Here is a 240,886-nt window from a genome sequence, read left to right as displayed (position 1 = left end):
CAAGCAGCATGTGTCGTATTTACCTTTTTGTACATGTACTGGCAGGCAGACTAAGGCATCCTAGTGAAACACTGTAGTATGTATACCAAAGCCTCTGTCCAGTGAGGGCACCTGGGGAAGGGTAGTGTTTGTCCTAAAATGTTGTGTCAACTGTGTCTAAGGCAACTCCATTAATATGGGAGCCCCCCAAGGCAGCAATCGGTGGTCTGATTAGGACATTCTGCCAGCTGATCTGCCAACTCCCAAGGGTAAGTTATGGGAAAGTGCATATGAGGGACAGAGCTGGGGACCCTGGCTTCAGAGTGGCTTATGGGTATCATTTACTGCCTGCACTATTCTACTGAGATTAGCATTGTGTGTGCAGATAGAAATCCATTCTCACCGTGGATAGCTGTGGCTACATCATGGTTACCCTCCTAACAGCTGTATAGGAACAAACAGACTCTTGTTGGGAAAGTACAGTCAGGGCGTGCAACTTTCATGTACGTAGTCACTGTGCAGGACATGGTTGCACCCTCTGATGGACATCATTTCATTTGTGGATCAAACCATGAATGGCTGTCATTCAGATTATACATGGTCTTTCTGGTTAGGTGTTTCTTATACATAGACTTTCTGAGCTTCCCCCCAGCCCCCTTGAGGGGGAGGCTCAGTTTTATACTAAGCATAATAGAATCAAATGCCTTAAAGTGCACCTATCACCTGAAATTTGCTTCCCCCACCTGAGATGTGGGCTAATAGATGGGGGAATGAATTTTGCTTTGGCAGCATACATCAGACTGTGTATCATCAGGGCTGCCATCTGAAGTCTTGGCCCCCCCATAAATACAAGTGCTTAGTATCAGCTGGTCACACCCCTTATATGCATCTCCCAAAAGATTAACTAGCAGTTGGGTCAGTTTTGCTAGGTTAAATGGGTGGACCTTTTTAATCAACCACAGCTACTATAATGCGAACTCACCAATCATTTTACTGAAAAGCAGGGGTATAACTATTGGGGAAACAGACCCTGCATCTGCAGGGGGACCCATGAACTATAGGGGCCCTATGGGAATGATCAGCAGCTGCAATATATATTCATGAATAATGTTTTATTACTAAATATTAGGGGCCCAATAAATAGTAATTTCTCTGTTGAAAATTCCATGTAGGAGTTCATATAATTTAGTATATATATCCCATTATAAATAGCTGATGTTACTCTATAATAATCAGTTCATATAAATAATAAGTCAGTTAGTTCATGGGGGGCAGTGGGAAGCAGCTTGCCTTGTCCTATTACCCCATATTCTTTAGTAATGTTATGAAATCCCTTGCAGGGCCATAGAGTTGTGCAGTCCAGCTGTGTATAGATATCATATACTACAACTCATGCCAGCTCCTTCTTGCAACATATACCCAATGAAAGGAGACTTCTACTGACCCGTAGTGCTAACAGCTGCATGGGAAACAGGAGCCAGAAAAACCAAGATAATGTTTTATCCCAAGAAACCAAATAATTATCTTGGGAAACATCCAGTGCAACAAATAGAAAAGCCCAATTACATGGCCAGAGGGCCTTGGTCGGGGTAGCTATAAAAGCTAAAAATAAATGTAACCTCTATTTGGCTTTAATACAGACACGTCCAGCTAGGATGGATTAGAACATTGGGGTACATTCTTACGATGGGCCTGCGCTATGTGGAAGAGCAATTATGGATGGTGGTGTTGACTACACCTCCCCCTGCCAGATGTAACAAAGTAGAGGCAAAAGTAACTATAAGCATGCCAGAAGCTCTTTGTAACAAAACTGAAGAACTATTTAATTTGTCCAAGATAAATGATCCAAACAGGGTTGTGCATATAAATACTCACAAGCAGCTATATCAAAATAACAGCAAGTTTAAATAATGATAAAGGCAGAGCAGTGATCCTAACCAGCAGACATGGATCAGGGAGACTAAAGCTAAGCTCAAAACCCTTGTCACTTCTGTGGTCCCTGCACTAAGGCAGCAGAGCCTGTTAGGAGACTACTCCCAGCTATCTCTCCTGGTTGGAGCAAAGAAGCTGCTCTTGCTAGCTATTTCTAATCTGATTCACTTTCCTAGTGAGTGAGAAAGTGCTATAAGAAGAACTTTACTGGGGCTTGTTGATCCCAGGCAAGCAACTTTACTGGGGCTTGTTGATCCCAGGCTCAGTGCAACATCCACCTGGTTCAACAGATGCCAAAAAGGAAGATCCACCCCCTGCTAAACACTATATTACAGTGCTCAGGAAGTGATCAAATGTGGTAAAATTCCCTTGTGACTTCATGATGACAATCGGACCAGTACCTGGATCAGTAGCCATGTATTTCTTTACATGCTAAAAAGCTACCCAAGCCCTGCTTGAAGCTATATAATGTATCTGCCAGTACGACTTATTCAGGGAGAGAATTCCACAGCTTCACAGCTCTCGCTGTAAAAAATCCTTTCTGAATATTAAGATGGAACCTCCTTTTCGTTATTTTTTAGTGGGTGCCCTCATTTCTCCTGGAAGCATCTATTGACGGATATAGTATAACATTTATGTGTGGTCCTTTTTAAACATAGCTTATTACCCGGTACCCCTTGTACCCCTCGGTACATTTATCAACATTGAATCTCATCTGCCACTTAGCTGTCTTAGGTGTCTGTGTCATAAATTAACTTTTATTTTTTTTTATTGCTAAAGGCACAGGCCTATCCTATACAATATTCCTTCATACTGCACGGCACTACTACTCTACAGCACTGCGTACATAAGTAGTGCTTTATAAATAAAGATATTTATACATACATAATGATTTTAGTGAATGGAAGAGAAGAAACCAACACCAATGTATACAACACCTACAGTATACAGTATGGAAATAATATACATGGAGCTGGCACTTTTCATTCTGACATGTGTTCTAGGAGGTAAAATTGGCACTGTATTTATGGTACAAAAATTTTCAGCCCTTATCAATGCCCTTTTTACATATATATTTCTTTTATAAATCTATGGATATTTATTCACAGCAATATGCATAAGGCATACACAAACAAACCTTTCCAAACACTGTTGGCTTTTTCTCTGAAGTTCCCTTGTTAAAATTCCAGTGGCTTCACCCACTCACTACATTGGCTTTGCTGGGAAAGGTCAGGGCTGAAATCAAATCAGAAACCAAAACTGCAGATATGACAGTCAGACTGTTTGGATATGGAACAGTCCGACCCTCTTATACTGCTTGGATTAAACATGGAACCTGCCCAGAATCAAAATAAGGAGATTGCAATACACTGAAAAATAGTAAAGGCCGCCACTACAGAAGGACAGTAAGCCAGTCAGGGGTCCCATGGCAGATGGGGGCTTCAAGAGATATAAGGGTGCATTTCACAGGTTGTTGAGGGAGCAGGCTGGGGTTTAGGATCATTGGGTATGGTTGGGTAGATGAAGGGCATGGTCATTGGCATTTTTTTATCATTGGAAAATCCATGTTGGCAGGGCTCACTACCCAGGGGGCCCAGGTGTCTGTTTGACTCATAACTGCAGCATCTGGGGGGGTGCTGGTAACTTAGTAGTTACTGTTTACAGTAGAGCAAAGTGAAACCATGGTGGTATCTGTGAGTTCTCAAAGCCAAAGCTCCTTGTAGAACCAATGCAGGGGCACACATGAGAGTCCAGGCAGCCAAAGGGATTTCTTTGGTTATAAACAACTACCTTTTTCAGAGCAGGTGTGTAGCATGTACGTGTGTAGCATTTGTTGATGTTCTACCTAAGTCTAAAGATAGATAAGTGGCTCTTCATACAGCTCAAGTGCAATTTAGAATGAATTAAGCGTCCATTTGTATTCTTCCATATAATTAAGGTTACCCTTTGTACTTATTTGCTGAAAAATAGAAAATTTGTATAGTTTATTTAAAAAGTAGATTTACTAAGCCAATTAACCTGCTTCGTGTGATATAAAAGATGTATTCTGTAAACAGGCATTTCAAAAATTGGCTAGCTTGCACTCAGGTGTTAGGTGGTTGGTGTAAAAGTAGCTGTGTTGGGTTCCCCTAGGGGCCACACCTCCTACAAGGTACCCCCTCTCCCGGATAGAAAGTAGGATTTTACAGTTAAATCCCCAGGGAATGGTGAGGGTTGGGGCCTGTTGTTCAGTTCTTGCAGAGAGGAGACAGCATTAATATATTTGTGTTGCTCAAAGAGCCAAGCCGCACTGACAGTTAGTGTATCTGTTAGTCATTAATCCAATTACACTCATTTTAGGGTGGTGATATTTGGCCAGAACCAGATGCTTTTTGGCAATTTCTAACTCTTTCCTTTTGTTCCTGCTTATTTAGCTATAAACCCAAAGCGTGTAAATAGACCTTGATTCCAAGCAATGATGTATGTCATTCCTATCACTGATCCTCTTAGTGTCTGGTCCTATCGAATTTCCGCCTATAAAACATATTATGGGGTTCAAGTCTCTCATGCAATGCCAAAACCAGACCCCTGGAACAAATTACAGGAAGATAGGATAAAATAAATGAACACGTGAATAGCAGAAAGGTGAAATGGGCAACAGCATGGGAAGAAAGCCAAGATGAAGGTATATCATAAGGCAATGAAATGGCTCTCGTATGCCACTGCCTAGGTTGGCAGCTTCAGGGGAGAGACCAAAGGAGGTGGCAAAATGATTTTATTCTTTTTATTTATTTATTTTTTTCCTTCCAAATAAGAACTGCCTACCACCAGAAGCGTGCAGCATAGGGCAGCTTAAACCTTTAATACAGCCCTGGGCTTCTGGTGTTTCTGATGCATTACTCCTGTAAACTCCATGTGGAAAGGAAAATATATCCCCTTTTTACAAGTGCATGTCATCTATCATGCTTAGGACCTGGAGTTTTCCAGATAAGGAGATTTTCTATAATATCTATATATAATAATCTATAATCCAATAAGGATTATTTATATTTTAGTTAGAATCAAATATAAGGTACTGTTTTATTATTACAGAGAAAAAGGCTATCATTTTTATATGATTGTAATGGAGTCTATGGGAAATGGCCTTCCTGTCATTCAGAGCTAATAATTTTTTGGATAAGGGATCCAATAAGTGTATTATTACTATTCACTTAACAGACATTATACATCATACATTTCAACCCTCTTTCCAGAGGACCTAGGATTAATTTTAGAGGCTGATTAAACTGCCTGTATGGTCTTGAAGAAACTGCTGTCCCTAAGAAGAAAGAATGGAATTCTCAAGAATGTCATTATATGATATAGCGGCACCTCTGTCGCCAATGATGGGTGTGGCTTAAAAATAGGTCCCCTGCAGCAAAATGAACTGTCCAAACTATTAGTATTTGAAGCTCCAGTTATGACTGGGTCCCTGACCGTTGTACCTCCTGTACCCCATGTGGGACACACTGTCCACATGAAGAAGTTGAATCTATGGTTGCACTAATAAGAGCAACCATCATCCTAGTCCAGGGGTGGGCAAACTATGGTCCGTGGGCCACGTCCGGCCCATTGGCCTTTTTAATCCGGCCCACCGATTCCACTGCCCCCTTTAAAGAACTGGTTGCGCCCCATGCATGAGCATGACGTCAGTACACACGGGGCGCAACCATATAAAAGTGTTCTGATGCAGCAGTGAGCCAGGGGACAGTCCCCACCGAAAGAAGGAGGAAGCAGGCCGAAGCAGGAGGTCACTAGAGGATGGACCTTGGGGGACCCGCAGGAAGCTGTAGGTCGCTGGGGGGGAGATGGAGGATGCTGCGGGGGAGATGGAGGGAGGATGCTGGGGAGTGGAGCTGCAGGATGCTGGATGGGATGCTGAGGAGGGGAGCTGGAGGATGCTGGGGGGGAGCTGGAGGATGTTGGGGAGGATGCTGGGGTGGGGAGCTGAGAGGCCCAGAGATTCTGATGGCGGCCCTGGGCGTAATGCTGGCCTGGCCTGCCCGGCCCGTATGTAAGTCAATGTGGCCCCTGTCCAAAAAGTTTGCCCACCCCTGTCCTAGTCCCATCACTAGGAATGATGTTTCAAATAATTGTGGTTATTCCCAGTAATGGGACGCTTGCTTGACTTTACCAGGCTTATGATAACAGCCATTGCTAACAAGGCATTGCCTTGCTCTGACCATTGGCATAACTGAGAATAAAATGTGGGTGGTGTAGAGAGAGCGTATGTGTATGGGTTGCTCTGAATAAAGTAGATGCACTTAAAGAAGGTGCCATGGAAATCCTGACAAATATACAGCGTGGGATGTTAATGAGATGCACGATAAAGGGTTTCCTGCAATAAGAAACATGCAGTTCAAAGGATCTGAGAGTGCAAATGATAAAAATTTGAAGGGAAAAAAACCTAAAATGTAAGACTATAAAGAGAACATATAGTTGCCAAGTAGCCAGCGGCAATGTTTCCCTTTCCTGTCCCCGGCTGAACATTAAAGGAAATTAAAAAAAGGACTACAATACATTTAAGTGGAATGTATGCATAAGTACAATAATGTCTGGAAATGAATAAGCAATGGCTACATGCCCCCGCTAACTATGGTGGAGACAGCGGGACTGGCATGTAAGCTTGGCAGCGTATGCCTCCTCTATGTGATACAAGTCTCATGAATGAACATTTGTGTGGCCCTTACTTTATATCCAGTGCACCTCCAGCTGGGGATTGGCTGACGTGCCAATAAATGGTGTAACAACTGCAATAATTGGGAGACAGGAGAAATCATTAAATCTGCTGGAAGTGGAGCAAGTAAATGACAATAATACTTGGGGCTTAAGCAGACAGTAAAATGTACTAATGTACAAACTAGACCAAAAATAGACATTATTGCCAAAAAAAACCAAATCTTTCTGGGGTTTATTGCACAAGTCCAGAAAAATAGGTGGCTGGAAGCACATCTCAAGGGCTGGCTGAGCACAGCGGGGAATACTGGAGGTAGAGACCCAGATATTGCAGAAAATGGACAATGAACACATTAACCCTAGATATGCTAGTTAGATCACTGCAGAAAATAGATTGAAAGCTGCAAACTTGTCTTCTCCTGCCCTCTCTCTGTTGCCATGCTGCTTTCCATGCACTGCAATAGCTGACATGGATGTATCAAAATTAAAGACAGCTGTGTTCCACACCATCTATCAAAGGAGAGAAAGATCTTCAGAGATCAGGGGGAAAGAGCCAAAGAATGGGGCAACGCAGGACATTTAAAGAGAGATCAGGGACAGTGGGCTGTGCTGCTAGTAAACCAGACAGTTGGGGGGTACGCAGGCAGGGGGAGTCCAATGTGAAACTCTTAGGGGCACATTTACTAATGCACAAATCCAAATCCCGAAGGGAAAAAATTGGATTGGAAATGAAAATTTTGCGACTTTTTCGTTGCCGTCGCATTTTTTTTGTATTTTGCGCAATTTTTTCATCGCCGTCACAACTTTATCGTATTTTGCGTGACTTTTTCGTTGCCGTCGCGATTTTTTCGTATTGAGCAATAGTAAACGGCGGAAAAACTAATCCGATTTTTTCGTGACGGTGAGGAAAAAGTTGCGGAAAATATACGATAAAGTTGTAACGGCGACGAAAAAATCATGGGACATAGGAAAAAGTCGCGACGGCGACGAAACGTTGCAAAAGTACCGATCATTACGAAAAAACGCACCCCATAGATTTGCCAGTTTTTGCCCTGAGCATGAAGGCAAGGTTAGGCACCTGCTTTAGCTGGCACTTTATTTCGGCCACATCTGGTAACTCTAGTTGTTCCTGAATGCAGAGCTTAGTTTTGCTTTCTGCATTAATAATCCAGCTCCAAAGTGCCAGAGAGGTATGCCCCATGGGTAGAGTACCAGCCTGGCAGGTAAAGCGATGCTTCATGCCAATGTTATTAACAGAGAAAAAATATCAAATGAATGCCGGTATTTTTTCCCAGAAAAGGGGAAACTATAAAACATATAAAAGAAAAATCAAATTCTCTCCGATACCGATATCGCTGCCCTCCTGAGCCAAAGCCGCGTATCTGTAAGCGCAGGTCCCGCCCACTGCTCCTGGGCCCGCCCCGGGGGAGGGGCTTGTCGGTAGCTCCCCAGCGCTCACACACGGGGGTTTGTTTTGCTGCGCGGCGGCAGCAGGTAGTTGTGCCCGGGACGTGTCATGTAATTGTGCTGCATGGGCTGTGCGGGGAGTTGTGCGCGGCCGGGACACACAGCTGGGCGCACCGACAGGACCATGCGTCTGACTGAGGTAGGATACTGGGGCCGCTTGTTTGGTACATTTGCTCTGCTATTCGCTATCCCCAAGCCATGAAACTTTGTAGTGATGGAAGGCGAGTGGCACGAAAAGCACAGAGACTTAATCGCACCACAGGGCTACAACTTGATTCATCTCCTTAGTACTAGGGACTTGGCCTGTCAGCACCGAATGGGTTAATGACACGTTCCATCTGATGAGACAAGCGATCCCCCTGCTGTTACAGGGGAGCCCCCAGCATCTTTACTGGCACCGTGTGCCCCTGCCTGGCATGGACCCGCTACTGGCTGCATTGGTACCGGGCATGGTGCCACCGGGATGCAGTTATTAGGCGCCCACTAATTAGGGTTGGTCCCCATTCTTGCCCGGGATTGCGCTTCCCTTCGGCAGTAATTGGGGCACAGTAATAGGTATGTGCCAGTCCTGCGTGTCTGTTCTGCATTAGGGCTGCCTGCTTCTTACAGCTTGCCGGGCACAGGGGTACATAGAGCAGTGCCGGGCACAGGGGTACATGGAGCAGTGCCGGGCACAGGGGTACATGGAGCAGTGCCGGGCACAGGGGTACATGGAGCAGTGCCGGGCACAGGGGTACATGGAGCAGTGCCGGGCACAGGGGTACATGGAGCAGTGCCGGGCACAGGGGTACATGGAGCAGGCCGGGCACAGGGGTACATGGAGCAGTGCCGGGCACAGGGGTACATGGAGCAGTGCCGGGCACAGGGGTACATGGAGCAGTGCCGGGCACAGGGGTACATGGAGCAGTGCCGGGCACAGGGGTACATGGAGCAGTGCCGGGCACAGGGGTACATGGAGCAGTGCCGGGCACAGGGGTACATGGAGCAGTGCCGGGCACAGGGGTACATGGAGCAGCGCCGGGCACAGGGGTACATGGAGCAGCGCCGGGCACAGGGGTACATGGAGCAGTGCTGGGCACAGGGGTAAATGGAGCAGTGCCGGGCACAGGGGTACATGGAGCAAGCAGTGCCGGGCACAGGGATAGAGCAGTGCCGGGCACAGGGGTATATAGAGCAGTGCGGGGCACAGGGGTATATAGAGCAGTGCCGGGCACAGGGGTATATAGAGCAGTGCAGGGCACAGGGGTATGTGGAGGGAGCAGTCCCGGGCACAGGGGTATATAGAGCAGTGCAGGGCACAGGGGTATGTGGAGGGAGCAGTGCGGGGCACAGGGGTACATAGAGCAGTGCGGGACACAGGGGTACATAGAGCAGTGCGGGGCACAGGGGTATATAGAGCAGTGCGGGACACAGGGGTACATAGAGCAGTGCAGGGCACAGGGGTATGTGGAGGGAGCAGTGCGGGGCACAGGGGTACATAGAGCAGTGCGGGGCACGGGTATGTGGAGGAGCAGTGCGGGGCACAGGGGTACATAGAGCAGTGCAGGGCATAGGGGTACATAGAGTAAGCAGGGCAAAGTAATATACCATGCAAGCAGTGCACAGCCACAGGGGCACACAGGGCAGGGAGCTGGCAGGAGGATCCGTAGACTGACAAAATTACCTAAAATGGTTTGAGAGAGAGAGAAAGTCAGAGAACAGTGGCTCATTCATTAGGTAAAGTAAGGTGTTTAATGATCATGAGACGTGCCAAACCCTGCTGCGCCCACCCATCCCCAGGGGGTCTCTATCTGCCTCTGCCCCCCTCTCTCTCCCCGGCTCCAGTTCACATCCCAGCAGGGGTAGCTTGGGACTCTGGATTCATGGAATTTCACTGAATTCTCTCCTTGTCTATTGCTTAGGGCCAATGGGCAAGAATGTATCGAGGATAAAAACTTTGTAAAGTGCTGTATATTTCAGCTCCCCTCACCCCTACACAGTGCTCTAAGCGCCAGACTGCTAGTGCTGTAGTGTGATGCCCAGTGTTTGTGTCAGTATGAGCAAATCCTCCAAACTTCATTCCTATTGGATAATAAATGTTACATCTTTAGTCTAATGTTATTTATGCACTCAATAAACTATCATGGAAGGAACATGACAAACCCAACTGCTACCCAGATTAATGTGCAATTTCACTCTATGGTTGCACCTTTATGTTTTGGGGTCCCTAAAAAGATTTGAGTTCATGTAGTTTCTATATAAGCCATTGCTATAATGGATGGACACATAATATTTGGTAACTAAGAAATATATGGGTTTATTGGAACGATTGTAGCTATAGGAATCACAGTGACATTACTGTTTGTACTCCTTTGCAGTTGAGCATGTGAAAGAAAGTTAGCTGCTAACAGAAATTCCATAAGAAAGTTTTTGTTGATGCAGATGCCTTAAAGGACAACTAAACCCTAAAAATAAATATGTTTAAAAAAGTCATATTTTATATACTGAACTTATTTCCATACTTTATATACTGAACTTATTGCACCAGCCTAAGGTTTCAGCATCTCAATAGCAGCAATGATCCAGGGCTTCAAACTTGTCACAGGGGAAGTGTCAGTGACACTGCACATGCTCAGTGTGCTCTGAGCATCTATTGAGAAGCTGAGCCTTGGAGTCATCACAAATTTTCAAGTAGAAAATGAGGTTGGTCTATCATATAAACTGATGCTACAGGGCTGATTATTAAATTCTGATGCTAACTGCACTGGTTTATAAGCTGCCATGTAGTAATTATCAGTATTATTTACTAATCAGCCTTATATTGTGACATTTATATTCTATATATACAGGATATTGTGAGTTGGTCCCTAAGCTCATTTAAGTGACAGCAGCACAGAGTATGGGCAGCGAATCAGCAGAAAAGAAGATGGGGGGCTACTGGGGCATCTTTGGGGGCACAGATCTTCCCTGCTAAAGGGCTGTGGGTGCCTTGGGCTGGTACAGGAACCCAATACATAATGTACAACATTTCTGGCCTTAGGATTAGGCCAAACTAAATCCTAAACCTCAGGTCTATAATAAGACTACAAAATATTTTCAGATCTATATTAAAATGTAAATTAGGCTACAAATGCTACATCAAAGCTTATTAGCAGATAAGATTTGTGCCTCCAAGAGCCCAAGTAGCTCCCCATCTTCTCTCCTTCAAATTCACAGCACTTCTCTCAGTATATTGTACAGGAACTGGTTAGCATTTGAAATAAGCGTTGGTGGTAATGGGGTATGAGGAGCTAGTAGTCGCATTGGGGTTTTAGAGGCTTAGTGGTGTTATGGGAGCATTGTGGTGCTGCGGTTGAGTAGCTTTGTGAGAGAGCATTGCATGTGTGGGGGTATCAGGAGGAGAAGTGATGTTGTGAGAGAGCATTCCTTGTGTTGGGGTATGTAGCTCAGGTGTAGGAGTGTTACCTGTGGTGGGGGTATTAGTAGCTCTGTGATGTAAGAGGCCACTGCTTGTGTTGGGTTGTTAGGTTCTTATTAGTATCACAGAGCATTGCTTGTGTTGGGGTTGTTGCTTGATGATGCGAGTGCTGGGGTATGAGTAGCTGACTAGAATTCTAAAAAGGAATGGTTTGTGTTGGGTTATCCAGAATCTGCGAAGGGGCCCAGTAGCAAACCCATGCCCCAACCCAACCCTGTCTTACTGAGAGTAGGGGCATTTATAAACTCAAGGCATATTTGCACCTGGGCAATAACTGGTGTCAACCAATTAGATGCTTGCATTCATTTTCTGCCTGGAGTTGGCTGAAGAACAGCAGGAACTGAATGCAGATGAGCCCCAGTAAATCCTGATGCCTCAGTGTTGGGGGCCAGAGGTTGTTGGTGATGATATTTACTCTTTGCTTCGCTTGGGCAAGCTGCCCCTTCCCTTACAGCCTAGCAAAGCTGGGTGATTGTAAGTCTTCTGATTGGACAAGCCTCCTGCGTAAGAAATTAACCCTGTACAAGTATCAGTAAATGCTCCATGTGTCTTCAACTAAAGGATAGAGCAGAGGAAAAGTAAATGTGGAGGGATTTCAGTGTGATTCCCTAGCGATCCAGTACTCCTTCACTTGGAGTTTTCCTGCTGAGACGTGATTGACAGTAGTTAGTTAATTGTGGGGGTGCTGCAGGAAGGAGCTGGGTGCAGTGGCTGTGTCTCTGTATACACTGCCTTCTATCATCCTACATAAAACATAACATTCTGTAAGCTTCCTGTCTCTTTACTCTAAACAGTTGAAGGGGAAGGGGCTGCTTATTTTATCCAGAAGGGGAGATAGGATGATGGCCTTAAATGAATAGATATTATCGGGTATGTAACATTTTCTTTCCATGTACGGGCAACTAAAGAAAAATTCCTTCATTAAGGGCACAGCTCTTGGGCAGAGATGCAGTATCAGATTGGGGCCCATTGTATGAATCATGGGCTGACTGTTGCTCATAATTTCCTCAGTGCTAACATGGAATAATTCTGTAGGGCTGGGAAATGTTCCTGTTCTGTACTGGCTGGTTTTGCCATTAGTTAAAGGTGCCAACCCTAAATCCTAGACTCCCTGTAGTCATTCTAGCCATCTCCATGATGTCAGTCACCTCTTCAGTATATGTATACTATCATTGCTCCCCCAAGATCTGTATAATACTCTCCCTGACTGCTCTACAGGAGCTCTGGGGTTTATTATATATATATCGCCCCAGAACCTTTAGCATGGAGTATCTGCTGTACTTAAATGAAGTCTATTCCTACAAATAACTTATGGTAGGTTACTGTTTCTGTGCACCAATTTGATGTAGAGCAGTTATTGGATGGATAGAAAACACATCCCCTAGAAGCTGCTGACCTACAACTCACAGCAACATATGACAAACTTCAGCTATCTGTGTGATGGTTGGGCTTGTCATGCATCTGAAGGGCTGCCCATACCTAAGCTACAGGTAATCTATGGAACTTTGGCTGATGGGTAGGAGCAAGATGTCATTTGTATTGGAGTTCTAGGCAAGTTCATATTGAAATATTATTACTCTGACAACAACTGATTAATAATTTATTATTTGCATAAATGATGCCATCCCTGCAGCCCCCTAGCTTCTTTGGCAACAGCCAGAGCTCTGCAACTTCTTCATTTCCACATTTCTGCCTTGAAAAGTTATTTTTTATATTGGTCCCCCCTCCTTTAACCCTAAATTCAGTCCTGTCCAGCTGTTTTAGAACTATAACACCCAGAAAAACCTGGGAATGTGTGTGTATGGCGTGTCAGCAATGCTGCAGCTGGAGTGTGTGTGGCGCATTGCCTGTCCCTGCTCTAGAGCTCCCTACTACTCTTCCGTCTCAGCCAGGTTTGTGCCAGAGCAGATTACCGACAGGCAGATCTCATACACGCAAGTGCTAAATTAGCTCAACCTGCTGAAATCCAGCACCGTCCCCTTACGCACCATTGCCAAAATGACCCCATTGGGATTCCTCTTTTAATAATGAGATGAATGAATTGTTTGAAAGCTGCATTCTTGTGTTTCCCAGATGTTCTCCCAGAAGGCGCCAATGAGTGTTCCCTGCAGTTTGGGATTATGTTACCGCATTTAACAGCTGGGGCTAAAGACCTGTGAAATGAGTGTCCCCAAAGGAGGAAAACTCTCTTCCATAGTTTGTTCACTTCTGGGGAATCACAAGATTAGTTCCCAGGCCCTCCCAGAATCCCAGATTCTTTCCAAAACATAACAAAAACTGTATAGATCTGCATTACTGTGCCCTATAGATCTATGGAAAAGGGCAGGATTGGTCAAGAAGCTTATTAGGAAATAAATGCAATTTGCTAAATGGTCTGTATATTCAGGGGTCTCTTTTCCCATAGGTAAAAGCCATATATGCTTATCCAGGTAACCACAAGACAGATTGCACCGCAGCTACACAATGATAACAATGGGTAGACATTGAAGAATTTGCTTTGTGCTGGAGAGTGGCTCACTTTCCTGGAGGCTGCTGCCTGCATGTGTTTTTGTGATGTCCTACAATGGCTGTATGTACTACAGCCCCACCTGCAGGGTACAGTAACAGCAGTTTGTGTCAGGCTTTGTTCCTTGCACTTGCATAGTCCATGATAGAGTCAAAACAGACATTGCATCTGCCTAATGTTCCAATGCAAGGTAGTCCCATCTCTATTCAAGTGTTTGCCATGACCTGCAACCCTGGTTTGTTAGGGTGTAACCTGAGGGGACACTTGGTAACAGCAATAATGCCACCTGGAGCTTGTCGTGTTCTCTGTCCTTTATATTGAGATGCCATGGTTGGTGCTCACCTGATGGCTGCATTGTATCCACTGGGAAACATTTTCTCACAAATGCTCTGATTTTCAGGTGAAAGCCATGTCCTAAATCTTGTGATCTTGTGAAGGATGTGGGCATCTACCAATTATTTAGCATGCAAGCTCCCGGTTCAATTGGTTGCCAACCTGTTTCAGTGTAAGCTTCCCTTGGAAGTAGAGTTGCCGCCCAGCCAATGATTCCCCAATGAAAGTGTTGATAAATCTGTAATTCTCCTGTTTGCTTAATTCTATAACTGTGTCATTTGCTGAAGTTCTGCAAGTCCTCCAGGAGCTTTCCTAGACTGGAAACTTATCAAGCAGGGGTATGTATACACTGCAGCATATAATTAGCAGCACATAATGTAAGTGCTTCTCTCTCCTGAATATGCCCATTGGGGCTGAATTGTAAATGTAAGTGCTACAATAACGACCAGATCTTTGCTTTAATTTTTTAATTTGTACATGGCTTTGTACATGGTTTTAATCTAATGGTGCATGGTTGCTATTAGCAGCTGCACTTGTGCAGTTATCATCTCTGTTAGTAAATGAGCCCTGCTGACTTCATGTGAGAAAAATATTTTGGTGCTAAACCATATAGTCATCAGATTTGTTGTATTGTTTATGCCAGTGTTTGTACAGCAGTAAGTGAATTCTCATAGTGACTGATTACATAGTGGTTGAATATGGAGCGCGGCAGCACCCAGCGTGTGACCACTGGATCAGAGCCAGGCCCGGGCAGGGGATTGTATTGCTGTGTTAAAGGTTAATAGAAAAATGAAGAGTGGGAGCCACAGAACTTGAGGGCAGTGACCCACTACCATTCCTGCAGTAACCCCACTCCCATGATACAGGCGTGGGGACACAGCACAGAGACACGATTATCCAGGCAGCAGTGTGCGCCTTGCCAGCACCGAGCCTCAGGGAGCTAAGGAAGGAGCCAGGCAAGCGGAGGAGCGAGGATCAGCAGCACGACCAGGGGAGGCACAGGCAAGTAGGGATGGGAGTGGGAAACATCAGGCAAACAGAGGGGACAGAAGGGGTCTGTGTGAATATCAGGGTGCTGGGCTGATCAAGGTTCTGTACTTTTTGGGTCTGTCCTTAGCTGCTGTTTAACAGGGCAATAGTTCCATTTCTTATAATTTCTTATGTACCCATCACAGCCAAGAGATTCTCAGCATGTTTGTGAGTTGAGGGTCTAGCTCGAGCAGCATTGTTAATTGCATAATAGTAAGATTATCAAAACAATCTGTTTATTAATCATTAGAATGTCATATGTTTCTGCCAAATCCATTGGATAACTTTAAAGTAAATTTTAACATATAGACTGGAAATGTGCTGGTTTCCAGTATACTAGGAACGGATCTGATATTAACTGTGCCATTCACTGGCAGGATGAGCCATGGTCAGCCACCTCTGTCTCTCAGACACTTGTACCTGCTAGTTGGGTACCAAAGAGTTTATAATCTTAAGGGAACAGTTCAGTGTAAAAATGAAACTGGGTAAAGTATACAGACTGCGCAAAATAAAATATATTTGCAATATAGTTAGTTGGGCAAAAATGTAATCTATAAAGGCTGGAGTGGGCAGATCTAACATAATAGCCAAAACACTACTTCCTGCTTTCAGCTCTCTAACCTTAGTTAGTCAGTGACTTTAGGGGGGCCACATGGGGCATAACTGTTCAGTTAGTTTTGTCAAATTCAAACTAACTAAACAGTTATGTCCCATATGGCCCCCCCTAAAGTCACTGATGGGTTACTGAGAGCTAACAGCTTAGAGAGTTGTAAAGGAGGAAGTAGTGTTCTGGCCATTATGTTAGACATCTGCTCACTCCAGCCTGTATCACAAGAAGATCTGCTTGTTTGCCAACCTCACCAAATGAGCGTATTGCAATTTGTATGGTCACCTTTAGAGTGTAAATGGATAGATCAACTGCCTCTCTTCTTTACCTCCTGCGCTCCCCATTAGCCCCATTCCTGTGTTAATGATACCCCTTTTTCTGGTTGCCCCCATCCATTAGTGATTAAAGGGAAATGATTTTGATCAGTTGAGAAGTCGTGATAATTCAGCCTCTGGGTGGTGCTGTTTTATTGGAGCACCATTGCAAGCAGTTTGGCAGTTACGGTAAGTGTGTCTATGGAGCAGAACATTAATAAAGGAGATAACCTGATATTGCTTCAGTGGTCTTTACCTTTTGCAACCTCTTGTAAGTCTTTCTTTGCACTTTGAACTGTTGAAGTGATGAAGAGTGTATATTGCAAATTGGTATGTGGCTTTTTGTGGTACTTACAGGGTTAAATCTAAAATTGGCCCCTCTGAACTCTGCCCCTTTACCCTCCTCTTTCACATTCCTCCTCTTCATTTCTCTCTGTCTCTCCTTTCAGTCTCCCCCTTGCCTGTATTCCAGCTGCTGGGATCTGACAGCACATTCCTATTATATCAGGGGGATGGCTTTTTCTTCTCTTATCGAGATACTGACATCCGGAACAGAAAGGAGGTGGGGGTTTGTTTCTGCTCCCAAACCATAGAACAAGCCCCCCATCCCTCTTTAGCTCTGTCTTCTAGTAATTCCCACCCCAACATGGTGACTTTCAGGAAGAGAAGCGGAAAATCCCTTCCTGGTGCCGGCAGCCACTTGCCATAAATAATCCCCTAGTTAATCAGCCATTTAGCAAGCAGTTATTTATGGGCACTTGTGAGACCCAGAAGCCCAGGAATACTTGCTGAGATCTGACACCTTATAACAGAACCTGCTTTACAAGCCAAATAAAAGGGCTCTTTTCTGTGCTACGTCTGTGGGCAGCCTTCCTTGGGTGTAGTGACTCCGTGACTTCTCACTTTCCAGTTATAAATGGCCACCAGTGTAGTTTTAACATTCAACTTCGTAACTTAAAGACAATATAAACTCAACCATTCTGTTCTGCCAAATAAAAGAGAATTTGATTCTAAGGAACTTTCCAATGTACCATTATTACAGATTTTCAGTGGTTGCAAAAAAAAAAAACAGTTTGTCTCTTTCTGCACTGCTGGTTCTGACTCTAGAAACAATGGAGCAGAAGTAAGCCTTGCATAATTCTTCACAAGTCTGTTAATCAGCCAGCTTGTTTTGAGAGTCAGAACCACCAGAGCAGAAAACAGAAAGAGACATGTAGACACTGCTTTAAAGAGCAGTTATATTTGCAAATAACTTTTTTTCCTTGTGGGACCAGTTTACCTTTTAAATACAGTCCACTGTTTTGGCATAATATTAGGCCTTGTGTATGCACAGGGATATTCCTGGCTCTAGGCCTGTAGGGCCCGTTATCATGCATTTCTCAGTGTATGGATATCATATAATGCTGCTCAGCCCATGGTGGGAACAGGATGTCTGTGAAGCTGTGACCTGGATCAGCAGGGGGGGGGTGGACCTATCTGACATTACTAACCCCTCTGATGCTCAGTGGCCTAGAGAACTCCTAGAAGAATCCACAGTAGAGACATGGTGAGATACTAGCTGACTATACACTGGTCAACAACAGCTGCCTACTTACTCCATAATGGCAAATGAACTTGCCCAATCAGTGTCTGGCAAGGGATCCGCCGAATTTCTACTGAAGCAAGGACTGCTGACCTGTTCCCTCACAAAAGTTCTACATAAGCCCCTATTATGATACAATAGTTGAGCCAATGTTCAAAGAAATTAGATCAGCCTGATTTTGCACAGAAATTAGGTAGCCAAGTTGGGCAAAGATCCATATGGCTAACCATGCAAAAAGCCATGCAAGTTGTGATGCACATTTTTTCCTCTTGGTTTTATTTGGTCTGAGGATGGTCTCACCTACAGTACCCAACACCAAGAATGGCATTAGCATGTTACTTAATGGATCCAAGTGCAAGACAAGTCTTTCTATCCTCTATGCCCTGTGCTTTGCACTTGCCCAGGGTTGCCACCTTTCTAAATTGTTTTTGCCGGCCAGTGGGAGTGGGGGGCAAGCACGAAAGGGGTGAGGCAGTGATGTAAAAGGGTTGGAGCCATTACGCAGGGGCCAATGGTGAACTGAGGTGGGCTAGGGGGTCATCTTAAGGGTATTACAAATTTACTGACATTGTTGGAAAGTTTGTAAAACCGGCCATGCCCACATTAGGTATTTTACCAGCTAAACCAGTAAATTACCAATTCCCTTAAATAATGACAGGAGGCTTAGTGGGTTCATTGATGCCACAGGCAAGTTGTAGGATGTGTGTATCGAGGCAATGTAAGGCAGGGACATAACTACAGAGTAAGCGGACCCTATGGTTGCAGGGGGGGGCAGAAATGTAGATGGCTCAGTAAGGCCAATATATCTTGCAATTAGCAATATATCTTGGTAGCATTGGTCAGCTTAACAACATTTTGGGGCCCTAAATTGAATTTGCTGTGGGGCCCAGTAGCATCTAGTTATGCCACTGATGTAAGCCGTGTGTATGGGAGCAATGTACCTTTTGTGGATAGCATTCAAGTTTCAAAAATGTTGCCCATATGTTTGTAAATATACCCTGATGTCTATTATTGTAGCCCTTCCATCCCTGCAGTGCAGCAGCTGATAGACCCCTTCCTGTTGCTTTGTGACTGAGTGCAGGCCATGAACAACTTCCTATAGCGGAGCAATGCAAAGGCAATGAAGAGCTTCCTGTTTGGAATCATGCAGAGTATCTCTCTATTTATCGCTTCCGCCTGTGGTCCTGCTGAACATCTTTCCATTGTCCTTTCACAGTTCCAGCCGTACAGAATCCGTAGAAACCTCCCATAATGCTTGTCCACTGGTGAGGGACTTAGAAAAGTGTGATGGCGGAAATTAGGCTTTCCTTTAGAGATGCTGTAAGCTTTCCAAATCAGGGCCTCCTTGGGTTGGGCATCATGGCGTGCATGTCCCTTTTCCAGCTCTGCTGATCTGTCTGTCATAACCCAAATACTTTGCATTCAATTGCAGCTCAGGGAATGGCATGGGGCCACACATACATTTTTTGGTCATTTGGGTCAGTTTTTGTTGATGCTGTATAATTGGCCCCTGGTACGTCCAGCACTGTAGCTGAGTACAGTAGCAGACTTGTGACCCAGTCCGACATGTTCTATATCACCATTAGCTCTGTGTGCAAATGGCTTTGTTTCAACAAATGATCCAAGAATCATGGTTGCATTTTGGCTTTGCATATGAATGCCCAATATATATATATATATATATATATCCATCTATCTGTCATTACAATTTGTAAATGTATTTGCTGTTTGAAGTAGTACTGCTCTGACTGTATATTCTCTGCACTCTGACTCCTGAAGCAATGTAGCAGATGCTTTAGCAGCTGATGAACAGACCTGGAGGAGAACTGATTACTGCAATGCTTTAACAATCAGGCCCAGAGTTCAGCAAGGGATAAACTGCCACTGTTTTCACCTGCAAATACACATGACTTTAAAGGAATACTGTCATGGGAAAACATGTTTTTGTTCAAAAGGCATCAGTTAATAGAGCTTCTCCAGTAAAATCCTGCATTGAAATCTGTTTTTTAAAAGCACAGATATATTTAATTTTGAAATGTCACAGTAGATATCAGAATACCACTCAATAGTAAGAAATCCAAGTCCGGCTTGGGACTCCTCCAGTTACATGGGAGTAGGAGAAAGAATAGGTTACTTGAAAGCAGTTCTCATACATTCCAACATTTGAAATGCACAAAGAGGGACAAAAATATCTGACGCACGTATATGCATTCCCCCCTCAGCTTTTTGACTACCCCCCTCTAGGGTCAATCCTCCATCTGGGTCCTGCCATTAGTGTTTATGCCTCCTCCCTCCACTTCCAATGGTGTAAAACTTTCTTCAAACACTTTCATACACTGGGCTTTTAGCATTCTATTAAGCCTCCTTTCCTCAGCTTTATTCCCCCCTACATCCTCCTCCCTGAACTTAACCAAATCATGGAGCATTCAAGATAAGAAATTTTCAGTGCTTGAAGAAAGATTTACATTGTAAGGAATGAACACTAAAAAGCAATAGCTGGAGCAGGAGAATTGAGCCTGGCCAGAGACGAGCACTCACAATAAATTCTCCTACTCTCTGCTCTCTCCACCGTGACATCACGCTTTGGTCTCTCGAGAGGGAGCACCCGCAGTTTCTGCATTCACTTGAATGTTATAATGGAACTGAGCACTGCAGATGCTATGTGCTCCCTCTCGAGACGAGAGTGTGACGTCGTGGGGAAAAAGAGCAGAAAGTGGGGAACTTCAGGCAACGTGGGACATGTAAAAATGAATCCGTGACTGTGGGAGAGGGCGCAAAAAACAGGACTCTCCCGCATAAAGCAGGACAGCTGAGAGGCATGAGTTCTAATATGTAGCGCTGGCTCCTTCTGAAAGCTCAGACTCAGGCACAATGCACTGAGATGGCGCCTACACACCAATATTACAGCTAAAAGAATACATTTGTTGATTCAAGAACAAAATTTTAAATGGCAGAGTGAATTATTTGCTATGTAAATGTAAACAGTGTAATTTAGAAATAAAAAGTATACCATAAAAATCATGACAGTATCCCTTTAAAATTAGTGCATTTTGAAAGTTACTTGTAGGATAGAAGGTTTCTCCTGGTCACACTTGGACTAAGGTCCATAGCAAATGGGGCTACTGTGGGTGCTATAATCACCGTGTTTTTAGTAGCCTGGAACCACCACCCTAAAGAGCCCAAAGCAGCTCCTGACTTTAATGTCAGCCCTTGTCAGGCTGTAGTAGTTTATAAATGCTATTCACTTCACTGCTGGAATATAGCAGCAATCATTACCCTTCCAGCCATGACTCCAGCTAAACAACAAGATATCTGTGCGTATACAGTTAGGCTCTGTGTGCCAGGTTCTGTGTCCCTAATAGCAGGACTAAATAAACCAATAATGCAGGTATATGGTGCCATGAAAACCCCTGGTCCTGAGCATTCTGGAAAACAGATCCCATATCTGTAGCTAAATCAGAAAAAGCTGGCTTCTGACTGGCTGCTCAGGTTTTCTGTACAGAAACAAACCTTTCCTATATTAAAACATAGCCACCTAAATAAAACAAAGACTTTAGCACCCATTACAGTGTGGGGGATTCCACTTAAAGGACAGTTCCCCTCTGAAAGACAATCCATACATTGTATGACCTTTCTCCTAGCCTAAAACCGGTTACTCCCTTGTCTAAAAGATGCTCTGTTTATTGTAGTTTATTGTTTAAGCATTCCACTGTATACGACCATCAAACTATTCACGTCCCTTTACATGTCAGCTTTCCTATTAATATGAATTTAAAGGGAATTTATAGAAGAATGACTACAGTATGTAGTGCATGATTTACATGCAGCCATATGCATTCCAGATCCTCCCTAGTGATATCACGCCTGCTTTTGGGAAGACATCATCCTTCTTACTGAAGCAATTGCCTAATTATGTTTATTAACCCTCGTTTATAATGCTCCAACATATTCCACCACACTGTATAGCAGAAAGAGATCTCTTTGGGCTAGAGAGCTGTGTGGGTTACAGCAGTCTCATAGTGCCTGGTATAGTGCATAAATCTCTGTAAGATGCTCCCCAATAGCTTTTACTTTTAGACTTTGTGAGAAATACACTGTTACCCGTGGAATGAGGTTTTTTACACTGTTTTGTGATGGAGGGCTAGACCTATAAATTGTTCTTAAGCTGCCAGATCTGCTTGTTTGGCAAGGTTGCCAAATGAGCAGATCTTTCCCTGATCTTTCCCCTTGAGGTGGGTGATATTCAGTTGATCCGTTTATATGGCCCCCAGGCCAAGCGATCAACTCTGGGATACAGGCCATCGCCCCAGCAGGGTTTTTGAATAACTGCCTGATTGATATCTGCCCAATATTCAACCATAAACTGGTTGGGTAGGACTGTCTGAGGGCCCTTATACATGGGCCAACCATCGGCAGCTTTTATCAGCCTGTTAAACAATAACAATATCAACCCCAAAACTATTTTTTGCATTTTTCAGTCTCTTTAAAGTTATTCACATAAGCAATTGTAACAGAAAACAGAAAACAGAAAAGTATTTGTTTATCTGCTGTCTGGGTCTGACTCTTGAAACAGTGTTGCAGAAATTGGTTCTTCTCCAGTTCTGTTAATAGCTTCTGCTCCTTTGTTTCAAGAGTGGAGACATCATGAACAGATACTTCAACTTTTTAGAAAAACATAGACAAGTTTTAATTCATGCTTCATTTACTCACATCTGAATTTTCTTTAATTATACAAAAGACTGTATTTTGGCTTTAATCAAAAACAGAAAAGTCCTGCAGTGGCTGGCAGTTTATATAGCCTGGGTAAGGTGCTTATCTGTAAGCCTATCTCCCTGCTGCCTTTCCTGCCATTACTGTGCAGTATTATGCGCTCTTCTCCTTTTTCTTCCTCCTCCCCCATTTGTGCCCATGTTTTATTGCTTCTTGCCTAATTTGAAGAGCCTTCTATTGTCAGCCCTATACAGACTATCATTGTATTTTTAAAAATAATGTTAACTTGAATAGAAGGTCACAGTTCTGCCACTTTTTCACATGAAAGTACCCTTTCCTTTAACAAAGTCCATCAGCTGATCAGTGTAACAGGACATTTAGGGATACTTTAGAAATGCATTTTTGATGTGTGTCTGGATAAAAAGGAGGTTTGGTTACCAAAATCCCTTGGTTCCCAAACTGTGGCACATGATTGGCACGGACTTTTGCTTTCATTGTGGCTGGAGGGGCCGCATTATCCTGAAGAGACGTCAAACTTGGGACCCACGAGTTACAGCTACAGCCTTTGGTGGAATAACACGGAGCTACTAGTAGCAGCTACTTGATGTGGCAACTAAAATAAAAAATGCTGATCATTTACTGATAACTGTCTCTGTATTAACTATGGCAGGGTATTTTCTGAAGTTTAGTAGCCATGAAAAAGTAGCAGCTACTGACTAGTTCCATGTGTCTTCACCCTAAGGGCAGTGGCACACAAGGAGATTAGTCGCCCACAATAAATCTTCACTATTGCGGGTGACTAATGTCCCCAACATGCCATCCCACTGTCAAGAATGTAAATCACTGGTGAGATGGCATACGTATCGCTTGAGTTTTCTGAAGTCGCCTGAAGTTTCCTTGCGAAGCAACTTTAGGCGACCAAAGTATACAATCCCACTGGCGATTTATATTCTTGCCGGTGGGATGGCATGTTGGGGAGATAAGTTGTCCGCAATAATGAAGATTTATCACGGGCGACTAATCTACCTGTGTGCCACTGCCCTAAGGGCCTGAAAACATAACTGAAACAGGAATAACGGAATAAGGAGGATGTGATATGGAGTATGCAATGCCAACAGAATGACTGCCCCTGGCATTTTTGGCAGATATTTGGGATAATGAATCGATCAAAGGAGGTTTGTAGACACTAACATTGTATCTATATTTTGTACACTCATTTAGGTGTTGCAGTAATGGGTGGCTATGAGAGATATGTGTCAGCTCACACAGTCTCATGTGGCTCAGTGGGAAAGCACGCCAGATATTTGCCCTCCTAAGGCTAGGCCATCTTTGTTTGTATATACCAAGGGGGTGGCGAGGTAATGTCACACAGAGGCACCAACAAAGCGGTACTGCACTCAGGGGTTCTATTGCAGGGAGGGGCCCCAAGATGAAAAAATGCATTTCACAAGGTCATAAAAGGGATGGGCTTGCACAGGTGTGGGCGGGGTTTGGATGGATTATAGGTAGAATATTGTTATAATTGGGGAGTGGTCAGGGATTATTAGGTGCATTAGCATGTGTGTAAGGACCATATTTTTCCATTGGGACCCTGTTTATTTGTTGGAAGAGCCCACAATCCAGGTGACCATTAAGCTTATAATTGGGAGCCCCTGTGGGGGGGCTTAGTGGTATGTGGCCCCATACCAGGCAGTCCTGGTGTCACAGGGGTGGTGACTAGGCAGATAAAGGATGGTAACTAGGTAGAACATCAGCTTGACAAGTGATTCCCATTCTGTCTGTTCACCCCCAGTTCAAAGGAAGGATTCTCTGAATGTCAGTGCTTTCTAAATATGGAATAGGTTCTGTAAGTGAATAACACCCTTTGCTACACTTGAACAAAATGTCTATTCCATGTGTATAAAATAGATATTATATTAAGTTATATTAAGTTGTATGACTTACACACCAATGGGCAGAAAATCTAAATAAAACTAATGTGAATTTCAAAGTTCACTAAAAAAAGTAAATTGCATAGTTTCCAAAGTCCCAAGCTTGGGTCTCATCTTGCTGCAGTAAAAAGGTCAAAGGTCTGGATTTGGAGAATTTCCCTTTCAAATATATTTCTGTTTAAACTTGATCTTCACTTGGTCTTTGCCCAAACTGGCATCTGTTTCTGCCATTCTGTTTCTATTTGTTATCCTGCAGTTTACCTGGTTCCTGATCTTCTCTATGTATCACCTATTCCAGCCTCATCCTGAATATTAACTATATATATATAGGACTTTATTTAGTACCAATATGGCTGCCTCAGCCTTTGGTTTCCTTCACTCTTTTGCCTGTTTGCTGATCTAAAATATGGAGAATCCCAATGACTACTGGCTCAGAAGCCCTCGGACTAAAAAAGTTATCAGGCTATGGGGAGGTAGGTCTACCCATACCCATGAGTTACAGCTAGAACTGCTTATTTGGGACATATAACATGCAAACACACATATATACAAATATATCATTAAAACTTTTCAAAAGTAAAAGAAAAACTGTTCTCAAAGCTGCTGTACCTCAATAAACATATATTGATTTCAAGTACAAATACAATCAAGCAGAAAAGTTTTATTTATATCTTCTCTTTCTCGCTTGCTCCTGCCTTACCCCCCCCGTTTATTCATTGTTAGCTAAGGATTTGTGTAATTAGTGCTGATCCATTTATCTTGGAAGCCAGCCTGAGGACAATTTTGCTGAAACAGAAAGCACTAACAGCAAAATAGCCTTTTGTGCAACTGCAAACAAGGGGGCTAATTTATGGTTCTGTAAGGGCTCTGGCACACGAGGAGATTAGTCGTCCGCGACAAATATCCCTGTTCGCGGGCGACTAATCTCCCCGAGTTGCCATCCCACCAGCGAAAATGTAAGTCGCCGGTGGGATGGCACACGCGGCGGCGCGATTTCGGCAAATCGCAGGCGACTAATCTCCCCGTGTGCCAGAACCCTTAGGCTGATGTCCCATGGAGAGATTTAGTCGCCTACGATAGATCTCTGCTACCACAGGTGACTAGTATCTCCAAACGCATTTCCACCGGCAACAATACGAATCACTGGTAACAATTTAGCTCAACTTTGTGCAACTTCAGAAAACTGAAGCGATGCAGAAGCCTGTCAGGGGTGATTAAATTGCTCGGTGGGACATTAGCCTAAGAAATCCCAGGCCTCCTGCAGTTATGCTTGGGGAACTCCATTACTGATTCTGCAACCAAGCAGCCCTCTAGGTTATTACGCCCCATGCTAGTTTCTTGTAAAGCGGGCCCAAGCGCAGTTCCACATTTACCTGTGCCCCTATGCACACAGTAACTCAGATAACTGATCAGCCTGCCTTCCCCTGTGCCAGTTTAATTGGCTAAATGGACAGTGGCAGTTTCCATGTGTATTGTAGGATTATTGCCCCACAGGGGGACTGTGGGAAAGGATAGGGGGCGTTGTAGCGAGAGAGGGGTGGACATTTAGTCTCATTCAATGGAATCTCTGGAACATCTGCACAGAAGCTGAAGGGAAACAGAGCAAGAATAAAAGTATTATGCATTCTGTTAAAAATAAAGTTCTTAAGAGTCAACTTTTAGTGTGTTATTGAATGACCAATTCTTAGCAACTTTTAAACTGGTCTTCATTTATAATTTTGTATAATTTTTAATTATTGGCCTTCTATCCAGCTTTCAAATGGGGGGTCACTAACCCCAGCAGCCAAAACAACTATTGTTATTGTTACTTTTTATTACTTGTGTTTCTGTTCAGGCCCTCTCTTATTCATATTCAAGTTTCTCATTTAAACCACTGCCTGGTTGCTAGACTAATTTAAACCCTAGCAACCAGATATGTTCTGAAATTCCAGACATTTGCAGATTGTCTCAGAATATCATTCTCTACATCATACTTAAAGTTAATTATAAGGTGAACAACCCCGTTAAAATTCCCATTAGAAGTAATTGCCGTTAGAGAAAATATAATCGAATGTATAGTGGCCCTTTATTTAGACATGACGGCTGGCCGCAACATCCATGTTTATTTCCTGTCCCAGAACATTGCAGACTTTTTCCCTGCTTGTATTTCCATTAATTCCAACTTAAAATCAAACAATAATACATTTTAAAGGAAATCCCCCTCTGTCTCTTTCTTCGTTGAGGTTTTATTCATATAAACTGTTCATAAATCTATAAAAAAAAAGTGGTTTGAAACATTCCTGTGCATTTAAACAAAAAAAGGGGGTGGGGGAAGGGGGGGTTCCAGAACTATTTTTTTTTTTTTAATAGTCCCCTTAGCCTGAAACCCTTTGTCCGCAATAGATCTAGTCATGGGGGATGCAGGACAAAGCCTATATAGCCTGTGATGCTCCCGGCACACTCGTGCTATTAAATAGGCCAGGGGTCCCCAACCTTTCTTTTACTAGTGAGCCACAGTCTAATAAAAAGACTTGGAGAGCAACACAAGCACCATAAAAGTTCATGGAGGAGCCAAATAAAGGCTAAGAGTGGCTATTAGGCAGCCTCTATGCACACTATCAGCTTACAGGGGCTTTATTTGGTAGGAAATCTTGTTTTTATTCAGCCAAAACTTGCCCCCAAGTCAGGAATTCAAAAATAACTCCCTGGTTTGGGGGCAACATCCAAGGGGTTGGGGAGCAACATGTTGCCCCTGAGCCACTGGTTGGGGATCACTGAAGTAGCGGAAGGTAATTTTCTGACTAAGGGAACCTACAGAGACTGAAGGCCCGAGCCAAACACTCTCTGCTCTGCCTAGTACCCAATCTTGCTGTTTAAAGGGAGTAGTTCACCTTTAAATTAACTTTTAGTATAATGTAGAAAATTATATTCTGAGACAGTTTGCAACTGGCCTTCATTTTTTATGTTTTTTTTTAAATTATTTAGCTTTTTGTTGAGCAGCTCTCCAATTTAGAAAATCACAATGAAATCTGGTTGCTAGGGTGAGTTGTAGCAATTAAGGCAGCAGCTTCAGAGGAGCCTATGAAAGGTACCTATATATTAAAGGGGATGTTCACCCTCAGACAGTATTCCAAATTTGAACAGCCCCTGTCAAAAAAAACTTTTTTGTAAGTCATCTTTATTATTTAAAATGTTTGATTTTGGAGCTGCCAACCAGGATCAGCACTGATAAAACTCTTACCTTCTGCTCTCTCTGTAGGGGATTTCCCAGACCAGGACTTGGCAGGCAGCCAAATAAAAAGAGTTGATACTGATCTGGTTCTGTATGTGCCTTCCCTCTCCTGGTTCATTTGCATATCTTTGATACCATTGGCTGGCAGGATTCAGCCAGTCAAATCAATGAAATGCAAATGAAGCAGGAGAAGGAAGGCATGTGCAGTAACCAGTTCAGTGTCAGCTTCCTGTTTGGGCAGAATGCTCGTTGGTGTCGGCGATCCCTTCCAAAGAGAGAGCAGAGGAGAAAGAGTTTTAGCAGAGCTGATCCTGGTCTGTAGCATTTTAAATAATAAATGAATTACAAAAATGTTTTTTTCTGATAGGGGCTCTTCAGATTCAGACTACTGCCTAAAGGTGAACATCCCCCATTTAAAAAAAACTAAACCCCCTGCCCACATGCCCATAGACTACTGTATATATGCACCAGTCAGGTATGTGAATGGCCTATCCCTAGGCAGCTCTGGAGATAAATGTGGCCCTAGTTACTAAACCTTGTGCAAATTTGTTATGTTTTACTACATTATCCCAGGAAGTTGCATTCAGAAGTATTACAAGTCATTTGCCTGCTGGTCTTTGTTATTTTTATTTGTTGTTGGTTGGTTGCTAGGATAGATGAGACAGCAAGCCAGACAGCTGTTTGCATGCAAAAAAAAATGTAAACGTATAATTTAAAAACCCTATGGAATAAAACAGCAAGGCTAAGTATCTTAAACTGTCATTGCCTGCATCATACTGGGAAGTGAATTGTAAGCTGATTTACCCCTTTAATGAAGATTCCCAGGCACCTTGTGACATTATTGGCCTTGGGAGAGGGAACCAGAGTGGCTGCAGAGTTTGGTGACGGAGAAGCTAAAATCAGAGTCTCTCTTGAGAGTATAAGAAACTCACAGTAGCAGGTTGATCAGGTATGCAAGGGGATGAGGGCAAATGAATTATTTAGGGGAGAAGCTGTGAGACCTGAATATGCAGGAGCAGCCAAGATTCAAGCATTATGGGAGTTAAACCTGTCAGTTTCTAGGGGAATATCCGCCTGATATGTTCTTTATCCATCAATATAGATGTATCGATATAGATAGATATCCATTTTGGTGTATATAACCCTGCATACAATTGGTACATTGACCCATGTTAGGTGGCTGCATGGGCATGGCAGTGTAAAGGTTAAGTTCAATACTTAAAGTTAGGTGGGGAGGAAATGTGAGCTTTGTCTTTCAGGAAAGGCCAGTTCCCCCCATCATGTCCTTCCCCCCCAACCTCACATCCTCCGTCCGCCCTGAATAACCACCACTCCCAGCACAGCCCCCCGCACTAGATGCACACACACTGCTCCTACGGAGCGCAGACTGGGGAGCTGCAGCAGTGGGGTGTCTCCTAAACCATGAAGCCCAGAAAGTCACTGCAGAACATGCTGAGGGGGCTGAGCAGGAGCTTCAACTGTGCCACGGTATGTGCAAAAGGGGGGGGACCCTGTCTGATTTTAGGGGTACAGTGTCTATGTGTAATGAGCCCATTCTGTGCATATCACTATACTCTGGCACAAAAGTAAAGGTCCTGTGCTTACAGCTTGGCACGGCGCCACTGGTAACGCACTCATGGAACACTGTTGTTGCTGCAGGGGTCCATTTGCATATATTATATGTAATAACAAGTTGCCCGGGTGTGCACATGACGGGCTGTGTGAGCGTTGGACAAGAGGTGAGTAGAGGGCACGCTGAGGGGGCTATGAATGAAAGTGTTGTTTCTGGCTGAAGTGGGGCAGAATGAGGGCAATAAGAAAACTGACAAATGTTTCTCTGTGTAATTCATATGTGGGGCTGCCGTGTGTGGGTTGTGGTAGTGCCGGCTTGCTGAGGCAAGGTCAGTGTGTGTATGGGTGTCAGTGAGTGAGGCCCCTGTGTGGCTTGTCAGGAGTCTGTCAGTTTGTGCAGCAGGTGTAGCCCTACTAACAGCTAGTCCCCTCTGTATCAGGCCCATGTAATTCACATGTGTGGCAGAAAATAAGAAAATGCACATGGGAAGGTGCCCCGCAGCCTCTTCTAATGTTGTTGCCTAAAGTTCTGGCTCTAAGGGGGAGTTGGTAGCATACAAATGACCAAAGGGTGCTCAGCTGTTTATGACAAGAAATATCTTGTATACTGGGACACTAAACGGTTCTTTGTGTCTTCTGGTGGGAGACCCAGACCTTTCCTCCTGGTATGGGCTATTCTATTTACAGTGACAGTACATACTCTGCTCAATGACAAATGCTAAATGGCAGATACAGTGTCTGAAGAATGGAGTCAGCAGCCATGCGTGTGTGTCATGGGAGGGGAAGGGGATTTCCCAAAATAATGACTCTACATTTGCTCTACATTTTTATCTATAGTCCCAAAACCTTTTCACTAGCAACAAAAACCTTATTTCAATTTGTCCTTGCCTCATGTAGAGAGGGGGGAAAGTGTAATTATACAAATAAATAGGTTACTTGTAAGTCCCCTGGGTGTTATGGGTCCTTGTAAATGTATGAAAAAGAATGTGCGTTAGGGTGGAATGCAGAAGACTGGGGCTGGACTGATGACCGTGGACCCTGTGGTTCTACAGAGTCTTGTCACCTGTAGCATTGGTCACTTCTGTGAAAACAATCATCTGATTTGTTGCTATGGGTTACTAGACCTAGGAAAATATTGTGCCATTCCCCCAGAGCACTATTTACCAATGACCAGTTGAGGGGGTGTGGCCAAACTGCAGGTTTTTACATATACACACAACCTGTATGTGGGAGGTGTGATGGGATATGTTCCTTTATTTGTTACTCTCTGACATCAGAGTGAGTTAACTGTAAGAATTCACTGTACATCTGATGATTTTATGTATTCTATCATGCACCTGGGGCACTTCTGGAATGGATGCTGCTGGGCTGCCATTTGAATTCTCTCTAATAATACAGTTGGTTTGATGCATACACTTATGGCATAAGGGGCTCTTTTGAATTGGGAGAACTTGCTGATACGCGTTGCTTTCCCATTGGGGAGGGATAATGTTTCCCCAAATGCTCCCCTTTAATCTCCCTGTGTGTATTACTTACAGGATCTGCCTGCACATCATATCTCAGTGGCCACACACTGATCAGCTTGTTCAGACTATCATATCCCTTTATATACACACTCTGGGGCTGATTAAATACAGCATTTATTATCTTACAGTTTTTGTACTGTTTTCATTGTGTTGTGTTACCTTTGCACTAAGTTCATCCTTGTCTGCTGGTTTGGATCTGTATGGAAGCTAGTAAGTAATAAGCTCAGGGATAGTTTGAGAGTAATCCAGGGGCATGGCCTGGGCTCCAAACATTGGCGCAGGTCAGTTGAGTCCAGGCTGACTAATTCAGAACAGGCTGAAGGGGCTTGTTGTTTAAAGGAGCATGTACGGGCACAGGTATGTTTATAAACTGCATCAGTGAATGTTCAGCTTAGCATCCATTTATGCAATTTGTGCTTGAATTGTACATTAAGCACCCCCACCAGGTTACTGTGAATGTGATTCTGTTAAATAGAGGGCATCTCTATAACTAGGTATTGCCTTGAGCATCTTTCTCATAGCACAGTGTGCATTGGCTGTGTGCCAGGCTGTACCAAGGGCTGAGCAGTTACAGTGCCACCTCAGGTTTATATTAGGCCCAACAGCAGCTGATGAACCACAGCTCCTAAGCCTTAGCTATAGTTATAGTTCAGCCTTAGCTAAAGAGACACAGTTACGTACTAATAAGCAGATAAGTTATTCTTGCTTTTTTTTGCTTATTTGACATATGCCATCCTGATTTACTTACTATTGCCCTGGCGCTTTATCCTAGTTCCATTCACTAGAACAGATGCACCCGCAATATTAAATGCTTCCTGGTCTAATTAGTTACTAAACTGGGTTGCAGTGCATAACCCCCCTATGGTGGCCATACATGGGTCAATTTCAGCTGCCGATATTGGTCCTATAGACCGATTTGGTAGCTTACCTGCCTGTGTATGGGCACTAACGACGGGCCTCCCCAACATCTGGCTTTAGTTGGGCGGATCTTGATCAGACAGGTTTGATTTTTCCATCAGATTGGGGATTGCATTGGCTCGGTGATGCAGTCCCCAAACTGACAGCGCCTATGTGCACTGGTTAAATTTGATTGTTTGGCCCTAGAGCTTGATATTGCGTACCCCTAGGTGGGCTTATTGGGAGGGGATCCGCAGTCTCACCAAACGAGTGAATCTTACACTGTATGGCCACCTTATGTTTCATACAGAGATGATTTGATTGTACAGATATGGGATCCATTATCCCAATGGCTTTAGTATAGTCTCACCTTGAACGCCTTGATTGGTTCTAAAATCTCCTACCATCATTTTAATCACCTAATTATTATCTAATAAAATAGTGTGAATGTTGTAATGATCTGACTGGCTATGGCACGGCCCTAGTAGTTACACCTAGTTATTAGGAGGGGTACTCACACCCTGTTGAATTTTCCTAAAACATGTCAAACTGGAAGGGAACACCACAAGTTTCTTTTTTAAAGCAGCATGTGTTTTAGCTCCAGTTTCCCTTTAAGCTTTGGTTGCATGATCACTATGGAACAAGCTAATGTCAATAGGTTTGTGGCTTAGTAAGGTTGTCCAAAAAATAAATTGTGCTTGGCAGTTTTATAGCATTTCTTTGCCTGCAGCAACCCCCCCCCCCCCCCCCCCCCCCAATTTTATATAAAGTCTGTTTTAAGTAACCAGATCCTAAAAAGCAAAACACTGGAAACTTTACTTGCATCTTTTGGAGGCAAATATGATATAAATGCCACGGGAGCATGGAGGGTGAAACCATATAGAGAGAAGCACATCACACAGCACATTTCCATTATTTATCTTGGGTCCTTTGCAAACTCTGCTTGGGATTGCATATATTAAGAGGAGTCGTGTGCAGAACCTATTGAAGTGAGAGTTCATTTCACAATCAATTCTTGCACAATATGGAATGAAATGCTGACTGTTTGAAACTTTGTTTTTTATGTATGTAAAAGGGGTGATACAGCAGACCCAGTGGCTGCTCTTTAAAACATATCTCCACTCCATAGGTGGCCCTAATGTCACAGTGGTCAGCACAGTAATACTGCACATTGCGTGTAGGCTTGCCCCTGGCCGGTATTTTACTGACCTAGCCGTAGAACACCTGCCCTTGGCCCACACCTATTCACCCCAATGTTACCTCTTTTATTCCCTGATTGCTGCATAATCTGGCCCTTACCCATTCGTTGCATCACCCCTCCCCTTTGCGTCACTGTCCCACCCCCTTATCTCACATCCCACCCCTTTTTCATCATTGCCCACCACACTGGACGATAAAACTGTTTTAAAAAAATGTGGCAACCCTAATTGCGTGTCACCATTAAGGGAATTTAATTGCACGATGCAATGCAGTGGTCAGCACTGTTGCCTTTGCAAGACTGGGGTTCTAGGTACAATATCAGCAGGGCACTATCTGCAAGGAGTTTATATTCTTATTATTTTATGTCTACTGGGGTTTTCTGTGGGTGCTCCTGTTTCCTACTACATTCCAAAAATAATTGGCTCCTTATAAATACCATAGCTTGTGTGGATGTGACTTCACAGCTCCACTGGGGCAAAGCCTGGTCTCTGTAAAGCACGGTGGAATATGTCAGCACTATATAAATGAAGAATAAAAAAACGAAAGAATTTGCTGTGGGGACCGGTTATTTCTAGTTTCTTTTACATTTTCCTTTCTACACTTCCAGATCCAATGTGTTGCCCAAATGTCTGACCATCTCCATTTGTTTATTTTATCTGACTGTGGAGTGGTGGTGGGAATTGTAATTCTGCAACATCTGGGGGGGATGGGGGCTCAGGTTATGCACCCCTTTAGTGCCTGGACTGTAGCGCCTCCCCCAGCAAAGACTCCAATTCCCACAATGCCATGCATGTTCTGTGAGAGGAAGAAGAATTGCATAAAACATGCCAGTCATTGTGAGAACTGGAGTCCTTGCTGAAGATCGTAAAATTTGAGTTTGAAAATATTGCTTGACTTGCCTAGGACAATTCCCAAGCTTTGAGATGGCTTAAAAAAGATCACACGAATCGTGAAAAAAATCAAACTCGAACTTTGATAAATCTCCACCCCCTCCCCCGTGTGCCCTCAGCCTAAGGGCAATGTCACATGGTAAGATTTGTTGCCAGAGGTTAAATTTGCACCACTGCAGCTGACAAATCTCCCAAAAATGGCTTGCCATAGCATAACATTAGGATAACCATAAGTAAAACATATTACTTGTGGCTTTCCTAATGTTACCCATGTCACCCATGGTACAGCAGATTTAACCATGGGTGACAAATCTTGGCACATTGCCATTGCCCTAATCTTTAATTAAGGTAAAGCAAAACATTATTGATTTATTTAATCCATTATTTTAGGAATGGCTGTTATGTTTTGGTATGTGAAGCCAACAATTTCAGGAAGTGGCAGTAACTGTATAAGGTTCTCAGTGAGAGTCTTATTAGGGCTAATGTCATTGGGCGAATTCCCAGTTCCAGTGGAACATTGTCACTGATTGGTTCCAGTGGAGCAGATCCAGTGAGTGAACGTCCAGCCATATATTGTGCATTCTTTAGGCAGGGATTTCTCAGCAACACAAACCAAACTCGTAGCAAATCTATTGCATTACTGGCAGTGTGTAAGCATTCTATCTTTCTTTCTCAGGTACATAGTCATATATATACATTTAAAGATTAACAACCTAAGAATAAAGTCTGAATTATTTTGGCCTCATTTTCCCCCAGAAGATGAAGTCCGTTCCACAAACCGTTTCTACGGAGGAACTCCCTTTCCATGACACGTGTGTGTTTGCCTGCGTTCCTTGAGAGTCGCACACTTGCTCTTTTATGACCTGAGTGGAAACATCACTTTTTGTCGCTCTCTTCTGTTGGTGAGTGTTAACCTTTGGTATTTTTCCATTGCAGCCCGCTGGGGTGGAGCGCCATGTGTTTCAGGATAAAACGCTGAGGAAAAAGAGGCTTTGTGCTGCCTGCAGTGAGCCTGTGGTATCTCAGGGCAGTGTTTGCAGAGGTGAGTGGGGGGGAACCACTTTGCCTTTTTCATTGCACTGTGTCTTCTTCTTTACATGATGTTGTGTAAATACCCTATTGGTTCTCTGACCTCTAACCAGCATCTGGGAATGTGGCGCCCTTGTGTCAGTCCCTGGGTATGAGCTTAATGTTACCTTTGTTATTCTATGTTTTGGATATAGAATTTATTAAATACAAAATACTAAATATAAAATACCAACAATTGTAATCTTTTGCAATAAAAAGCTTCATTTTCATAGGGATGCACCAAATCCACTATTTGGAGATTCGACCGAACCATAAACCAAATCTGGAGGAGAACCGAACACGCAGTGTGTGGTTAAAAATGTTCAACTTTTGTTTTAGGGTGACAAAAAGTCACGTGATTTTAAGGATTTGGTTCAGCCAAGCATCTGGATTCAGCCGAATCTTGCTGAAAATGGCTAAATCCCAAAGAAAATCCATTTCTTGTATGTGTTTTATGGAACACAATAGATATCTGTACTAGTTTTCTGCTACCCCTATCATACAGTCACACATGCAGGACTAGAAAGTCACCTTTGCACCTTTTGGCAAACACAGTAGGGCTGATTTACTTACATAGGTGCATCAGTGCAGTGCCAATAGCAAAGATCTGGTTGCTTGCAGTAGATATCTGCATTGGAGCAAAGTTGCACATATGTTAGTAGATGAGCCTCACTGTGCCTTGCTTGCCTTCCCCCAAATGGATTGTTTTGTTTACAAGAACCAAACAAGCTTTTGGCTTTTCTCCCCTGATGATGCTGCAATCATATTGGATTCATGTTACACAGCTCAAGTTCATCGAGCTATAAAAACACATCTCTAGCCATTAGTATTGGTTGGCAGTAGACTGTAAAGGTGGCCATACACTGTAAAATCCACTCATTTGGCGAGGTCGCCAAACGAGCATATCTTCTCCCAATATACCCACCTAAGGTGGGAGATATCAGGCTTAATCGAATTGCAACAGTGGTCATAGGCGCAGTTGGACGAAGGACTGCATCAATGAGCTGATGCGGTCCCTGATCCAAACCTGCCCAATTGAGATCTGACCAAATGTAGCTAGGCCTGTTGCGGGTGCCTATACATTACAGATAAGCTCCGAATTGGTCTGAAGGACCGAATGGGTAACTGAAATCTGCTCATCTATGGCCACCTTAAAGAGGGCAAAACATAGTTGACCGGCACAACGAGTGTAATGCAAGCAGGGCTTGGCCCCTGCGTGTTTATTCAAAAAATAGCAGCACCTTAAAGAGGGAACATGATAATCCTCCTGTGCGGCCCTCCTTTTCTATGCTCCAGAACTTGTTTGCTTGACATGTAGGGTTCCCCATACATGTAACATCCTGTAAGAGAAGGATCTAGTGGCTTGGGGGAGCCATGAAGGTATGTTGTAGCTGCAGGCATTTGGTAGGCTTATACCATAAATGTAATTGACAGAAAGAACGTTTTTGCGTGTTTTTATGAAAACTGGCATAGAAAAAAAATATATAACATAGTAGCATTAGCAGATAAAAGCCATGCCCTACTTGCTGTTCAGACTACACTTTCTTGGGGAAGTATCAGTTAAATATGCCCAGGCTGTTCCCTGTCCTCCAAGTGCCACTGATAAGCGAGTGGCTACTGAGCTGACTCCGCCCATCCTATGATTGGCCCCCTGATAAGCAAGGCTAGGAGAACAAACACTTGACCAGCACTTTAATACTCAAAGCTCAAACCAAAGGAATGTTATTTCTAAATAGCAGACACATCAGTCTAATTGAGAAATCATGTCAGGAGACCGGCAATAGGCGCCCAAATCCCATTTAAAGCATAAAGAACGGAGCAAAGGAAACTGGCACCACAACTGTGAATGAGCAGTAAGGAACCATCAGGAACCCAAAGCTGATATTGGCTGCCTGTGCCTGGGCTCATGTAGGTAAGCTGCAATCCTTACTATTGTAAGATTCCTGTTCTGCCACCTGACCAACCCCCCCCCCCACACTTCACACTTATTACCTATTAAAATATAGATGAACTGTATTTGTATGAAAGGGAATATGAGTTATATGGGTGCCAAAGAATATGGGAATATGGGTGCTGCACAGACTATATAAAGTTCTTTGTAGCATTGGATGCAGACTGAAAATCCCTTTGACTTCTTTGATTTAATAGAAGATGCTAGGCATACTCAGCTGATAAAAACTGGCAACTTGTCCCGTCCAAGTTGGCACCTTGTTAGTTGTGTATGGGGGTAGCCCAAAAGGCTGCCAAACTCATACAGTATTTGGCCAAAAATTGTCTAGATATAGGTTTGAAAATAACATTGGACTTTGAGGTGAACCTTTCCCATATGCTCCCCATCAGTGCAGGTAAAAAAGGTATAGGGCAAGAGCAATAGGCAGTCAAAACTTAATTTAAATTTTTTCTTTTGAGTGGCACTATGGCGGCAGTAATCAAAACGGCCAGAAAATATGAATTCTCTAAAAATGAGAAACAGAATCGAAGCTTGTGGACCAAGAACTTGAAAACAAAAGCTGAAGGTTTGGTCTCTATAGAGGAAGCTGAATGCCGCCAGAGACAGTAGAATCAGCTGCTTTCCAAAAATAAGAGTATTAACAGTGAGCCCATCGTATCCCAAACTACGCATACCTACAGATCTTTATTAGATCAGGAATACGTGAAAGGAAACATCGCAACAATAACCTACACATGTGCGGATTCCACTGGGATGAAGCAGGAAGCACAGTGCGTATAAACAGCGCTATTTTGGTCCAAGTAAATAAAAAAAGAACATACATACGTCACCTTTGCTTTTCTTCCGATTTCCTTGCAGCGAGGGCAGCCATGCTTCTTACACTTGGACGCTGGCATGCATGGGTAAACGTACAGTTCTATAGACCCTAGTGAACAATAATAACAGGACTGCTATTCCCTAGGAGCAGTATTAAACTATAGTTACATGTGGTTTGATCAAATAGCTTTATATAGATCTTCCCTTTACCCTTATGGTCCATAGAGTGTGTTTCAGCGCCATTGGAGGGCAGCCTGCAAACTGGGCTTGTCACCAGCTTGGCCAGTAAAAATTCTGTTTGATGCAAATGTTATTAACCAGAAAGATGACTGATCGGCCCAGCAGGTAGAGTGCGGGCAGACTAGAGCTGATGCCACTATACTAAAGAAATGACTTGCTTGGAAGAGATGTCTGCACACTGGCTAGCCTACTGACAGGTCAGCAAGAACTCTGAATGCCCAAGCCAGCTGCTTCCAGCAAATAATATATAGGAGTCCTAGGCATTGGTCTTTATATGCTGTTGCCCCTCCTCCAGCTGTGTGTGTTTAGTCTCAGTGATATGATATTCAATGCAGTCGTTGATGGACTTTATGGTTTAAGCTACCCTTGGCGAGCAGACCTTTGTATCAGCAATTTATCAATAGTTCCGAGAATATCTATGGGAGAAAATACGCATTAAATTCCAAATGTCACCTTAAAGGGGCTGTTTACCTTACATTTAAATTCAATTTTAGTATGTTTTATAGTGCTATTGTGAAACAATTTGCAGTTGGTCTTAGTTTTTTTATTATATGCGTCTTTTCGAATATTTAGCTTTATTTTCAGCAGCTCTCCAGTTTGGAATTTTAATTAACCCTAGCAAGCAGGCAGTGGTTTGACTAGGAAATATGAACTATGGAATATGAATAGGAGTGGGTTCAAATAGTAAGATCATAATAAAAGTGATAATAACAATGAGAAACTGGAATATGAATATGAGTGGGTCTGAATAGTAAGTAATGAAATGTATCAGAAACAGTGACATTGTAGCCACAAAGTGCAACAGGTTTTTGGCTGTCTGGGTCAGTGACTCCCATTTGAAAGCTGGAAAGTCAGAAGAGAAAAGCAAATGCAGGTATGGGACCCATTATCCAGAATGCTTGGGACCTGGAGTTTTCCGGATAAGGGGTCTTTCCGTAATTTGGATCTCCTACCTTAAGTCTACTAAAAAATTATTTAAACAGTAATTATACCCAATAGGATTGTTTTCCCTCCAATAAAGGTTAATTATATCTTAGTTGGGGTCAAGTACAAAGTACTGTTTTATTATTATGGAGAAAAACGAAATCATTTTTAAAAATGTGAATTATTTGATTATAGTGGAGTCTATGGGAGATGGCCTTTCTGTAATTTGGAACTTTCTGGATAATGGGTTTCTGGATAAGGGGCCCGATACCTACCTAGTAAAAACTAAGAAAGTACACCAAAAACTGACCATTCTATAATATACTAAATGTTAACTATTGGTGCCCCACCGCCCCAATAATAAACCACTGTCTTTTAAACCATTAAATACTCTTTTCTGCTCATTCAGTCTTGCCTTTTAGAATTGCTATGTAACCAACCCTCAGGTTTTATCTATGGATCCACTGTACTAAGTTCTCCAGATCTGCATCTGCCCAAACTCCAGGAGCTGAAGGGGGTATCCTGGGCATGTCACTTCCTGCCATTCACACCTTTGAGCCTAGGAGAGCAATTGAGTGAAATCAATGCTGGCTGTAGGAAGCAGGAGAACACTCTGCAGGCCTGGAAAATGTATTACAGCTTCTGTGGTCAGTGACATAGCTGAGGCTTTTGCAGGAGACGGAAAAAATGTACTCCACTAACAGCAGTGCATGAATGCTCACATTGATATCGGCCTGAAGTTGGGTTTTAGGAGCAGCACTTAGAGATGATCAGAAGAATACGGGAGTGAAACTTCCATTGATGTGCATATGTATTCATCTGTGTCTCAGTCACATACTGCTGGCGTTGTCTCACACAAATTCAGTCTTTGGATATTACATATTAAACGTAAGGGGGGATGAGTCATGGGGGGACGCACAGAATGATGAGGAAAAGTATCCTACAAAACTGGCGCCATTACATTGATTTATTTCTGCTCCAGTGCTATTAATGACTCCCGTGTTTGCACGGCCACCATCAGAAACCTATATAGATCCCCTGTGCTATAATAAACAGTGCTAAATGATAGGAACTAATCCCACGGCTTAAAATTTGTACCCCTAAGGGCTGCCCTGCTCCTCTGCTTATCTCACTAAGCTGAAACTAAGCTCAGGTCCCTCACAGCAGACTATCCTGCCATCCAATACTGTTGTAGTTGATTTCTCTCAACTGAAAATTGCATCTGCTGGTTGTGGGCAAGTACATTGGCAAATGTGGATGTGCCTATCGTCACCTCCTGCAGAACAATAGTGTTTGGCTATCGCTATGTATGACTAGTTGTACACTAAATAGACCATAGGCCAGCGTATGGCCAGTAAGGAAGATAGCCAAAAGGGCATAGGGGGAAAATCTACCAATTTATTGATGAAGATAATAAAGGTTTCCATTACTTGTGCAGCAAGTAGGGAGTAGGGAAGGGCACATAGTCTTGCTGTCTTTGTCTGACACCTTTATACCATTGTATCCTTAGCTAATGTGCTTTTTGCTATGTTTTATGTGTCTCTTATGTTTTTCAGTGTGCAAGATAACGAGTCATAAAAAATGTGAAGGCAAGGTAATCTCAATTTGATTCTCCTTCCTCAGTCGCTGTCTTTCTCTGCGTTTACTAATATGCATGTCGTGAGCAGAATTGCAGAACTGATGAAATCTAATTGCTGATGGCTTCCTATGAGTTATGGCACCAAAGCACATTTGTGTCAAGTTATCTAATGAGCCCTTAAACATCTCCTGTGTTGTACAACTCCTGCTCTGGCGGCAATGAAACCCTCGTGCCAGTTCTATTACTGAAAGTTATTGTTTTAGTCTGCCACATCAGGGATGACTTACTTGTTGCTATTGTTGAAGCATCTATGTCATTGACATGAATGTTGTCAGAGACTTATCCAATTACAGATGTACGGGGAAGCAAATGGGCCAAGCTAACTCTTTAAAGGAAAACTATACCCCCAGAATAAATACATAACCAACAGATAGTTTATATCATATTAAGCAGGCTATTAAAGAATCTTACCAAACTGGAATATATATAAATATATATATATCAGTAAATATTGCCCTCTTATATCTTTTTCTTTGAGCCACCATTTTGTCATGAGCTGGGTGCTCCCTCAGAGATCACATAACCAGAAATAATGCAGCTCTGACTGTAACAGGAAGAAGTGTGGGAGCAAAAGGCAGAACTCTGTCCATTCATTGGCTGATGTGACCTAACATGTATGTGTGCCCTTGGTATGTTTGTGAATGTTTGTAATGTATGATCCCTTAGTACAGCAGTTCTCAACCTCAACCTTTGGGGGTTGAACAACCCTTTCATAGGGGTCGCCTAAGACCGTTGGAAAACACATATTTCTGATGGTCTTAGGAATAATTTTATGGTTGGGGGTCACCATAACATGAGGAACTGTATTAAAGGGTTGTGTCATTAGGAAGGTTGAGAACCACTGCCTTAGTACCTAAAATGGCAAAAATCTTTTTGGGATTATCCAATGGCACATACTTCTTAAAAGTATATTTTAAGAAAATGGTTTATTTAGATGAAGCAGGGTGTTACTTGTGTGCTGGTTTATGAAATATATTTGTTATAGAGACCTACATTGTTTGGTGGTATAGTTTTCCTTTAAGAAGCCTGTATTTTCCAACAGCTGGGGTGGGGGCATGACAACAAAAACAGCCTATTGTGATATAAAAGGTAAATCTGGCCCTGCATCTTAAACCAAACCTTGGGAAATTCTGTTTTTAATAACATGCTGAATCAGTTTCTTTCACTCAGACCCCTCCCTTGTACGTCTTGATTACTCTCACAGTAATCTACCCTCTCAGTGCTTGAGTATGCTGAGAGTTGTGGTACAACAAGCACCGGAGGGCCACAGGCAGTGATAGTAATAGTAAGGTCTGTGTTCAGTAGCTGAGAAGCAGAATGTGGGTACTTTTTCCACTCATACAGAGCGTTAGCCAAGACAAGGGGCTTGTAGTTCCATACATGGAGAGAGTGGGTGTGAATGGCCCTTCTGTCCCAGCCCTGGGTGGACAGCTCCCCATCTATATATAGAGTTGCAACCTGTGCAGTCTGAATGTGCCTATGAATTAAGCCTCCTGTTTGTCCCTCACATTAACTTTAGACCATGGCTTAGTGAGGAGTAGGCTACTGCAGTACAGTATGTTTCATATGAATGCTACATAATCTCTATCAGGACCTCATACATGGGCAATGGCATTTCCTTGCCACCATTAAACTTATTTTATTAGCAGTTTCTGTTCATTGTACCAGTGCAGTGCTAAAGTCTTTTGTAAGAATAAGGAGTAACATAAATAATAGGCCAACCCACAGCTTAAGTGTTAATAAATTGTGCAACCTTGTTTCAGGTGATTCCTGGCTGCTCCACACCCCCACCGGCTGATATGGTACGTTCATTTGCACATAGCGTTATGGATGGAGGTTTCAGATGCTGGGAGTATTGTATATGAGTGGCAACCCTTAGGGCGTGCTAATTCACATTGGAAATAAACATCGCCGTGATGTTGCCTAAAGCAACCAATCAGCAACTAGACTTGAATGGTCACCTACACGTTGGGAAACCAAAGTAAACATCTGATTGGTTACTATCAGCAAGATCACTGGTGATGTTTTTCTCTGGTGTTGTTAAATACACTCCTTAGTGTGCCTTGTACGGGAATAGGCAGAGCGGGTTAGTTTTCCTTGATAAGTTTATGGCGGGGAAGGCTCAGTGCAGTTAAATTGAATCTGTTTTGTTTTTCACTTATTTTTTAAAGTCTTATGTTTTCTGACTTCATCTTGCTGATGGCTTGCCAAGCAGGATGGGAGAGTGCCAGCCAATGTCATTGTGTTTCAGTGCTAGCATTTCCTTGGGTGTATTATGCAATGATTGCTTAGAACTGAAATTGCTGAAACACAACATTTAGCCAAAAAGAGAAGGGGACCCTAACATGGGGTAGCAAATAACTATTTTGGAGGTAATGGGACCCATCTAATAAAATACTGGGCTAGTCAGTTGAATGTCACCCAACATCTGTAGGAGATTATATATCTCCAAGAGGTTCAAGAAACCTACACGTAACTCAGCAACTCAGTACCCTATGGGTGCATTTAGCTGTAGCGGGTCTGCCTTACCATCATGTTTTATTGCTGTGATTCAGAGCTTGCGTCCCTCAGTTGAGTCATAAAGGCCATTTATATTAGATTATTACAATGTTCTTTTGGTTTCTGGGAAAAGGCAGACTAGGTCAAAAGGCACAGCCCTTTAGTATGTCTGTCAGTTTGTGCATGGGCCGTTAGCTTCCATGGAATGCTTGGTATTAAAAAAAATATATATTGACTGGGGAATGACTGAGGTATTTGCAATGTCCTTGGCCTGCTGAGATGACTAACATGTTCCTTCTCATGTACAGAGGAGAAGGACGGCACCGGGACCCTGCATCCAACACATGGTGAGCAGAGTTGCATATGTGCACGTGCAAGTGATGGGTTAATGGAGCAGAGAGGAGGAAGGGGGGTGGCTGATGGAAATGAACAGGACGTGGCTGGATTTCTCTGTTAAGTTTTTCTTGGCTAAAAATGGCAGAGAGTGACAGGGTCCCAGAAGCAGAGGAGAGACAGCATCAATAAAAGGAAAGGGAAACTCAAAACACCATAAAACTGTAAGGGGTCAGCACTACCCCCTATTTAAAAACATAAACACCATGCAGCTTAGAGTCACTGACTGGCCTTTCACTAAGGAACATTATATCTTGGAGATATTACATAGAAGCCTTTTAGTGGAAAGAAATCTTTGTTCCCCTGCCAACCCTGTTACACTGTTTTGCCTTCATGGGTTTCCAGCCTCACGTGGCTCCAGGGCTCTTACTAATTACCTCTATAGTACCTAATCACATAATCAAGTGGCCGGACTGTAATATATTGTATGGTCCTGACCTGATAAAACATAAATATTTGGTACAGTTCTTCACTGGTTGCATACATACAGACAGGGCGGTTTTTGCAGTGAGGCATAGTTGCCACAGGCAGCACTTTTCCAGCAGCTCCTGGTAACGTTAAGAGCCAAATTCCTAAACTTTAATCAGATATTTGGTTCTTAACCCAAAAAGTGCAGTTGCTGTTTCTGAACTAGCAATGTATTCCCCTGTCTCTGCTCCGAGCACAAGAGGTAAATGCAAGGTGGGGATAGGGACAGCAAGAGAGGGATAGGTTTTACTATACGGAATGTTTGGAAACTAAGAGATTCTGGATAAAATACAGCTGCAGTGTATAAAAGGATAGAATGAGCTGTGCAGCTATAAAAAACAAGGGAAGAAATAATATTGTGCAGTATAACTATTTATTCACTCTCTTTTTACAGGGTTCCACAAAATCTCTGAACATCAAACAGCGAAGCTCGCTGCCAAGGTGAGGGAACAGTTTGCCGATGGCACTGGCATGCTTCCTGCAGAACAGCTGGGCTCTGTTACACTTTATCTAGTAGATTAGCTGTGTTTCCGCACGGGATGCCACTTTCTGAAGGCTTTCATGGGCTCCGGATAAACAAACTCACTTTGAGGACTGCAGTTCACTTGGGTCTGCTTATAACAGTAGAAGCAACGGTGCTGATGCAGGGAAGTCAGTCTTTAGAGTGTACTTTCCATATGAATAGCACGGGAAATCATCAGCTGAATTTCCATTTGTCCTTGTATGTAAAAAAGATCTTTTGAGCACTCATTTATAAGTTTGTGTGCTCAAATTAGATCCAAATAAGTAGTAATTGATGTGTTTTTGTGCAAGATTACTTGTATGTGTGTACATAAGCTCACGGCTTAGATGGGGCATTAAACAAGGGAATCTGGAATATCTGTGTCTAATTATCACAAACATTGTGATAATTGAATTGCCCTTGGTTTGCCTTTCCTTTTGCTACAGAAATTTCAGCTTGGACCATGTAATCCAGCGCAGCTATGACCTGGACCTGACGTACATCACAGAGCGCATCATCAGTGTCTTTTTTCCAACTAATCTAGAGGAACAGCGCTACCGTGCCAACCTGCGAGAAGTAGCGACCATGCTGAGATCCAAACATGAGGATAAATACCTGGTAAGGTCAGGCAGTAAGGGTGACACTACTGGGCTGTCAGTAACAAAACCGGCCTCGCTGTCCCCTATAAAAAGGCCAAAAGTCAAACCTTTTTCAACTGGATGTCTGTTCTCTTTTACAGCTTTTTAACTTATCCAGAAAGAGACATGATATTGGCAAGCTCAATCCTAAGGTAAGCCAAAGTGTCAGCGCATGTCCTTGCCAGAGCTGTGATTTATGGGGCAGGGCAACAGTTATATTTTGGGGCAGTAAGGAAAATCCATTATGCCCCTCCAAGCTATCTTTCTTTTGGGAAGGGACTGCCCCTGTTGCATATTGCTTGCATGAGGCAAGATGGAGTCAATAATGCTTCATATCAGGGCTGTCCAACAGCCATTCAGCCAGCATTAGGAACACCACCCTTTCTATCGTGTATTTTTTTTACTGGCAAGGTGGCAACTCTACCCATCATCCTCTGATGAGTCCCGGTTGGTTCTCATTTATATCTGTGCCCCATCACTTTCTAATACAAGATGGACACAAATCATCCAATGTGAGATAATTTAATAAAATATTTGGATTGATAGGCAAAAAATTGTATTGGCTCCTGTATGTAGCTACTATTCACACACCTTTGGTGAGCAGACACTAGCATTCTTCTTCTGGGGCGACAACTTTTTAATTTATAGATGTGTCTAATGGAAGCTAATCTTTGCTGTGTGGCATAACACACATAATGGTAACAATGGTAACACATTAGTAATAATAGTAATGGTCACTAAGGCTGCTAAGTGCTAAAGCACAGTTACCAACCATAAGCCAAGATCTGTTAGGCTGCACTGGTGCAGTTCATTCCTGTTAGGTAGGATAGGGCATAACTTGAATGCTTCAAACTGGCCGACATTAATAAATAATTTGTGCTGAAAGCTGCCAAGGAAGTAGGTCACGTTACTCTTATAGTGAAAGTGACTGTAGCTACATGGAAACAGCCATCTGTAGGGGCATATACAGTATAGGGCTCTCGTTAGCTTGATTTACTGCATTTGATTTCTACAAATAAAGCAAAATAAATCTAAAATTCACAATTTATACATTTCTTACAATTGTTTTCCCTGCATGCAGTTTTTTTAGAATGCAGCCCGGTATGAATGGCTTATTAACAGTGTTAGTGAGTCAGAACTTTTATGCAATAACTATGTGTCATTGCGAGGGTCAATTCCTTTTAATCTACTTTCCAGATCCAAGACTTTTTCTGGCCAGACTGCCATGCACCCCCATTGGATGTTATCTGCTCCATCTGTAAAGCCATGGAGGCCTGGCTGGCACAAGACCCTCAACATGTGGTTGTCCTGCATTGCAAGGTAATGAGTAGAAGGTTAATATGTGGAATAATGTATAGCATACTGGCACATAACTGCTAAATGTCCTGGATTTTCAGTGCCTGCAATAGTTTGATTCCCAGAATGCCATTAATTTTCATTTTTTACCCCTAGAAAAGACCCTATAGCTGTTAAACCGACCAACTGCACAGAAAAATTTTAGTAATTTTATAAGCATCAGTTATTAGACTCTTTTCTTGCTGTATGTTAGTTGTATCAAGCATACATTAAAGTTAGAACATGCCCAAATATATATGAATATTTTCCTTTCATACATTTCAGGCAATCACATTGCAACAAAATTTGTCCTTTTCACCTTTGTACATTGCAGTAATTGAATCTGAAAACAAATTGGACCACCTAGCATGGCTCTATCATTTGTTTATGAAACAGCTCATTACCTATGTTGATAATTGACTTCCTTCCCTAGTACTGAGTGTTAAACTAAGGTTAAATACAGCACAAGGCTAATGCTTCCTTCCTACATTCTCCGTGGTACCCAGTCCAGTACTCAAACTGATTTCCCCTTTAAACCAAGCAACAAAGGATAGAGTCATCTTTAGGGGACTATGAGCAGGAGCTTGCGTCACAGACCCCTGGGTGTCTGGAACCCGCAAAGCAGAAGTTTAGGAAAACTAATATAATTTTCTGGGAAACCAATGAAATATGTATATATGAATATATATATATATATACTGTAAGGCAAGATGGGACTGTAAATTGTGGCATAGTGTGTATAGTAAGGCAAGGTGGTGTCATGGGAAAAGGTTGTGACTATGGGATAGACCACAGTATGGACAAAAAGTGGCTTCAGGGAAAGGCAATGCAACTGTGAGGCAATGTCTGTATTAAGGCAAGAAGGGGGGGGCGTTGGGACTCTAATTTCAATAGACAAAACATTAGTCACAAAAATACACACAGGGTTTGCACCTTCTCAATGACACACACATATTACTTTTGCTCAGCTGGAACTTCTAATGCACCAAAGAGGAAGGGAAACCAGGGACACTGCACCTATTTTCCATTAGCAAAATTGTGCACCATTGGATGGTGTGCAGAGTCCATGCCTAACTTACATGGACCCATAGTGACAATGATGCATTTTTAAAAATAAATTACAAATGTGCTCTAATATCTGGCTGGGGATATTCCAGATATCTGATGAGCTTGGTTGAAAATCCCTTTTGGCAAGGGCTGCATTGGGATTTTGATTTGATGCTTTTCCAACAGGTCTTCATACGATTGTGCCAGAATTAGGGGCAATAAGTGTGGCAAAATGCATACTGTAAGCAAAGGAAATGGTTATAAATTTGTGATTGTGTGAGTAGAAAGCCAAGATCTGTAATTTGCATGTTTTTTCTCCATAGGGAAACCAGGGCAAAACAGGAGTTGTCATTGCATCCTATATGCACTATAGCAAAGTATCCGCAAGGTGGGCATCACATTTTTCTCCAGCACCATAAGAACTTTATGTAATGTATATGAAGGGCTTCTAAAAGAGGGGTGAGACCTGAGCTTAAACAAATTAGGGATGTCCAGTTTTGGTCCTCCCCTATCAATTCTAGGGGTTGTCATTCAAAAACAGATGGAGGTTCTAATATGCTATTTGCACCTTTACCAAGAACATATATCTAGGGGACCCTCTGAGATAAACTCCCTTATTCCTTAATCCATAACCAGTTTTTATATACATCCTAATATATGTGTACCTTCTCTTATGATCTCCTTTACATAACAATGAGAATTATAATATTACAGCTTTGATGCACTCCTCAAAAAAGGGCCAACGTTCCCCTAAAGTATATTATAAGGATATAAGAAATCACCATCCATTATGGCACTAGATAAAGGCTTTAAAAGCTTCTATCTATATGTATTCCAATACACCATGATTGGCATAGGTTGGGCAGAGAGAGCATATACCCTTAGCTCCGAGCAACTGTATGGCCCCATTAAGAAAAGGCAAGGATAAAAGGTGTATATTGTGTCACAAGACTATTTGCTTTTACATATATTTCTCTGTCATGTTTGTGTTCTGCCTTGTTTTCCTGCTACACTGTGCCTTTCCTCCCCTCGTGCTGCTCTTTTCTTGACATTTGTCTCTCCCTTCCTCTCGTGCTCTGGCTTTTCCCACACTCATGCTCCCCCTTTCCTCTGCCTGCAGTGCGGATCAGGCTCTCAGCACTCTTGCCATGAGAAAGTTTTGTGAAGATAAGGTCTCTGTGTCTCTGCATCCATCCCAGCGCAGGTCAGTGATGGGAGGGAAAAAGTGGAATTTGCCGTTGCCTCGGGAAACATGTCTCTCGATCCGTATAAAATGGCCAAACTCTGCATTGTAAAAACAAACAGTATTGGGAAAGTGGAAGCTCTTCCTGTGAGAGCAGATTAATCCTCCATCAGTCCTTATCCTGTTATCAAGAAGGGCAGACTATTTATCAGAAAGCCTGTTTCCTGTTAGAAAGAACAGCAGAAAAAACTGTTTTCTTTCCTTTCTAATGACCAGAAAGCTTCATAAGCAAATCCAAAAGTAAAAGGATTTGTTGACTTCTTTGGAAGACAGCATCATTATATACTATAATCTGGCCCCTGAACATGTTGCATAGTGAATCACTATCCCATTGTTTGGAATCAGATGGTTAATAATTCTATATCAATGCTGTCCAGCTTCTGTGGTACCAAGGGCCGGAATTTTTCTGGCCTACGTGGTGGAGGGTCGATAATGGAAGCCAGTTTTTACCAATCCCCCTTTTAAACCACACCCATGTTATCACAAGAGCTGTTAAGACCATACACACAGTAATGGCGGTAGCGCAGAAAAAACCCAAATAGTTGATGGTGACTACAGGGATATCCCCCATCAGTCATGTTTCACGTTCAGGTTATGATGGAGACTCCATATACAATTATACATGGGATTTGGGATATATTGACACCAGACTAATCCTTTTACTAAACATGCTACATTCATTTCCACAAAGGTATATCAATTATTTTGGAGGCCTGCTGTCTGGAACCATTAAAATCAGCAGTGATATGCTATCGCTTCAATGTGTGCTGCTGCCGGTCATTCCTGCCTTGCAGACAGATGGAGGTAAGTATTATATCTCAGGTTTGCCCACAGTACAGATGTGTGAAATCCTGGCTGAGCATGCTGGGAAATATTGAAGAGCAAATGTCACATCCCTGTCTTGAGTGAATTAAATGCTGCACGTAAACCCAACACAGAGCTAAGAAACATGGCACAGTTTAGTTCAGGTTATGGCTGTTACAAGGACAGATCTTAGCATTCGGGGGTACAGTGTTCATCTGTTTTTACTTTTGCATTATGTGTCATTAAAATGAAATGCACTTGTTTCTGTCACTTATATATATCTTTAATGTGAACATGTGCCTGCTATATAGAGCATCTGTGCAGATTGCAGAGGGACTTCAATGTGGCTATGTTCTGAAATTGGCCAAAGAGCTCTGTCTTGGTCTCATTTGGTCACAGAAATGTTCCTATATCAAAGCTGGGTCGCACATGTTCTTGGGAAACTCCAGACATGGTTTTACTTAAAGTATAGTGGTAGTATTGTCTTGCTGTGCCTATAGGCGTTTTGTTAATATAAAAGAAAGAATGGATGGTGCAAAATACAGGAAAATACTGCGATAGAACCTGTTTCAGGAAGTTTGGCCAGGACAATAATCCAAAAAACAAGTCTAAGTAACCCTGAAGTGGCTCAAGCACAAAGCCCTGATCTGAATGATGGCCTAGGTATATGGACTTATGTGCCACCCCCAGCCCACCCATAATGATTGCAGTGGTGCCAAAAGCAAACAGAGCTGTATTAATTAGAGGGGCACATGTGCTCTAGTTTGGGCACAAAGGGCTGAGTCCTAAGCACAAGCAAGGTGCAAAGTTTGAAATAAAAATATCACAAAGAACAAAATTTCAGTAAAAGGTCTGTTGATTAGTAAAATGAGAGATTAGTGGAGTGTCTGCAACAGGGGGTAACTCAAGAAAAAGTTGTCCCTGCAATAGCTGGGGGGGACCAGGGGGACCCAGTGGGGCACAGGCTGATAAGCAGGTTTCAGTGTATGTTAATAATAAAAAGATAAAAACTTTTGCTGCAGTTTCTTCCTTCCCCAAAGCCAGGCTGTAGATTGGGAGGCAGATCGCAGAGTCAGCTGGCTTCCCTTGTGGTGTGTGCATACCAGTAACAATGCTTGCATATGGCCAACAGCTGCTTGGCACTGGCCTGACTTGAGCAGTTACATACGGTATACTGATATAGCTTGGGATTTAATGAAAGTGCCAAGATAGGAGCACGGGAGTGATCTTTACACTTGACAGTCACTAGAATTCTATGAAATTGCCATTGGAATGTCTGGTACAAGCATGAGGATGTGTTCATAGTCAAGTGCTCACACATGCTTATTAATATGGAAAACTAACCTTAAGTTCCACTGCCAGATGTATAGCACCTGCTGTCATAAATAAAGGTTCAGTGGGGCCCCATAGCAATATCTTTTTCACCCTCCTATCCCAACGACATGTTTGGAAAAATTATCAGTTCTGCATACCTATTTTATAAGTATTGGTCAGTGAGGGCCCTTTTCTAGATCCCTAACCCCAAATCTGCCCATGGGACTACTGTGCTTGTTGTTGTTACATTCTATCATATTTTCAAGCTCCAGGGATAGGCAGCTTATAGTGTGCTAACTGTAGCTGGACTGCAAATGCCAGCATCCATCTGCTGGCTTGTATGTGAGTACCCAGGGATTTTTTTTTTGTCTGCAAAATGTGGAGGTCTAATGCACATATGAGATATATGAGACCATTCCTGAGAGACATTCTTTGATTGACCTCATCTGCTTCCTTTCTTCAGGATTCTGCCCTTTTTTAAAGATCTACCAATCCATGCAGTTGGTCTACACATCTGGAATATAGTAAGTATATTTGTCTCCATTATTTTTTATATATATATATCATCTCTGGGACAGAAACGTCACGTTGGCTTTATATGCACATTTAAATATACTTTTTTGATTTGCACAGAAATCCCAGTGTTGCTGGTCTTTTTTGTAGGATGTGTTATATTTTTACCGTGCACCTGGTAATATATAGATATATATTGGGCTTGGGTTAACGATTGTTCTCTTCTAGCTCAAGTCTTGGAGGTACAACACCTCAGAAGCGCCAGCTGCGCATCAGCTTGGAACCAGCACTGCTGCTGAAAGGGGACATCATGGTGAGTATAGAGAATTGCATTACAGGAAAGGTGCTGGCTGTCTGAATGCTCGTAATCATACATGGGACATAGCATCTGTATCACTATAAAGATATCATTTAATGGTCGATGTGTCAGAATGCCAGGATAGGCAGTTATAACACACTTATTTCATATAAACATGCCTGGGTGTGTTTTTAGGTAAAAACTGCATCAAAATCATCAATGCTTAATGGCAACTATACATGGCTACCTACACTATTGACTTCTCAGTCCACAGGCCAAATAGATGGATAGAATATAAGGGGCCAGACATGGCAGGAAATAAAGAGCAGCTCCGCATTCATCCTCACTTTATCATCTGCTGATGTGCCATATATTAGCATACTAGTTATTGGTACATTGCAGGTCCTATCCTATTGGTGTACCAAATGGCATGACCAAAACAGCAGGAAGCCTCTTCACTCCCTGATCTGCTGATGCACCGTACAGTGGCCTGTATGGTGCTTTGTAGAGATGTGCGGATTGGCCTGAAACTTGTGGGACACACAGGTGGGTTTGTGCTGGCTGTTTGCCCCCAAAGGCAGGTGGAGGGCCATATTCATGCAACCCATCCACTCCCTAACCTCTCTGTGCTATCCCCAGTAGGGAAAGGGCAGTGCTTGTTTATATAGTTGCCCCTTCCTATGACATCAGAGAAGTGGATGGGATGGCTTAATATTAGGCTTAGGGTTAGGGAGGGTGCAGGTCAAACTTGCACATCACTAGTGAATCTGAGATTTTCAAACAAAGACATTCCACAAACCAATCAAGGTTTCATCAAGGATCATCAGCTGGCCCCACATATATCAGTATTATTTGTACAAGTATGGGCAGCTCAGATTAGGATAGTCTGCTGAAACTGATCCTTTCAAGTTACCTTAAAGCCCCACATGTTTGGGCAGCCCAGCTCATCGGAACTTTACTAAACATATTCTGTCTAGGTGTTTCTAATGGTTATAACCACGGGAGGCAGTAATCTGGGCATAGCAGTAATACAGACCAACTGATACTGTGCGCTTAAACCAACAGGTGAAATGCTACCACAAGCGCTGCAAGCCCCATGAGAGGGAAGTGCTCTTCAGGGTCCAGTTTCATACGTGCACCATCCATAACACACATCTGTGCTTCAGTAAGGACCAGCTGGACTGCGCCTTCACAGGTAGGCAAGATGCAAACCCACACATCACCAGTGTGTGGAAGAATTGCATTTTGCTAAACTGCAAAAAAAAAAAAAAAAAACACAAAAATCATGTACTGTAATGTGTCCCACTGACTGGCACTGTGCAAAGAAGCATGCATTTTTCTTAACTTTAGCTTGAGCTGGAAACCCATATATTATATGCTACTAAATAGCACATTGAACAATACAATGTAGTGGTTGGTTAGTAGCTTAAATTAAAGGGGTGGTTCACCTTTAAGTTAACTTTTAGTATGTTATAGAATGGCTAGTTCTTAGCATATTTTTAGTTGGCCTTCATTTTTTATTTTTAAAGATATTTATTAACTATTTGCTTTCCTCTTCTAGTTGCTAGGTTATTTTGGACCCTAGAAACCATATACCTGCTAAAATTTAGAGTTGCTAAATTTATATCTAAATAATTCAAAAAACACAAATAATAAAACATTAAGACCAATTGCAAACTGTTTCAGAATAGCACTCTTTATATCATACTAAAAGTTAATTTAAAGACGAACAACCCCTCATCCTTAGTAGTAACAATTGTTACCTTTTCTGTGAATGAAAATGACTTCTCCTGTCCATTCTCCCAAGATGACAGATTCCCAGAAGATGCTTCAGTGGAATTCTTGTTTTCTACTGGACAAGACAAAGCTAAAGGTGAATTACTCCACTGAATGTGCCCTTATATTGACATTGGCATTACTGTGTGTGTGTCCAATATGCCTTCCTCTGTCAGAACTCCCATACGTCACTGCACTTTTTTTCAATAAATTCTGGCTGCCTTGAGCTTTACCTGCTTGAAGAGGACTGGGGTGTTATTCATATTGCTTATAGAAAAAAGGATTGGATCTGACTTACATAATACAGAACACAATTCTGGTATTGGCCTACCTGAATACTGGTACCTTTATTAGCAATATGGTGGTACAAAACTGACAAAAGTTTTATGGAGTATCATTGATATTGGCCCACACTAGGGCATTAGTTCCTTGGCAATGCATGGGGTTAATTAATGATACAGAAGGGTGTCCATCCCACAGTGGCTCCAACTGCAACTAAACTACCATTATAATCATCCAATGTAGATATAAGGAATGCTTAATGCTCATCCTGCTCCATCTCAGTCCTTGAGTCAGTGGGCAAATGCTTCCTTGCTATAAAGAAGGCTCTTTACCAGATGAAAACACCGTAGGGCTTGCATTGACTTTTTTTTCTCCAACTCACTACGGCCTGTTTATATTCTTTGCTTATTTGTCTTGGCTCCTGCTTTAACCCCGTGTTCCCTTAAAGGTCGGGAAGTATTCTGCAAAGACCCTGATGTTTCAGTGGATTATGATATCACTGACCCGCTAGTGCGATATGACTCCTATGAAAATATCAATATGATCTATGAGGACAACCTGGAGGGTGAGTTGCCAGAGCTATTGGATGTATAAATATATATATATGAAAATCTGTTACTTGTTAGGAAATATTTATTAGAATTTCCCAGATTGTGGGAAACATTGCTCTCCCAAATGATAAACTTGCCGGAATGCCGTCCAGCTTGGCAGGTTTTACAGGGTGTTTTTTTTACAAATCTCGACAAATCACAGTAAAAAAACAAAATCACAAAATAGTGATTTTACAGAAATCACTGCAAAACCACCATCACAATTAATTATTATTATTATTACTTATATAGCACCATCATTTGCTGCAGTGCTTTACAGAGTAAAAGGGTACACATACAAGAGCAGAAGTTTACATATAAAGACACACATTTATCTAGTATTTAATTCTCTGAATTGAACAGTTACAACTGCATATTGTTAGGAGACAATAGGGGGTGGGCCCTCCTCACAAGAGCTTACAATCTAAGGAGAAAGTGGAGACATACAGTGAAGGTAACCAGTGTGATTGTAAAGTTCCTGTTGGTTAGGATAGTGAAGGTACGGGCAAAGTGAAAGAGGAATACCAGTAGTTTGTGTTTGTAAGCAAAGAGTAAGGGGGCTTGTTGGATGGTCAGGTTGTTGAGGTTTTACGTTTAAATGAACAGTTGAGTTTTAAGTGACCATTTAAATGCCTGGAAGAGAGTGCCTACTGGCACTGGACAAAGCATTCCAGAGGATGGGTGCAGCATGTGAGTCCTGTTTGGGGGAGTAAGAGGAATGAATGAGGAGATGAGGAGGTCATGTTCAGAGCAAAAGTTATGTATTAGATTTCCCCTTTAGTGCATTTCACCATTGCGCCTGTTTTCCACTGTAATAGTGTAATACAGGTATTGGACCCCTTATCTGGAAACCCGTTATCCAGAAAGCTCCGAATTACGGAAAGCCCGTCTCCCATAGACTCCATTTTAATTAAATAATTCAGATTTTTAAAACTGATTTCCTTTTTCTATGTAGAAGTAAAACAGTACCTTGCAGTTGATCCCAACTAAGATATAAATAATCCTTATTGGACGCAAAACAATCCTATGGGGTTTAATTAATGTTTTATTGATTTTTTAGTAGACTTAAGGTATTGAGATCCAAATTACGGAAAGACCCCTTATCCGGAATACCCTTGGTCCCAAGCATTCTGGATAATGGGTCCTATACCTGTACTATATTTTATATATATATATATAATACATAGAAGAAACCAAGCTGGGAAGCAATAAAGCCTATTAATTCTGGTGTTATATAGGTTGTGAGGAGGCAGCAGGCTCATAGGCTGGCAATTGTCTGCAGGCTGTGGAAGCCTTTGTCTTTCTACTCAGCTGCTGGTTAGTGTTAGGGAGAAGATATATTTATCTGTATTTTCAAGCTTAATATTATAAGTGCCTCATGTGAGGTCACACAGGTGATGCTTTGGCGGGGAGGAACAAGTTACTGATGCATTCGGGTTCTTGAAAATGTGCTAAAGCTGGAGGGGATTTCCTGTTAGATACAGATAAACTGATTTACTGTCTATAGTTCCCTGCAGTGCTTTGCATGATAAATTGAGATGTCTGTATCTTCCTAGCAACAAGTATATTTGTACATGACAAACTTGTTTCTGCTTCTAGATTTGAGCCACACTCGGGGACCACTGGATGGCAGCCTTTATGCACGCGTGAAGAAGAAGATCACCCCGGTGACTTCTAGTAATGGAAGTCCAGAGCAGCATGGGCGTCTCCTGTCTGTCAGCAGTGACTCTGGTCATTCTTCAGCCCCCACGGAGAGGCTGGAGGAAACTCCTCAAAAGTCTTTGCCCACAGCAACTGAAAGAGAAGATCTGGAAAGACTTTTGGGTGGCTTTGGTGTTAAAGCAAAGCAGGAGGCAGAGCCCAATTACTCTCAAGTGCTTAAGCATGAAGAAGTCGCAACACAAAATTTAAATCAAAGACAAAATTTGGAGGAAAGAGGCCTTGAAGTGCAGCATAAGGCTCATCAGGAACGTGCAAATCAAAACATCCAGACAAAGATGAATGTAAGGCCTCCCTATTCTGCCATGTGGCCTGTATCTCCTGATGGAGGAGCATCCCAATGTTTGCCTTTGGCTTCTTCATCCTGGGAAGGTCAGAGAGAGGCACCTTGTGAGACACATTGGAATGGTCAGCGAGAGGCAGCCATTCTGGAAGAAGAAATGGGACAATATGGGGAACTGGCTATGTACCCAGGCAGAAGGCCTTTAATCTCAAGACACTGCTCCTGTAGGCTGGGGTACTCGGGTCCAAATATTGAGGGACCGCCAAACAGATCTTACTTCAGGCCAGAAGGCATTATTGACTCTCGAGGGGGGACAGGGGCTGGGGTTATTCTGCAAACTGCTCATTATCCAGGAATGTATGGAGAACAAGAAAGAAGGAGATTGTTTCGCTCTTTATCTGAGGGACCACAGCATTACCCAGCTCATGCACATAGTCCACCAAAGAGAGGCAGTTTGAGGGATACACGGCCATACATTTGCCAGCCTCCTCCACATGAACCTCTTTTTACACCAGTATGCCCCTGCTCTCATTGTCAGAACTCGGCCTGCTACCCTGTAACTAACATGCAGCCATTTCACCGTGGGGAGCTGCCATTGCATATTCCTCAGCCTTTTGGACAGAGTGTTCAAATCAACCATGATTTCCCACATCCTTTCCAAGTCCCTCAAACAAAGATGCTGTATGGCTATCCACCTTCACATGGAGAAGAACCACTGCATTTTAACCATTTCACAGAAGGTGGCTATGGACATACATATCCACATTTTCTAAATCCGTCTTACCTCCCTCCTCATTGCCCACCTAATGGCTATGGTCCCCACTCATTTCCTAATTCCATATCCCCATATAGCCCACCAAGAGGTCAGTCTCCTCCTTCTGGCTCTATATCTCCTGCCAATCTCTCTGCTCCCAGAAGAATGAGCGGTGACACAATCTCTGCAAGCAGTGTCAGTGAACTCACATCTGTGGAACAACAGCAACCGGAAGGTGAGTATTACAGCCAATGATACAGACAATTCAATGATATTGTGCTTTTGGACAAGTTATTAGTCACTTTGGCATTACCGACACCTTAGTGGTATGGTAATTGCACCTTTGGCTTAAACATGTCAAAGCAGGACTCCAATTGTAAATATATCCATAAACTCCTACCGTTGTTACTTTTGGGTGAAATGGGTGGCACTCTAGCCTTCAGCTGTCTATAGGAACTAGGAGATGCAGTCCAGTTACAGCTGGAGGGTGGCAGGTTGAACACCCCTGCCCAAGAATCAGGGCGCCAGAACAGCTTTAATCAGTTGTCTCTTATTCCGGGTAAAGTAAACCAATGCATATGTAAAATGCTTTACATACTATGCTCATCTTATCAATATCAGTGTATAACAGAGGGGCGTTACTACTACATAAGAGGAATGTTATGTGGTAAAGCCCATGATGTAATAATGTGTAGCCCCCCACCCTCAGAATCTAGCAGCTGCACAAGTAAGCCCTGATGTAACTGGAAACAATGGTTATATATGGATCATTTATTTCCACTGTCAGAGGGTCTGGCTTTCATTATGGGGACTGGTAAACAAGGAGTGGAGTAGTGCTGATTTAGTATGGCCAGTAATAATGAGAAACCATTTGCTCCATCTCCTTTCTCCTCATGATTCTGCATGTTAAGTATTACTAAATAGAAATCACTTGAGATCTATGGGAAAGGTCAAAATGCATTTTGAAAATGTCCCCTGAGGCTGGCAACTCAACGACACTACCCCGTGCATACCTTTTCTGCCAGTGCACTTGTGCTCTCTGTACTAGAAGAGCTGAAACAGAGTTACGAGGCTAAAGTGCTGCACACTGCAACCTGATGCACATTTTAATTTCACTTTACGGCATGAGTGGCACTGATGGGATATTCTGTCTTTATTCTGTCTTTATTTAGTTGCCTGGAAAATCCCAATGATAAAAGCTACTTCAAATAGCGTCAATATGCACCCCTTGCACTTCCTCATAGTTGCACTTGTTGCTGCTACTTTCCTCCTGTTGCGCCTATTGCCGCAGACCAATGTGGGAATGTTGGCGCTACTTCTGTCTCTGAACCAGAGGGTATCCCTACAGTTCCCACAATGGCCTGTGTCAGTTTGCGCATCACAGTTGTGCCTAAAGAAAGTGTTGCACGCGTCACTCTGAAGGCAATATGAGATCTGCCAGAAAATTCCAGAGCAATTGCATCCAGTTCCTGTCAAAGCGCAAGCGCGTCTTAAATCATTCGCAGCAAGTCCGTCAGGTGCGTCTTTCCATGGCAACCACAGTTACTCTCGAATCATTGGAAAATTTAGCATTATGGGTTAAAGGAAATGGTTAATGCGTCTGGAAGTGCACATTGCACTGTGCCTATGGGAAGTAGATGGCCCCTCATTTCTGGAATTTTCTGGAAAAAACACTGGCCTTTCTTGGCTGTTATCATTCTTTCCTAACAATGTATTGGCATCAAAAGTTATATTTATTGACAAGGCTGGTAAAGTGCCGACCAGGTGGCTACTCTATGGATCCAGGGCCAGGGCCAGCCGCCCAAAAGCCCTACCAGGAAAACTAAAGGTATTTTCAAATAGATATGATACTTTATCAGTATGGTGCAAATTTTTAACCACAGCCTAAGTAAGGGTCATTTGTATGTACTCTCAGCGCATTCCCTTCCCCAGGCTGCCTGGCCCTTTAAAGGAACAGTTTAGTATAAAAATGAAACTGGCTAAAATAGACAGACTGCACAAAATAAAAATATTTTCAATATAATTAGGCAAAAATGTAATCTATAGAGGCTTGAGTGGGCAGATGTATAACATAATAGCCAGAACTCTACTTACTCCTTTACAGCTCTCTAATCTGTTAGCAGTCAGTAGCCAATCAGTGACTTGATGGGGGGGCCATATGGGACATAACTGTTTGGTTATTTTGCATTTGAATCTGACCTGCGTGCTCACAAACTAACTGAACAGTTATGGCCCATGTGCCCCCCCCTAAAGTCACTGACTAACTAAGAGGTTAGGAGCTGAAAGCAGGAAGTAGAGTTCTGGCTATTATGTTAGACATCTGCTCACTCCCACCCTTTATAGATTACATTTTTGCCCAACTAACTATATTGCAAATATTTTTTTATTTTGTTAGCAAGCTAGACAGTGCCAGGTGACCCGAGAGTGGCTTCTGGGAAAGTCATACGTGTGGCACCAAATGAAAGTTCCAGCGCCCTGCTGCAAATCATTGGTACACATGGCTTCAGCCTCAGGTACTGCTACTGTCTAAAAATTCTCCTGAAATTATAGTTAGTTGCCCTTTACTTCTGGCCTGTGTTGGTGAGTGTTGGAGCCACAATCAGGATGCACATGGAATAGGCGTGACCTGAGACTGCTAATCGGCTCTGTGGTAAAGCAGTTTCCCAACTAACAGAGAATCCTGTCTCCCTGCCACCCCACAATACTGCTATTTATTTATTCTTTGTGCTCCGAGAGAAACCAAAACGCACAAAGACAACATTTTGTTCAAGTTTCTCGTAATCATTATAATTATTATTGTTAAAAGAAACTGAGTATTTGCCTGATGTTTCTCTCTGTGGGAACAATAAATCACCTTCATCCCTAATATCATGGAATGAAGCCTCTGAGTTCAGTTCTGTTACAGAGTGGCCTCTCCTGCACAAGTGCTCCTACCTGCACTGTGGCCTAATCCTTTCTCATTTATCTCTAATAGTGCGTCTATTCAGGGGATTCCTAATCATTTGTGCTCAGGACAAATGGCAAATCCACAATATGGACAAGAGTTATGAATAAGCTGTAAACGTCCTTATAAATGGCCCTTAAAGGAAAAGGAACTCTGTAAAAATGAGACTGTATATTTCTAATAGCAAAAATGTAATCCATAAAGGCTGGAATTAGCAGATGTCTAACATAATAGCCAGAACACTACTTCCTGCTTTCAGCTCTCTAACCTGTTAGTTAGTCAGTGGCACATGGGCCATAACTGTTCAATTAGTTTGTGAGCACGCAGGTCAGATTCAAATGCAAAATAACTGAACAGTTATGTCCCATATGGCCTCCCCTCAAGTCACTGATTGGTTACTGGCTGCTAACAGCCTAGAGAGCTGTAAAGAAGTTGTGTTCTGGCTATTATTTTAGACATCTGCTCACTCCAGCCTTTATAGAATACATTTTTGTCTAACTAACTATATTAGAAATATTTTTTATTTTGCGCACTCTATTTTACCCACTTTCATTTTTACATTGTAAACTGTTCCTAAGGATGTAATCGGTTATAATGGGTGCTTAATAGTATCACCTGGGTAACATAACTCATTAAAGCTCATGAATTATAAAAAAAAATGAATGTGGGCCTTACTCTAAAATATAAGGATATAAGAGGTCAGCACTGTTACACTTATACTTTGCAGCAGGGAATACATAAATTCCGATATATAATGTACGAGTTACTGATCTTGTGAAAGGAGAATAATGGCAAACATATGAGGAGCGTGGCTATAAAGGAATGGGACACAGATGTGCTGAAAATTGGGAGGGGCAAAGGCAACGGAATGAAGGAATACAAATGGGACAGAAGGTGGAGGTGTCACATTGGCTGCTGAAAGAGGGGCTGTTAGTAAGGCTAAAGGTGAAACAACCCTTTGCTCTCTGCTGGATCTAATCAGTTCCACTATCTGGAACAGCAGGACGGCCCTTGGCCTGATGTGAAGGACCAATTCAAGCAGTAATCATCACTCCAGCTCCCAAGAAGAATTTGGCCAGTTGAACAAGAGCCTGAATGCATCATTGGTTTTTAAGCTACAATTGCTTTACAAGGGACATTACTAGCACTTTCCGGCTTTTCTTGTGGACACAAAGAGAGTTGGAAGAAGTACATTTTGGGCATTTTTGCCCTGTGCCTCAAAGATAATTATGGCAAGGATTAAATATCAAACTCACCCTATATGTTCCCATTCATGTGAATAGTGGCAAGGGTCACCCAACAACCACTGCTAGTTGCCCGAAATGCTTGCTTAGGAAGAGAAGGTGATAAAAACAATGCCATTGTATCATTAACATTTATTTATATAGACCCAGCAAGTTACACAGCTCTTTACATTGAAGTGGCAACCAAACCAACTAGTGGCTACCTACCCTTCATGTATGAGTCATTGGCTGGCACAGGACTGCCTGGGGCTCATTCCCTTATAGTCCATTAGATCAGCCCGCTAATGCTGAAAGCTTGGGCCCATGTGTGGCTGCCTGACTGCTGAGACTGATCTTCCTTCTGATTATTCATCATGAATTTAGAAGTGTAAACCCAGGTTAAAGGGAAATGATACACTGATGTTATTTCTTTAAATGTATTAGTTAAATATGTGATATGAGACTTTTTTCTTGAGATTAAGGGGCACACTTATCAAAATCCGAATTTCGGATGTTTTTAAGTATGATTGGCAAAAATTTGTATTAATAACGATAATTTCTCATGTGCGTTAATTGCATGCAAATTCGTATCGTGGTGGTACAAAAATATCGTGGTACGATCTGAAAGTTACAAAATTTTCTTATCCAAACGATCGTAAACGGCACAGAAAACTTTCTGGCATTGAACTTTCAGTGCATGATTTTGGAAGTCTCCCGTAGGACTCAATGGCACTCTGCAGCTCCAACCCGGCCCAAGGAAAGTCTCCCATAGGGCTCAATGGTACTCTGCAGCTCCAACCCGGCCCAAGGAAAGTCTCCCATAGGGCTCAATGGCACTCTGCAGCTCCAACCCGGCCCAAGGAAAGTCTCCCATAGGGCTCAATGGCACTCTGCAGCTCCAACCTGGCCCAAGGAAAGTCTCCCATAGGGCTCAATGGCACTCTGCAGCTCCAACCTGGCCCAAGGGAAGTCTCCCATAGGGCTCAATGGCACTCTGCAGCTCCAACCTGGCCCAAGGAAAGTCTCCCATAGGGCTCAATGGCACTCTGCAGCTCCAACCTGGCCCAAGGGAAGTCTCCCATAGGGCTCAATGGCACTCTGCAGCTCCAACCTGGCCCAAGGAAAGTCTCCCATAGGGCTCAATGGCACTCTGCAGCTCCAACCTGGCCCAAGGAAAGTCTCCCATAGGGCTCAATGGCAATCTTCAGCTCCAACCTGGCCCAAGGCAAGTCTCCCATAGGGCTCAATGGCACTCTGCAGCTCCAACCCGTCCCAAGGAAAGTCTCCCATAGGGCTCAATGGCACTCTGCAGCTCCAACCTGGCCCAAGGAAAGTCTCCCATAGGGCTCAATGGCACTCTGCAGCTCCAACCTGGCCCAAGGAAAGTCTCCCATAGGACTCAATGGCACTCTGCAGCTCCAACCTGGCCCAAGGAAAGTCTCCCATAGGGCTCAATGGCACTCTGCAGCTCCAACCTGGCCCAAGGAAAGTCTCCCATAGGGCTCAATGGCACTCTGCAGCTCCAACCTGGCCCAAGGAAAGCCTCCCATAGGGCTCAATGGCACTCTGCAGCTCCAACCCGGCCCAAGGAAAGTCTCCCATAGGGCTCAATGGCACTCTGCAGCTCCAACCCGGCCCAAGGAAAGTCTCCCATAGGGCTCAATGGCACTCTGCAGCTCCAACCCGGCCCAAGGAAAGTCTCCCATAGGGCTCAATGGCACTCTGCAGCTCCAACCCGGCCCAAGGAAAGTCTCCCATAGGGCTCAATGGCACTCTGCAGCTTCAACCCGGCCCAAGGAAAGTCTCCCATAGGGCTCAATGGCACTCTGCAGCTCCAACCCGGCCCAAGGAAAGCCTCCCATAGGGCTCAATGGCACTCTGCAGCTCCAACCCGGCCCAAGGAAAGTCTCCCATAGGGCTCAATGGCACTCTGCAGCTCCAAACTGGCCCAAGGAAAGTCACGATACCGAAGCTTGAATGAATTTTAAAACTTTCGTAGCCATTGTGACAAATACGATTTTGTTGCACAAATTGACGCAAAGCACGAAACAGTCACATAAATTAATTAAAATATTATGGAAAATACACAAAACTCTATAAATTAGAAAAAATAGGATTTTTTTCCCATTCGGACCCAATCGTACTTTGATAAATGTGCCCCAAGAATATAAAATTCACATTTTCTGACTTTTCTAAGTCACTTTAACTGTGAACCTTGAAATCTGGAGACATTCAACCCTGATCTGATACGAGTGCCCCTTTAATTAGTACTGAGTTGCAGGAGATCTTTGTGCCAAGGGCAGGGAAACAAAGAATGTCTTATACTGGTTCCAGTTCTTTGTGAGGCAGGGCCCTTTCCATTACGTAACCAGATCCAATGGCAGGGGACACAGCAGCCATGCAGCTTTCAGCCTTACACTTAAGTCAAATATTGTTATATAGATAATGTAGGGAAATAGTGTGTGAATGAAACATCTCCTAGGAATGGCAGGGCCCTCCTTTTATATTAGCAAGTGATGTTTTGTCAGCTAAGAACCAAATACTGTTTATATTAAGCAGCCCGAAGTTTGACCCTGCAGAATGTATGGTTGCCACCTTTACCTACCTAGCTGGTAAAACACCTGCCAAGGCCGTGCTGGTATTACAGATTTACTGGCAATATCGTTTTGGGAAAATTTGTAATACCCTTAAGTTCAGACCCTGGCCCATCCACTTAATCCCTTGATCCCCCCAGATCCATTGGAAAAGTACCTTTTCTCTTTTGTAGGAGCCGTCTGTGATATTGTATCTCTACCCCTTTAAGTCATTGCTCCTCATTGTCCTGCCCCTTCTGCATCACAGACTGCCCCCTTTTGTCACCGCCCCCCTGCCTGCTGGTAATTATTATTTTTTTAAAAAGGTGGCAACCATAGCTGACTGATTGGGTCATGGCTGAATAAATGAATACTGTACAAGAGGCTAAAAAAAAGCACCAACATATACCACAGTGATGTGCAGTATAAGAGTGTGTACACTGAACATACAAATTACATGGAAATATTGGCTGATACAGAAGGTATCGGGGGCCCTGCTTAAAAATCTGAAGGAAAAGGTGATATGAGACAGGGTAAAAGTTTGCCCAGATCTATTTAACAATAGCAACCAATCATATGTTTCCTATCATTTGTTAATGCAGCAGACAAATGCAATCCAAGGATTGGATTACAAGACCTGGAGCAAAGTTTGCATGTATTATTTAATTCCCCCCCCCCCCCATAGTGCAGTGAGTTTAATCATTCAGGGGGTTTAATATGATGCTAGAAATGCCACATTTGGAATAGAGAAGGCCAGTTATTGTAGAATAATTGCAGTTGATAGTGTCTATGTAAGGGAGAAAGTGTTGAATGGAGCCCATGCCACGATTTAGCCACTCTGCTCCCCCTCCCTTCCTCAATATAAACTCATTTTCCATATAAATTCTCTATATGCCAATCTCTGGACCAATTTATTTCTTCATCTGTGTGTTTTATGAGTCATTCTCAGGCTTCCATCATTATATGCAAGTCCCCCGGGGACAAATTATTGAAAGCTTTAGTGAAATCTGTGTAGCCCGCTGCACCTCCCGAACAACTTCCTTCAGTTACGTAGCCAGGAAAACATTAAGGTTTGTTTGGGATCATCTCCACAGCAATGACTTGGTGTCGTTCCGGAACCATGCAGCTCACACGTCCTATACATTCCACAAGCTTTAGCCAAAATCACAACCAGGGCCAAAGTTACAGAAAAAGGCGCTTAGGACTCGCAGGAAAGAAGGGACCCTAGTCTGATGGGAAAAACTTGTTCAGTGGAAGATATATATATAATTCAGGGATGTCCAACCAATATATGTGTGTGTGTATAGCTAGGTCTGTATAAGTATGTGTATGTATGTGCACTGGGGTTTGTTTGGAGGGGTTAAAATTGAATGACTTTGGTCTTTTTTCAACTTAAATTAACTACGTAACCTGTGACCCCCTATCTGGGACCCAAGGGAGTCAGACCTAAGTCAGAACCTCTGATTTAACTAGGGTTGCAATGGGATATATATTGCAAGTGCCCCCACTGTAGATATATTTCCAGTGATTCAGCACCTCAGCATGTTACATTACACAAATGGGTGCAATAATGTAATTTTCCCATTTTGTTAATTCTCAGGAAGTTTCATTGCATGGGAATGCACAGGTTTAAGTTAAACACTGGCGTGGAAGTTTACATATATATGAATAAACTGTATATTCTTCGCACGATGACCAACATGTCTTCCGGTGACAAATCTCTATGCGGTCTCAGATGTTTCCCCAGCATCGTCTTATAATAATCAGAACTTTCCAAGTCCGGTATATGGTCCAGGCTGAGGCACTAATCCTCCCACTTCCAACTGTTAAGGAATATTACTCCAATGTTTCTATAGAGGAGTCTGAAACAACCCTATCTTTTCTATAAGCATTACTAAAAAGGCATCATGGAGGATTTCATGGGGCTGGGTATGTAAAGTCGAAGTACTGCAAGTTTGCCTATGCCTCATGTGTGACAGCCCCATTTATATATTATATGATATTTGGTGAATTTGCATGACAAGCAGTTCATTGCACAATTTAGCCATCTACAATAGCTGAATCATTTTTGGGCAGATATCTGTCGTGGGGGCCCATTGGTGGTAAATGGAACCATTCCGCACTGTTCTGCACTATTTAGTGGAATAAAAAAATGCATTTAAAAAAAAATGTATACATTTTTTTTAAAAAAAGCAATCTTACAACAAAACTGCTGCGCATTCGGTCTATGGTACATACAAACAGTACAATGTGATTTTAAAAAGATTTTTCTTTCTTTTGGTGTCATCACATCTCTCAGAGGTTTGTACGTAGGATCTGTGCTCAGCGCTAAACACATAACATTTCCATGCTACAGCCCACAATTCCTGGGGTTAAAATCCTTTTTCCCCCTCCTTTTGGGTGAAAAAAATACTGGTTCAGAATCACCTGTGGAAGTTTAAAGCAGATCTTCTTTTCTACAGCTTCACTTTGGTGCAGTCAGTTAAGGTTTGTGCACTGTGAGTTTGCGGCTGTTAGTATGGTGAGAATATATTTGCTCATTTCAAACAATATTTTAAGATTTGACATGGTTATTTACAAAATGTTCTGGGTCTTAGTGTTGAGTGAGATGTCGGCTTTGGCTCATTTGTCTACACTGGGCCACAGAACGTACTTGTGCCCATTTTGCTCTGATTACACAAGAACGAATCAATGCTGTTTCAGTTGTTGCCGGTGGGTTTTCCTAGAGATGAATGTAGAGGCAATAGTTACTATCATTTCCTTGCTTTCATAGCTGACTAATTCAAGTACATGCATGTTACCTTTTCCCCTACAGAGCCCAGTGAACGTGCCATGAAGTTAAATGCTCCAACATTGCAGCTGCATAAGCACCTCGAGACAGGACCGGCTGTCAGCTCCTCTGCTATTGTACATGCCAACTCTACTACCCAAGGGAGCCCTCCGCACCCAAATGCACCCATGGTCGCTCACATACCAAGAAGCCCCGCTAATCCTTCAGATATTAACATGCACATCCATAGATCAGTGCAAGCAGATAATTTTGTGTATCCACAAAATCCTGTGCATGCAAGTACTCCCATAAATACTTACTGCCATTCTGTGCAGACAAATAACCTTGTAAATGTGCAGAATCCCACCCTTCAGGGCCATAGTGTTATACAAACAAGTCCTACATCCCCTACACTCAGTCCAACTCTTCCAGGCCATAATCAGGGGCAAACAGACTCTACAGCCCTCAGATCAGCTCCATCTGTACACATACAGAATCTAGCTCCTCAAAGCCACAGTCAGGGGCAAACGTGTTCTACTTCCCCCACACAAAGCCTGTCTGTACATGTACAGAATCCAGTGCTTCGAAATCATAGTCAGGGGCAAATCTGTCCTACATCTCCCTCGCACAACCCAGCCATGAACACACAGAACGCAGCTTTTCAAAGTCAGCCTTTGGGTCAAACAAGCCCTGCATCCCCAACACACAGTCCATCTTCCCAAACAGGCCATACTGCACAGTTGTCCAGTCCGTCTGTGCAGTTAAATGGAAGTAGCCAACATATGAGTTTGGCTGTACAAGGGCATGGCCAGCTGCACTCACTGGATGAACGTGGACAAGCACAAGACAATGTGCCCACACACAGCCTGACATTTCCAACAAACAATCCAGTCAACACAAAGAGTTCACCTGACCAATCAGACATCTCCAACCATACACAAAACACAAGTAAAGAGGTACATAACACTGCACTGCCCTCTGAACCACAGACGGGCAACTGTGTAGCCAGGCAGATCACCAATTCATATCCACATTCTCCTAATCACACCCACATTTCAGAGGATCAGACACCTGTGACCACAGCATTTGCACTTACAGAAACAGATCGGCCTCAACAAAAAATGGTCCAATCTCACAGTTCTGTAAGTGTAAACAATTCATCAGTAAAGCCATATAGTACGGTCCATACCCAGAGTCAGCTGGTGCAGACAGACAATTCTATAGAGAGTCAAATCCCTCCAGTACAATTGCACCATCCTGTGCCTAAAGCAAGTCAAGCCCAATTACACAGCACTGTGCACACGCAGCTGTACAGAACCGTTGGTGGTCAGAGTCCATCGGTGCCGACCCAGAAACCTGTGCCTACGCATCCAAACAGCACTGTAGTTACTGAGAGGTGAGAATATATGTGGTACAGTTCTCTCTAGAAAGAAGAATGCTTAATGACCATTATGTAAGTCCATTATAAATGTCAGTAGTGCAATAGACAGGCAATAGCCAACCATATTGAGAAGTTAATTTAATGAAATAGGTTTTTTATTGTAAGTGTGGAATTAAATTATATAAAATTACATTTATTGGCTGAACTGTATTTTTGCCTTCATTTTCTGTTTACTGTGAATAAGCCTTATGTCTATAATATATATTACAGAGCTGATTTGCCAATATCACTAGGGTTTCTTGGAACACCCTCCTACCTTTCACATTTTGCAGTTGCCACCTCTCAGCTATGAATGATCTGCATTACTTCATGCAGCTAAATTAGTTTCTATATGTTATTCTTTTGGGCCAGTGCCGGCCATCTCTGGTCAGTGTTGGACTGCTGGTGGCTCCAAAGGAAAACATAAATAGGGCCACTCACTTTGACTTTTCTCTACTTGCCTTTTCAGTTGCAGCTAAAGTTGCACTAAATAAAGCATGTAAAGGCAGTACAGATGAGATAAAGCTGACTAAAACCAGTCTATAAATATGGTAGTGAAGATGCTAGAAGATAATACACATTTGTACACAGCAGGGCTGCCTATTTTGATTTAAGAGAAAAAATATTTTTGCAGCTTTCTCATCTTCCTTGTTATTAAGGAAAACTATACCTGGCAACAGTGTAGGTCTCTATAAAAATATATTGCATACAGCTCATGCTAGGCCCCATCAGCCAACTAATAGACAGTGTATAAGTTCTGCCTTTTGCTCCCACACTACTTCCTGTTACAGTCAGAGCGGCATTATTCCCTGTCAGCTGATCTCTGAGGGAGCACACAGCCCATCACTAAATGGCGGCTCAAGGGAAAGGATGTAAAAGGGCAATATTTACTGTTATATATATTGCAGTTTGGTAAAGTTCTTTAATAGGCTCCTTAATATGATATTAACTATCTGTTGGTTAAGTGTTCATTGTGGGGGTATAGTTTTCCTTTAGGGCAAGGGCACACTGGCATATTATCAGCCTGTGGATAAGTCTAGGCTGACAATACATCTGTGCGCTTAAAAAATTATTTTAGATTTGGCAGTTGTTGGCAGATATCACATACCTGCAACCAGGTGGATTCAATGCTACTGGGTGCAGGCACAATAATAAGATTTTTGTAAGCGTACGGGAGCCTGCGCTTATCCGCAAGCTGACAATATGCCAGTGTGCCCTTGCCCTTAAGCACAATCTCATACTTTTTATTGCTCTGCTTTCCCCTGCTTTATGTTTCTTTAAGCTTCAAGTTTCCTCAATGTAGTATCCCATAATGCTGTTTGTCTATGCCAGTGTTTTTCAACCTTTTTTGGGCAAAGGCACACTTGTTTCATGAAAAAAATCACGAGGCACACCACCATTAAAAAATTTAACTCTGTGCCTATATTGACTATATATAAAGTAATTCTCTTGAATAGGAATCAAATAAACACAAAGAAAGTATTTTCCGGGACATTTTCTCCACAAACCCACCCCCCCCACTGATTTTTTATTTTTTTTTTATACACACAAAAATTTTATATATATATTATTATTAATTGTTTTCTTACATGTCAGGCTGCGGCATCCAGGGGTGTCCCAGGATTGTCCTCCGGTGGGGAGTAGGGCGGCTGTGCATGGGCCTGGCCCCTGGTGGATCTGGTCTGTCGGGGCAGGGCCTGGGCAGTTGCTCCCCCCGGTCGGGTTGTGCCAGGGCAGGATAGTGCTGCCTCTCCTCTCTGGTTGCTCCGCCCTCCTGGATCCGATGCCGGATGACGTCACAGGCAGTGACGATTTCCGGGCATCATGGAGCCAGGAAGTGGAAGGTGTCCCAGAGGGGACCGGGGGAGTCTTGTCTTCACCTACGGCACACCAGGCAACATCTCAACACTAGTGTGCCGCGGAACAGCGGTTGAAAAACGCTGGTCTATGCAAATAACAATGAATGAAGGAAGAGTAGATGCACAGTAGTAAATACTGAATGAATATGTTGCTTTAAGTGGCCTTTACAAATATTTGGAATTTTCTGACAAGAGAATATGTTATTTCTTACTTACAGGCCTGGGTTACCAGCAACTCATGTGAATGCTCCCCCCTGTGCAAATGAAGCAAATACATTATTGCCAACTTCTTCCTCCCAGTCACATGTAACTAAGTTTGTCCTGCCAGTAACATCAGAGGCTAAAAGGAGTCACACCACATTTGGGCCTGCTATCTCATCTCCCAGTGGTACAACTGCTTTTGGGTCAGGTTACTGTTCTCAGAGTTTTTCTGTGCCGAAGCACACCGTTCTACTCCAGAAGAGAAGTGTCACTATATCATTGCCAGTCAGCCCTGTAAATCCCCAAGGAAAAGAAGCACCGACCAGCCCACCAAAATCCCCAATGGGAAGTCAAAGTGATCTCCTGCCTCCTTCTCCTACTCCTTCATTCCCTATTAGAACTGCCTATTATTCCAGCAGTCCATGCCCACCTAGTATTCAGCCACCACGACTGCCAGAAAAAAATCACTCTCCAGCTGACGGGGCAAAAGTGGATCCCAATGGACTGTCTGAGTGCAACAAAGGCCATTCATCACCAGTGGGTTGGTATTTTGTACATTGATAAGTGACATATTCTTGTTGAACAAGATAGAAGCACATGGGTAATTAGATTACATTGAGACAGATGTAATATCCTGTGATGTTTAAACACCAAGGACTAGATTGGTAAAGGGGGAACCAAAACCACTCATGTTTCTAAAAAAACAAATCTGATCTAAAGGGGTGAAAACTTTACTGGCAATTAAAGGCCTTCAGGTTGTATTTGGCAATTTTAATGCCATGCCAGTATGTACCTCGTGCAGTACACATAGCCCTACAACTGCCGGATCTGCTCCTTTAACAGTTGCCAACAAAGCACAGCTGGGACTGACTTGGCCAACCACCACATCAATCTGTCCAACTGATAGAGAATCTAGGTGATTCTTGGTCAGCTTTAGTTGGCCGTATATTACCTCCTTAAGAAATGTGTCCGTCGGAGGAGTAGTAAAACTCAAGACCCACCTAGAGCAGTTTATCTGTATGAAGCTTCCCGCAGTGAAGACCAGTTAGGATGAAAATTGGAAATATGATTGAAAATTCTTATTTACTGTCTCAAATAATCATGGAACCTTAGGTGGGTGACCTTGTTGTGAATCAGAACAAACACACAATTTCAAAGGGGAACCAAAATCCAAAAAAAACCCAGTTTATATGAAATTCTATAGAATTCTGAGATCCACCTGCCATGGGGAACCAGAGTTCAGCCAATTATTATTCATATTTGGGGCCTTAGAGACATAACCTTACAAAAAGAAAGGAGTCAGCTTCTAGACATAAACATTTAAGCAAATCAGCATCTGCCAAGAGCAAATCTGCCTTGTGTCGAGGGATGCTGGAGGAATATTCAAAACACTTACAATACGCTTTTTTCTGCATTTGTAAATGATACACGCAACTGCAATAATACTAAAGGAATGATCCTGCGTGGCTCATTGGGATCAGGCCAAGTGGCTGGGTTTTTTTAGGGATATTTCGGTTCTGCCGCTATCTACAGGTAGACTGCTTATGTGTCAGTGTGGATAATTCATTGCCCGGTGCAGAAGACACATAACCAGGATTTGTACTGTTTATGACTGGCTATTCATGAATGAAACCATTTCTTTGTTTTGTTATTCAGATACCCAGCAAGATGTTCCAGTTACAGGAAATTTTGTGCAAGACTCTTCCAAGTTTTGGTATAAACCGACCATTTCCCGGGAGCAAGGTACTGATAAAGTGTAAGCAGATGTAGAGTGCACAGAGGTCAGGGGATAGTGGGGGTCTCTTTAGGGATGAAGGGAAGGGTCAGGGCTGGCAGATAAGAGCACTAAGTGAGTCCAGCTTTGAATCAATTTGTTTGTCAGTCAGGGACATTCCAGGGTCAGATGGCATTTGTTTATTCCACAGAAGTAATGGGGGTTTCCATATGTGGTTTAAGACTTTACCATTGGACATAGTTGCACACATTGGTTTAGGCGTGTGCAGGGACAGATATCTAAGAGCTCGCTAGTTTCTCAATCACTCGCCAGCCCTGTTTTCTTCCTTTTTCTGCCTGTGCCATAGTGGAACTAAACCTACATCAGCGTAACACAGTACAATAGTCTCTTTAGTTAGTGCTTAATGGGGATTTTTACTTACATAGTGCGCAAGCTCAACCACATACCAAAACAGGCAACTTCTGTCATCAGAAATCCACTTGCAACATAATCACTAGTATTAAATAAAGGATTTGAGGACCATGTCAGTGACAGGGCACCCTAGAGCAGTACCACCTTGATGGCTACCCTGTTCCTTGGAATGTGCCTATGAATTTGTAGCAGACCTGTTCCCTAATAAATATGCTCTTATAGAATAATAATCTTAATTTAACACTACCCAACAAGTTTTACAGATCAAAATAAATGGCTTTCCCTATTAAACCTGTGCTGTTTATCTCCATCCCAATGTGTTTAACTGCATGTAAGCTCATTAATAAGGCCAATCACTGGTATCATCAGTGCATAAAGGAGAGCCAAAGCTTAGCAGGCAAGAATTGCTACACATTGGGGGTCATTTATAAAATGTGTGCAGCGCAGCAGTGAATATATTTGCCCTGTCAGTGTTTATATTTATAAAGCTGGACAAGACTGGTGCATTTAATGAACAAACATAATTGCAAAACTTTTATTCACACTGCGAATGTCCCTAAAGCTTTTTAAATATGGCATATTGGCAAATTGTGAATATTGCTGCATACACTCTGTGTCTGATGTACGTCACAACGAGAAAATTGGCACTATAATTGTGCATAATGAACGCGCACACAGGGCATGCTAATGCAAATCGCAATCTCATCTGTGAAAAATATATGCGCTGTGCAAACTTTATAAATGAGCCCCATTATGTTCTGAGCTACTGTGCCAGCCTGAGGGGACCAGAGCATTTTGGCCCCATTAGATTCACATTTCTTCTCTGCTGGTTTTGCACTGCTGAACCTCGGCTCCAACTCACAAATCTATTGAGCAGCACTAATACCAGGGTGTCAGTGAAAAATATAAATATAGATCAAAAAAGCATCGCAATCAGGATTTGCACAACAAATATAAAGAAATTTATTAGATTAGTCCATTATTTCCTCAGGGACAAACAGCTTTGTCTGTCTGTAGTTTTTCCCCTTGGAAGGTGACATTTAGGGGCAGATTTACTAAAACTAGAATTTTTCTGGCCTTGAAACTCGTATAAACTCGACTTATACTCGAATATTATTCAAACTTATATTGGAATAAACACAGTCATTCTTGTATTAATTAAATGTCACAATAATGTTGGTAGGGTCGAACAAAAATATTGAGTTTATTGTCCAAAAATCACAATTTTTTCAAGCCAATCAACTTCCCCTTGAAAATGCGTGAAATAGAAAACAATGATGGGATTAACTTCCCCTTGAAATTGGGTGAAATAGAAATCAATGATGGGATTAACTTCGCCTTAAAAATTCGTCTACGACAGGCTGTCACTAAACCTCCGAGAGCTTAAACGACGTACTTTTTGTCATTCAAAAAAGTCACATAAAGTTTTATAAATCTTGAATGTTCGTGGGTTTAAAAAAAAAAAAAAAAAATCTTTTGGCATCATATACTGTAACTTTTCTCAGAAAATCTTAGTAAATGGGGCCCTAAGTAACTGAATTGTTGAAATAATCCCACCCCTAATCTTAGCTTCTCACCAGCAGCCCAGAGCATACTGAGCATGTGCAATGCCACTGACACTCAAAAATGCCCATGGATTTTGTTTCTCTTTTAAAGGAGAAGGACAGGTGCAATGACTGAGGGGGGCAACTATTCATCATTACTTTACACTTTCTTTACACCAGAGCAGCCTTATGGGGTTGCCATACTTTACATTAATGTACAATTGATATGAGCTTGCTACAGGGAAATATATGTATTTGTATATATAATATGAAATATATGTAATATATATATGTATTTTCAAAACATGTTTATGCAAACTTAGGACATAGATCAAAGTGTTTAGCAAACATATACACTAACAATTGGTTAATCACCCTGCTTCAGTTGCATAAAACATTTGCTACTGCTGTGTGTTATAAAGCTACTTATTCTCCTTATATTTCCTCTTTCAGCTATTGCCATATTAAGAGGTGCAGAGCCAGGCTCCTTCCTTATTCGGGACAGTAACTCATTCCGTGGGGCATATGGTTTGGCACTGAAGGTCGCCAGCCCTCCTCCAAATGTAGCAGCGCAGCCCTATAAAGGTAACATGCTAGTTAGAGCTGATGTTAGATTAGCCACGGGCAACCTGGAGCTTCAGCAACGTCTGCAGGGCTGCAGGTTGCCCAACACAACAATGAACTATCTATGGAGTGTTGTTCGATTTAGTTATATTCTAATTCCATTTTTGTGCCACAGGAGATTCTACGGAGCAGCTGGTTCGCCATTTCCTCATTGAGACTGGACCAAAAGGAGTGAAGATAAAAGGATCACCAATTGAACCCCATTTTGGTAAAATGACTGCTTCTATTATGATTATTTTATGAATCAGCGCATAATGCCTTGATAGTCCAGCTTTTTAATCTTTAAATGACCATACACTGTCTGGCCAATCCAGGCCAAGTCTGTACCTTAATGGCTGCTTGAGTATGTGGCCAATATAATGTCCTGTATGACTATCAGACAGGTTTGAAAATCTGAAGGTCAATCAGCACAATGTTTCCTTCCATCCATGTGGCCAAAGCAGGAAAAGTTGTACTTGTCTGGCAACCTTGCAGATCTTCCTGTTTATGGTCAGCTTTAGGACGTGTGCTGATATGGGACGGCCTAGTTGGTCCATTTAAACAGGTCCATTTCACCATGATCATCTGCTGTCAGATAGGTAAAATAAATCCTGTTAGGGCATGGAACGTGTAAGCGATGATGCAGTCTTCTCCTGACGGCCTGCATTGGCCTCTGCTATTATCTGATTGTAACGATCAGATATGCCTTATATAGACCAGGACAAAGGTGACCAAATAGGGCAAAGATCTTGCCAAATGTGTGTATATTCAGGCGTATGACCACCTTTAGTCACCAAACTAGACTTTGTTAGAATCACTGCTAATTTGTGTTTCATTTATTTAGGCAGCCTCTCCGCCCTGGTGTCTCAGCACTCAGTCACCCCACTCTCTTTGCCATGCAGACTTCAGATCCCTTCCCGTGGTGAGTAGGATGCAAAGTCTTGGGGCACATTTTAAGATATGCAATTTATGTACAGTATTTTCTGCCCTCCCCTTGCACTATTATGGAATCTTGACACTCCCTACTATTGCCCACTATTGAGTTGTGAAATTTGGGGGTTTTTTTCAAGTCCCTTTCTCTACTGGCTTCTGCTGGTGCAAAGTTACGCCATTGATTAGAAGGAAATCCTGTATATTTTAGGAATAGCAAAGAATTAATCTTTGGCTGAATCTTCTCTTTCCCAGATCTGATAGAGCAGAGCTCAGAGGTCATGGTGCCTACAAACATGAGCACAGCAGCAGATTTATTGAGACAAGGAGCAGGTAAGTGGCTTACAAGCAAGATGAAATTAGGGGTAGATTCTGAATCAGAATGGATCCAACTTCATTCTTTGTGTGGCTTTCCTTTTAGCATGCAGTGTGCTCTACCTTGGCTCTGTGGACACAGAATCTCTAACTGGACCCCAGGCCATTTCCAGAGCATCAAATGCCATCCTGACACCCCCACGGTCCAGTGCAACTACGGTCCATTTCAAAGTGTCTGACCAGGGTATCACTCTTACTGACAGCCAGAGAAAGTGAGTCGGGCTTATGTTACAGTGCTTGTAGCGCTCAGTGGTATGATGTCATGTAACTATGATAATTTCATGTGTTCCAGACTGTTCTTCAGGCGTCATTATCCTGTTTCTAGCGTAACATTCTGCAATAGCGACCCACAGGATCGCAGGTACCCATTCAGTTAGAATCCTATAACTGTACTAACAAAGCACCTAGAAAATATCTAACTGCTCATTAGTTAAAAGAACCATAGAAAATTCTGACTACAAAGAACTTATTTCCTAATATTTTTGCAGGTGGACCAATCCAGACAGGACAACGTCGAAGTATGTATAGTTTTATTTTTACTCTGGCTTTGCAATTGCTTCCCATCGTAATGTAGTCAATGCAGGGCCTTCTTTATAATGAGAGGAATATGCAGGCACCTTCAGTTAGGGCATCTAGACAACATGTTTTATTGGAGGCCAGAGGAAGCATGGATAAAAACTGGTCTCCAGAAACATTGCTGTACTTATTGACATTGGGTGCAAAGTGAACCCTGGAGCTACTGCCTGGTCAATAGGTGGCACTAGCTTTATGGTTCCCCTGCATCAATAGTCTGTTTGGAATGGAAGGCAGGAAGGAATGAGCAGCATCGAGCTTGCTTATGTTTTCTTGCTCTCTAAAATAAATCAGCATTCGACATAACAAAAAATACATTTTCTGCCATTTAAAGTCCATTTATCATTATTAAGACACAGCTCCATCATCATCTATTGAGGAATATTTCCTCATGCCCTTGGAATTGGTTGGTTTATCTGTTTGGCACCTTCCAGCTTCTAAACAGTTATGTAAATGGTAAAAGGCTTGTTTGGTGTTACTGAGCAGTAGCTGGAATAGAGTAGCCCCCAGACTGTGCATACTCCTGCTGTATAAAGCAGAAACAGAGTAATGGATCTATATTGGTTGCACAGGAGTAAGAGGGGGCCCCTTTCCAACTAGATGGCTCAAGTGTGAGAGCACCAAGGGGCACAAGAAAAACAGCACAGAGTGCAGAGAGCAGCACTGGCAGATATGTGTCCTTTTGGCCTTTTTCTCATTAATAATCCCTAAGATGAATAACTCAGAAAGCAAAAGTGCCTTGTTTATAGCCCTCAGTCTCACTGATTGGCTGTTGCACAAGCTGCCCCATCTGTTTCTTCTTTCCCTGACTAAAGCCTTCTTTGTTTTTTTCCCCATTGCAGGGTGTTTGGTTTTGTGGCTCGAAAGGCGGGCACTGCAGCTGAAAACGTGTGCCACCTTTTTGCAGAACTGGACCCTGAGCAGCCAGCATCAGCCATTGTTAATTTTATCACCAAAGTCATGCTGGGAGCACACAAAAGATAAACAATAACTTCTTGAATGGGAAGGAACTCTGGGGAAGGAGCCTGAAGGTCAGAGAAAGTCATGTGGTGGCACCTAGATGTGAGAGCGATTTGTGGATAGTGTTACTCCCGTAACCCAGTTCTGCTGGATCTTCCTAACAAGGACACGGAATGTTGGGGGAATTCATACTCCCCGCTCTATAAAGAAAAGCAGAGCATTGTGATGTTGTATTGAACATTACTGTAGAAAATGTAAGTGCAGTTGGCAGCACCCTAGGTGCCTGCAAAGCGCAACAGAACGGCACGCGCCAAACATTTCTCCTGGTTGTAAGAATATCTATCACTTCTTTGCGTGGCTCAGGGCCCTTATTGCCAAGAACAATATTACTATGCAGTGGGAGACTGACAGCTCTAAATTACCAGTTTGTGCCTTCAGGGGACATGTGAGATTGTCAGGCTTTGCCCTTATCATCTAGAGAGCTACACTAACAAGCAGCCATTTTTACACACCCTTCTGTACTCATATGAGGTTGAAAAATATCGTAAATTACTTCACACACTTCCCTGACTCGTTTACTCCAGAGTTGGGGGGACAGTACACAATCACTGCTAAACCAAATCTGTTTTGTTCATTGTCTGGCAATATGAAGGCAGCTACAAATACACTTAGTGCTGTTCCCACTTTCTCATCTTCCTCGCCATGAGCAGCAGATATTTCATAGCCTTATAAACCAGCAACAATGTAAATAATGCAGAGCTGGAATCTTGCCAGTGAATTCTATGAGGATGACGAGGGGCCACTGTTTGTGCATCAGTATTTCATGCCATTTAACTGCTAGTGCTTTCTTCATTTGGAATCCTCTCGGCTCACTTGTTAAATTCCAATTAGGTTGACTTGACAGACACGTGAATAGCAATGCTTGTTCATTTGCCAGAGGTGCACTTGGTCTTTATTATGGAGTTACTGAACATTGGAAACATAAATGCAATAATAAAATGAAAGTTGGTTCCCCTGGGCTGCCTTGGAAGCTGATAGTGCCATGTGGCCAGCACCTGTTGTTAGACCGTCTGGCTTTGTATTTGGCGGGATATTGTTAGCATATGTTCTATGTATCCCTCTTTAAATTTCTCTTAACAACAGAAGTCCTTGTTTGGATCTCACTGTGTCCAAAATGGCATGACCCAGACATAACCAAGTTTTACATTGCCAAAGTGTTATACCAGTGGCTTGTGTGATATTTCCAGGGGTCACGGTGTAGAACGGATGCAGTGACACACAGCAGTATCAAGCTATGAGATAGTTTTGCATTTTGGGCTGGAATTGTACTTGCCTGACCATCTGGATCACAGCCATTAATACTGGAACACAGAGTGATTGAACTGCTCGAATCCAATAAACCTGGAAGGCAGTGATACAGTAACAAGTAGTACTGAACACTACTTAAAAAAAAAAAATAAAATGTAAACAATTTCAAGGCTGTCTTTCTAGCATAGAGATGTTTGTCCTAGAAGTCCAAGTAGTCCAGTTCCACTCTGCAGAAATACAACTCCCAGTGCTGTTGGAGGCTGGCCAAAGTAGTTTAGGAGGAGAGCAATGTCTAGAGAGTCACCAGTTGGCCATCAGTCTAAATGGGGCTAACACTTTACGTAACTTTCAATATGTTGCTGTTCACAGCTTACCTCTGTTGACGGTTGCCACCTGTCTGGTTTTGACCCAGATAGCCCAGTTTTTTTTTTTCAGCCAACCATCACTTCATAGCACAGTCATCAGACCCACCCCTGTGACATCACTACCCATCCTTCTACTCGGTAAACTAAAGGCAGCAACCAGTAGCACCTTAGCATTTATACATGTTTTGGACTGACGGCCATGGCCTCTGAAATCTGATTGACTCTACAAGGTAGCAAGCGCTAGGCCTTGGAGCGTTCAGATTTACATTTCATCGCATTTAAATTTAATCAGACGCCATGTGCCGCATTTTCTCTTGCTTAATGGATGTTCCAAAGACAATAGAATAAAAGGTTGTGTTTGGAACTCACAAACGCATATATATATGCAATATTTGTTTCTATTTCACATTTGTAAACACAGTAAAAAACGCCCATGGATAAGAGCCCTAAAGAAAACCCAATGTTTTCTTACCATTTTGTATATATTGAACAGATTGAGGAACTGACACAGTTAAATATATACAAAACGGTAAAAAAAAAAAAAAAAAAAAGTCTATTCATGAGAAAGAAAGTGACGGTTCACCTTTCACCATTTTCCTGCCATACCACCCAGTATTTGCACTGCTGGTTCTGACTCATGAAACCAACTAATGTGTGGCCGCTTATAGTGTATACTTTATATATAATAAATTTATGTAATATATAAACAACCTTGGGCAAAAAGAAAAACAGACATTTGCGCTTTTCTGTGACCATTTATAGCTTGAATAGATGTGCATATATATTTTTTTTTTCCAGTGCAACCTTGGTAAATATATTTATGGAACTGTATCTATGGAAAAATTCAACTTTAAATAAAATCAACCTGGTGTAAAAGCTTGTGTGGCTCTAGTTCTGCAGCTCTTATACAGATGGACACAGAGATTGTGGTGCATCTGGCACAGGCCTCCCATGTAGACAGGTAGGAAAACTTCAGCAACGTACAAACACTCACAAGAGTCCATGAATTAAATAGAGATCTGTGACTTTAATATATGTATATAAAGGTATATTGATTATGTACAGACATCAGAGTATGTTCTAGTGCAATTCGATGGAATCTGTGTGTGGCCAACATGGCCGGGGGATTATGGAAGGAAATGGGTGGCGGAAGCAGCAGGCTGAGAGAAAGGAAACAAGATTTGTCAAGCTTAGTGTCGTACAAATGCCTTCAGTTCAGATTTGCTCCCATGAACCTTCTCCCAACTGTTTAATAAATAACATGTAACAGATTGCGCGGAACACTAGAGAATCTGTTCTAGTCAGAGATGTTCAAGCTATAATGCACCAGGTGTTGCTGAACTATATCTTACAGAATTCCTCTCGAGTTAAAAGGTAGGGGTAGTGGCCATTGCTTGGGGACCACTGCCTGTACATCCCTGAACTATGGAAAGCAGCACAGATACAAACGTGGGAGTCTATCAGCCACTGGGACCCTTACATCGGAAGTTATAACTTGCCAGCAGCCCGAGGGCCTAGGCCATGTCCCTACAGCATTGTTTTGCAGAGACCATCTACAGAACAAGGACACTTACAATAAATATATAAGCTCTCTAAGTGCATGACCATTTGTGATTAGAACTTGGGCATAATTATCTCCTACTCATAGGAGCCTTGTGAGCGCTCTGCAGGGGCAACAAATATTCACAAGTCTCTCCATGTAACAGAACAACTTGGGTTACCTAGTGACAGATTCTGCCAGTCTCCCTTACATAAAAGCTGCCCAACAGCAAGCCCAGAATGGTTTTATTCCACCCAGCCCAGCCTGGTAACAGCTCAAGTCTCCTCAGCAAACATATGGCTATAACAGATCATTGGCCCACTACCCAGAAAATGTTGGACACCCCTCCCTTATAGGAATCCTCCTTCCTCGCCAGGCTGGTGCTACAGTGTATTGTGCTTGTAGCCAATAGGAGGATAATCGCACACAGGGCAAAATGAAGTGACACTGAATCTAATTCCCACCTATGATGTGTCACTTCATTTTTCCCTGTGTTTGCAATTTACTCCTCTTCTTATGCCAGAGCAACAATTTGTTTTTCCCCTGAAATTCTATGGAGTATTGCAATAGAGGGATGTACAAGTCCAAGTTTCCTATACAGGACACATCATAGCAATCCACTTTGTTAAACATTAGTAACACCATAACATTTTCAGCGATGATTGGCTGGTTTAAAAGTGCATTTGTTGCTCAATTTGAGTTAAAAATTAAATAAAAATGCTCAGGCCAGTTCCATGCAAAAGCTATGTGTATGGACTGAGCCTAATAAAGAGGCACCATCTGATACTGGGCTGGAGGCCTTATATTTCAGTACAAGGACATTAAACATGGAGACCCAAGTCTTTTCATATCTATAGGACACACGCATAAGTATGAGCTGTAGGATTAAAACTTAGGTCCCTGTGTTGCTATGTATATATGACCAATGGGATGCTCCCTGGGTACCTTACCACGGATGGCACCACATGTGGCATAAGCGAACCCATGGTCTTGGTAAAAGAGCTAGAATACAAATACATATTCAATAAAAATAAAAGTATCATTTTCTGATGTATTACGTACCAATAGTAACCAATCAGATGTTAACTTCTAAATGCATTGTGTTGATTGATTCCTGTGGGGTTAGTAGAACTAACTATTTTTACATTACACGCCTTTGTATATAGGCAAAACTGGTATGATGGGTTGTAGGGGTAATTAAACTTTGGTACTGCCCTTCCATAATTAATGATTGCCAAGCTGAATACACCTAACAGCAAATTAAACTTTAGAAACCGTCAGTTGTGAATACACTTCTGTTCAAATGCAAATGGAATGTTCCCTTTCCTATACAGATACTGCCATCTTTAGGAAACAATTGGACACTACATTCAAAGGAAACCTCAGTTCCTGTATAACATGCACAGGCATCAGCGCTCCAGCAAATAGATGCTGGGAGTTGTGGTTCAGCCAGCGGACACACAAAATATATGACAAGTACAATTAAAACACATCTGCTTACATTGCTTTGTATAAAAAGCATGTATTAATCCTTGACATAACAATAAAATATATGTTCACTTTAATAAGGCAGGGGGCAGGGAATGCCTCACTAATCCTCACAGCCATTAAATAGAAGTGAATCTGCATCTTTGGTTTTTACTTGGTGGCAAAACACATTCTCCTAAAGCAATCCGTGTATGTGGTGCCCATAGTGACCAATGTAATAAAGCAGACAGTACAGTGCAAACTGCAGGCAACATCCTAGTACAGTGTAGGAGAGAGTAGCAGCACGGAGAAAGAGGTAGTGATGGAAAGACCTTGAGAAGAGAGCCAAACTTAGCCCAGATCTCCGACATAAGATCTACACACATTCATTTAACCTTGGTCAAATCAAGTGAACAGGACAGACATTTGGGGGGTAACAGTATTGTTAAATAAAAATAGACATTGTGCCCCTTTGATAAATACATGATTTTTAAGCAACACAGTTTTTAAGCAACACAGTACATGGAGGTGCCTATCCTATGGCCCTCTTCAGCTGTTGGTGAACTACAACTTTGGGTTCATTAACAAATGCTTCCACCAATGGGAAGTGCTTAGTGCTACTGAATTACTGCAGAACAGCTCTGCTCGTATCTCAGCAGTGATATAACAATTTGTGGATGGAACAGGGAGGGGCTCTGTTTCTTGGATTAACCAAGATGCAAAAATCAGATTGCAGTTACCTGGGCACATGCATAGCTTTCTGACTAATAATCATAGTTATTCTTTTGTGGTCAAACGAGTTATGTACAAACAACTGGCAATTTTGATGGAGGGGCAACTTGGCTATTTCAATTCCTAACTATTCCTCTTGCAGGTTCCAGCAGGAATCAGTTTCGATAAACCACCCTGCATACACATCAGATTACATTTGGTCCATCCAGACAAAAGTTGCATTTGTCAGTGTCTATAACAGTCACAAATAAAAGGTCAATGGCACAGCCAGAAGTGACAGGGGATGAACCTTTCTTCTGTTCCTATGGCCCTGAAACTGACTGAATCAGAACTAGTTATCCATGTGATGGCATATTGTACAACAGCCAACTTGTGCTGCCATTTTTAGAGAAATGTTTATATGCAATGCTGAAATCCTGGCCATTCAATGTTTTGCAGCTTACTCACTGAGATGCAAAAATTCCAGCCTATTCCAGCCACATGTATATTTTATATACACTGCAGGATTAGTACAACAGGGTAGCTGATGCAGCCCAGAGTAAACCAAATTGCTACCCTATTAAAGTGTGACATTGGTCTGGGTTCCTATTCTAATGAGGAAAGTATAGTCAACTACACCATAAACTGGACTAGGAATATCTAGAACTACCCAGTTTACTATCAATGCTCACTTGTTTCCTGTTCCGCCATGTCTCCTGCTTTGCCAGTATTTACAGGCATGGAGCCAGACTGGACCCGTGCTCACAAACGAACGGGTAAATTATATGCTTCCAAACACGAAAAAAAAGCACTATCACAAACCCACGTGCAAATCGTGCATGACCAGGGAGCTGATGTATGGGGAACATGGCCAAAGGATGCAGTGTGCTGATACACTTTAGTATATCTTCACCCACTTAAGGGATGAAGGTCGACTTTCACTTTCTCCCCACTGCTCAGCATTCCTATTGTCGGGTAGAAGCCACCATGAGGCAGCACAGATTCCTTTTTCCCAATTATTTTTCCATTCCTTGTGAAGAAAACCTGCGGGGAACAGAAGCCATTAAAGGTATCAAATGCATGCTTCACAACTATTGCTATTTTTGTTGAATTTTACCCCTAATCTACCAAAGAAGAGCAATAAATTGGTACAAATAGGTACAATGATTAAAGACCCCACAATTTTTTCTGTTGATTGCCTTTGCAACACTAACAGAAAAGTTCCCACGGTCACTGTCAGTCAAACACTGAGCAGAAGTTACTTATCACATCAGAAAAAATCTTTTGGTTAAGTTTCTGTTCAGAATGTATAGTTACCCTGTAGCCACTAGCTCTGCACAGCTAGCCATGGTTTAAATTGAAGGTTGTTGAAAAAAAGAATAAAAATAAATAATGAAAATAAAATGTGCTCGGATAGGCACTTTAAGTATTTTTTTTTTTTTTTACTATTCAAAAACCCAGTTTATTTAGAATGGCCAGGAACTCTGGCTTCCTAGCAAGTACTTACCATAACTTTTCTGCCTTCATGCTCTCTCTCTATATCCTCCTCCTCTTCTTCCTCCTCTTCTTCCCAGTCCTCTTCCTGTTGCTGTTCTCGTCGCAGATACATTACATTCCTTATTCCTCGTGGCTGCTGCCTCAGCTCCTTCATGTCACAGCTGTCATCACTCTCTCCTATAAATTAGGAACCATTAGATGGTAGTGTTCTTCCAATGCCTCCTTTAGATTTCCCTTAATAGCACTAGAGTAAATAGCATGCAGCCATATGCAAGCAGAGCTTCCTCTTACCTTCACTATCAAGTATATAATCCCGGGGAAACATGATTCCACAGCCCATAATATCTCCCTTGTAGCAACGTGGCCCAAAAGGATCTCCTACACCACTGCCATGAAATATCTTTCCGTCATCTATGAATAAAAGGGATATAAATAAAATTCAAAAAGCAGACAATATTCTTACCTTTGGCTCTAGGAAGACCGCAAGCACTCAGCATATGCTCCCTGCTGCCCTAAAGCTGTCCATATATGCAGGTTATTGACTGATGGGCAGTAAGAAGGTTAATTGTTCAGTATATAGAATGAAAACCCATTAAAATGAGTGCTATATGGAAAATATGATCATTTACCAAAAAGACTGGACAGCAAACTGGCAATGCAGTATAGAGGGCAGTGGGGAACATCATCTTTCAGTAAAAATTTCTCACATGCACCTCCTTTGTTTCTGCCCAGTAATTGCGGTGCTTGGCACCCTCGCCAATACTTAGAACTAAAAAGAGTTACTGGCACAATGTGGAAATTGCAAGCAGGGCATCCACCCTTGCGTGTTTATTACAAAAAATATGTAATGTTTTGTCAGACGATAACGTTTTCAGGGATAACCCCTGAAACGTTACATCTTTTTTGCAATAAACGCGCATGGGTGGATGCCCTGCTTGCAATCGCCACAAGTGCCAGTAAAACCTTTTGGTTCAGAACATAATCTTTTACCACAACTGTGATATTATTACAAATTATAAATACACTCTTTGCTTTCTAAACAGTTATACAGAAATTACTCTTACCTGCATGATAAGCAACGGAACCACGGCTCCAACCTGGATGCCTGTTTTTGGGGTAATCCTGCATAAAATATAACATTTTTTAGCAATAAACTGGCAAAAATGTGTATATATGTATATATTGCAAAAAATAGCTGCACTCGCTTATTAGAGAGAGTGTCTGGGAATATAGATTGTCATATAAAGCAGAGCACTCACAGGACTAAAAAGTATGGTGAAAAAAAAAAAGTTTAATTGTTATTCCATCGGCATTCACCAATATTGGGGCAACGGCTGGGTGCTGACAAAAATAATGCATCAAACTCAACAGTAGAAAGCACTCACAGCTATAGCATCAATCAAGTCAGTGATTTATTTCAGCATACCATCTACGCATTTCGATCACCACAGGATCGTCATCAGGATGACGATCCTGTGGTGATCGAAACGTGTAGATGGTATGCTGAAATAAATCACTGACTTGATTGATGCTATAGCTGTGAGTGCTTTCTACTGTTGAGTTTGATACATATATAAAATAAAACACAGCCAGCAGCAAGGGTCTCAAGTGTATTGCATGTATAACATGTTTTTTTGTTACCCTAGCTACTCTTTCTTTCCAGCCTGCCACAAACAATGCTATCAGGTTAAAGGAAAAGTAACACTAACATTTTTTTAAGTAAAAAATCTATTCTACCCTGCCCCAATAATTGCCCTATCCTGCAAACCACTTAGTATTTTGAATGCTTTATTAGAAAATACCTGCTAAAAGTTGGGTTCCAGTCAATTGAAATAAGGCGAAACAGCAAAGGAAGGAGCAGCATCCACTATGCAGCAATCGACTGATTGAGCTTAACCTGACTCCTTCCTATACAGAAAGAAGGCTAGGCTTGATCAATCGATCATCACATAGTGGATGCTGCTCCTTCCTTCGCGGTATCGCCTTATTTCAATTGACCGGAAACCAACTTTTAGCAGGTATTTTCTAATAAAACATTCAAAATACTACGTGTTTTGCAGGATAGGGCAATTATTGGGGCAGGGTAGAATAGATTTTTTACTTAAAAAATGTTAGTGTTATTTTCCCTTTAACAGATTGTAAACTCAGAGACCTCATCCCAACTGTGCATTGAAAGCACTAAAGCACAGGTTTATCTATTGTTAATGTATAACGTTATAAACCATATATCTATACCCCTATTTGTGTTTACACCTTGTAAAGCACTGTGCACAATTCTGGTGCTATATAAATACATACACAAAATACATTAGGGTTTCTAAAACAGACTGACTTCAAGGCTTCATGGTAATGTTTTTTTTTACTATTTGTTATTTTTTAATTATTTCTCTTTCTATTCAGGCTATTTTTTTCCATTTTAATTTGCAAACTGATGCCCTATCTCCAATGTACTGCGACTTTTTCGTAGCCGGTCCGACTTGCACGAATTGTCGCGACTTTTTCATAGCCATTACAAATTGTGTGAATTGTCGCGACTTTTTCATAGCATTACGAATTGTTGCGACTTTTTAGTATTGAGCGCTCGAAAAAGTCGCAATATACCGATCATTACGAAAAAAACGCATTTGGATGCTTTTCGGACGTTCGTGGATTAGTAAATGTGCCCCTAAGAGTCACAGAACCAATAAATGATTCCAGTGGCTAATCTTTTTGCATGAATTATAGCAGCCTTAGCAGGGTTATGGGAGTGAATCTTGACACACAGAAATGCACTGAAAGGCACTTACCTTTCTTGCCAGGCCAAGTGCTATGTAACATTTTTCCCCAGGGTCAACTATCTCGACTTCAAAGTAATGGCTACGAGTGCTGAGACGGCGACGGGCTTGAGCCAGGCCCACATCTATGATGCTTTTACCATTTCCCACATATTCCAGTAGCTGATGAAATCAATTCAATTATTTAACACATTAAGGAGGCAATGGCAGAACAACTCACACAGTATAATCAAAAACATTATATTTCAAGAAAAGACAAAATCAATAGTGCATCCATATTGCTTTCCAAACCAAATGATTCATTGTCTTTTCCATGGTTCCCTCATATACCCTAACCCAGTACCCCAAAACGACAAGCAGGAGACAAAGTAAGTACAGTATGTACAGAAGAGCTTTTACTTGCATGCACTTTAGAATAGCTTCTTATTATAAAGCCCAAAAAAGGTCGCAATATGAGTAAAAGAAAGAGAAAATGAAATCTCAGACATCACCATCAGCTTTTAGAGTAAATGTATTAGCTTACTGTGCCAGACACTCTCACATCATGTAGCCTTCCCCATTCATCCTCATAGCTGTCCACCATCATTATGCTGTCATCCTCCTCACTACCAAGCTCTGCATTTAGATGAAGCCGCACTTCCTCACCAAGGGAGTGCATCCCAACTGCTGGGAAAAGACCGTCTGGGGACAAAGGCATCACAGTGCTGCCGACCTGCAGCAGAAAAGGAAGATATTGCACTTGCAGAAGGCAAAGCAGCGATGTGCATAGCATATTAATATTTGCAATTCAAAATAAACATTCAAAGGAGATGCTGCTCCCTCTCCTCACCCTCTTTCCATTTTTAGTGAAGAATATTTGGGCAGTCTGTACGTGGAAGGAACTGGGCTCAATACCACAACCGATTCGGTCACCCGAACTGCACTTCGTTCCAAATTGTCTCCCCTTTGTCCGCCCGCTGTATAGTCTAAGAGGCAAGAAAGGTTACACGTTAATTTGCTCCTGTACAGCACTTTAGCACTGGTAAGTACTGCAGGCAACACAACACTCCTTAAGAAAAGTAAGAATAAGGAAAAGTTACCATTTTTGCTGCAAATCTATCATTATTAGTTTCAGTCAGTTACTTCTGGTAGGCAAAGTTTGGGCCTTTATTACATATGTGGGTATAAGTTGTGGGGGTTCACTCGCTGGTAGGCTGCAAATGAGGCAACTTCACACACCAAGACCGGTGTAAGGGCTTCCTGCCCGCGTTTATTTTTCAGCGGCTGCAGAAGTTTCCCCACGCAGGGGGTATAAAACAACAGTTTGAACAGAAATATCAAGCCTCCTGGCTAACACAAAAATAAATGCTTCTCTTTCTCCTGAAGCTGAGCAAATCCAGCAGCGTGTCTCTCTCTCACACACACACAGGCTCATCAGCTCCCCTGCACAGCTTCAGGTGTACTACAAATAGGCCTAGGGCCTCCTGAAAAACCTGGCCTATGGATTTGGGAATCCACCCACCCTGCTCTTGCGGATTCCCAGTAAGACCAGCCCCGGATCAACAATTTAAAAAAACTGCAGAGAAACAAAGTGTTTCTATGCCCCAAAACACTGCTGGTCTCACCTCAGTAAAAATGTCTGAGAATCCGTGGCCCAACATACATGTTGTCAATCACTTTTCCCCAGGAAACCGGGGACCTTTTTGTCACCATACCACATATCCCCCCCCTCTGCTCAAGCCCGTGGGGCTGAGCACAGCATGCCATCAACGAATATACCCTGGAGAGAGCATCTGCATTACCTTGCAACTTTCCAGGTCTATGTTCCACTGAGAACTTAAAATTCTGAAGCGACAAGAACCACCTGGTGACCCTGGCATTCTTTTCCCTATTTTGGGCCATCCATTTAAGTGGGGCATGGTCGGTGATAAGTTTGAACTGCCTCCCTAAGAGATAATATCTCAGGCTCTCCAATGCCCACTTCAACCAGGGCACTATCTGTAAGGCATTTGTATGTTGTCCCAGGGCTTGTTTGGGTTTCCTCCAGGTATTCCAGTTTCCTTCCACACTCCAAAAACATGCTGCTTAACTGGCTCCTAACAGGGGCTAATGTGAATGATATATAATCTCTGTAAAGCGCTGCAGGATATTTCAGCAATATATTAATAATAATAATAACAGAATCCATGGATCGTGGAAGGTGTATTAAAGTGATCAGCTAAATATATTCAAATGCAAACTAACGGAACAGTTATGTCCCATATGCCCCCCTCAAGTTACTGATTGGTTACTGACTGCTAACAGCTTAGAGAGCTGTAAACAAGGAAGTAGTGCTCTGGCCATTATGTTAGACATCTGCCCACGCCAGCCTTTATAGATTACATTTTTCCCTAACTATTTAGAAATATTTTTTATTTTGTGCAATCTATTTTACCCAGTTTTATACTAACACTGAACTATTTCTTTAAAAATGAGAAATCAGTCAAAATATTTCTATGTTCTTTGAGAGAAAACCCTTTAAAGTTCTCAAGTGCCTAGCTGCTTTTCTTTTCTACCTAGCTCAGGAATCAGGAATATACTCAGAATAAAAAATTGGTTTGGGTCCCAAAAATACCTGTGATTTACAAGACCTACACAAGTACAGAGTATTTTTATAACATGTATAATGTTGTCCACATACGATGCAACTATCAACAATTTGATTGGTTGGAGATATGATTTAGTTAACAAGGTGGGAAAATCTGAACCATCCACATGAAATGCACAAGAGCCATTGGCTGGTAAAACTCTGCTCTAATTGGTCAACACAGAAGTAATCACATGGTGTTCTGATCACTCAAAACTATGGCACCGAGCTCACAAAATACAAACAGGAAAGTATCACAAAAATGAAAATTTTATATGAGCTTCATTTCATCATAATAAGGGACTTTTTAAATATAAGTAATTAAATCTTCTGCTCAGTTCCTGAAATAATCAGACTTACTCTTCAGTCTTCCCTTCTTGGCAATCTGCCTCTCTAAATACATAAGTCAGAGTCAGACTTTGACTGACAGTGAGCTCAGATACACTGGTGTGTGCTTCCTCTGGCAAGACAATATTTTACAGCTAACAATCAAAATAACCAACTCTAACCTAAAGCTGCATGTAACTTACTAATTTCAGAAACAAAACAATATTTTTCATTGATTAGAACTGATAAGATGAAGCTCATGTTCAATTTTTATTTTCTCCACAGTTCCCCTTTACTTTACATATTCTATCAGAAACACAAATCACCACCAGAGTTGATCATCCTGTGTGTCTCTGATCAGCCTTAGGTCTATTAAGGCAATACCAGAGTTAATAGAAATATTCACCTCAAAGTAATTGTTATCTTTGCTGAGCGGGCGTGGAGCGACGTAGCAGCCAACCTCCCCTGAATTCCCGTGGTAACTGCAGAGAGACAATATACACATGAAATACAGTGTAAAAGTGGTATGAAAATACAAATGAGTTTTATGTACAGAAAAGGAATGCTACTGTTCCCATGTTAATTATATATTTATGCATAAGGTTTCTCTGGTCTTGGTTATACTGTACTTACCTTTGTTACATTTAAAATGTAATATACAGGGGTAATGACATTAAAGACCAGAACTGCCAGGCAGAAGGTAGAATTTATATCTCTGCTTTTTAAAAAAAAGAAAATTATATGATTAGCTGCTATTGGTTAATAGGCCTGGAGCTAATTTGCCAGCCTGTCATTTAAAACACTGACTGGGCTTGTGCCCTGGCAACCACACAGTAATCAAAGTTCCAAAATGAAGATCATATCTTTTAGGGCTGTGAGAGACGGGGAGATTAGTCGCCACACGACAAATCTCCCTTGTCGCGGGCAACTAATCCCACCGGCTAGAACATAAATCGCCAATGGGATGGCATACATGGCACAGCAATTTGCCGAAGTTGCCTTGAGAGGAAACTTCCGCAACTTCAGCAAATCGCGGCGCCGCGTTTGCCATCCCACCGGCAATTTACATTCTAGCCGGTGGGATGGCATTTCGGAGAGATTAGTTGCCCGCGACAAGAGAGATTTGTCGTGCGGTGACTAGTTTCCCCATCTGTCACAGCCCTTAAGGCATGTGTAAATAATAAACTACCAAACTGCCCCCAGATTAGAGAGCAGATTCAGTAAACAAGAAAAAGAGAGTATCCCAAAAAAAACAATAAAATGGTAAATTTATTCATAATTACACATTAAAAAAAAATACATACAGACCCCATGAAATGCGGTCTTACAAATTTAGTACCCTCCAATTCCTTGTCATAGGTCCTAGGGCCTATGATTAAGTACTGGAGGGTATGAAACGCTTAAGGTGGATTTTCCCGGGGTCGGAATCTATTCTTTGATAGTAATTTAGCTGTGGATAAATTTGCCATTTTATTGATTTTTTGATTTTGGATACTCTTTTTCTTACATTTATATCACACCTTACAAGATTATATTGACCTTCCATTTAAATTTCACTGGACCTAATGAATATCTGTATTTATGACTGGCAGTCCAACAAAGGAATCTCTATTCATCCCTATAGAACTACAACCAACAGAATAACATTTTACACAGCATGTTTTACATTTTACCTCCACATACCAGATTCAGTCTCTGAATAGACATCACATAAACATCCCATACAACAGCCTAACTAATGACTAACTTTTGCTGCCATCAGAATCATGTCTGCAATGATCAGTCAGGCAGTTACAAAGAGAAGCCAAATGCAGATGTTCAGGAAGCAGGAGTAACCCACCAATCCCAGTTCCCCTAACTGCACACCATACCCATATGCTATATGCATAAGATTGTAAGCCATCATATAAATTACTGCTGTAGACAAAGGCAGACTCAGCAGTCTGCACATAAATGGCAGTGATCATAAAAAGACTGAAGTACATGAAAGAATGCTATGCAAGGCAAATTATGGCATCTCCTGCAGGTTCATAAAAAAATATTTTGTGCAGCTGGTCAGTTATAAAACCAGAAACAAAAATATCCTGGGAGAGAATTTGGACAGCTGGCATGTATTCCTTACACTGGCCATACACAGAAAAATATGGCTGGATAGTTCAGGTCATTACAGTTGAACTTCTATGCAACGGCCAGACAGCTATAAATTACCACTATATGTTTTAAAGATTCACAGTCTGCCCTGACAGAAACTCTTATATAGCAAAATGCCACCCACTATGAGAGAGATGTTAATGTCAGAAATACATGTGCCAATGCTGTAATTTTCCATACAATAGGCCATTCACAGTATGTCCACCACTCTATTATTGCAATCGTTCGAGCCACCAACCTGAAAGCTTAGAACAACAGGATGTAATAAGGGTTGTTATCTCCTCATCATTTCCTCCTCTGGCAATGCACCACAGATTGGATGATGTGGTGGATCACCAGATGAAATCAACCTTTCCAATCCGCTAATCAACAAATATCCATAGCATCGAGATTGGCGTGGACCAATTTGGCAGGAATAGTCGTACCAAAAACCGTACGAAACAAATTATTAACACTTCCTCTCCGTCCATCCACAGTGCTATTATCCCATGCTTGTATGGCACAAACAAGTACGTTCCTCATGTTCAGCCAGTAAACAAGTAGCTAAAGTATGGCAGAGATTGAAGTGGCTAATTACTGAGCCATAAATCCTCATTCAATTTTCCCTACAAACTTCAAAAGGCAATGCTTCCACCATAGCAATAAAGGCCTGAAAGTAACTTTTGTTCAAGAAGTAGCAAAGGACAAAGTTTAGTCTCACAAACTGAGATAACTTCTGTCAGAAGTCTGAACAGATCAGTGAAACCCAGCCACCGAAATACACTTGTCGTCCTTTAATTTTCAAATGGTAATAAATCTGCCCCTTAGTTAGGGTGGCCCTTCTTCTTTGCCAGTAAATGCATCGGTAGAGGATAAACGGGGTAATTTTCCTGTGAGATCTAAGACACTATCTTACCCAGGATTCATCTCATGCACCAACTTCAAATTTTACTTTACTGCACTTCTGACCAATCCTGAACTGCCACAACTGATCCATGGGGAATCCTTAACAATGGCAAAATCTACCACTAAGTGATATTAGGATATGGTCAGGAAACCCAATGCAATTTTCAGACCAAAAACAACTGTAACATAAACATTCTTGAACTTAATTTTAAAGCAATGTGATGGAGATTTAAAGGAAAGGGTTTATCACTGGGGGGAAGCCAATTTGTTAGGTATAAAAAAAAAAACAAAAAAAAAACAATTTGATAGGATATAATTGCATTCCTCACATCCTGTGCTGGCCCTCTTTCTTCTTCACTGAAGAACACACTGGCCAGGGGGTCGAATTCTAGTAAGCTATGGGCTGCCATCTTTATTTATGCCCCAGGTCTATGATGTAGCTCTGGGCTGTAAAGCAATAGTTTGCTCCAGTGTCCACGTACACAGCTCAGACAAGCCATAAGGAATATGTGGGAAGAAAAAAGCAACACAGTGCTCACTATAAAACTACCCCAGGAACAAGGTAAAACAGAGGAATCAAGTTATGTACTAGGCCTATACTACTCCTCTAATGTAAGTGCTGCTTGATATTGTCAAAGCTGTAATCCGTCACATGAACTGAATGAAGGGACATTCTTAACCTATAATTAGCATGTATTGTTCTTACACATACTCACTGCTTAATCACAGATGAGCAAAGAAACAAGGACGGTGCTACAGCATTGATAAAATATGCTGCTTAATACCAATCTGTCCAGTCATGGAAAATCCAACCAAAGCTCCTGCTTTATAAATACCCACCTGAGAGTATCCCCGTCAACAGCAATGTGCTTGGCCCTCTCTTGGTAACGTACAGCGCGCACCTCGCGGATTTCACGAATTCGACGCCTCCAGTTCAGGAATCGGTAGTGAAGGTTCAAGTCATCCATGTCTTAACCTGCTAAAGGAATCAAAACAGATATAAGCAATGGTACTTCAGCAGCGAGCTACCATCAATGCAACATGGCCTATCCTGCACCTACTTTATTAAAGGGGTCGTTGACCTTTAAATTAACTTTTAGCATGTTGAAAGATTGCTGTTCTGAATTTGCAATTGGACTTCATTTTTTTAATATTTGTGGTTTTTAAATTATTTAGCTTTTTATTAGGCAACTCTCCAGTTTGGAGATTTAGCAGCTATATGGTTGCTAGGATCAAAATTACGCTAGCAACCAGATGGTGGTTTGAATGAGAAAATGGATTATAAATAAGAGTCGGCCTGAATAAAAAGTAACAACCATAGTTAAACTGTAGCCTCACATAGCAACAGTTTTTTGGCTGCAGGGGTCAGTGACCCCCATTTGAAAACTAGAAAGAGTCAGAAGGGGAAAGCAAATTATTCAAAAACTATAAATACAAAATGAAGACCAACAACTGGCCATCCTATACTCTCTGAGTAGTGCCTATTCTGATGGAAGAAGGAGGAGATTTTCTAGATATTTAGAGATGATAACACCGCCAACTGCTGTTGAACGCCCAGTATCCCCACAAGGTTAGTGGGACCCTGGGATTTGACATGTAACAACAGCTGGAGGGCAGCAGGATGGACATTACTCTCTCAGGGGCAAGTGGGAAATGAACTGATAAGCAGTTTTATTATATTAATATATAAAATGTCTTAGAGTTTTGGGGCCCTAAGGAATTTGCTGTGGAGCCCACTAGTTAGCTATGCTAGGTGCCCGGTAAGTGCCCCTTTCTGCCCTACACAGGACCCCTGAGAGATACCCTAACCTAAGTGTAAATAGCCATGCTATATAGCTAAATAAGAACGGACCAATGCAGGTGAGCCAGGACTGAGCGCAGGGGGAGGCGGGACCACACAGCACATCCAGGGTAAGTTGGAGCCGGGAGAATCATTGTAGGAACCATGGCCGCTATGGAGTTACCTTCTCATACCTTACGCACTGACTGGATATTACTACACACGTAGGTACGGGATATACCCGGCTATAGTCTTCCACCTCTTCCATGACAGAGAAACACGCAGCCTGCCCATCTCTACACACAGTCCTCTTACCTTCCGCCATGGAAACCATCAGTCCCAGCCATCCGCCTCTTACTCACTCTCTGCTACGGAAGCCAGTCAGAGGTAGACTTTGTGAAGGGCAGGAGAAAGCAGCCAATCGGCGTTCTCCATTCTGAAGGCTAGTAAGGAACAACCTATGGGAAAGAAGACGTATGTTGGGAGGCGGGGAATACGGCTTGCGCGAATGTGTTTTTTCTATTTTCCGTGGGAATGATGATGTGGGCTGAAGGCGTAGGCAGTGCGCTGAAGTGTGACGTAATGGCGATTAGCTGGTAGTGACTGCGCACAGGGGAAATGGAGGAGGATGGATATAAAGTACAAGGAGCTTCTTCTCGGGCTGCCAAACAGTCGAATAATTAAGAAACACTTATGGGGATGGTTTGTAGTTGGGTTAACAATGTGCCCCATGTGACCTGTATGAGGGAGGCGTGGCAAACAGGCCCCACAGGGGGCGGTAGTGCTGTCAGAGGATGCTGAGAGATGAGTTGTAGGTCAATATTTGTAGGTTGCTGTTAGAAGCAGCTTTTCAACACCTGTAGGGTTCAGATTATAAATACCCCTCTACATGTTTGAGATTATAGTTTAGTATGGGTGCCAAAGGAGCAGCTATCGGCTTATTCTGCCATCCATACACTGGGCTAAATCAGCATGGGGAAAGATCAGATCATACAGTGGTCCTGTAGAGACTGGCCGGGCATGTAAGAACAAACGTCTAGTGGAAAAACACCAGGAACTATGCCTGAAAATAATAGTAGGGGCAACTTCTGGAGGCTGATGGGTAATCAATGTGGCTAACATGGGTAGTAGTTTCCAGCATACTAATTGCCAGTGCCACTTTGCCACTCCATTTGCCATTGCATCATATAAGATATGTAAAATATATGTGGAACAGAAATGACCTTAGGCAAGCTAAAACCTCAGGCACCCTGGGCAATCCCAAGCTTCTCCTAACCACTTGCTCCACTCACATTCTCCCACTCCTACTCTGGATTTTCCCCACTCCTGCTGGGAACTTTCCCGCCTGAGTTAGAGAAGGCAACAGAGATATGTGGTTAAAGCTCAAATACCACTCATGTTTAGTTTAAAAATAGTATACATTTATTTACCTGAAATAAATGAATACTATTTTTTCACTAAGCATGAGTGGTATTTGAGCTTTCTCTAGCACGGCCCTACCTGTCAGTGCAGACGCCATGGGTTAAGTGTTCCCTTCCAGGCGCAGGACAGAAGAAGAAAAAGAAACTTCTCTGCTCCTCCTTTTGCCTTCAGTTTTTTCTTCTTCTGTCCTGCTAGGAGGTTAGGACAGACTTTTTTTTTTCTCTCTTTCTTCCTCTTATTTCTTACGATTTTATTGATATCCATTGGATTCGCTGGTCTATGCACACCACAGGTCTGCAGACCAAAACCCTCCACACACTACATTATTACTGGGGCATTCCTGGGCTACACGCCATGCCACAGGTCTGGCCAGCCTTCAGGAGTCATACTGGGGCCGTGACCATCTCGCAGAGATCGCTGCTCCCCTCCCTCCCCCCCATCACAAACTACAAGCGGGCTGCACGGACAAGGAACGCGACTTCAGGAAGCGCGGTCTTTGCAGAGACATGCATGACGTATAGGGGATCGCGCCACCTCTTCGCCAGGCGCGTGCACGGACATAGGACGCGCGTATCACGTCATCACGGTGCGCCTGTAGCTTCGCGCCCCTGCTGCACTTGGGACGCATGCGCGATTGAGTACTCACAATTAGCCCACAGTAGAAGTGCACGGGAACGGAGATTCAGAGCTGATATGGCGATTCTGCTCCTACCCTGCTTATATGTACATATTTTAAGATGGAGACTGACAATACGCTGCATGAGCTTAGGAAGGATATGGCCACTACCACACCTACCCCAAGGGCTAGAAAGATTACTGACATTTGCAAGCACACTCTGCACAAAGGGGAACAGGGAAAGTGCAGGGATTGTGCGGAGCCATCAATAACCGCACCATTATTATCCCCTCACCCCGATATGGCACATACCGTGGTACCCCATGCTCAAAACAGCGCCAGTCAAGCTCAACCCACTCAAATATCTATCACACCAGAACTGGACAGGGAACCCATCCCTTCTACATCTGCAAAACCACCACAGCTAGAGGACTTCTTCTGACACGGAGGTCAGTGAACAAGATAGCAAACCAGAGTGGGGTGAGATATCAGATAGTGACACTGATACAGACAACTCAGGAAGAGATCAGTATTACTACTCTATCGCAGGCCCCGACATGGCTAAACGACTACTACAAGACATGCTAGCTACACTAGAAATTAAAGACGAGAGAACAACTGCATCAAAAGCCGACAGGGTACTGGGGGTACAGCCCAAAAAGGCTAGAACCTTCCCCGTTTTCAAATCCATTTCTCAATCGAAAACGAATGGGCGAAACCAGATCACCACCTTACCCTGACCCAACACTTCCTCACCACATATTCCATACCGGAAGAACAACAAAAACTCTGGGATAAGGCCCCCAGAGTTGATTCCGCAGTGGCCCGCCTTTCCAAAAATACCGCATTGCCCACTGAGGAAGCCGCCTTCAATGAACCTATGGATAAGAAATTGGAGGTCGCCCTCAGAAAAGGCTTCACCCATGCCACAGCAATTCTCAGGCCAGCAGTGGCATCAGCAGGATTGGCGAGGACAGCAAAATTCTGGTGCCAAGAACTAATCAAGCACCCGCCATCTTCACCACAGGCACTGCAGGAGGCTCTAGATCAAATTAGTGCTTCCTGTGCCTTCCTATCAGACGCAGCCATGGACACGTTACGATTAGCAGCCAAAACCAGCATGGACACGGTGATAGCCAGACAAGCATTATGGCTACGCCACTGGTCCGGAGACACAGCCTCAAAATCCAAGCTCCTTAACCTCAAGTTTACGGGAGACACTCTTTTCAGGCCCGACCTGAAACAAATAATTTCGGACGTCTCCGGGGGCAAGAGCTCCTTTTTACCTTCAGGCAAGAAGGCCAGACCTGAATCCACCAACAGATCCTACAACAGGCAGTGGAATACTCAGGGACGGTCCTTTCGCTCTTTTAGCAACTCATCATACCGCACATCACAGGGTAGCGGAGACACAAGGAAGAACAGACCATCCTGGCCGCAACAGCACAAACAAAGCAGGAAACCAGGACCCTCAAAAACCGCCTCTGCATGACTGCACACTAAACTTAGAGAGGGTAGGCGGTCGTCTTCAAAAATTTGTTTCAACCTGGCAAACCCACATACGGGACAATTGGGTACTGTCGATCATCAAAGAATCCCATTCGACAACCTGCCCCCTCGTACATTTACCTGTTCAGCCACCCCAAAAAGCCCAATCAGACAACTCGCTCTCACAAACATCATAGAGGAACTCCTGACCAACAATGTAATCTCTCCAGTTCCTTGGCAGGAGTACTATACAGGGTTCTACTCAATTTTATTCTTGGTAGAAAAGAAGGACGGCACCTTCCGCCCAGTCCTGAACCTGAAACCCTTGAACCCGTTCGTATCCACACAAAAGTTCCGCATGGAATCCCTGCGATTGGTAAGCACAATGCTACATGATGACAGTGGACCTACAGGACGCATACCTACATGTCTCCATTAAGGAAAGCTCACAGAGGTACCTGAGGTTCACAGTCCAGGGAAAACATTATCAATTCAGATGTATTGGTATAGCACTTACCCCATACCTGGACGACATCCTAATTCGCTCCCACTCCTACCAACAGGCCTCGAAGGACACACAGACCTGCATAACAACTCTATCACAGCACGGCTGGCTGGTGAACTACAAAAAGAGCCACCTGACACCAACCCAGCGCATCCAATTCCTAGGAATGTGGTTCAACTCCACATTTCAAACCATATCATTAACAACCGAGAAAGTTCAAAGAATAACATCGGCAGCTCAGGACCTGTGCGATCTGAACTTGACAACGGCAGAGGGATACCTCAAACTCTTGGGCTACATGGCAGCTGCCCTGGAAGCACTACCATTCAGCCGCTTCTACATGAGATGCTTCCAAAACCACTTCCTAAGACACTGGAACAAGGATCACTCAAACCTATCACAAGGGATCCCTATAACCAAACCAGTACATCAATCCCTCAAGTGGTGGACCTACCCGCACAACCTAACCATGGGCAGTCATCACTACGGATGCAAGCCTCACAGGCTGGGGTGCGATTTTCCCTCCACACACATGTCAAGGGACATGGACGGCCGAGGAGGCAAAACTGCCAATCTACGTCCTGGAGATCAGGGCCACATGAAACGCCATCTTCCACTGGTCTCAACACTTCAAAGGCCAGCCCCTTTGCATACAGTCGGACAATGCCACTACTGTAGCCTACCTCAATAAGCAGGGAGGCACCCGCAGCAGCCAAGCCATGCAAGAGGTGTCCCTGATACTCAATTATGCAGAATCACACGTCCCGGCAATGTCAGCAGTTTACATACCCGGCGTCCAGAACTGGGAGGCAGACTATCTCAGTCAACAACGGATAGATCAGGGAGAGTGGGCACTTCATCCGGACATATTCGAACTGATTGTGGACAAGGGGGGATGCCCAGACATAGACATGCTAGCATCCAGGTGCAACTTCAAAGTTCCTACATACTGCGCCAGGTCACAGGACCCGGGGGCGTCGTACGTGAATGCCTTAGTCATACCATGGACTTTCAACAAAGTCTATGCTTTTCCTCCGCTGGCCCTTTTACCCCAGATAATACGCAAGATCCAACAGGAACACACAGTGACAATTTTATTTGCCCCAGACTGGCCCAGGCGGACCTGGTATGCGGACCTCGTGACAATGTCAATAGCCCCACCATTGTGGCTACCCCTTAGACCGGACTTCCTGACCCAAGGTCCAATCAAACACGAGAACCCGGCAATGCTACATTTAAAACTGACCTGTGGCGCGCGAAGGGTTTCTCTACATCAGCCAATGACATCCTGCTGAAAGCCAGAAAACCTACCACTACGAAGGTTTATTATAGAACTTGGAGAGCCTTTATGGACTACTGTGCCTCAACACACATACCATACATAATTCAGTTCCTGCGGGGTGTAGCTAGAACCAGACCACCATATAGGGACCCCACGCCACCCTGGGACTTTAATGTAGTCCTAATAGCCTTACAAGGTCCTCCGTTTGAACCACTAGGGCTTGTGACCTAAAATTCCTTACTTGGAAAATAGCTTTCCTTACGTCAGCAAAATGGGTGTCCGACATAGGGGCCCTATCTCACAAAGAGCCCTGGCTTGTCATACACCAAGACAGAGCAGTTTTCAGAACAGTTCGATCCTTCACACCGAAGGTGGTCTCCCCATTTCATATCAACGAGGAAATTAATCTTCCCTCCCTATGCCCACGACCCACTAATACTAAGGAAAAGGCCCTTCACAAATTAGATGTGGTTAGGGCAATTAAATTCTATTTGGATAGATCAAAACACTACAGGAAGGCAGATGCCTTCCTGGTCACTTACGGGGCGAACAAGGGTTCCCCAGCATCTAAACGTACTATAGCCAGATGGCTGGTCAGCAAAAAAAACTATGCATAAGAACTCAAGAAACAGCCCTAACCATTTAGTATTAAAGCGCACTCTACCAGAGCAGTCATCACTTCATGGGCACTATACAATTCCGCCACACCAGACCAAATCTGTAAGGCAGCTATGTGGGCATCACTTTCCATGTTTGCAGGTCTTTCATTCTGCTCCAGCAGCTTTTGGTAGGAAAGTCCTACAAGCAGCAGTACAACACTAGAGCAAACCAGTGAATTCACCCACCCTAATTACGGGACAGCTTTAGGACGTCCCCATGGCATCTGCACTGACAGGTAGGGCCGTGCTAGAGAAAGGAGACTTTCTCATCTTTGGCAAGTGTATCCGCTAACTTGTGTGTCTTCTTTTGCCTGTGCAAATTTTGTGGTATGTATTATCTTATTAATCTATGTACTTGTTGTAACTTTGCAATTAACATTGATTGTTGTTAAACATTCTTTTATATATTATATAAAGGATTATACTTTTTAATACTACCACTGTGCTTGTATTTCTTGTGTGCAAACCCTTATTCTATTTAAAATTACTGTTTTTGGTGCCCTATGTGGGGGTACTGTTTTTGGGGTTTTTTTCAACCAAATACTTACATTGCTGTTTTCTGCCCTCCATTTATGTATATTTCCTCTCTAACTATTACTATACTTCTCTCTATCTACTCCTCCTAACTGGTCTACTATAAGAAAAACTGAAGGCAAAAAGAGGAGAACTAGTGAGAAGGCGGAGCCGAGAAGTTTCTTTTTCTTCTTCTGTACTGCCTCCGGAAGGGAATCCTTAACCCATGGCGTCTGCACTGACAGTACGGGCCGTCTAGAAAAGGATTTTCCATTAAAAATCCTCATTTAATAACCCTGTCCAGTAGTTATACCCTCCTTTGGTCACCAGGGGGAGTTTTTCCATATACCACTTATATTTTAGTTCCAGGGTTCTTAATTATTCTAGTACTTTGTAACAGAAATATGTGCCTAGGGTCTGAGCACCCCCTACTCCCTTTTGCACCCTAGGGATGTGCTTCTCTTGCCTACTGTTTGTTCTGGCCCTGAAAATGGCACTAAAAATGATACATAGAGACTATCTATGTCCGCAATGTGCAATAGCACTGGCAGATTTGCTTTATTGCTTGTGGGATTGCCCCCATATAAAAATCTGGATACAAACTAGGGACATGGACTATGTGCCACTGTTCCTGAAATGAGCAATATTTAGCTCATGCCCAGTTAATCATAACTTTTGAGCAGATTCCTTTCTCTTCAGACTAGAGGGGTGTGAGTTTCTGGCAGGTCCTGGTCCAGGTTTTCTGCGTTTTTTATGTTACTTTCTTTCTGCTTCCCTTTCCTTACTTTTTCTCTGCTCTTTCCTATTTATCCCTCATTAGTTACTATAAAGTTATAGATTGGTGCAGTGCACATGTTCAAACACGATAATCAGATTAGACATGATACAATAGTTTTATATATATATAATGCAGAAAGAACCAGGGAACTGGCTTTACATGCTGGAATGTATGAAAGGGAATGAGTCTGTTATAGACACCAGGATACAATGTGACTAATCCTTGCAGGCAAAAGTTCTATATACTCGTCTAATAATGTTATATATGTCTTGCAACATAAAAGCTAAAAGCTAACCAAAAGCAATATACAAATGGATTAAACACTTGTTGAAACATCTGTATTTTTTTATTGCAATCAGATAATTTGGGGAATTTAGATTAAAGTTCACTTTAAATTCCAAAGGTTAAATCAGCCACTTCAGCTGATAGGGAGAAACAAGCTGACCTGAAACCTTGCGGGGAAGGAGTCAGAGGAGGAGAAGAAGAATTACTGGTAACGTGTTAGGAGGGGGAGCGAGGACTCCTTTGTTCATCAAGAGGGCAAGATGGCCCTAGTGGAGGAGAAGGAGGAAGATTCACTGAGGCAAAGGAAGAACCATCACCCAAAGGAAGCAGCTTGCAATGGAAAAGCAGGTAAAGTTCCATTTCTCATCCACAGAGTGTGTCCAGTAATTCCCATTGCTTTTGTGCTACTTAGTTACCTGTGGGGAGAAGGGATGAACAAGTGTATAAAGCAATCTGATTTTCTTTTGTGATAGATTCTGAAAGGTATGGAAATCCCTCCACCTCTTCCAGCATTGGCGTATTCATCCCAAGCTTGTTTCCTAAACTCACCTCTGCACCCCCAGCCATATCTGTATCTGCTCATCATCATTTGCTTTCACATACTAAATTAAAAGAAAAATTCAGCTTTGATTAACTTCTGTTCTGTTGTAGATGGGCTGTTTTAAGCAACGTTTCAGCTGGTCGTAATTCGTTGATATTCTGCCTATTTGTAGTTTGCATACTGTCATGCTGATTGGATCACAGACCCCCTTAACTATCAGATTTACTGTGAGAGTTTAGCATTATTGTGATTGGTATTTTTTTTTATAGATTATCTTTCCTTTTAGACCACCTCCTTCCAACTACTGCTGTCTGGTTGCTATAATAATTAAACCCTAGCAACCAGATAACTGTTGAATGTAAGGCCTGAGAGTTGCAGAATAATAGGTGTACAGGATATTAAATAAGAAAAGACTTATGTAGGTCATACCCAGCAACCAAAAAAACAGATTTGACTGTAAGACTTACATGTTTTTTATATTTCTTTTTTTTATTGTTTATTTTGCTTTTCTGGGCCTTAGATATTAATTTTCCATTCTGATTTTAAAACCAATCAGTGGTTGCTATGGTAATTAATCCTTGGCAACCAGATAACATCTGAAATTTCAGTCCTGAAAGATGCTGCACAAACAAATGGAAAAAAAACAAAAAAAATAAATGTAATCCTAATAAGGATTCTGCTGTATACACAAAGACAATTTAAGGTGAACTATGCCTTTAACCTTGTGCCTGCCAATGACGTAGCACAGCATTTTCAGTTTTAAGGTTATATGAAAAGTACATTGCCTTCACAAAGTGCTCCTTGACCAGGCTAAACTCCAGCAGTGAAACAGTTAATATTAAGGCTGGTAGGTCCCCATGCCCTGTATCCTGTTCAGCTGACTAGACATTTAAGGTCACATCAGGTTTCTCTGTAAAGTCTATGTCACACTAGGCACTTTCTGTGTAGGCGTATCTACACTGGGGAGGAAAATGTCTGTGATTCTTTCTGCTTCAGCATCCTTGTGCACTGACGTGACTGACAGACATGGTATTTACCTGTAAGTATGCAGTTGGGGCAGAAATCTGCATTTTTGAGCGAAAATCTGCTGAATTTTATCTCACACACACAAATATCTCTGCATTGGGGGATGGAAACATCTTATAGAAGGTTTCAACAAACTGTAAAACAGACAATCCTGTGCATTCCCAGACTGGCGGCAAACTGCTCTTTCACCTTAAATTTCCCCAAGCTGACTAGATAGGCATAGATGGTACTAATCACTCTGGAAAAGCATAGAGTTTACTGGCAATGGAATCTGGTTGTGCTGCAAATACACATTGCATAATGGGATATTTAGGCCCAGAATGAGCTTTAAAATAGGACCTGCCATTTCTACTCTCATAGAGACCCAAACAGCCCCCTGGCCCAATAAATAGTGACTGTCTATAGCATCTTACAGCAGTTCCTCATTTACCAGAATTTACAGATTGCCAGTCCTGGGAATGTTCAAGCAAATATTAGTGCAAAATGGTGGAATGCAGAGCAGATGGAAGTTCTTTTTGAGAGCTAGATTTTACACAATACATAAGAATTCAGTAAATTCAAAATTTTTGGTTGGACTTAAATTTAACCGCCAAATTCTGAACAAATGGTTGGAGTTTATTTCTACTGTAAAGGTCAACAAAATAATTCATTATATTAGTCCCACTTCACTTATAAGTCAATCACTTTAGTTAGGAACATATCAATGGTGTCATCCTGCTTTCCACAGATTTCTTCCAGTTCCCCCCAAACAAACACACTTTTTAAATAAATACTCCTTTCCCATAGTGTGACTAAGGCTTATTTCTCTAGTATTAGGCACTGGCCTTCATGTGTTTTCCCTTGGCTTGCAGTGCATTGGCCCTGCAATACACAAACTGAACTGCTTATCAGTCAATGTCCCCAGAACCCTAAAATTTCCTGGCCCCCAGCAACTGCAGGGTCTGCTTTCTCTAGTTATGGGAAAATATATTTTTCCAACTTTCTTTTCATTGAAAATTTAATAATAGGTTACATGACATAGTTATGAAAACACATTGTACTACATTACAGAATCAGTGATTGAAAATTAGCATATATGTGACTGGTACACAGGGGACCTGCAATTGGGGACATAATAGGAACAAAACTGGAACTACAAACAAATAAACTGTCTGGGCTCCCTTGTGTTGCCTGCCAATTTATACTGAATTTGGCACAAGTAATGTTGCCTCTGACCCAGTTATTATCTACCTTTGCATCTGCATCTCAAGGCTTCTAAGTTAATTAGTTATATATTCTTGAATGGCATCCCAGTTTCCCCAAATTTTGTTGAACAGGTCCATAGTGTTATTCCTAAGTGCTGTCAGGTATTCCATTCTACTGGTATGGAAGACACTCTCCAGAAAGTCTAATTCCGTAGGGGGATGTGTATTCTTCCATTTCCCTGTGATGAAGCATCTGGCAGCTGTGAGAAGTGCATTAGCAAGTTTTTGGGTTGGGATTGTTAAATTCTGGATTTTTTTCCCAAGGACCAGTGTCATTGAGTCTCTTTAGGTTTCGAATAATACTACAAACAAAGATATCTGGTGAGGCACATTGTTGCTTCCAAAAATGGAAAACCGATTAGTCTTCGTCTCATGGTTCAGTGATCGTGAAAGTGCGTCTAATAAAGCTGAGGGGGCACTTTGTTTACACTTTGAGAACCACATCTAATTTCTAGGCCTGTAGAGACTTGTGGTAAAGCTACAGTAGATAGCAAGGACATGTGGGCTTTTTCCACCAGTCCAAGTGGGTGTGCAGCTGCCTCAGACAGACTCAGATCTATCCTCGGTAAAGTAAGATAATCATTTTCTCAAGCTGGTGAGAGTTTTATTTGACTTCTCAGGGCTCCTAAAACCAAGCAATGTAATTTATTATCTTTTTTTTCTTTCTTTCCTTCTTTCCAATTTAAATAAACAAGAGGACAATGACAATTCAATATCAGTACAAAGGTTAGGTCCCAAACACATGCACAATTTTACCTTACTGTGCACAACAGTAGAACATATTGTGCAATAAAAGTTTTATTTTAGTCTCTTGTGTGAAGCAGGGATGTGGCCCTGTACATGCTATAGTTGTATTGTTTATATACTGTTTAAATATTTGCTGAAACTCACTGTCTCACTGACACCTTATCAATCTCTCATAGTGTAGGGCTGTTTGTATGTTCTTGTGCTAGCATGATTCTCAAGAAGTACTTTTATTTCTTAGCAATAAGGAATCTGAGAGCTTATTTCACGTAAAACCCTGTGCTAGGCTAAGGTTATCCATGTTTGAGCTAGTACTGTAGCAGAAGACTACAAACAAAAGCATTCCCATAGGACTCATTCCAATAGATGCTGAAAACATGAGGGAAAAAAGAACAACCTGAAGGCCACTTATGGTTCAGATATGTGGTTTTGTGTCATAACAGTTTGTTGAGTAAATCATCAATGTATGTCCACCATGAGCTGGAATGAGGCAAACACTTGTTTTCTGGTCAGATGGTTAAACAAAATGCAAGTTTTATTTGTTTGTACATTTTTTTATGTATTTGTTTATGTATTTATTTTCCTTTTTTTTTTAAACACAACACATTTATTCAGCACTTTAGAGAGATTGTTTAGCATTCACATCTATTCCTGCCTCAGTGTTGATTACAGCCTATGGTTTCTATCACATTGACACATAAGTCTAGGGTTCCTGTCACATTCACAAATAGTCAATTTCATTAACATCCAGTTAACCCAAAGTTAACAAAGACACAAGGAAAACAAAAAACTCCTTTCAGACACTGTCCAGATTGGAAAAATCAGGCAAACCATAGGACCACTATGCATGTTTGAGGCCTTTGAAGGTGCCTGAACATCAGGGAACATTCATTCTGAATCATCAGATAGGTGTAGAATTCTTTTGTTTCTACCTGCTTATGGATGTATGTATGTCTTTATTTATAAAGCACTACTTATGTATGCAACGCTGTACGTAGAATACATATCTGACCATTCAGCTCTTAATGTTAGTGGAGTGGACAAACCAATGGTCACAGGATTGTAATTGTAATGTGTATGGCCATTGTTATATTTAAAACAATTATAAATGTCTTTAGCATAATCATATGGGCTGATTTATTAAAAGCTTGGTGCAGGTGTGGGGAGGGACTCCAAATCATGTCTCTTAGCTCCCTATACACTTTGGGGCACATTTACTAATCCACGAATCCGAATCCCGAATGGGATAAAATCGTATTGGAAACGAAAATTTCGGAAGATCGCAAATATCACGAAAATGGTTACGAAATAATCGCATTAGTCACGATAATATCGTATTGGTGATCCAAAAGTCATGAAATTTTCGTAGCAAACAATTGTAAACAGCGGTAAAACCTTTCCGATTTTTTCGTGCAAACGTCCGAAAAAGTCGTGCGGCGTACGAAAAAGTCGTGCGGCGTACGAAAAAGTTGTGCGCCGTACGAAAAAGTCATACGGACGCCCGAAAAAAATGGCGAAAATACGCTCGGAGCATTCGCATGAACGCTCGAGCGTTCGTGCTTTTGTAAATGTGCCCCTTTGTGTCTAGCCTTTCTGTCATTATTTATTGTGATGTAAGGTGCAGAGCACAAATCTGCCACACTCAAGGAAACCCTATCTTTGTCATAAGTATGCGAAGATGGGGCACCCTGGCACTTATGTTTTGGCATTCCTGGCTTGCTCTTGATGATGCACATGCTAGGAGTGTTGAGAGAGAGGCACAACCAATTGTACCTAAAGGTGCTGCTTAGAAATTTGAGGCGTCAACATGTAAATTATAAAAAAAGCAAATTTTGTGTTGTACCCCTCCAGTTGCAAATAAGGCCAATAGTTCTGCATTTTGCTACTCACTGCTGTACGTATTCATGACTTGTAATGCTAGAAAATCAAGGCATTAGATGACATAGAGCTGTTCTTATAGCAGATATGACTGTTTACTCTGTTTTTAGGTGGTCTGTCAGATGGCAATGGCATCAATATTCTTACTGAATGGAAGAAACACATGGAGGTAGGAAATACATACATTTAGTACAGTTATTGGACTAATATCTAAGTTTGATCAACTGTAAAGGATGATGGTATTTTAAGGAGGACTCTGGGCCATTACAAGATAAGTAATACAGCTATAGGATTTATTTTCCAGAATGCTTGGGGCCTGGGGTTTCCTGCAGGGGCGCTGCTGCCATGAAGCAAGTTGAGAAACTCACCTCAGGTGGCAGCAACTCTGAAGTTACCAGGGTGGCAGGATTTCTAGTACAGACAGCGATGTTGCGATGTCTGCACTAGCGATGTTCCCTTCCCCCCTTGGGTGAGGGGCAGCAACCAATATGGAGCTCAGTTACCATCAAGTACAATGGACTGTTTTATTACGGAGAAAAAAAATACTCACTTTTACAAATTTGCTCAAAATGAGCTCTACGGGCGATGTCCTTCCCATCATTTTGTATAAAGGATCCTATACACTTACCAGTCGTTTAACTTTTTATAATTTCTATTCCACTGTATGAAGTATTCTTCTGAATTGCCAATCCCTGCTTGCAACTTGCATCAGAAATGGTAAAACTTAAACAGAACACTGTTCAGACTGCTTAAAGCTGCATTGATAAATAAAAATTGAATAAAGTCAGTTTGTAAAAGTCTTTCCTAAAAACAGGCAAAGTTAAAAAAAGAAAATGTCCTTGTGTACTTTTACCCTTAGTTTAGCTTAACTGTAGGCACAGAAATATTAATTGTGAAGCATATAGCACCAAAGCATTCAAGCGGTCTTTGAACATTGAAACTGAAAGAATATCTCTGTCCCATATCTTCTCTAAAGTAAAGGTTGAATCAAGCCAGGGATTATATCCATCTTTATCAATACCATGTCTGACCTTGCTTATAGCACACTGCACAGTAAATTGACACTTCATAAATTAAAGATTCTAATCTGCCTGTTGCACTTTCAGGGGGTAAAGGCTGAACTGGTAGAAGAAATGAGCTGCCACCTAAAGGATCTCCTTGATAAAGCTGTGGCAGAGACCATGCATTCATACAAAAGTAAACAAGCTTCCACACTGTCCTCAAAAAAAGATCATGTTAATAATAAAAGGTAAAAGTGAATAACTTGTATTAACAGATACAGGAGGACATTAATAACCTTCTCCAAATACAAAACTGAGATCTGTTTACTAATTTACTCTTAGGGGCACATTTACTAATCCACGAATCCGAATCACGAATGGGAAAAAATCGTATTGGAAACGAAAATTTCGGAAGATCGCAAATATCACGAAAATGCTTACGAAAAAATCGTATTAGTCACGATAATATCGTATTGGCGATCCGAAAGTCACAAAATTTTCGTACCGAACAATTGTAAACAGCGGTAAAGCCTTTCCGATTTTTTCGTGCAAACGTCCGAAAAAGTTGTGCGCCGTACGAAAAAGGCATGCGCCGTACGAAAAAGTCGTGCGGACGCCCGAAAAAATCGGCAAAAATACGCTCGGAGCGTTCGTGCCTTTGTAAATGTGCCCCTTAGAGTGATGGCACATGAAGAGACTTTAAGGACTAAATGCCCAGAGCCCTCAACTGTGCAAGATATACAGTGAAACATGCAAATTATCATTGGCCACTTTTGTTGTTATGAGTAGGCTTATAACAACCAGCTACACCCTCAAGTATGGGTATGCAGTTGCCACTTGTCTGACAGTCTACTGCTGCCCATAGGGCATAGGGACCATAGTCATCCTTTTTATGTTGCCACTTTTTTTTCAATAAGGAAAGAGGCAAGGTTTTGGTATGGAAACTGCAGAAGCCAACTTAACAATAGTAAGCCTGAAATATCTTAAAGGACAACTAAAGCATAAAAATGAATATGGACGAAAAACCTGTATTTTATAACCTGAACTTACTGTATACTAGTGTAGAGGATCAACAGCCCTACAACCATAATGATCCAGGCCTTTAAAGTTTCCATGGGAGGTGGCCACCTTGAATCTTGTTATGCCATCTTTTAAGTGTCAGTGATACTGCACATGCTTAGTGGTCATCAAATATCATAAAGAAGATGTTGGTTCCTACGCTCAGGTGACAGCAGCCCAGATCTTGTGCAGTGAATCAGCAGAAAAGAACATGAGGAGCTACTGGGGGCAAATTCATCTTCCCTGCTCAGGGGCTGTGGTCACCTGGGCAGAAATACAAAACAAGATTGTAGCTGAGGTTTTAGCATCAAGAACTAGCACTATGAAAAAGGAAGAAATAAAACTAAGAATAGATATTATGAAATAGTTAGTGCAGCCATACTTTTTTTTTTTTTTTTACAAATGTCAGCCCCTAACTATAGCCACGTGGCGATTTCCGATCTTTCGCACGAAAGATCGTACAATCGGCCACTAACTGTTCAGGGCTGAAACGGCAGCTAAGGAGGTAGAAACAATAGGATTTCTACCTCCGTCTCCCGATTCAGCCCTGAAGGCAGATTTTGATCAGGCGCCTTCTATGGCGCCCGATCAAAATATTTTAACCGGCCCGATCGGTGAGTCGACCGATATCAGCAGCTTCCTGCGATATCGGTCGACTCACCGACTTGCCATACACGCACCTAATATCATACGAAACAAGGTTTCGTACGATATTAGCGGTGCGTGTATGGCCAGATTTAGTGTCTGTTCTCAATGGTGTTTTGTGATTGCTGGTAATAAAACTGCCATTGTATACTGCCATGCTGCTTCATAAAACCTTATGCGTTTTATCCCCAGGCACCAAGGATCTATTTCTGAAAAGCAGAAAGTATTTATGCATCGTGCTTCTCTGTTGGAGTAAGTGAGAAATAAGAAGACTGAAAATAACCAATGTCAAAGAAACATATTTAAAAGGAACAGAGTTGCATGGGGGCAGCCCTGTGCAAGCACTTGTTATGAGAGGGTAGCCCATTTACTGGCAGCTACAGGCAAATAATTGGATGTCTCTTCTCACCTAGTGATCTGATGGAGGTGGAGCATTTCCGCACTATTTATCACATGTTTGTGGCTGTACTTTGTGTTTTCGTTATAAGTACTACAGCTGTGGACATCATTGACCAGGGCAGGTGAGAGAATAAATTATTAAGCAATTAAAGGAATACTGTCATGGGAAAACATGTTTTTTTTTTTTTTTTTTTTTTTTAAAAACACATCGGTTAATCGAGCTTCTCCAGCAGAATCCTGCATTGAATTCTGAATTTATTTTTTTTTTTTTTTTTTTTTTAAAGCACGAAAAGATTTTTTTATATTTAATTTTGAAGTTTCACATGGGGCTAGCCATATTCTTTATTTCCCAGGGTGCCACAGCCATGTGACCTGTGCTCTGATAAACTTCAGTCACACTTATCACCCCTCTCCCTTTCCACCAGCATCCGATCAGCAGAACAATGGGAAGGGAGCAAGATAGCAGCTCCCAGTAGATATTAGAATAGTGCTCAATAGTAAGAAATCCAAATCCGGCTTGGGACTCCTCCAGTTACATGGGAGTAGGAGAAAAAATAGGTTACCTGAAAGCTCAAGATGGCGCCTACACACCAGTATTACAACTAAAAATGTGTAATTTAGAAATAAAAAGTATACCATAAAAATCACTGTATCCCTTAAAACAATATATAGGAAAAATATTCACTTCACTGAAGTTTTTGTCTGCAACCGTCTCACGGACCATTGTGCAGCTGTACAGCCCCTCCAGACTGGCTAGCTTATTGGACCACGTATGGGGCTAAACCAATGGTCAGATATCAATTAGGCAGGTTTTAAAATCCCCTTAGGTCAGCAACACATCCGTCTGCTCATGTCATCCTTTTTCGATGGTGGCAAGGCATTAGACCAGCCCAATTTGTGCATGAGTATGTAGGTTTTCTGGTGTATGCTCACTTACTGTGACACCATATACATGCCTGCATTGTGAAGCAATTTGCAGGCATTTTGCCCCAAGTGCATGGGAGAAAGGGCAACTAAACCAATTTTGAAGACTAGAGAGGAAAAGAAGCCTTTGCCTAGGTCATCATTCTCTATTTGATAAGCCAAACTGATTGGGCAAATGGGAAGTGAACATTCAATCTACTTGCAAAGGCCCAGTGGTAGATGTGATTTGTCCCGATTACCATCCATAGTGCATGTTTGTTGGGGATAGGCATCATATAAATTTATATGATACATTTTTAAGAGACTTTGTTTGGCTGACAGCAGTGATAAGTTGGGTATATAAACTTAGTTCCATGTAAAGGTACTTTTAACAGATTTTGTTGGTTTCCCTTTGAAGTTGGCAATTGGCATTGAATTTAAAGGTGAACTGTCCAGAGTTCCTTTCCCATTGTGCTTATTGTACCCTTAATCTTCTCTCATTACAGACTGTTTCTGGATCTCGACCTTTTGTTCTACACCTTTGGCCAGCTTAGCACTGTTGTGTGGACATGGCTCTGTCTATTTATGTATACACTTCTGGTTCCTTACAGAGCCTTACATGTTTTGGGATCTTTATACCCAGAATCAAGCCATCCGTTGCTGCTCTCTGCTTTTATAGGAGGGCTGCTGCTTGTCTGCCAAATATTTGTTCTTGGTGTACTGCCAATATATGTTGTGACACAGTACAAGCTGCCTCCTGCATCCAGCCTTATCGTTATCCTTGAGCAGGTGAGTAGCACAAACAGTTATTTTAGAGGGGGGGGCATTATGGGGATTTAAAAAAAAAAAAAAAAAAAAAGACTTCTCATCTATACTACGTTTATGGAGACAATACGGGTGTTATCTACATTTAAAGAAAAAGTCATCCTTAACAGAGAAGGATGATGTTGCCCTATGCTGACCCTTGGTGTCTGTGCACAGCTACACTGGAAGTCACAAAATGAACCCTGCAATGCTGTTGCTGTGCTCGTGTTGCCCCTTCAACTTTTTTGACACAATGGAAGAGGTATTTCTCTTAATACTGTGGCTGGTTCATTGTTACACTGTACATTTAAGGTATAGAACCGTATATTGAGTAAAATTGATCCTAAAGGTGAGTTTGAGTTCAATTTAAAAGCAGCAACACACAAATGTACTTATATTGGTCATTGTATATATCATTATAGTACATAGTAATATATTACATAGCACAAGATTAGTGATGTGTTATATTTACATCTTCTTTCAGGTTCGTTTCCTGATGAAGAGCTACTCCTTTTTGCGAGAATGTGTTCCACTGCTCCTGAGAAATGAGAGTATGTCTCAACTAATAAATATAGATATTTTTGGACTCAAACACTAAAATATGCAAATTTGAAGAAAGCACATTTCAACACTTTAAAATATAAATTCAACATGTATTGACAGATTGACCATACTCAATATATTTGTCCCATAGGAATCTGGGATAAAATGTTTTTCTTCTATGTTTGCCCAGTAGGCTGTGTCAACCATTATATGCAGGCCAGAGGGGCTGCTGTAAGATGCCATAGACAGTCACTATCTACTGGGCCTCTGTGTACTTGAAATGCCAGGGCCTATTTTGAATCCTAGTCCGGAACTGATTATTGCTATAGCATTAAGCATTCCATGAAATCTTGATTTGAAAAATATGCAGATTTTTTTTTTAAAAAACAGGAGAAATGGAAAATTCTTGTTCTCATTTTGTGTGTAGGATTTTTTTTTTAATAGATTGGATTAACAAATATTTCTCTTAGGAAAAACATTTACTTCCCTGAGTGTTTTTAAATCTGAATTGTTGACTGGGATGATACTATATCAGATAAAAATAATTTTAAAAAAATTATATTCAATATTTATTATATTAACAAAGGAAAGTAATACAAAAAAATAAAGGTACAACCAATACATGTTATCGGAAATGTAAAGAACAAAAAGGAAAGAAAGGATTTGCAATCTCCAAGTCAGAAAGGACAGAAATATAATTTAGAAAATATTGCAAAAAGTGTAATTATAACTCAAATAAAAAAGGAACCAATTGCTACACAAGCTAAAAACAATGCCCAAAACTCAAAATATGCAAATGGTAAAATAATGCAAAGTCATTATCAAGTTCAAATACTTATTTACATAGACACATAATAGCCCTAAAACTTTCCCTTCTCCCACCTAGCATTACATTTTCCTTTTATACACGACATTGCTTCCTAGAGCTCTAAACCTGTCAATCATGTTGGGCTGATGGCACTACATTATCTACATTACTATATCTACAATGAAATCTTTCCACCAGGCAAGCAACATGACCGACAAAGCTCTAGGGGTTCTTTCTAAGTGAGGATATGGTTTCTATCCCTAGGGCCAAACGATCGGATTACATTTGCGGCCATGGGCAGTCGGTTCGGGGACCGCATCAACGAGCCGATGCGGTCCCCGATCCGACTGGATTGTCTAACCTGGCCGATCGATATCTGGCCAATTTCAGTCCAGATATCGGTCAGCGAGGCCGCTCGTTTCTGCCCATACACGGGCCGATTACCTGCCGAATCGGTCCAAGGGACCGATATCGGCAGCTTCTATCGGCCCGTGCTTATTAATTTCTTTAGCAAACAGAAATGTTTGGCATACAGCAGGTTCATGAAACTAAATAAATGTGTACAAGGGTCTGGGCCGGGATTAAATACACTAAAGAGCTTGGTTAATTATTAGTCATATCATGATTTATAATCTAAGACTCCATCGTATTGTATGGTATGCACAACTTTGGTTAATGTGCAGCAGTATACAATCTTACAATGTACAAAAGTACACACAGGGGAGACCAGCATTACCATAAATAAATAAGTATAAATATACAGAGGTTATGTACCATTTTGACATTCAGAAAATACATTTCTCCTTTTTTGTTTTCCTTTGTCTCCTAGGAAAAGCGGTCCAACTACCAAAGTTTTCCAGTTATCTTTATTTCCTCTTCTGCCCAACTCTGATCTATAGAGAAAGCTATCCCAGGTAAAAAAAATTTTTAATAAAATAATTTAATAAGGACACATGCAAGGTGGGTGCCCATAATGTGATTCATTTAAATGTGTTGCCATTTTATTCAGCCACATACAGTAATTGCAGGAGTAAATGCTGATTGTATATATTTAGTAAAGTTAGAGGAAATCTGCATTTCTGGGGATCAGGTAGTAGTCATCCTTCGTTTTACTGGTTTGTAGTTCAGTTCTCGGCATGCTACTAATATGTGCAGGGTGCCCTAATGATAGTCTGTGGGTGGGAAGGTGGGATACCAATAGGGCACGAAGGACTGAACCACAGAGGTGACGCACCTTCTTTAATTTTAATGAAGTGCATGAGGTAAGCATTACCTTCTACAGTTACTGTGAGTATGTATTTGGTTAAATAAAATGGCAACTAATTTTAAACAATTCACTCTATGGGCGTTTGCCTTGTATTTGTTTTTACTCACTGTATATGCATTTAATAAAGGTTGCAACAGTGCTCACCTAGCTTATTAAATAATAGTCATTTATAGTCCCCAACTACCGGGCCGCGGATCAGTGACAGGCCGTGGGCTGTGTTGCAATGGGCCACCCCTGATCCCAGCAGTTGTTACACAATGGCACACGGAAGATGCGCATAAGGCCGCATATGACACGCTGACTTGCATAATGCCGCAACAGTGTGTCATACATGTCAAACAGTGATTGTCTGAGTGGTCTGCTAACTATAACCCCCCGGTAATTGAAATGCACCCCCACCGTAATTGTAAACCGGTCCGTGGTGCAAAAAAGGTTGGGGACTGCTGACATATGATATGTAACAACATCTAAACATAATTTTGAAAAATGTAACTTTTTGCAGCCAGTTCTCATCAGGGAATCATACTTTAACATTCCCTACACAGTATTTATGAAATGTTAAATACTGAAGTCCATTACATGATGTCTCTGCCAGTGTTATAAGCCCCCCAGGTGCTACATGAAATGCTGTGCATACTCTCCTGTAACTCCTTGACTTTAAATAAACCTAGATGTATATTGTTATATTTACATAGAATTAAGGAACAGTCTATTCTCTCCTCTATCCTAATGGTACAAGGATTTTATATGTGAATGCTGAGCACTTTTTGTGTCTTTTCAGAACTCCATGTATCAGATGGAATTTTGTGGCAAAGAATTTTGCTCAGGTAAGTCAATGACTTTCTATATTCTAAACAGGCTGCAATTCAATGAAAATAAACTACTTAATACAATAAATTTAATGCACTAATAATGTACAGGTATGGGACCTGTTATCCAGAATGCTCGGGATGCTCCTTCCGGAAAAGGGATCTTTCCGTAATTTGGATCTCCATACCTTAAGTCTGCTAAAAAAATAATTTAAACATTAATTAAACCCAGTAGAATTGTTTTGCCTCCAATAAGGATTAATTATATCTTAGTTGGGATTAAGTACAAGGTACTGTTTTATTATTAATAAGAAAAAGGAAATATTTTTAAAAAAATTATTTCCTTAAAATGGAGTCAATGGGAGATGGTCATTTTGTAATTGGATAATGGGCTTCCTGATAATGTGTCCAATACCTGTATTGTGCAACAGAATACAGTATTTATATACTCTGTGTATGTTTGTATATATATATATATATATATATATACACACACACAGTATATACACAAAAATAAGGAGATTATAGGAATTATAAGTCCCAGATTTAACACACAAGACCAGTGCTTTTATACAGGTCATAGAACTCCAAGGTGGCTACTAATATCCTCATATTTTACAACAGGAGTTTCAGTGATAAATGTAACAGAAATTACATTACTAAGCAACAATGATAACTTATGGCATTACTAAGCACAATTTATAAGGATTTCATTTAGAGGGTGTTCGTGGCTCATGTATTACAAATGTATTAAAGATGAGCTGTCATTGTGATAAAAATGTCATGAACTGCATTTGATATTTCACAAGTAGTTGTGTATTATGTGTAATATGTATAACATTATAATAACATTATATAACACATTATATTACTGAGCATCAGTTATAACTTATGATCTCATATGGTAAGTCACAAATACTGATAATAAGAAGTTTACAGGACATTCATGGCTCTTGTGAATTATATATACATATGTAATAAAAAATATATGCAACATTCGCCCTGCATACTCACTGCTAACTAACCACAATTTGTCCTTGTATTTATCAGACATCCTCTTTATTTCTGAGGCCCAAGAATTGTTAGTGGGAGTTAATAAGATAATTAGATTGCCAACTTTCTTTTTCTTGCACCATATGCTGTTTAATAACATTAGGCCATAAAATTTCATTATAGCTCACAAACTTTGTCTTATTATTTAAGGTGTAGGTTTTTGCTAAATTTAATTTTTCTCTAATTACTTTCTGCCTATAGTTCCTTGGATGCCTGTTTTTTTTGAACTATGTTTTCTTCACCCTGTGCATTCCGGTCTTCACCAATATGAGCAAACAACCATTCAGCACTAAAATGCTGGTGCTGTCTATCTTCCATGCTACTCTTCCAGGTGGGAGGAATCTTTTAGTTTGACCAAGGTAGCCTAGGATTGGCTGTACTGCAATTCTCATATCTGCTGTGCTTTTTTCTTCTTACTTACAAACAATTTTTGCCTACATACAAACAATTTTTGTTCTTCTTTTGGTGTATGATAGCACATATAATTCATTGTATGATATTTTAAGAGTAAAAGACACATAATAAACTATTTAGATGACACATCGTTATATACTGAAAATAAATTCCTCAAATATACAGGTCATATTTCAGTCTTCCACACAATAGACCTGAATTTCTAGAGAAACATATAGGTGTAGATATCCTAGGCTCATACTATTTGTTCATTGCTTTATGCTTTGGCTTTGTTCTATTTGGTGGACTTGTTACCACTAGGTGCACATCCTTGTCTCACAGCTCTATATAAATACGTTTTGTCTTGATTAACATTTCTTCAAATAGAAAGTCTGAACCCTTGCTTTCTCACCCTATATTCTTGTGCCCCCAGCCACAACACCTACTCCCTATATCCACTCATGAGGTATTGTGTGTTGGCCCAATGACACTGAAATTTATTATTGTTAAAGACCTTATTTTAGGTGCTCTTGGGGGTCTTCTCACATGCCAGAAACTTAATGGGATCACTGTGTAGATGTCATCAAGTCCCTTGCTTTGTGCCCCACAGGTACATTTGTGCTTTTGCTGTCGTTTTTTGCCTTGCTGCATTGCTGGCTGAATGCCTTTGCAGAGATGCTTCGTTTTGCTGATCGCATGTTCTACGAGGTAAGATCCATTCATTTTTTTTTTTGTCTTTGCCTTAATGTGTTTTTGGGCACCATGCTTACCTATGCAATTACTCTTTTTGTCTATCTGTGTAGGACTGGTGGAATTCAACGTCATTTTCAAATTACTATCGTACATGGAATGTTGTTGTACATGACTGGCTGTATTATTATGTATATCGAGACTTGCTTTCGGTAAGGGCGCTGTGGTTTTTGCACAGGGTGAAATTCCATATACAAATATTTGACTTAGCATTCAGTGAGCAGACCTTAGATGATTCTTCATCAGTGTATATACAGAAATATTTTTTCAAGACGTTTTGTTTTGGGATAGTGTTTAACTAGGCAACTTCCCAGAGATGACTTAATGGAATGAATCAATTAAAAAAGAAGGGGATCCAAGTCTACACTCCCTTGCTTTGAAATGGAGAAAGTAGGTTGGAAAGGGGAATGGGGGTATGGTAGGGGGAGACCAAGAGATATCTGAACAGAACCGGTTTATGAGAAGCCATCAATTAATATGAGTGATATCTTGCTGTTGGTACATAATTTTACGGTCACAAAGTGGAAATAATCAATGAGCAAGCAGAAGGTTGTTTTGGAGTATTTATGTTTGGAGGTATCTCTCCTGGCACTCCCATATGTTTCAAATTTTTGGCTCACTGACACATTGATCACACTGACATTTTGCCCATGGCTAAGTGCCCATAGGACACGAAACATGACGGAACGTCTCTGGAGAGTTTTATTTTAATGTAGCTTTGGATAAAGACATTTTTTATTTTTACAATTTGTGACCCTTGTGGATCCTTTTGATTGCCTATAAGCCTATGCTGTTTGCTATTTATGGATATCCGCTACCCAAGCTAAGGGGCTGGGGCTTATGCACCTGGAACACTTGTTTCACTTGGCAAGCACTTCTACAGTTGGTCATTTATGTTACCTGCATTGTTTTTTAGGGTGTGATCTCTCCTGGCACTCACTGACACTGGCTCACGGACAGATTTTTATCAGTTTCTCTCTATGAATTCAGTCAATGAATGTGTTGGTCTTTCTGTATTGTTAGCCCAAGGGCTCTAATATGCAGAAACCCTTTCTTTCCTAGTTATAGCTAAGCCCCCAACAATTGCTATCTCCATGCCTTCATTTATAAGATTGCCATGAGTAATAATATCTGTGCAGACCACTGGTGCTTAAATAGCATTCCCAGAGTGTAGTTACTAGCATAACTTGGTCTCACTCCAGTTAAAAGAAAAAAGAGGGTATTTTTGCCACTTGCTAGATGTTCCTTAATATGAAAGTATTAACAGAAATATTCTATAAAAGAAGATGTTCCTAACATCAATTTTTTAATGATTTTATTTCAGTTGTGTAACCAGCGGTACCGTGCTGGGATCATGCTGACTGTGTTCCTCCTCTCTGCCTCCGTTCACGAATATGTCATAACAGTGTCTTTTCGCTACTTCTATCCTGTAATGTTCTGCTTATTTGCCATATTTGGAGGTAACTTCTTGTATTATTATCTATTATAAAACTTCATAATGTATCATGACATGCAGGCATTTTTGTGCATTTGAAACAATGGTTTGGAGACAAGTCAAGAATATATTTCTATAAGGGCTTTGTTAGTGATATTTGTGCAGATATTTTATATTGAGTTTCAGAGAAAACTGGAAGGCCCTTCAGTATTGCAGCTTTGTTAAAATGTAAAAAGTCTAGCCATTGTGGAGCAAGGACAGTTTGGTTATGAGATGCCCATATAGTAAGAGATTACAGTTGTTTAAATAACCATTGTATTAATGTGTTGATGGTATGCATTATTATGTTAAGGATTAGGTGGGATGTATTTAAGCTGTTATTATGGTTTGTTTGAATGCAAGGCAACCAGTGAGAGTTGCCTAATACAATTATCAATGTCAATGGGGATATGTGGTGAGCAACTCAAGAGATGCCATTATAATTACTACAGAAAATGGATAATCAGCATATTAACCCTTGATGTGCTAATATAATCATTGTAGAAAAGGCCAATGAGCATTACATTATTTCCATAAAAGCAAGTAAGATCACTAAAAAAGTGCCACTGAGCAATCTAGATAGCCATCTTGGATTTTCTCTAAAGAACAGAGAAGTCAACGTGGCCGGTATGAGGAGGGCGGCAGTGGTGGCAGCAAGGGGAGTAGAACAAAATTTAACACATTGTGACACAGTGGGATATTTTTCACTTGCAATAAATCTGGGCTACCGCAGGCATCTCCCCATGTGCAATAATCTTTGTGTGGTCTCAGTCTAACAGTTCTGCAGATAGCTCAGCCATGCTGTTTGGCAGTAGGAAAGTCCAACATGCTGACTTGTGTTAGAATACCCTGTAAATTATATCAGAATAATTGGAGTGATGTCATCAGATATCGGTGCTTAGTAATATGATTTCTATCACATGACTCATTGAAACGCGTATTGTACTACATAATGCACCTCCTGTTGTAAAATATAAGGCCTTCACCTTCAAGTTCCACAACCTGTTTTAAAACATTTGTCCTTTGGCTTGTACGTTTATATGGTCACAGAACTTCTTGGTGACTTGTACCCCCTGCTGTAAAATATAAGGATATATTAGTCACTATATATATTATGCGATGGGATATCTCTGCAATAAGTCTTTGTCTTTATCTTTCTATAGCTTTTTAATGCTCCTTGTTTATTTTTTTATGGAAAACAGATAATAATTCTGAATCTGATTCTTGTTCAGAACAGCATTTTATACATATTTCTCTCTATTACATCATAATATAAACCTGACATTTAGGGGCGAAATGTGAGTTTGAGCTTAAAAGTGATACTGACATTAAAAAACTACTTTTCAAAATATTAATGTACATAAAAAGTAACCTATAGGTCATATTGATTGTTTTTCATTGACATGGCTGTAAGTAATTGTTATATGACTGTTTTGCCAACCTGACTGACCCTTCTCAGCCTGTCAGTTACAGCTTCTAATGCTAACGGCCTCCTGCTGCACAAATATGGCCGCCCCCTCATAGAAGAAAATGGGGGATCAGACAGGTAATGTAACAGCATCAGGCAAATACTTTTATGGCAAAATTATAAAGAGCATGCAAACTCAATGTTATGATAGATGTTACCAAAAGTTGGGATCAAGTACAAGGTGGTTTTATTACTACAGAGAAAAATGAAATTCCTTCCTTTCATATCTCGTCTCACCATCCCTTTCACAGTCCTCTTTAATTTCATGATTAATGATAAACGTAAAAGCCCCATCTGGAACGTGATGGTTTGGACTTTCCTGTTCATTGGTCAGGGCATCCAGCTGTGCCTGTACTGCCAGGAGTGGTATGCTCAGATTCACTGCCCTCTCACTGAGGTAAGAGGTTCCATGTGTCTTGAACCAATACTCTTCTTCATACTGTTTCTGGTGCTAACATATTTTTTTCCATCTATTGTCAAAGGCTCATGGACAGTCATACTTGTCCTTCAAATATTAACACTGATATTTTTCTAGATTAAAAAAGTAAATTTTGAATCTTCCAGTTCAGGTATTTCATTTTACTTCTGTTGAGTTTTATAGTGTCAGCAGAAAACACCCCATATGTACTCAAGCACAGTTATTTGGAAATAATTCACTTTTGCTTTTAATTTGTGCATTCATCAAGTGGGCATGACAACATGTAATGTGCAGCTGTTTTCTTGAAAAGGTGGGGTTTTGTTCCATGATGAGTCCATCATGTTCAACCCTTCCAACTAAACCCAGCACACACAAACCTATACACTCACATACATAAACTATATATACTATACAAACATTAATACGGACTGTAGATATTAGTATCACAATAGCCTTGGATATTTTGCTTGTTCAAGAACTCATCCAGGCTCCTCTTAAAGGCATTAACAGAATCTGCCATTACCACATCTCTAGGAAAGGCATTCCCCAACCTCACTGCCCTCACCGTGAAAAACCACCTACGCTGCTTCAAATGGAAGCTCCGTGCTAGAAACCAAGCTTGGAAGCAATAAAGGATATCACGCCTGGTGTTGTGTAGGTGGTGAGGAGGTGATGGGCATAGGCTGCCATTTGGATGGAAGTTATGTGAGCATTTGTCTTTCTGTTCAGCTACTAGTTAGAACAAAGATATATTTATTTTTAATTTTCACATTGCATTGCCCTGCAGACAAGACAAAAAATCCTCTGCACTCCCCCATATTAATATATTTAGGATATTAAAGGGTATATTTATCATGCTGTATAAAAAGTGGAGTAAAACATCACCGGTGAAAATCAGATGCTTTGCTTTGATTTTCTAACTGTTGAAATCTAATTGCTGATTGGTTGCGCTGGGCAACATCACCAGTAATGCTTCACTCCACTTTACACAGCATGATAAATATACCCCTCAGACATTCTGAGCAATAAGCTAACAAATTGCTCAAAACAGGGATTGTTTGTCCATATATTGCAATATATATGGTCAACTAGGTTTAAGTTTGGCCAGTCCTACAGTAAGTTATATCGGATTCATTAAGAATTCTACTGCTTCAGTATATATTTTTCACAGGGACATAAGGTGGCCATACACACTATAATTAGGACCACTAGTCATAGGAAAGATAATTTGTCCACTCTACTAACGTTAAGACCTGGATCGTCAGATATGCAGGTAAAAACAAAGGAATTCTTTACCCCAATCTACCGATTTAGCATTAACGTTACAATGTTTGGGCACCTTCAAATACACCCAATCAAAATATTCAGTTCTGCCCAATCGACGAGATAACCGTTGTTCAAGGCTTTAACCGATATCAGTTGCTTCGTCTCTCACCATACATGCACCAAACTTTTTTTGTACCATAGTACCTGTGTCTAGTATAAATAAATTTAAAGCAACTGGACTTGTTTGGTAATACCAAACAAGTCCAGTTGCTTTAAATTTATTTATACTAGATATACCATGACCTGGATGAATGAAAATCTTCATAGACATAGTACCTGTGCATGTATGACCACCTTAAGTTTTACCTGCAATAGGCTTGCTTTCCAATGGTAAAATGTCCAGATAGTTGTCCTTTTTATTTGACAACACAGAGATAACCTGAGTGTATGCATTTTGTGCTCACTCTTTGCCCCTCCCCCTCTCTAATAGTTTAAACCTGTTTAGAGTTGAACACTTTCCAATAAAAAGGGCATCCATTAATGTCCTCAATATACTGATATGGATGAGTGCAAAAGATTTTTTTCTGTATATATTTTGTGGTCACTCCTTCTCCTAATGTTCTGACATTGGTTAGAGGCGAGCACAACTTTCCCTTTTGCTGTAGCATTGCTCTGATGTTTTCTTCTTATCCAAGACGTTATCTCTTGACAGAAAACCTTTTGGGGATTGGTGACTCCTCGATCCTGGTCCTGTCACTTATAGCCAAAGAACCTTGTATCAGCCTAACACCTACAACGTCTAACAGGACTCTTCTTTGTAATTAATATTTCACAAGAGCCTAAGAAGATCAAGTTTACTATAGGAGCAACCACAAGATGTAGCAACATTTTCAGTTTGTTGGAGACAAGATGGAGCTCCTTAGCTGGATGGATTCTGAATAAATAAACCAACAAAGTATTTACTTAAATTTCCCTGGTATGGGCCTTGCCTTACCAAACATGGGGACCATAGTGCTGATTAGGTGCTACACTGCAATAACATTTCCTATAATTTTTTGTTACGTTAAATTCACAAGAAATTAGGAGATGCTAAATTATATCACTGGTCAAGGAATAAGGGAATAGATACCATATTTATATGTATTCCCCCTATAAATAGCCAAAGCAGGCCAAAACCTGCAACTGAATAAACCGAGTTGTTATTATTATTTAAGATGACAGTGATCATCATAATAGTGTTGATAGTGGCAGTGGTGATAGCACTCTTCCTAAAAGCCATGATGATAAAAACTCTAAGCAGGGTAAATCACCAGATAGAGAAAAAAAGGTGCAAAGGCATTTGGAATAATTGGGAGGAACTGGTTGGAAAAAAAATAATCAACCTATGCCCACTAATACTGCTGAAAAGGAAATAAATGCTTTCTATCTAGATCAAAATATTGATCCTGTTGAATGGTGGAAGAGACATAGAATTATCTTCCCAAATTTAGAAAAACTGCTGAGATCTATCTCTGCTCTCCACCTACATCAGTTCAAAGTGAACAGCTTTTTAGTACAGCTGGGGATGTTTGTTCTCAGTCACTCTAGTCTGTCTGAACGGCTTATTTTTCTGAAAGCAAATGTCAAGTTTATGACATAGACTACTACTATGTGACTGCAAATGTGTCTGCTGCATGTTGTCTGTCTATTTCTGATGAGTGCCACTAACTTTAAGTTAGTTATCATTAGTTCAAGTTGCCAACTTGCCACTACTAGGAGGAATTCCACACATTCAAGCTATGCAAAAATGCAGTGCAATTAACCCTTTTGACAGTTTTACTGCTTTTATTGTATAAATGATGATGTTGATGTGCACGTAATGGCAAAGCTTTTATTGTACTAAGTGACTACTACTAGTATAGTATTACTAGTATTTCATTATGTTTGATGCCTTTATTAGAACAGTCCTCAACAGTCTAGTCCTGAGTATGGCATGGCAGTATGACAGTATGGCATGTACAGTGTATGAATTCTGGACTTTTTCAACATGTCAATTCAATATGTCTTCTACAACTCCTCAATCAATAAAAAGCAGAAGTAACACATCAAACATCTTTTTTATTTTATTTTTTAAAGTATAGCATAATAAATAAATTACAATCAATTTCAGTTACAGTTAGTCACATACATTCTATTTTTTTGGCAACTAAAAAGTGTTTACCGTATATTACAATAATTAAACAAGCTGTAGGCAAAGGCTTGCTAACTGTAATACCCTAGCCCTGCTATGCATATGTTTCCAATGTTTTCTGTAACTTTAGTAAATGTTTTACTATCTACTCAATAGGATTTGGTTCGAGATTCGGCCAAATCCTTCAGGGTGGATTCGGAATTTCGGCCGAATCCAAAAAAGTGGATTCGGTGCATCCCTACTAAAAATCGTTTCCCTGTATGACGCCATGTCAACATTCACTAGGTTTTGCCAGTGTCGGACTGGAACACCAGGGGCCCACCAGGAAACCTTAAAACATGGGCCCACTCTCCAAACTATTTTTTCTCCTTTTCTCATTTAACATCTTCATTCTTCTATTATTTTTAATTACATGCTAGCATCTATCTTTCCATTTATTTTTCTCTTTGCTCATTCAGAAATAGGGAATGACCATGAAGTAGGCCAAATGGTTAGGAGCAGGAGGGCCCACTGACCCCTGGGCCCACCGGAGTTTTCCAGGTATCCTGGTGGGCCAGTCCGACACTGGGTATTGCCCTGTGAAGGCTCCCAAAGCTTTTAAAGTCCAACCCCACCCTCCAATTGAAAGCAAGTTTTCTCTTTACCTGATTACACCATATCTGGGTGCAAGTGCTGTGTGCTGTGCATGTGGCCTTCTACACCCCTCATGAATGGGTGAGGGAGGTGTTGGTTATTTTGGCTTCGGATATTAGTTTTGCAACAAGCAATCCATGGGGAATCCTTAAAGATGGCAAAATCTACCAGTAAGTGAAATTAGGGATATGGTCAGGAAACCCAATGCAATTTTCAGACCAAACAACAACTGCAACATAAAAATTCTTCAACTGAATTTTAAAGACATGTGAAGGAGATTTAAAGTAAAGGGTTTATCACTGGGGGAAGCCAATTTGTTAGGTATAAAAAAAACAATTTGATAGGATATAATTGCCTTCCTCACATCCTGTGCTGGCCCTCTTCTTCACTGAAGAACACACTGGCCAGGGGTTGAATTCTAGTAAGCTATGGGCTGCCATCTTTACTTATGTCCCAGGTCTATGATGCAGCTCTGGGCTGTAGAGCAACAGTTTGTTTTTTTACTCCAGTGTCCACGTGCACAGCTCAGACAAGCCATAAGGAATACGTGGGAAGGGGAAGAAAAGAGCAACAAAGCACTAACTATAAACGTACCCCAAGCTGCCCCCCTCCCCCAGTGATTAATGATTTTCTTCTCCTTTAAGTCTAACTGTAGGCATATTAAACTAAACTAGTAAAGGAACAAGGTAAAACATCAAGTAATTTACTAGGCCTATACTACTCCTCTAATGTCAATGCTGCTTGATATTGTCAAAGCTGTAATCAGTCACATGAACTGAATGAAGGGACATTCTTAACATATAATTAGCATGTATTGTTCTTACACATACTCACTGCTTAATCACAGATGAGCAAAGAAACAAGGACGGTGCTACAGCATTGATAAAATATGCTGCTTAATACCAATCTGTCCAGTCATGGAAAATCCAACCAAAGCTCCTGCTTTATAAATACCCACCTGAGAGTATCCCCGTCAACAGCAATGTGCTTGGCCCTCTCTTGGTAACGTACAGCGCGCACCTCGCGGATTTCACGAATTCGACGCCTCCAGTTCAGGAAGTCATCCATGTCCTAACCTGCTAACAGAGATAAGCAATGGTACTTTAGCAGCGAGCTACCATCAAGGCAACATGGCCTATCCTATAAATCACACCTACTTTATTCAAGGGGTTGTTGACCTTTAAATTAACTTTTAGCATGTTGAAAGAATGCTGAATTTGCAATAAAACTTAATCTTTTATTATTTGTGGTTTTTAAATTATTTAGCTTTTTATTAGGCAACTCTCCGGTTTGGAGATTTAGCAGCTATATGATTGCTAGGATCAAAACTACCCTAGCAACCAGACGGTGGATGAATGAGAAACTGAATTATAAATAGGAGTGGGCAGTGATAAGCAACAAAAGTTACAATAGTAATTAAACTGTAGCCTCACATAGCAACAGTGTCTTGGCTGCAGGGGTCAGTGACCCCCATTTGAAAACTAGAAAGAGTCAGAAGGGGAAAGCGAACCATTCAAAAACTATAAATACAAAATGAAGACCAACAACTGGCCATCCTATACTAAAAGCCAACGTAAGTGAACCGCCCCTTTAAACATTGCCTCTTTCTTTTTTTATTGATTAAAGTGTGACTGCCCCAGAACTCCCAGAATCTGTAGAGTGAAGCTGGGGGTCCTACGTGCCTATTCTGATGGAAGAAGGAGATTTTATGTATAATTTAGAGATGATAACACCGCCAACTGCTGTTGAACGCCCAGTATCCCCACAAGGTTTTTAGTGGGACGCTGGGATTTGACATGTAACAACAGCTGGAGGGCAGCAGGATGGACATTACTCTCTCAGGGGCAAGTGGGAAATGAACTGATAAGCAGTTTTATTATATTAATATACATTTTAACCTGTCTTAGAGTTTTGGGGCCCTAAGGAATTTGCTGTGGAGCCCACTAGTTAGCTATGCTAGGTGCCCGGGGTAAGTGCCCCTTTCTGCCCTACACAGGACCCCCTGAGAGATACCCTAACCTAAGTGTAAATAGCCATGCTATATAGCTAAATAAGAACGGACCAATGCAGGTGAGCCAGGACTGAGCGCAGGGGGAGGCGGGACCACACAGCACATCCAGGGTAAGTTGGATTTACCTTCTCGTACCTTACACACCGACTGGATATTACTACACACGTAGGTACGGGATATACCCGGCTATAGTCTTCCACCTCTTCCATGACAGAGAAACACGCAGCCTGCCCATCTCTACACACAGTCCTCTTACCTTCCGCCATGGAAACCATCAGTCCCAGCCATCCGCCTCTTACTCACTCTCTGCTACGGAAGCCAGTCAGAGCTAGACTTTGTGAAGGGCAGGAGAAAGCAGCCAATCTGCGTTCTCCATTCTGAAGGCTAGTAAGGAACAACCTATGGGAAATAAGACGTATGTTGGGAGGCGGGGAATACGGCTTGCGCGAATATGTATTTTATTTTTTTAGTGGGAATGATGATGTGGGCTGAAGGCGATTAGCTGGTAGTGACTGTTCATAGGGGAAATGGAGGAGGATGGATTTAAAGTACAAGGAGCTTCTTATCGGGCTGCCAAACAGTCAATAAATTAAAAAAAAAACTTGGGGGATGGATGGTTTGTAGTTGGGTTAACAATGTGCCCCATGTGACCTGTATGAGGGAGGCGTGGCAAACAGGCCCCACAGGGGGCGGTAGTGCTGTCAGAGGATGCTGAGAGATGAGTTGTAGGTCAATATTTGTAGGTTGTTGTTAGAAGCAGCTTTTCAACACCTGTAGGGTTCGGATTATAAATACCCCTCTACATGTTTGAGATTATAGTTTAGTATGGGTGCCAAAGGAGCAGCTATCGGCTTATTCTGCCATCCATACACTGGGCTAAATCAGCATGGGGAAAGATCAGATCATACAGTGGTCCTGTAGAGACTGGCCGGGCATGTAAGAACAAACGTCTAGTGGAAAAACACCAGGAGCTATGCCTGAAAATAAATAGTAGGGGCAACTTCTGGAGGCTGATGGGTAATCAATGTGGCTAACATGGGTAGTAGTTTCCAGCATACTAATTGCCAGTGCCACTTCGCCACTCCATTGGCCATTGCATCATATAAGATATGTAAAATATATATGAACTCTAATCAGTGGCACTCTGCCATCTTTCTGTGTAGCTGGGCGGTTTTAAAGTCAATTTCAAGTGGGAACAGAAATGACCTTAGGCAAGCCAAAACCTCAGGGCATCCCTGGCAATCCCAAGCTTCTCCTAACCACTTGCTCCACTCACATTCTCCCACCTCCACTCCTACTCCGGACTTTCCCCACTCCTGCTGAGAACTTTCCCGCCTGAGTGCCACTTACCTTTAGATCCTGATCCACAGGGCCAGAGTTAGAGAACAGAAATATGTGGTTAAAGCTCAAATACCACTCATGCTTACTTAAAAAATAGTATAAAATTAATTTACCTGAAATAAATGTATACTATTTAACAAAGCATGAGTGGTATTTGAGCTATAATAATCCTCTCTAGTAGTTTTATCCTCCTTTGGTCACCAGGGGGAGGTATGCCTTATACCATTTTTATTTTTTAGTTTCAGGGATCTTCATTATTCTAGTACTTTGTAACAGAAATATGTGCCTAGGGTCTGAGCACCCCCTACTCCCTACTGCTAATTCTAGCAGATTTTCTTTATTACTTGTGGGATTGCCACCATATGAAAACCTGGATACAAACTAAGGACATGGACTATGTGCTACTGTGTTTGAAATGAGCAATATTTAACACATGCCCAGTTAATCATAACTTTTGAGCAGATTCCTTTCTCTTCAGACTAGAGGGGTGTGAGTTTCTGGCAGGTCCTGGTCCAGGTTTCTGCATTTCTTATGTTACTTTCTTTCTGCTTCCCTTTCCTTACTTTATCTCTGCTCTTTTCTATTTATCCCTCCATTAGTTACTATAAAGTAATAGATTGGTGCAGTGCACATGTCCAAACACGATAATCAGATTAGACATAATACAATAGTTTACTTATTGTTTATTGTATCTGTACAACTCATTGCATAGATTATATGTTCTGCATTGTAACTGAAGTAAAAAAAAAATAAAAATGAGTCAAAATGGGGACTTTTCTTGAAAATTAGTAGTTTGCAAATAGAAATTGTAAACAATATAGTCAGTCAGGTTTAAAACTACAAAAGTGCACTAGTCAGTCCGAATTTTGGTTTCATAGTGTTGGACAATTATAAACAGTTTTGGCTAAGGGGCCTTCCATTCTGATTTCTACCAGCAAAACCTGCCAGGTATCAAAATCCAAGTGGGTAATGAGCACATTGTATATTGGTGCAGTTCTTAGTTGAGGCTGAGGTTTTGGCCACATGGTAAAAAATCTGCTTGTTTCACAACCTCAACAAATGAGCAGATATATCTTTGTATGGCCAGCTTTAGATATATGAAACAATTGCAGTAAAACATGCTGTTGCGAGCTAAAAGTCTTGTGAATTGAAGAAAGTAGAAGGTTTCTTGCAGGGCTGTACAATTGGAGTGGGAAATAAACGGAAACGGAAACAAAGCATGACAATAGGTCAGAGCTGTGCTTGTTATTGTTTAAATATGGGTTATATACCAGCTACATACACAAGCACATCAGCAATGGTTGTGCATGGTGTAGGGATTGATCTGTTATAGGAAATTTTGCTGTATTTTGTAATGTATAAATAAGTTAATTTCTTGCTAGACATTGTACAACAAACGTTTTCAGGGCCAGATGCAGGAGAACTGTATAGGATAGGATATAACTACCTCTCTCCTTCTATGTCCAAGATATAGGGGTTCGAGGGGTTAAGAATGCATCTGGGCCCCAGGACCTGGCGACACATGAACACAAGGGATATGCTATTTCATCAAAGGATTGAACCACGAAAGAACCCCCTGCATGGTACTCCACATTCAGCATTATAGAGAAAAGGGATTAAGAATCTGGTGGTACTTACGGTCTTGGGTATTTGAAGCAAAAAGACAATGGGCCCTTGAAAGAAGAAATCCAACGGGCTTTCCCTTACAGTGATGCATGTGTGGGCAGCAACAATTCCAAGGCTGAAGAAACTAAGATTAAAATAATTTATATAGTGTAAGTAAAGTTTATTTTGCTTGACAACCACAATAGAAAACAATTTTGAATTATTTCTTAAGGTGACAGGTCTGCTTTAAGTGCTACTTACAGAAAGGCCATCTCTCATAGGCTCCATTTTAACTGATTCACATTTTTTCTCTGTAGTAATAAAACAGTACCTTGTACCTGATTCTAATTAAAATAAAATGAATCCTTATGAAGACAAAACACTCCTACTTAGTTTAATTAATGTTTGGATGATTTTTTAATACGGTTAAGGTATGGAGATCCAAATTACTATAAGGTCCCTTTTCTGGCAAACCCTAGGTCTTGAGCATTCTGGATATCAGGTCCCATACCTGTATAGTTTAACCGTTACATTGTCTAACTACAGAGAACTTTGCACTTGTAGCCATTTTATTACTTGCATTTTACCACAAATGCCGTATGGAGATGGATTAGCTTCCTGTTAGGGCTCTGGTTCACAAATCTCCCTTGTTGCGGGCGACTAATCTCCCCGATATGACATCCCACTGGCAGTGAGAGTCAATCAAGACCCCTGACTAAGGCTGGTGCCACACATGGCGTTTTTCCACTGCATATTTTCTAATTCTCTCGGCGGCTGAAAAACGCCTGATATCATCATCCATAGAAATAGCTTGAAAAGACATAAAGCAAACCACACAATGCGGAAATACGCTAGAAAACACCTTAGCACGGATTTTTCAAGTGTAGGCCGAAATACGCCAGTATTTGCAAAGCAAGCTATTCCTATGTATACGCAAAGGCAGCTGCCAGATCTAGTGGGAATTCGCAGCGTTTTTTACTATTTCGCACTATTAGCACCATGGAAACGGGATTTGCTTACGTCACCAGTACTAGGCTGAAAAACGCCATAGTCAGGGGCTGTGTGGCTTGTGCGGCGTTTTTAGGCTGAGAAAAAACGCAGCAGAAAAACGCCACGTGTGGCATCAGCCTAAAGGGAAGGTGTTGTTTGATCACTGAATGCAGAGATCTGATGAAGAGTTGAGATGTTTCTTTGAAAGTTGGTCTAAAGTAGATAAGAGGGCCATCAGGAAAAGAGTGGACTTTTTTCATGAGTTTCTGAAAAAGTGAGGAAGAAGATGCTTGATTTTAGCAAGAAGTTTAAAGAGGTGGTTCACCTTCAAGTTAACTTTTAGTATGTTATACAATGGCCAGATCTTTGCAACCTTTTAACTGGTCATCATTTTTTAATTATTTGCTTTCCTTTTCTGACTCTTTCCGGCTTTCAAAAGGGGGTCACTGACCCCAACAGCCAAAAAAACCTATTGCTCTTTGAGGGTACAGTTTTACTGTAATGTTTTATTAATTATCTTTCTATTCAGATCCACTCCTATTCATATTTCAGTTTCTCATTCAAACCACTGCCTGGTTGCTAGGGTAATTTGGACCCTAGCAACATATATCTGCTTTTGCTGAATATAAAGCTAAATAATTTGAAAACCACAAATAATAAAAAATGAAGGCCAATTACAAATTGTCTCAGAATAGCACTCTCTACAACATACCAAAAGCTAATTAAAGTATTATGTGTTTTGTTTGTTGTATAATAAAGTTTCTTTTTCCTTTTCAGTAAAATAAAATGTTGGTTTTAAGTGATATTGTGAAGTAAATGTGGGTTTTCTCCTGCTTGTCACTTTCTTACTGATCTAAAACTGTATTAATGCCCTGAAAACTCCGTACTGTTCTTTATGCCTTGCCTGATCATTTGCTGTATGATCTTATCCCGAGTGCTTTGATGCTGATGCTAGATTGAAGGTAATCAGACCACTTTAAAAAACTTATGGATATCTAAAAAATCCAGGTCTGCATTGATTGCGGTTTAACTTAAAGCAATCAGTGCAACATGAATCTGTTAAAAGTATCCCTAAATGTGATCTGGTAATCTTATGCCTGATCCCTATTGTTTCATGATCAGCCTGTTCCTGAACCATGCCTTCTGTCAGCTTTGCCTGTTTTCCCTGCCCTGCCGACAGTCAGTGCCAACCTTACCTTTAGTGCCTGTCCTGCCGACAGTCAGTGCCAACCTTACCTTTAGTGCCTGTCCTGCCGACAGTCAGTGCCGCCCTTACCTTTTGTACCTGTCCTGCCCACAGTCAGTGCCAACCTTACCTTTTGTACCTGTCCTGCCTGAACTAAATAAAGGAAAATGCAAGTGAAAGTGAAAATTAAAATGCAAACAGCAGGTTAATTAGCTCCTGATTTGCCCTAATGCGTGTCTGACTCTAAGCAAGTACTGATGTGAGTATCTAAACACCCTCTATAACACATTGTGTAAAATGTTGGTGCTATATAAATCAAGGCTAGTAAACTGCCTTTGACTTGCCACTTTAAAGGCAGATTGATAGCCTCCATGACTGATACCAATTGGCAAGGCTGAAAATCCTGGGCTAGGGCAGCACTAGCTATAAGAGCAAACCCTGTATGTTTAGCCCAGTTATCAGCTGAATGAGCCTCACAGCAGATGTGTTTCAACTAACCCCATGTCATTAAGTAATTATCCACTTGAGGCATTTTTTTGACCTCTTTGCATTTTACCATGAAGAGCACTTCCAATGAAAATATATCTAGGACTTTATCACGCTTGGGTCATGTGGTCAGAGGACATCTGTGGATGGCCTGATCACAGAGCAATGTGGAAATGTGAATTTATTTGGCTATGTTTTTCATCAGATAATGATGTTTGCACATTTTCTGCTAAATCTTGGTAAAAAGTAAAATGTATTATAAAATGATAAGGGTGGATTATGATGTCACTGGCCCCAGACAGGAGGTATATAGGGAATTTACCAGTGTTCTATAATGCAGGTTAACATGCAATGGAATTCTTCGCTTGATGTGAGCACAGGCAGTAGAGAAATTAAGCATTAATATTTCTAACATTTATTTGGGTTATATTAAGGCCAAAGAACCAGGGAACTGGCTTTACATGCTGGAATGTATGATAGGGAATGAGTCTGTTATAGACACCAGGATACAATGTGACTAATCCTGCAGGCAAAAGTTCTATATACTCATCTAACAATGTTATATATGTCTTACAACATAAAATCTAAAAGCTAACTAAACTCAATATACAAATGGATTAAACACTTGTTGAAACATCTATATTTTTTTTCTTGCAATCAGATAATTTGGGGAATTTAGATCAAAGTTCACTTTAAATTCCAAAGGTTAAATCAGACACTTCAGCTGATAGGGAGAAACAAGCTGACCTGAAACCTTGAGGGGAAGGAGTCAGAGGAGGAGGAGGAGGAGAAGAAGAAGAATTACCGGTAACGTGTTGGAAGAGGGAGCAAGGACTCCTATGTTCAGCAAGAGGAACTGTGGCCCCTGAAAGGCACAGAATGGCCCCAGTGGAGGAGAAGGAGGAAGATTCACTGAGGCAAAGGAAGAACCATCACCCAAAGGAAGCAGCTTGCAATGGAAAAGCAGGTAAAGTTCCATTTCTCATACACAGAGTGTGTCCAGTAATTCCCATTGCTTTTGTGCTACTTAGTTACCTGTGGGGAGAGGGGATGAACAAGTGTATAAAGCAATCTGATTTTTATTTTGTGATAGATTCTGAAAGGTATGGAAATCCCTCCACCTCTCCCAGCATTGGCGTATTCATCCCAAGCTTGTTTCCTAAACTCACCTCTGCACCCCCAGCCATATCTGTATCTGCTCATCATCATTTGCTTTCACATACTAAATTAAAGGAAAAGTTCAGCTTTGATTGACTTCTGTTATGTTGTAGATGGGCTGTTATAAGCAACGTTTCAGCTGGTCGTAATTCGTTGATATTCTGCCTATTTGTAGTTTGCATACTGTCATGCTGATTGGATCACAGACCCCCTTAACTATCAAACAGATTTACTGTGAGAGTTTAGCATTGTTGTGATTGGTATTTTTTTTTATAGGTTATCTTTGCTTTCAGAGCACCTCCTTCAAACTACTGCTGTCTGGTTGCTATGATAATTAAACCCTAGCAACCAGATAACTGTTAAAATGTAAGGCCCAAGAGTTGCAGAATAATAGATGTACAGGGTATTAAATAAGCAAAGACTTAAGGTGCCCATACACTATAAGATCCGCTCGCTTGGCGATGTCGACAAGCGAGCGGATCTTCACCCGATATCCCCACCTGCGGGTGGCCGATATCAGGTAGCAAGTAACTGGCCCTGGGGCCAAACGATCGGATTACATTTGTGGTTATGGGGCAGTCGGTTCGGGGACCGCATCAACGAGCCGATGCGGTCCCCGATCCGACTGGATTTTCTAACCTGGCCGATCGATATCTGGCCAATTTCAGGCCAGATATTGGTCGGCCAGGCCACTCTGTTCTGCCCATACACGGCCGATTAGCTGCCGAATCGGTCCAAGGGACCGATATCGGCAGCTATAGTCGGCCCGTGTATGGGGACCTTTATGTAGGTCATATTCAGCAACCACAAAAAAACAGATTTGACTGTAAGGCTTACATGTTGTTTTTCATATTTCTTTTTTTTATTGTTTATTTTGCTTTACAGGCCCTTAGATATAAATTCTCCATTCTGATTTTAAAACCGATCAGTGGTTACTATGGTAATTAATCCTTGGCAACCAGATAACGGCTGAAAAATCAGTCCTGAATGATGCTGCACAAACATTTGGAAAATAAGTCTTGGAATTCTGCTGTCTAAACCATACCAAAAGGCAATTTAAGGTAATCTATGCCTTTCACCCTGTGCCTTCCAACCATGTATGTGCTGTGTCATTAGCAGGCAGCCTAACAATGACGTAGCACACCATTTTAAGTTTTAAGGCAAGGAGCACTTTGTGCCTTCACCAAGTGCTCCTTGACCAGGCTAAACTCCAGCAGTGAAACAGTTAATATTAAGGCTGGTAGGTCCCCATGCCCTGTACCCTGTTCAGGTGACTAGACATTTAAGGTCACATCAGGTTTCTCTGTAAAGTCTATGTCACACTAGGCACTTTCTGTGTAGGCGTATCTACACTGGGGAGGAAAATGTATGTGCTTCTTTCTGCTTCAGCATCCTTGTGCACTGACGTGACTGACAGACATGGTATTTACCTGTAAGTATGCAGTTGGGGCAGAAATCTGCATTTTTGAGCCGAAATCTGGTGAATTTTATCTCGTACACACAAATATCTCTGCATTGGGGGATGGAAACATCTAATAAAAGGTTTCAACAAACTGTAAAACAGACAATCCTGTGCATTCCCAGACTGGCGGCAAACTGCTCTTTCATTTTAAATTTCCCCAAGCTGACTGGATAGGCATAGATGGTACTAATCACTCTGGAAAGCATAGAGTTTACTGGCAATGGAATCTGGTTGTGCTGCAAATACACATTGCATAATGGGATATTTAGGCCCAGAATGAGCTTCAAAATAGGACCTGCCAGCTAGATTTTACACAATTCATGAGAATTCAATAAATTCAAAATTCTGAACAAATGGTTGGAGTCCTGGCCCCCAGCAACTGCAGGGTCTGCTTTCTCTACAGTTATGGAAAAAAAAATCCAACTTTCTTTTTATTGAAAATTGAATAATAAATGTCCCAAATTATGAAAACACATTGTACTACATTACAGAATCAGTGATTGAAAATTAGCATATATGTGACTGTTACACAGGGGACCTGCAATTGGGGACATAATAGGAACAAAACTGGAACTACAAACAAATAAACTGTCTGGGCTCCCTTGTGTTGCCTGCCAATTTATACTGAATTTGGCACAAGTAATGTTTTACCTGGTATGGCAGACACTCTCCAGAAAGTCTAATTCCGTAGGGGGATGTGTATTCTTCCATTTCCCTGTGACGGAGCATCTGGCAGCTGTGAGAAGTGCATTAGCAAGTTTTTGGGTTGGATTGTTAAATTCTGAATTTTTTTTCCCAAGGACCAGTGTCATTGGGTCTCTTTAGGTTTCAAATAATAGTACTTTCCTTAACCACTTATTATATCCCAGAATGTTTGAATATTTGGACAGAACCAGAATATATGCAAAAGTGTTCTCTCATTGTGACCACATCTCCAGCACTTTGGGATTACATAGGTTTTTTATGAGTTTAAAAAAAAAGGATGGGCTGTTCCCCTTAACTGGTCCGAAATGTGTATTTGCTTTATAAACCAAAAGATAGCTTATATAAATAAACTGATGTGCGGCCATGGAGGCAGCCAGTCAAGTTGAATATGGGCTATAGGGCACACTTGTAGAATACTATGCTTTACACGGGAAGATAAACAGAGGTCAGATGCAATTCATGGCTTTCTAAAGAACTATAAAATGCAAACTGTTTTATGGTATAACAGGCCATAACATTTGTTGCTAGGATATAGCTTATTTGTAGGTACTAGAGGAATAGATACTAACTAATTAGATATTTAAATAAATATCTTCGCTTTATGGTGTTACTTGTTTAATAGCTACAGTTGGGATTGTGTTTTATGGCCCAGATCATTCCAGATGCATTGCGTTCCCCCATAAATGATTAGGTGCTAGGGGAATGCTGTATGTTCTCCCCCTGGCCTTTTCCCAGGTAAATAGCATCTCCAGTGAACAGATTACACTGAGGCAATGAATTATTTCTGGACTTGGAAGATGTCTGGTGAGACACACTGTTGCTTCCAAAGATGGAAAACTGATTAGTCTTCGTCTCATGGTTCAGATATGGAGAAGGAACGTGATCATGAGAGTTCGTATAATGAAGCTGAGGGGGCACTTTGCTTACACTTTTCGAGAACCACATCTAATGTCTAGGCCTGTAGAGACTTGTGGTAAAGCTACAGTAGATAGCAAGGACATGTGGGCTTTTTCCACCAGTCCAAGTGGGTGTGCAGCTGCCTCAGACAGACTCGGATCTATCTTCGGTAAAATAAGATAATGATATTCTCAAGCTGGTTAGAGTTTTATTTGACTTCTTAGGGCTCCTGAATCCAAGCAATGTAATTGTATTATATTTTTTTCTTTCTTTCCGATTTAAATAAACAAGAGGACAATGACAATTCTATTTCAGTACAAAGGTCCCAAACACATGCACATTTTTAGCTTACTGTGCACAACAGTAGAACATATAGTGCAATAAAAGTTTTATTTTAGTCTCTTGTGTGAAGCAGGGATGTCGCCCTGTACATGCTATAGTTGTATTGTTTATATACTGTTTAAATATTTGCTGAAACTCACTGTCTCACTGACACCTTATCAATCTCTCATAGTCTGTGTAGGGCTGTTTGTATGTCCCTGAGATGTTTGTGTTAAGCAATGTTTACCATGATTTTCAAGAAGTACTTTTATTTCTTAACAATAAGGAATCTGAGAACTTTTATCACCTAACAACCTGTGCTAGGCTAAGGTTATCCATGTTTGAGCTAGTAATGTAGCAGAAGACTACAAACAAGAGCATTCCCATAGGCCACTTTCCAATAGATGCTGAAAACATGAGGAACAACCTGAAGGCCATTTATCGTTCAGATATGAGGTTTGTTGAGTAAATCATCAATGTATGTCCACATTAGCTGGAATGAGGTAAACGCTTGTTTTCTGGTCAGATGGTTGAACAAAATAGAAGTTTTATTTGTTGTAATGTATTTATTATCCGTTTTTTTATTTAACCACAACACATTTATTCAGCACATTAGAGAGATTGTTTAGAATTCACATCCATTTCTGCCGAAGTGTTGGTTACAGCCTATGGTTTCTATCACATTTACACATAAGTCTAGGGTTCCTATCATATACACAAATAGTCAATTTCATTTACATCCAGTTAACCCAAAGCAGGGTCGGAAAAATCCCGGTGGGCCCCGGCTCTAGTGGGCCCCAGCGGCCCAGACCCGACCCTTGCCAGTGCTCCTCCCCTGACGCGTCAAACGCACCTGGAGGAGGACGTCGGGAGGGGGGCCCTGCGAGGGGGGTTAGGGGGGCCCCTGCGGGGGGGGGGGTTAGGGGACGCGCCTGGCTGAGGGCACCTGCAGGGCCCCTGGGACAGGAGTCCCGGTGGGCCCTTCACCCCCCAGTCCGACCCTGACCCAAAGTTAGCAAAGACACAAGAAAACAAACTCCTTGCAGACACTGTCCAGGTTGGAAGAATCAGGGCAAACCATAGGACCACCATGCATGTTTGAGCCAAGTGTGAGGCCTTTGAAGGCACCCGAACATCAGCGAACATTAATTCTGAATCATCGGATAGGTGTAGAATTCTTTTGTTTCTACCTGCATATCTGACCATTCAGGTCTTGTTAGTGGAGTGGACGAACCAATGGTCACAGGATTGTAATTGTAATGTGTATGGCCATCGTTATATTTAAAACAATTATAAATGTCTTTAGCATAATCATATGGACTGATTTATTAAAAGCTTGGTGCAGGTGTGGGGAGGGACTCCAAATCATGTCTCTTAGCTCCCTATACACTTTGTGTCTAGCCTTTTGTGAAGTGTCATTTTGTCATTGTGATGTAAGGTGCAGAGCACAAATTTGCCAGGCTCAAGGAAACCCTATCTTTGTCATAAGTATGCAAAGATGGGGCTTCCTGGCACCTTGTATGTTTTGGCATTCCTGGCTTGCTCATGATGATGCACATGCTAGGAGTGTTGAGAGAGAGGCACAACCAATTGTACCTAAAGGTGCTGCGTAGAAATTTGAGGAGTCCACATGTAAATGATAAAAAATGTGAACTTTGTGTTGTACCCCTCCAGTTGTGGATAAGGCCGATAGTCTTGTATTTTGCCACTCACTGCTGTACTTATTCATGACTTGTGATGCTAGGAAATCAAGGCATTACATAGAGCTGTTCTTATAGCAGATATGACTGTTTACTCTGTTTTTAGGTGGTCTGTCTGATGGCAATGGCATCAATGGTCTTATTGAATGGAAGAGACACATGGAGGTAGGAAATACATACATTTAGTACAGTTATTAGACTAATATCTAAGTTTGATAAACTCTAAAGGATGATGGTATTTTAATGAGCACTCTGGGCCATTACAAGATAAGTAATACAGCTATAGGATTTATTTTATGGAATACTTGGGACCTGGGGTTTCCTGCAGGGGCGCTGCTGCCATGAAGCAAGTTGAGAAACTCACCTCAGGTGGCAGCACCAGGGTGGCAAAAGGGCCAGTTTTTAAATCGTAATTTCAGCATTTCCAGTACAGACAGCAATGATGTGCTCTCTGCACTAGCGATGTTCCCTTCCCCCCTTGGATGGGCTGCAACCAATATGGAGCTCCGTTACCATAAGTACAGTGGACTGTTTTATAATGGAGAAAAAAATACTCACTTTTACAAATTTGCTCAAAATGAGCTCTATGGGCGATGTCCTTCCCTTCATTTTGGATAAGGGATCCTATACACTTACCAGTCATTTAACTTTTTATAATATCTATTCCACTGTATGAAGTATTCTTCTGAATTGTCAATCCCTACTTGCAACTTGCATCAGAAATGGTAAAACTTAAACAGAACAGTGTTCAGACTGCTTTTGGCTGCATTGATAAATCTGTCAGTTTGTAAAACTCTTTCCTAAAAACAGGCAAAGTTACAAAAAGAAAATGTCCTTGTGTACTTTTACCCTTAGTTTAGCTTAACTGTAGGCACAGAAATATTAATTGTGAAGCATATAGCACCAAAGCATTCAAGCGGTCTTTGAACATTGAAACTGAAAGAATATCTCTGTCCCATATCTTCTCTAAAGTAAAGGTTGAATCAAGCCAGGGATTATATCCGTCTTTATCAATACCATGTCTGACCTTGCTTATAGCACACAGAAAAGTAAATTGACACTTCATAAATTAAAGATTCTAATCTGCCTGTTGCACTTTCAGGGGGTAAAGGCTGAACTGGTAGAAGAAATGAGCTGTCACCTAAAGGATCTCCTTGATAAAGCTGTGGCAGAGACCATGCATTCATACAAAAGAAAAATAGCTTCTGCACTGTCCTCAAAAAAAGATCATGTTAATAATAAAAGGTAAAAGTGAGTAACTTGTATTAACAGATACAGAAGGATTTTAAAAACCTTCTCCAAAGACAAAACTGAGATCTGTTTACTAATTTTCTCTTCGAGTGATGGCACATGAAGAGACTTTAAGGCCTAAATGCCCAGAGCGGTCTACTGCAGCCCATAGGGCATAGGGACCATAGTCATCCTTTTTACGTTGCAACTTTTTTCAATAAGGAAAGAGGCAAGGTTTTGGTATGGAAAATACAGAAGCCAAATTAACAATGGTAAGCCTGAATCATCTTCAAGGAAAACTAAAGCATAAACATGAATATGGCTAGAAATACTGTATTTTATAACCCAAACTCACTGTATACTAGTGTAGAGGGTCATCAGCAATAATGATCCAGGCCTTTGAAATTTTTTAAGTGTCGGTGATACTGCACATGCTTAGTGTGCTCTGGGCAGCTGTTGCTAAACTAAGCTTAGTGGTCATCAAATATCATAAAGAAGATGTTGGTTCCTACACTCAGGTGACAGCAGCCCAGATCTTGTGCAGGGAATCAGCAGAAAAGAACATGAGGAGCTACTGGGGGCAAATTCAGAGGCACAAATCTTCCCTGCTAAAGGGCTGTGGTTGCCTGAGCAGAAATACAAAACAAGATTGCAGTTGCGGTTTTAGCTTCAAAAACTAGCACTATGAAAAAGGAAGAAATAAAACTAAGAATAGATATTATGAAATAGTGCTGCCATAATCATACTTTTTTTTACAAATGACATCCCCTAATTATAGCCACTTACAGTGTCTGTTCTCAGTGTTGTTTTGTGATTGCTGGTAATAAAACTGCCATTGTATACTGCCATGCTGCTTCATAAACCCTATTCGTTTTATCCCCAGGCACCAAGGATCTATTTCTGAAAAGCAGAAAGTATTTATGCATCGTGCTTCTCTGTTGGAGTAAGTGAGAAATAAGAAGACTGAAAATAACCAATGTCAAAGAAACATATTTAAAAGGAACAGAGTTGCATGGGGGCAGCCCTGTGCAAGCACTTGTTATGGGAGGGTAGCCCATTTACTGGCAGCTACAGGCAAATAATTGGATGTCTCTTCTCACCTAGTGATCTGATGGAGGTGGAGCATTTCCGCACTATTTATCACATGTTTGTGGCTGTACTTTGTGTTTTCGTTATAAATACTACTGCTGTGGACATCATTGACCAGGGCAGGTGAGAGAATAAATTATTAAGCAATTAAAGGAATACTATAATGGGAAAACATGTTTTGTTTTTTTCAAAATACACATCAGTTAATAGAGCTTCTCCAGCAGAATCCTGCATTGAATTCTGTTTTTCAAAAGCACAAAAAGATTTTTTTTATATTTTATAAGTTTGAATTTTCACATGAGGCTAGCCATAGTCTTCATTTCCCAGGGCACCACAGCCATGTGACCTGTGCTCTGATAAACTTTAGTCACACTTTACTGCTGAGCTGCAAGTTGGAGTGATGTCCTCCCCCCCCACCCCCCCCTCCCAGCAGCCGATCAGCAGAACAATGGTAAGTAGCAAGATAGCAGCTCCCAGTAGGTATCAGAATAGAACTCAATAGTAAGAAATCCAAGTCCGGCTTGGGACTCCTCCAGTTACACAGGAGTAGGAGAAACAATAGGTTACCTGAAAGCTCACTGAGATGGCGCCTACACACCAGTATTACAACTAAAAAAAAATTGTTGGTTCAAGAATAAAACTTTAAATGGTGTGGAGTAAACAAGTGTAATTTTAGAAAAAAAAAAGTATACTAAAAAAATCCTGACAGTATCCCTTAAAACAATATATAGGAAAAATATGCACTGCAACCTTCTCAACTGTGCAGCTGTAATGCAGCAGCCTTATGCAACTCGTGATTTGTCTGATAACTTCCCCCAGTTAAATGTTTGTGTCTGGGTATGTAATTGCCAGTCCCCTGTAAGTTAAGCAGGTAAATCGAGCTCTGATTTTAGCTACTCTTTGCCCCTTCAGACTGGCTAGCTCATGTATGGGGCTAAACCAATGGTCCAATATGTATCGGGCAGGTTTTTAAGCCATCGGACCAGCCCAATTTGTGCATGAATATGTAGGTTTTCTGGTGCATGCTCACTTACTGTGACACCATATACATGCCTGCATTGCGCAGCTGTTTTGCCCCAAGTGCATTGGAGAAAGGGCAACTAAACCAATTTGGAAGACTGAAGGGGATAATACAGAGAATGATGACCTGGGGAAAGCTATTTGATAAGTCAAAATAATTGAGAAAATGGGAAGTGATTCATTCATTCTACTTGCAAAGGCACAATGGCAGATGTGATTTGTCCCAGTTACCATCCATAGTGCTTGTTTGTTGGAAATAGCCAACATATTAATTTTGAGACACAATGACCAAGAAATGAACAAATTATAAACTGATGAAAATTGCTTCGAAGTAGTTCATACATTTTATCCATTTATATGATTTTTTAAGAGCCTTTGTTAAGTTGACATCAGTGATACAAGTTGAATATTTAAACATAGTTTCATGAAAAGGTACTTTAACAGATTTTGTTGGTTTCCCTTCTACATTGGCAATTGGCATTGAATTTAAAGGTGAACTGTCCAGTGCTCTGACCATACATTGGTTTTTGCTTTGACCGCAGCCAAAAACTGAAAAAATTAAGCCCTAATGCCTTATTTCAACAGCCCAAAAAGACTTTTTATTAATACAGTTTTTATTGACAATGACAGTCCAGAATGTATATAAGGAAGACTAGGCTCCTTTTGACTTTCATTTATTTTTGAGTTCCTTTCCCATTGTGCTTATTGTACCCATAATCTTCTCTTATTACAGATTGTTTCTGGATCTTGACCTTTTGTTCTACACCTTTGGCCAGCTTAGCACTGTTGTGTGGACATGGCTCTGTCTATTTATGTATACACTTCTGGTTCCTTACAGAGCCTTACATGTTTTGGGATCTTTATACCCAGAATCAAGCCATCCGTTGCTGCTCTCTGCTTTTATAGGAGGGCTGCTGCTTGTCTGCCAAATATTTGTTCTTGGTGTACTGCCAATATATGTTGTGACACAGTACAAGCTGCCTCCTGCATCCAGCTTTATTGTTATCCTTGAGCAGGTGAGTAGCACAAACAGTTATTTTAGAGGGGGGGGGGCATTATAGGGAATTAAAAAAAAATTACTTATACTATGTTTATGGAGACAATATGGGTATAATCTACCTAAAGAAAAAGTCATCCTTAACAGAGAAGGATGATGTTGCCCTATGCTGACCCTTGGTGTCTATGCACAGCTACACTGGGAGTCCCAAAATGAACAACGTTGTTGCTGTGCCCGTGTTGCCTCTTCATTTTTTTGACACAATGGAACCAGGCCTTTCTCTTAATAATGCCGCTGGTTCATTGTTATACTGTAGATTTAAGGTATAGAAACGTATATTAAGTAAAATAGATCCTAAAGGTGAGTTTGAGTTCCATTTAACAGCAGCAACACACAAATGTACTTATATTGGTCATTGTATATATTATTATAGTACATAGTAATATTACATAGTGCAAAAGAAACAATATATATAAGATTTCTGAAAAAGTATTTTTGGCTGAAGGCTTTTGCTATGTAGAAAACCTCAAATAATGATAAAGATTAGTGATGTGTTATATTTACATCTTGTTTCAGGTTCGTTTCCTGATGAAGAGCTACTCCTTTTTGCGAGAATGTGTTCCACTGCTCCTGAGAAAGGAGAGTATGTCTCAACTAATAAATATAGATATTTTTGGACTCAAACACTAAAATATGCAAACTTGAAGAAAGCACATTTCAACACTTTAAAATATAAATTCAGCATGTATTGCCAAATTATGCATACTCAATATATTTTTCCTTCAGAAGTCTGGGATAAAATGATTGTTTTCTCCTATGTTTGCCCAGTAGGCTGTGTTAACCGTTATATGCAGGCCAGAGGGGCTGCTGTAAGATGCCATAGACCAGGGGTCCTCAAACTTCTGACCCAAGGGGCCGTATCAAGGGCCCCTCAGACTGCTGGGGGGCCCGACTGCCATCAGCAGCACCCAGAAACCCCCATCAGCGGCAGCAAAATGTGGCCCAAACTTTTTGCATTAACCTCCAACCCCTCCCTTCGGTCCTACCTGCCATCCGTCCTCCCTCTCAGCTCCCCCGTCCCACTCCCCACTGAGTCCTCTCTCTCCCCTGCCAGGGGTGAGGACACAGCGGGGGGGCTGTGTAAATTCCCCTGGGGGGCCCGGATCCGGCCCGGCGGGCCGTAGTTAGAGGATCACTATTTATTGGGCCTCTGTGTACTTGAAATGCCAGGGCCTATTTTGAATCCTAGTCCGGAACTGATTATTGCTATAGCATTAAGCATTCTATGAAATCTTGATTTGAAAAATATGCAGATTTTTTTTAATAGATTGGATAAACTAATATTTCTCTTAGGAAAAACATTAACTTACCTGAATGTTTTTAAATCTGAATTGTTGACTGGGATGATACTATGTCAGATAAAAATAATTTAAAAAAATTATATTCAATATTTATTATATTAACAAAGGAAAGTAATACAAAAAGATAAAGGTACAATCAATACATGTTATCGGAAATGGAAAGAACAAAATGGAAAGAAGGGATTTGCAATCTACAAGTCAGAAAGGACAGAAATATACAGCAGTATACAATCTTACTATGTACAAAAGTACACACAGGGGAGACCAGCATTACCATAAATAAATAAGTATAAATATACAGAGGTTATGTACCATTTTGTAAGAGACATTAAGAAAATAAATGTCTCCTTTTTGTTTTCCTTTGTCTCCTAGAAAAAGACATCCAACTACCAAAGTTTTCCAGTTATCTTTATTTCCTCTTCTGCCCAACTCTGATCTATAGAGAAAGCTATCCCAGGTAAAAAAAAAAAATTACAAAAGGACACATGCAAGGTGATTCATTTAAAATGTCTTGCCATATTTTGTCGGCAAAATAATTGCAGGAGTAAATGCTGATTGTATATATTTAGTAAAGTTGGAGGAAATATGCATTTCTGGGGATCAGGTAGTAGTCATCCCTCGTCTTACTGGTTTGTAGTTCAGTTCTCAGTCTGCTACTAATATGTGCAGGGTGCCCTAATGATAGTCTGTGGGTGGGAAGGTGGGATACCAATAGGGCACTGAGGACTGAACCACAGAGGTGACGCACCTTCTTTGATTTCAATGAAGTGCATGAGGTAAGCATTACCTTCTACAGTTATTGTGAGTATTTATTTGGTTAAATAAAATGGCAACTAATTTTAATCAATTCCCTCTTTGGGCATTTGCCTTGTATTTGTTTTTACTCACTGTATATGCATTTAATAATGGTTGCAACAGTGCTCACCTAGCTTAATGAGATAAGATGAGATGAGAATTGAGATAATAGTCATTTATGATATGAGCACCTAAACATCATTTTGACAAATGTAACTTTTTGCAGCCAGTTCTCATCAGGGAATCATACTTTAACATTCTCTACACAGTATTTATGAAATGTTAAATACTGAAGTCCATTACATGATGTCTCTGCCAGTGTTATAAGCCCCCCAGGTGCTACATGAAATGCTGTGCATACTCTCCTGTAACTCCTTGACTTTAAATAAACCTAGTTTTATATTGTTTTATTTACATAGAATTATGGAACAGTCTATTCTCTCCTCTATCCTAATGGTACAAGGATTGTATATGTGAATGCTGAGCACTTTTTGTGTCTTTTCAGAACAACGTATATCAGATGGAATTTTGTGGCAAAGAATTTTGCTCAGGTAAGTCAATGACTTTCTGTATTCTAAGCAGACTGCAATTTAAAGAAAATAATCTACTAAGTACAATAAATTGAATGCACTAATAAAATATTTATATACAGTGCATATACTCCCTTTTTCTTGCACCATATGCAGTTTGATAACATTAAGCCATGGGATTTCATTATAGCTCACAAACTTTGTCTTATTATTTATTTAATAATTTTCTTATATTTACTTTCTGCCTATAGTTCCTTGGATGTCTGTTTTTTGGGTACTATGTTTTATTCACCCTGTGCATTCCGGTCTTCACCAATATGAGCAAACAACCATTCAGCAATAAGACGCTGGTGCTGTCTATCTTCCATGCTACTCTTCCAGGTGGGAGGAATCTTTTAGTTTGGCCAAGGTAGCCTAGGATTGGCTGTACTGCAATTCTCATATCTCTTGGGGGTCTTCTCACATGCCAGAAACTTAATGGGATCACTGTGTAGATGTCATCAAGTCCCTTGCTTTGTGCCCCACAGGTACATTTGTGCTTTTGCTGTCGTTTTTTGCCTTCCTGCATTGCTGGCTGAACGCCTTTGCAGAGATGCTTCGTTTTGCAGATCGCATGTTCTACGAGGTAAGATCCATTCATGGGCACATTTTTGTCTTTGCCTTAATGTGTTTTTGGGCACCATGTTTAACTATGCAATTACTCTTTTTGTCTATCTGTGTAGGACTGGTGGAATTCAACATCATTTTCAAATTACTATCGCACATGGAATGTTGTTGTACATGACTGGCTGTATTATTATGTATATCGAGACTTGCTTTCGGTAAGGGCGCTGTGGTTTTTGCACAGGGTGCAATTCCATATACAAATATCTGACTTTGGCTAAGCATTCACTGAGGAGACCTTAGATGATTCTGACTTATTTTATATAATAATTAATAGTGTTTAGTAATATGCAGAAATCTTTTCTCAAGAACTTTTTTTGGGATAGTGTGTAACTAGGCAACTTCCCAGAGATGACTTGGGAATCCAGGTCTACACTCCCTTGCTTTTAAATGGAGCAGGCAGATTGGAAAGGGGAATGGGGGGTAAGGTAGGGGGAGACCAAGAGACATTTTTATTGATATTAGGACAAAATTGGTTTATGAGAAGCCATCAATTAATATGAGTGATATCTTGCTGTTGGTACATAATTTTACATTCACAAAGTGGAAATAATCAATGAGCAAGCAGAAGGTTGTTTTGGAGTATTTATGTTTGGAGGTATCTCTCCTGGCACTCCCATATGTTTCAAATTTTGGCTCGCTGACACATTGTCACACTGACATTTGCCCATGGCTAAGTGCCCATAGGACACGAAACACGAAGGAAAGTCTCTGGAGATTTTTATTTTAATGTAGCTTTGGATAAAGACATTTTTTATTTTTACTATTTGTGACCCTTGTGGATACTTTTGACTGCCTATAAGCCTAAGCTGTTTGCTATTTATTTATATCCACTACCCGAGCTGAGGGTCTGAAACACTTGTTTCACTTGGTGAGCACTTCATTGTTTTTTAGTGTGTGAGCTCTCCCGGCACTCCCATGTGTTTCACATTCTTGGCTCACTGACACATCTTTATCAGTTTCTCTCTATGACTTCTTGAAGTCAATGAATGTGTTGGTCTTTCTATATTGTTAGCCCAAGGGCTCTACTGTGCAGAAAACCATTGTTCCTAGTTATAGCTAAGCCCACAACAATTGCTATCTCCATGCCTTCATTTATTAGTTTGGCATGAGTAATGATATCTGTGCAGACCACTGGTGCTTAAATAGCATTCCCAGAGTGTAGTTACTAGCATAACTTGGTCTCACTCCAGTTAAAAGAAAAAGAGGGTATTTTTGCCACTTGCTAGATGTTCCTTAATATGAAAGTATTAACAGAAATATTCTATAAAAGAAGATGTTCCTAACATAATTTTTTAAATTATTTTCTTTCAGTTGTGTAACCAGCGGTACCGTGCTGGGATCATGCTGACTGTGTTCCTCCTCTCTGCCTCCGTTCACGAATATGTCTTTACATTGTCTCTTCGCTACTTCTACCCTGTCCTGTTCTGCTTATTTGCCATATTTGGAGGTAACTTCTTTTATTATTACCTATTAAAACTTCATAATGTCCCACATAGGGCCGTGACACACAGACATTTTTGTGCATTTGTGCACAAATTATATATTGAGTTTCAGAGAAAACTGGGAGGACCTTCAGAATGGCAACTTTGTTAAAATGATACAAAGTCTAGCCGCTGTGGAGCAGGGACAGTTTGGTTATGAGATGGCCATGTAATAAGAGATTACAGTTGCCTAAATAAAACATTGTATTAATGTGTCGATGGTATGCATTATTATGTTAAAGTTGATTATGGGATGTATTTAAGCTGTTATTATGGTTTGTTTGAATGCAAGGCAACCAGTGAGAGTTGCCTAATACAGTTATCAATGTCAATGGGATATGTGGTGAGCATAACCCAGACATGCCATTATAATTACTACAATTGATAATCCACATATTAACCCTTGATGTGCCAGTTTAATCATTGTAGAAATGGCCAATGAGCACTACATTAATGCCAGACAAGCAAGTAAGATAACTGAAAAAGGGTCGCTGAACAATTCAGATAGCCATCTTGGATTTTCTCTAAAGAACAAAGAAGTCAACGCGGCCGGTATGAGGAGGGCAGCAGTCGTGGTGGCAAGGGGAGAGAGAAAAAATTAAACAAAATATAACACATTGTGACACAGTGGGCGATTTTTCACTTACAGTAAATCTGGGCTACTGCAGGCATCTCCCCATGTGCAATAATCTGTGTGTGATCTCAGTCTAACAGTTCTGCAGATAGCTCAGCCATGCTGTTTGGCAATAGGAAAGTCCAACATGCTGACTTGTGTTAGAATCCATTTCTTACACCAGGGACCTCACTGACTGGCATGCTCTAAACCCAGCGTTCATCAGCTATCCCACAGCATTGTGTGAGTGAATGTGATCAGGGCTGTAGACTGTAAGCTCCACTGGGGCAGGGACTGAAAAAAATCACTGTAAAACACTGTGTAACCTGTGAATAGCACTCTGTGAATAATTCATAATAAAATCCGTATGATATTACTGATATTACTTGTTTGTGGAAGGAAAACATTTTATAATTTTATATTACATTAGATCTCTCAAAGTATATGAGAAATAACAAAACCTATTTGTGAATTACCCAGTGCAGTTCGACATTTTTAGCACAATGGCAGCTCATTTATATATTTATAATACACGAGCAATGAATACCCTGTAAATGACATCACAATAATTGGAGCTTAGTGATGTCATCAGTTATCGGTGCTTAGTAATATGATTTCTGTCACATGACTCATTGAAACGTGTATTATAATGAATAATGCACCCCCTGTTGTAAAATATAAGGACATCACCTCGGAGTTCCACAACCTGTTTAAAAGCATTTGGCCTGTGACCTTGTACCTTTTATATGGTCATGGAATTCCTTGGTGACTTGCACCCCCTGCTGTAAAATATAAGAATATATTATTCACTATTATATATATATATATATATATATATATATATATATATATATATATATATATATATATATATATATATATATATATATATATATATATATATATACATATATATATTATGCCATGGGATATCTCTACAATAAGTCTTTCTGTCATTATTTTTCTATAGCTTTTAATCCTCCTTGTTTAGTTTTTATGGAAAACAGATAATTATTCTGAATCTGATTCTTGTTCAGAACAGCATTTTGTACATATTTCTCTCTATTACATCATAATACAAATCTGACATTTAGAGGTAGATTTATCAAAATCAGCATAACATTAGCATGATTTTAAATTAAGAGAGAGTAAAGGACTAGTAGTTAGGCAGGTTATATATAGGCATTATGGTTGAACTTGATGGACGTATGTCTTTTTTCAACCCAACTTACTATGTTACTATGTATGTTACTATCTGTTAAGCAAAATTGGTAATAATATTATACTGTTAAAAAAATGTTCCTTATTCTTCCTTTCTTTCACAGTCCTCTTTAATTTCATGATGAACGATAAACGCAAAAGCCCCGTCTGGAACGTGATGGTTTGGACTTTCCTGTTCATTGGTCAGGGCATCCAGCTGTGCCTGTACTCCCAGGAGTGGTATGCTCAGATTCACTGCCCTCTCACTGAGGTAAGAGGTACCATGATGGTATTTTAAACCAATACTCTTCTTCATACTGTTTCTGGTGCTAACATATGTTTTCCATCTATTGTCAAAGGCTCATGGACAGTCATATTTGTCCTTCAAATATTAACACTGATATTTTTATAGATTTTATGGCAGATCATTTGTGCAAAGTAAATGTGGGATCTCAGGGGTTCTTTCAGTTCAGGTATTTTATTTTACTCCTGTTGAGTTTTATAGTGTCAGCAGAAAACACCCCACATGTACTCAAGCACGGTTATTTGGAAATAATCCACTCTCACTTTTAGTTTGTACCTTCAAGTGGGCATGACACATGTAATGTGCAGCTGTTTTCTTGGAAAGGTGGGGTTATCTTAACATCATAAAATATTGGTACAAGGTCATTTTTAAGTTACATAAAGCCATTGTAGTAGTTGTATAGGGCTAGATACTGCATATGAAATTATAAAAATACATGCAAGAAACCAAGCCAGGAAGCAATAAATGATATCACGCCTGGTGTTGTGTAGGTGGTGAGGAGGTGGCAGGGGCATAGGCTGGCATTTGGATGAAAGTTATGTGAGCCTTTGTCTTTCTGCTCAGCTACTGATTAGAAAATAAGATATATTTAGCTGTATTTTCAAGCTTGTATAGTGACACAAAGACCACCTCCTCCTTGATCTCTAGCCTTTTTTAATTTTCACATTGCATTGCCCTGTAGACAAGACAAAATCCTCTGCACTCCCCCATATTAATATATTTAGGACATTTAGGAATTAGGAATTCTGTGCATTAAGCTACTAAATTGCCCAAAACAGGCATTGTTTGTTCATATATTGCAATATATTGGGTCACCTAGGTTAAAGTTTGGCCAGTCTTACAGTCACTTATCTGATTTGTTAAGAATTCTACTACTTCATTATATATTTTTCACAGGGACATAAGGTGGCCATACACACTACAATTACGATCTTTCCCACGACCACTGGTTGTAGGAAAGATTGTTTGTCCACTCTAACGTTAAGAACTGAATCATCAGATATGCAGGTAAAAACAAAGGAATTCTGTACCCCTATCTGACAATTCAACATTAACGTTACGATGTTTGGGCACCTTCAAATGCGCCCAATAAAAATGTTCAGTTCTGCCCAATCAACGAGACAACTGATAGCCAAAGCTTTAACCGAAATCAGTTGCTTCGTCTCTCACCATACATGCACCAAACCTTTTTTGTACCATAGTACCTGTGCATGTATGACCACCTTAAGTTTTACCTGCAATAGGCTTGCTTTCCAATGGTAAAATGTCCAGATGGTTGTCCTTTTTATTTGAAACCACAGAGATAACCTGAGTGCATGCTCACTCTTTGCCCCTCCCCCTCTCTAATAGTTTAAACCTGTTTAGAGTTTTACACTTTCCAATAAAAAGGGCATCCATTAATGTCCTCAATATACTGATGGATGAGTGCAAAAGATTTATTTCTGTATATATGTTGTGATCACTCCTTCTCCTAATGTTCTGACATTGGTTAGAGGCGAGCACAACTTTCCCTTTTGCTGTTGCATTGCTCTGATGTTTTCTTCTTATCCAAGAACTTAAACAATCTGGACTACCTGTAAGTGTGGAATTTATATTTCTTGACAGAAAACCTTTTGGGGATTGGTGACTCCTCGATCCTGGTCCTGTCGCTTATAGCCAAAGAACCTTGGATCAGCCTAACACCTACAACGTCTAACAGGACTCTTCTTTGTAATTAATATTTCACAAGAGCCTAAGAAGATCAAGGAGAAACCTCAAGGGGGTAGCAATGTTTTCAATTTGCTCCAAGATGGAGCTCCTTACCTATGACCTGGATGGATTCTGAATAAATAAACCAACAAAGTATTTACTTACATTTTCCTGGTATGGGCCTTGCCTTACCAAACATGGGGACCATAGTGCTGATTAGGTGCTACACTGCAATAACATTTCCTATCATTTTTTGTTACGTTTAATTCACAAGAAATTAGGAAATGATAAATTATCATTGGCCCAGGTATAAGGGAATAGATACCATATTTATATGTACGTCTGATCTTCTTTATTTCCCCCTATAAAAAGCCAATTGCGCCAAGTGTGCAATGATGGCATGAAACAAAGCTGGCCAAAACCTGCAACTGAATAAACTGAATTATTATTATTAAAGCTTATTATTATTAAACCTTGGGGTGTGTTCTCTCAGCCTACACCTGGGCTCCTGTAATCAACGTGGGTTTCTCCTGTTTTAATGCCTGAAAACTGCACACAAAGTTCAGAAACCTTTACTGCCAATTGCTCAACTTTGCACTTTTCCTTGGCTCTTTAAAGGGGTTTCTTTGCCAGTCCCAACAAGATTCTAGGGAGAAAGGATAGTCTTAACAAAAAATGACACTATTTAGAGAGATAACAAAATATGTCTTATACTGCACACTATGTTGTTGAGCTGCTATAGAAGTCTGGTTTTCATTGTTCTTGTTGAAAAATAAATATAATTGGGGCTTTGGGTTTTTTGCTAAATAAAAGCACGGCACTAGAAAATATTGTATGTATCTTTGTAATGAGCACTGGCGGGCGCTTCTCCCCAGGAGTACGTTCCCCAAGATGGCAGCACGTGGTTTAATGGTGACTGAGCACTGGCGCGTGCCAACATGTGACACCATCATGACATACTTCAGGGCCAAATTGAAAATATAAGGACGCTCAGTACCTGGGTTCAATGCCTGATTAAAGGTCTTTTTTTGGAAAGCTCCTTGGTGCACCTAAATTATTGTTTCTGATTGATCTACCAGTGTTTGACTCTGCTCTGCTCCTGGCTATGCTGATTGATGCCTGCCACAAACTTCTGCCTGAATTTGATCTGAGACTTGTTTAACCCCTTAGATACCACATATTGGACATTCTGAACCTAGTTTCCTCCTTTGTCCTAACCTCAAACCTGGCAAGGGCCCTCAGGCCCGACAATCTTAAAGGGACAATTCTAATGTCTACTGAATGGAAATCTGGCTGCTCACAGGCTTTAACACTCACAGGCCTGATTTATAACTGCTGTTCATCGTTTAAATACCCTATGTTTAAACGAAATTGAGCTTTACAATAAAAACAATTTTCTGAGATGTCAGATTTAACTAGAGACCATAAACCTTATGATCCCTCTCATTAAAGGGATACTGTCATGATTTTTCCTTTTTATTTCTAAACTGTTTACATAGTAAACAATTCATTCAGAAGGAGCCAGCGCTACACATTAGAACTGCTTTCAGGTAACCTATTGTTTCTCATACTCCCATGTAACTGGAGGAGTCCCAAGCCGGACTTGGATTTCTTACTATTGAGTGCGATTCTGATACCTACTGAGAGCTGCTATCTTGCTCCCTTTCCATTGTTCTGCTGATCGGCTGCTGGGGGTAAAGAGAGGGGGGGTGATATCACTCCAATTTGCAGCTCAGCAGTAAAGTGTGACTGAAGTTTATCAGAGCACAAAGAAAGGAAAAATAAAAACTCCAGCAGACAGCCACCAGTTCAGCCTCACTGGAGATAACATTCTTCCTGGCAATCTGATTCCTTTATGGTTTAACATTTTAAAGGAACAGTTCAGTGTAGAAATGAAACTGGGTAAAGTGGACAGACTGCGCAAAATAAAAAATATTTCTAATATTAGTTAGTTAGGCAAAAATGTAATCTAAAAAGGCTGGCGTGGGCAGATGTCTAACATAATAGCCAGAACTCACTGTCTAGCTAAATATATTGAAAACTTTTTTATTTTGCCCAGTATTTCTATTTTACCCAGTTTCATTTTTACACTGAACTGTTCCTTTAAAGGGAACCTCCACCTAAAAACTGTTTCCCTCTATGACTCCATGTCAACATTCACTAGGTATTGCCCTGTGAAGGCTCCCAAAGCTTTTAAAGTCCAACCCCACCCTCCAATTGAAAGCAAGTTTTCTCTTTACCTGAATACACCATATCTGGGTGCAAGTGCTGTGCAGTGGTCTATGTGGCCTCCTACACCCCTCATGAATGGGTGAGGGAGGTGACAGTTATTTTGGCTTCAGATGTTTCAGAGGCTTTGGGTGGCCCACATCATTGGTGTGATTTGGATCTGCTCCTGGTTTTTGAAATACCTGTGGTGGATTGTTTTTGACCTGTTTGTTTTTTAATGAAGGAATTTAGGGTTCAGAGCCAGCTGCCTTTCTTACAACTCTTTCCCAAGGCCCAATTTCAGGGTTAGTAAACACACAATACCTTAGAGCAGTGAATATCCTGTAAATGATCTCCTTATAAACAGTGCTTAGTGATGTCATCAGCGATTATCGTTGCCCAGTTATGTAATTTCCATCACATGACTCACAGGAACTTGTATTATAATAAATATTGTAAGATATCAGAAGTCAAATACAATAATGCCAAAATCTGCTCTAAGCCACCCAGCACATTAAGCCTAATTTAAAATTTAGAACAGCCAGTCTTAATTAACTTTCGCTTCACCGCTTCACAGAGTTGGTCCAGGTGCCTTGCCCCAGACCCTTCACTCAGGGAAAATTTTTCACAACTATTTCTTCAAAAATATAAAATATCACGTGAATCACAGTTTTTCATGGACAATCACCCCACTGATACAGTGGTACAGGTGCAGCGCCCCAGACCTGTAGCAAGGGGAGACCCAGCAGTCTTGACCACAATTTCTCGATGGGTACGCACTCAAAACACGGGTGAAAGTGGTTAAGAAATAATTTTATTCACAATAATCCTGACACGTGACTTTCAACGCGTAGTCTGACTACGCTTTGAAAGACACGAAACGCGTTAGGATTATTGTGAATAAAATTATTTCTTAACCACCTTCACCCGTGTTTTGAGTGCGTACCCATCGAGAAATTGTGCTTGGGATATCAGAAGTCGCCATTGGCCGCGCACCTTTATATGGTTGTAGAACTTCTTAGTGATGTATGATATCCTTATATTTTACAATAGGGAGTTCAGTATTCACTGTTTATTGTATCTGTTGCATCAGCATAGGTTTATCTATCTCCTTCAGCATTGGAGATGTAACATCTTACAATCGATAAGACCCTTTTTTTGCACTATGTGTGTAAATCAGGCACAGAAGGGGATCTGCTTCACTTATCTCTGTACTGTTCTAGGAATCAGCTCTCCTGTGAGAGTAGCTAGAGAACCAGGCACTAAAACTTGGGATCCACAAGTTCTGACATCAGGAAGAAGACAATAATCCCCTTAGAAATAAGCCAAGTACAAGTATCCCTCCCTTTCCGTGATGCTATAATTCATAGAGACCTCTTGGTGGCAGAATGGAGCTTATATGTTCTGGTTATGTGGTTGTTCAGCTGATTGTGATTAGCTCAGTGCCCGCCATATTAAACACATCAGATTTACTTTCTTGGGTAAGTTTCTTTTCTGTGATGACTATAATTGCCTTAAAGGAACATTCACTTATTTCTAATGTGTAGGTTTCTGGCTGAATCTCAGAACCTAGGTAGTAAACTTGGTTACGTAGTTCCTGGGAATAAAGTAAAGCAGGATTGGTAAACTTCAGGCCTCATTGAACTTGACAGGCCAGAATGTAAACATTTTCTCTGAATACCCAGTCCATAAGGATTAACTGTAATCCCCAACCATTTAGCCTTAGTTTTGCCTCTGGAAATTTCCTAACTAAATCGTGGTTAAAGTGATACTGACACTAAAAGTTCCCTATTGGTCATGTTGATTTTGTATGTAATTGTTACTTGAAGTTCCTAAACCTGACTGTTTTGTCAACCGGACTGTCCCTTCCCAACCTGTCAGTTATAGCTTCTAATGCTGACGGATTCCTGCTGGACAAATATGGCCGCCCCCTCATAGAGGAACATGGGTAATGTAAATGCATTGGCCCCTAAATTTGTGCCACCCTGGGCAGTGGCAAGCAGATTCCTGCCAGAAATGCTCAAATACATGTTTTTTGGCCAAAATCCACCTGTTAATGGAATTAATGCTAGTTCTCGCAGCATGGCAACATTTAGGCATTCTTTACTGGCTGAAAAACACCACTGAAGATAACAACTTGTCCAGTGGCACTAAAACCAGTTTTTTTCATATTTTTTAATGTATTTGTAATCTTGTCAAGACCTAAACATCAAGAGCACTGGTTTAAAGAATCACCAACATGAAACTAAATACCATACAGTGATATTCAGCCTTTCTGCTTTGCAAGCCCTGTGCTGGGCAGCCTTTCCTGAGATACTAATGTTTGTTCCATGAAGGGCAGATAATCTAGTTTATTATTATTAAGAAAATATGTAACCTGCAAGTCACAAAGTACATAAAGTATGCGCCGTGTGTGACAGACCTATAAGCACAGCTACTTGCCCAGGAATGACATGTGCAGAGCTAGTTGTATATTTCCATATATGAGCTAATCCCCGGCGGGGCTGTTCCACAGCACAATCCACTTGCACTTTGCTCTTTTCCCGGTCACTTATGTGTTCTTGTTTCTGTGGATTTGACTCCTTTCATTGACAGGTAAATTCTAATCTTCCTTACCGCCTTTATACAGCCTAATTATACAAGTTATTGATTATTCTTTGTATTAGTCAGGCTCATTACAAAACTGCCTTAATTTTGTTGTCATGAAAGCTGTCAGCACAACTTTCCGCCTCTTCCTCTACATTTTTTTACTACTTACTTCCCGCCTTGTCCTTGTATATTACCCTTTTACTTAAAAATAACAATTCTGTTCTGCTCTCTGTTAACGGTGAGGACTCTATTTCATAAAAACTAATTTTAAATTAGATATTTAAATATTTAATAATGCAGATGCATTATTGTTGTCTTTGCCATCTCCTCATAAGTACATATTGGGGGGTACTGATTTTCTCTATTATACTCCCATAAGAACCCACAAAGCCTCAAAGCTTTATGGCCATCATAGCTGCACATTTTCCAGCACAGTACCTCTGCTGAAATAGATTTATGGCGCTGTATATATCACCCTGTAGTGGACAGTGGAAGTGGTCAGTGCAGTAACTATTAAGAAAGCAGACCCTGTAACTGATAGGGGGACCAGGAAGTATAGGGGACTTGGTGGGTCACTTACTGATAAGAAGCTTTAATAAAAATGTCTTATTGCTAATGTTTAGGGGGGCCAAGTAGCTTTCAGTTGCACCACAGCCCTGGAGTGTTAGGCACTTAAAATTTTTTTACATATTTTGGTGTAGTGTAGTACTAAAGTGTAGTACTAATGTCTTATTTTTAGATATATACAAATGTACATCTCTCTGTGTGTTTAAATTATTATATTCAGGTCGCAAACTAAAAACCCTAATGGATGATGAACTGTCCGCAACAAAAACGGAGAACTCAGGAGATGAATTCTTGAAAGAAGCTCTTGTTATTTTAATGCAGGATGCAGTGCAAAAGGGGACAGACAGGAGCCACAAGGTGAGGGCAGGCTCCATTGCTGAGGGTGTGTGAGGGACCCCTCTGGTGCTGCAGTTTACGCACTGACACTGTTAACTGCCCACTGCCCTATGTACCTGAGAAACATGAGTCTTTATTTAGTTCAGGGTTTCAGCTGTAAGGGCAAGCACTGTGCAGAAGTAAAATAGTAAGGGAGGAGAGGCAGTAGATCATTAGAGAGAGCTCCTTGTGCTGGGAGGAACAACTTATTCACCCCCGTCCCATAGGAACTGTAGCTTTCTGCTAGGGATGCACCGAATCCAGGATTCAGTTTAGGATAAGGAAAGATTCTGGCTTTTTCGGAAGGATTCAGATTCGGCCAAATCCATGGTCCTGGCCAAACCCAATCTGAAGTTGAATATTTTTCACTGCATGCTGGATACAGTATGCAATTAGAATTCAGTTTCGGTTCAGTATTCAGCCAATTCTTTCATGAAGGATTCAGGGTTCAGCCGAATACCAAAATAGTGGATTCAGTGCATCCCTACTTCCTACTGGAGGGATCTTAAAAAATTCGATTTTTTACTGAAAAAGAAGAAACAGTAGGGATCATTTACAAACAGCGGGAGAGGGTTTAAAGTGTAAAAAGCATGAGCAAGCCACCATGCACCCTACCCTGCCGTCACTGCCTTGAATACAGTGCTATCTGCATTGGGCAGAGCTGTTTTCATAAAGTCAGGCTTGGGAGTCAAGTAGGTGCCCCCTACCTTTCCCCTAACTTGCACATCATTAAGACGTGTGAGTGACAGAGCGGCAGTAGGTGTAGGAAGAGCTGCCTTTGGGTCTCTAGCACACTCTGCACCTTGTAGCAGATATTTAATATGGGGCAGAAGATCCGCAATACTGTGCCTGTTTGAAATGAGCTTTAAAAAAGATTGTGTTTTAATGAGGGTGACATTCAGCCGACTTAGAAAATATAATGCACTTTTGTCAAGACACTTTGCCAGACAGTAAGGATGGAGCTATAAATAAGGAGTGGCCAAAGAGTTATATACTGCTTCATTAGAGGAAAATAACTGAAAGATACACTTTCTCAAAGTGTCCACAGATGGGCCGATTCCATATAGTAGAATATGATCCACTCACCCCAGTCCCTTACCCATTACAGCCTGTCCTCCACTTACTTGCAATGTGAAGCATCAGTACTCAACAGTGCTGCCATATTGGCAGGCAGAATCATTACAGGCTTTAAGTGGGGAACAAGGCTGAGTATCTGGGCTGCTAAGGGTAGGGTAGGGAGTGATTTAACTTTGTTTTGGAATTTTTCTAGGTGTGTGAGTGGATGGAACCAGAGCAACTTCATGAAATCCTGAACTTAAAACTACAGAGACACGGCGAATCTCAGCAAGCATTGCTGGGCTACTGCAGAGACATTGTCAGGTTTAGTGTCAAGACAGGTGCTATTCCATATATATTCATGTATCTGCAGATCAACAATAAATGTATGGCAAATGTCTTTCTACCATTTTCCCTGCTTTCCTGTGTATAGATCAACTGTATCCTTTATCCTAAGGGCATCCACGCTTCTTCAACCAGCTGTTTTCTGGATTAGACCGACATGCGCTGACTGGTCGCATTCTGAGCGAGACCTTGAACACTAGTCAGTAAGTAGTAATGTATACAAGTGCTTCTCCTGAAGTAAGTGAGTGAGAGTATGGGGTCACTGTCTCCCCACCTGTATCTTTTCTGGATGCCACCGCTGAGCACTGCAAACTTACTACCAGTGGCAAACTGCATCCCCCTGCCCCGCATATAACTGATGGGGGATCAAATGACATGCTTGGCAGTACAGCTCTAAGCTCACCAGGGACCAAGCGAGCACCATGCAATTGTCCACTGATTGGATGTGCCACCTGCATTTTCAATTGATTCTGGATCACTTATAGCTGCTGTGCTGAAAGCCAAGTTTTGTAAGACATTTTGAATTTTTATTTTTTGTTGCAAATAAATTGCAAAAAAAATACTTCAGGCAAGTTACTTTAATTTTCTTTTTGGGTTTATGACCCTTTCAAATATACTCATAATTGCTGGTAAGTGTTGGTAATGTAAGTTGAAAGTAAAACTGGGTAACATGAATATTTAGATTAACACGTGCGTATGTGCCCTTCTAGATATACCTATGAGGTTGCTCCAGTTTTTGTTTTAATGGAAGAAGAAGTTCTCAGAACTCTGAGGCATTATGTTGGCTGGACGGCTGGAGATGGGATTTTCTGCCCAGGTATTCTATTTATCCCAGGAGCAGTGCACATAGGCACCACTAGCTGCTGTTATTTTGCACCAGTAAAAACACCATAAAAATAATATTTCACTGTGTTTCGTAATGCTTAGCCTCAAACTTGACATCAGCGTGTCTAAGCAGTGTCGGATTGGGACCCCAGGGGCCCACAAGAAAACCTTAGACCATGGGCCCACTCTCCAAACTGTTTTTTCTCCTTTCCTCACTCAATAGCTTTATTCTCCAAGTCTCTCTTATTTACATGCTAGCTTATATCCTTCCGTCTATTTCTCCTCTTTGTACCCATTCAGAAATAGGGAATGACCATGAAGTAGGCCAAATGGTCAGGAGCAGGAGGGCCCACTGACCCCTGGGCCCACTGGGAGTTTTCCTGGTATCCTGATCAGTCCGACACTGTGTCTAAGCCATAGTAGCAATATGTGTGAATGAAGCACAATGTATATGGTTTTGGTGCAGATTTTCATTACTTTCTGAATCTAAGCAGTATATCTACATCTGTAGGAGGCTCTATTTCCAACATGTATGCTATAAATGTGGCCCGATTTCAGCGCTTCCCACATGCTAAAGAGAAAGGATTGAGTTCCCTGCCAAGGATGACTATATTCACAACACAAGAGGTGAGAAGAGGGTGGGAAAGAATGGCTACATAGGACTGGTTTGCTAAAAGCTAACAAATTCACCCGCAATGTGTGGTCACTCAGCGCAGATAGGAAACCTGTCCAATAAGGCAGTGCAGGGGGTTATGAATAAAGCTCAAAATGGAATGCAACGTTGTTACATCATCTTGTGTTGGACTGGTTCTGGAGTACATCAGATGTGCATATGGTTATTGTGCTTGAGGTGTACAAGGCTAAAGTTGTACTACTTGGCTCCTGAAGGCCACGTATTTCGAACAGAGAATGCCTATTCCTTATTGCATTACCAATTACTTAGAGCAAGTAATTAAGAAGAAAGTTATTGTATTCCATATAGCAGTCATGGAAGGAGTTTCCCATGGTACTACTAGGTCATCAATGGCAATTGAAGCAAGGTAAAAAGCACAGCCAGTAACGATTCCACAGATACTTTGGATTGGGGAAATGTAAAAGGAAAACAAAATATAAATATATTTAACCTGTAAAATGTCAGTGATATTATATTATATTATATTATATATATATATATATATATATATATAATAGAATTGTAAAAAGCACTCACAGCATATAAAAGTAAAACAAAAGTTTGTTTGTTTATTAGCTCATCGCATCAACGCGTTTCGATCCTAATAGGATCGTCATCAGGATCCTATTAGGATCGAAACGCGTTGATGCGATGAGCTAATAAACAAACAAACTTTTGTTTTACTTTTATATGCTGTGAGTGCTTTTTACAATTCTATTGTTTACTTTTTGATCAGCACCCGGCGAGTGCTCGTGAAATGGTGAGTGCCGATTTTCCTCTGAGTATATATATATATATATATATATATATATAGTATACAGGGAGGAGCACACCCTATACAAGTCCAAATGCCCTTGGTGCAGCTCAAAAAACAAAAATATAGTAGAAAGAGTGCCGCACACACAGGGACTTGATACAAAAGAAAAAGTGGTTTTATTGAAAAAATTCCAACGTTTCGAGCACAATCTGTGAGAGCACAGATTGTGCTCGAAACGTTGGAATTTTTTCAATAAAACCACTTTTTCTTTTGTATCAAGTCCCTGTGTGTGCGGCACTCTTTCTACTATATATATATATATATATATATATATATATATATATATAGTACTCCTCGACGGCACCACTTACAAGGTACACAACGGGTGCTCACCAAATGTAATTCATATACTGCAAATCGAAAGCACTCACGGCTCACAGTAGTTCAAAAAAATCAACGTGTTTTATTACTCCACACTCATATCGACGCGTTTCGGTCCACTGACAACGGTCCCCACTGGACCGAAATGTGTCGATATGAGTGTGGAGTAATAAAATACATTGATTTTTTTTAACTACTGTGAGCCGTGAGTGCTTTCGATTGGCAGTATATATATATATATATATTATGCTTCTAATTAATGCCAACAATATGCTACTTTTTAAGCTTACCTTGTAGCCCCCTATCAGCATGTCCCCTAGACCTTCTCCTTCCTCCCCATTATATCTGTGTTTCAGTTGTTGCTAAATGATATTACTCTGTGCACATTGTTTATTCTGTAGAGCCATTATTCAGTCAGAAAGGGTGCAGCATTCATGGGCATTGGAACTGACAACATCATCATTGTACAGACAAATGACAGGTGAGATTACATAAAAAGCATTCTAGAAATGCTATGGAGGGTTCTTCTATGAAGAAACTCTGTGGGACCTCATATTCTCCTGTGCATTTTGTTTCCCACAGGGATGCCTCTCAAATTTCTACTTCAATGCACTTCTAAAGGTTTTGTTCTAGAATAACAGAGAGTTATTATAGAGGAATTTGGATAATGCACTTAGCAACAGGTTAATATTCCACAACAGGACTTTCAAAGCCTTTCTGCATTTCCTACAGGGCAAATTCTGTCATTTATAACTGTTGATAATTGTATTTAGTGACCCCTCGCTGCTTGTGTATCAGTGATACATTCTGTATTTACCCAGTACAATACATCAGGCCTTGTAGAATATAATCTCTGCACTGTAAAATATACATTGTGCTGTGCATTATAGGAATATTTCTACTGGGTTTCATGCTCGTTTTATATTATGCTCGTTTCATCTGTCAGAAAATCAAGTCCATAATTGTCAATGTCTTTTTTAATCTTTCAGAGGGAAAATGTTGCCTGAAGATTTAGAGAACCAAATTCAGAAATCAAGATCGGAGGTACGGTAATTTGTAGCACAATATAATAAACATTTGTTATATGCCTAATGCTTAAACCATAGAGCTCATTTACTGTAAAGAACAAAAAAACTGTTTCCCAATAATGCATCCAACCCCATCAAATGATGTGGCACTTTTTGTGCTCCTGGAATGAAGGGTAAAGAGTTACCCCTGTCTCTGTATCAAGAGCCCTGCATACAGGAGCTGCAAGGAAGAAGCACCAGGGGACCTAAGCCCATAGGGCCTTGCAAGGGCATCCTGCATCTCACTAAATCTGGAGCAAAGTCCAGAGTGCAGTTTTCTCCCAGTGCAAGTGCCTAGTGTGTATATTTATCTAAAAGACAGGGAACTCTACAGCAGAGAGGCATCCAGAGAGGGACCTAAATGTAGGCAGGTGGGTGACCAAAAAGCAGAAGAGTTGGGGAAATATGACAAAACACTATTGCAGTGTTACTTTACAGCAATAATGTGATACTTTTGCACAGACAAATAAATAATGAATATATTGACTAACTGCATTCATCCAGATAACATGGGAAATAAGAATGCTTACATGTGCAATGGTAAGAGGTGTTAATAGAGCAGATTTTCTGTCTTCCAACCACCTTGCAGCGTGCATGGCCATGTTTAAATAACTAAACCAAACTCAGCCAGGCACAGAGGGAATATATATTTCTATTTTTGTTATTTCTAGGGTTCTGTGCCTTTCTTGGTCAGCGCAACTTGCGGCACAACTGTTCTAGGTGCTTTTGATCCTTTAGCAGAAATTGCTGATGTATGTGAACAGCATGGATTATGGCTGCATGTGGATGTAAGTATTTACCAGTGTTCTATAACGTACATAAAGAACCCAAATCCACTACTTACTGTCCCTTTGTTACTGTCCCTTTGCATGTGATGAGCAAGCCAGCCAATATGTAATAACAATAATGACTCTGCTCCTTCATGTATTTTCCTGGCATTTACTAATAGAGTGTTCCTAACAGGCTGCTTTTGGTGGCAGTGCCCTCTTGTCCAACAAGCACAGGCACCTTTTAAATGGCATAGAAAGGTAAGTAATGCAATCAGTCTTTGAGAATGAATGTTATTTAGTATGTAGTATTGGAAAACTGAATATTGCAAAACATGTCAGCATGGTGCCAACATTTTGGGACAGTTTGCACCTTATCTTCAATACAATTGTAGCCAATTGAGAAATAGTCTTTTTGGCTCAAGGTTAAAGGGATACTGTCATGATTTTTATGGTATACTTTTTATTTCTAAATTACACTGTTTACATAGCAAATAATTCACTCTACCATTTAATATTTTGCCCTTTAACTAACAAATGTATTTTTTAGCTGTAATATTGGTGTGTAGGCGCCATCTTAGTGCACTGTGCCTGAGTCTGAGCTTTCAAAAGGAGCCTGCGCTACACATTAGAACTGCTTTTAGATAAGCTATTGTTTCTGCTGCTCCTATGTAACTGGAGTCATAGGGTGAGCCGAACTTAGATTTTTAACACCGAGTGCTGTTATCATAGCTACCATGACAGGACATTCAATGCCTCTCTATTTATTTCCTACAGGGCAAATTCTGTCACTTGGAATCCTCACAAGATGCTGGGTGTAGGTTTGCAATGTTCAGCCTTTCTCCTTCCGGACACGACAGTAAGTACTGTTGCTCTTGGAAACTGTTGACATGAATGGTTTAATGATGAGTTCCTGTTGTACTCTACATACCCCTTTCCACTGTGTTGGGTGCTGAAATGATGCACCAATAGGTTTACAAATACATAACAACAATTTGCTGCCTCCAGCCCAGTTCAACAGAAGGATTAAAGGTTGGCAGCATATTGGCCTGTAAATGAGGCCTGTCTGAATAATATCTAAAAATTGGGCAGGTTAGAAAATACCATCAATACCATCTAAAAAGACCTCTGTTGTGATCTGGTTATTGGGCAAAGAGCCAGGATCCCTCGTTTGGTGAACTTGCTAAACGAGTTGGTCTCTATGATTAAGCCCAACTTCAGAACAGAACAAGGTGGAAATAGGAGTAGGCAAGCAAGGCACGTGCCTGGGGAGCAGTTGGTTAGGGCTCAGGCAAAGAGGGAGAGAGGGAGCAAGAGAGTAGATGGGGCCAAGGGGAGCAAGCAGCCATGTAGACTGCGTGGCAGTGGTGGGCATTGGGTTTAGGTGTGTGGACCGAGTTGGAGTTGAGTTGTGAGTGAGAGCAGGTATTGGGCCTTGGGTACAAATCACTGCAGTGGGGGGATGTGAAAGTTACATTGAGTTACAATGACTCAGTTGCTATGTTTGAAATGATTTTACCATAATTTTAGGTCTGGCTCATAGATACATCTTAATAACAATGGACCATATATTAGGCTTTTTCAAACCACAATTTTTAGTCATTGAGGCTAATGGCACACCAGATGTTTTCTCTGCTGGTGGAGAAACGCCTGTAACCACCTCACCCACCTGCCATTAAATTTAATGCAGCAGTGGACAAAGCCACCTGTAAAATGCAACAGGCGATTGTTACTTAATTCAATGGCAGAAGGCATGGGTGGTGCCAGACAGATGTTTAACATGTATGTGAGGGTAGAACAAGATCACTATAAACACACAGCTGTAAAACTGACTGCGATTGTTCCTTCAGGGACTATTACAGCGATGCCATGCAGCTTATGCCACATATCTCTTCCAAACGGACAAATTTTATGACCTTCAGTATGACACTGGAGACAAATCAATCCAGTGTGGTCGAAGGGTGGATTGCTTAAAGCTTTGGCTGATGTGGAAGGCACTTGGGTCTGAAGGTTTGGAAAAGCGAGTGGACAAGGCATTGGAACAAACCAGGTAAAATACCCTACTAATGTCTAGGGAGTTTTTCTTCCAGCACCATTATGTTCTAAAGCCAGCTTCTTTCATTTCATTAGCTAATTAGGCAAGATCTGTGTAGATGAATTCTTAAGATGGCCATACACAGTAAGATCCACTCATTTGGCGAGGTAACCAACAGCATTGTCTCCCTATATCAGGCTAATTTAGAATGCAAAATACATTCTAAAACAAGTTTGAAAAACTGTAGTCAGTGTGTCTCAGTATACAAAATGATACAGTGAAATGCACCAATGCAGATGCAAACACTCATTTTGGTAAGTAACTTGTAAGTTGTGGCTCGTGTTTTTTGTAGTGTGGATATCATTAACAGCATTCTAGTGGTTGTGGCATTCATACTGGAATTAAGTGTCCAACTCACTCGCTGCAAGTCATTTGCAGCTTTTAGAATTACCATTAGATCTAGGCTGCCAGTAATGCCAGGGTGTCCATGCATGCAATTGTGCACCATTCACCATTAAAAGCTGAGAGGGCACATTGCTGCAGGTTACGAAGGAGCATATCATGATGGTATTCGGCAATGGATTTTTTCTAGCTGTAATAAACACAATCAAACTCTAATGCTCTGGATTTTTTTTCTAGATATTTGATGGAAGAGATGACGAAGAGGGAAGGTTTTTGTCTAATTATGGAGGTAGGTTAATGCACCATGTACTGTTTTGTCTCTTTTAACTCTGTAAATTTAGGTGATAGCATTTGGTCTTGACAGTTCTGAAATAACCCTATCAAATTGTTTTGAATTTATAGACATAAAAAGCTGTATAATAAAAGTCCAAATTAAACATGAAACCCTAATTCCATATTTTTATTTACACATCCATACCCATTGTAACAGCATTTAAAAATCCCAGCTGTCTAAAACCCTATACACATTGATAGAGAAAGCAGCGACTATCCCACTGGTACCAATTCTACTGATGGGATACTTTAACAACATTATGAATGGAAACACAGAGAAAATACCTAAAGCAGTCAGACAGGAATCAACATTAGTTAAATGGGCAAACATCTTTAATATAATTGATTTATGGTGATCCCGTTACAGGGATGTGGTGCCATCAACCTAGTAGAATGCAGCACATACAACTCTTTCCAGAACTGACCTAACATTGGGCACCATGGAAACTGAAATAGCTGCCTCAGAAGCCCAGATACTTACAAATATTTCTGACCATTCTCCCATACTGATTAAACTACAGCTGGGCCCAAATGCAAAAGACAGAGTGTGGCTCTTAAACCAATTTTGGGTGAACCACACTGACCTGGAAGAACCCATAGCAAATAGTATATGAGAATTTGTCAGCCCCAGTAGTATGGAATGCCCTCATAGCCTATATACGTGGTAATTACATGTATTAAACAGCTGAACTCCCAATAGAATTCTGTAATTGATTCCCTACTGAGAGCAGTCTCTCTTGCTGAACACCTATATTGCTAATCCGAATCCGCAAACATTGGCTGAATGGCAAAAATCACAGTTACTAGTAGCCCAAACTGATCTATTAAAAAAATCCACCTAAATGTGGCAAATTCCTAGCACAATTAAGTAAGTATGGGGTACAGCCCCTCACTACTCCTTTCCGCCTAACAGATGGATCCTTAGTTACCCAACCCCACCTTGTAAATAAAGCCTTTACCCTATACTACTCAACTCTATACCAAACCAAGCTCACAGTGGGTGAGGCTGAAGTAATAGAATACCAACAAACAATAGATTTCCCTTCACTAGAATCTGCAGACAGCTTGGAACTAGAAAATTCTATTAGGGAGGAAGAGGTCCTAGAAGCTATAAATCTTTCCTGCAGGAAAGACACCAGGCCCTGATGGCACTCCTGTGGGGTGGTATAGGAAATGTCATGCTTGCTAATCAAGGGAAAAGAAACACCCCCATGCTAACTAAAAAGACTTGGGTAGATACCCTGGATTTACTGTTTAACAACTTGGTTTCAGCTAAGGATAGATCTGATCCAATTTAAATTTTTGCACAGAGCAAATCTCACGCCTCACAGACTACGCAAAATCTCCCAATTGTACTATCGATTACCAGCAATTTTTTTTGGCCCTGTTCCAAACTAAAACACTTTTGCCCATTGGTAACAGATCTTATAGCCCAGACATTAGAACTGCCAATCCCCCTTGATCCCCAATTAACTCTGCTCAACTAAGTAAATGGTCTAGCCCCTACTAGAACAAAGAGAGAACTCTGATGTCCATACTATTTAGCCTATGCTAAGAAATGCTTTACTATGAAGTAGAAACCCCCCAAAAAGAGCCTTCTGGATAAATTTAGTAGACCAAGCTTTGCCTATAAACTAATTTACACTAGGCATGGCTGCTAAATACTTTGGTCAGCTTGGCTAGAACTGCCTCACTAACCTCAAGATTACCCCTACACCTCCTGAACCACCTCCCCAAGGTGGACACTTCCCTGCCCATCCGATAAGTCACCCCCTTTAAAGAAAGACACTGACGAAAAACATACAGAATATCATGCTGATGTAAAATATACAAGTACATTGTTTGAACCTGAAGGTAAATGAAATGTTCCATCCCACTTGAGACCAACATATGCATATGCAGTGCATTGCCTGTGGGAGAGGATATTTCTTGATGGGCAATGAAGCACTCTATCTGAAACTCCTAGCCTATGAGCCAATAAGATAAATGGTAAAATTTGATCCTGCTTTGTCTTGTGGGACACTGGGTCTGATTCTGAGAGTTAATTCACAATTTATTAATGATAAATGGCCAGTCAGAAAGGGCCAGAGTTAATGGGATATAGCCCCCAGATTAAAGGGCAAGTCAAACAACCATTTCAAAGATATATCCCAAACTCAACTCAAAATTTCAGTTTAAAAAAAATCACATTTTTATTCAAATATCCATATTAAAAACATACAGACCTCACAAATGCAGCAAAGTGGGGCTTATGGGCAGTAAATGAAGGAGGCTTTTATAACATGTTGGTTGATTTTGATATAGTATAATATATCTGTTTATATCTAGTATAAATAAATTTAAAGCAACTGGACTTGTTTGGTAATCATTGAAGATGTTTCACTACTCATCCGAGCAGCTTCTTCAGTTCAACTGACTGGTATGGGAAGTCCTCAGCATATATACTCTTCCACTAATACAGTAAAGAGTATATATGCTGAGGACTTCCCATACCAGTCAGTTGAACTGAAGAAGCTGCTCGGATGAGTAGTGAAACGTCTTCAATGATTACCAAACAAGTCCAGTTGCTTTAAATTTATTTATACTAGATATACCATGACCTGGATGAATGAAAATCTTCATAGACATATATCTGTTTATAGTTTAAATGCTATGGAACCCTCTCAATGTATAAATATAATGCTTCGAATGAAAGGTGTAGTGTCTCCCTTTAATTAATTATGCTTTTAACAAGTGGTGGGGTAACTATGTGCTTAAAAGGGTGTCTTGGAACCTACGGGGACACAACTGCCTATGACTAAGTACATATTTGAAACTTAGCAGTTTGTGTGAAACTGGTTTGTTGGAAAACTGTAGTTGAAACTAGTTGGTTTGTTTGAAATGGTTTGTCTGAAACCAGTGTGTTAGAAACAATTTGATTGGAAATAAGGGTGTTTGAAACCACTTTACTTTTACACCAGCGTTTCGCGAAAGGTGTTTCCAAACATAATGTTTTCATACAAACTGGTTGATTTCTAACAAACCAGTTTCAGACAAGGTGGTTTGTAACAATCTGCTTTCAGATAAAGCAAACTAGATTGTTTAAAAAACAGTTTATTGAAACTGGCTTGGTGAAACCCAGCATATTTATAACCAAGCAGTTTGTCTGAAACCCTGTTGAAAACCACTATGTTGAAACAAACTATTTTTTTCTAAGAAAACTGATTTACTTAAAAAAAAAAACTGGCTTATTTTAAACAAACCAGTTTGCAATACTGTTTTAGACAAACTGGTTTAAGCAAACTGATTTGGTTCAAGCAAACTGATTTACCTAAAACTAGTTTGTCTGAAACTGGCATGTTTGAAAAAAATGTCTTCAAATTAAAATGATTTACATTAAACAAACTAATTTATTTCAAACAAACTAGTTTCAGACTCGTTAAGATCAGCTCGCTTGGCGAGGTTGCCAAGCGAGCGGATCTTCTCCCGATATCCCGCCTATGGATGGGCGATATCAGGCGAATTCAGGCTAATTTGGTCGTTTGGTCCTGGGGCCAAACGATCGAATTAGAACAACGGTAATAGGCACAATCGGTTTGGGGACCGCATCAATGAGCTGATGCGGTCCCTGATCTGACTAAATTTTTTAACCTGCCCGATTCCAGGCCAGATGTCGGTCGGGCAGGCCCATCGTTAGTGCCCCTACATGGGCCAATAAGCTGCTGAATTGGTCTAAGGGACCAATATCGGCAGCTAGAATCGGCCCGTGTATGGCCACCTTAACCAGTTTATTTCAAACACACCGGTTTTCAACAAACCACTTTGAGACAGCCCAGTTTTAGACAACCCGGTTTCAAACAAACTGGATTGTATCAAACAAACTGGTTTCTTTGAAACATACTTGTTTGAAACTCACTTGTATGAAACCTGATTGTTGAGAGCAGTTTCAATCACACTGGTTTATTTCAGACTGGTTTTAAACAAACCAGATTATCTCAAACTAAAACTAACCAAACCAACTGGTTTCAAACACACTTAATCAACAATTTGCCCATGGGCAATATCCCCTAGTGACCAATTAGTGATTGGCTTTTTCAGCCAGCTGCTGGCAGAACAATGCAAACATTTCATGGGTTGCTGTTCAAAGGCAAATTTGCTGAGTGTTGATGAATGAGCCCCCACTGGTTACCAAAAAACACTTTCAGACAAAATGTCTAAAACAAGCCAATTGGTTTCAAACATACCAGTTTCAAAAATATTGGTTATTGACAAACAGGTTTCAAACAAACTGGTTTCTATGAAAAGCAAATTATTGGAAACTTCCATATTTTAAATCAACAGGTTTGAAATAAATTGATTTTGTTTCAAACAAACTAGTTTCAAACAACCGGTTAATTTCCAAGGCTTTTGTCGCACGGAGAGAGTTAGTTAGATAGATCTCTGCTACTGTGGGAGACTAACTGCTCTGAAATGCCTTTCCACCAGCAACAATAGGAGCTGCCGATGGGAAGGCCTACCCATTGCAGTTGCCTGCCGAAGGAAATTTTGCGTGGTTTCAGAAAGTCGACGTGATGCCTAGGCCTTTCCAACAGTGACTCCTATTGTTGCTGGTTGAAAGGCATTTCAGAGCAGTTAGTCATCTATCTGTTGATTTATCGCGAGCAACTAACTCGCTCTGTAGCCTAACAGACCAGTTTCAAACAAACCAGTTTATTTGATTTTTAGCCAAAGTAGTTTATTTCAAATAAATTGGTTTACCCAGTTTCAAACACAACTGTGTCAAACCACTTTTGAGACAAGTCAACTGAAAAAAAACACTGGCTTATCTGAAACAATTGTATCTGAAAACCGCTTGTTGGAAACTGGCATGTTTGAAACCAATTGGTTTGTTCAAATGTTTATTAAACAGGGTTTCAAACAGTTCACTTTATTAAAAACAGTTTTAAAGAAACCAGTTTATTTTAAACAAACTGGTTTATTTTAAGCAAACCCGTTTAAAAAAATGGTTTCAAAGAACCTGGTTCTTAAAAAAAATGGTCTTGGCTGGTTTATACCAAATTAACCGGTTTCAAGCAAACCAGTTTTAAACACAAAGGCTTCCAACAAACTACTTTCAGACAAATTGGTTTATTTCAGGCCATTTAGTTTCACATACACACTGGTTTTCAACAAACCACTTTCCTTTCAGATAAACCAAGTTTAATGTGCACCCTAGAGAGAGAAAAAAGGCCGTTTTTTTTGCTTTTTTATATAATTATACAAATCAATATAGAGAAAGCTATACAGTACATACATTATTTCTATTCCTACAGCCAGAATTTGTGAACCTGTGTTTCTGGTATGTGCCACCTAGCCTTCGACACCAGCAGAATTCCCCTGATTACTGGGAGAGACTAGGAAAGGTATTGTTGCAAAACCTATAACAACTTAATGTAATATCATTCTTTTAGGAAAAGACAAAAATTTTTGTTATGTCTACAGTTTACACTATATAATGAAGACCAATTAAAATCTAATTAATTTTAGGTAGCTCCAGTAATAAAAGAGAGAATGATGAAGAAAGGTTCTATGATGGTTGGGTACCAGCCCCATGGAAACAGAGTAAACTTCTTTCGTCAAGTTGTAGTGAATCCTGCAGTAACTAAAAGAGACCTGGATTTTTTCCTGGATGAAATAGAACTATTAGCAGAGGACCTCTGATGTTTTTTTCAAAGCTTTCTATATCGCACTCTCTATTTATGAGGTCTTGTCAATGAACTAGTAGTGGCCCAGTGGTCTCACACATTTGTTTTGCTTTTTGTTGCTTGAGAAAAACCAGCTAAAAATTGTAAACTACCAACAGGATAAGCCCTTTACATTTACTCATCGTGTTATACTGCAGGCACAGGACCTATTATCCAGAATGCTTTGAACCTGGGCTTTTCTGCATAATAGACCTTTCCTTTTTTATTATATGGATCACCATACCTTAGTTTAAACACTAAATAAGCCCAATAGGATTGTTTTGCCACCAATAAGGATCTTTGTTGGAATCAAGTGCAAATAGACTGATATATTATTAGAGAGAAAAAGGAAATCATTTTAACGCGTATAGGTAAAATCACTGGGGTGCCAAAATGTTAGGCTAACGTAACTGCTTATACCTTATATCTCGGGTTGGTGGTCCTGTTAGAAAACCACAACAGCCCAGGTAAGTGGGGTTTTCTCCTAACAGGAGCACCAGCCCGGGGTACAAGGTAAGCAATTACAGTCACTGGGGGTACCTATCTGGGTTCAGCCCCAGTGATTTTACCTGTCCTTCTCCTTTAAAATGATTTCTATTTTCTCTCAGTCTATTGTACTCGGTTCCAACAAAGATCCTTATTGGTGGCAAAACAAACCTTTCCTTCTCCATAAAAACAACTTTATAGTTATAACTTATAGTTATTTGTTTAAAATGGACTATGGGAGATGGCCTTCCTGTAATTTGGAGCTTTTTGGATAATGGATTTCTGGATAAGCGATCCCATACCTGTATAATCTATGTTTAGCAGGGGTCCTTTACCATCTTCATACCTCTCAACATTTGAAAAATGAAAAGAGGGACAAAAAGATTTTGCATGCGCAGAGCGGCAAAGTTTTTGACCATGCCCACTTTTGTGGCCACGTCCCAATTACCACACCCCATTTTTTTTAAGAAAATACTCCTTTTATATAGCTGAAATGGCGGGATCAGACGCAAAATGTGCTATACCCTCATACTGTACTACCTAAGGAAAACAATATAGCAACTCCTACATATAAAATACAAATATAGACAGAAGGCAGTCAGTTATAAGTGAGTTATAACTATGTACCAGCTTTGCCCCCCCCATACACAGTGCCCCCAGTAGCCCAATAGACAGTACCCCCCATACACAGTACCCCCTAAAGACAATACCCCCCATAGAAAGTGCCCCCAATTGACCCCATAGACAGTGCTCCCAGCTGACCCCATTGACAGTAGCCCTCATACACAGTGCCCCCATAAAAAGTACCCCATGCACAATGCCCCCATAGAAAGTGCCCCCAATAGCCCCCATAGATAGTACCCCCATACACAATGCCCCCATAGTAAGTGCCATCAATTGCCCCCATAGACAGTGCCCCCATAGACACTCCTTCTTCTGCGGCAGCGGCGATAGCCCCTTTTATAAGGTTGAGCCCCATGCGTATTGACGTCACACGTACGCACGGGGCGCAACCCTATAAAAGGGCCTGTTGCTGCCGCACAAGAAGCAGAGCCCCAGAAGAAGCCTGAACGCCCGGCTACAGCCAGTGCATCCCGCTGTGCTTGATAGTTCAAAGAATGTCCCGTGTTTCCGTAACCTATTACGAAAATGCAGGACATTCACTGAACTATACGGGACAGCGGGATGCGCTATAAAAACCGGGACAGCGGGACAGTTGGAGGGTATGCATTTTTAGCATTAAAATATTGAGTTTGTCTAAATAACTATGTTTCAAAAGAATTAATAGCTGCCATGGGTGTCTGCAAAAATTTTTTCAGGGGGATCAAAGTCAGATTTTACACCGTTATTTTCTGTAAGTTCCTGCAGAAGAAAAAAAATGTGTTAAAAATGATGCTGTTTTTTACGCAGCAAAGCCTGGTGATATTTGGCAAATTTTGTTGCTGTTTTCCTACAGAACATAATAAATAGGACCCTCAGCCTGTATTCAAAATAAGTTTGAAGGAAATCACTTTATTGGCAAAGCCCGTGAAGTCACTCACAACTTACAGAAGTGTATACCTAGGGCGGGGCCAGACATGCCAGTATAATTACAACAGAAAATGGACACTGAGCATAGATAACAGGCATTTTAACTCCAGACATGCCAGTATAATTACTACAGAAAACAGATAATCTACATATTAACTCTAGATATGCCAGTATAGAAACAACAGGAAATGGATTGTATGCCAGTATAATTATTACGGAAAATAGATAATAAGATTATTAACCAGAGATATGCCAGATATGCCATTATAATTTCAACAAACAATGGATAATCAGCATATTAACCACAGACGTGCCAGTATATTTACTGTAGAAATGGCTAATGAACACTCCTTTAACCCCAGACAAGCCAGTAAGATTACTAAAAAAGGCCAATGAGTGCTCCATTAACTCCAGACCTGCCAGTAATATGAATGCAGAAATGGGAAGCTTAAAAGCATTTCCTTACCTAAACTTGCACAAACAGAACACCAATTCCTTTTTTCCTGCTACTCCCATGCTGCTTCTCTTTCTCTCTCTCTCTCTCTCTCTCCCTCTCTCTGCCTGCTCCTGTAAAAAAATCAAAGATGACCATGTGTTCCACAGTAGAATGCACGGCCATCTTGGATTTTTTATTGAAGAACAGGGAGCTGAGAAAAACCGTGCACAGGCAGTGCAATGTGGGGCATTTAAACAGCGATGTGGGACAGCCAGCTGTGAGCTGTAAGGTATGCATAATTCCAGACACCCATGTACACTGCTGTGTAGTTTAACTTGCAACCTGTGTTATATTTAAAAATATCAGTTCTTAGGACTCATACATGGCATAGAATTTGGTATAATATAATATGGTATGTGCAATAAAACCACAATAAACCTTGCACCAGTTTGTTGAGTTCACTAATATGCTATCCTGTTACAAATGGAGACTTATCCTGAGTCTGGCAATCCTAAAATGCCCAACTTCAAGATGAAATACTAAGGTTGTCAAGCTAAGGTGGTCTACTATTGGAGAATTAATTGTAACGTCTCCAATCTACACAAGCACTGAGTATGTTCTGAATAGAGGAGTGCAAATGCAAAACAGAGGCCAATTCTACAGTAAATGGTTCAGGTCAGATGTGTAGACATACAGACTGGATTATACTGTAACTAGGGTTGCCACCTCTGCCGGCTAAGAAAGCCGGGCAGGGGGCAGGGAAGAGGTGGGGCCGTGACGTTGTGTGGTGGGGAGGAGGGTCCGTTACATCACAGGGGAGGGGCTTTGATGCGGCGATCGGCCATGTTATTGAGTCTTGCCCAGTTTTCCTAATTAGCAAATCCGGGCAGAAGGTTTTGACCAGGGCAGCCAATCCAAAAACCGGGCTGCCCGGGTCAATTTTTGTCTGTAATCAGACAAAGACCAGCTAGATAGGCCGCCCCTAGTCCGGGATCTCTTTATTTCCCGGCACTCCATCCACTACCAGCATCCCCACGTGTGCGTGCTTGCGTGCATGAGTGGAGGGGGCAAGGTGGCCGGGTCGCCTAGGGTGCCCGACCGACTTGGCCCGCCTCTGTGTAGAGCAATAGATTGGCAGGTTCAATGCAGAGCAAGCAATATATAAAGGCAACACTGTGGAGAGTGGGGTTGCTACCTTCTCGCTTTTCCAAATTTGGAAAACCAGGCAGGATTCTCTAAGATTGACCAGCCCCCATGATGGCGCAATACGCAATCCCGCCCCCCACCGTGCTGCCCCGTCCCTGTGCCGTCACAACCCGCCTCTCTGCCCAGAGTTCCCAGGCAGGAGAGTAGTCCGGGAAACAAAGTCCATAGAGTTTCTATTTCTAAAGGTGGCCATACACGGACCGATTTTTTACTTACAAACGACCGATTCCCTAACGATCCGATGCTATCGTTAAGTTATCGTATAGTTGGTGGTGTACGAACGATCGTCGTCCCACTAAACGAGCCGACATTATCGTCCCCAAAATCGATCGGCCAGGTTTAAAAATTTTGGTCGTTTAACGATAAAATCTGCCAGTTGGTGTGAGTGTCAGACATTTGTCTTTCAACGATTGTCACGATTGCCAGCAGCGGAAGTCAACGACATTCGATCGTACGTAGATGTACGATCGTACGTATTTTACGATAATGATGCGACGAAATCTTTCCCGAATTATCGTTGCTCGTGGATGGCATATCGTATGGGAACTCGATCGCCATACGATCGTTTGTCGATATAATCGTTCATCGCACAACGAGCGAAATCGCCTCGTGTATGGCCACCTTAATGGTCCCTACAGCCGACTTGAATCGGGGAGAAGACTATGCCTGAATTCCCTGTCACTACTGCAGTCCCTTCACTAAGGCAGCAGAGCTGTAAAAGAGACTACTCTCAGCTATGGCTCCTAGTTGGAATATCTGCATGATCACTAAAGGGCGCATTCTTGCAATTCTCCCAGGAGATTTGTAATGAACCTAGAAAGGTTAACTCGAGTTCTGATGGTGGATTTTCAAAAAATGACAAAGCAAATTAAATCTGGTACATTTTCCATTAAGTATTTTCGGTATTTTCTCATAAACCTGTATATTGACAATTAGGTTTGTATCAGGCGTTTAATAAACAACTAGCATTTGTTATATCAACATCACAGTTACGATTACTGTGCCTCTTGTAAGATGGCGGCATGAGCCGTCGAAATGCGAACTGCGCATATCCCAAATGACCGGAAGTTCAAGGAAAAGGTTCCGGTGCAGCGGGAGAAGTGGGCTCCGAAGCAAAAAGCGGCTATACAGGTACATAAAAAGAAGCGAGGCCTGGTTTATGTATAAGTTGTATTTTCTTGGCGTACTCCGAATATTGTGGCTGCTTCCCGGCGTGTGCTTAGGGGAAAGTGTATTCAGTGGGACAGTGTTTGCACAATGTGGCGTTGCTGCATCAGCTTTTAGTTGCGCCTCTGTTACAGGGGTATATTTTCGGGGTATGAAGGTAATGGTTGCGCTTCGGCCCCCGCTTATTGTTGTACTGCACGTACTATTAGCGCCCTGTGTGTAGGTTGCGCCTGCTGCAGCTTCATAACAAAAATCTGGGGGCGGCAGGTTAGCTGCTCCTTCTATTTATACCTAAGTCTGCCTAAGGCTCCCTGCACCCCGGAACAATAACGCCTTACCCATATACCGCCCTGTGTCTGACCATCTTCCCTCTGACTGCTCCAGCCTGGGCCCTTGTTGTACTGAGGGCACTTTGTTTATAAACACACTGCAGGAATCACGTGTTTATTCCCCTGCTTCTTACTGCTCCTCTCTCTAACCATCTTTATCTCCAGGCCTCTACTGAGTATATCTTGTCCTCATGTCCTCTGTGTCCAAGGCTGGAACGTATAGGCCAGTGATCCCCAACCCCTTGCATGTTGCTCTCAGTGCCCCCAAACCAGGTGGTTATTTTTGAATTCCTGACTTGGCGGCAAGTTTTGGTTGAATAAAAACAAGATTGATTACCAAATAAAGCCCCCTGTAAGCTGATAGTGTGCATAGAGGCTGCCTAATAGCCAATCTAAAGGTCCCCATACACTATAAGATCCACTCGTTTGGCGATGTCGCCAAGCGAGCGGATCTTCACCCGATATCCCCACCTACGGGTGGGCGATATCGGGTAGCAAGGGCTGGGCCCTGGGGCCAAACGATCGGATTGCATTTGAGGTTATGGGGCAGTCGGTTCGGGGACCGCATCAACGAGCCGATGCGGTCCCCGATCTGACTGGATTTTCTAACCTGGCCGATCAAGATCTGGCCAATTTCAGGCCAGATCTCGGTCGGCCAGGCCGCTCTGTTCTGCCCATACACGGGCCGATTAGCTGCCGAATCGGTCCAAGGGACCGATATCGGCAGCTATAGTCGGCCTGTGTATGGGGGCCTTTAGCCCTTATTTGGCTCCTCCATGAACTTTTATGGTGCTTGTGTTGCTCTCCAAGTCTTTTTACATTTGACTGTTGCTCACGAGTAAGAAAGGTGGGGGACCCCTGATATAGGGGATAGCTTTTTACCCCCAAGCCTACACCCATTGTTGTTTAACATGCAGATTCAAAACTATTAAGGGAAATGCACCAAAACAATGAATGTTAGTAAATAAATGAATGAATAATAAATTGGTGTGATAATGTATTAAAATAAGATAGTGAGGATCAAAACCGTACCAAGTACAGCAGAGACCCAGGTGCAAATACCCCGGGTCAATCACCCGATCCAAAATTTATAAATGCTTCTGTGTGCATTAGCAAAGCTCACCGCAGTCCAGTAGTGGTCCGGGTGCCCAGAGCCCCGAACCCGCAGCCAAGGGAGAATTCCAAACTTGAAACGGTAACGCCAGACACGCCAGACAGCAGGATATACTTTTAAGATTCAATCTTTATTCATCCATTAAAAACAAGAACGCCTTTATTCATCCATTAAAAACAAGATTGAATTTTAAAAGTATATCCTGTGTCTGGCGTTACTGTTTTAAGTTTAACATGCAAATTCAATGTAAGCTCCACTTTAAGTTGAACTACACCTCTAAACATTGTTGTGATGGGATTAGTGGCATAAGTGTTCAGCTGCTACAGAAGGGCCATAGTCTGACTTTCCCTGCATAATCAGTGCTTCGGTTTTGCATCTTTTTTACAGATTACTTTTTAACAGTAATTCTTATTTCTGCTGTTATCTGTAATTGCCTTGTTGCTTTGTATTCCTTTGCTGATATTTATACTTTAGTGTAAACCTGGTGCTAAAGCAGCTATAAATAATTCACCGGTTTGTGTGTGTTATTTGTTAAGCATAGCAGGGTTTGCCAATTCAAAGCTCTGGGGTAAGAATATTTTAGTAACCCCCAGATTTCTAGAGTGCTCTATAGATGGCCAGATTTGGTCCGGCAGCTTGGCTGATTTTGAGTAAGCTTCTGGGCCAGCTGCAAGTGTACATTGAGCCAGGAGGTCATTTAAACAGAGGTCCCTGGATCCTGTTGTATTGCAGCATAGTGCAGAAATTTTTATGCATCGTGTTGCGTATTACATCCCCTGATCAAGAAGTTAAAAAAGAGGAGGAATGGGAAGGTGGCCATACACATTTATTGCCACTATTATATTATCTGTTCATTTGGACAATGGCTGATTGGTCAAATATTGTAGAAAATAAGCCAGTTTATGGCCACCTTTGGCTTATAAAAATTGACATATTATACACTGCTGGCTATAGGTAGTTGATATTAAAGCCAATGCCAGTGGCATGTATGCCATGAGCCATAGTCTTTTTTTTTTTTTTTTTTGTGTTAAAAATGTTTTCACTATGTGTGGTAAGATTGGATAATTAGCCCACTATGTAAAAAGTTACTGCAATAGAGACCCATGGGAACCTGTTAAAATAGTGTGCATGTTTATAAGGTAGAGCAATTTCTGTAGATAATTTAAAGACTTGATGTGTTTGTGCCCATATCACCTTAAGCATTCTTTAAATGCAGCCCTTTGGCCAGATTGCAGCAATAGTGCAGCTGCAGCACTAAAAGTTCTCTGACTATGTGCTAAGCATACCTCCTGCCTATTGGTTTTATTTAGAATTATCTATGGTTTTTCTTATTTTGGTACTAATTAGTGAAGAACTGAAATCGAAGCTACTTTCTCTTTCACCATTCCTTGTTCCTCAGGGCAGTTGTGGGAAGAGGAGAAAGTAGATAGTCAGATTTTGCTTTAAATCCTCTAAATAATGAACTCCACTTGATGTGTAAACCTGAGACGTATAAACAACTGGAGGAAGGATAGAGCTTGTTTATATATAGAGCTTAAAGTTAGGGGGTAAGCTATAAATAATAGAAAGGATATAGCAGAACAAAGATTGGTTTTAAAAAAGTATATACATTTTTTTTAAGTTAAAAGAACAGGCAGATCACAGTTTCAGCATATGAGCTACTTCTTTTTCTCAGGTTGAACAGATGTTTATTTCAACTTTAAATGGGGGCGGCATTTCTACATAACAGCAGTTTTTCTACATTTGTGATATTTTTTTTTTTTTTTTGTGTTGTCCCTTCCTTCATTTGGGGAGGTCACCAAACAAGTGGAGTTTGCCTCTAATTCTGTGGGCCAATCAGAATGATCAGAGCATTTGTTGATTGGGCCAACTATCATGTGAGCCTGCTTAGACCTGGACGGAGAGGACTACATTAATGTGGCAATGCAGATTTTCTAGTATTCAGAGGCCCTTAAACGTAGGCTAATAAGCTGCCAACTTGGTCTGCAGAGACTGCAGTTTAATTGTCATATGTATGGCCATCTTTAGATCATGATTGTAGTAATATAATGTGCGTAGATGAAACAAAATGGGCTTTATTGGTAACATGTTCCCTTGGTACTCAGGTCTTTTTATTTTTAGGGCTCTGGCACACGGGGGAGATTAGTCGCCCGCGATTAACTCCCTGTTCGCAGACTTACAGCAGACGCCGGCGACTTACATGTTCGCCGGTGGGATGGCAGGGGTAGGCAACTCGGGGAGATTAGTCGCCCGCGAACAGGGAGTTAATCGTGGGTGACTAATCTCCCCCGTGTGCCAGAGCCCTTAGGAAACTTTGTCCTGTAGAAGGTGTTAGCTTATCTTGTGAGTTTGCAAACAAGGCCTACAAACCTAAATGACCTGACCTCCCCCCCACCGTTCCCAGTTCACTAAATGGCCTGTCCACATTTCTCCTCCCAGTCCTATTTTTGAGCTCTGTCATGGAGGACAGCAGGTTTTTTTTTAAACTGCTGCTGGAGAGACATGAACACACACTGAAATGAATTTAGAATCACCTACAGCAACAAAAATATGTTGAACATGTTAAAATTCTCTTAAGCAGTTGATTTTGCAAATTAAAATAAAATTGGTATTTCTAAAAAATGCCTCACCAGATACGGAGCTGATTTTGCTGGTAGAACAGCTGTTAACATCACAACTAATTTATATTCTGTATTTTTAATGAAATAGAAGTCATAACACACATTTAACGATATTTAAGAATATAGCTGAACTGGATGAGAAGTATATTTGATAGTTTCTTATAATATTTATTACTTATTTACAACCTGCCACCATTCTTTTCAGCACTTTACAAATCAAAACGGGGAAAAGAAGAAAAAACAATGCAACATACAGAAACAAGTCGAAACAAACGGCCAGAGGGCTCTGCTCGTGAGCGAAGTTCAAGTTCAATCAAGGTATGACAAGTTTCCTGTCTTGCTTTGAATGCCCACTATCCTTTAATGAAAGGCTAGGTTAAGTTTTAATGTTACTAACCCTTTATGTAACTACATGAGGCCATAAAATCTGCAATACCAAATGTCTGACCTGATCTTGATGCTTGATGTAAGTCACTGACTTACATGATGTGCTTGCTTGGCATTTTGATACAGTATTATTTAGGTAACTGTTGGGATAATTGGGTCGCAGTTTGCCCATTAAGTACAATTACAGGAGGATGGCAGTCATGTCAATGCTGAACAGAGATAGGATGAGAGTGGCATTTCTCTGGAGAAACGCCATGTATGACGTAGCCCTAATTGTGCTAGGACATATTAGGAAGTTATTTAATAAGGAAAAAATTACATCTAATCCAAGAAAGAAAGTATGGTCATAGAGAAGAGAAACCTATGCAGAATAGTGTCAGGTACCTATGTGATAGAACAAGATAACATGTAAACACACCAAATTCAGGACTCGGGTGAATCCCAGCACTTTTTGCAAAATTTAGTTTTGGTGAATCTCTTGTTCAAGCAAACTGAAGCCTAAAACTGGCCATGCACAGGCTGGCAGTATGTGTCCACTTTGTCACTCCAGATTAAGTTGATCCCTATATGAGACCAAAACAATACCTGGCCAGTCACAAATCAGAAATTAGCCATACTATGTTTCTTAATATCAGGCCAAATTTGTTTATGTACTGAAAAAAGTGCAACTTGAAAGACACTCTATGTAACAGAAAAATGATCTACAGCATGGCTTGAATCTTACGTTAGTCTCTTGCTATGATCCAATTTAGAAGGCAGAAAGTTAGGTTGGTGATAGCCTTAAGTGGTCTACTCCAGATTTTAGAACAGATTAATCTTTGAGAAGTGAAAAGTGTAACAGTGGTTCAAAGAGAGGCTGATATTATAAGTTGTTTAGAGTGAAGACACAGAGCTACATGGTAGCTGCTACTTGTCACGGCTACTAAACTTCAGAAAATACCCTGCCATAGACAATACTGAGAATTGCCTCTGCTAAAACACACGTAGAGACAATTATCAGTAAATGATTAACATTGTCTATTTGTGTAGTCGTGACAAATAGCTGCTACTAGTAACTCTGTGTGTCTTCAAACTTAATTTACATGCATTCACTTATTTTGTCTTGTGTTATTGTATTTATTTATTTTTGAAGCACCACAAATGTGCACAGTACTTTACAAGGCATAAACACAAGGCATAAACACAAAAGGGGGGTATAGTTATTTTAAATTATAAAGTAAAAATATATAAATGCTTAGAGGATTTAATTCACAGTTGGGATCACTGCCTTAAAGAGCTTACAATCTGTTAGGAAAAGAAGACAAAAGGTCAAAAATGGGGTGGGGTATAAGTGCCTAGGTCAAGGTTGTGTTGCTGCAGAGGAATACTAGCAAAGTGCTTCATCTAGAACAGTGCTGTCCAACTCGCGGGCCGCATGTGGCCCGCAACCCCCTTCTGTGTGGCCCCCCCCACCTGTCTGGCTGCTTTGATAACTTACCTTTGTGTAAGCTTTAAATGGTATCAGTACTGGCCCCCTGCATGGTTAACACCTCAGATTTAGGCTGTAAACCCCCTGTATTGTTTAAAAATGTAATCCCCTGTGTTGTTCACACCTTTTAATCCCTACATTGTTCATCCCCTGCATTGTTCACACCTCAGGCTCAGACTGTAATCACTCACATTGTTCACCTGTTCACACACTGTAGGAGCAGTAGAAACCCAAAAATAAACCCTGCACACTATAAAAAGAACATATACTGAGGTGGTACTGCAATTAAAAAGTTTTTTTATACACACAGGCAGGGTAGGGAAGGCAGAGTATGGCACACACACACAGGCAGGGTAGGGAAGGCAGAGTATGGCACACGCAGGGTAGGGAAGGCAGAGTATGGCACACACAGGCAGGGTGGAGAAGGCAGAGTATGGCAAACACAGACAGAGTAGGGAAGGCTGAGTATGGCACACACAGGCAAGGTAGGGAAGGCTGAGTATGGCACACACAGGCAGGGTAGGGAAGGCAGAGTATGGCGGGTTTTTGCTGTACTACCACCATTAATATGGCTATGGTCATGCGATAACATGAGTGTGTTTTCAAGTGGGTGTGGTTTTAAAAAGGGGAGTGGTCAAAACTAGCTTCCATTATCGGCCCTCCACCACGGAGGCCGGAAAAATTCCGGCCCTCGGTGCCACAGAAGTTGGACAGCACTGATCTAGAAGATGATTTTTAAAGGACATGTAAACCCTACATTTTCCTATCATGTATATATGTTGGGCTCGTCTCCCCCCACCTAAACCAAACAATTTGTACTGCATATATCCCCTTTATTTACCAGTACCATCGCATTTTCCCAAAAAAAATCGCAGCTTTGACCCGGCCGCCATTTTCCTTCCCACACATCTTTGATGACATTTACATCTGCAAACTGCACGTGTGCTTTAAAGTTAATGCAATGAAGAATGCAGGCTTGGATTGTGCCCTGTAATGGTTAAACTGTACTCAGGACAGTAGGTTAGGAGAAAGAAACCATGTTTGTTCAGCCGATTGCAAAGCTAGAGCAGAGATTCTATGGAAACAGGCATTTCCATCTCTTCATTGGCTGCTAGACTGCACGGTGTGTTTGGTAACCAGAGTCGATAAGAACTGAGCATGCTCAGTAGCCAACAGCCGAAAATCTTCCTAAGGGAGTGGCTGAGAGGGTTAGAAGAGGAGAGGAAATCTCAAGTGATTAAAGGTATGCTACAGCTTTATTTATAACCTTTGAACAATGGGTGTGGCAGGTATCTAATGATTTCAAAGAGGCTCTTTACTGATTAACTTTTTGCGTGGGGGTTTACATGTCCTTTAAGGAGCTTAGAGCAGGTGTCCCCAAACTTTTCTACCCATTAGCAACATTTAAATGTAAAAAAGTTTGGGGATGTAACACAAGCATGAAAAAATTAGGGGATGACAATTAAGGGCTGTGATTGGTTATTTGATAGCCCAATGATGACTGGCAGAGTACAAGAGGCTCTGTTTGACAGTGCACATAGTCTTTATGCCACCAAATCTTGTCTTAATGTCAGAAACTCAAAAATGAAAACATGCTTTGAGGACATTGGGAGCAACATCAACGGGATTGGTCAGCAACATGTTGCTTACGAGCCACTGGTTGGGGATCCTTGGCTTAGAGGAATATGTTACTGTGGGAGCTTTCCTAATGCAAGGTGGTCTTATGCAGGGTGGTAGAGCATTCCAGAGGCAGGGTGCAACCAGTAAAAAAGTTTTATGCGTTGATGTTTTGGGGAAATGTTTGGTCAGTAGATTGTTCTGAGCTGAATGCAAGGCCCACGAGGATGTGTACGGGGGAGATGAAGCTGATATATAAAGAGGAGCAGAAGAATGGAGTGCTCTAAAAGACAAGATAAGAACTTTATAGTTAGCGCAACACTTGGCCAGAAGACTGATTTTAGAAGTGAGATGGAGGGGAGCGATAGTAAGGACTGAATTCAGTTGTTGAAGATGTGATTCAGAGAAACCAGCTGCTAATATGTTACAGTAGTCTTTCCTGGAGAGTATGAGGGCCTGGTCCAGTTTTTTAGCAAAGGAAGGGACAGACTTTCTTAGAAAGAAACAACATGTTCTGCTGAGCGATGCAATGTGGGCTGAGAAAGTAAGGACTGGGTCTAAAGGTGCACCCAGACACGTGCCTTTGGAGACTAGATGTAGGGTGACGTAGTCGACTATAATGTTAATCAGGGGGAGGGGGCCAAGTTTGGGTGGGAATATAAGCAGTTTACTTCTGGACATGTTAAGCTTAAGGTGGCGAGCAGCCATCCAAGACACTGGCAGGAAGGTGTTGCATCATTTTTGCCTGAATAGCAGGGTTAAGATCATGGCAGGAAAGGAAAATCTGTGTTTTATCTGCATAAAGGTGATAGGAGAAGCCGAAGGATGTGATGAGAGAAGAGCCCTAAGAAAGACTCTTGGGGCCCCCCAGGAGAAAGATCAGCAGGTGGAGAGGTAGTGTCAGAAACTGTTACACTGAAGGTGCCCGTAGAGAGACAGGATGATGACCATGATACAGCAGAACTGCTGATACCAAGCATTTGAAGATGTTTTAAAAGAAGACAATTATCAACTGTATTGAATGCTTCAGAGAGATCCAGGATTATGAGTATGGAATAGTGTCCCTGGTTATTAGCAGCATGGATATAATTGATGAACTTTGTAAGAGCTGTTTCAATAGAGTGATCTGCGCGGAAACCCAACTGAAAGAAGTCAAGAAGATAGTTGGTATGCAGAAAGTTCAGCAAATGGTTGGAAACAATCTGTTCAAGGAGCTTGAAAGGAAAGGCAGGAGTTAGATTGGCCTGTAGCTACTTGGGGAAGCTGGAACAGTGGAAGGATTCTTGAGTATAGGTGTGACAAGAGCATGTCAGCTTAGAGGGATGAGTTGAAAATGTGTTGTGCAGGAACAATACAGCAGAACAGATCTTTTAGGAAGTGATAGAATGGGATCGAGGGAGCAAGTGGTGGCTGGGGTGGAGGAAATCAGTTTTGGCACTTCATCTTCAGTGACTGGGAGGAAGAATTCAAAGGATGCTCTACAGAGCTTTGTATGGCTATGCAGTTAGTGGTTAGGTTAACGTATTTTTGGAGATACGTTTGATATGGGCACGAATATTAGTTGCCTGTGAATAAAGCAAATTTACTTAAAGCTGGATGCCATTGGCTATAGGCATTCACTAATCCAGTCTCCTTTATTTTTTAATCGGGTAAATGCTTAACCTGCACTGACTTATTTGAAAAATAAGTAAAAATATTTTTCTGCAATCACTCTTAGAACACAAAGTTCTAACATCAGTGCTGCTGTGATGGCAGTGTCCCCATACTTAGCCTTTACTCTCATGCAGAATCGCCTTGCACGCTGCCAGAATCTTTCTGGGCTGGGGTTGCTGGATAGAGAAACTAGCAAGACACTGGGCATGCTAAGTGCTCTTTCCAGAACTGTCAAGACCGAAGATGATGATGAGGAAGATGTGGTGGAAATTTCAGAAGAGCAAAAGAGCCGCTCCAAGCCGGTATGTGGCCAGTCTTGAGAAACGTTACACTGTGCAGCTCCCGATTATTGCCGATTGCTATCACACCGCTAGTTTGCATGCTAAGTCAGACTCCTGCAGGCCAGTTTTGGCCAGCTTAGCTCTCCGCAGTGTTGGATAAAAACTGATCCTTTTATTCATCAAGGTAGCAATAAGTTGATTGTTAATGTATCAACTGTAATTTTCAGTTTCCAATTCATTTCCAATTCATTTAAATCTATAGCCAGAAAAGGGAATCTGAAAGGCGTCAGAAGAAAGATTATTATACCTAATACTGCAGAAGGGAATTTAAACCAACGATCAGTGCATGGAAAGAAAATAGGGCTTATTTACTACATCAGAAGCAAATCTATACCATTACATCAACCTTTATCATCAAATGATAAATTAGTTTTAATCAGTTGACCACTTAGATTGCAAGCTCTATGGGGCAGGAGCCTCCTTCATCTCATGTCTCAAAGTATGGCACTTAATATGTGTGCTTGCTGCACTATTACTGCATTTGGTGTGATACATAATAGGGAGAATGAAAAACCATAATCCAATTGCAGGGCTTTCTTTTTCTTTGTAAATGGGTTTTAAGTGTTTAAAATGCTGCTTTGCACTAGTGCAACTTTTGCATCTTTTAGCAGGAACTTTCAGTTAACTGGCATCCTACTCGTTTGTGCATGTAGCCACTGGCCAAGTGCTTGTATTCCAACCATGTAACTCTTTGACAGGTGACTTCCCAATGTAAATATATTTTTATGTAGGGAATAAACACAAGTTTCATTGAGTAACGTAATATGAGTAACATCAGTAAGTGCCATTTAGAAGGATTTATTTTAATGGTTACTAACAGCTCTTGTGAATTCTGTAGTTATTAATGCTTTGTTTAGCACTACCTTTGCACAGTTGTTGGTTCTCAGAACTACAAAAGGGAACTATTGTAAAAGATGTAGTTACGTCAGTGAGTATTTACCATGCGGCAATAGAATCATGTGATTAGGGCAAATACCTATGTATTGTTTCCATTACAAGCTATCTGTTCATATTGTAGGCTCAACAGAAAGAGACTGGAAATGGTCTTCTTGATCCAAACCAGGCTACTCAAGCCAGTAAAAGCCATAAGAAGGTATGAAACATTTTATTAGATGACAGAGTTAGAGAACACTTACCCTTTACCACTTTGCCTTTGTGACATCGGGTCTGTTTTGCAGGCATATCTTACTGATGAGAATGCTTCCTATTCGTTCAGTATGCACAGGAGTTATATCTGTGAGCACTGTTATGGGGCCTTTAGGAGTAGCTACCACCTTAAAAGACACCAATATATTCATACAGGTGAGCAGAGAGCCCTTTGTCACATGCTGTGTTGTTAATGTTGTGTTATTACTGTCCATGACTGAGATTTTTGCTACATCCTTATCTCACAGGTGAGAGGCCTTATGAATGTGACATGTGTGAAATGAAGTTCATTCAGAAGTATCACCTGGATAGACATAAACGGGTTCATAGTGGGGAAAAGCCGTATCAGTGTGAGCGATGCCAACAGGTAAAATTCATAATCTGTTGTATTCTTTTTATTATCTTTTTTCTAAATTAGACTTTTACCATCTGATGCACCTCATACCCTATAAAGAATTGTCCTATGTATGCCAGAAGCTGCAAAAAGTTCTTCTCCAGCTGTTTCTAATGTGTGCATTCTTGGCTAGTCTTGCTAATTGGTGGAGACAGATATAAAGAGATGCAAATCCAATAGGTTAAACGTCAATGGGACAACTGTCTAGTGGGGTTGCAGTATACAAAGTGTCTATGAGATTGCTCCATTTGTAGTAAACTCTGCCTGTCATTTGGTTACTGTTGTTTTTTTTTTACAAACTGCACCTATTTTTACATATCCATTTACCAGTCTACCCTGGTTTCTGAAAAGGGTTCCCTGTGTCCCACCATGTGTGTGCTTTTGTTTCTCTTATTGCCCCTTCATACTGCACAATTCAAATTTCCAATACTTTTACCTTATTTTTGCCCTGTTGTTGGAACAGAACTATAATAAGAGGGTTTTCTCTTATTGGAACGTTGGCTTACTTTTTAAGCTCATCTACATTCACCTTTTTTTGTCTCTTGATAGGCCTTCTCACGGACTGACAGACTTCTGAGACACAAACGGATGTGCCAAGGGTGCCAGTCTAAAATCGGGGAGACAGATTATATGTTGTAGTTTGGGAATTTATATGCATCATCCTGTAGCTTGGAGACCCAACATTTCTTATTCCACTCAGGACAGGTTTATTGTAGGCTCTGGTGTTTTTTGCAACACCACAAACAGATACTGAAGAGACAACTCCTTAACAGAGTGGTCTCTCTTTACTCTCAACAAACACATTTACTTGTTCTTATTCAGAGAAAAAGAATAAGAATTTTAACAGTTTGTGACCTGAAAAAAAAGACTGATTCTTGGACCTTCATAAGCAGCTCCAAGAGTATCAAATGTGGCCCTCTAGTGGAACAGATGTATTATTCCCCCACCTCAGTAACAGCTACTGTCTTGAGTCCTCATCTGTCCTTTTTATTTCTATCGCTGAGACCGTGTCAGTTTTCTAAGTAACATTTTTAGAACTTGCATTTGAGGAAATATCCCTAATGATAGTGTAAACCTCTTTCTATCGTTATTTGATTTTTATATATATATTGATCTCATGATTGTTTTTGATGGGGCCAAGAGTTTGAGTTTTCTTTTTTTTACCTGGTAAATTTTATCTGGTAAATTTTGATTTTCTCTGTTTAGAATAAGGTCCTTCAGTACCCATCAGATATTAATTGTTACACTTTCAGAGATTATTTCTTCTCCTTTATTTGTTTTGAAATTGTGATGCATATTAACAGGATAGGAAATGCGAATCCTCTGAAATAGGGTAGCGACGGCTAGTTGCCTTGTTGTCCTTATTTATATGGTGTGATGCCATGTCACACTGAGATAGTTCCACATACATTTCTTTGTTTTTTTTTTTAAAAAATTTTGAGCAGGTGACCTGCAGTCCACTAACACTACACTAACCAGTTACACAGGAATTTCACCTTGCAATACATTTTTAGTGTGGGGTTTAGTATGGTGTTGACAGTGGTATAAATTTTTATTAAAATCTATTTTGCATCCCTCAGGCCCAAACTTAAAACCCTGTGTTTTTTTTTTAAGCCTCTGATTGTAAGGTGAGATTTTTCATATATAATATTCATCTGTCCATTCTTGTTTCAGTCTGCAATTCAAACCACTACCTGGTTGCCAGGATCCCTGGGTCTCTAGCAGCAGCCAGATTGCCGATTAAACTTGCAAGAGAAAAATATAATGAATATAAAATTAAATAGCAATGGAAAAAAACACAGGCCACTTGCAAGTTGTTTAAATGGGTGGCCATGCTAATATGTATAACCGAGCAATATTGAAAGCATTTTATTTCATGCTTGTAAAGTATAAAGGCTGGGTTATTACTATTATAAGCAGGCCTTGGTGAATAAATGGAGGTCATGTGGTCTATATTATACTAAATGTCAGTTTAAAGGTAGACCAACCTCTTAAGGTCATCCGGCTGACTTTTCCTACTGTAACTTTGGAAACTGAGATGCTGTTATCACCCACCCTCAGTTAGCCTGTGCCCTCGCTATAAAGGCAAGTCAGCCTGCCATATGGTAGCTACACTGTTTCTGACTGTAAGCTGGTTAAGACTAGCAATATCATTATTCGATTCCTACTGGGGAGCAAAAGGTTGCAGATCAAGCACAGTAGCAAAGATGTGAATAAAAGGAAATGATTTACATGAGATATGTATGTATATATACACACACACACATACATACATACATATATATGTGAAATTCATTTTTCTTGCTCATCAGCTCCCACTACACACTTAGAAGCAAAGCAATGATGTGGAATACTCTAAGGCAAATGGTTTTAGCTTTATAAAAGCTGTGATATATTTTGTTTCATGTCACTTGCGTGCGGTTTTTATTTTTCTGATACTGATTTATCATTTGAAACTGGCGCCAGTGCACTAATCAGTAGTGAGACACTGCCAGTGGTAATTTGGATGGACTGTAGCTTTAAAGAAACCATATTTTGCGCTTGTCATTTAGTGAACCCTAAAGGTCTATTGTGTGTTCTTTTGTTTTTGAATATACTTTTTATGTCATAATCAACATGGAACTATAGGGCACAGATGCATCAATAACATAGGCATAGCACCTGTAGTGAGTCTGTCTTCCATTATAAAGTATGCCCTCCATCTACTGGTTGTAGAAGCAGAGGAGATGCACCAGTACATAGGGGCATGGGCCATAGCCATCATACTTTGTCCAGCTAATTACAAGTAGTGTGCGATGTATCCGATATACAGCATGGATATGGGTTATAGTAAGGTGATTTTGTCAAACAAAGAAGACTGCTGAGTTCTGGGGAAGACTGGCGGCCATAAAAATGCATTGGACGGTCTCATCTGGCTCGAAGATCTCCCACAGTTGTTCAGCATTGGTCTATGTGATTTAACATTTCATTAATCCATACATTTTCCAAAAGAGCCACAGGACCAGTTTTAGGTCAGCCCAGTGCAAATGGGGTATTTGCCCCCAGCCTTATTGGGTTATTTGGGTAATGTAGTACAAAGACTTTATTGATCGTGTTACCATTATTGGGTATATTAGTATATATTTCATGGATATTCATCCTGCGGCTCCCATGTTTTGACTGCAGTGCTTAGTTTCTGGCTGTCAGAAGGATTTTGGGAGTTGTAGTCCAACAGCTATAAGGCCACATCTTGGATATCCTAATATATGTATCCTACCCCCTTGGAAATAGGGGTCCTAGCCTTTCTGCATTGCCAGGGGCCCTGTTCTCTGTCTTGCTGGTTACCTGTTGCAAACAACAGTAAATCTACTGCTATAAAAGGCAAAGTATTTTCTTTATATGTTTATTTACATCATAACCTTTTTATTGGTTTTCTTTAACATTAGACTAGATGGAGAGCTTTTTTTAATTGTAGATTTTTTTTAACACTGTACAGTCTGTTGTACCCTTTCCCCCTCCTACTGCCTGGGTGTTTAGAATATTTAAATAAACGTGTTTTTGATACATATTCTGTTTTTTTTTTTATGTTTTTTTGTTTTGTTTTTTTTCATTTTCCAGTAACTCCTCTTCTCATTGTAGGTTTATTTTCTTGCTTTGTGTATCTACACATTGGAATTTGCTTAACAAAAATGAGTCAGCGTTGTGAGAAAAATAAAAACAAATGACACAGGGTGTATTTGTAATGCATTGACTTTACTCTGCAGTATGTTTCTGTTCTTAATTAGATAATATTTTCTTAAACTACCTGCTTGCACTTGAAATCAGTAAAGCTGGTCATTCATGAGTGCATATACAAGCTCCTGTCTTGGCGCATTCAGACCGAGTAGGCAGCTTATTGTCCTATTTATAGGGACCTGCCAATGGCCTGCTCAGCCAGTATCTGCCAGATTGATTTGATGCGGCCCTCTCTTGACAGGTCTACCTAGGCGCTCACTTTGCTTTGCCTAATGAATGGATCTAACAATGGATGATCTAATCATTTAAAAGAGAACAAAACCCTAAAACCAAAAAGGGGTAGAAATAATGATCAGTGTTTTCAAATGTGTTTACATTTTTCATATTTGGAGAGTCAGAGACCCACATGCTCAGTGGGCTCTAAACGGCTGTCAAAAAGCTAAGCTTAGAGGTTGTCTTAAATTATCAAGAAGAAAAAGAGACTCATCTGTCATATAAGCTGATGCTACATGGCTGCTTATTAATTCTAATGCCATTTGCACTAATTTTTGAGCTGCCATGTAATCAGAATCTGAATTAGTAATCAGCCTTATATTGTATACATCTATATATAGTATATTGTGACATGTATATTCTATATACAGTATATTGTGAATGGGCCCCTAAGCTCAGGTAAGTAACAGCAGCACAGAGCAATGTGCAGTGAATTCAGAGGCACAGATCTTCCCTGCTAAAATGCTGTTGTTGCCTTGGTCTGGTACAGAACCCCAAAACATTGTGTAGTATTTCTAGCCTACGTCTTTGTAAAGCTTTAGTTCTCCTTAAAATTCTATTTTGCTATATTTGCTATTCTAATCTATTCTAGATTATTCAAAAGTATCTAGTTCATTTCAAGATTTTCCAACCTTTCTATATAAATTATGTGGGCCAGAGCTCTACAGTGTTTCCAGTATATATAGCTATGTTACCAGAAAGCTCACCCACTTCTATGCAGCTGTTGGTCTTGGCCACCCTGTCAAGGAACGCACACAATCAGTTGTCTGCAGTAAAAATGCTTTAATGGGGAACAGGATGGAAGTTCAAGTGATAGCAGCAAAACAAGCAGAGAAAGACCATAAGAGATCTCCTGACGCAGCGCGCTGCTAACAAAAACCATTTGCGCGTTCCAGAAATATGCATGCATCTTACAATATCTCATATTTACAGTTATTTCCCACCACTAAAGAACAATGTTAGAGATACATAAATAAAAACAATAAATACACAATAATGACCAGTGTTACACTGTTTATTATGAACTCAGTGCTAAAACATTTAATCTCTGCAGTGTATTGTTTATACTCGGCTATATAGTATAGTATACATTTGTATCAGCTTTTTAGAAATGTTAAAATAGGCACAGGCCTTGGCAGTGGACATAGAGTCCATTATCCTTTAAAATTCTGCTCCATTTATCTGAGATGCATTCTGGGTACTCCTTTAGTGCAGTGTTCTGAGAAAACCATACAGGGCCTCCATATATTTCCCCAGGTCTGAATGGGAAACCAAAACAACGTTTGGCCTGACGCTGAAGAACAAGAGGTTTCTTGCTTACTACTCAATGAAATGTGGGTTCTTCACAGTTGTTGTAGCACTTTTATACAGAGGATTGTTTAGCTGTAACGAGAAAACCCCAAAAACTGGTTTATATTCAGTTCTTTAAAGTGGTTTAATATTTATCTGTAATTGTATTTAATACCACTACCAATGAAATAAACACGTACAGAGCTGTGAGCCAACCCCATGTCATGAGGGAGATTATGATCCACTCCAGGCTTATTTAGACTTCATGTCATCTTATCTTTTGACAGGACTGGATCATTATCTCTGTCATGACATGGGGTTGGTTTACAGCTCTACATGTATGTAGGTGGCAGGGTTCCAGAGAATTATCTGCACCTACAGAAATCTCAAATTCATTTAGTCAAATCACATTACAAAAACACTGCATTTCAGCATAAGAATCTGATTTCATCTGTGAAACAAGGCGGTGGCATTATAACAGTTTGGGCCCGGCTTTGCTGCCTCTTGTTTGCCATTATTAATGGGTCTATGAATTCTGAATTGTACCAGCAAATTCTAAGGAAAATGTCCCCCCCACACCAGCTACTGAAAACAAAGGTTTACATAAACTGTTGCTTCACACTTATACATCACTCTGGTTCAGTTTGGTTCTTATAATCTAGTTTTAAGACAATTCATGTTTCATATTTATGGAAAAATTATTTTAAAAAATGTACACAAAATTTCAAGCACCCCTAGTTTGATGGCACATGCGCACACCTTTTTACAATACTTTGCTGTAACTGTTATTAGATATGTATGCTACCTAGCAGGACTAAGAGCAGCACACACTAATACCTTGATGTAGTCATACTAAAAATCATAGTTGAGCTGTCCTAGAGCCTACATGTCTTCCTGAACTGATATATATACACACAGTATATAGGTGGTATCTTGCAACCAGCCATAATATCACTGGTTATTAAGCTGCATGTTAAAGGAAAAGGAATGGCATTTTGATGTTTTATTTCCAACAATAGTGCAATCTAGAACACTATATTTTGTATAAAGCTTTACCATACCTGAGTAAACAGCCCTAGAAGTTCTGTCTGTTTGTTTAAGATAGCAGCTGCCATTTTAGCTTGGTCTCACTAGCTTCTGTGCTGCAGCTCTGGCTGCTGGTAGCTCAGATTACAGAGCAGAGTTTGGAGGCAAAGAAAGTTGAGATGGGAGGGGGAGAGAGCTGCAAACTGATCAGACTTGTGCCATGCCCCGAAGGATTTTTCTGAGAGCTGGAAGTCTGATACAGAAGGACTTAGTGCAGCGTTTCTGTGTGTGCTTATGGCTGTATTTACATAGACCTTTCTGATAAAGCTTACTTAGTTTTTACCTTTCCTTCTCCTTTAAAGGGGTTGTTCACCATTGTACAACATTCACAAATATAACAGTTCACACAAATAGAACAATCTTTGCCATATATAGATAACAAAAAACGTGCAGCTAAAGAGATATTCACCTCAGAATAATTCCCTATGTTGGGGTCAGTGACCCCTATAAATGCTACAGTTGCTTTTTTACTTCCTTATATGATGTCATGTATAGTGCCTCCAGCAGACTTAACTCCTATTGGCTGTGTTTCCTGCCAGTCTGGCACTGCTTCCTGTGCAATGACCTTTCATTTTATCAAACAGGTTAGAGTGCACAAGCCACCAGTGTATTGGTCCAGTAGGAGAAAAGTAAGGGCAAAGCCTGGGCATAATGATGTCAGCATATAGGAAGTTCTCAGTGTGTCAGGTTCAAAATAGGCCACTCCCATCCCATCAGAAAACTGATCAGAGAGGCAAAAATGGAAAATGGATTTTCTAACATGCTGAGAGCATTGTTGGTGGCTTAATAAGAACATTGAACATTGAAGGTGAAAAACCCATTAATATTGTGAAAGAATTGTGCTGGTTGCCTCATTGGATTCCAGTATGTATGGATTCACCATGGCATTCCCTTTGTGTGCTGATGTGATCAATAACAGAATACAGAAGGGCACACAGACTTTACTTTTGGGTCTATGGCCAATCAACATTTATTACCATTATTTTACAGCATTTATTAATAGCAGCAAGTGATGGCCCAAGCGTTGGGAGAAATAGCATACTTACCATTACACTCTGGCTGGCTGAGTTGCCTATTCTGCCCATGGTAGTGTTATAAAATAGTAGTATAAAACACAATATACTATATATAGTTACTATATATAGTTACTGGTTCCAAAATGCTGTAGTCATACCTGTTTGTCTAACTCTGTCCCAATCGGCTTCGAATCAAGGAAAATAAATGTAGAGACAGGTACTTGCTGAGCTTGGCTGCAGATTGATTATGATTAGTATATGGTTTGCTGCTGAGCTCTGCAAGTACCTGCATCTACATTTGTTTTTTCTCTGTACTATTATAGTATATTAGTAGCATTGTATTTGACTTGTGCAGTGTACAGTACAGTGTACAGTGGCTGCCTTCATCCCTAGTTGATATCAGAGTTTGGCACAGTGGTGTGTTATAAGTATGCCCCAGCTTCTCACCCCCAGTTACAGCTGTACCCCACTGCTCACCCCCAGTTGTTACAAGTGTACTCCACTGCTCACCCCCAGTTATTACAAGTGTACTCCACTGCTCACCCCCAGTTATTACAAGTGTACTCTACTGCTCACCCCCAGTTATTACAAGTGTACTCCACTGCTCACCCCCAGTTATTACAAGTGTACTCCACTGCTCACCCCCAGTTATTACAAGTGTACTCTACTGCTCATCCCCAGTTGTTACAAGTGTACTCCACTGCTCACACCCAGTTGTTACAGGTGTACCCCACTGTTCACACCCAGTTGTTACAGGTGTACCCCACTGCGCACCCCCAGTTGTTACAGGTGTACCCCACTGCTCACCCCCAGTTGTTACAGGTGTACCCCACTGCTCACCCCTAGTTGTTACAGGTGTACCCCACTGCGCACACTCCCAGTTGTTACAGGTGTACCCCACTGCGCACACTCCCAGTTGTTACAGGTGTACCCCACTGCTCACCCCTAGTTGCTACAGGTGTACCCCACTGCGTGCACTCCCATTTGTTACAGGTGTACCCCACTGCTCACCCCTAGTTGTTACAGGTGTACCCCACTGCTCACTCCCAGTTGTTACAAGTGTACCCCACTGCTCACCCCTAGTTGTTACAGGTATACCCCACTGCTCACCCCCAGTTGTTACAGGTGTACCCCACTGCTCACCCCCAGTTGTTACAGGTGTACCCCACTGTGCACCCCCAGTTTTTAAAGGTGTACCCCACTGCTCACCCCCAGTTGTTACAGGTGTACCCCACTGCTCACCCTTAGTTGCTACAGGTGTACCCCACTGCGCACACTCCCAGTTGTTACAGGTGTACCCCACTGCTCACCCCTAGTTGTTACAGGTGTACCCCACTGCTCACCCCTAGTTGCTACAGGTGTACCCCACTGCTCACCCCCAGTTGTTACAGGTGTACCCCACTGCTCACCCCCAGTTGTTACAGGTGTACCCCACTGCTCACCCCCAGTTGTTACAGGTGTACCCCACTGCACCCCCAGTTTTTAAAGGTGTACCCCACTGCTCACCCCCAGTTGTTACAGGTGTACCCCACTGCTCACCCCTAGTTGCTACAGGTGTACCCCACTGCTCACCCCTAGTTGTTACAGGTGTACCCCACTGCTCACCCCTAGTTGTTACAGGTGTACCCCACTGCTCACCCCCAGTTGTTATAAGTGTACCCCACTGCTCACCCCTAGTTGCTACAGGTGTACCCCACTGCTCACCCCCAGTTGTTACAAGTGTACCCCACTGCTCACCCCTAGTTGCTACAGGTGTACCCCACTGCTCACCCCCAGTTGTTACAGGTGTACCCCACTGCTCACCCCCAGTTGTTACAGGTGTACCCCACTGCACCCCCAGTTTTTAAAGGTGTACCCCACTGCTCACCCCCAGTTGTTACAGGTGTACCCCACTGCTCACCCCTAGTTGCTACAGGTGTACCCCACTGCTCACCCCTAGTTGTTACAGGTGTACCCCACTGCTCACCCCTAGTTGTTACAGGTGTACCCCACTGCTCACCCCCAGTTGTTATAAGTGTACCCCACTGCTCACCCCTAGTTGCTACAGGTGTACCCCACTGCTCACCCCCAGTTGTTACAAGTGTACCCCACTGCTCACCCCTAGTTGCTACAGGTGTACCCCACTGCTCATCCCCAGTTGTTACAGGTGTACCCCACTGCTCACCCCTAGTTGCTACAGGAGTACCCCACTGCTCACCCCTAGTTGTTACAGGTGTACCCAACTGCTCACCCCTAGTTCTTACAGGTGTACCCCACTGCTCACCCCTAGTTGTTACAGGTGTACCCCACTGCTCACCCCCAGTTATTACAGGTGTACCCCACTGCTCACCCCCAGTTGTTACAGGTGTACCCCACTGCTCACCCCCAGTTGTTACAGGTGTACCCCACTGCTCACCCCCAGTTGTTACAGGTGTACCCCACTGCTCACCCCCAGTTGTTACAGGTGTACCCCACTGCTCACCCCCAGTTGTTACAGGTGTACCCCACTGCTCACCCCCAGTTGTTACAGGTGTACCCCACTGCTCACCCCCAGTTGTTACAGGTGTACCCCACTGCTCACCCCCAGTTGTTACAGGTGTACCCCACTGCTCACCCCCAGTTATTACAGGTGTACCCCACTGCTCACCTCATTCCATTGTGCATTACTTCTCTCTTTCTGGAAGCGATTGTACTCCTGTCTGTCATAGATTTCCACAGTAATACGGAAAGCTAAAATAATGAGGAGTCCAATAAAGACGATGCCGAGAGTCAGGCCAAGGATGAGATGCTTTGTTACAGGTGCAGTTTCTGTGGGGACAGATTAGGAAAAATGTTGTAAATTTGCTAAATTAAATAAAGCAGGATTAAAGATGTCCTGGTCTTTCCTTTAACATTTCTTTAATGTTTGCCCAAAGGGACATTTACAATCACCCTAAAAATAAAGTGGACAAGACTGATTACTGGAATGGATTGTAGCCCATGGCCTACACCTCTGTGCATGGGCTCTACCAAATCATGTTCCACCCCTCACATAATATTGTGTTTGCTCAATATAGAATTTGCAGATTCCATGTATGGATATGTTTATGTATACTTTTTATTACTAAATTACACTGTGTACTTTGAAAATAATTTATTCTACTGTTTAAAATGTCATTCTTTAACCAATAAATTTTTTTTTAGTTGTAATAATGGTGTGTAAGTGCCATCTGCATTGTGCTGGATCCTATACCTTCAGTACCAGCTAGCACCACACAGTGCCGCTGTTTGAGACAGCTATTATTCCTCCTACTCAATGTTATTTCCCAAGTTGTGTCTGGAATTCATATTTATCCTATTTTTCCTGCTTGGGTGCTATTCTTATATCCACCACCAGGTGGGGCATGTTAGCCCCACATTTTTAGCAATGCAAAGATTTTTTTTTTAATTTCATTTTGATCTTTTTGGACTGTACTGTACAAGCTAATTGAGACCAAAGGCACATGGGACAGTTTCCCAGCAGTGCATTTTAGCTGGCTGATAAATGGCTGATGCTGCCCATGCTGTTTCCTGGTGTATCTAAAGCTGCCTGACACACCAAGTACAGTTACAAAGTGCCCTGTCTCCCACTGCCCTTATGGGTTATGGCACACTGGAAGATTTGTCCCCCACATCAAATCTCCTGAAAATACCTTTACAATAACTTGGGGGTGTCAGGGTGGTTCCAAAGGTGTTTATACCAAGTGCTAGGCTTAGAAGGTTGCCTGCCGAACTCTGTATTTCCTTATTTACCTTGCTTTTCTTCCACGGTTACATGAAAGAAATCCCCCTCTTCCCTCACAAGGAATGTAATGAAGTCTTCTCCCTTTTCCTTACACAGTTTTTCCCTGACTCCAGTGAGAGGGGCTTTGGCCAGGGTGACATTTATATTCTGACAGGAGGAGCTGCAGTTGTGTTTCAGAAAGCCCTTTCCAAATGCTTTGCATTCCGCGCAGTTCCTGCAGGACACAGAGAAATAGGGGCCATTTTATACAATAGCAGAACCTTATGATATTTATATTATAACTTTTAAAAGGGAGGCCGACAGCACGCAGCACACTGCACTGTAGGATAGGAACCAACCAGCAGCTGGGCTGACCTGATAGGGAACTGAAGACTGTCTTTGCTTTGTGTGACTGCAGGGCTGTGATTGGCTATCCCCCCTCCTACAGTGCTTCTTGCACAGACCATTAGGACACACCCACCCCTCATCTGAAACACAGACAGGGACCAGAGAGGATCTATAGGGATAGTATTAATTTTTAGCCCAAAGTTAAATCAGCACCATATATTAATCATAATTGTCTACAAGATTAGAGTTTTTTCCCATTTATCCTATAAAAAAAAAACCTTTTAAAAATTGCTCTGATTTTTGTAGCATCTGCACAACTCTCACCTAGAACGTCTTTTTTTATACATAACCTAACTGAATGAGCCCGTGTAAAAAAAAAGGGGATATATTTTCCCATTAAATAAGTTATGTATGGAGGGAGTACGAGGGGCACCCTGTATCTAATATCACCTAGTTTCTTCCAGTTTTTCCTCTTGTTAAGCTGCAGTACAATAGCTGATGGGGTTGTGGGGCATCTCACAGATATCCAATAAATGTGTGAGGGCATTTTCTCACCAAGTAGCCCCCAGGGCACTGCTCAAAAGTCAACCCTGAAACCTATTCCTTTTTGTGAGCAAGAATGATGAATCGGTATGGCTAATGTTCGCTGTATGCATTGCATCAGCTGTAAATGTTACATAGCAATCACCATTTAGTAAATTCCATCAACAAGCCTGTACTTACCTATGCCTTTAGCTAAATCTGCTCCTGGTGTGAGCAACATATGGCTCTTTATATTATTCAGTAACATCTGGGGCTCCAGGTACCCTTCCCTGAGATATTGTAGTTAATATGACTATAAAGGGTGGTGAACTCACGTGAGTTTCTTGCATATAGTTTGGCACTCAGGACACTCGCTGCACCACTTGTTATAGTATCCTGGGTGACACTTGCACTTGTTGCACTCGCAGCTCCCATGCCCGCTGCACAGGGTATCATTAGTCCTGCAGCCACTCGTATCCGTACTGCAGCCACAAGCACTACCTGTGTAGCCATCGGAGCACTTGCATGTGCCGCACTCACACACTCCCCTGGTAATGCCTGGAAAAAAGGAAGGTTAAATCCCTATTCTCTGTAGGTACCATATGGGCAGCCATAGATATGGCTCATTATCAAAAGTGCAATATTGCCCCTAGTTCCAATCCTTTTCAGCAAAACATCTTTGGGCTTTTCATTACCTCCACACAGCTTCCCTTCAAATCTTTCACAGCTGGTATCATCACATTGGCACAGATCTCCCCGAAAGGAAACGTCACAGGCACAGCGCCCACACTGGCATCTCCCGTGCCCACTGCATAGCAGGTGGCTATTGCTCCAGCATGCTTTGTCATTATTATGCTTTTCTAAAGGGCACTCACAATGCTTCCCACTGTGGCCTTCCAGGCAACTATAAATTGAAAAACATGTCACCCTAGGGTCACAGCTGAGTTAAATAACCCCCCGGTTGCACCATGAATGGAGTTTGACAGAGCTCCCCTGCTGAGAACAGAGCATTAAGAGATGGGAAGGAGGACAGGGTAACGGGGAGTATTTAGGCAGAGAAGGCAGATTACAGGACAGTGTTATTCAGATACAGAGAAACATCAACCATACAACTGGAAATTCTTGTCACCTGCAGATGCCACAGCTGTAATTGCCAAGGCCCCTGCTGCAGTAGTCAGAGAATAACTCTTTATCTTTGCAGTCACAGGCACACAGAGGCTCCACATCCACCTTAAGCTCCTCAGTGAAGCCCAACACTCTGAGCTGAAAACTCTGCTTTCCCTGCTGGCACAGCGTCTTGTCCATCCACAGGGTTACGTCAAAACTAACCTGCAAGGTAGCAACATGGCATGATGGGTACGACAGTCAGGCCTGGGCTGGCAATCTGGCAGAGGGGCTGCTGTAAGACAGCCACTATTCATTGGCTTGTGGGGGCTGTGTGGGCCTTTGTGTACAGGTATGGGACCAAAAAAATACAGAATTTTTGGGACCTGGGGTTTTCCGCATAAGGGATCTTCCCGTAAATTGGATCTTCATACCTAAGTCTACTACAAAATAATTGAAACATTAATTAAACCCAATGAGATTGTTTTGCAATTATATCTTAGTTGGGATCAAGTACAAGGTACTGTTTTATTATTACAGAAAAAGGTAATTTAAAAAAAAAAAATAGAATTATTTGCTTATAATGGAGTCTATGGGAGATCGCCTTCCCATAATTCTGAACGTTCTGGGTAATAGGTTTATGGATAATAGATCCCATACCTGTACCTGCCATGACCTATTTTAAATCCCAGTCCGAGCCTATAGCCAGTACTCCCCTATATACAGATACACAGGGCTGGCTCCATGTTAAGGTAGAAAAAAAGAATGGAGCAGATGTTAGATCACAGATAAAGGCTTTGATTCCTGATGACTCCTGGGCAAACACCTTTGGCAACTGCAAACTCTATGGGGAAAGGCCCAAAAGAATTGGGCAGCGTTAGTTACTGTGATATGTAGTAATAATAATAACAAAATATAATAATATGTAAAAATGAATAATTAGATGGGAAGCTTGAAAGGAAGCTGCCTGACTGGGTATAAATTTCAGTAGTAGAAGTTAGGTAGGTAGATAGGAATGATAAAACCTTTAAAATTCATGGAATTGCTTATTTTTACTACTTTTTTTTGGTGCTTGGCATGGCTACCTAACTGCTCGCCAGAATAGCAAGTTGCCTCTTGTAACAGTTTTGGGCAATACATGGTTAGATACCAGTTAAGGTCAGGAGGTGGCAGTATAACATAAGTACTGCAGTGTTCCTCACAAATGCATGTATGTATACAGGGATAAAATTATGTAGAAACGAAAACACAGAAAAAAGGTTATTTAAGTGGTAATATCATACTCCATGGCTAGTAGCCCATAGCAACCAGACTGTAAATTCTTCCTGCATATTGGTTATTATGGGCTGCTAGACCTAAAGCTAACTTTGCAACTATTATTACATTACCCCTTATTGCAGTATTGATACTGATTGGATCAACGTGCCAGGAAGTCAAACAGCGGTTGGGTTTCTGGGGTTAACAGGGACATTCAGTCCAGCCAAAGGATTCAAAAAATTGATCCAATGAAGATTTATTGTTCTAGTAATAAATACTAACGATTGTTATATTTTCATCAGAATCAGCCCCATTATGTGTTCCGCCACACAAAATTCTTTCCATGCCATAAAATGTGTTTGTGCAAATACTAGGTTGTTTATCATTTGAGAGAAAGAACCCAAAACAGGTGATATACATTATTTTTAAGGATGCACAGAAACCAGAATTCTGCTTGGGAATCTTCTAAATCCTGGAATTTCGGAAGTGCCAAATCCTGACTGTTCAGGTGAACCAAATCTGAATAATATGCAGGTCTGAGGCACAGCAAAATGACAGGCTGGATTTGGCTTGGTATTCAGACGAATCCTTTGTGGAGGGTGCAGTATTTGTCTGACTCCAAAAATGAATTTCTTACATCCCTAATTATTGTTAGAACCTAAAATGATGTTTGTGGCACATAATTAACTTCTGTATTTAATAACCTGGAATAATTGCATCTTGATGCAAATCATTTCCCAGTTAGTGTAAGTTTAGAGGCTTAAGGTGGCTATAATTGATCCTTTGTCTGGTGAGGTTGCCATATTAGTGGATCTTTCCCTGCTGAGGTGGGCAATATTAGGATCATAATTGCTGCTGTGCACGCCATCAAATTGAGGACTGCACAAATGATCTGGTAGATCTGGTGCTTAATCCGATGGCCGATTTTTGCCTGGTCTGTTAGGCCCGTCAGAGGGCCCCATACACAGCAAAGAAGCTTCTGACTTGGTCCACCTTTAACCAATCATTAAACTTTTATTTCAAAGGTATAAAATCCATACCTGTCACTAAGTAATTTCATTAGCAACAGCTCCTTAATTATGGGCCCAACACTGCCATACTGCTGCATTGCTGCATACCCCTGAGCTGTACCTAATTTAGTAAAATATAATGGGTTGTGCAGCACTAGAGCGGTAACAGTGCTGCCGAAGCTCATGAATAATAACCCCCACTGCCTAAAAATTTTACAATTTGTAACTATTTTTGTTATTTGTTGTTTTGGATTTGGACAGGAAGCAAGTGGCCGTAGAAAAGGAAGAATTAATCCCTAGCAATCGGTGATCCCTATACATACCGTCTGGTTAATTCGAACCCCGGAACACTGACCCTGGGCTTTTCCTAATGTGGAAGAGTTAGAACAATGTGAATCATAGGAGATGTGGATCCCTTTGGGAAGGTTCACGTGTTCTAGGTTTATTGTGGAAGATAAATTCTGCAATAGAATAAAAACATAAATAGAAGGAATGACTTTCTGCTGACTCGACTCCATTACTGATCCTGTTGAGTGTCACACTCCAATTATATGAATCCAATTACTTGGAGATACATGTAGTTATATTTATATATAATACTACTGTCATTATTACTGAAGAGAGATTTAGAATATATATAAGACAGTAGGACAATACACACATTTCTAAGAGGATACCCTTGTAATCAGATATTCAGTAAGCAGAACAATCAACCTCAATAAATAAACCAGACTTATAAAAGCTGAGTGAGAACATACAAGCAACGCAATAGGTGAGAGAGTCTTTCCCAAAAAAAGCTTACAGTTATTCCAGTTATTCTTTTGATCATTTCAGCAGGGTGAAACAGTCGGCTCTAGGATTGTCAAGGCTACAGTTCCATTGTTTCATTCCCCCATATAATGCATGTACAGATGCAGGGGTTGTGCCCCTTTATTGCAATAGGGTTGAACCAGGCCCGGATTTGTGGCGAGGCCACAAAGGCCCGGGCCTAGGGCGGCAAATACACAGGGGCGGCATGCCGCCCCGCCGCAAGCAAATGTTAACATATTGCTCCCATACGGAGCAATGGGGACATCTCCCCACTGCTCCGTATGGGAGTTCTAAGTTAGGCGCTTGCGCATGCGCATTAGCGATAGGGGTTGTTCGCGCATGCGCAAGTTAGGCGCATGCGCATTCGCGTTTACGCGGCGGGGGTAGGGGGGCGCCGAATGGGGGCGGCCTTGGGGCGCCCCAAGTAGAAATCCGGCCCTGGGTTGAACTGTCCATCCTGCATGTACCAGCAGAGAGTTAAAGATCAAGGGATACCACACACATAAATCTAGTTACGTGATGTAGTGTTCTTGTAAGTTGGCCTACGTGGGGATCTCTACTCAGAAGTACAGGATGGATTCTCCCAGTGTAGGGCAACAATCAAGGCTAAGAATTTAGCATTGCCTGGAACTACGTACTGCAAATTAGGATTTTTGGTAAAAAACTCTGTCCCTCTCTTAAAAGAGAACTAAAGCTTAACAAAGAAGTGGGTTTTGCACATTATTTTTTGTGCTTCTGTACCAGCCCAAGGCACCCACAGCCCTTTAGCAGGGAAGATCTGTGCCCCCAAAATGCCCCCAGTACCTTCCCATCTTCTTTTCTGCTGATTCCCTGCACATGCTCAGTGCTGCTGTCACTTACCTGAGCTTAGGGACGAACTCACAATATACTGTAGATATATATATATATATATTGAAAAAAATATATAAATATATAGTGATAGACAGACAGAAAATGCACAAGAGCCATGAATATCCTGTAAATTATATCCTTATAAACAATGCTTAGTAATGTAATATTCTGATTTCTGATTTAATCTAATGTTGAATTTCTATTTTCTATCTATTACTATTATTCATATCTAGTACTGAATTCACCCCCTTGGTCCTAGTGTTTTTTATGCTGTAAGAATTCTCCCAAGAGCTTCATTAAACACAAGGGGCCTGATTCACTAAAGTGCGATAAAATGTGCGCTATTTTTAGCGTGCGCTATAAATTTTACCGTGTCTTAATTTTGGCGATTTTTCGCACGATTCACTATAAGCATACTTGCGCTTTTTTACACGCGATATTGCATGCGTTATTTAACTCGCGAAGACTATTTCAATGCGGTATTTGCCGGTACATGCGCTAAATTATGCACGCGAATAGTCGCCGCATATGAATGGTAGCATAGAAATAGTGTATAAAAATTGTCGCCGCATATAAATGGTGTATATAAATATTAGCCACATATAAATGGTAACATATAAATAGTAGATGCTTATAAATAGTAGCCACTAGTGATGAGCAAATGTGTTCTGGTTATCGCTGCAAACTGGCGGCTGCGTCACTCTAGGGGAAACACATACTTGAATAAATAGCACTGCAAAGTCCATATTTTATTGCAAAAAACTCATTTACTGTACTTTTCTATAATTATCGCCTGCCTGTAGTAGGTGTTAATTTTCGCATAGCCGAATGCGATATTTAGCGTGCAAAAGTTATAGTGAATCATGCGATCGTATACCTTTCAGCGCGGAAATTAACGCATGCGGTAAAACTAGCGCGAGAAATACCGCATACGAAAATGGCGATTTATCGCACGCGATAATACTATGGTGAATCGCGTGCAAATTATTGCGTCTTTTTTACCGCAAAAAAGCGTGCGATAATTTTTATCGCACTTTAGTGAATCAGGCCCAAGATGTATTGCTGGTTCCGGGATGTCAGCTAGAAATGATGTTATTGCTGCCTTACCACGTATGATATACCTATAACCGCCATACTCACATTATAAGCTTCAGAAATCAAATTGACCACATTGCTGGAATCTTCCTTTAGTTCTCCTACTGCTGATTTTGGGATGAGGTTGCTTAGCGCCTGGAAAGAGAAGGGAACAAGGCAAGATGGAGTCACTTCTGTTGCAACCCCTGCTGCTTATGGTGCTTTTCGGCTTCTTCTCATATATATTAGAATGTGCCCCTCATTCTGTTCTTATGGATGTTCTGTTTCATATAGAATGGCTCATTTACATCGGCAAGGGCAGCGAGAAAAGCGAAATTTCGAACACAATTGCCATGTCTGCCAGGCATCATTGTCGGTGTTCAGCATGCAAGTGATGTGCGTGCCTCACTCTTTTGGCGCAAATGCACTGAGGCAATTGACATAGGGTGCAAAGGGAACCCTGGAACTACTGGCTGGTCAGGGGGTGGTGGAAGTTCCTCTGCTTCAATAGGTACAGCAGCACCTGATTTGGGATGAAAGGCAGGCCATTTATACCTACCTTGTAGGTAGAGACAACGCTGCTTGTGACGGCAAAGATTGGTTGAATGTTGGCTGCTGTGAGGACCTGGACAAGATGCCCCACCGAGGGATAATCCTGAAAGGTTACAAAGGATTAGAATCTAATTCCAAACCCATCTCTGGGAACTCTTGGATTATTCTTTCTCTGTACTGGGGCAGTTATATTATATATATAATGGAACTTACATACAAGTAGCTCTGGGAGTACTCAGCATTTCTATTTAAATGACAGTGTCCATCTGCGGGTAAGTAAATCCCAGCCAATTTTCCATCTCCTGCAGAGTGAAATACATCATCAGATGCAAATACCAAGAGACGTGTCACATTCCTCCAGCCAATGACATCCTAATGGAAAGAAACAGGAAAAGGTTTAGTGGAAGCTGGGGCTCAAGCCCCCCCCTCAGTTATCACTTGCCGCCCCTGGTAAGTTGCGTGCTGCTGCCGCTGGAGGGGTGTTTTTCAATTGGCAGCAGCGCCCCTGCACTGAAAGCTGTATCTGTCTGCCCCTTGCTATTCTCTGTACTGGTGGTTCTTACTGTTAAACCAATGTAGCATAAGCAAGCTGATATCTGACCTGTGAAGAGGCATGAAAGGGACTGTGAGAAGCTGAGTTATGGTTGGGAAAGAGGTGGCAAATGTTTCAAGGGTAAGAAAACTTGAACAACATCTATTCTGAGCTTGGGCGTTCTTTTAATGATGAAAGAATGAGGACTCCTGGGCTGAGACAATGACTACCAGAGAGACACTGACACATTGTAGAAAGCCCTTAAAGGTGATGTTGAATGTTTGTGGGCACTTACAGTGCAGACAGCTGCTTGGAGCATGGCATCCAGTCCCCCTTCAGGCATATCCAAATTCCCCGAGATGTTCTCTGCACTGACCCGCATCTGGAACAGGGTGAGGTTGGAGGTGAGAGACAGGACATGCCGGTAGCTGAAAGGTGGTTGGCATTTCTCTCCTCGGAGTGGGCATGGATTCTCTAGCTTTGATTTCACTGTACTCACAAAGGGCAACACTGTTTTATCCACAAAACAGCCAAAACCTGCAGAACATGGTACTGTTAGCTTTACCTGCTTGAGCCATATTATGCTGATTATAAGTTAAAAGGTTTTAGTATAAGGGCAAGGGCACATTAAGGGATTCACTGCTTTCCTCCATAGGCATTTTTCTATTGAGGTGGAAAGCGGATCCACTCTTATGTGGACACACCTGGAGCTCCATTAACCAGCCCAGTGTCGGCCTGTGTGGAGCTAAATAGAGCACATATTGGCACAGAGACGCAAATGTATTCATTTCTGCCAATATCCACTCTGTGTAGCTCCACACAGGCTGATGCTAGGCCTGGCAATGGCGCTACAGGAGTGTGCACGTAGGAGCGGATCTGCTTTCCACCTCAATAAAAAAATGCCTGCAGAGGAAAGTGGTGAATCTGCTTAGTGTCCCCTTGCCCTAAGAAAGATATGGAAGTAGATGAGAGCGGAGATGGGGCTTATTTCTAGACAGAATTGGTGACAGATGAAGAGCTCACAATGTGGGGACAAGCCGGAGAAAGATGCACTTCAGCAAGAGCACAACTGCTTATCTGAATGTGAAGGGGACTCATAAGTACCTACTCTGCTGTACTTTATATCCAGTACCAGATTATAGGGTAATCCAATATAATGTAACACTTAGGGCCAGATTCATCAAAGTCCGAATTTTGGATCATTAAAAGTACGAGTGCAAATATTTCGGATTAAATACGAAAATTTTGGATGTGCATTAATTGATTACATTGATAAATGTGCCCCTTAGAAACACATTCCCACAGCCTTTAGTTATTTAATGGCCTGACTAAAATTCAAAATACACCCTGGCATTTCAGGGACTCTGAGTCCCAAAGCTACACAGTCTCCACAGGGCCAATAAAAAGTGCTGATCTATGGTATCTTGCAGAATTTTCTCTGCTATTTCATTGCCAGAATAACCATATTTCTTGCCACATCTGGCTACTGACCCAGGCTGGGAGCTTGGCTACAGTACCTTCCCAGAGGCTTTTATCCCCACTGCTACTATAGGCACCATCTCTCCCTACTATACCTGCTATCCCACAGCCACAGTCCCTTCCCAGAGGCTATTATCCCACTGCTACTATAGGCACCATCTCTCCCTACTATACCTGCTATCCCACAGCCACAGTCCCTTCCCAGAGGCTATTATCCCCCCACTGCTACTATAGGCACCATCTCTCCCTACTATACCTGCTATCCCACAGCCCCAGTCCCTTCCCAGAGGCTATTATCCCACTGCTACTATAGGCACCATCTCTCCCTACTATACCTGCTATCTCACAGCCACAGTCCCTTCCCAGAGGCTATTATCCCACTGCTACTATAGGCACCATCTCTCCCTACTATACCTGCTATCCCACAGCCACAGTCCCTTCCCAGAGGCTATTATCCCACTGCTACTATAGGCACCATCTCTCCCTACTATACCTGCTATCCCACAGCCACAGTCCCTTCCCAGAGGCTATTATCCCACTGCTACTATAGGCACCATCTCTCCCTACTATACCTGCTATCCCACAGCCCCAGTCCCTTCCCAGAGGCTATTATCCCACTGCTACTATAGGCACCATCTCTCCCTACTATACCTGCTATCCCACAGCCACAGTCCCTTCCCAGAGGCTTTTATCCCCACTGCTACTATAGGCACCATATCTCCCTACTATACCTGCTATCCCACAGCCACAGTCCCTTCCCAGAGGCTTTTATCCCCACTGCTACTATAGGCACCATCTCTACCTACTATACCTGCTATCCCACAGCCACAGTCCCTTCCCAGAGGCTATTATCCCCCCACTGCTACTATAGGCACCATCTCTCCCTACTATACCTGCTATCCCACAGCCACAGTCCCTTCCCAGAGGCTATTATCCCACTGCTACTATAGGCACCATCTCTCCCTACTATACCTGCTATCCCACAGCCACAGTCCCTTCCCAGAGGCTATTATCCCACTGTTACTATAGGCACCATCTCTCCCTACTATACCTGCTATCCCATAGCCACAGTCCCTTCCCAGAGGCTATTATCCCACTGCTACTATAGGCACCATCTCTCCCTACTATACCTGCTATCCCATAGCCACAGTCCCTTCCCAGAGGCTATTATCCCCCCACTGCTACTATAGGCACCATCTCTCCCTACTATACCTGCTATCCCACAGCCCCAGTCCCTTCCCAGAGGCTATTATTCCCACTGCTACTATAGGTACCATATCTCCCTACTATACCTGCTATCCCACAGCCACAGTCCCTTCCCAGAGGCTATTATCCCACTGCTACTATAGGCACCATCTCTCCCTACTATACCTGCTATCCCACAGCCACAGTCCCTTCCCAGAGGCTATTATCCCCCCACTGCTACTATAGGCACCATCTCTCCCTACTATACCTGCTATCCCACAGCCACAGTCCCTTCCCAGAGGCTATTATCCCACTGCTACTATAGGCACCATCTCTCCCTACTATACCTGCTATCCCACAGCCACAGTCCCTTCCCAGAGGCTATTATCCCACTGTTACTATAGGCACCATCTCTCCCTACTATACCTGCTATCCCATAGCCACAGTCCCTTCCCAGAGGCTATTATCCCACTGCTACTATAGGCACCATCTCTCCCTACTATACCTGCTATCCCACAGCCACAGTCCCTTCCCAGAGGCTATTATCCCCCCACTGCTACTATAGGCACCATCTCTCCCTACTATACCTGCTATCCCACAGCCCCAGTCCCTTCCCAGAGGCTATTATTCCCACTGCTACTATAGGTACCATATCTCCCTACTATACCTGCTATCCCACAGCCACAGTCCCTTCCCAGAGGCTATTATCCCACTGCTACTATAGGCACCATCTCTCCCTACTATACCTGCTATCCCACAGCCACAGTCCCTTCCCAGAGGCTATTATCCCCCCACTGCTACTATAGGCACCATCTCTCCCTACTATACCTGCTATCCCACAGCCCCAGTCCCTTCCCAGAGGCTATTATCCCCCCACTGCTACTATAGGCACCATCTCTCCCTACTATACCTGCTATCCCACAGCCACAGTCCCTTCCCAGAGGCTATTATCCCCCCACTGCTACTATAGGCACCATCTCTCCCTACTATACCTGCTATCCCACAGCCACAGTCCCTTCCCAGAGGCTATTATGCCACTAAGTGCATGAGAGTCGCAATGAATGACCTAAACCAAACATTAGCATAGTAGTATAATATCAGCATAAATGCTCTTACCAATATGCACAGATTTTGTAACTTTATGCAGAGCTTTCTTAATGTCACTGCCCAGCTTCTTCATGTTCTCTAAATCATCCTTCATGGAGTATGAGAGATCCATCAAGTAGTACAGGTCAATGGGGTAACCCTCTGCTCGCTTGAACTCAACCCGGAATTTCCTTTGTTCCCCTTGTTACAAGAAATGCAATTTAAAAATTAGACTTGCTCTGTACTGAGTTGAATTGTGCGTCATTCACAGACACAGGCAAGTGGAACATTCTAGAATTTGTAATAGAAAATACTGGATATAAGATTTTCCCATTGTGATTGAAAAAATCACTTTCTGCTACTGCCTTGAGAATTGCCCTGCCTGGGATACTGCAACATAATGCACTTGCACCTACATGGTGTATTGTGGTAAAAACCACAGGTATAATATCTATTATTCAGTATGCTTGGGGCCCCAGGGTTTTCTGAATAGAGATTTTTTTATAATATGGATCACCATGCCTTAAAGCACTAAATTAAATTGGACACTATAGCAAATAGCAAATTAAGTTTTTGTATGGATCCTATACCTGTACCAGCATAGCATATATTGGGCCAGATTCAAATCAATTAGAAAATGTTATTTTATTGTTTATCACGTAAAAACATAAGGGCGAGATTCAATTTGAGGAGAGAAAACTTTTTTCCTTATTCAGTTCCAAGTTTTCTCATAGACTTCAAGTTTTAATAAACAGTGAGATAAGTTTTTTCCATTGAATTGCATATGGTTCTATGGGAAAATCTGGAATTGAATCATACATACACACAAGGCTAAAATCCTTTAGGGTAGATTCTGGGGGTTACTGCTTATTTTCTTTAGAAGAGTAGACTATAGGCCAGGTAGATTTGGAGTAAACACCCCTCCTCCAATCTTTGGTCATGCCAAGAGGGGCAACGCTTTGGGATACTCTCATAATCTCCTTAAAGAATTACTATTGGGGCTTCCATTGATTCTGCTGAGCTGCTCATTTCCTTCCCATAAGCAGTGACCTTCTGAATAATATTGCCTACCAAACGTTGAGACATTGTTCCAACCTCTTCACAATATGCTAATAAAAATATCCGTCTCCTGGAATTGCGCTGCCCCATTGTCTAATACTGCCAGATATACAAGGGCATTTACAATGTGTTCATGATTAAGTGTATAATTGAAATTAATCCGTGCTGATTTGGCCTTGATGATTTTCCTGTTGGCAGGTTTTCCCCAGGAAGCTCCTAGTTATACAGTTCTGCCCAGTGTTTCTCTTATTCACTTGGTAGAATGCCAGCCTCATAAAATTCTCAGGCAATTTTCCAGTTGGGCAGGTCAGAAACTGGCACTTACTGGCCAAGAAATGTATCTGTATGAGCGGATGTGCTGTGACTGCTGGGCCCAGCTACTGTAGTACTTCCTTGCCTTTCCTTAAAAGAGCATAAGTATATAATACAACAGGGGAGCAAGGGTGGAGAACCTATGTTCAACCTGTGACCCTACAGCTGTATTTGACCTAGAACTTCCAATCGTATTTTAAGAATCCACATACATAAAAAATCTAGCAACTATTATAGATAGTAATGTATAATTTCAGGCTAAGGTCTGGTCTGGAAGTCAAAGTAGGCCCTGGCATTTCAGCTACACAGAGGCCCAAACAGCCCCCACCAGCCCAATAAATAGTGACTATGGCATCTTACAGCAGCCCCTCTGGCATTTGCCAGAACCCACAAATGGTTCTGAAAGGCCCATTGAGGCTCTCAGAAAAGAGAAAGAAACATATTAAGGCACAGCTGTTATCTGGTTACTAGGCGCCCTGTCCTAGCACTATATAGGGTCAGACTGGGGGGTGCAGGACCCCCCGGGGCTCCCACCCCAGGGGCCCTGCAGGTGCCCCGCCCCCCACCTGCAGGGTCCCCCACGCTTCAGGGTCAGGGGAGGAATGGTCGGGCAGGGGGAGCACCGGCAAGCATCGGGTCTGGGCCGCCCAGGCCCACCCTGGCACTATAATATCCCTAGTACTGGTATAAAGTTAGTGGACATTTTCTCACCAGGGCGCAGTTTTACATTTATTGCCTGTGGGTGGAGTTGAATGACGGACTCCTGGTCAGCACTTTCACTCAGGGGTTGGCCCTGCAGGACATTAACTGACCCATGGGGATCTATAATGTGGTCTTTGTCACACCCTCGGCTTAGCAGCTCTGCACGCACCGCACAGCGCAGGCCTTCCGATTCCCCGCTTTTCGTGAAGTTCTGCAAAACACAATTGTTCTCAGCAATCAAACATTTGGGAATGACAGGCAGATATCAACCCAGGTTCTTGTATTAAGGTCTATATTGATATTTTTTATGTAGCCCAAGCCGATGCCCAAATTTCAATATATGTATGTAAGAAACAGAACATATTTCATTAGCTCTATCTATCTATCTATTGGTGATGTGCGGGTCGAGGTTTTCTTAACCTGCATCAGACCCTAACCCGCCCACTCCCAACCCCGACCCTACCTGACCCAGCTTCCTTCCTCTATTTATAAAACCACTCTCACCCCGTCCCACAATGATGTCACAAAAGGGGCAGGGCTTCTGGACGCGCGCCTATAAATAGAGAAGCCGGAAGAGAGCTGCTGGCAGTGTAAGGTTGCGGGCGGGGAGGGCACCTGCAAGTGATGTGCTTAGGTTGGCCCAAACCCGCCCGACCCGCACATCAATATCTATCTATCTCTGTCTCTCTATCTACCTACCTACCTATCTATCACTATCCATCTATTTCTATTCATCTAACTCTATCCATCTCTTATCTATCTACCTACCTACTGTATCTCTATCCATCTATTTCTATCCATCTATCTCTATTTTGCAGTGAGAGGAGTAGAACTCCCTGGGCCCAATGCACAGTTTAAAGGTGGCCATACACGTGGCAATCCGACGATGTTTCGTACGACCATCGGTCGCACGAAACATCGTAAGATCCGCCACACACCATTCAGGGCTGAATCGGCAGGTAAGGAGGTAGAAACAATAGGATTTCTACCTCCTTCTGCCGATTCAGCTCTGAAGGGAGAATTTTGGTCAGGCGCCTTCTATGGCGCCCGATCAAAATTTTCAAACTTGTCCGATTGGCGAGTCGTCCGATATCAGCAGCTTCCTGCGATATCGGTCGACTCGCCGACATGCCATACACGCACCGATTATCGTACGAAACGAGGTTTCGTACGATAATATCGGTGCGTGTATGGCCACCTTATGCCCATGTCCATTATTGCTTTGCAAACCCCTGTGCCCCCAGTCTCCAGCACTTAGCATGCTACATAAGCAAATAAAAGAGGCATGTTTAACTGGCATATTAGAAGGGCCAATTACCTAGGCATCCCAAGCACAATTCAAGGTGGCACATACACTGCTGTGGCCTGGAACCTAATTTCAGCCAACCCCTTGGATGTAAGGCAGCCCCCCATGCTGAAAAACATAATAATGAAATATTTGTGCATCACTTATACCCCCAGCCCTAAGTGCTTTTTAGTTTGCCGCTGATTCCATGTTGATAAATGAAGTTTATCACACACAGGCTTTTGGTATGATGCGTGAGTGGTTGAGCAGTAAGCTTGAGCCGGGGCCCCGGGGCGCTAGTGCTGTCTGTAGAAGCAGAACCATTTGCAGGAGTTAGCAGGTGAGAGGAGCCAGAATTGTGATTAAGATGCTTGTGGCCTCCAAACGGCTGTGGAGCCAGCTGGCTTGTGCAGATACAGTTTACTTGTATATCTGAGATGCATTTAGTAAAACCTGGATGCCTGACAGTATCTCCTGCTCCAGCAATAACACAGCTGTATGATCAGGTATCTCTGCTGTGTCCAAAAATGCACCTCTATATTACACTGTGGGCCCCACTACACAGCTGCTCGGTCTGGACTGTGCCTTTATACTGGGGAATGCAAGTACTGGCACTGCACGCACTGCTTGGGAATAGAGACCTGGGATCTACTCATACAACCCAATCTCACCTATAGTAATGGGCAGTGTGTGAGATAGGCAGGGAGGGGCTTTGTGCAAGCAGGACACTTGGCCTCGGACTGTACTGGACTATGTGCTATACTCTTAGTGCAGGTAACTGCCAACATATTTAACCTTTCCATGGGTCTGTTCCACACATCTCATACCTTCTAAACATATTCCAGCTCAGAATGAGCTTATTTGCAAGATGCTGTTCATGGATTGTTCATCCCCCATTACATTAAACCTGATATTAGATATGAGTTTCAAAATTTGTTCTCCAGACTGTGTGTTTTAAACTTGCAGGAGAGCTCTGAAACCGTTGGTGTATCAGCATGTTTACCTACCTTAGAGCAGGGATCCACAACCTTTTCCACATGTAAACCACACACAGAAATAAAAAGTGTTTGTGAGCAACACAAGCATGAAAAAATTTCCTTGAGGGGGTTAAATGATCTTTGGGGTGCCAAGGCGGCGTCAGAAATCTTGGGGTCTCTTGCAATAAACTATAGGGTCTCTGTCACCAGCTCAGAGGGCCCTTAGTAGATGCCACCGGGGCACAAACATTGCCTAGCCTACATGGGAGTCTGAGGGCCTTAGGGCTCCTGCTAAATAAAAAAATAAAATAAAATATTGTTGTCTACGCCCCTCAGGCATAACACTTTTGGGCCCCTACTGCAGTCCCAGCTAATTGGTCAGTCAGTTTTCATATTGGTTTGCATTTTGGGGTTTGAGGTCCTTTATATCCCTTGCAACGAAGCAGTCTCTATAAAGCACAATAACTATATCACAAGTATCAGTGTCATGTCTGTCTTTCCTTCTCATGCCAATCTCATGCCAGCCTAAATACACGCCAGCAATCTCCTATTCTTGTGGTGATTTCATATCCACGGGTGCTTTTAACTCCCCTGTAGGCAAGGATCCCCCAGTTACAGTTAATAAACTTGGATCAACTATGTAACAAAATGCACCTACGTTCCTACTTGTACTGCTACCCACACTCCATCTCCCATCCTTGTCCTGCATTCAGTAAGAAGGAAGCCTGGGCCTGTAGGCCAGACTGTACCAACATTGTGAGACTTTACAGCATGACCTGGATATGTGCAATTATTTCCTCTCACATATAAATAAAATTCTAATTTGGGAATTTATTGCTTGAGAAAAGAAACATCTCGTGATGTTACTTTACTTAGAAAATGAAGTTAGTAGGTATAGAACAATGACCTTCATTTTCAACCCAGTGGCTAATGACCAGCAGGTGGTGCTGTTATTTCAAAGTCATTAATGTACCCATTCAAAAATGGCTAACATCTTGAAAAAAAATTCAAAAAGAAAATTGCAAAAGTGCTAATAAGAGCGCATTCATTTGTTTTGAGGGTTTACATAGTGTGATGGCAGCAGGAGAGGGAAGGAGATTGCTGTGCTCAGGAATGAGTTGCTTTTGGACCATTTGTATATTATCCGACTTCTAGATTCTAAAAGGAACATCTATGAAGCGCCAGTAACAGAATCACGTAGGGCTGTGCAGACAAAGTATTACAGGCTCTGACCTTGGCATTGCACCAGGAGCAGCTGGCACTGGACAAGATGCACTCGTTGCAGGATCCCGTGTGCTTACAGACATCTGCAACAGAAATAAAAAAAAAATACATTATGAAAATAAAAAGGTCAGGGCAGTTTCTTCTCTGATTTTATACGCATTTCCTTCCCAAATGTACTGTGCTGAGATAAAGAACCCATGGATACATATATTCATTACGGCATGCAAACAGGACGTGAAACAGCTCCATGTCTGGAACCCTGTATTAAATCAAAATGTTCTCTGGGTCAGAGGAAACCAAGTGCCATTTCTGCCATAAGGAAAGGGGTTGTGTCTCATTTAACTCCCTGCACAGTATCCCCCCCCCCTTCCTTTTTGTTTAGTACACATTCTGACAAAATGGAAATGGTAAACTTTAATTTCTGCTGCAAGTTACGCCACAGCCTTTAGGAAGACCACCTGAGAAATCTCTCCATTGGACAGCATCTTCCAACAGAACCTTATTGTTTTTATCAATTTACTTTGTACCAGTGGCGTAACTATAGAGGAAGCAGGGGGGGAGGCCTGGGGGATGGGGGGGCAGACTGTGGGGTCTGCTTCCTCTATAGCTTTAGCGAACCGCCCTCCCCACCCAGGGTAGTACTTGCATGCATGCCAGGCTTTACTTAAAGGACATGTAAACCCCACACACAAAAATGTAATCCGTGAACAGCCTCTTTGAAATCATTAAATACCCGGCACTCTGGTTGTTCAAAGGTTAACAGTAAGGCTGCAGCATCCTCTTAATCACTTAGATTTCCTTCTTCTCCAGTAACCCACTCGGCCCCCTCCCTCAGGAATTTACTTTGGCTGTTGGCTCCTGGGCTTGCTTAGTTATTCTAAGCTCAGATTACTAAACACGCCCCCCAGTCTAGCAGCCAGTGAAGAGATGGCATTGCTGGTTCCCATAGAAAAACTGCTCTAGATGTCTGCTCCTATTTTATTCTCCTAACCTCCTCTCCTGAGCTCAGTTTAACAGTAACAGTGCTCTATCCAAACAGCACTTTTTATCATAGTAAGTTCTGCCTGTACAAGCCTGCATACTATTAATTATTATACAATCTCGAAATATATGAACATGGCACATTGGGGAACCCTTTGCAGTGGGACCATACAAGTCTGAAGTCTTAAGGTGGTCATACACAGGCAGATTTAAGCTGCCAATTTGGGTCCTTCAGACCAATTAGGCAGCTTATGTGCTTGTGTATGGGGACCCCCTAACAGGCCTACCAAACCAAGATTTGATTATCCTGTGGGGCAGATTTGATTTTGCTGTGGGGCCAAATGATTGGATTACTCCAATACCTGCCACCCTGAGTAGGATTATTAGTGGAAAGACCCGCACTTTGGCGACCTCACCAAACAAGCAGATCTGTATGGCCACCTGCTGAGGCCCAGATATTTTATACTATTAAAATTTTCAATAATAATTATTGTATATTTTATATAACTCTAATTATATTATAATTATATAATAAAATAATAACATTTACAAGCCTCTTTCCCTCTCCCATGGCATTACTATAAACAAACTGTTGCACGCCGAGTGCCAGACTGAAGTGCAGCAGATTATTCATTGCTTAGTCATCCGGAAAGATGCTGCTGACACATAGCCGGCACCCAGTGGTTCCCATGGCTGGCACTAATGCCCCTGCTATTCAGCTTTCATTCTCATATCAGTACTTATCTCTTCCTTCTGAGCTCCACTGTCTAGACCCACTCCGTCTCTCACATTCATGGTTGTTCCTTTGTGGTTTTTTGCAGCGTGTCTGCGCACCCTCAAATTATTTGTATTCATATGCCTTAACTACACACAGGCAGCTTCCTCTGCTTCTTCTTTGGTACTGTACCCCGCTACCCTGCTCACATGGCTCACATTATTTATAGTTTTTGAATGTTTTCCCTTCCTCTTCTGCATCTTTCCAGCTTTCAAATAGGGGTCACTGACCCCAGCAGACAATTTTTTTTTTCTCTGTGAGGTTACAGTTTTATTGTAATTGTTACTTTTTACTATTTATTTTCCTTTTCAGGCCTCTCCTATTCATATTACAGTCTCTCATTCAAACCACTGCATGGTTGCTAGGGTAAACAAGAGCATAGCAACTAGATAACTGCTGAAATGCTAAACTGAAGAGCTGCTAACCAAAAAGTTAACTAAAAAAATGAAATATGAAGCCCAATTGACTATGAAGATTTTCATTCATCCAGGTCATGGTATCTAGTATAAATAAATCTAAAGCAACTGGACTTGTTAAGTAATCATTGAAGACGTTTCACTACTCATCCGAGCAGCTTCTTGAGCAGTGAAACGTCTTCAATGATTATTTAACAAGCCCAGTTGCTTTAGATTTATTTATACTAGATGAAGCCCAATTGGTAATTATCACAAAAATAGCAATGTCTACATCAAACTAAAAGTTTATTTAATGGTGAACTACCCCTTTATGGTTTATCTTAATAAAAAGTGACCTGCTATGTTCTCAGGAGCACATTAAGGCCTTAAAGTAAACAAAAGAGCAGGAAAAAATATTTTCTAAACTGCAACACCCATTGATAGCCAAAAGTCTTAACCCAGTCGAATGGAGAACTGTCAGTGCACCACGTGTGGGGTTAGTATATAGCTAAACATTTACATGGGGCCAGTAGAGCCCAATAAAGGGGCAGTAAGCTCGTAACATTGCTAGAAAGGCCTCATATTGAACCCTGACCAGCAAGTTCCAAGGTTTTTCGCTTTGGAGTGCTGCAATCTCTCAGTGTGCCAATGGTTAAACAGTCACACGTTTAGTTTCTGTATTTTCTGTATTTTCAAAAACTCAGACAGAGCAGGCAACACTATAAAATAATGGAGTCCACAATTAAGTGCATACTGTATAAATTCATACAAGATGGACATAGCAACCCCATGCAGGGAGCAAAACTAATATAGCATTTAATCAGCAGCCCTTACTATACATACAGCAATATCTGAAGGCTCAGGATGTTGCTTTCCCCTTGAGGGTGAAGCTATGGCCATAAGTTTATGGTTTATAATGCTGTATAGAGCCTTTGATGTTACAAAATAAACCTTTTCTATAACTATTAACTATATACAGCTATACAACTGTTTCAGCCTTATTAACCCCATAGCCTTTGATGTTGGCAGTCACATGTTCCCTGCTAGAAAGATGAAATGAGAACCCTTTACCATTGCCTTGATTCTTATATAGTGCTGCTAATTGTTAGCAAATGTTACATAAACTTTTCTTAAGAGCAAACTTTCTTTTTCCTTTACATTTCAGGAACTTGACTGACACTGCACTAACTGAGCCTTAAGGAATTCATTAATTATTTGAACATGAATAACCTAAGTGATTGCTGGCATTGGGTTATATACCATCTGAGGGGACCTATCATTTATCTCATGCAAAACAATACAACTTGCAGCACTCTGCTGTTCAAAGGGTACACAACTACAGTTTCATCACTGCATTGCTGCTGGTTAATGACAGTTAATGGCTGTCTGCCATTAACCTGCAGTTCTCTATACCCTTTGTTGATCAGTGGGACTGTAATATGACCGATTCAGCTTTGTGTGCTCCCTTCTTGCCTCCCATGGAAACACTGATGGGCCACAGTAGGGCAACTGGCTGAACAAACCTCTTTTCAACTACATTTTGCGGTCACCTTCTCCTGAATTCATTTCAGTGATGTTGTGTGAGTTTATCTTAGGACCTAGCAATGGGGGGGGGGGGGGGGGGGATTATACACAGACCCATGAGGTTATTATTGTATTTTCATGTTTATTCAACTACACAATATGTGCAAATAGTTACATAATTTGGATTGAAAAATGAAAAGTCCATCAAGTTCAACCCCTCCACATGAACCCCAGCACACATATACACATATTCTTATACAGACCTATCTATACCCTGACATATATAAACTATATATACCAATATCTATACCATTATATTCTAACATTAAATTCTATTATTGTAGAATTTAGTATCACAATAGCCTTGGATATTCTGATTGATCAAAAACTCATCCAGGCCCCTCTTAAAGGCATTAACAGAGTCTGCCATTACAACATCACTAGGAAGGTCATTCCCCAACCTCACTGCCCTCACTGTGAAAAACCACCTACTGTATGTAGATAACTGCCTGACCAACATCATATGCCAAAACCATAAAGTCGGTCATCTTTTGCAGCTACAGCAGCCTCTACTGTCCTAGGAAGGCTCTGATGTTAGGGATCAGGCAATAAAAGCATCTTAGCAGCTCTTGCCCTGCCAAAAAATACATTCACCTGTTTAGTTTTAGTGTTATAAATCCTGCAGCGGAATCCCTAATTGTATTGTTACCTGTAGATCCCCAAGACTGTGGGGTGCAGAGAAGTCCAAGGACCCATATGAAAGACAGCAACTTCATACTCTGAAAAAAAGAAAATAATTGTATGGGGTCAGCATGGAAACACCAGCCTGGCCTGAACAGTAATAAGGCTAGGTACCTTTAGGACTTGTGGGGCCTCATACTTACAATGTTTGACAGAAACCAAGATAAGGCACATTATAGTGGATCCTAATATTTGCTTATTTACCATGGGCTAAGTGCAAGTGCTAGAACTCTAAGGGCTGAAGAAATGTGGATCTCCATATGGGAAGCACATGCAAGGAAGGTGGGTGAGAAGTGATTATCATGTCCCATTCATACTAAAGTAGCCTCTAAACAGTGGGAGAAGGATGTAAAATGTAAAAAATAAAGCCCTCTGGGTTCTGGTTCAGTACTGTTGTATGAAAGTGGCGTCCTCGATGGAAATGTCCAAAAAAGTATTGTACCTGCAGAAATCTCTCTATTTAACACTTTAGTGCTGATAATGTTTGATCGTATGTCTATTTCCATACAGTGGAGGATATACCATGGGTGTAGCTTACACAGCTGTACAGGGGCTCTTCATCTGCCCCCATGTGCTGCAGTTGCTGCTTAGAGAAAGGGTACAGGCACCAAAAAGTGCTTAAAGGGATACTGTCATGAGTTTTATGGTGTACTAAAGGGCCGCCCCCCCCCAAAGCACAGGTCCTCGGTGCCTATATATCAGGAATCCCCAATCTTTTTAAATCAGGCGTAAAAAGTGTTGGGGAGCCACACAAACATGAAAAAAGTTCTTTGGAGATGCCAAATAAGGGTTGTGATTGGCTGTTTGGTAACCCCATGTGACTGCTGGCATGTTGGAGGCTCTGATTGGAGTAAATCTATACTTCCAAAACTTGTCTGCAAGCCACAAATTTAAAAATGGGCACCTACTTTGAGGCCATTGGGGGCAACATGTTGTTCATGAGCCACTGCATGGGGATCACTGCCCAAAAGCTATAAAGACCAAACATGGAGCAGCCTTAGTTTCCCTGTTTTCCATGTTTAGTGCAAGAAGTAACAAATAGAGATGTAGCGAACCTCACAAAAAAAGTTCGCAAACCCCTTCGCGAACTTCAATGAGAAGGCAAACTTTAAAACCTAGAAAAGCCATTTCTGGCCAGAAAACTGATTTTAAAGTTGTTTAAAGGGTGCCACGACCTGGACAGTGACATGCAGGAGGGGGATCAAGGGCAAAAATTTCTCAGAAAAATACGTTGTTGACACAGCGTTGCGTTTTGTGCTGTAAAGGGCAGAAATCACACTACATTTCTAAACTTGTGTAATAAACTGCTTTAAAACGTCCGGCGTCTACATGCCAATCAAGTCGTGTAAAGGTTACAGCCGGTTCACACGCAAAGACAAAACGCTGCAGTAGTGCATTCGGAATATATTATTGTGGAAAAACGTCGCTCAGGTGATTTTTTTGCAATGCAATGTCACTACTATGTGTAACATGTTTGGTGCACTACTATGAATAACAGCAAACAGCACTGGGCACGTTAAAGAACAGTAAGTTAAATTAAAAAAAAAAAAATTAATAATAAAAAAAAGTGATCTCTGGTTGGTGCTGGGGGTGAACTACTAGGAGCAGCACACCAGTCCCCAACACAGCTAGACTAATAGCACTGGGCTCTATAAATTACAGTAGCAAAGTAAAAAAACACAAATAAAAAAAATGATGTGAATGTGTGGTTGCTGCTTAGTGCACTACTATGAGCAGCACACCTGTCTCCAACACACACAGACGGAGCTGCAGTACACAATGAAAAGAAGAGTAACAGTAATCAGAAAATAAAAGCAGTCCTTACAAGGACTATTGGGTTACAGCAGATGAGATCAGCAGGACAGCTGCCCACAGCAGCTACATACAGAGCAGTAGAAAGTAGATTACTAGTAGCAAAGCTACCTAAACTGTCCCTCAAACCCCTGCACAGCTCTCTCCCTATGCTAACTCATCAAGCACACACAGGCAGAATGTAAAATGGCTGCTGGGCTTCAGTTTATATATGGAAGGGAGTGGTCCGGGGGTGGTCCAGGAGGGAGAGCTGCCTGATTGGCTGCCATGTATCTGCTGGCTCCAGCTAAGGCGAACCCAAAATTGCGAACTTCGCTAAAAGTTCGCGAACTTGCGAACACCCGATTTTCGTGCGAATTAGTTCGCCGGCGAACAGTTCGCTACATCTCTAGTAACAAAAGCCATAGATCTTTTCGATTAAAACAATAGGCAAAAGTATGCTCAGCACAAGCCCTATTCATTGCACTTATGTTAAACAAGGAGGTGTACTTTCCTTTCAGTTGTTTAACAGTGTAACTCCCTGCGGGTCTGTGGACCACTGCCCTGCCTCAGCCTTCCCTTGGTAGCTCAATGTTATTATATTTTGCATGCAGAATACTCCAAAGCCGTATTTATTATAATTTCTTACAGGACCATCTGTGTTTCATAGAATCATTGTATAAAGCCACAATTAGTTTAGTACCACTTCCTTTCAACACCTTACATTTATTTATCAATTAAACAAATACTTGACTTTTCTATGCAACAAGCTGATAGATGTGCAAAGATCACAGACAATACTGTAGCCTCTGCTTCTTCCCCCGATGCCTACAGTTTATGTATGTAAAGCACTTGCAAATCTCTACCTGACCGCACACTTCCCTCCAGCTCTTTTATGAACTCTGAGCTTTGTCTTATAAAAACAAGCAACTCATTTTTGATGTAATTCAATCTATGTTTAAAGGTAAATACACCCATACTTTACATAATTCTGTTTCAGTAGCTTTTTTTATTTGTTATCTTAGCTTTTGACATGTAAGCCTATAGTTAAATGGAGGTGCTGTATGATCCAGAGAACTCCCTGCTCACCATACAAATAAACACGCGACTCTTGATCACTTCCTAAGCTCAGTCTCTGAGTTACATCCACCAACAGGTGGGAACCAAAGAGGCCGAGATCATGTTGGCTTTCCCTTATAAAGACTAGGGCTATGACATATCCTTGCCAGTTACCAAAGTGAAAGAAAAATACTTTAACCAAGGACAAAGAAACATCTCCTACCCCCCCCAACAACTGTAAAATAAGACCAAATAAGGGGGGGGGGGCTGCCTGAACAAAGGGCAACTAAACCTTCAGTCCCCTACAGTCATATTAATGGTTTATCAGTGCACTCTCTCATGAAGTCATGGAACTTCACTCAGAAGTAGCAAACTGCTTGCGAAATCCTGTTATTTGAATTTCTGAACAACTTACTGAGGGCTATTTAAAGGAACAGTAACACAATGGGGCAGCAATTCAAACTGAAAAAAGCAGAAAAGGCCCAGGTTCCAAAGCAGATAACAGATAAGCTCTGTAGATTCCCATTGTACTCTACAGAGTTATCTGCTATGTAACCTGTGCCTCTTTTTTTTCCAGGTTGAATGGCTGCCCCCATGGCTACACAGCAGCTTATTTATATAAACTATAGTAGCATTTCTGTAGCAAACACACCAGATTTACCAGTGCAGGGTAATAGTACATAATATATTACTTTTATACACTTTTTCATTTTTTTCCTATTTCAGTCAAAAGAAGTTTTTCATACAGCCCCCCTACCCACACACACACACCCAAAGAACACGTTCTTTATCTATTTTAGAAAAAAAAAAACATATTTTAAAATATCTTTGTAAACAGGAAGGAGAAATGTTTTCAGAATGAATAAATTCAATCGGAGTTATAAAAAACTAGGAAAAATAAAACAGTTTGAAATAGGATTTTACAAAAGGGAAAAAAAGATTGTAAAATTAACCTTAAAATATTTTTATTATGGTGCAGGCAGCAACATTCTAAGTCAGTTTGAAACTGGTGTTTATTTCTGTAGTTTTTTTCTGCAGCTTTCAGACTTGGGAGTGAAAGTGTTATTTGGCAGCTAAGGGTTACCATAGGAGCAATTTTGAATAAGAATGGAGATGAAAAATAAGTCATAAATAAAAACTATAAAGTGAAATGGTCCAATCAGGCTACATTATCAACGGCAGGCTGAAAACAGTCAGAATAAGAAAGCTAACAATTCCAAAAATCATAAAAAGATAAATAATTAAAAAATATTTAGGTGCAGCTTTATTATAAATAAGGGGCAATGTAATGACTAGTCTTACATGTGTCACTTGTCTGGTACCACATAGCAACCAGTCAGCAGGAAGTATTTACTGGCCAACTGTGAAAACAAGCATCTAATTGGTTGCCATGGGTTACTAGATGTGGGCAAATGTAAGACTTGTTATTTAGATTGCGACATAAAAGTACATTTCCCCCCTAAGTGGACTTTGTTCTACTAATTACTTTTCCCTTTGAACATTACAATTTTTTCACAGAGGACATTTAAGATTGAGAAGGAAATTGTGACAAGATCATTCATCTATAGAATAATTATTTTCCTCAGTCTGTTAGAAACAAATTCATCTTTTTTTTGTAACTTATATTTATATTAATTTAAGATAGAATAGAAAAAAAACAAGAGGAGAATTTAAATAGATAAAAAAACAACAACATATTTTCTTTAATTTACACAGTGTCGTAGCGTCACATTGTCTGTTCTCATTCAGTGTTAAAGGTGACACCGTGTTATACAGGGATGGGACCTGTTATCCAGAATCCTTGGGGCCTGGGGGTTTCCGGATAAGGGATCTTTCCATAATTTGGTTCTCCATAACTTAAGTCTGCTAAAAATGATTTAACCATGAAATAAACCCAATAGGGCTGTTCTGCCTCCAATAAGGGGTAATTATATCTTAGTTGGGATCAAGTACAGGTACTGTTTTATTATTACAGAGAAAAGGGAATCATTTAACCATTAAATAAACCCAATAGGACTGTTCTGCCCCCAATAAGGGGTAATTATATCTTAGTTGGGATCAAGTACAGGTACTGTTTTATTATTACAGAGAAAAGGGAATCATTTAACCATTAAATAAACCCAATAGGGCTGTTCTGCCCCCAATAAGGGGTAATTATATCTTAGTTGGGATCAAGTACAGGTACTGTTTTATTATTACAGAGAAAAGGGAATCATTTAACCATTAAATAAACCCAATAGGACTGTTCTGCCCCCAATAAGGGGTAATTATATCTTAGTTGGGATCAAGTACAGGTACTGTTTTATTATTACAGAGAAAAGGGAATCATTTAACCATTAAATAAACCCAATAGGGCTGTTCTGCCCCCAATAAGGGGTAATTATATCTTAGTTGGGATCAAGTACAGGTACTGTTTTATTATTACAGAGAAAAGGGAATCATTTAACCATTAAATAAACCCAATAGGACTGTTCTGCCCCCAATAAGGGGTAATTATATCTTAGTTGGGATCAAGTACAGGTACTGTTTTATTATTACAGAGAAAAGGGACTCCTTTAACCATTAAATAAACCCAATAGGGCTGTTCTGCCCCAATAAGGGGTAATTATATCTTAGTTGGGATCAAGTACAGGTACTGTTTTATTATTACAGAGAAAAGGGACTCCTTTAACCATTAAATAAACCCAATAGGGCTGTTCTGCCCCCAATTAGGGGTAATTATATCTTAGTTGGGATCAAGTACAGGTACTGTTTTATTATTACAGAGAAAAGGGAATCATTTAACCATTAAATAAACCCAATAGGGCTGTTCTGCCCCCAATAAGGGGTAATTATATCTTAGTTGGGATCAAGTACAAGGCAATGTTTTATTATTACAGAGAAAAAGGAACAATTTTAAAAAAGCAGAATTATTTGCTTATAATGGAGTCTATGGGAGATGGGCTTTCCGTAATTCAGAACTTTCTGGATAACGGGTTTCTGGCTGTGCTGTAGATGTTGTTTAGATAAACCACAACCAACTGACAAAACTGCTCCCAATGTGCAGGGAGGGGGGACATTTACTAGTAAAGCATAACATGATGCACGCTGGCTTCAAACAGTGACTTTTCTTCTGAATGTGTATTTATAGCGCTAACACGTCCCGCAGCGCTGTGCAGCAGCAATGGCCCTACTGGAATTACTCAATGATTTCCATGTGAGAGTTTCTCACGCTGTATGTATAGTACAGACAGGAACACTCACCCCCCACATCAAAAAGTGAGTAGCGACTGCATCAAATGAGAATATTGTTGGGCACAACTAGAAATGTCATTTCCTTCTGCAGTTATTTTTTTATAATTTATAATTTTTTATCATTTTCTTTTTCTATCACTTTCCAGCTGTGAGATGCCAGCAGCAAAAGAACTATTGCTTTGTGAGGCTACAATGTTGTTACTCTCCTATTTATCTTCCAGTCTCTCATTTAAACCCCTATCTGGTTGCTAGGGTTAACTAGACCCTAGCAACAGATAGCTGCTGAAATTCCATAATGGACAGTTACTGAACAAAAAGCTAATTTGTTTAATAAAAGTACAAAAAAAAAAAAGAAGAAAAAATACAAACCTATTGAAAACAGTCTTAGAATATAAATTAATGTATTATTTATGTATTATTGTAAATATTCTACATGGCGCTATGGCCCTGAGCGTATGTGTGTTTGAAATTAAGCTTTTTTAGAAATCAGGTGTGGGAAAAAACAATCATTGTTGAAGCCAATCAGCTGTAGTGATTTTCTCAACTGCTGGTATATTTATAAAAACAATGGAGATGAAAAACGTATCACCTTTAAGGGGTGGTTCAAGTTTAGCTTGTTATAGAATGGCTGGTTCTAAGCAACTTTTCATTGGTCGTTATTTTTTATTTGGTACCATTTTTTAAATATTTCCTTTCCTCTTCTGACTCAAAAGGGGGTCACTGACCCCGGCAGCCAAAAACCTATCGCTCTGTGAGGCTACAATTTCAAAGTTATTATTACTTTTTATTACGCATCTCCTATTTAGATCCTATTATCTCCTATTCATAGTCCCATTTCTTATTCAAACCACTGCCTGGTTGCTAGAGTAATTAGGACCCTAACAACCATATACTGTAGCTGCTGAAATTCCAAACTGGAGAGTTGCTGAATAAAAAGCTAAATAATTTAAAAAAAATACATGAAGGCCACTTGCAAATTGTTTTAGAATGTCACTCTGCAACTTACTAAAAGTTCATTTAAAGGGGAACAACCCCTTGAAGTCATGGAAAATTGCAACAAAAATCTTTCATTTTTTAATATTGTGTAATTGTAAAAAAACTAAATAAATTGTAAAATTAATTTTTTTTTTAACCCCATCATCACTTGTCACTGTGCTCCCTCAGTCTGTGATGTCACTGTTCTACCCCAGTCTGTGATGTCACTGTGCTCCCTCAGTCTGTGATGTCACTGTTCTACCCCAGTCTGTGATGTCACTGTGCTACCCCGGTCTGTGATGTCACTGTGCTCCCCCGGTCGGTGATGTCACTGTGCTACCCCAGTCTGTGATGTCACTGTGCTACCCCGGTCTGTGATGTCACTGTGCTCCCCCAGTCTGTGATGTCACTGTGCTCCCCTAGTCTGTGATGTCACTGTGCTCCCCCAATCCATGATGCCACTGTGCTCCCCCAGTCTGTGATGTCACTGTGCTCCCCCAATCCATGATGCCACTGTGCTCCCCCAGTCTGTGATGTCACTGTGCTCCCCCAATCCATGATGCCACTGTGCTCCCCCAGTCTGTGATGTCACTGTGCTCCCCCAGTCTGTGATGTCACTGTGCTCCCCCAGTCTGTGATGTCACAGTCTGTGATGTCACCGTGCTCCCCCAGTCTGTGATGTCACTGTGCTCCCCAGTCTGTGATGTCACTGTGCTCCCCCAATCCGTGATGTCACTGTGCTCCCCCAGTCTGTGATGTCACTGTGCTCCCTCAGTCCGTGATGTCACTGTGCTCCCCCAGTCCGTGATGTCACTTGCTCCCCCTGTCTGTGATGTCACTGTGCTCCCCCAGTCCGTGATGTCACTGTGCTCCCCCAGTCCGTGATGTCGCTGTGCTCCCCCTGTCCATGTCACTGTGCTCCCCAGTCTGTGATGTCACTGTGCTCCCCCAATCCGTGATGTCACTGTGCTCCCCCTGTCCGTGATGTCACTGTGCTCCCCCAGTCCGTGATGTCACTGTGCTCCCCCAGTCCGTGATGTCACTATGTTCCCCCAGTACGTGATGTCACTTTGTTCCCCCAGTCCGTGATGTCACTGTGCTCCCCCAGTCCGTGATGTCACTGTGCTCCCCCAGTCCGTGATGTCACTGTGCTCCCCCTGTCCGTGATGTCACTGTGCTCCCCCAGTCTGTGATGTCACTGTGCTCCCCCAGTCCGTGATGTCACTGTGCTCCCCCACTCTGTGATGTCACTGTGCATGCACTTGCTCACGCAGGCAGAGCGGGGGTCAGAGGGGTGAGGCAGCCGGCCAGGTTGCCTAGGGAGCCCAGTCGGCTTGGCCTGTCTCTGGGACTAAGGGAAGGCATACTAAGGGGTATGTGCCTAGTACCCCCCGGCGCTGCACCCTGGGCGCGTGTCTCTTCTGCCTACCCCTAGTTCTAGCCCTGAATGTGAGTGAGGAGAAAAGGAGAAGGAAAAGTTCTGCATGTGGTACTCAAACTGCTAAATCCACATGTTAGCGCAGACACCAGGCCATTCTTATTTTTGATACAAGCCCACCATGGTAACTACTTCTTTAGCCTCCATTTCCTCAAAAATTAAGATTTGGCTCTACTAATTCTGTGTTTAGGATCCTGGTTGGGGCTCAGGTATCTTTCAAGGTTCTTCCAACAAAAAGAACATGTAAATTATTTCTATAATATATAAGGAGTGTTGTCAGTACCTGTGCCTAGGGCTGCCTGAGGGGTTGTATACTGTATATTGCCTTTAGAAATAATGTAAGAGTTGATCCATGTATCTGGTCCAGATGAGGCTTTTCTAGATGAACCAGAGTTCTGCTGCCATACAACCCTTCGGCTCTTTGTTTATCTAGTACTGCTGCAAGGAGTCTGTTCTTCACTGCAAACAGCTTTCATATCCTGTGGTTTGAACTACACCCAAGCAGGTCTGCTCTGTGTAGGAAAGCAGTACAGGACTGTCTGTGTTTAGGAGAGGAAGGTGAAGCCCCCAAAACATTTTGCTCTGATAATCTACTGTAAATCCAGAAAACCTAAATATTTCATTGAAAAACAATGAAGTCTTAAGCAAGGCTGAAACTGCAAGTTGAGTCATTAACACTTTTATAGTTATAGAAATAGAAAGCAAATGTAATTACACTTATATTTGACAAAGACAAATGGAAAATAAAGTAAAGGGACCATAGCAGAGCTGAAAACCCCCTCCTGTTTTTTCGGCAGTTACCCAATTTTGGTTTCTCTCCTGTCTCATGTCATCCAATAACATTCTCATGATTTTACTAAATCCCCTTAAGTTCATGTCAAAACCTGGGGGCACATCTGGAGAATTTGTACATGCGCAGGTAGCATTTTTTTCAGCTTCAGTCGGCCATTAGTGCATATAGCTGGAAGTGTGCGGCAATGCGTGATGTCACTTCCAGGTATAGCCGCAATGTTTGTGCAGTGCTGGGAAGTTCTGCCTTAGGGGCAGTGCAGAAGCCACACGAGGCAGCTGGGGCTGAGACATATTGGTGTAGAAAGGAACAGCACAAGCTGCAGTACTGCAGACATTAGCAGTGGGACTGGGAATCATGGAGCACCAATGGCCACGCGCCTGTAGGTAGAAGAGGCCATAAGAACCAACCAACAGCAAGACATAAGGCACAATTCACTAGAATGTATTGCCAGGGCACCTCACCGAGTAAGCTACAGTTAGTGACAAGGGCCTTATACACAGAATAGGATAAGGATATTCAGAACCATCAAGTCATACATGTTTGGCATGAAGCACTATTATCCAAAATGGGCAGCAGGTTTCAGGTAAAGCTCCAGTCTAGTGGCCTAGTCTTCCTGAAATTCCAAAGCAAAGAATTTGGGATGTGTGTATGCCAAGCTGTGTAGCTGGGATCCAGCCTGGATACCCAGTGAGTGAGTCTATAGGTTTGTAAGAGGAGAAGTGTGAATGTGTATTACATTTAGCAATGAGGGCTTTGATATATTAAACAATAATATAATATTGTATTGCTTGGTTGCCATTGCCACTAGTTTGGGATTCGGCCAAATTTAGAATCCTTTATGAAAGATTCAGCCCAATCCTGAACCAAATTACGCTGTAGAAGGGATAAAGAGAACACACACATGTTCATGTGATGAAAAGTCATTGATTTTAAGGATTTAGATTAGGTTTGGCCAGGCACTTGGATTTAGCCCACTCCAAATCTTGCTGAAAATGCCAAATCCTGTCTGAATCCTGAACCAAATGCTTAATTTGGTGCATCCATATTGGACAGAGATTCAAAATAGGCACTGGCACTTCAACTAACTGTCTGTTGCACCTTACAGCAGCCACTTTGGCATTAGCCAGAACCCACACATTGCCAGTCCAGGCCTGACCATCAAGTTATTATACATTTATATTAGTATTTGAGGAGTGAAACTGGGATTTTACCAGGATTCCTTCTTTTGTGGACCTACTTTCCTGGCTTTAGAGACTTTAGAGAAGAACTGCAACTGTTTATTTTCCTCTAATAGAAAATGTAAGAATTGCTCTTTTACACACAGCGAATGTAAGTGCTCCTCTCACCGAGGGTTGATGTATAACAAGCTGCACAAGTTCTACTGGCGGCCACTTTGTACAAGTGATGCTACAAGGAGAAGTGATGTGTTGCACATGGAAACCACATTGTGTTTCAACCTTAGTCTCATACTAATGCACCTTCCTCCCACGGGGTTTGGAAAGCACTAAGACATTAAATATAGGTCTATTTTTTAGAAGCTTTAAAAAAGATTAATTCATTTAAATAAACAAATCAATTAAGCATTTAAACAAATGACATACGTTCATATGCTATCCATTTAAAGGAGAACTAAAGCCCAACTAATGGGCTGGAATGTTGTACATTATGTTTTGTGCTTCTGTACCAGCCCAAGGCAACCCCAGCCCTTTAGGAGGGAAGATCTGTGCCCCCAAAGATGCCCCAGTAGCCCCCCATCTTCTTTTCTGCTGATTCCCTACACATGCTCTGTGCTGCTGTCACTTACCTGAACTTAGGGACCCACTCCCACTATACTGTATATATAGAATATAAATGTCACAATATACTGTATATATAGAATATAAATGTCACAATATACTGTATATATAGAATATAAATGTCACAATATACTGTATATATAGAATATAAATGTCACAATATACTGTATATATAGAATATAAATGGCACAATATACTGTATATATAGAATATAAATGTCACTATATACTGTATATATAGAATATAAATGGCACAATATACTGTATATATAGAATATAAATGTCACTATATACTGTATATATAGAATATAAATGGCACAATATACTGTATATATAGAATATAAATGTCACAATATACTGTATATATAGAATATAAATGTCACAATATACTGTATATATAGAATATAAATGTCACAATATACTGTATATATAGAATATAAATGGCACAATATACTGTATATATAGAATATAAATGTCACTATATACTGTATATATAGAATATAAATGGCACAATATACTGTATATATAGAATATAAATGTCACTATATACTGTATATATAGAATATAAATGGCACAATATACTGTATATATAGAATATAAATGGCACAATATACTGTATATATAGAATATAAATGGCACAATATACTGTATATATAGAATATAAATGGCACTATATACTGTATATATAGAATATAAATGGCACAATATACTGTATATATAGAATATAAATGGCACAATATACTGTATATATAGAATATAAATGGCACAATATACTGTATATATAGAATATAAATGGCACACTATCCTGTATATATAGAATATAAATGGCACAATATACTGTATATATAGAATATAAATGGCACAATATACTGTATATATATAGAATATAAATGGCACAATGTACTGTATATACAGAATATAAATGGCACAATATACTGTATATACAGAATATAAATGGCACAATATACTGTATATATAGAATATAAATGTCACTATATACTGTATATATAGAATATAAATGGCACAATATACTGTATATATAGAATATAAATGTCACTATATACTGTATATATAGAATATAAATGGCACAATATACTGTATATATAGAATATAAATGGCACAATATACTGTATATATAGAATATAAATGTCACTATATACTGTATATATAGAATATAAATGGCACAATATACTGTATATATAGAATATAAATGGCACAATATACTGTATATATAGAATATAAATGGCACAATATACTGTATATATAGAATATAAATGGCACAATATACTGTATATATAGAATATAAATGGCACACTATCCTGTATATATAGAATATAAATGGCACAATATACTGTATATATAGAATATAAATGGCACAATATACTGTATATATATAGAATATAAATGGCACAATATACTGTATATACAGAATATAAATGGCACAATATACTGTATATACAGAATATAAATGGCACAATATACTGTATATATAGAATATAAATGGCACAATATACTGTATATATATAGAATATAAATGGCACAATATACTGTATATATAGAATATAAATGGCACAATATAATGTATATATATAGAATATAAATGGCACAATATACTGTATATACAGAATATAAATGGCACAATATACTGTATATATAGAATATAAATGGCACAATATACTGTATATATAGAATATAAATGGCACAATATACTGTATATATAGAATATAAATGGCACAATATAAGGCTGATTAATAATGAATTTAGATTATTTGTACATGGCAGCTCTAAAACCAGTGCAATTAGCATCAGAATTTAATAATCATCTCTGTAACATCAGCTTATATTACAGGCCAACCTCATTATCTGCTGGATAATTTGCACCAACCCCTAAGCTCAGCTTCTCAACAGCCACCCAGAGCTCACTGAGCATGTGTGTGTTGCAGACTCTTTCCAAGATGGTGACCCCCTGTGACAAGTCCTGGATCATTGCTGCTAAAGAGATGCTGAAACTTTAGGCAGTAAATCAGGGATATAAAATATGGTATTTCTAGCCATATTCATTTTTATGGTTTAGTTCTTCTTTATGCCACTACACAACACATACTGATAAAATTAGAGTGATAATTATTACATTAATATATTACCAAGACAATAACAAATATAATGTATTATAAGGTATAACATACCCCCAATCATATAGTTTAAGGATAAAAAAAGAAATGTCCAACCTACAGTCCCATATCTGTTTCTTAACTACATGGGAGCTGCTATGTTGCTCCCTTCCCATAGTTCTGCTGATCGGCTGCTGGGGGGGGGGTGATATCACTCCAACTTGCAGCCCTGCAGTAAAGTGTGACTGAAGTTTATCAGAGCACAGGTCACATGGCTGTGGCACCCTGGGAAATGAAGAATATGGCAAGCCCCATGTGAAATTTCAAAATTAAATTAAAAATCTGTTTGTGTTTCTGAAAAACAGATTTCAATGCAGGATTCTGCTGGAGAAGCTCTATTAATGGATGTGTTTTGAAAAAAACATGTTTTTCCCATGACAGTGTTCCTTTGAACATTTATATTCTTCTTCTAGCTCTTTGCAGCTTTTAAATGGGGGCCACAGCCAAAAGACTATTTGCTTGGTGAAGCTACAGTTTTATTGTTATTGTTACTTTTTGTAACTTTCTTTTCTATTCAGGTCTCTCCTATTCATATACCAGGCTCTCATTCAAACCACTCCCTGGTTACTAAGGTAATTACGGCCCTAGCAGATAGGTGCTGGAACACCAAACTGAAAAAAAAACACCAAACTGAAAAAAAAATACAAATAATAAAAAATGAAGACCAATTGAAAATTGTCTCAGAATATTACTCTACATCAATGCTGTCCAACTTCTGTGGTACTGAGGGCCAAAATTTTTCCAGCTACGTTGTGGAGGGCCGCTGCTCCCGCTCTGCTGCGCTACTTTATTTGCAGCAGCCACACCCACTCCCAGTGGAGAAGGGAGTTGGTGTGGTGTTGGTGTGGCCGGCTTGTGGGTAGGTGGCCACAGGGTCAGGCCCACCGGGATTTTTCCTGGTTTTCCCGGTCAATCTGACATTAATGGAAGTTCTAATTCAACTACTGATGGAGGCTAGATGTTAGATGGTTCATGCTATCTTGTCTTCCCTTGCCATAGCCACAGAGCTAGAGTCTTTTCTCTTAAACAAAAAGTGAAATAACGAAAAAAAAAATACAAATAATAAAAAATTAAGACCAATTGAAAATTGTCTCAGAATATTACTCTACATCAATGCTGTCCAACTTTTGTGGTACTGAGGGCCAAAATTTTTCCAGCTACGTTGTGGAGGGCCGATAATGGAAGCCGGTTTTGACCACTCCCCTTTTTAAAACCACACCTGTGTTATCACATGACCATACCCATATTAATGGTGGTAGTAGAGCAAAAACTCTGCCTGCCCTATGCTGTCTATGTGCCATACTCTGCCTGTCCTATGCTGCCTGTATAAGCTGCTACAGTCTGAGGTGAGTCTGAGGTGTGAACAGGGGAACAATGGGGGTGATTACAGCCTGAGCCTGAGGTGTGAACACTGCAGGGGGTGAACAATGCAGAGATTAAAAGGTGTGAAAAACACAGGGGATTACATGTTTAAACAATATGGGGGATTACAGCCTGAATCTGAGGTGAGAACCATGCAGGGGGGCAGTTAATCTCAGTACTGATACCATTTAAAGCTTACACAAAGGTAAGCAATCAAAGCAGCCAGACAGGTGGGGGGCCACACAGAGGGGGGTCACGGGCTGACAGTTGGACAGCACTGTTCTACATCATATTAAAAGTTACCTCAAAGATGAAAATCCCTGTTAAAAGGTCTCTCTGTGAAAATGAATAGTAAGCAATATGTGGGCAGATAATGTATTGTGCTTAATGTCTTGAGGGGCAGATTTTCAGCTGGGAAAAATGTTTTAATATCTTATCACTATGCAATCTAGAGTATGAAGAAAGCCGGTAATGTTTCTGCTTCCACATATCAGCAGTATCTTTACAAACAGGCCCCAGAGTAGCGCACAGAGAAAAGGAAGGAAAGCAAAGACCTGATTGGCAGGAAAGATATGGAACTCTGTTATTGCTCAGTTGTCTGTTTTACACCACAAAAAGTTGTTGGGCAGAACTTCTCTTCTTCTTGCCTGTTCCCATGGCAACATCAGTACTGTTACTGGAAGTTACTGGGTCCCACAAAAAATTATTTATAAACTTTACCGGCAAAACTAGGGAAGATAACCTATTCTTGAAATATACATTACCCACTGGGTACCCGACTCAAGGGCCCATCACCCAGCCACCGCTGCTCCCGCTCTGCTGCGCTACTTTATTCGCAGCAGCCACACCCACTCCCAGTGGAGAAGGGAGTTGGGGTGGCCGGCTTGTGGGTAGGTGGCAGTTTCCAACAGGGTCAGGCCCACTGGGATTTTTCCTTATTTTCCCGGTCAGTCTGACATTAATGGAAGTTCTAATTCAACTACTGATGGAGGCTAGATGTTAGATGGTTCATGCTATCTTGTCTTCCCTTGTCATCGCTACAGAGCTAGAGTCTTTTCTCTTAAAGAAAAAGTAAACCATAAAAAAATAAATGTAAAATTGGTCAGGATGCTCTTCTAAGCACTTTTGATATTTACATTATATTTTTGCTTGTTTCAAAGCTATTAAGCTGATTATATCTGCAAATATAATGAACTTTGTAACAACAGCCCCACCTGCTGGTCAGTTTTTCTAACTGTATGGCCAGACAGATACACGCTCACAAGAAAAACAGAGAACGGTTCTGATGTTGCTCGGCTCATGAATGAGATTGGAAAGGGCATCTGAGGTTTCTGATCCCTATCCTGAGCAGAGCAATGTCCGAACAGTTCTCTGTTTTCCATCAAAACATGTTCTCATCAACTGTACAGTCAGAAGAACTGGCTAGCAGGCTGTGTTGTTGTTACAAAATTAATTACATTTTCAGTTGTAAAAAGCTTAATAGCTTTGAAAGTAAGATTTACTTCTCCTTTAACACCATCTTCCCTAATATCCACAGTATCCCACAGTTGCAGTCCCCAACCCCTGGCACCATCCTTATATATTATACACACTAGTGCTCATTTATGAATCCCAGTGTGAAGATTTTCTAAATTTGCTGGGATCTGTACTATCACGATTCATTGGGTGTCAGTCAGTTATATGTATAGATACAACACCCAGAGGGGAACCCTGGAAATATCACCTCCTTAATACATGTGTTAATCCCAGAGCCCTTTGCAGCTGCACGTTCTGTATGTTGCACATTGCACCTTATTCCTCAAAGCAGAGACAGAAGGGTTCATTTATGAATGCAATAAAGTGCAAGGTGGAAGAATGAGCACATAACAGAGCATGTATTGACACTATTCATGAAGGGACTTGCACCCATGCATGCTCCTCGGCAACTTGCAGCGAGCAACAATGCAACCACCCAGCCTGCCTTGGTACATTGTGTGCATTTGTAGATACGGGTGCAAGGGACCCCACCCAGACCTGCTCATAATTCCGCCGGTCCCATACTGGGATGTGTTCATGGGTGTAACTGACTTGTCCCCGTATTGCTGCGATGCTGAGCCGCACAGTTAGTATGAAACTCTTAGAAGACATGCTGCATTGTTGGTAAAAAAAACATGGTGAATTAGGAACTGACTGGTTCTTTTCACTTGCTTTTTAATTAAGCCCTTGAGCCTTAAGTGACTTAAAGGAAGCTATGGGGAAGATTTCTCAAAGTATGAAATTAAAGCTCACCACAGAATAATGCACCCACGTTCTATTTATTCCTAAATTCACAATTTATTAAATACGTGTCTTAAAAAACCCCTAGGAATGAATAAAAAGTGGGCGAAAAAAAAGTTTTTCTGTGGTGAGCTCAAACCTCACATTTTGAGTATAGTGAGAAGCTCTGAGAATTCATTCTTCCCTTTTCACCAAAACTATGCACTACCCAGTCTGTGTGACTCTGTGTTATACAGCAGAAATGACCAGGCAAATGAAGAAGTTGTCTGGTTGTGTTGCAGCTGTAGGTGACAGTTAGGATATGTATGTCAGGGGAACTTTTCTTTAGCACGGCAGCTTGCAGGGTGACAAATGCAACTGGGATATAAACTGATTATGTACAGAGCAGTGCTTAGCAGGCAGACATAGCAAACAGGCTGCCGTTTGTGGCTGCTCCAGGCATGGGATCCATTATCCAGAAACCTATTACAGGTATGGGACTTATTATCTAGAATGCTCGGAACCTGGGGTTTTCTAGATAAGGAGTTTTTCCTAATTTGGATCCCCATACCTTAATTCTACTAAAAAAATATTTAAACATTAAATAAACCCAATAGGGCTGTTCTGCCACCAATAAGGGGTAATTATATCTTAGTTGGGATCAAGTACAAGGTACTGTTTTATTATTACAGAGAAACAGCAAACCATTCTTAAAAACCTAAAATATTTGATTAAAATTGAGTCTATGGGAGATGACCTTCCAATAATTCGGAACTTTTTAGATAATAGGTTTCCGGATAAGGGATTCCATACCTGTATAAACAAATGCCATTTCCTATACATTTCCATTTAAAAAAACAGTTCTTCATTTTTGACTGATTTAAGACAAAACCATGTTGATGGCAAAACAATCCAAACAGATTTTTATTCTCAAATGTTTTTAGCAGCCTAAAAATGCACCCCACATTACAGAAAGATCCCTTATCCAGAACACCCAGGTTCCAAGCATTCCAGATAACAGATCCCATACCTGTACCTGCCAGCTAGCTGCTCCCCGCCACTCTCCATTTATATCCAGTGCAAAGGGCATACAAACCCAACATTAAAACCCCCCAAAAAGGTGAAAGTGTGTGTTTTCTCTCAGTTATCACCCACAGAAGGCAACCTGAGCCAGGAAAAAAGATAGTTTTGTGGGGATTACAATAGATAGACATCTGTCAGCCATGGAAACCTATGTGCTAACAATAAAGGCATTGGATCCAGCACTGTTGGGGCTACTGGTGTATAGAGCATTGTTTCTTGGACTTTTGGGTTCAAACCCCTTTTAAACGTGTTGGTTCACCTTTAAGTTAACTTTTAGTATGTTATAGACTAAATCTAAGCAACTTGTTAACTGGTCTTTATTAATGAGTTTTGAAATGATTTCCCTTCATCTGTGCATGGAAATTGTGTGCTATGTACAGCACCAGGTAGCCGTGACAGGGTGTGCCTGCGGCCATTTCATACTGCCTTCCGCTTCTGACTTTTAATTGTTGAACAAAAAGTAAAATCATTTAAAATATAAAACATCTAATAAAGACCAGTCGCAAATTGTCTCAGAATAGTACTTTCTATATCATAATAAAAGTGAACTCAAAGTTGAACAACCTGTTTAACGTCAAACACTTGGTTGAAGTCACCCTTATTATTAACAAAGGTGTTTTATGTGTGTGCCCAAACATCATAATTGGCATTCAGGACTGACTGCCAGGAGTACCTTGGAGAGCAAATATTAAATTTCCTCTAACTTTGCCCTAAGGATCCTTTTATTTGGGCCCCCAACCATTACTCTGGGCCCCACTACTCTGAGTGTGTATATAACCAATATAAATAATCTTTCCTTGGTACATAACTTTTTTGCAGGAGTCCAATGGTCCTTAACCACAAACTGTCAACACAATACCCTATGTAAGCGCTTAAGGCAAGCCCCCATGCATAAATGCTTTCCTATGGAGAACACCATATAACAATGTAGGCAAGAAACCCAGTCACTTATGAGCTCACAGGTCCATTCACTGGCATCATTGGTACCAACTTCTGCTTTGTGCCAAGTTATCTAACAAAGGAAATGTCTTTCTTTCACTTCTGCCCCCTTTCTCCTTTCCATCACCAATGAGATTCATGATCCTTATCTTTGTTGTTTGCAGGGTGTGAAACAGAGAAATCATAATCATACCTAGGGAATTGCTTAGGTATGATTGTAAAATGGAACGAGGCCCCTCGTAAGGTCATATTCAGAGGGACAGGTGCCGAAGCCAAGGGAGGGAAATTTGAAAGAAGCGAAATGTTGACTTACTGTGTCCCGCAGATCAGGGCTCTTCTGCCAAACAACTAAGAACTAAACAGATGATAATCATCAGACTTTGCAACAAAGTATGAAACCTACCCAACCCCCCATCACCTCAAACCCCTTCCTCATCATCTGTCCCAGCCCCTGAAAAGCCACAAGCCCATAGCATGAGCGGAAGAAATGAACTGTGCCTGCGTTGTGTAATGAATGCATGATTCTGAGCAGTTATCTGCAATACAAACAGCTTATAGGGTGTAATTCCTGAGGAACTCCCTGTGACCGTATGTTGCTTAATCACCGTGAGCATCAAGGCACCAGGAGTGTTGGATAGTTTGTCCTTGACAATGAACTAGGGGTTCAAACTATTGCAAATTGGCTGGACAGATTGTTGGGCAGGGTGAGAGGAGACCTTCAAGCCTTGATAGATATTAATGCAATTAATCCAAGTTAAGGAAAGGTGAAAGATTCTCAGTTGTTTCACTCATAGAGAAGAAACAAAAATGAAATCCTTTATATTGCTAACCCAGAGCATATTTTCAGGGCTGACCTGTGCCCTCTGACGCTGCACTATGTGCCCAGCACAACTATTTCCCTGGGCACAAGTTCTGCCTGAATGAACACCAAGTGGCACTTCTGCCAGCGTGAGTAGTAAATGACCTCTTATAATCATCGTTATTATTAGTCCCTGCCCCGGT

The 240,886-nt window shown here is 41.3% G+C and overlaps 7 protein-coding genes and 1 long non-coding RNA gene across 16 annotated transcripts; 5 read left to right on the top strand and 3 right to left on the bottom strand.

The window, feature by feature from the left end:
- The first annotated feature begins 8,057 nt into the window (after window positions 1–8,057).
- Window positions 8,058–79,607, top strand: tns2 (tensin 2). Of its 2 annotated transcripts, none has more exons than XM_002936643.5 (29): window positions 8,058–8,212; window positions 34,775–34,880; window positions 40,394–40,431; window positions 42,240–42,278; window positions 43,284–43,322; window positions 44,231–44,277; window positions 44,785–44,956; window positions 45,078–45,128; window positions 46,174–46,296; window positions 47,682–47,746; window positions 48,479–48,562; window positions 49,293–49,405; window positions 51,183–51,243; window positions 51,461–51,545; window positions 52,596–52,725; window positions 53,338–53,403; window positions 54,037–54,153; window positions 55,778–57,169; window positions 66,490–67,840; window positions 69,942–70,465; window positions 71,581–71,667; window positions 74,068–74,199; window positions 74,354–74,446; window positions 75,062–75,139; window positions 75,403–75,480; window positions 75,569–75,734; window positions 75,815–75,883; window positions 76,011–76,040; window positions 76,938–79,607. In XM_002936643.5, exons 1-29 carry the CDS (start codon window positions 8,138–8,140, stop codon window positions 77,077–77,079), a joined length of 5,553 nt encoding a protein of 1,850 aa, XP_002936689.3. In that variant the 5' UTR covers window positions 8,058–8,137; the 3' UTR covers window positions 77,080–79,607. The 2 variants fall into 2 exon arrangements, with proteins under 2 accessions (XP_002936689.3, XP_012813315.2); XM_012957861.3 differs by lacking the exon at window positions 8,058–8,212 and adding an exon at window positions 29,092–29,241.
- A 128-nt stretch (window positions 79,608–79,735) lies between these two features.
- spryd3 (SPRY domain containing 3) lies at window positions 79,736–95,065 on the bottom strand. The gene is made up of 10 exons (XM_031896228.1): window positions 94,781–95,065; window positions 93,526–93,664; window positions 89,976–90,131; window positions 87,547–87,691; window positions 87,241–87,429; window positions 86,730–86,879; window positions 85,008–85,065; window positions 84,235–84,354; window positions 83,954–84,120; window positions 79,736–83,490 (listed from the first exon to the last, which is right to left on the bottom strand). Exons 2-10 carry the CDS (start codon window positions 93,651–93,653, stop codon window positions 83,356–83,358), a joined length of 1,248 nt encoding a protein of 415 aa, XP_031752088.1. The 5' UTR covers window positions 93,654–93,664; window positions 94,781–95,065; the 3' UTR covers window positions 79,736–83,355.
- A 6,990-nt stretch (window positions 95,066–102,055) lies between these two features.
- LOC116408889 lies at window positions 102,056–128,252 on the bottom strand. Its single transcript, XR_004221377.1, has 5 exons — window positions 127,577–128,252; window positions 126,268–126,388; window positions 109,498–109,770; window positions 108,075–108,201; window positions 102,056–102,429 (listed from the first exon to the last, which is right to left on the bottom strand). It is a non-coding gene; the product is annotated as an uncharacterized LOC116408889 (long non-coding RNA).
- Window positions 102,137–126,549, top strand: LOC101730739 (sterol O-acyltransferase 2). Of its 2 annotated transcripts, none has more exons than XM_031897210.1 (15): window positions 102,137–102,361; window positions 107,557–107,615; window positions 108,553–108,695; window positions 110,344–110,403; window positions 110,565–110,672; window positions 111,960–112,242; window positions 112,742–112,808; window positions 114,438–114,522; window positions 115,657–115,702; window positions 116,939–117,068; window positions 117,741–117,838; window positions 117,934–118,032; window positions 119,205–119,340; window positions 121,074–121,219; window positions 126,157–126,549. In XM_031897210.1, the coding sequence occupies exons 1-15, from the start codon at window positions 102,274–102,276 to the stop codon at window positions 126,190–126,192; spliced, it is 1,584 nt and encodes a 527-aa protein (XP_031753070.1). In that variant the 5' UTR covers window positions 102,137–102,273; the 3' UTR covers window positions 126,193–126,549. The 2 variants fall into 2 exon arrangements, with proteins under 2 accessions (XP_031753070.1, XP_012813314.1); XM_012957860.2 differs by lacking the exon at window positions 126,157–126,549 and adding an exon at window positions 123,219–124,595.
- soat2 (sterol O-acyltransferase 2) lies at window positions 127,333–153,575 on the top strand. Of its 6 annotated transcripts, none has more exons than XM_031895754.1 (17): window positions 127,334–127,430; window positions 130,130–130,436; window positions 133,590–133,895; window positions 139,278–139,336; window positions 140,274–140,416; window positions 141,285–141,344; window positions 141,506–141,613; window positions 143,244–143,526; window positions 144,084–144,150; window positions 145,241–145,325; window positions 146,169–146,214; window positions 146,445–146,574; window positions 146,721–146,818; window positions 146,916–147,014; window positions 148,171–148,306; window positions 150,279–150,424; window positions 152,063–153,184. In XM_031895754.1, the coding sequence occupies exons 3-17, from the start codon at window positions 133,808–133,810 to the stop codon at window positions 152,111–152,113; spliced, it is 1,599 nt and encodes a 532-aa protein (XP_031751614.1). In that variant the 5' UTR covers window positions 127,334–127,430; window positions 130,130–130,436; window positions 133,590–133,807; the 3' UTR covers window positions 152,114–153,184.
- Window positions 153,576–156,848: 3,273 nt separating this feature from the next.
- Window positions 156,849–172,934, top strand: csad (cysteine sulfinic acid decarboxylase). The gene is made up of 15 exons (XM_018091722.2): window positions 156,849–156,949; window positions 157,731–157,867; window positions 159,156–159,282; window positions 159,399–159,489; window positions 159,997–160,103; window positions 160,623–160,738; window positions 162,324–162,403; window positions 162,912–162,966; window positions 163,661–163,777; window positions 163,953–164,017; window positions 164,534–164,615; window positions 165,607–165,806; window positions 166,431–166,482; window positions 171,818–171,907; window positions 172,032–172,934. The coding sequence occupies exons 2-15, from the start codon at window positions 157,751–157,753 to the stop codon at window positions 172,203–172,205; spliced, it is 1,473 nt and encodes a 490-aa protein (XP_017947211.1). The 5' UTR covers window positions 156,849–156,949; window positions 157,731–157,750; the 3' UTR covers window positions 172,206–172,934.
- Window positions 172,935–176,908: 3,974 nt separating this feature from the next.
- On the top strand, window positions 176,909–191,670 carry znf740 (zinc finger protein 740). Of its 2 annotated transcripts, none has more exons than XM_002936636.4 (7): window positions 176,909–177,017; window positions 181,323–181,435; window positions 186,377–186,544; window positions 187,602–187,676; window positions 187,762–187,885; window positions 187,978–188,096; window positions 188,673–191,670. In XM_002936636.4, exons 2-7 carry the CDS (start codon window positions 181,361–181,363, stop codon window positions 188,760–188,762), a joined length of 651 nt encoding a protein of 216 aa, XP_002936682.1. In that variant the 5' UTR covers window positions 176,909–177,017; window positions 181,323–181,360; the 3' UTR covers window positions 188,763–191,670. The 2 variants fall into 2 exon arrangements, with proteins under 2 accessions (XP_002936682.1, XP_031753069.1); XM_031897209.1 differs by lacking the exon at window positions 176,909–177,017 and adding an exon at window positions 177,189–177,210.
- Window positions 191,671–193,107: 1,437 nt separating this feature from the next.
- Window positions 193,108–240,290, bottom strand: itgb7 (integrin subunit beta 7). The gene is made up of 16 exons (XM_002936640.5): window positions 240,198–240,290; window positions 220,978–221,047; window positions 216,603–216,676; window positions 213,117–213,318; window positions 211,065–211,235; window positions 207,580–207,821; window positions 206,966–207,124; window positions 206,760–206,855; window positions 206,267–206,356; window positions 203,788–203,925; window positions 201,223–201,422; window positions 200,789–200,997; window positions 200,429–200,651; window positions 199,253–199,458; window positions 198,129–198,289; window positions 193,108–193,493 (listed from the first exon to the last, which is right to left on the bottom strand). Exons 2-16 carry the CDS (start codon window positions 221,042–221,044, stop codon window positions 193,431–193,433), a joined length of 2,301 nt encoding a protein of 766 aa, XP_002936686.2. The 5' UTR covers window positions 221,045–221,047; window positions 240,198–240,290; the 3' UTR covers window positions 193,108–193,430.
- Window positions 240,291–240,886: the final 596 nt, after the last annotated feature.

Source organism: Xenopus tropicalis, chromosome 2 (genome assembly GCF_000004195.4).
Source record: "Xenopus tropicalis strain Nigerian chromosome 2, UCB_Xtro_10.0, whole genome shotgun sequence".
In the NCBI taxonomy this organism is placed as follows: Eukaryota; Metazoa; Chordata; class Amphibia; order Anura; family Pipidae; genus Xenopus; species Xenopus tropicalis.
The sequence above is the reverse complement of the archived record's forward strand: the minus strand, read 5'-3'. Positions and strand labels throughout refer to the sequence as shown.

Coding starts and splice junctions, on each gene's coding strand:
- tns2 (XM_002936643.5), top strand. CDS start 8,138: ATGGGCTGTGCGGGGAGTTGTGCGCGGCCGGGACACACAGCTGGGCGC. Junction 71,668..74,067: donor GACCATTTCCCGGGAGCAAG/GTACTGATAAAG, acceptor TTCCTCTTTCAG/CTATTGCCATATTAAGAGGT. Junction 76,041..76,937: donor CCAGACAGGACAACGTCGAA/GTATGTATAGTT, acceptor TCCCCATTGCAG/GGTGTTTGGTTTTGTGGCTC.
- itgb7 (XM_002936640.5), bottom strand. CDS start 221,044: ATGAAGTTGCTGTCTTTCATATGGGTCCTTGGACTTCTCTGCACCCCA. Junction 211,236..213,116: donor AAATGTAAAACTGCGCCCTG/GTGAGAAAATGT, acceptor TCTTGTAACAAG/GGGAACAAAGGAAATTCCGG. Junction 206,856..206,965: donor ACTCCCAGAGCTACTTGTAT/GTAAGTTCCATT, acceptor GTAACCTTTCAG/GATTATCCCTCGGTGGGGCA.
- znf740 (XM_002936636.4), top strand. CDS start 181,361: ATGCAACATACAGAAACAAGTCGAAACAAACGGCCAGAGGGCTCTGCT. Junction 186,545..187,601: donor AAAAGAGCCGCTCCAAGCCG/GTATGTGGCCAG, acceptor TTCATATTGTAG/GCTCAACAGAAAGAGACTGG. Junction 187,677..187,761: donor CCAGTAAAAGCCATAAGAAG/GTATGAAACATT, acceptor TCTGTTTTGCAG/GCATATCTTACTGATGAGAA.
- soat2 (XM_031895754.1), top strand. CDS start 133,808: ATGGCCCCAGTGGAGGAGAAGGAGGAAGATTCACTGAGGCAAAGGAAG. Junction 139,337..140,273: donor AATGGAAGAGACACATGGAG/GTAGGAAATACA, acceptor TTGCACTTTCAG/GGGGTAAAGGCTGAACTGGT. Junction 146,215..146,444: donor TGGCAAAGAATTTTGCTCAG/GTAAGTCAATGA, acceptor TTCTGCCTATAG/TTCCTTGGATGTCTGTTTTT.
- csad (XM_018091722.2), top strand. CDS start 157,751: ATGGATGATGAACTGTCCGCAACAAAAACGGAGAACTCAGGAGATGAA. Junction 165,807..166,430: donor AAGGCATTGGAACAAACCAG/GTAAAATACCCT, acceptor TTTTTTTTCTAG/ATATTTGATGGAAGAGATGA. Junction 171,908..172,031: donor ACTGGGAGAGACTAGGAAAG/GTATTGTTGCAA, acceptor AATTAATTTTAG/GTAGCTCCAGTAATAAAAGA.
- LOC101730739 (XM_012957860.2), top strand. CDS start 102,274: ATGGCCCTAGTGGAGGAGAAGGAGGAAGATTCACTGAGGCAAAGGAAG. Junction 107,616..108,552: donor AATGGAAGAAACACATGGAG/GTAGGAAATACA, acceptor TTGCACTTTCAG/GGGGTAAAGGCTGAACTGGT. Junction 110,404..110,564: donor CATCGTGCTTCTCTGTTGGA/GTAAGTGAGAAA, acceptor CTTCTCACCTAG/TGATCTGATGGAGGTGGAGC.
- spryd3 (XM_031896228.1), bottom strand. CDS start 93,653: ATGGATGACTTGAACCTTCACTACCGATTCCTGAACTGGAGGCGTCGA. Junction 87,692..89,975: donor CAGGATGATCAACTCTGGTG/GTGATTTGTGTT, acceptor GTAACCTTTCTT/GCCTCTTAGACTATACAGCG. Junction 84,355..85,007: donor TTCCGTTGCTTATCATGCAG/GTAAGAGTAATT, acceptor TTTTATTCATAG/ATGACGGAAAGATATTTCAT.